Source organism: Medicago sativa, chromosome 6 (genome assembly GCF_051527215.1).
Source record: "Medicago sativa cultivar Bolivia chromosome 6, Bolivia_mono, whole genome shotgun sequence".
Lineage (NCBI taxonomy): Eukaryota > Viridiplantae > Streptophyta > Magnoliopsida > Fabales > Fabaceae > Medicago > Medicago sativa.
The window spans coordinates 2,596,597-2,884,954 of NC_140754.1; the positions used below are offsets into that span (position 1 = coordinate 2,596,597).

General features: G+C 33.5%; 18 protein-coding genes, 9 long non-coding RNA genes and 5 pseudogenes across 45 annotated transcripts; 19 read left to right on the forward strand and 13 right to left on the reverse strand.

Moving 5' to 3' along the window:
* Positions 1-26,014: 26,014 nt before the first annotated feature.
* Positions 26,015-31,500, reverse strand: DEG1 (DegP protease 1). The gene is made up of 8 exons (XM_085718677.1): positions 31,073-31,500; positions 29,690-29,812; positions 28,598-28,769; positions 28,436-28,473; positions 28,140-28,338; positions 27,713-27,865; positions 27,076-27,210; positions 26,015-26,320 (listed from the first exon to the last, which is right to left on the reverse strand). The coding sequence occupies exons 1-8, from the start codon at positions 31,468-31,470 to the stop codon at positions 26,243-26,245; spliced, it is 1,296 nt and encodes a 431-aa protein (XP_085574803.1). The 5' UTR covers positions 31,471-31,500; the 3' UTR covers positions 26,015-26,242.
* Positions 31,501-32,540: 1,040 nt separating this feature from the next.
* Positions 32,541-39,611, reverse strand: LOC146912011 (beta-galactosidase). The gene is made up of 13 exons (XM_085718678.1): positions 39,201-39,611; positions 38,092-38,159; positions 36,846-36,899; positions 36,656-36,739; positions 36,461-36,546; positions 35,705-35,785; positions 34,851-34,972; positions 34,474-34,515; positions 33,955-34,031; positions 33,784-33,874; positions 33,619-33,700; positions 33,090-33,162; positions 32,541-32,901 (listed from the first exon to the last, which is right to left on the reverse strand). Exons 1-13 carry the CDS (start codon positions 39,456-39,458, stop codon positions 32,733-32,735), a joined length of 1,287 nt encoding a protein of 428 aa, XP_085574804.1. The 5' UTR covers positions 39,459-39,611; the 3' UTR covers positions 32,541-32,732.
* A 3,147-nt stretch (positions 39,612-42,758) lies between these two features.
* LOC146912012 (uncharacterized) lies at positions 42,759-43,412 on the forward strand. The gene is made up of 2 exons (XR_015013227.1): positions 42,759-42,867; positions 43,155-43,412. It is a non-coding gene; the product is annotated as an uncharacterized LOC146912012 (long non-coding RNA).
* An 8,720-nt stretch (positions 43,413-52,132) lies between these two features.
* On the forward strand, positions 52,133-52,761 carry LOC146912013 (translationally-controlled tumor protein homolog pseudogene; annotated as a pseudogene). The gene has a single exon (XR_015015232.1). The product of XR_015015232.1 is annotated as a translationally-controlled tumor protein homolog pseudogene (transcript).
* A 3,353-nt stretch (positions 52,762-56,114) lies between these two features.
* Positions 56,115-56,697, forward strand: LOC146912014 (uncharacterized). Its single transcript, XR_015016519.1, has 2 exons — positions 56,115-56,209; positions 56,423-56,697. It is a non-coding gene; the product is annotated as an uncharacterized LOC146912014 (long non-coding RNA).
* Positions 56,698-60,134: 3,437 nt separating this feature from the next.
* LOC146912015 (uncharacterized) lies at positions 60,135-61,194 on the reverse strand. Its single transcript, XR_015015411.1, has 2 exons — positions 60,765-61,194; positions 60,135-60,481 (listed from the first exon to the last, which is right to left on the reverse strand). It is a non-coding gene; the product is annotated as an uncharacterized LOC146912015 (long non-coding RNA).
* A 1,853-nt stretch (positions 61,195-63,047) lies between these two features.
* LOC146912016 (uncharacterized) lies at positions 63,048-67,776 on the forward strand. Of its 6 annotated transcripts, none has more exons than XR_015015238.1 (8): positions 63,614-63,628; positions 64,049-64,073; positions 64,166-64,307; positions 64,780-64,869; positions 65,471-65,607; positions 65,686-65,913; positions 66,587-66,664; positions 67,382-67,776. It is a non-coding gene; the product is annotated as an uncharacterized LOC146912016 (long non-coding RNA). The 6 variants fall into 6 exon arrangements; XR_015015239.1 differs by having other exon boundaries at positions 64,169-64,307; XR_015015234.1 differs by lacking the exon at positions 64,049-64,073 and having other exon boundaries at positions 63,048-63,628; positions 64,169-64,307.
* Positions 67,777-68,582: 806 nt separating this feature from the next.
* Positions 68,583-73,900, reverse strand: LOC146912017 (uncharacterized; annotated as a pseudogene).
* A 972-nt stretch (positions 73,901-74,872) lies between these two features.
* On the forward strand, positions 74,873-80,644 carry AO (L-aspartate oxidase). 2 transcript variants are annotated; one of them, XM_085718686.1, is made up of 8 exons: positions 74,873-74,930; positions 76,052-76,195; positions 76,769-77,114; positions 77,615-77,857; positions 78,013-78,069; positions 78,164-78,244; positions 78,907-78,968; positions 79,313-80,644. In XM_085718686.1, the coding sequence occupies exons 2-8, from the start codon at positions 76,062-76,064 to the stop codon at positions 80,325-80,327; spliced, it is 1,938 nt and encodes a 645-aa protein (XP_085574812.1). In that variant the 5' UTR covers positions 74,873-74,930; positions 76,052-76,061; the 3' UTR covers positions 80,328-80,644. The 2 variants fall into 2 exon arrangements, with proteins under 2 accessions (XP_085574812.1, XP_085574813.1); XM_085718687.1 differs by having other exon boundaries at positions 74,906-75,132.
* Positions 80,645-92,618: 11,974 nt separating this feature from the next.
* LOC146912019 (GDSL esterase/lipase At3g27950-like) lies at positions 92,619-94,880 on the forward strand. Its single transcript, XM_085718696.1, has 5 exons — positions 92,619-93,007; positions 93,128-93,328; positions 93,466-93,638; positions 93,907-94,177; positions 94,424-94,880. The coding sequence occupies exons 1-5, from the start codon at positions 92,749-92,751 to the stop codon at positions 94,654-94,656; spliced, it is 1,137 nt and encodes a 378-aa protein (XP_085574822.1). The 5' UTR covers positions 92,619-92,748; the 3' UTR covers positions 94,657-94,880.
* A 39-nt stretch (positions 94,881-94,919) lies between these two features.
* LOC146912020 (GDSL esterase/lipase At3g27950-like) lies at positions 94,920-98,959 on the forward strand. 6 transcript variants are annotated; one of them, XM_085718694.1, is made up of 6 exons: positions 95,436-95,904; positions 96,073-97,045; positions 97,175-97,375; positions 97,471-97,643; positions 97,976-98,269; positions 98,658-98,959. In XM_085718694.1, the coding sequence occupies exons 2-6, from the start codon at positions 96,778-96,780 to the stop codon at positions 98,664-98,666; spliced, it is 945 nt and encodes a 314-aa protein (XP_085574820.1). In that variant the 5' UTR covers positions 95,436-95,904; positions 96,073-96,777; the 3' UTR covers positions 98,667-98,959. The 6 variants fall into 6 exon arrangements, with proteins under 6 accessions (XP_085574817.1, XP_085574821.1, XP_085574819.1 ...); XM_085718692.1 differs by having other exon boundaries at positions 95,444-95,904; positions 97,477-97,643; positions 97,976-98,246; XM_085718690.1 differs by having other exon boundaries at positions 95,453-95,904; positions 97,976-98,246.
* Positions 98,960-102,884: 3,925 nt separating this feature from the next.
* LOC146912021 (GDSL esterase/lipase At3g27950-like) lies at positions 102,885-106,173 on the forward strand. The gene is made up of 5 exons (XM_085718697.1): positions 102,885-103,158; positions 104,185-104,385; positions 104,583-104,755; positions 105,110-105,380; positions 105,830-106,173. The coding sequence occupies exons 1-5, from the start codon at positions 102,918-102,920 to the stop codon at positions 106,030-106,032; spliced, it is 1,089 nt and encodes a 362-aa protein (XP_085574823.1). The 5' UTR covers positions 102,885-102,917; the 3' UTR covers positions 106,033-106,173.
* A 6,586-nt stretch (positions 106,174-112,759) lies between these two features.
* Positions 112,760-115,498, forward strand: LOC146912022 (GDSL esterase/lipase At5g14450-like). 2 transcript variants are annotated; one of them, XM_085718703.1, is made up of 5 exons: positions 112,760-113,092; positions 113,630-113,821; positions 114,095-114,267; positions 114,455-114,728; positions 115,217-115,498. In XM_085718703.1, the coding sequence occupies exons 1-5, from the start codon at positions 112,855-112,857 to the stop codon at positions 115,429-115,431; spliced, it is 1,092 nt and encodes a 363-aa protein (XP_085574829.1). In that variant the 5' UTR covers positions 112,760-112,854; the 3' UTR covers positions 115,432-115,498. The 2 variants fall into 2 exon arrangements, with proteins under 2 accessions (XP_085574829.1, XP_085574830.1); XM_085718704.1 differs by having other exon boundaries at positions 112,794-113,092; positions 114,209-114,267.
* Positions 115,499-118,937: 3,439 nt separating this feature from the next.
* On the forward strand, positions 118,938-120,334 carry LOC146912023 (F-box/kelch-repeat protein At3g23880-like). The gene has a single exon (XM_085717761.1). The coding sequence runs from the start codon at positions 119,107-119,109 to the stop codon at positions 120,259-120,261; it is 1,155 nt and encodes a 384-aa protein (XP_085573887.1). The 5' UTR covers positions 118,938-119,106; the 3' UTR covers positions 120,262-120,334.
* A 2,460-nt stretch (positions 120,335-122,794) lies between these two features.
* Positions 122,795-124,090, forward strand: LOC146912024 (F-box/kelch-repeat protein At3g23880-like; annotated as a pseudogene).
* Positions 124,091-127,001: 2,911 nt separating this feature from the next.
* On the forward strand, positions 127,002-128,156 carry LOC146912025 (F-box/kelch-repeat protein At3g23880-like). Its single transcript, XM_085717971.1, has one exon. The coding sequence runs from the start codon at positions 127,002-127,004 to the stop codon at positions 128,154-128,156; it is 1,155 nt and encodes a 384-aa protein (XP_085574097.1).
* A 3,200-nt stretch (positions 128,157-131,356) lies between these two features.
* On the forward strand, positions 131,357-132,472 carry LOC146912026 (glucan endo-1,3-beta-glucosidase 8 pseudogene; annotated as a pseudogene).
* Positions 132,473-133,013: 541 nt separating this feature from the next.
* On the reverse strand, positions 133,014-135,977 carry LOC146912027 (uncharacterized). The gene is made up of 9 exons (XM_085717979.1): positions 135,917-135,977; positions 135,489-135,609; positions 135,342-135,396; positions 134,962-135,070; positions 134,810-134,862; positions 134,517-134,597; positions 134,346-134,424; positions 134,113-134,242; positions 133,014-133,955 (listed from the first exon to the last, which is right to left on the reverse strand). Exons 1-9 carry the CDS (start codon positions 135,975-135,977, stop codon positions 133,508-133,510), a joined length of 1,137 nt encoding a protein of 378 aa, XP_085574105.1. The 3' UTR covers positions 133,014-133,507.
* LOC146912028 (glucose-6-phosphate 1-dehydrogenase, chloroplastic-like) lies at positions 135,917-137,472 on the reverse strand (the record flags this gene model as incomplete). The annotated part of the gene is made up of 4 exons (XM_085717982.1): positions 135,917-136,377; positions 136,694-136,814; positions 136,902-137,051; positions 137,405-137,472. Coding segments are annotated over 4 exons (417 nt in total), but the record flags the coding sequence as incomplete, so codon positions are not given.
* A 10,467-nt stretch (positions 137,473-147,939) lies between these two features.
* LOC146912029 (uncharacterized) lies at positions 147,940-150,075 on the forward strand. The gene is made up of 2 exons (XR_015015265.1): positions 147,940-148,124; positions 149,886-150,075. It is a non-coding gene; the product is annotated as an uncharacterized LOC146912029 (long non-coding RNA).
* Positions 150,076-154,159: 4,084 nt separating this feature from the next.
* LOC146912030 (uncharacterized) lies at positions 154,160-156,342 on the forward strand. The gene is made up of 2 exons (XR_015015266.1): positions 154,160-154,344; positions 156,106-156,342. It is a non-coding gene; the product is annotated as an uncharacterized LOC146912030 (long non-coding RNA).
* Positions 156,343-160,429: 4,087 nt separating this feature from the next.
* Positions 160,430-169,933, forward strand: LOC146912031 (F-box/kelch-repeat protein At3g06240-like; annotated as a pseudogene).
* On the forward strand, positions 167,123-169,324 carry LOC146912032 (uncharacterized). 3 transcript variants are annotated; one of them, XM_085718718.1, is made up of 2 exons: positions 167,163-167,307; positions 167,391-169,324. In XM_085718718.1, the coding sequence occupies exon 2, from the start codon at positions 167,394-167,396 to the stop codon at positions 169,110-169,112; it is 1,719 nt and encodes a 572-aa protein (XP_085574844.1). In that variant the 5' UTR covers positions 167,163-167,307; positions 167,391-167,393; the 3' UTR covers positions 169,113-169,324. The 3 variants fall into 3 exon arrangements, with proteins under 3 accessions (XP_085574843.1, XP_085574844.1, XP_085574845.1); XM_085718719.1 differs by lacking the exon at positions 167,163-167,307 and having other exon boundaries at positions 167,478-167,614; positions 167,702-169,324; XM_085718717.1 differs by having other exon boundaries at positions 167,123-169,324.
* An 11,541-nt stretch (positions 169,934-181,474) lies between the features above and the next one.
* Positions 181,475-185,630, reverse strand: LOC146912033 (uncharacterized). Of its 2 annotated transcripts, none has more exons than XR_015015271.1 (9): positions 185,424-185,630; positions 185,103-185,162; positions 184,668-184,789; positions 184,491-184,575; positions 183,861-184,052; positions 183,348-183,452; positions 182,457-182,585; positions 181,884-182,012; positions 181,475-181,783 (listed from the first exon to the last, which is right to left on the reverse strand). It is a non-coding gene; the product is annotated as an uncharacterized LOC146912033 (long non-coding RNA). The 2 variants fall into 2 exon arrangements; XR_015015272.1 differs by having other exon boundaries at positions 181,922-182,012; positions 185,424-185,629.
* Positions 185,631-191,687: 6,057 nt separating this feature from the next.
* On the reverse strand, positions 191,688-192,192 carry LOC146912034 (uncharacterized). The gene is made up of 2 exons (XR_015015428.1): positions 192,078-192,192; positions 191,688-191,938 (listed from the first exon to the last, which is right to left on the reverse strand). It is a non-coding gene; the product is annotated as an uncharacterized LOC146912034 (long non-coding RNA).
* Positions 192,193-226,560: 34,368 nt separating this feature from the next.
* On the reverse strand, positions 226,561-230,517 carry KLCR2 (Tetratricopeptide repeat (TPR)-like superfamily protein). 3 transcript variants are annotated; one of them, XM_085718729.1, is made up of 4 exons: positions 230,382-230,517; positions 229,971-230,015; positions 227,227-229,133; positions 226,561-226,969 (listed from the first exon to the last, which is right to left on the reverse strand). In XM_085718729.1, the coding sequence occupies exons 3-4, from the start codon at positions 229,110-229,112 to the stop codon at positions 226,753-226,755; spliced, it is 2,103 nt and encodes a 700-aa protein (XP_085574855.1). In that variant the 5' UTR covers positions 229,113-229,133; positions 229,971-230,015; positions 230,382-230,517; the 3' UTR covers positions 226,561-226,752. The 3 variants fall into 3 exon arrangements, with proteins under 3 accessions (XP_085574855.1, XP_085574854.1, XP_085574853.1); XM_085718728.1 differs by having other exon boundaries at positions 229,971-230,187; XM_085718727.1 differs by lacking the exon at positions 229,971-230,015.
* Positions 230,518-238,071: 7,554 nt separating this feature from the next.
* LOC146912036 (uncharacterized) lies at positions 238,072-238,470 on the forward strand. Its single transcript, XM_085717989.1, has one exon. The coding sequence runs from the start codon at positions 238,072-238,074 to the stop codon at positions 238,468-238,470; it is 399 nt and encodes a 132-aa protein (XP_085574115.1).
* Positions 238,471-241,412: 2,942 nt separating this feature from the next.
* On the reverse strand, positions 241,413-242,857 carry LOC146912037 (F-box/kelch-repeat protein At3g23880-like). Its single transcript, XM_085718731.1, has one exon. It carries the CDS (start codon positions 242,758-242,760, stop codon positions 241,636-241,638), a length of 1,125 nt encoding a protein of 374 aa, XP_085574857.1. The 5' UTR covers positions 242,761-242,857; the 3' UTR covers positions 241,413-241,635.
* An 8,840-nt stretch (positions 242,858-251,697) lies between these two features.
* On the reverse strand, positions 251,698-252,897 carry LOC146912038 (F-box/kelch-repeat protein At3g23880-like). The gene has a single exon (XM_085717991.1). The coding sequence runs from the start codon at positions 252,895-252,897 to the stop codon at positions 251,698-251,700; it is 1,200 nt and encodes a 399-aa protein (XP_085574117.1).
* A 12,340-nt stretch (positions 252,898-265,237) lies between these two features.
* On the reverse strand, positions 265,238-266,419 carry LOC146912039 (F-box/kelch-repeat protein At3g23880-like). Its single transcript, XM_085717993.1, has one exon. The coding sequence runs from the start codon at positions 266,417-266,419 to the stop codon at positions 265,238-265,240; it is 1,182 nt and encodes a 393-aa protein (XP_085574119.1).
* Positions 266,420-270,186: 3,767 nt separating this feature from the next.
* Positions 270,187-270,973, forward strand: LOC146912040 (uncharacterized). The gene is made up of 2 exons (XR_015014639.1): positions 270,187-270,508; positions 270,636-270,973. It is a non-coding gene; the product is annotated as an uncharacterized LOC146912040 (long non-coding RNA).
* A 12,380-nt stretch (positions 270,974-283,353) lies between these two features.
* Positions 283,354-284,984, reverse strand: LOC146912041 (F-box/kelch-repeat protein At3g23880-like). Its single transcript, XM_085717994.1, has 2 exons — positions 284,526-284,984; positions 283,354-284,091 (listed from the first exon to the last, which is right to left on the reverse strand). The coding sequence occupies exons 1-2, from the start codon at positions 284,982-284,984 to the stop codon at positions 283,354-283,356; spliced, it is 1,197 nt and encodes a 398-aa protein (XP_085574120.1).
* Positions 284,985-288,358: the final 3,374 nt, after the last annotated feature.

Below are 288,358 nucleotides of genomic sequence, written 5' to 3' on the forward strand. Positions count from 1 at the left end.
GCCTCCGGCGGCCACCGCACCGGAAAACTGCTCAGGTCACCTCCTACCTTCGTCCTGGCAAGTTCTGCAGTAAGAGTGAGAGGGAGAGAAACTTAGAGAGAGAAGTTAGGGTTTGGAATAGTTCAAGAAACCGGTTCAAGGCCTTATATAGGCCTGTGAACCGGTGCAACCCGCTTCCAACCCGCTCCAGTGGCCTCTTAAGGCCCAGTCTGCCTTGTTTTTACACGTGTTGCTGCTCACACCCCCCTCTTTGTGTATTCTTGATAAGTTTCTTACTAGATACACCCCTGCCTTGCTTTTAGATTCTTGCAAAAAATCCTATAAAAATTTCTAAGTCTTTTTTGATGCATATGTAATGTTTGTGTAGTGGTTTTGCATGAGAAAATTGATAAAAAAAAATGTGTATTAAAATCTTGCCTATGTGATATATTTGTGTCAAATTTGTGAAGAGCTTTGAACATTTTTGAGCTTAAAAGTCCTTTAAAAATTCCTAAAAATTTCCTATGTGTTCTTAATCATTTTTTTTGATATTTTTGTGATATTGTCATATATTGAATCTTGGTTAAAAAAGTGTGTGATATTTTCTTGTCAATTGTTTTCTATTTTTTTTTGTTAAAAATTGTGAAAGTTTATATGTTTTGTGTCTAAAAATGCTTTAAAGATTCTAAAAAGTTCATACACATTTCTTGATAACTTTGTGGTGTTCTTGTGATAATTTTGCATATTAAAAATTGGTGAACATAATGTGGCTAATTTTCCTACTATTTTGTGGTATTTTGTGCTAAAAATGAATGAAACTTTGCTTGATTTCAATCCTAATTGCTTGATGAGCACTTGTGACCTATACTATTTGATTCCATAGGGTTTAGCTACTGTTTGTGTTTGATATTAGTGCATGAGTAGGAATCTTGGTTAGTTACTTAGCTGACAAGTTAGTTGAATAGTTAAATAATGCAAAAATGCTTAGGGTTTGTTTTAAAATGCCAAGTAAACCATGTTGCCTTAAATCCCATTCCAAGATTTGATTCTAAACCTTTAAAATGTATCGGAATGTGAGAATTATGGGTCACTTGGTTCTTGCATTTTATGAACAAATTTTAGCCATACTTGCACTCATTTTGCCTTTATTTTCTATCCCTTATGTTCTAGTGTTTCTCTTGCTTTATTTCCTTTGATATTGCCTTATACTACTAACCTTTTCATTTCATGTTTCATATTCATCATAAGCATTCCCACTTCATCTCCCTCTTCATCTAATTTCTTGCACTTTAGGTTTCAATTTCATGCCAAGTTTAAAATGTAAATACTTAGGAGTTTTGTAATATTTTACCTTCATGTCATTTTAATTTGCTTGGCAAAGAGGCCATAGAATGTATCTAGGGTATAATGTAAAGGACAATGGACTCTAATGATGTACACCGACACAAGCACCGACACATGCACACACATCACTATATAGCTAGAATATGCATGTTTAGATGTATGCTTAGGATTGTATGTTTAGATGAATGCCTAGGACTTATACTTAGAAAAAACCAATTTTCCAAACAAATGTGAACAACTTCACTCAAATCTTTTCCAAATAAACCTTGGGATCCAATATCCCATTGTATTTTCTTTTCCATTTTCTTAATCAAATTTCAATGAACTCTAATCCTACTTTGACCATATTTTGCAATTCACTAATTCAACCTCACTATTTTCCAATCGCATGCCCTTGAGGCCTCTTTCTATTCTTCAAACTCCATTTTCAAATTTAAAATCAATCAACAAAAACAAAAAACATTTTGAGAGAGAACTACGGTGGATTTGATCCCTTAAACGGGTACGTAGGCAAGGAACAAAATTCCTTCAGTTCAACTAAAATAAAAATCCAAAAACATTCTTCTCCCTCCAATTCTTGACTTAGTAAACTCTTAGGTTTAATAAACATTTTCGAAATAGCATTTAAAAATAAAGCGCGCGCGTAGAAATTAAAGACGGTTCCTATAGGATACTATAGTCGTTATGGGTGCCTAACACCTTCCCGTAGCGAAAACAACTCCCGGACCTCGATTCTCAAGGGTTTTGCTTACTTTTTCCCTTCCCAAGAAAAAATAAGATATCACCGGTTTAAAAGGTTCAAACGTAATCAATGTTTGACACCCGAAAACCAAGATAAAACAGCTGGCGACTCCGCTGGGGGGATTCGAGAGTTACGCCTAGTCTTTATTTCCACGCTTGCGCTTGTATTTTTACTTGCTTCTTTTACTTGCTTTCCTATGTGAATAAATGTTTAATTTCTTGCAAACGTGTGGGGTAAGAATATCAAAAGTCCTGCACCCGGGCTGAGTGAACTTAGGATTTAGGAGGGATATAATCGACAATTCATTCCGGGGGTTGCCTCGTGTTTTGGATTATGCGATCAATCCCACATAGCTGAGGCATTTTGGGGGTGATGTTGTCGGCGCGTGTCGTCGCGTTTAGGCACTTTACTTCTAATTGTTCTATGACGCTATGAACCGTAGATAACCAAACCCATCCATGGCCATTTTCTAGGACGTAGTGCGGAGGCTAAACCGAGTGTTGTCTCGAGTTTTAGTCGTCACGCGATACTACACTCAAGTTAGACCTGCCACGTATAATCATGGAGCGAGTGTTGTCTCGTGACACCGTGAGATACGTCGGAGAGGTTGCAACTTGGGAACCTTTTTAGAACCCGGTTACTATTATCCTAAAGCCCTAGTTTCACCGGACACCGTGTCCTCCCATGACTCCTCGACTGTGAACTTCACCCACCATGTTTTCTCCGAACTTGAACATAATCATGCATTCATGCATACATGCATACATGCATAAACTTTTGTCATGCATTGTTATCGAAGGGCTTAGACAAGTTGAACTTGTAAACATTGTAGGGATGAAGATGACTAAGTCCTACAAGTTCAAGGAAGTGGATTTGGCTAGTTTGAGAGATTTGGCACTCAAGATTGAGGATCCGACTGGTTTCCGACATCGTTACGGGGCTTTACTTCCTATTCTTCATACTAATGTGGATGAGAAGCTTGTGCACACTCTAGTGCAATTCTATGATCCGAAGTATCGGTGCTTTACTTTTCCAGACTTTCAGCTGGTGCCTACTCTAGAGGCTTATTCTTCCTTGATGGGTTTATCTATTGCTAAGGGGGTACCTTTCTCAGGACTTGAGCCTCCTCTTACTCCATTGGTTATTGCTAAGGATCTCTATCTCAAGACCACCGATGTCTCCAAGAATCTCGTCACTAAGGCTCGTATCCGAGGGTTCACGTCAGAGTATCTTCTTGGGAAAGCTCACCTCAATACCACTTGTCAGGACACTCTCGAGGCTATTCTTGCACTTCTCATCTATGGGCTTATTCTCTTTCCGAATCTTGATGGCTTCGTGGACATGAATGCTATTATGATCTTCTGCTCCAAGAATCCGGTTCCTACTTTGCTAGCTGACACATACCATGCTATTCACGACCGTTCTAACAAGGGTCGTGGCTACATTCTTTGTTGTGTGCCTCTCCTCTATAGGTGGTTTATTTCGCACCTTCCGACGCCAATCCGGAGAATTGGTCTATTTCACAGAGGATTATGGCTCTCACTCCTAATGAAGTGGTTTGGCTCACTCCCGCTTCTAGGGTTAAGGAAATCATTTTTGGTGGTGGGAAATTTCTTAATGTACCTTTCTTGGTACCCGGGGTGGAATCAACTACAACCCGGAGCTTGCTTTGCGACAATTTGGTTTTCCGATGAAAGATAAGCCCATCAATCTTGCTACAGCTCCTTATTTCTTTCACTACTCCAATGCTCCCACCGGCATAAGAGAGGACTTCATAGATGCTTGGTCTAAGCTTCGGAAGAAAGAGGTGAAGCATATGGGTGTAAGGTCCGGAATTGCTCATGAGGCCTATACACAGTGGGTGATAAACCAAGCTGAGGAGATTGGTATGCCTTACCCCTCTATGAGATATGTGTCTGCAACTGTCCCTACCATGCCTTTGCCTCTACTCCCACCTACCCAGGAGATGTATCAGGAGCATCTAGCTATGGAGAGTCGGGAGAAACATCAGTGGAGGACTAGATACTATGAGGCTGAGAACTTGATCATGACTTTGGATGGAAAGGATGAGCAGAAGACTCATGAGGTCTTGACACTGAAGAAAGAGTTAGCTAAGGCTAAGAGGGAGATTGAGGAGAAAGATAGGTTGCTTATGAGAGACTCCAAGAGGGATAGGGGGGCCCGTGATTTCTATGCACGATACTGCAGCTATGAGTCTGAGTCTGAGGATGATGCTTCCACTTCCTATGCTTGAGGATCTCCATTTCCTGTTGTTATTTCCATTTTGTGTTGATTTACATTTCCAAGTCTATCAATTGGCTTAGCATTTCAAAGGGAATCGTCTTGTAAAAACTATATGTTGGTTATTTGTTTCCCGTTCATGTTAATCGTTGTTTAGTAATGTTTACAAGTTTCTAGTTTGTCTAAAACCCTTCGATAACACAAAAAGGGTCTTTTTGCATATGCATTTACACATTTCATGCATCATATGCATCCATTGGTCACAAAAAACTTCTCTCGTGCTCATGGCCTCCTGGTTTTGTCCGCCGCAGTCTGAAAGGTGGCTCGTGTGCGCAAAGTCTACCAACCAGATAGAATTCATCAAACAAGATTTCACAAGAGAAGGATGATGGCTAACTTTGAAGAAGAAAATGCTCAGCTCCGTGCCGAATTGGCTGCTATGAAAGAAGACTTGGCTAAGGCTCATGACGCCATGTCCGCTATGATGGCTTCACAAGAACAGCCAGCCACTTCTGTTCCAGTTACTGCTGAGGTGATTCCCTCTATTCCACTGTCTACTGTAACTACTAATGCTCGGTTTGTTATGCCCAACAGCCGTCCTTATGGACTCCCACCTTTCTATTCTCCTAATACTGCTGCTGGTATCTCTGGTTTTGCTGGTCAGGGACAGATTCCTGTGTCTACTACTATGCCTCAGGTGACTACTGTTGTTACCGACCCTATTGTACACACTGTGCAACAGGTGATTGATGTTGATACTCCGCGTGGACAAGATCCCGCAATAGAAGCTATGAAGAGACAGTTAAGGGAGCTGGCTGGAGAACTCCGTGAAGTCAAGGCTAGCCGAGGAAACAATGGTGCTCCTGCTAAAGCTCGTGATCTATGCTTGGTATCCCGATTCGAGGTTCCTAAGAAATTCAAAGAGCCAGAATTCGACAAGTACAATGGGACTTCTTGCCCACATAACCATGTTATCCGGTACGTCCGAAAGATGGCCAATTACGCCGATAATGATGCGCTGATGATCCATTGCTTCCAGAGTAGCTTGACAGATGATGCAGCAGATTGGTACACTAGTCTGAGCAAAGATAACATTCATACCTTTGAGGAACTCGCTGCTGCTTTTGAAGGTCAATATGAGTTCAATACCCGTCTAAGGCCAAATAGGGACTCTCTTAAAGCCCTATCTCAGAAATCAGATGAGACCTTCCGTGAATACGCTCAGAGGTGGAGAGGGGCGGCTGCCCGTGTTTCTCCTCGACTCGATGAGGAGGAGTTAACACAGACATTCCTGAAGACTCTGAAGAAGGAATATAAGGAGAGAATGATAGTCTCTGCTCCGAACAACTTCTCTGATATGGTTACAATGGGAACTCGCCTAGAAGAGGCTGTCCGAGATGGTATTATTGTCCTTGAGAAGGGTCAACCACCAATGTCCGTCAATGCTATTCCTCAGCAAGTGCAACAACAGCCTCCTGCTCAACAGCAACGGCAGCAACAACAGGGTCCCCGACCCAAACCTTCTTTTCCACCAATACCAATGCGGTATGGTGAGCTGCTCCCAACTCTACTGGCTAAGGGACACTGTGTCACTAGACCAGGCAAGCCTCCGCCTAATCCATTGCCTCCCAGGTTCCGACAGGATCTGACATGTGAGTTCCATCAGGGCGCTCAAGGCCACGATGTTGAAGGTTGCTTTGCTCTGAAATATATTGTGAAAGACCTGATAGAAAAGGGACGGTTGACTTTTGAGAATAGTGTTCCTCATGTCCTTGACAATCCGCTTCCAAACCATGCTGCTGTTAACATGATTGAGGCCTTTGAAGGGGTTCCCGTTCCTCAAGAGGATCCCATGTTGGATGTCCGCAATGTCGTTACTCCTTTGGTGCCATTACATGTCAAACTTTGCCAGGCTTCTCTGTTCAAACATGATCATGATTCTTGTTCAGAATGTCTTCGGAATCCTATGGGCTGTTGTGTTGTGCAAAATGATATCCAGAGCCTGATGGATGACAAGTACTTGATTGCCAGTGATGTATGTGTGATTGTGCCAGTGTTCCATGACTCTCCTGTTGAAAGTGTATCTCAGGCAAAGAATGTTGAGCCTTTGGTGATCAGGTTACCTGGTCCGGTATCTTATACCTCTACCAAAGCAGTTCCTTATAAGTACAGTGCAACCATGATCGAGAATGGAGTGGAAGTACCTCTGGTATCCCCAGCTGCAGTTGACAATGTTGCCAGTGAAATTACAACTCTGAGAAGCGGAAAAATCCGTCCACCCTTGTTTCAAAAGAAGGTAGTGACACCCATTGCCACAATAACACCACCAGTTGCTCCTCCTGTTGACAAGAACACCGGCCCAGCAGGCCAATCTATCGAAGAGTCCAATCTGGACGAAATCCTGAGGCTTATCAAGAAAAGTGACTATAAGATTGTTGACCAACTGCTACAAACCCCATCAAAGATATCCATCCTGTCTCTGCTCATGAGCTCAGAGGCTCATAGGAAAGTGTTAATGAAGATACTTGAGCAAGCTTACGTTGATCACGAAGTCTCTGTGGAGCAATTCAATGGAATAGTGGGTAATATCACTGCTTGCAACAGTTTGGGATTCGGTGACGATGAGCTCCCCGAAGCCGGAAAACGCCACAACTTGGCTCTACATATCTCGGTGCACTGTGGGTCTGATATGATATCCAACGTATTGGTGGACACTGGATCGTCTCTGAATGTAATGCCTGAATCCACACTAAGGCAATTGGGCCATCATGGAATCTCCTTGAGGGGTAGCAGCTATCTGGTTAAAGCTTTTGATGGATCCCGCAAGGATGTTCTCGGGGAAGTGGACTTGCCAATTACCATCGGTCCTGAGACGTTTCAGATTACTTTCCAAGTTATGGACATCAATGCTTCCTACAGTTGTCTCCTCGGAAGACCATGGATCCATGACGCTGGAGCGGTAACTTCCACTTTGCATCAGAAGCTCAAGTTCATGAGGAACGGTAAGATTGTCACTGTGCATGGTGAGGAAGCATATCTAGTTAGCCAGGTATCATCGTTCTCTTGTGTTGAAGCAGGGTCCGCTGAAGGGACGTCGTTTCAAGGATTGACTGTTGAGGGTGCAGAGCCCTGGAGGGCTGGTGCTAGCATGGCTTCACTGAAAGACGCCCAGAAGGCTGTTCAAGCAGGGCAAGCTCCTGGCTGGGGCAAAGTGATTCAGATTCTGGAAAACAAGCGTAAAGAGGGCCTTGGATTCTCCCCGACATCTGCTGTTTCAAAGGGAACCTTCTACAGTGCTGGGTTCATCAATGCTATTGCTGAAGATGCTGCTGAAAGAAGCCACGTGCCTGCATTTGTTATACCAGGAGGCACCGTGAGAAATTGGGAAGCCATTGATGTTCCCTTAGTCATGCATGCTTCCATGTAATGTGTTTTGTTGCTCATGTTTTTGTTTTCAAAATAACAATCCTTTCGCTCCGCCCAAGGCGAAAGTGATATCATTGTAAGGGCGTGTTTGTTTCGGCATTGCCGTTATCAATAAAAGTTGTCGTTTTTCTCACGACTCTTTGTTTTTTTTACTTTTTAGTGCCTTTTTCTTGGAAATAATGGTAATGCCAGAAAAAACCAAAACATCTGTATTTTTCTTATTAATTTCAAAAATCTGCATGAAAAACTTTTTCTAAAAATCATCCCAATCATACTATGCAGATTGAACCATAATAAACCCGTTGAACACAGTGACCCTATGGTTCATCCAAATTTTGAATTCCCTGTATATGAAGCTGAAGATGGGGATGATGATGAAGAGATACCGTATGAGATCACTCGACTGCTTGAGCAAGAAAGAAGAGCCATTCAGCCTCACCAGGAAGAGATTGAACTCATCAACCTGGGTACTGAAGAAAACAAGCGAGAGATCAAGATTGGTGCTGCACTTGAGCCAGAAGTGAAAAAGAAGATCATTCAGCTTCTCCATGATTATCCAGATGTCTTTGCATGGTCCTATGAAGATATGCCGGGTCTAGATCCCAAGATTGTGGAACATCGGATACCGACAAGACCTGAATGTCCTCCTGTCAAACAGAAATTGAGAAGGTCTCGTCCAGACATGGCTCTTAAGATCAAGGCTGAAGTACAAAAGCAAATTGATGCGGGTTTCCTCATGACAGCTGAATACCCTGAGTGGATTGCCAACATCGTACCAGTACCAAAGAAAGATGGGAAAGTTCGAATGTGTGTTGATTACAGAGATCTGAACAAAGCCAGTCCAAAAGATAACTTCCCATTGCCTCATATTGATGTGCTTGTTGACAGTACTGCTCAATCCAAAGTGTTCTCCTTCATGGATGGTTTCTCTGGTTATAATCAAATACGAATGTCTCCTGAAGATAGAGAAAAGACGTCCTTCATCACTCCATGGGGAACGTTCTGTTATAAAGTAATGCTGTTTGGCTTGATAAATGCTGGTGCTACCTATCAAAGGGGTATGACCACTCTGTTCCATGATATGATTCACAAAGAGATTGAAGTATATGTTGATGACATGATTGTGAAATCAAGTGATGAAGAGCAGCATGTTGTGTATTTGAAAAAGATGTTTGAAAGACTGAGAAAGTACAAGCTGCGGTTGAATCCTAACAAGTGCACATTTGGTGTAAGATCTGGAAAGTTGCTAGGCTTCATTGTTAGCCAAAGAGGCATTGAAGTTGATCCTGACAAAGTCCGAGCCATCAGAGAGATGCCAGCTCCTCAAACTGAGAAGCAAGTCAGAGGTTTCCTCGGACGTCTGAATTACATTTCAAGATTCATATCTCACATGACTGCTACTTGTGAACCAATCTTCAAATTGCTCAGAAAGAATCAGCCTGTTGTATGGAATGATGAATGTCAGGAAGCTTTTGATAGCATCAAAGAATACCTGTTGGAACCACCTATCCTTGTCCCACCAGTGGAAGGAAGGCCTTTGATTATGTATCTGTCAGTGTTAGATGATTCAGTGGGCTGTGTTCTCGGTCAGCAAGATGAGACTGGTAAGAAAGAGCATGTCATCTACTATCTGAGCAAGAAGTTCACCGACTGTGAGACTCGGTATACAATGCTTGAGAAGACTTGTTGTGTTTTAGCTTGGGCTGCCAAACGCCTGCGTCATTACATGGTGAATCATACGACTTGGCTGATATCCCGAATGGATCCAATCAAGTACATTTTTGAAAAGCCTGCTGTTACTGGAAAGATCGCGCGTTGGCAGATGTTGTTGTCCGAATATGATATTGTGTACAAAGCTCAGAAAGCAATCAAAGGAAGTGTCCTTGCTGAGCACCTTGCTTGTCAACCTCTTGATGATTACCAGCCAATTAAGTTTGATTTCCCTGATGAAGAGATTATGTATCTAAAAGCAAAAGACTGTGAAGAACCCCTGATCAATGAAGGGCCAGATCCCAATAGCAAATGGGGATTGGTGTTTGATGGCGCTGTTAATGCTTATGGTAAAGGAATTGGGGCCATCATTGTAACCCCGCAGGGGCACCACATTCCTTTCACCGCTCGAATAACTTTTGAATGCACAAACAACATAGCTGAATATGAAGCATGCATCTTGGGCATTGAAGAAGCCCTCGATCTGAGAATTAAGCACCTTGACATCTATGGAGATTCTGCATTTGTCATTAATCAGATAAAGGGTGAATGGGAGACTCATCATGAGAAGCTGATCCCTTATCGTGACTATGCAAGACGTCTGTTGACATACTTTACCAAGGTTGAACTGCATCACATCCCTCGGGATGAAAACCAGATGGCTGACGCTCTTGCTACTTTGTCTTCCATGTTTCGTGTCAATCACTGGAATGATGTGCCTGTAATCAAAGTGCAGCGTCTTGATAGACCCGCTCACGTGTTTACTATTGAAAATATGCCAGATCAGGCTGACCAAGATGTGAATGATAAAAAGCCTTGGTATTACAACATCAAGCAATTCTTGCAGAATCGTGAATATCCACCTGGTGCTTCTAACAGAGATAAAAAGACTTTGAGACGATGGGCTAGCAGATTCCTTCTGGACGGAGAAATCCTATACAAGAGGAACTATGACATGGTCTTGTTGAGATGTGTTGATAAACAAGAAGCTGAGAAATTGATGCATGATGTACATGATGGTACCTTTGGGACCCATGCTTCGGGTCACGCTATGTCAAGGAAACTGCTAAGAGCCGGCTATTACTGGATAACTATGGAGCGTGACTGCCACAAACATGCTAAGAGATGCCACAAATGTCAAATTTATGCTGACAAGATTCATGTGCCTCCACATGCTCTCAATGTTATATCTTCCCCATGGCCTTTCTCTATGTGGGGCATTGACATGATCGGAAGAATTGAACCGAAGGCTTCCAATGGACATCGTTTCATTCTAGTGGCAATTGATTATTTCACCAAGTGGGTTGAAGCTGCCTCCTATGCCAATGTGACCAAGCAAGTAGTAGTGAAGTTTATCAAGAATAACATCATATGTCGGTATGGTGTTCCCAACAAGATCATCACTGACAATGGTTCCAATCTGAACAATAGCATGATGCAAGCTTTATGTGAAGAATTCAAAATCGAACATCACAACTCTTCTCCTTATAGACCTCAGATGAATGGTGCAGTTGAGGCCGCTAACAAGAACATCAAGAAGATTGTTCAGAAGATGGTCACTACTTACAAGGACTGGCATGAAATGTTACCTTTCGCCCTGCATGGTTACCGTACTACAGTGCGCAGTTCAACCGGGGCAACTCCTTTCTCTCTTGTGTATGGTATGGAAGCAGTTCTCCCTCTGGAAGTGGAGATTCCATCTCTTCGAGTAATCATGGAAGCAAAGTTAACTGAGGCTGAGTGGTGTCAAAGTCGGTATGATCAACTGAATCTGATTGAAGAGAAACGTATGGATGCTATGACTCATGGACAGTTGTATCAAGTGCGAATGAAGAATGCTTTTGACAAGAAAGTCCGACCTCGAGAATTCAAAGAAGGCGAACTTGTATTGAAAAGAAGGATAAGTCAGCAACCCGACCCAAGGGGCAAGTGGACACCTAACTATGAAGGTCCTTATGTTGTCAAGAAGGCTTTCTCTGGTGGTGCTTTGATTCTTACACACATGGATGGTGTTGAACTCCCAAATCCTGTTAATGCCGATATAGTCAAGAAATACTTTGTCTAGAAAGAAAAGAACAGCGTGGTAGGTCGAAAACCCGAAAGGGCGGCCTAGGCAAAAATGCGCTTCCCGGTGGATCGAAAACCCGAAAGGGCGATCCAGGCAAAAGTTAGGGACAAAAAAATGAATATGAAAGAGCTCGCTGAGATTGTATGCAACTCAGGCAAGAATGAGCACCTCGATGAGCCGAAAACCCGAAAGGGCGGTTCATGCAAAAATGAGGTTGACAATAAAGACAAGTAACTATATCTGGCAAATCACCATCACCCCTTGGGGCATCTGCAACTGTCAATGATCATCTTCATCAGAGGCTTCTGTACTGGTGAATTCAAAATTTCTATGAAATGTAGCGGTCATCGTGTTCAATGTATCACCAACCAATAAAATTACCATTTTCCAAGCTTTGTAAATCCGTGAAGTCACGCCTTTGGCTGACTTTCACTCTTCTACATCAATTTGAGCCTTTCTATTGTTTGAAACTCTATTTTCTTGCTACTTTCAATGCTATGTACAAAACATTTTCTTTCTATTTGATAATGTCGATGTCTGAAACAAACATTTTTTAAAATTGAAAAATATTTTTCTGTCTATTTTGAAAGCAAACCTGAGCAACAGGGTACATTTCAATGAAACATGCATGAATGAATGAATGTCAATGTCTATTTCAATACATGTTACAAGCAGGTTACTCCCCAGGATGATCTGTGGTCAATGGCAAGAATGAAAAAACAGAATGAAAATGAAAAATGGAAAAAATACAAATGAAAAGCTCGCTAAGTCAAAAACCCAAAAGGGCGGCTTAGGCAAAAATGAGCACCCCGCTGATTGACAACCTACGAAGGCAATTCAGGCAAAAATGGGGCAATGAAAAGAATTTATTCCCCGGTGAATCGAAAACCCGAAAGGGCGGTTCAGGCAAAAATGGGGTTTGAAAATGAAAAATGAAAGAATATAAAAGCATTGACCACAGATGCGAACATCCAATGTTTACCCAGCACTGACACGCCTAGCAACGGCGACCTGTATCCAAGGACATTCCAAGGGTCCCTCCTTTACAAGTTTTATTGCCCTCAGCCATGGTTTTGATACGTCTCTCAACGACGGTCTCTCCAAAGAGGTTTTCCCCTGTGAATATGTTGCAGCACGAGCCACTACGTGCCCAATCTTCCAATGTCTTGTCTGCCTTTGTGAAATTTCTCTGCCAAAGTGCAAACCAATCATGCATTTCAAGCATTCATACATGCATAATCATGCATTTTATGTGCTCATACATCCAATAATCTTGCTATACCATACATACATTTTGCATATCCAACTGTCAACTGTCAAATTCAATGTCAATTTCAATTTCAATTCCAAATGTCAAACCCAATTTCAATTTCAATTGCAACTGTCAATCTCAATTTCAACTGTCAAATTCAATTCCAATCCCCAAATTCAAACCAATTTCAATTCTAAATTCCAATGACAAATTCAATTCAATTTCAACTGCCAAATTCGATGCAATCTCAACTTTCCAACTTCAATTCCAATCATGTCAAACTGTCAAATTCGAAGCAATTTCCAATTTCAATGTCAAACTGTTAAATTCGAAGCAATTTCCAATCTCAATTTCAACTTCAACTGTCAAATTCGAAGCAATCTCATTTCCAATTCCAATGTCAATATCCAATGACAATTCCAATGTCAATCTCCAATTTCAATCCAATGTCAATGCCAAATTTCCAATCTCCAATTTCAATTCCAATTTCAATGACAATCTCCAATATCAATGTCAATGTCAAATTCCAATCCAATTCCAATGTCAATTGCAACTCTCCAATCCAATGTCTATGTCTATGTCTATGTCTCTGTTCAATCTCAACTTTCAATCCCTCTTCCAATGTCAATTTTCAACCCAAATCAATGTCAATTTACTCTCAATGTACTCTTGGGCCAACAAGAATGGTCATGTCTATTCTCCAATCGAGTCAATGACAATTTACCCTCAATTGGTATCTTGTTAAACCAGACTCTCAATTTGTATCTTGTTTTTGGTCAAGTGCCAGGTTCGATCCAAAAAAGAACCACTTGTACCTGCTTATATACCTATGCTTCCGGACAAACGGCAAGTTCGATCTGAAGAACAGTTTGTACCCAGCTCATGCCTTGTTATCAGTCAGACGGCAAGTTCAATCTGAAGAACAGTTTGTACCCCAGCTTATGCTTTGTTATCGGTCAAACGACAAGTTCGATCTAAGAGAACAGTCTGTACTCCCCCACATGATGTGGTGATAATCCAGCAAGCAAGTTCGATCCAAAGAAGCAGCTTGTATCAACCCTTTTGTCTATGTCCCCAGCCAAACAGCCAGTTCAACCCAAAAGAACAGTTTGTGTCTGCCTATCTGTTTGTATCTTCAACCAAGTGTCAAGTTCGATCCAAAGAACAACTTGTATCTGCCTATATGTCTATGTTTCCGGTCAAGTGCCAAGTTCAATCCCAAGAACAGCTTGTACCCATCTCTTGTTTTGTATTCCTTGGTCAAGTGGCTAGTTCGACCCAAAGAACAACTTGTACCTATTTTTTTACTCCCTGGTTTGTCTACCCTGTCAATGTTCACCTGAATCCCCAGTGACATGACAGGTTCCATAGACTCCAGTCGTTTGTCTTGCATTCATAATCAAAATGTCGCATGGCATTCATGTTCTTGAAAATCTAAAAACGTATTTTTATGTCCAAAAGCAGTGCAAATGTTAATATTTAAGTATCTTCGTCCCGTCAACCCAAGGACTTCGTCTCTTGACTCTCCGGACAAAGAAACTTAAATAGGGGCAGCTGTTATACCCTAATTTTGGACCTAAAAATACTAATCAATCTTTCCTTTTTTACATTTCAAGCTATTTGAACTGTCTCTGATCAACTACATCTTTCTCTGCATTCTATTTCAATGTTATTTGCAAAATTCACATGTAAGGGTATTTTAGTCGTTTCCTGTGTCAAATTTCTCTCAGTCTTTCAAAATTTTGTTTGAGTCCTTTCAAGTAGTGTGAATATGTTTCTGTTTCATTCTATGTCAAAATCCATTTTAAAAATTGCATTTGAAGTCATTTTTTGAGTCAGTTTTGCCCCTAGGGGCATTTTAGTCTTTTCAAGTGTCAAGGTACTGTTTAAATCCTAAAAAAACTGTCTCTGAGTCTTTTAATTTTGCTTGTATGAGTCTTTGATTCAATCTCTGTCAAAAATCCATTTTTCAACTGCATCTGAGTCATTTTTAGTCGTTTTCAGCCCCAGGGGCATTTTGGTCATTTCACACGAAATTTCGGCAGAGAGGTACTTTAAAGTACCTCATTTAGGCCATTGGTTCGTTTTAGTCCGTTTTGTCAAATTTTAATCGTTTCACTTTACGTTATTTTCCAATTACCAATTTTAATTCATTTTTTATTTTTATTTTTAGTCCTAAAATTCCTAAAAAATTGTATTTTAGTCCTTTTTGTCCAAGTCATCAGGTCTGTACACGTGTCAGTTTCTCATTTGTCCATTTGTCCAAGAGTTTGTTACAAGGTCCAGCGCCACGTGGCAGTGTTCTATTGGTCCAGCAAGCACATGTGTCAGCTATAAAGCAAGCCAACTCACCAAAATTCTGCAGAAGCAATCATTACAATACACATCATCAAAAACACTTCTCATTCTCTCTCTCTCCACTAGAACGAATCAAACGCCAGAAACCAGAAGAACTTGCTTGAAGTTCATCAAGAACTTCAACAAGCTCCACCGTAACTGAACCGGTAACAACTCAAAACCACCGTAACTGAACCTGCAACCACTCAAAACCACCATAACAGAACGATACAACCACCACAGCAGTCATCAATTCATAACAACACTGATCCAAAATCACTGTAACTCGTCACGAATTCCACTTGAACCACAACGATTCAAATCGGAGTCCGTAACAAGAATCCAGTTCCGTTCAAATCACCACCGCACAGTTTATCAAGAGATCCACACAAATCATCAAGGAACAATCACAAGGATAGAGTTCGTGTACGAGATCGCAAAAAGGGTGAAAAGAAGGAAAATCAACGTGAAGCGAAAGAGAAAGAACAGGTTGCGAATCAAGCGAGGATTCCAGTTCGTTCAATTCACAGGTAACAACATTTTCTCTCTATTTCTCTGTGTTGTTGTGATTTTGTATGAAAGTTCTTGCTTAGATCTAGCCAGTTTGCGTACGTATTTCTCAAAGATACCTTCAGATTCGAATGTAGGAGGAGAAGATAATCATTTTCGTACAAAAAAATTGTTGAAATTAACAAGTTTTGTTTTCCGGTGTGGCGGCGCCTCCGGCGGCCACCGCACCGGAAAACTGCTCAGGTCACCTCCTACCTTCGTCCTGGCAAGTTCTGCAGTAAGAGTGAGAGGGAGAGAAACTTAGAGAGAGAAGTTAGGGTTTGGAATGGTTCAAGAAACCGGTTCAAGGCCTTATATAGGCCTGTGAACCGGTGTAACCCGCTTCCAACCCGCTCCAGTGGCCTCTTAAGGCCCAGTCTGCCTTGTTTTTACACGTGTTGCTGCTCACACCCCCCTCTTTGTGTATTCTTGATAAGTTTCTTACTAGATACACCCCTGCCTTGCTTTTAGATTCTTGCAAAAAATCCTATAAAAATTTCTAAGTCTTTTTTGATGCATATGTAATGTTTGTGTAGTGGTTTTGCATGAGAAAATTGATAAAAAAAAAATGTGTATTAAAATCTTGCCTATGTGATATATTTGTGTCAAATTTGTGAAGAGCTTTGAACATTTTTGAGCTTAAAAGTCCTTTAAAAATTCCTAAAAATTTCCTATGTGTTCTTAATCATTTTTTTTGATATTTTTGTGATATTGTCATATATTGAATCTTGGTTAAAAAAGTGTGTGATATTTTCTTGTCAATTGTTTTCTATTTTTTTTTGTTAAAAATTGTGAAAGTTTATATGTTTTGTGTCTAAAAATGCTTTAAAGATTCTAAAAAGTTCATACACATTTCTTGATAACTTTGTGGTGTTCTTGTGATAATTTTGCATATTAAAAATTGGTGAACATAATGTGGCTAATTTTCCTACTATTTTGTGGTATTTTGTGCTAAAAATGAATGAAACTTTGCTTGATTTCAATCCTAATTGCTTGATGAGCACTTGTGACCTATACTATTTGATTCCATAGGGTTTAGCTACTGTTTGTGTTTGATATTAGTGCATGAGTAGGAATCTTGGTTAGTTACTTAGCTGACAAGTTAGTTGAATAGTTAAATAATGCAAAAATGCTTAGGGTTTGTTTTAAAATGCCAAGTAAACCATGTTGCCTTAAATCCCATTCCAAGATTTGATTCTAAACCTTTAAAATGTATCGGAATGTGAGAATTATGGGTCACTTGGTTCTTGCATTTTATGAACAAATTTTAGCCATACTTGCACTCATTTTGCCTTTATTTTCTATCCCTTATGTTCTAGTGTTTCTCTTGCTTTATTTCCTTTGATATTGCCTTATACTACTAACCTTTTCATTTCATGTTTCATATTCATCATAAGCATTCCCACTTCATCTCCCTCTTCATCTAATTTCTTGCACTTTAGGTTTCAATTTCATGCCAAGTTTAAAATGTAAATACTTAGGAGTTTTGTAATATTTTACCTTCATGTCATTTTAATTTGCTTGGCAAAGAGGCCATAGAATGTATCTAGGGTATAATGTAAAGGACAATGGACTCTAATGATGTACACCGACACAAGCACCGACACATGCACACACATCACTATATAGCTAGAATATGCATGTTTAGATGTATGCTTAGGATTGTATGTTTAGATGAATGCCTAGGACTTATACTTAGAAAAAACCAATTTTCCAAACAAATGTGAACAACTTCACTCAAATCTTTTCCAAATAAACCTTGGGATCCAATATCCCATTGTATTTTCTTTTCCATTTTCTTAATCAAATTTCAATGAACTCTAATCCTACTTTGACCATATTTTGCAATTCACTAATTCAACCTCACTATTTTCCAATCTCATGCCCTTGAGGCCTCTTTCTATTCTTCAAACTCCATTTTCAAATTTAAAATCAATCAACAAAAACAAAAAACATTTTGAGAGAGAACTACGGTGGATTTGATCCCTTAAACGGGTATGTAGGCAAGGAACAAAATTCCTTCAATTCAACTAAAATAAAAATCCAAAAACATTCTTCTCCCTCCAATTCTTGACTTAGTAAACTCTTAGGTTTAATAAACATTTTCGAAATAGCATTTAAAAATAAAGCGCGCGCGTAGAAATTAAAGACGGTTCCTATAGGATACTATAGTCGTTATGGGTGCCTAACACCTTCCCGTAGCGAAAACAACTCCCGGACCTCGATTCTCAAGGGTTTTGCTTACTTTTTCCCTTCCCAAGAAAAAATAAGATATCACCGGTTTAAAAGGTTCAAACGTAATCAATGTTTGACACCCGAAAACCAAGATAAAACAATGAGTGGTGTTGGAATCCAAGAGATTGTCTTTTGAGATAATTTTTCTTGTGTTTTCGGAGCTTTTTTGGTTGTTAGTTGGGTTTGGTTAGCCGCGTATTTACTGTGCTCGTTGTTTGTTCCCTTCGTTTGTGCTCCGCCGTCCTTCTTGTGCGGATAGCATTCTAATAATATTATGATGTTTAAAAAAAAATATGAGTTTAGAATTTCTATTCGACCTTTGGTATTTTGTAAGGAAACTGCAAGATAATACTCCCTCCGTCCCTATATGTAAGCACCTTTTTATTAGAGGCAAAGGGTGTTTACCTATAGGGACGGAGGGAGTAATATGTCAAACACATTAATCATAATTATTAGGAGGAAACACGATAAACTCATGAAATAGCTTTACTATTGGTGACAGGGTAAAATCTGATATTTGTATAGAATTTTGGAGATGTGTTTATTTCACATATCAGTAAGTTCGAATTGTCTGATCAAAGATCAAATAACTATGATTTTAAGCTCAAGAATCATGTTAGTATTGACTGTATAGGATGTGATTACACGAAATCTAAATTATGTATATTCATCGCTTCTATTTTGGTGATCCGAATTTAAACTTTGTGCGTGTTATTTATAAGGAGTATTAATCTTTGTTATTCAATTTTTAATGCTTGGGAATAACTAAATTTAATAACAAAATTGTTTGTAGTGGCTAGTACTATGAAATGCACAACATTTATCCTATGTTTGTTTTCACGGTGGATAACCATCAAACACACGTTTTTCCTAACTCTCCAAATTCTTGTGTATTCTCTCGTTGGAACTGCCCTGGGACGCGAAAATAAAGAGCACAACGTGTATTCAAACAGATACTTAGCCAAAATGCAAAGATTGTGGTGAGCACATCTTTCACTCTTTCTCATCATTAGGGTTTCGATAGCAAATGATAAAGAGGAAGTAGATCAAGGGTGAGAGAGACAAGGTCACACAACAGTCAGCTGAAATTGTGTACGGTGTGCAACATGATAGGGGCGTGCAACTTAGACAACGCCATAAAGTCGAATTGTCTGTAATTTCTAAATTAATAATAAAAATTTTGTGTACGAGTACATAAAATTAGAAATGCAAGTGTAATTGTTCATTTATTTTATATACGAAAAATGAAAAGGTATTTTAACTCACCGTAATTAGTGTATTTGACATCAAAAAAAATTTAGAGGATATTTGGCAACTAATAAGCAACTCAAGGTATTTTTCACGTTTTAAACTCTGAGTTGTTGTACTAATGCTCAAATCAACAATAAACTTCTGGTTTATTCGCATGAATTTGGACTGGCTCTCAACTAATTAAGAGATTCAAATAATAAAAAAATATTAGCAAATTACTAATGCTCGTGTGAAATCAGCATGTACTGTTCTTATTCTTCTTTGGTTTTACCATGCATTAGTTTATTCTTTATCTTCATCGTATCAATATATTTCATTACTTATGTACGTGAGACTAAAATATAATTTCTTCATTGGAAGTAAGGCTAGCCGGGGTTATGAACTCTATAATATCAATGTCACAATCGAGTGATCGGCCCTTTTAAAGGGCTGTCACCTTGTAGATAGTGTGTTGGTGGTTAATGAAGTGGTTGACTTGGCTTAAAAGATGGGACGTCAAATATTGTTGAATTTCATTGTATGAGAGATATATATATTAGATATAAGTTAGTACTAGTAAGATAGTAGTATATATAGCTGTAACCATCTCATTAGAAAGACTTTTTATCATTTGTAACATTCTGAACACATGATCAAATAGTAGATGGATATCAAACTTACACCGTGAGAGAATGAGTAAGGGACATATATTAAGGTTTTGGTTTATTAAACATGAAACATAATAAAATAAAAACAGCTAAAAAAATTATTATCTTGCACCACTAAATTAGTCCTTTACAAAGCAATTGGCGATGGTTTGATCTTTGAGGGGATAATTTGGTGACAAGAAGAGGATTGAAGCACTATTGTAGGGTCTTCATGGCTTTCGAAAACATGCAAGAACCGCATAAATATTTCTCTAGAATCTTCAAGACATAATAATACCAAGTAAAAACAAAAGAGCAATGCTATATCTCTAGAAAAATAACATCAAGAATTCTTCAAGAATAAAGAGTAGCCAACCACAATGCACTATTTGCCACAATTCAAGGAGGTGTGGCTGGAAAATAGGAAGTGGACAAATAAATCATCCAATTAAAATTTGCCAACTGTGTCTTGAAAAAATTTTGAAGCTATTTTTCTTGAAAAGTAGCATTTTCCAAAACAAAATACTAAAACTAAGCTTAAATGAAATAAAACAGTTCACAGATTGTCAAACAACCACATATGAATTTCTTTTCCCCATCAAAACTCATTTCACTTTCAAAATCTAAGTAAAAGATAACATTTTTTTGACGGAACGTAAAAGAGAACATTATACACCATTAATAAATTAAATTCTAAACCTGGTTTACAGATGCAAACCATATGCAAATCAATGCGATTCCGCCTAATAGGATAATACCTTGAAATTACAGTTGGTTGAAGAAAAATAACAATAGCACAAGTCAAAGTAAATGTTTTGTTTCACAGATAATTTGTTTGAATCACTATACGACTTACAGTGTGATATCAAACTTACACATAATTGTATAACTTTTTATGTTATTCGACAGCCCTTCTATTTTTCAAGTTGTTGATCTTTTTAACATTATATCAAAGGTCATCATATCATTTACCCATAGTTATAAAATTTTGATCACGTTTACCCGCGTTAAACATCACCTTAATTAGATTTGATATTTTTTGAAAATTTCTTTGACACCAAGCAGCACATGGCCACATGTGAGAGGGGGAAAGATTCCTTTAAAATGTTAACACAACCCATTGTACAATTGAAAGTAAAATTGTACAAAGTCAATAATAACCAATTGTCATTTTCAAATATGAGATAAGGAATTCAAAGTGGAATATAACAAAATTTGGAGTTCATGATCTCATTCACATGGTGAGAAGTTGTGCCTGCTGCTATGTGTGACTTCTTGCAAGGAAAGGGATGAGTGTGTTGCTTTATTGAAAAAGTGTGTTGAAGAATCTGTATTGTTTTAGATTTTTTATTTATTTATTTATTATTTTACTTAGTACTATAGAAATTCTGTAGAATAAGTTTTATTTAATTTTTAATTTAACATTAAGGATTTATCATTTCTGAAAAAATATTTTCTGTTATTTTAGATTTTGTATTAGTTTTTTTTTTTTTGATCAGATTTTGTATTAGTTTTATTTGCTAATAAGGAAATAATATACTATTAAAGTGAATAATTTTGTGTATATTTTGGAAACAACGAGAAAGACCGAAATAATTGTTTTTATTATTTTTAGGAATGCATCATCCGTAGCTAACATTTTATCTTCTTTCCATCATAATAGTTCCCTTGGAGACTCACATATTTGCAAGTTAACCTAAACACAAGTTTTGAAAAATGTTTAATTGCATTCTTGTCTCATATTTTATCACGCTCACAAAAATAGTCCCTCCTTATTTAAATCAATTTTTTTAGGCTTAAATAGGCAAACCGTCCCTGTAATTTGGACGCGTTTTGATTTTCGTCCCTGTAAAAAAAAAAAATTTAATTACATCCCTGTAAAAAAAAAAAATTTGTTTTAAAAAGGTCCCTGGCCCCACTTCTAGTATGTGCTGGCATGGTTTTAGCCACGTGACAGTTGCTGACTGTGCAACTTTTGCCACGTGGCGCTGACGTGGCATGCCACATAATTAAATTTTGTTTATTTTTTTTCAAAATTCTAAAAATTCTTTTTTTAAATTAAAAAATCCGAAAATAGATTTAAAAATCATAAAAAAATTTAAAAATCGGAAAAAAAAAACTGAAAATTAAATTTTCGATTTTCAATTAAATTATTTTTTTCAAAATTCTGAAATTTTTTTTTAAATTAAAAAAATGTGAAAATAATATTAAAAATTAATATATATTCTACTAATTAATTTTCAAATTAAAAAAATTAATTTTTGAAAATTTAATTTTCACTTTTTTTTCAAAATTTTTAATTTTAACACTTTTTTTCCAGATTTTTTTTCGAATTTTTATATGATTTTTAAATTTATTTTCAGATTTTGTTAATTTAAAAAGGAATTTTCGAAATTTTGGAAAAAATAATTTTTTTAATTTATACATTCAGATTTTTTAAACGCATTATGATTTGTTATGAAAATATATAATCAGATTATTTTCACATAATTTTAAAAAATATATAATCAGATTTTTTCGAAATTATATATTCTGATTTTAAAAAATTATATAATTTTCCATTTTTTTCATATTTCAAAAAATTATATTTTTTAAAATTTTATAATCGGAAATTTTTTTAAAATATTTTTAGGATTTTTTTATTTTTTAAAATTATTTTCAGATTTTTTAATTTAAAAAAACAATTTTCAGATTTTTTAAAATTTAATATTATGTGGCAAGCCACGTCAGCGCCACGTGGCAAAAGTTGCACAGTCAGCAACTGCCACGTTGCCAAAACCATGTCACTTCAACGTTTGGGTGGGGACAGGGACCTTTTTAAAACAAATTTTTTTTTACAGGGATGTAATTAAATTTTTTTTTTTTACAGGGACGAAAATCAAAACTCGCCCAAATTACAGGGACGGTTTGCCTATTTAAGTCATTTTTTTATGTATATACCTTACGTACATTTTCATAATTTTTAGACTAAACTATGTAATTTTTTTTTTTGAAAACTCGGTATCCGATCCAAAGACCGACTAATCCAAGGGAACCAATCCCACCAGCCACTTGCGGGGGCCCCGTTCTAAGCCGGAGCAAAGCTCTGCATGGACTTGCCCACCACAAGCTTCCAAAACCAATCCCACAAGCTTCCAAAACCATTTGTTACAGCTCCAAAAAGGAAAAATAGTAATCCGATTTTAGAATCAACAACATTGTGATTAAAAATACAAATGCATTTTTAAAAATACAAATATATTTATACGTATTCTTTAAAAATCTCTGTGTTAAAAATACAAATACATTTCTAAGTATCCCTTTTGTTTGAAATTTTGAAAACTAACTTGACTAGCAAAAAATATATTTGAAAACCAAAATAACACATTTAATTTGAGAACCAAAAAGATCAAAATTAGTTTTTAGCCATCTAATAAATACAAGTCATCACATCACCCATGTGGCCCTCAACAACTCAAAAAAAAAAAAAAAAAACTCTAAATTTAACTTTAATTCACACAAGAGAGGTGAAGTATTTTAAAGTCATATCACACTTCAAAGAGTTAGAGACTCCAGATTGACATTGCAGGAGAGTCATCAATCTCTGTCTCTCGTTTTATTGTCTGCTCCTTATTTGCTCAATGGTGCTAGTGCACATTATATATTTTAATCCATTCTATATATGTACATTCCATTAAGCTTGGCTTACTTTCTTAATGAGAAGAAAATTAATTTGTCCATATTTTCCTTGCTTCTTTGCCTCATATATAACCCTCAAAAGACTTTGGTTTTTTGCGTTTGGTTCAGTTTGATTTTGTAAACATAATGAGTGTAGAAGACATTATTAAATAGAAATGTAAGGATCATATTACCATAAAATTATTAAACATACAAGCTAAGTAGCTGTTTAACTTAGACAAATGTTTAAAGTTTGATCACAGTTGGTTAGTTTTACTATGTAACTGATTTTTTTTTTTGAAAGAATGTAATTGTTTTTTTTTTTTTGTTTTGTTATCAATATAGGCTTGTGTTGAGCTGTTGAGGGCATCTACAAAATATCTTGAAGTTTTTTGTTAAGGTCTTTACCCCATAGAAGTTTATGGATGGTGACAGTTCTGCTTGTGTTAGTGGTTCTTAATTTAATGTTTTTGACAAATATGGTCAAAAGTATTCAATTTAGAATCAACTACACAAACAGAGATTTCAAATTCCCTTTCTCCTCTGGGGTTAACCTCATTCAAGAACATGTTGATATTTTTTAGATGTCCTCGACAACAATGAACCAAGATAAATTCTCTACGTAAGTTCTCTTACCTACACTTTTACTTTAAAGTTTCAACATATCACACTACTCACTTTATTTATTGAGATAATTATTAAAGTTTTTGTCAATGTTAAGAACTTTCTCATCTAAGAGAAAGTTCACTAACATAATTGCTTTTTTCCAAGTTTACACCTAATTTTGTTAAGTGAAGAGTAAATAACAATGATCGAAACTCACCTCAAAACCAGAAGCTTCTTAGACCAAAGAATTTGATAATGTACCTCTTATGAGTGTTTGTCTATTTCGCATAAACTTAACTTGATAGCTAACATTCATTCAATCTAAAATGTCAATGCTACCTAAATTGTGTGAAATTAATACAATTATACTCGAATGACACTTTCTTTCTTTCACTATGCCTTGTAACATGTAAAATATGCTGGAATCGGATCTACTATTAAATATGCAATTCTACAACGTTAAACTCTTACCACTAAGTTAATTTCTCATGGCCATTTTCAATATCAAACCCCAAATTAAAATAATGTCACTTTTGTTGCGTGAATAAATAAACAGTTTAAAAGCAAAGTGTGGTTTATGGTGCTTCACCAGTAAATTTTTGTTGTTTGTTAGGTAAAATATGTGACCATGATTCTGCATTGGAAGCAATGATACTATGCTTAGAGGTTGTGTGTCTGCAATGAAGAGGCCTAGCTACTTTCATCATATGATATTTTATAAGAATCTATGAACTTGGCTATGTAATAATATGATATATCTCATCTTTAATAAGAGTTTGGAATTTCTGAGATTTTTTTGTTTCTTTCAACTATTCGACCATTATTATTATTTTGTACACTAGCAAACTGCAAGATTATATGGCAAGACTATTAATAATAATTTGGCGGAAACACGATAAACGCGTGAAACAACATTATTTTGGTGACGGGTAAAATCTGATATTTGCATAGAAATTTGGAGGTGTATTATATCATAAAATCAGTAAGTTTGGATTATCTGATCAAAGATCAAATGACTCTGATTTCAAGGTCAAGAATCAAATTTAGATGAATTTTTTTTTTAAAAAAAAAAAATGTGAGTAGTCCAATCTAGATTTATTGATTGTATGAAATGTGACTACACAGAATCTAAATTCAAGCATAGGGTGTGTTATTTATAAGAAGTGTCAATCTTTGATATTCAATTTTTAGTGCTTGGGAAATGAAAGAGGGGCAGATCAAGGGTGAGAAACAAAGATAAGGTCCCACAATGGTCAATTGAAATTGTTCGCGGTATGCAACATGATAGGGTCGTGCAACTTAAGCGCGCTATAAAGTATAATTGTTAAAGTAAGGTCTCGCAACAGTCAATTGAAATTGTTCGCGGTATGCAACATGATAGGGTTGCGCAACTTAAACACACCATAAAAGAACTTTGATTTTCCTATGTGCTGAATGATTAACTTCCAGAACTCTCATCATTCTAGCAAATTTTTACCTCAGGATAAAGAGAATCCTTAGCTTCATTATTTGTTGGTTGCACAATTTAAAGTCAAATTATCATATTCCAACTAAACAATTATCAATGTTGGATACCAACACAACACCAACATATATGGTTAGTGTCAATGTCACAAATTATCATTGGTGTTTGTGTCATTGTCATTATCGTGTCTAGTGGTCATGTATATGTTGGTGTTTCATAAAATACACACACACAACCATATAACTAAGAAAAAGTGAAATTGTTGTGCCAAATAAATCTAATTGATACTACTGAACATTCAATCCATTATTGCTGTTTTAGATCTTTATATTTGTTTTTGTTTCAGAGTATTGATGTCATAAAATTAAGAACTACTCCCTCCGGTCACTATTGTAAGCAAAAATCAATTTTTTAGGTTCATTCAATATTATTGACCAAATACATCATTTAATGAATGAATCTAAAAAATTGATTTTTTCCTTACAATAGTGACTAGAGGGAGTATATATTTAAGAAAAATTCCATGTAAGTGAATGAACCTATTCTTCACAGTGATAATAAGCATAGCATGTTTCTTCTTGTGCTTCTCTTTTTCTTTCTTTTTTCAATCTCAACTTGTGTTGGAGCAAATAGTACGGTCCTATAGTATATATCTACACTGTTTGGAAATAACCTTAGAATACACATAAACAGCTTCATTCCCTGCAAAATGAAATGTGTATATATACATGAACAATGCAGAATGAGTTGCACATCATGTTTCGTCGGCCTTCGGCTCGAGAATGACGGGGATCTTTTCTTTGTGGTCGCCTCGCAACACTTCCACAATCACCTGAATATCAACATAACCAATTATGAAACTAGGTTAACAAATGAGCTTGAATTTTAGTTTGAGTTTCTACGGGCTTGTTTTCTATTTTCTTTAACTTTTTGGGCCTGTTTGGATTGACTGAGCTTATCTATTGACAAAGCACATGAGCGAGTTTGAAGAGCTTGTGAAAATAACTTACGACGTCTCCATACATATTTTCATCTTATTTTCATAAGCTCTCCATGATAACTTATGAAAATTGCTTATAGCTTATTTGTAAACCGTTGAACTTTATTTAATGTTTTGAATGTCATGTCCAACACATTGAGGCATTCAATTGAGCATTAGAATCAACTAAATGCAAAAAGAATTCTTGAACAATTTGCATGCAACATGTCAACTTTATGCATAAAACATGCAAATCAACAAAATTTGAACATGTTACTACAACTCTGCTTTCAGGAAGTCCCGAGATATAACAAAAATCATAAAAATGGAAAAGTTGCACATAGTCATTTTTAGATTTTAATTTTGATACATTATAAGTGCAAATAGTTTTACATTGTCAACATTTCACAATCAACAATATGTGAGTTTAGAAGTAGTTGTGATTAAAATCGAACATTTTTTACGATTTGACGATTATGGTTGATTAACAATGTAAAATTATCTTGACACTAACAATGTAATGAATTAAATCCATATTTATATTCAAATTAATAAAAGATATAGTGCAGACATACACAAGCATTAAAGTAAATGAACCAGCACCGTACCTTATCACCAACTTTACATTGGTCAAGAATTCTGTACAAATCACTTCCATTAGAAACCTTATTACCATTCACAGATGTTATGATGTCACCTAAAATGAGTCTACCATAGGAATCACGCTTTGTTGATTGTAAGCCCTACAACATAATAGAAATTTAACCAGCTCCATCAATCAAATTCGTCACCCTTGAAAAATTTGTAATCAAACAAATCAAGCTGAAGTGTTTCAAAACATAAACTCCTTAAAAGAAGACGCGATAAACTTAGCTTATATAAGAATGAGTCAAGTGTTTTTTATCAAAGTAAAGAGACTTTTTGGGCATTGATGTGAAATATATGCAACTATTTGTTGCATTTGAATTAAAGCTTTGTTTGAATTTACTTGTGAGATTGTTTGAGAAAGCATGAATGTCTATAAATTGTTTTAAACTTATTTTCATAAGTTTTCCAAGATAACTTATGAAAACAGCTTATATCAAAATGGTTTGACTTTAATTTATCTTTTGACATAGAAATAGCGTGCACACAAGCACGTATATGAATAGTGCTTGATTAAGTAGTTTATCCAGACGGCGCCTAACTCTATAAGAATAAATTTCTTCATTTTAAAATAAATAAATAGATAAATAACAAACTTACTGCTTTCCCAGCTGGACCAGTGGCAGGAGCATCCAAGACAAGCACTCCACTTACTCCCAATTGCTCCACAGATTGATCTGGAGCAAACTTGATTCCTAATATAGGTCTAGTAACCTTCCCAAACTTCACCAATTGATCAACAATGCCATTGACCTAAATATATAAAATAATAAAATAAACTATTCAAGAGAATAAAGAAAGACGGTATTAATCTACGGAGAGTAAGTTGTCTCCTTAAAAACTGAACCGGACGACGAACCAGCAAGACCACCAGGTCATGGTTCAACTGTTTTAAAGCGCTCAAATTGGGATGAAACTGCTCAAATAACCATACTGTAGACAGTGCTGGTTCGCAGTTCGACTGATTGTACCATCCGGTTCAGTTTTTAAAACATTTGTATAAAGAGAGGAAAGTGTCAGAGCTCACAGTATCGACAGGAATAGAAAATCCAACACCAGAGGATGCACCAGATGGAGAGTATATAGCCGTATTTATCCCAATGAGGTTTCCAGAACTATCTAGGAGTGGCCCTCCGCTGTTACCAGGATTAATTGCTGCATCAGTCTGTATAACATCTTGGATAGGACGACCAGTTGCAGCCGAACTAATTTCTCGCCGAAGTCCACTATTTTGAGAAACATGTATTAGTAAAAAATTTGACTCTTTTCTTAGGAATTGTGGAAAAAATTTGCATTAAAATATTCAGTTTACAGTTTTCATACCTGATAACTCCAGTTGTAAGCGTGTGATCTAGTCCAAACTGCAAAAATCAAATAATAGCTTATGAAAACAGTTTACAGTGTTCAACCGGGATTTCCATGGAAATTTCATAGAGAATACACATTTACAATACAATATCCACCAATATGGTTAGGAAATATTACCGGGTTCCCAATAGCAAACACTTTCTGACCAACAAGCAAGTCAGCAGAGACACCAACAGGTATTGGCCTGAGCTTGTCTTTAGGCGCGTCAACACGCAGCACAGCAACATCCTTGTCTTGGTCAAAACCAACAACTTTTGCATCGTAGGTTGATTGGTCAGCAAGAGTGACCCTGCAAATAACTAGCATCTCTATTAACAGGAGTACTGTTTTTTCTTATCTTATGAGTAGAAATCGAACTCGGTGCCATTGAACAGGAGTAATCAGTTCACACACAAACGCACACAGACACGCACTTTAAGCTAAACCAAGTGCCAACTAAACCAAGTGCCAACAAGTGTATCTATCTACTGTCTTTTTTTGGTGGTGGCCGGGGTTTGAACCCCGGACCTTGCATATATTATGTGTTGTCCATACCAACTGAGCTAAGCTCACGAGGACGTATCTATCTACTGTCTAAAATGATGCTCAGTGAGTTCAATTAAATGAATCCGATATCTAACTTAACACATCGCAAAGTCATACCATACTAAAGAAAGCACAAAGTAACAAACCATTATCATCTTCTTTTTGTTTTAGGCAATATTATAGATTAAGGAATAAAAATAAATGTTTATTTGAAAGTGTCATATTTAATATATCAGTGCATTAAATTAAATGGTGCACTCTCCAATAAAATATCCAATTTCTTGATTTTAAGTTTAACATTTAAGATCAGCCTTTGATTAAGTATACAACAAATTATAACTTACAAGTACTTAGGCTGCATTTGGATTAACTTATGAACGACTTATTTGAACTTAACTATGGACATAAGCATTTGGATGAGCTTATCGAAACAATTAATGACATCTTGCATTGTTTTCAACAAATTATGATAAGCTCCCCATAATAGCTTATAAAAATAGTTTAACCAAACACTTGAATGATAAAAACTTATGCTATAGGTGTTCAATTACGTTGTTTAACCAAACATGCCTTTATTCAATAAGAAGCACCCCTGATAAGTTGTTTGATTAATTAAGTTGTTTACCCAGATACATACAAATTTAAGTTTGAGAAATCAATCAAAAGAAGCAAAAACCTACCAACCTGAGATCCGAAGCACCCCTGATAACATGATAATTGGTGACTATATGACCATCCTTATCCCAAACGAAACCTGACCCAGATCCCTGAGGAACCTCCAACACATCCAAAGTAAACGCATCCTGCCTAAACACATACACACATTAAATATGTGTTCAATTCAGCAGTGGAAATTTTGATTTTGAATAAATTGATTCAGGCTGAAAATTCAACCTTTTTCGATCAAAAGAATCAAACCCTTCCTAAACAGAAATACCCACATTCAAAAACCAAAAGGGTAATCTAAAAATTCGATCTTTATTTCATCGAAAGAAGAAGACGAAAAAAACACTTACTTCACAGCAATGTTGGTTATATAGACAACAGACGGAGAACTTCCAAACATAACAAAATCAATTTTAATTCTCAAGAATCCAAGCATGCAAGTTAGAATCAATTCTACTCGAAAAGATACAAACATGTCAAAAATCAAATTTGGAACTAAACACATTAGAATTGATTATGGAGGTGTAGAATTAATTTTTACATATTTAGTTGTTCCCAAAGTAAATCGTTTATTTTTTAACTCACATTTAGAAGAATCTATCCTAACATAAATCACTTTACCTTCAACTCACTATTTAGCCAGAATAAATGTTACAAAATCAATTCACTAAAAAATCAATTTTTGTCACTGCACAACCAATCACAGACCAAACGTGCAACTATAATCAATTCTAGAGGCAAAATCAATTGTACTAAATCAATTTTGGAACCAACAAGCATTAAGAAAAACAAGAGGGTCATCTAAAAATTCAATCTTTTTTTCATCAAAAGAAGAAAAATCAAGGTCATAACCAAAATTGAATTATTTTTTATTATAAACAAAAATTGATTTTAGTAAAAGTAAGATTAAGGTAAAATGATTTACTTTGGGATACATCTACCTAAAAGGTAGTTGAACAAGTGTAAAAATCAAGTTTTAAAGCGAGAGCTACAAATTCTATCTTCAAGTATTATCAATGACAATTCTCGAGGCAAAACCAATTCTAATCGAGAACCTCCAAACATACCAAAATCAATTTTAAATCTTCATCATCACGATGCAACCTAGAATCAATTTTACTAAATCAATTTTGGAACCAAACATACAACAACAATCAAATTTATCTCACTAAGTAGGGTCGACTACTTGGATCAAATTACGACGTAATGTACTGTCATAAACTATATTTCAGTCCAAATCATTAATCTAAATCTTTCTTAATAGTTACAAAAGGGTCATCACAAAATTCAATATTTTTTTCTAACCCTACCTAAACACAAATACCAACATTCATAAAAACCAAAAGGGTCATTACAAAACTCAATCTTTAATTCATCAAAAGAAACAAAAAAGAAACTTACTTAACAGCAAGGTTAGTTATATAAACAACAGAAGGAGTATTCTCTTGAAACAAACGAACAGTAGCAAGTTCATCAGACTGCAGCTTCCTAGGAGCATTTACAACAAAAGCAGAAGCTGAATCAACATTTGAAATGAAGAGAGTCAAAGATAGTGCAAGTGAAGTACATAGAATGATAACAGAATCAAAGCATGTTTTTGGTATAGTGAGTTTTGGAAGTGAAAGTAGTGGTTTTTTTGAAGGGGGGTGTAAGAGGAAAAGGGTGGGGTGAGAAAGTAAGTGAGTTGGTGTGTGATGAAGATGAAGGGATTTGGGTTTGGTGGTTGAAGAGCGAGGGAATGAGGAAGAGTTGAAGAAGAATGTGGAAATGAGTGAAGAGGAAGAAGAAGCTATGGCCATTGATGTTTTTTGAGTGGACTGAGGATGTTTCTTGTCTATGTTGTTGTAGTTTGTGGTTCTTGTAATGTTGGATTACGTTTTCAATGTGACACGTGTCCTAACTTCAAATAGTACTAATACAGAATAATTTTTAACTTTCATCTATTTCTTATATATCATGTATTTTTTTTAAGGATTATATATCATGTTATCGGTTCAAGGTTTTCACCGCTATTTAATTGTAACTAATCTCTACTAAAAAAAATTTATGAAGTATATAAGGTGGATTCTCTTTTCTCATCTAGACATTTTCCGAGTCATAGACCAAAATCTTAATCATTTGTTTAAGGAGCTTAAATTCATTCATTACATTACATTTTTTAAGGGAAATTCATTTTCATTTTGATGAATCTTTTTTGGTTAAAATATGTACTCTTTATTAAAACATAAATTGTTTTAAGACAATGTTGAATCATTGATTTTTATTGTTAATACTTTCTCTCTCCTTAGATGATGAGAAAAATGCATTAGTTTAGAATTGGAGTAATAGTCATTTTAGTCCTTCAACGTGTAACGAGTAGTTATAATAGTCCATCAATGTATCAAAATTCTGAAATAGTTTCTGATTGTGCATTCCGTTAATCATAATAGTCCCTAACACTAAAATAACCTCTCAATGCTCACAATATCTCTTTTTATATAGGGACTTGTATGACAATAATTAAGTACGTATAAGAACTAATATGACAATAACTAAGTATATTGAAGGACTAATATGATAATATTAACGAAACATTTTAATGTATGAACTAGTTTGACCAACATAATGTACGACCGGAGACTATTTTAAAATTTCAATACATTGAGAAACTAATAGGTTTTTCAGTTGAAAGCCAATGCTATCTTGTTTAAAATAAAAACTATGTTGATTGCGGAGAAATATTTAATGATGCAATGGTAACTAACTTGAACTTATCTACTATTATATATTAGATATAGGTGAATATAAAATTCTTATACAACAAGTTAAATATTCAAGTTATAAAAAACCAAGGTCAATTTAAACGCACAGGATTTTTTTGCATATGATATACCTACAACAGGGAGAATCATTAATAATTTATATATAATAATGTGGTCCAAAATAATAAAAGTTATAACAAAAATACAGACCACCAAATGTAGTGAACTTGAACTACAGTTACTAGACTACATTCTTCTGAAAGCATTTTCATCTATCATATCATAAATACATAAATATATAAATATAAAGCTATAAGAAGTTACAAAATTTTGTCAAGAGGTCTCAATTCTCTGGGTAAGCCATCGAAATGTCCGGCATCTATGTCAGATTGTAGCATAGGTCGTTTTCCTGTTTCCCAAACAATGCCCTCAGCTAGGTGCTCCTTGCTTGGCGTGAGCATTACGAAATTGGGATCAGCTCGTTGATAGCTGCAAACAAGTAATTATACAAACTTGACAAAGATCTTATTCATTAACATCGCAGAGCTTAACAAAAGATAAAAATAGTAGAAATGAAAACAATTCTCATTTTTTAATGCTGCAACTCGGGTATGAGTCGTGCTGTGTTAGTAGAGAATCTACTGAATCGAAATATATGTGTTTCCAAAGAAATGAACCTGGCTTCTCTGAGACTTTCACTTTGGAGGCCAAATCCATATTGCACTTGACCGTCTGCACGATCTCTGGTGGCTGGAGAAAAAAGGACATTCTCAGCACATCAAACATCCGGTAAAAAGATGACTCTTTAGAATTACCGTTTCCATTTAAATTTGCTTAAATCTTGGAAGAAGTATAGCAAATTATCATATTTGACTTATGAAATTTCACAGGATGAGAAGTTGAGAACAATTTAACATCATAGATCTTGGATTGTGTGTATATCTACTGCCTCCACAGAACTTGCTGAATGAGGTAGCAGGAGAACAAATCATACACTAAGAAAGTGGTATTACAGAGGTAATACCCATGAAAAAGAACATTAAACCAAGTTTGATCCTTGATTGGAACAAATCATTAGCCGAACTTTAGCTACAATCCCAGCCGAACTCCGGATTACCATGGCCAGTTTCTACTAGGAACCAGGAAGTAAAGACAAAATAAAAATAACTGAAGCAAGATTGAAAAGAAAATTCCCTCTGGAGGTACCTGAAATGCTGAAAGAGAAAGAAGGTTTCCACCATGACTTGAACGCAAGAGCCATTGTTGAGCTTTTAGGTCCAGCTTTTGCCTGAAAATATGATAAATAATCATCTTGAGTGAATCCTATATAATCTATAACGAAGCCTTCCTAACATTGCATCACTTTTTTACCTTCACCAAGAAGTTTTTATTGGCTTGCCAGGATGCAGCAATTTGAAAAGTGGAGTCTGAGATATTGTTTACTGCTATCGCATCGTCAACACTTTAACACAGAAAATTATATTAAGCACATAAGTACAGTTGCACGGAAGTTTGAATAGGTACAGAGCCTAAAAAGACTACCTTGTTTGTAATTCAAACCCAAAGTCAATGTAGTTTGTAATTCCAACAACAGTATTCTCTTCAAGGGGGTTCTTCACCTGTTCAATTCAAGTGTGTGACTTTTAATTATTATATATTGATGGTATTTTGACTCTACAACAAATCAAATAAATCACTAGAACAGACCAAAAAAGATTGAATGAGGGTAAGCATAAAGTAATCATGAATTGAATTCCATCAAACTGTCAAAAATATCCATTTTAAGAGACACAACTAAAATCAAATAAATTGAAATATGAATGTGTTTGTGAAAAAGATAAAGAGAAAAAGAAAAAAAAGAATGAATGAGGATAAGCATAAAGTAATCCTAGATGGAATTCTATTAAACAGTCAAAAAAAAAAATTAAGAGACAACTAAAATCAAATAAATTTAAAGATCAAAGTGTTCTGAAAAAGACGAACAAAAGACTAGTACAAAGGCCAATGACAACTAAAAAAATTACAACGGGAAGAGAGAGAGCAAGGACCAAAGAAACATACCCGTCTTTGAACAACCATATGCTGATAGAATGAGGCAACAAACTGCAGAATAATTAGACTTCAAAATTTCAGTAAAATCCTTCTTAAAATATTAATCAGAACACCACGTTATACTTATATCAGGGAAGAAAAATGCCCAGGTGCAGTTAATTGGCTTGTAGTTTAAATTGCATTGTCATATCAGACAGAAGGTTCCTACAATACTTAATATTGATTACAATGTGATGGATGGTGAAATGAAATTTTTAAATATAACTTAAGTTTCATAAATTACAATACTTCCTATTTCAAGAGGAAAACATGTCACGATATTACCCACAAACTTTTTTCCAGAGAAGAAATGTAAAATATTCATCAATTTAATAATGAGGATGTACCTGAGAGCTTTTGACAAGCTCGAGACTGAAATTGAAAGACGGGCTCAAAGGGCTTTGAGATCCCACGCCGTAACCCATGGCACAACTCCAGTTCATCAAATTTGAAAGTTTTGCATTTTCATCTAAAAAACAAAACGACGAGGTATTATGTACATAATTGCTTTATAATCAATACAAGTGAAACTTGAGTTAGTAATGTATGCTTTTAGTATTTTGTGACTGTTTTGGTTAATCTATAAAGTCTAAACTACAGAAACTTCTCGAAAATAATGGATTAGTTTAAGTTCTTCAATCCCCTTGCCCTGCTGACTAACTCAGCCTCTGTAGATTGCTTTCTTCAGTTTATTACTCTTTATTTTATGTAATTGGTTTGTGATAGGACCCAAACCGAAGTGGAAAACTATATTGAATTGGAAGATAAAGCTCCTGACAACCAGAGGAGATAACATCTGTTAATGGACTGAACAGTCTAAACTAAACTGATAAAAAGGAAAATGACAATGGAATTTAGCTGTGCTCTTGAAAGATGGCGATTAGTAACAGAACATAAAAATTAAGCCAATTCTGAGAGAGAAACAACTTATCTACTCAGCCTCAAACCACCCAAACCAAGTGACAGTAAAAGAGTGATGCATTAGTGTCCATTATCTGATCAATGGAATATATAACTTTTCCGTCTAGGTCTATCAAACACGAAATATATAACCAGAAAGGATCCAAAAAGTTCAACATATGCACCATACAGAAACCAAGCGAATAACAATTAGTCTTAAAAGCCTGGGCACTGATGTGAAATTTTTTATCATAAAGATGTTGAAATATTTTGAAAGGAATAAAATCTGAATAGTTCTTACGGTGTGGCTCATACTGCACCCCAGCTGTCACCCTTCCTATCTTGCTCACCAACCATACACTTTTTGGTAATTCATCTTTCTCTGCAGAGTATGACAATTACATAAAGTTTATAAGCATTGTTTCTGCAAGTAGATCGTAAATCAATACTTCAAAAGAATCCATCACAACAATGTAAAATTTAGCTTTGTTTCTTCTATTCTTACCGGAAAAATTACTTACAATTTTGATGAAAGATGTTCAATGTAAAGTTCAAGGTAATAACCAAAACTTGTTTTGAGACATATCATCAATATACTAGTAACATACATAAACTGATGTTGCCCATCTTAGACTTCAATGCCTCTTCAGTATTGTTGTAACGCCTACTATCTCCAACAATAAACTAGTAAACACTTATAATTACTAGTGAACCAAATTCAATAAGTCTTTGTCATAAAACTGGTTACATGTGTGTAAATATCACATGTTTGTTTGTGTTTGAAAAAAAAAACCCATTTTTGAAGAAAAAACATGTTTAAAAGTTGTATTAGTATAATAATTAAACAAGTTTTTTGGTAGAGAAAAGGAAAATCTCAAAAATAAAATAAGCAGTTTTAGTGCTTTTTTGGGAGTTTAAAAAGGGTAGTTTTGGGGGGAAACTAAATCTAACCAAAAAAAAAAACTATATCATACTAGCACTTTTCTCGAATCTTATCCAATTTCATCCTTAATCTGTTCAATACAGTCAGTCACTAGCATAAAACTAGGTAACTTACTGGCGAAAGGCATGAGTGTGACTCCACATGATAGATTTCCAGAACCGTATCTCAATCCCATGACGCCAGAATCTTGGGAGGTTTCTCTGTACAATTGGCGAACTTTGTCAGCTGTGAATGTTGCTATCTGTGATGAAGTGGTAAACTACAAGAACCTGACACACGCTTCTTCCACCATCATCAAACAAAACACACCTATTCTTTAACAGCAAAGGGAACACTCCAAAGGCTCCGAATCCATATCTGGGATAGTAAGCGCACGACCTCATCTGCAAAACCCTAAACAAACAAGCCACACAGAACACTCACAGAACTTCAATTCAAAATGATAGGAGCAAACATCAATTGTATATTATCATAATTCATTCAAGTCAGAGCTTCTTACGGATCAGATGTCGATACATAAAGGTCCATGAACGTATGAGGGTCATTTACGTCACTGCACAGTACATAACCACCATAAGAAAAGAAAATAAAAGCTCAACATTCAGCAAAACAAGAAGCATAAATTCCTGTTTTCATCCTCAACTTTGGTATGCATCATTATCATATTAGACCCTACGCTAAATAAACACAACTAAGAAAGCAATTGAAAAGCTAAGTTAGACTTATCTCATGACAAACATTCTTAAAGTATTATTATTTGGACATACTTATAAAGATAATTTATAACATGTTTAAAAGCTGTTTTCAACTTATTTCAAAACAGATGTCAAAATAACTTGTGAATCAGCACTTTATTAAGACAACAATTAGAAGATTTTATTTGAGCTAATCTTGGGACATAAACAGATGTGTAAGTAAAGAGCTTATATAATAGCTTATGATATCATCACAAGCTACTTTCAGCTTATATTCTTATAAAAGTGTTTATCAATCAAGTAAGTGCTTAATTAAATGGTTATCCTAACGAACGACTTCTAAATTTCCTAATACTACTGCCTATAGAATCAACAACGACAACAACAACCAAGCCTTATCCCACTAAGTGGGGAGCTGATGGAATCAACACGTTAAATTTTTTACTTAAACACGCCCTATATCTCATCTACTCATTTTTATAGAAAATGGCACATGCACGATCAGTGTAAACTAGTTTTATTCTGTTGTCTGATGAAAATCTAGTATTTTGCAGTTATTTCAAAACGTGGTCCCTGAGTTGGCTTATGTGCCAATATAACGAGTTCTAATTATATGTCAATGTAAAACTAATTTACAATGCCAGTGCATCCCTATTAAACTCTATTATCTATTGGTAAGTTTAGTCCTCAACCTATACATGGATTCAAATTGTGTTTGTTTCTTTTGTGCAATGACTAATATAATAATCATGGATTCAACATTGAGGATGAAAATGAGATCTTACTCAAACAAAAGAACAAAAAAATTAGTGTTAAAAAGCAGTGTTGTCGACCGCGGATCGCGTAAAATAGAAGTCCATTCAAATTCCACCATGCAATCGTGCTATAGCACCGCTATAGTCACTATTCGAAAACATTTTGCACTAAACAACGTATCGCAGAACAAACAATAACGATCTGTTCAAATTATGCTACACTATAGCACATCTATAGTCGCTATTTAACAAAACCAATAAAAACAATTAAATATACGAAGAATATAGAACACACCTTTGCCAGCGAAACAAAGCATTTCCATTGATGTTTTCGTCAGGCTTCTGATCAAGAGGACCTGAGACCTAAACAAAATTAAGAAAAATTAATTCATCAAAATACACATTATCATCTATTTCTCACTAATCTATAGTTTAAATATAATTTGAATCCCTACAATTATATATAATTTTTCATTTTAGTCCCGATAAGGTTTTTTGTTTAGATTCAATTCTGCAAATTCAAAGCTATTGTTTTTAGTCCCTAACGTATAAGTGGCCCAACAAAATCACATGTGGCTCAATAAGCTGATGTAAGGGACTAAAAATAATGGTTTTTGAACTTGCAGAACTGAGTCTTCACACAAAAATTTGCAGAACTAAAACCAAAAAACACTATAATAGCAGCAACTAAAATCATATTTATGTGATGTTCCGATTTAGTTGTAGAATATGAATGAGCAATGAGGATCCTGTTGCCATCAGATCGCCGTGAGGATCATCGATTGGTTTGAGCATGATTCAAAAAAAAAAAATTGTTTGATTCAAACTCTTGCAAATTTAAGTTCGATTATAGTGCCCCAGGGGCACTGGTTAACATTTCCCTTTTTAAAAATTGTTGTTTTTACTCTCCGATATCAGCCCATTAGACCATGTGGCAAGATTTTATCGGGCCATGTATAACATGAGGACTAAAACCAACAATTTTACTATTTAACTTAAACTCTTTGTAGCGAAGACACTTCTGATCGAAGGCCCTATCCGGTATCCGACACATGTTAGTGTCAGAAATGACACCGGCACATGTGATTACAATCAATTATGTCATTTTCTTATATTATCATGTGTTGGTGTCTCTCTAGCAGGGACACGCGTATCCAATGTGTCAGTGTCAAACACGACACCGATACAAGTACATGTGATTAAGTTCGATTATGTCATTTACTTAGATTGCTAAGTGTCAGTGTCGTGTCCGACTCAATTATGTCATCTACTTAAATTACTACGTGTCAGTGTCATGTCAGGTGTCTACGTGAGATACTAGCCAAGAAATGATATAATTGCAGGGACTAAAATCATAATTATAAATTAATCAATAATAAAATAGGAATGAGGCAATGATAATACTGTTGCAATGAGATCGACGTGAGGATCATCAATCGGCTTAAGCATGATTCTTGTAACGAAATGCTTCGGTTGTTGAAAATAATCACTGAAGAGACACCTCAACGCGAGTTTCCCAAAAACGACATCATATGAAGATTCAAGCATTCTGTTACGCGCCGCAATCGGAGGAAAATCGAACAGCGGCGGAACTAGCACCACCGGCGGTGGTGATTCCACTTCGTTCCGAAACCACGACACTATCCATTTCCAAATCAACATCGGTTTCGAACTTCGAATTTCTGTGAAATGAAATTGAAGAAATTGAAATGAAAATGAAAATGGAGAAAATTGAATTTGAAGTTTTCGATCTGAATCGGTGGTGGTGGCGCCATTTTCGCACGGTTCACGAAGGTTTCAACAGGAATGTGTATTGACGGAAATACCCTTTTTGTTTTTTCTTTAACCGGCTACTTTAGGCCCGAACACATGATATTACAGATATACCCTTGATTTAAACATACTAATAAATATTTGGGTTAAATAAGTTTTTAATCCCTGTAAATATACCAACTTTTCGTTTTAGTTCCTCTAAAATTTTCCTTCAACTTTTAATCCCTATAAAATTTTCAATCACTACTTTTGATCACCAAGACAACCTAAGCAGCAAGAAAAGCAGAAAACTGAAGAAAATACAAAGAGAGAAAATGTGCACGATTTGGTAGAAACGTGACACGATTTCACAAGACCAAAACATGCTCTCAGCATTGAGCAAATCGTGTCACGATGGCAAAAACGTGACACGATTTGAGGAATCCCTTATTCAGTTATTTGTTACACAAGGTAAAAACGTGTCATGGTTTACTTAATATGTGACACGATTTGGGCAAATTTCTGAGCCTATTTAAGTTGAAGACTATTCTGAAAACAAGGGTTACGAATTGAGAAGAGCAAAGTGCGATTTTGAGACTTAAAGATGGCTAGGAGGATGATTTATTCAACCTTATATAAGTTCATGTATGTTTTGATTCCTATATTGATTATGCTATTTGTACACTCGATTATGAGTAGCTAAATCTCTTAGAGATTAGGTCCGAGATGATTCTTTGTAACCCTAATTGATCCATTTTGCTGTGAAACTCTATTTATTGTGAATGACAATCTAGTTTTTATTTAATTCAATTGTTCTTAATGCTTTTTATATCATGATCAAATATAAACATGATTTAGTGAGAATGAATGACTACTGACCATAACTTTCTACTTAAACTTAATTGGATTGTTCAAATAAACATGGTTAGTCTAGGAATGGATAATCGTTTATTTGTGATATTAAGTTAACGTTCGTAAAACCTTCAAAGATTATTAGACCACCTAAGGAATTAGGTGATGTAGTTTGAGAAGAGAGTCCTAACACAAGGGATTGATTAGGACTATTTTGTTAACTATCGTGAAATTAGAAAATCATTCATAAGAATAGGTCCAGTATACCAATTAGGGGAACATAGATGATTCGAAAGACATGATCTCATTTTTCTCTTATTCTTTAAAACCAAACTTTATTTTCTATTAGTTACTTTTATGCAATCAAACTGATCAACTGCCTAGGGCAAACCAAAATACTTTTTATACATCCTAAATAATAACGCTATTAAATTATTGAGATTAACACAGTCCTTGTGGGAATATGCTACGTACAAGATATGTTAAGCCATGATAACTTGTTGCTTCTGCAACAAGTTATGATAACTCACTGTCGACGACATTAGTTTTCCTCGATCTTCCAGTCAGAATATGCTATGTACAAGATATATTAAGCCATGATAGTGATGGTTTCCGTCATAATGGTCGTAGTTCCCTTGACCTCCATGGTATGCAGAGCATTTAGCAAGACTTGTAAAATATGGTATGTAGAACCTGATGACGATCTTAGCTTGCACGATCGTTTAAGTATGCATGATTTACACACGTATAATCAACTGGATGATTGTGTTGTGGACACGTGGTGACCATATGTTTCCCCGAGGTCGCCTATAGCCTAGGATTAGGTAGAACTCACTAAGATATTATGTCTCATCCCAATCCTTATTTGTTTCAGATCAGCAGGTTGATTAGCAGGATGTGGCAGGAACGTGACCGAATGGATAATCTGGAAGTGCTCGTTCGTACCGGATGCAGGATATTTATATGGTTTCAAGAGTTTATGACTATGTATCGGATAGACGATGTTGTATTATTAGATGTACGAACGTGAATTGTTGTATATATATTATTCATTCGGAGTTATTATGTTGTAAATTTTAATGTATTAAGTACTAAGTTAATGCACATGTTAAACTTTCTAGATACATTTAGTGTGGGTGTTACACATTCAGTTCCCGCCATTACAGTCATCCATGTGTCCGTCTCGTGGCGTGATCCACGTATGCCTGTAGGGACCATGGAAGCCTATGATATTACACGTAGGTATGCCCGATGGCATGCTTACGTATGTGCCCGAAGTCTACGCAAGCTCCGACTCGGTCTTCCCACACCTATCCACCACGGGCCTAGAACTAAGGGATTATGGGTGAGAAGGGGGCACAACGGGTAGGAGACGTGGACAAAGGTCGTCCCGCTTTCCACAAGGTTTAACCCGCTGTATATATCATGTCTATGATCCTAGGTAGATATACGACGTATACTCATCACCCACTATTCTGACTCTAGAAAAGCACATCGATGATAGGGTTCGAACTATTGTACTCAATACAGGTACAATATTTAAAATTTTGTAGAAGGTCTTATACTTATAGACAAACACGTTTTTGTGTATAATTAGAGACGAATAGAGTACATACATTGAATTTAAGAATGAAGACTTGTGTGTGCTTCTTCCATTGATGTAAGGTCTTCTATTTTTCTCTTTTATGATTTTTTTTCTTTTAATGTGGTAGGTGAACCCGTTCCTTTATCTCATCTCATATATATGAAATGGATTATTTTTTCCCCAATTTACACGGTTTTTTCTCTTTTGCTTTCTCATTACTTTTCCTATCTTATTTCCATTTTGTTATAGTAATATGGAATAAATTCCAAAAGCAATAATAATAATGCAACAAAGACATAGATCATGGTGACATTATTCAGATTCTCGAGCATTCTCTTTGAGTCAGCATCATAAAGAAAAAGTTTGAATAACATCATAAAGATGTTGAATATCGTTAGAAGAAACATTATCCTTTTGCCAAATCTATATAATATTCAAATATGAACAATTTTATTATCCAAACTTTTCAAACATTTCTTTCCCAAATTAGCTCTTCTATTCCACAGTTCATTTGACCAATACTCCATATGACTAACTAATCTACAATAATATTAAACATTCCCTTATTTATTTATTTTATCTCATATTATCAGATATATGTTAACAAATATGCCAACAACCACTATTACATTTGACCATACAATAAATAATTTTTTTGTATTTGGATCACGTTCAATGTCACAATATTATACAAACTTAAAAATAATAATATAATATAATCAATTATTAATTTATTTTATCAGGGAAGAAACCATAATCATCTTATAAATAGCCTATTTCTATGGTGCTTCTGATAAACCATTTAAAACAGAATGGCAACCTATGTCAATCTCCTCCTTTTTATCTTCACAATTGTGTACATTGCTTCGTATGTGATTCCAGGTAACAAACAAACTAATTTCCTAACTCAACTTTGTTAAATTTTTTATTATTACACTTGTAGAATATGAGAGTGGTGTTTGAAATACAAAATTTTCAATTGATGTTTTAGGAACCACGATGGTAAGTGTATATACATATACAAACACACACACACACACACACACACACACACACACACACACACACACACATATATATATATATTTGTATGTGTAACAAAATGACAAAAATTTCTCCATCATATTAATTAGATAACATTTCTAACGACATTTTATTGACTGTGCCAGGAGTTGCCGAATTTCTACATTGTCATCATATGACAACATGTCCAAGTAGTAATGATTTGTGTGATACATATTGCAAAACAACGGGTCATCACGAAGGGGGTGGATGTTTAAATGTCGGAGAACTGTGTTGTTGCATTGGATGACAATTCAAAATAGTTTTTAAGATTTTCATAAAAAAAATAAGTTGAAAAATAAATGTTGTAATTTTAATTCAAAATAATATTGCTTTGGTTTCCTATCAAAATATTATTAATGAAATGTTATATTTTTATTATATATGGTATATGGATTAAATAACAGCAACCACAAAAATGGTCTATGTTATTGCAATCTAAAATTTTGGTTGTGAGGATATTTTATATGAAATTTAGGTTCGAACCTGTAGTCACCACAATTGCTCCTCTCTATGTGTTTCTATTTTAGAATTTGTTGGTCAACAGAAAAATAACAAAATGACAAAAATGTTATTTGTGGACTAATTTGTTTTGGCCAAATTATATATTTTGTCCACTAACTTAATTTAAGATAACGATTTGGTCATTTACTTATTTTTTTTTTTATTTTTGCCATTTTGGTCCGTTTGCATATGTATTTTCAAGCTTTAAATCTAAGGTTCATATTCAAACATGAATGAAAGAATATAGATTTGAAGATTGAGAGGTCACAGGAACGTAAAACCATAGATTCAAAGTTTGAAATCCATATGCAAATGGACGAAAATGGCAAAAATGAAATTAAAAATAAAATAAAATAAGGGACTAACCCACTTGGGTTGACATGGTAGTGTTAGTTTGAAAACTTAGAGTGTTCTCCTCTCAAGGTCTCACGTTCGATTCTCCCTAGTGTCAATTTCGGTGCGTTAGAATTTGACTTCTTGAAAAAATAATAATAAATGATCAAATCGTTACTTGAAATTAAGCTAAGGGACCAAAAGTGTAATTTTTCAATTTGTTTTTTATATGAACTAACTACAACCAAGTATCAATATACAATAGACAAATGAGAATGATTTTCCTTCAAAAAAAAATTAGAGTGATTTTTCTACCTCCGTCCTAAATCATAAGTCACTTTGCAAGAAAAAAATTGTCCAAACTTATATGTCACTTTACAATATCAGTGAGACATTAATATTTAACTTTCTATCATATTATTAACTATTTAATTTATTATTCTCTTTTTTTTTTAATTTTCCTTTTCCATGTCATTAATAAAGAATAATTTTGCCTTTCAAAAATAAAGGATAATTTTGTAGATTTGCACATAATTTCTTTTTGAGACCATACAAAATTAATTTTTTATTTCTAATTTGTGTAAAATCACCAAAACGACTTATAATTTATGGTTAAATATGATTTTTTTTGTCCGTATAAATATTCAAACTTTTCTTTGAGCCTTCATAAAAAATTTCTTCGACTTTTGGTCTCCCAAAAGTTTTTTATCACCATTTTTGATCTTTACTTTTAAGTCAACTCATGTACATATCTTTACTTTTCTTTTGATCTTTCCTTCAAAAAAAAAAGTCAACTCATGTACATATCGTTTGAAATTTTGAATATTTTCACATTCATGTTTAAAATACTATAAGAATGTCTAACAAAAATATTGAACATTTTAACAAAACATAAATTAAATATGAATTGCTATGTTGCTGGCGTTTAAAAATTCATATTTAATTTATGTTTTGTTAAATATTCTAATTATTTATGGGAGAAGTTCTTATAATATTCTAAATATTCTGGAAAAATTCATTCAAAAATTTGAAGGTTACACATTGACTGATTTAAAAGTTAGGACTAAAAGTGCGAACTAAATTTTTTTTAAAGGACTAAAAGTCTTTCTCACATAAACTTTCTCAATCAAAAACATATTAACTTTCAAAAACATGGCATTTTTTTTATTAACAGAGATCATTCAAAAACATATTTAACCCTATAATTTAAAACAAAGGTATTATCAATCAAATTTTTCAAATGTCTTTCTCACATTAACTTTCTTCTCTTCTACGATGCATTTGGCAAATATGCTCTTAAAAATTTAGATTGCATATAGATCGAAGAAACTCCGCCTTGTATTTCTGCAGTCTTAACATTTAATTTATTGCCAAACTTTCTTTAATAAAATTGTCTTAATGTAAAAAACTACGCATTTAGCAAATAATGTAATTATCAAATATATATGCTATAATATTATATTGCGCCTATAATAAATCTCCAAAATAAATAATGGTCAACCTCTCTTTCGTTGGTTTTTAGGAGATTTATTTGCTTTGTCTCTTCAAATAAATAACCTCATCAGCGTGATGGGTCTTGTTTAGAGTAGGGGTGTTCATGGGTTTGGTCAACCCAGAAAATCCGGTCAATCCCACCCAAAAAATCCAAAAAAATGGGTTGGGTTGGGTAATTGGGTGGGTATGGTTTCTAAAATGGAAAACCCATAAAAATAAATTGGTTTCGAGTAAAACCAGACCCAAACCCAAAAAACCCACTTACCCAATAACGTTAATATTTTTTTATCTTTATTTTCATAGGGTAGAAGAAAGTTATATTTACAAAACATACACATTGTACCCTATATATTGAATATCAAAACATACCAGAGTTACAAATTATTATGTTGCACTTTTTGGTTATTTTGATACTAATGCAATTTTTTGTCATGCAACTTTAGTTTGTTGCAAGTATTTTATGATGGAGTTTATTATTTGATATTCTATGATGCATAAAATTATAGTAAAATAAGTTAAACATTTTTTTTAAGAAAATTAAAAAGTAGAGTACTATTTTAAAACAAAATCATGAAGACTTGTCGTTTAGTCATTTAATATTAAAAAAAATAGAAAAATAAGTTGGGTAACCCATTATCTAATCCAACCCAACCAAAAAATTAGTGGATTTTCCCAAACCCACCTAATAATATAACTGATGGTTATTTTACCTCACCCAAACCGGAGTACCCTATTTGGTTTGGTTTTGGCCAAACCCAACCCAAACCACCCACGAACACTCCTAGTTTAGAGATCTTTGGCGATCACTTGTCAACTACCTTGCTCCATAGTGGAAGGGATAAATGGAGAATTGGGTAACTGGTTCCTCAAATGTTTTTCCAGTCCAATCGTCGCATGTGAGGGTTTTGACTAGCTTTGCACCACAAAAGGTTCAAATCATTTCTTGGTAATTAATCATAAGGAGGCTTCCTACTTAGACCGACATTATATTCCTAAGGGCTTAAACATCCTCAAGAAATACTCTGGAAATCCTGGGTGTGTCTTTCAAAGGCGCCGCCTTAATAGTTATACTTATTCATCATTTCGCCTTGTCCCAATCTTTTCTACAAAATTTTATTCAAAAATAAGAATTCGATATACAAGTTTACTTAAAACAAGAGATCAAAAGTGAAAATAGAAAACTTTTGGGGACTAAAAGTTTACTTAAAACGAGGGATCAAAAGTGAAAATGTAAAACTTTTGGGGACTAAAAGTCAAAAAAAAATGGAGGGACTAAAACAAAAAGTTAGTATATTTATATGGACTAAAAACATATTTAACCCTAGATTTTTTTTAAGCAAAGGATGTCCTGAAAAGGAAGTGTCACGCGGAGGATGAGATCGACATGTGGATCATCAATTGGCTTAAGCTTGATTCTTGTAATGAAATGCTTCCGTTGTTGAAAATAATCATTAAAGAGACACCTCACCGCGAGTTCCCGAAAACGACATCGTATGAAGATTGAAGCATTATGTTACACCCCACGATCGGAGGAAAATCGAACATCGGTCATACCACCAGCGGTGGTGTCTTCGCCTCTTTCCAAAAGCACAATGATATCCATTTCTAAATCGGGTTCAACATCGACTTCGAGTTTTGAATTTTGACAAATGAAAACAAAAATGAGAAAATTGAATTTGAAGTTCTCGATTTAAATTGGTGGTGGTGACGGGACTTCTCTACTCTTTCATATTTTTTTATGTTTAAAAAAATTGTGTTGCCGCATGTCACACTTGAATTGCCTAATGTCATGACATTACGTCACACTAGTGCAATCCGGTGGTGGCACCATTCTAGCACAATTCGTGAAGGTTTCAACATAGATGTGCATTGACGAAAATACCATTTTAGAGGCTTTTGTGAATGGGCTGGGTTTTTTTCTTTAACTAGTTACTTTGGACCCAAACACCTGATATTACAAATATACCCTTAATTTGTACATACTAAGATTATTTTTTCTGTCAAAAATCACATACCCCCCTTAGACTAAGAGATTAAGAATTTTTTTGGCTGTTTTGAAAGCTCTGGTTTTAAATATTAATACCAAAAAAATTTAAATTCAAGATATCTAGTATTAACATTTATGAAAATATTCTAAAATTCAAAACATATGAGAATTTTCACAAACTTACATTATTTTTTAAAATCTTTGGTCATTTGAGGTGCGGGCCGGGGTATGTGATTATTAAAAAGAATTCCTAGTCATGAATTTATTACACAATTCATAATCAATTTGTTTTTTTTTTTGAGAGGTCATAATCAATTTGTTATTCGTTTAAAATCTAGAAAATTTTATCATAAAGATTCTTATATATATGTTTACTCGAAACAAAATTGTAATTATGAACATTTTTGTTTAAAAATCAAGCCGTTTTTTAACTTTCAAGTTTCAACATGACATACAAGTGACTGGGACTTCCTGGAAATTGAGTTTTATATGTTATAGTCAACCACCGTATAATGATCTAAACTGGAAAGGATCATAAATGTTATATCCTCAAATTTATTTGTTTCCAAAGAATTTTTTGTTTTACTAAATCAAATGCGTAACCATATGATGATGCTCATGTTTAAGATTATGTGTTACAGGTTGTTGTTATTGATAATAATAATGAAGGTAGTCAATAATGAAGCTTATGATTTTGTTTTACTTGATGGTTTAGAGCATTGAAGCTTATGATTTCAAGAATTAAAGGATTACCGTTTAAGGAAACTTTTGTCGGTGAAATATTCTCGGTGATACCCTTTAATTTTAAAATGGGTCATAATTGATTTTTTTTGTTGGTCTTCATGTATATTAGTGGAGTAGACTTGTTATAAGAATTTCATATATTTGGACTATTTGACCTGCGTGATACTTATGTTTTTTTTGTGATTGTATTGTTCTAATTATGAAATAGGCTTAATTGCAGTTTTAGCCCCCTAACTTTCCTAAAGCTGCGATTTTGGACCCCTAAAAAAAAACTACAAAACCGTCCCCTAAGTTTTGCAACTGTAGCAGTTTTGGCCCCCAAAGCAAAAAAAAAAAAAAAAATGACACGTGGCACCTTTCTTAGGGTGCCACGTCAGTGTAGACCGAGTTAAAACTGCAATTAAGCCTATGAAATATCATGAGATGTTCATATTCTAATGGAAATTTTGTCATAATATGTTGGTAGATATTTCTTTGAAAATAAGTTTAAAAACTTAGCATTACCTTTGTAAAGGCTTGCCAACCAGTGATTATAGTTTGCGAGTCGGTCACGGTCTAAATCGGATCGTGATAATAAGTTTTTCGAAGGTGAAGTTTTAATTGGGTATGATTTTTTGTGTTTTTTGAAAACAACATCAAAATTGAAAAGGATTCTTTGAGTTTTCGACAAACAAAATAAATACCAAAAAAGAATTGATGATTTTTCTGACAAAGAATACAAAATCAGAAACATAACCGATGAGTTTTTCTGTAGAATATAAAAAACCGAAAAACTGAACAAATGTTTTCCGATGTGTTTATGAAACTTAGTCTTTCGTTCTCTTTGCTAACCAAAATCCTTGAATTTTTTTTGAGACAAAATGAATAAAATGAAGTGTATAAGTGTGTGTCTATATATATATATATATATATATATATATATATATATATATATATATATATATATGAGGGTAAAATAGGTAATATGTGTAAAATATAGTCGTGAGGATGTAAATGTAGAGGTATAAGATAAAATTTCCACTTTTTGGTCCCCCGAGTATGTGAGTTGGGTCAAGTTTTAAAAGACTCTATAAATTCCCTCAAAAAAAACAAAGACTCTATAAATTGACGGCTATAAATATATTGAGAACTGATGCGATGACATTTTTTTTATAAGAAAAACAAACAAAATCTAGATAGTGAATTGATAACAACCATCACCATTCCTTCTAGGCATCAACTAGCGAGTGTATTAACAATTTAACATAAGATCCCTCAAAAAAATTAAAATTAACATAGGACTTGCAACAAAACAATTCAACTAACTTACGTCCATGTTGGGAGGGAATCATGAGTATTGTAAATAATATTAATAATATTGAGAAAATAATATTGTATATGTCATTATTCGGAGAACAAAATTTATAGTTATGAGCATATATTATATTTTCTTATTTCTTGATTAGGATTTATTTGGATTAGTTTATATACTCATGTTAGAGATTATACCCCAACTAAGTCAATAATACTGATATTGTATTATGTTGACACTATGATTATTAATATGTGAAATAATGATGTTCCTTCAAGAGCAAACCTTCATCAAAGAGCAACCATGACTAAACCAAATATTTCCAACGTAATGTAACATAACATCATTCCATATTTTCTTCTATAATCCCCTCCATTCATCCTTCTCGAACTAACATGATCCAAAGAGTATTAATGGTGTACATACTTTTGTAGATAAGAAAAAAGAATCTTGATATACTTCACTAGAAGTAGGAATCATAATCGTATAAGGAACATTGTGTTTGGTTTAGTGCGACCGTGTTATCATTGTTATGAACTTATGGGAAGAAGCTTGAATTTAGTCATGTAATCTCACTAGAATGACAATATATGGAGCCAAAATAAAATAGAGTGAATTAGCATATCACAAATGTTTCAATCTAGAGATACTAGAAACTTGAACAAGCTCACATCAGAAAATGTTTTTAGCGTAAGATTATAAATAACATCGTAAGGACGTTGGACATCATTAGAATAAACATTATCCTTTTGCCAAATTTATGTAAACAAATATGAACAATTTTTTTTAAGTCAAGAAATATGAACAATTTTATCATTTAAACTTTTTAAACATGTCTTTCTCAAATTAGCTTTTCTACCCCACAGTCCATTTGACAAATACTCCATATGATAACTAATATGCAATAATATTAAACATTCCCTTATTGATTTATTTTATCATATAATATCAAATATGCTATGATTAACAAATATGCCAGCAACCACTGTTACATTTTGACCATGCAATAAATAAATTTCTTTGTATTTGAATCACGTTCGATGTCACAATATCATTCAAAAATATAATATATGCAATTATTAATTTATTTTACCAGGGAAGATACGATAGTCGTCTTATAAATACCCTATTTCCAAGGTGTTTCTGACAAATCATTTACAGAATGGCAAGCTATATCAATTTTCTCCTTTTTACCTTCACAATTGTGTGCATTGCTTCGTATGTGGTTCCAGGTAACAAACAAACTAATTCCATAACTCAACTTCATTAAAAAAATTATTATAGCACTTGTAGAGTATGAGAATCGTGTTTGAAATGTAAATTTTTTCAATTAATGTTTTAGGAACCATGGTAATAGTACATATAAGTAACAAAATGAACAAAATTTCTCCATCATATTAATTAGATAACAATATTGCTAAGGACATTTTATTGAACGTGACAGGAGTAGCCGAATATGTACATTGCCTTCCTACGGAAACATGTCCAAGCAGAACAGATTTATGTGCAACATTTTGTAAAGGAAGGGGCTATCGTGAAGGAGGTGGATGTTTAAATGTTTCACACCTGTGTTGTTGCGTTGGAGACAGATCAAAATAATCTTTAAGATTTTAAAAAAAAAAAGTTGAAAAATCAATGTTGTAATTTAGATTCAAAATAATATTGTTTTGGTTTCCCTATCAAAAAATTATTAATGAAATGTTATATTTTATATATATAGTATATGAATTAAATAACAACAATAACAACAAAAAAGAATCTATGTTATTACAATCTAGTAGTTTGGTTGAGAGAATATTTTATATAAAATCTGGGTTCGAACATGGAGTCACCACAATTTCTCCTCTCCACGTGTGTTTATTTTAGAATTTGTTGGCCAATAGAAAAATAACAAAAATGATTTATGTGGACTAATTTGTTTTGATCAAATTTAATCCCCTAACTTAATTTTAGATAATGGTATGATCCTTTATTTTATTTTTCATTTTTGTCATTTTACTCCATTTGCATATATATTTTCAAGCTTTAAATCTAAGATTCATATGAGAACATAGATTTAAAGCTTGAAATCCATATGTAAATGTACGAAAATGAAAAAAATGAAATTATAAAAATAAAATAAAATAAAAAGAAGATAAAAGACTAATCCACGCGGGTTGATCTGATGAACTTGCTTTGGGAACTTAGAGTTTTCTCCTGAAATTAAGTTAAGGGAACAAAAATGCATTTTTTTTCATTTGTTTTTTATATGAAATAATTACAATCAAGTCAATATACAATAGACAAACGAGAACGATTTTGCTACCTCTTTCCAAAATCATATAATTTTGTACCAAAAAATAATTGTCCAAACTTATAAGTCACTTTACAATATCAATGAATCATTAATGTTTAATATCTTAGAATTATAGTCTACTTTTAATCTTGTTTAATTTTCCATTTTTTTATTTTCCTTTTCCCTGTCATAAAGGATAATTTTGTAAATTTACGCATAATTTATTTTTTCAACCATACAAAATTAATTCAATTTCTTAACCGTGTAAAATCACCAAAAGGACTTATAATTTAGGTTTAAATATGATTTTGGTCCATATAAATATTCAAACTATTTGTTTGAGTCTCCTTAAAAAAATTTCTTCACTCTCAGGTCGCTCCGTACCCTTGTTGTTTCACCGCACGAACTCACTTTGCAATCAGGAGCGATCCAAAGACAGTTAACTCTTCAATCAATCATGTTGGTTTACCATGATCTCCTTATCGGTGATAAGTTCTGTCAGACTCTTACCTGTACAAGGAAATTGAGAATGGAATGTTGTGGGAAGTTGAGGGAAAGTGGGTTATTAAGGGACTTGTGAAGTAGACATTGGTGCTAATACTTTTGCTGAAGGTGGAGAAGATGAAGGTGTTGATGCCACAACTGTTAAGGTTGTCGACATCGTTGACGTATTCAGACTTCAGGAACAACCTGCTTTTGATAAGAAGTAGTTTCTTGGCTTTGTTAAGAGGTATATTAAGTTGTTGACACCCAAACTAAATGCAGAGAAACAAGAGCTGTTTAAGAAGCACATTGAAGGAGCAACCACATACCTGCTCGGCCAGCTCAAGGACCTTCAATTCATTGTTAGTGAGAGCATGCATGATGATGGTAGCTTGGTCTTCGCCTACTACAAGGATGGTGCTGCTGATCCAACATTTCTCTACTTTGCATATGCTTTGAAGGAAATCAAGTGTTAAGTGTTGTACTACACTAGTTTTTCTGCCCCTAATTTATCATGTTTTTGTTCTACATTGTGTTCTAAGTTACTCAAGAGTTGAGACTATAATTTGGCATTTTTGATAATGATGTGATGTTTTGCACTTATTTATCATTCCCATTAAATTTAGGGTAAATTACAGTCACCTCCCCTAAGGTCTATTAAAATGACACTGACGCCCCCTCTGTTTTTAAAACTTACACAAACCTCCCTTGAGTTTTCATAAAATATATTAACACCTCCCTTATTCCTTAACGTTGTTAATGCTCTGTTAATTTGCTTCTTCTTTTCATTTACGTCAGTTCCATGGTCACCATGAGACAAAAAACAAAAAGGATCATTGTTACTTTTCATCATAAGTTCCATATGGGCTCAATGTGAAACCACAACCATTAGCTCATGATCAAGTTTTATGTTATGCATCTCCATATAATCATCCAATTATTCCCCAAATTGCAATTTCTTCTTCGTTAATTTCAATTTCATAGTTCACAGGAAAAAAATCAATTCCATCTACAACAAAACCCTTCCCATTTTCTTTTTCTTTTTCTTTATCTCCATATTAATAATTCCCCCAAATTGCAATTTTCTTCAGTAATTTCAATTCAATTCTCATGGCATCATTACAAATACATTAACGATGTATATTGTATTACATCTAGGTAACACTTTTAAAGAACAACAAGAGGTTTGAATTAGAGGAATAATACAATATTGATATTCATGCAAAACCAGAAACTAGTATGCCTCTAAAGGATCAATTCAAGAAAATCATTGAAGAAGTTCCTCTCCAGAACAATGATTATAACAGAAAATGCGCTCTGATCCCAATTTCCACGTGAAATTAAGGATGATCCCTTTTGTTTTATGTTTAATGGTGTGACCATTAAACTGATGTAAAAAATAACACATTAACAGAGTACTAACGGTGTTAAGAGAGGAGGGAAGTGTTAATGTATTTTATGAAAATTTAAGGGAGGTTAGTGTAAGTTTTAAAAATAGAGGGGGTGTTGGTGTCATTTTAATAGACCTTAGGGGAGGTGACTGTAATTTACCCTTAAATTTAATCAGGTTGCATAGAATTCATAAATATATGATTTTTCTCGTGTTTCATAAGGAATATGAGTTGTCTGGTTTGAAAAAAAATAAGTTTTCCATCATCACTTTTTAGTCCGTAATTTTAAGTCAACTTATGTATATTATTCAAAATTTAGAATTTTTTTCTCATTCAAGTTTAAAATATTATAACAATCTCTCAAAAAAATTTTTTTTTTTAACTAAACATAAATTAAGTATGAATTTTTAGGTTTTTGGCGCTTAAAATTTCATGATTAATTCATGTTTTGTTAAAAAAAATCTAATTATTTGTTAGAGACGTTCTTATAATATTCTAAATATTTCTGAAAAATTCATTCAAAAATTTGAATGGTAAATATGGCATGACTTAAAAGCAAGGACTAAAAGCGTGAACAAATATTTTTTAAAGGACTAAGTCTCACATAACACATGAATGATAAAATATTGGATGTATAAGAAAGATGATCCATATACATAATGCCTTAAAGATGTCTACTTAGAAACTATTTTATGATAACTTATTTCAAATTTTAAAATAAGTTTATTTTAAGCAAAGGATGTCTTAGATTTCAATTGTCATGTGTAACAAATACTACTATACTATAGTACTACGTATAGAATTATGCGACTTCATTGCACTTGGAAGGAATGTCACGCAGATTGAAGGATTATCATATAACACAAGCTGCATGTTCTATTATTAGTTGCATGCATAGGCAGCAGAGTCAAATATTTACAATGACAGTTAAAAAAAATAACAAATATTTACAATGACAGTTAAAAAAAAATAACAATGCTAAATGATGAATAACATAGTTTCATAAGGCATAACTTGGTGTGGTGTATCTAGTGTTTAGTACAATTAGGCAAAGAAACATTTTGAAAATCATTAACTAACACTTGAGAAATCTGAGATGGAACAATTCAAAATAGAGAAACTTCAACTCAAGGAAAACAATCCATGTTTACCAACACATTAGAACAACTATTAAACACCACTTCTATAAAATTATAAATAACAACCTAGGTCAATCTCCTTTTTACCTATATAATTGTGTGTATTGCTTCCTATGTGGTTCAAGGTAACAAACAAACATAACTAAACTTCGTCAAAATTCCTAGTCTTCAATATAACCTTCATAGAATTCAGGATCATTTCCATCCAATATAGAGAATCCTCACTTAGCTCTTTAAATATTTCCTTCTTACAAAAATGAAAAGAAGAATCAGTAAAAATGGTTGCCAGACAACGGTACAAGTTATTCTTAAAAGAATTGACTTACCAATATCAAGAAAACATTTTCTATCTCTAAAGTACTTAGGAAAAGGGCAAAGTGAATGAAGCCGAGGAAGGATGCGGGGCCAAAACCACGAGTGATAATACGATTTCTCTAAATCGAGGAGTCTTTCTATGTCCAATGAACTTTTTTCATGTGAGTGACTACCGTTGTTCAAGAATCTTTTTTCATCCATGTATTCTTTTATGTATGCATGCCTTTTAACTACATGTTAGGGTTGGAACTATTGCACTCAATACAAGTATAATATTTAAAAATTTGTACAAGGTCTTATACTAATAGACAAACACATTTTTGTGTATAATTAGAGACGAATAGAGTACATACATTGAACTTAAGAATGAAGACACTTGTGTGTGCTTCTTCCATTGATGTAAGGTCTTCTATTTTTCTCTTTTATGCTCTTTTCTTTTAATGTGGTTGGTGAACCCGTTCCTTTATCTCATCTCATCTCACATATATGAAATGAATTATTATTTTCCCTATATCCACGGCTTTTTCAGTTTTGCTTTCTCATTACTTTTTCTATCTTATTTCCATTTTGTTCTAGTAATATGGAATAAATTCCATAAGCAATAATAATAATGCCCCAAAGACATAGATCATGGTGACATTATTCAGTTTCTCGAACATCTTCTTTGAGTCAGTATCATAAATAAGAAGTTTGAATAACATCATAAAGACGTTGGATATCGTTAGAATAAATATTATCCTTTTGCCAAATCTATATAATATACAAATAGGAACAATTTTATTATTCAAACTTTTCAAACATGTCTTTCTCAAATTAGCTCTTCTATTCCACAGTTCATTTAACCAATATTCCATATGATTAACTAATCTACAATAATATTAAACATTCCCTTATTGATTTATTTTATACCATAATATCAAATATATGTAAACAAATATGTCAGCAACCACTATTACATTTTGACCATACAATAAGTAAATTTTTTGTATTTGGACCACGTTCAATGTCACACATACAAACCTAGAAATCATAATATAATATAATCGATTATCAATTTATTTTATCAGGGAAGATATTGTAATCATCTTATAAATAGCCTATTTCTATGGTGCTTCTGATAAACCATTTAAAACAGAATGGCAACCTATGGCAATCTCCTCCTTTTAACCTTCACAATTGTGTGCATTGCGTCGTATGTGGTTCCAGGTAACAAACAAATTGATTCCCTAACTTAACTTTGTTAAATTTTTTATTATTACACTTGTAGAATATGAGAGTGATGTTTGAAATTCAAAATTTTCAATTGATATTTTAGGAACCACCATGGTAATAGTATATATTTGTGTAACAAAATGACGAAAATTTCTCCATCATATTAATTATATAACATTTCTAACAATACTTTATTGAATGTGACAGGAGTAGCTGAATATATTTTCTGCCTTCCTATGGAAACATGTCCAGACAGTAATGATTTGTGTGCAACATCTTGTAAGGCAAGGGGTCATCCTGAAGGCGGTGGATGTTTAAAAGTCTTAAGAGCGTGTTGTTGCTTTGGATGACATTTCAAAATAGTCTTTAAGATTTTCATAAAAAAATAAGTTGAAAAATCAATGTTGTAATTTTAATTCAAAATAATATTGCTTTGGTTTCCTATCAAAATATTATTAATAAAATGTTATATTTTTATTATATATATATATAGTATATGGATTAAATAACAACAACCACAAAAATGGTCTATGTTATTGCAATTTAGTATTTTGGTTGTGAGAATATTATTTTAGAACTTGTTGGCGAATAGGAAAATAATAAAATGACAAAAATATTATTTGTGGACTAATTTGTTTTGGCCAAATTATTATTTCATCCTCTAAGTTAATTTAAGATAACGATTTGGTCATTTATTTATTTTTATTTTTGCTATTTTGGTCCATATTTGCATATGTATTTTCAAGCTTTAAATCTAAGGTTCATTTGCAAACATGAATGAAAGAACATAGATTTGAAGATTGAGAGGTCACATGAAAGTAAAACCATAGATGTAAAGCTTGAAATCCATATGCAAATGGAGAAAATTGGCAAAAATGAAATTAAAAATAAAATAAAATAAGGGACTATTCCACTTGGATTGACATGGTGGTGTTGGTTTGAAAACTTGGAGTGTTCTCCTCTTAAGGTCTCATGTTTAATTCTCCATACTGTCAATTTTGGTGGGTTAGAATTTGACTTTGTTTCAAAAATAAGAATTTGACTTCTTTAAAAAATAATAATAAACGATCAAATCGTTACCTGAAATTAAGTTAAGGGACTAAAAGTGTAATATTCCATTTGTTTATTATATGAACTAACTACAACCAAGTATCAATATACAATAGAAAAACAAGAATGATTTTTCTACCTATGTCCCAAATCATAAGTCACTTTGCAAGAAAAAATTGTCCAAACTTATAAGTCATTTTACAATATCAGTGAGGCATTAATATTAAACTTTCTATCATATTATTTACTATATATTATTCTCTTTTTTTATTTTCCTTTTCCATGTCATTAATAAAGGATAATTTTGTAGATTTTCTTTTTGCGACCATACAAAATTAATTCTTTATTTTTAATTTGTGCAAAATCACCAAAACGACTTATAATTTATGGTTAAATATAATTTTTGTCCGTATAAACATTCAAACTTTTCTTTGAGCCTCTATAAAAAATTTCTTCGACTTTTGGTCTCCCAAAAGTATTTTATCACCAAATTTGATCTTTACTTTTAAGTCAACACGTTCGAAATTTTGAATTTTTTCTCATTCTTGTTTAAAATATTATGAGAATCTCTCAAAAAAAATATTGAACATTTTAACAAAACATAAATTGAATATGAATTTTTATGTTGTTGACGTTTAATAATTCAGATTTAATTTATGTTTTGTTAAAAAATTATAATTATTTATAGGAGAAATTTTTATAATATTTTAAATATTCCTGAAAAATTCATTCAAAAATTTGAAGGGTACACGTTGACAGATTTAAAAGCAAGGACTAAGAGTGCGAACGAATTTTTTTAAAGGACTAAAAGTCTTTCTCACATTAACTTTCTCAATCAAAAACATATTAACTTTCAAAAACATGACATTTTTTTTATTAATAGAGAACATTCAAAAACATATTTAACCCCCATAATTTAAAACAGAGATAATATCAATCAAATTTTTCAAATGTCTTTCTCACATTAACTTTCTAATCTTCTACGATGCATTTGGCAAATATGCTCTTAAAAATTTAGATTGAATATTTTTATTTTTTGGTAGTGGCCGAGGTTTGAACTCCGGACCTTGCATATGTTATGCATTGTCTCTACTAACTGATCTAAACTCACGAGGGCAGATTGTATGTGGATCGAAGAAACTCCGCCTTGTATTTCTACGGTCTTGACATTTAATTTATTGCCAGACTTTCATCAATGAAATTGTCTTTAATGTAAAAAAACGATGCATTTAGCAAATAATATGATTATCTAATATATGCTATAATATTATATTGCGCCTATAATATGCCAACAACCATCATTACGTTTTGACTCTTAAAATGAAAAACTATTTCTAGATCCCAATTAGTTATAACATGTGAATACCACACCTCCTGTTCATGAGATCCCAATAAAATTAACGTAGGTCTCAAGATCCCATAAGGATAAAGGAACGCTCCTCCATGAGTCGTAAGAATGTCCTATTTTGTTGTTAGTACTCCTCATCATCCAGTTGCTATCTCTACGAAAATAATTTCCCTTAACAATATATTGTTTATGTGTTACATTTGCAACAGTACAGTCATCCAGGTGCTAATCTAATTTATTTATTTAGGGGCGCGCGCACACACGGTCATGGAACATTTGAAACACACACAATCCTGGAACATTTGACTTGTTGTTTCTTCCGTGACCTTTGACAAGTGGTATCAGAGCATCTAGTTTGTATTGGGAGGTGAGAACTCACACTTTAGAAGGAGATTGCAGGGTTTAAGTGTAAGTGGTTAAGTTCGGTGGAGTGGGTCCTGTGTTGGATCATGTGTGAGTAGTTAAGTCTCATTGTCTCACATAACCCATGAATGAGTAAAATGTTGGATGTATAAGAGAGGTGATCCATATACCTAATGCCTTAAAGATTTTAGATAGAGATGTGGAGTCTCCAACTTTTATGACCATGAAGCATTGACCGTTGTATCTCTGTGACCTCAAACTTTCCAAATATGTGTGTCATGTGCACAAAGTATTTAATGTAAAAGGAGAAACTAAGATTTCAAAAATTAATATATGTCTAACCAGGACATCGTCAGAAGGCTGCATTAGTTTATAAAAAATTAAAAAAATTCCTCCATAAAACAAAAAACTAAAAGAATTTATTTAAACACAATACCTCTTTTGATCAAAATAAAAACATCTTTTTATAAAATAAAAAAAAAATCTTTGTTAGTTATAGTCTTTCATTCTTTACTGCGTATAAGATTTACCAGTTCAAAGAGTAGTTAGTGCAATTCATTTGTATTAATACAATAATATAACTTTATGTTCTTAATTTTATAGTCAAGATTTCTAGATATACATTTGAAGTCAATTTATGCTTCATTATTTCATTCTTTATTCATTTTCAAGTTCTTGTACTATTTGTATTTGAAGGTGAAATGAAATTGTTTACAATTCATTATTCATTCTCAAGTCCTTATATTATTTGTAGTTGAAGGTGAAATGAAATTCTCTACTAATTCATTATTCATGTTAGTTTCAGTTTGTACTATTTCAGTTAAACATCCAAGCAAAAATAATTAGTACCTCTATAGAATATTTCACCTCAAAATTGATATCAAATTGAGACAAGTGGCAAATATAGGCGAATGCTATCTTTATGGTTTGTTATAATACTAGTGTGTAACCCGTGCCGATGCACGGGTTGACTGAACCAGTGTGACAGTTACGGACTAATGCACCAAATTCTTCAAGTATAAATTCGGCAGTATGCTCAAGCGACAACGAATGTGCAACAATGGCAAGGTGTCAAATATATTTCGAAGCTACAGTTTGAATCACACAGACGAATAATTTAAATCGAAATAACATGTATTGAACCAAAACAATTAACAGTCAAACTATAATTAGAAACTTGCCATAAATATAACGACAGACGATAGGAAAGTACAATGGGGTTACAGACTACATTCCTTACAATTAATATCAACTAATCACGACACAATCTGTAAAGTTAGACATAACTTTTATTCTACATAACATTGTCACGACCAAATTATCTTTTAACGCAGAACAACACTAAACATTAGAAACTACAACAATGGTTCATCAGTACAATGAAATATCTTCAAAGGACGATCTCCAGTGTAAAGAATTCCCAATCACATTCATCCGGTACAACCCCACACGAACAAAAAGTCAACTGCAACATTCATTATTCTTCGAGGATACTGCATTTTTACCTGAACAATATCGAATAGAGTACAAATTTAGTATATACACTTTTTTTTTTTTGCAAGATCGTAACACATATAAAAACCACTATAAACAAATAATGTAAAAAACCAATGACCAGCACAGATACCATTTACGACATTCATCAAAATTGGAACAAAAGTTCTCCGTTTTTAAATACATAAAATTTGCTTAGATTCTTTGAGATTCTGAGAGAAATGTAAAACAATTAAAGTTTCCAAAATTACAAAAAAAAATTAATAGAAGAAAATTGGTGAATTAGAACAATACCTTAACAAAAGGTAATCATCCAGGCGAAGCCTAACAATGGAAGAACACTACACACCATTAACACTACAAAGACCACTCCCAACTCATCAAAATCGATTATAATAATTAGTAGCAGAATAAACACAAGCAAGGTGATGCAGAGAAGGAAACACTTGCCCATCCTTGAAAACATGAATTTTTTTAATGAGAAGGGTGTGAAAGATAGGAAGGAAGGTGGGATATTAATAGATTTGATTTTGTAAAGTGGTTGCTACTGTTCATAACCGTTGAAACACTGTTCATAGCCGTTTGTTCAGTTAATTAATTTTTTTTAAAATTTGAATTTCGCTCTACCCATTGTTTGTTACCGTTGGCGGTCTAATTACTGCTCGTTACACTAAAATGGTGAAAAAATAGTTTTAAAAAAGTTTACATGTGTTTTTTATATCCATCAACACTAACAGGTAATATTTATTGAAAAAAATATTAAGGTTACATATGTTCTTGGCCCCCATCAACTCTAAGTGGTAATAAATAACGAATACACTCGAGGACTAATTTGATCTTGATAACCAAATTAAATGCAGCAACAAATTCATAAAACAGTACAACGGTAAAATTATGAAAGTACTGCATTAATATATGTGACGATTGGGTGGAAATAACGTCGGCCACAGACTACACGACATCACCGCGACACTTGAACAAATATAATCACAATGCAAGAAATAGAAACAAATCACCTTCACCTCAATTCCAAAAACGAAATCCAAAACATAAAAAAAAAAAAAAAAAACAATGTACAAAACATTTAAAAAAAGTACTACATCAATATATGTGATGCATGGGTGGAATTAACAATGGCTATAGACTACACAACCTCACCACGACACATGAACAAAAACTAAAACTAATAAAGTTGTAAATTTCTTGGACAATTTTTTGTACCAATTCTTTTGGGATAACAATTACATTTTACGACATTCCTCATATTATTCTTGTTCCATTTCGAGTTATTAAAATTAATTTTAAGTTTTCTACTATGATACCACCACTACACAGGATCACAAACTAAAACTAAGAAAAAAAAACTTGTTAGTCCATCTTATTAAGATTATTAATTGTTAATTAGTATAATTAAATTTTGACTGGGCATCGAACCGAATAAAGTAGACATTGAATTTCAAAAATAATAATTAGTATTCAATTATTTTTATTCTTTGAAATTTGAAAAGAAAAATTGAAGGAATATTTGAAAATATTTTATCCAACAAAATAAATATTTCGAATAAGTTTTTCAAGATATATTTGAAGATGAAGATACTTTGAAAATTAAATGATATAGGACCCATTTGTTAAGGATTAAAATAAAAGTGATTTTGACATAAAATAATTTAGAGATTATATTTTAGAGATTATGAAAAATCACAATCTATTTTGCGTTTATTTACTGTAATAAAAATCACTTTTATTTAAACAAATAATTTTGTTTGTTTGGAAACAACTATATAAAAGGTATTTTTTGTTACGAAATTAGTTCAATATTTTAAACCATACTTTCTCTCTTCTCTAAAAAAAATCTATTTTTTGAGAAGCTGCTCTTAGGGCCCGTTTGTTACAGATAAAAATAAAAGTGATTTCACATAAAATAATTTAGAGATTTTATGAGAAATCATAATTTATTTTGCATTTGTTTACCGTAGTAAAAAATCACTTTTTTAAAACAATAATTTAGTTTGTTTGGATACAACTATATAAAAGCAATTTTTTTGTTACAAAATTAGTTCAATTTTTAGATCCATATTTTCTCTTTTCTCTAAAAAAAAATCTATTTTTTGAGAAGCTGCTCTCAACAGCTTCTCATTTGAAGCTATTTTCAGATTTTGATTTTTTTAAAAATCTGTGATAAACGGATGCAATATTTTTAAAAGCGATTATTTTCATAAAAAAGGTGATTTTTTTCCTAAAAAAAAGCTATAACAAACGGGCTCTTAACGACTTTTCATTTAAAGCCGTTTTTATATTCTAATTTTTTTTTAAAAAGCTGTAACAAACAGATACAAAACTCTTAAAAGTGATTATTTTTTAAAAAAAGTGGTTTTTTTATTAAAAAAAACTATAACAAACTCATAAATTCTAGGTTTGAGATTGTTTTAGTAAATAGTAAGTTTAAAATGCAGATTTGAACATATTGCAATTTACACCACCGTTATTGGCATACACCCTCCTATGAAAGTAATCAGAAGTGGGCCAAGCCCAAGTGCCCAACCTTCTTCATCAAACCCGGTCCGACCCTCTTCTCCCACACTCATTTCTGATTCTTCTCATTTCAAACCCTAAAACAAACAAACCACGTTTTCTCCATCTTCCTCATTAAACCCTTACCGCCGTAGCCGCCGCCTTTTCTCCCCTGAACCACCCCGAAATCGGCCTTGTTTTGCCAACCAAACCATGTTTTGCCACCCCGAAATTTGAACATATTGCAATTTACACAACCGTTTTTGGCATACACCCTCCTATGAAAGTAATCAGAAGCGGGCAAAGCCCAACCTTCTTCATCAAACCCGGTCCGACCCTCTTCTCCCACACTCATTTCTGATTCTTCTCACGTTTTCTCCATCTCCCTCATCAAACCCTTACCGCCGTCGCCGCGGCCTTTCCTCCCCTGAACCACCCCGAAAAACAAACCATGTTTTCTTCTTCTCCTCAACCTTCTCTATCATTTTATCGGAATAGAATCACAAAAAGAGAATATCTAAAAAATGGGTATCTCTTTTGAAGGAGTTTTCTGAGCAACCTGATGTCGTTTCATCAATCGAGTTTCATGTCTTTTATTCTCTACTTCTCCTTAACAAAATCTCGATGGAAGAATCTCACTAAAATGGGTATTTTTTTTTTTCATTTTTATTTCAATAGACAGTTCTGCATGTCTTTTATTTTTGCTTTATTTATATTATCCTTTTGCAATATCTTGTGTTTCATATTTTTTCTTCATTTTTCGAAATTAAATACTTTACCTTTCGGCTATGTTAAGTTTCTATTCTTTTTGGTTGTGTTAGATTTGAATACCAACTGATGTTCTTTGATGTGTGTGTTAAATTAATATGGTACCCAGTACCGACTTTAGGTGGTGGAAAAAATTGTTTTGCTCCCCTCACTTGTGGAAACTAATGTATTTATTAATACTTTTCAAATTGATATTGTCATATGATCGATAATGCTGGTGGCATGCCTCCAGAAATATTTGGTGTCTAGAAACATGGTCTTACATGTATATTGATATTTGAAAAAACATAATCTTGCAGAACCTGTAAATTCAGAGAATTGATGGTATGTTGTGTTATTTTCAATTATTTTGAGCTAAAAATATTTACAAATCTTGCCATCCTTGCCATCTTAATTGTCTTTTGTGAAACTTTTAGCAGGTTTTCAAGATACAAATACAAATGGAAAGAAATAGCGAGTTAAGCTTATCAAAGTTCAAGAGGGTGTTTTTTGTGTGGAAGTAGTCCCGGCCAAAAAAGTAGTTATCAAGATGATGCGGTTGAACTTGGAAATGAATTGGTATATACTAATAATAATTACCCTTACTCTATGACATGTTTCCTTTTTCCTTGTCTTTTATGTACTGTTCTTGAAAAATCAAAATTGAATCAATTAGGCCCCTTAGTTCAGTTGGTTATGTCAGGACATTTTTTTTTATTTTGTAAATTTGAATATCTTAAGCCTTCTATTATATGAGATTGCTTCCCATCTGAGTTATAGAATCCAAAAACTGATTTTCCTCAATTCACTTTAATGATCTTAATTCAAATGTTCATTATTCAAATTTAGTTAGTTGTGTTGAAATGTCATAAAATGCATTTGATCAATGCTATTGTTAATGGACGAACTAATCTTTATACTAATGTTTATTGAATTCTAAACAATTACATTCTCTAGTATTTTGTAAATTAAATTATGATTTTGTATGCAGATTTAGTCCTGTTAAGAGTTAATTTGCACACTAAGAAATATGATTATCATGTATTTGCAGGTTAACATTTTAGACTATTTGAATATAATGCATAGAAAGCTTGAAGACTTTTGAAGTCAACCTGCAGTTTGGCCTACTACTTTTGATCATGTATGTTTGTGCTTTTAAGTTGTAACAATATCTAATATGATTAATCAAAGCCTTTTTTCTAAAAATAAGAAAAACAAACCCAAAAAGAAATATACCTTGCATGTAATTTTCTCATAACATAGAAAGTGTAGTTTTTTTCTTTAAAGTTATTCAATTCAAATAATTGATACCATAAAAGCATTTTCATTCATAACTTCATCCAAATGCATCATGAACGATGACACCTTGTAATAACTTTGGTTAAATAGTTTAAAGCTGCTATATCATGTCTTGGGTCGTTCACAATCTCGCTTGATGTGTGCATACTATATGTATAAAAGTACTCTTTGTATGAACCACCAATTTTTCCTGCAAAAATCAGTTGTGATTTGTGATGGAAAAAATATATGTATTATTTGCAATGTGACTACTCTACTCATCATGCTACTCATACTTCTACCTATTTAACATTTGGCTAAGTTTATTATTATATTGAATATATTTAATTGATAGATTAAATGTACTTCAAATCAAATCTATTGTCATGAATTTAGCAACTATTAGCAAATTATTTTGTTGCATTCATTGATATGAATTCAACTTAATTATTTTATTTGTGCAGGTAATTTGGCCTTCAATAAAAATGCATATGGGAGATTAGAATGCTGCATTGAAGGCTGCCAGTGACGCTAGCCAATGAGATAATACACACCCTAGCCAAGAATCTTTGATAGTCTGATATTCAACTGGAGCACACAGGTAGATTTTTGTTTTGAAAGTTTGTCTTGTTTTGTTGGATAACTAAACTTACCAACATTAATGCTAAACTATTTTCAGGTTTACAAAGATAGTTGGGGTCTGAAGGTGATAATAATTTACTGAGACATTTTGTGGTTAAAGTTACTTTTGTAATCTACACAAAGTTGGAAGTAATCCTGTTCTTGTTTACATGCTTGCTGGGCTGCTGGCCAAACACTTTGAGAAACTGTGTGATGAAGGAGTTGCCAAATTTGCTTCCACATAACTGAAAGGAGAAAAAGACATGTCCTAAGACATATATTCACTGTAAGTACAAAAAAATATGAAAACAATTGCATTTAACTTATGTTAATGAATCTCTTTTTTGGACAAACATGCTGGCTTTTGTGTTAGTATATTGATAATATTTAATTTACAATATATTTTTAAAACAAATTTGTCTTGTATTAGCTATTTAATTACTATTTTTAATAAAGAAGATAGTCTCAAAAATTGATGAATAAAGTACTTAGTAGTAATTATTCGTTCCTTGTGGCATTTGAATAGAAAGATTAATATAGACTAATTATGCCAGCCTTGTGAGCTGAACACATGTTGAAAAACCTCATGTGAATCTAGGAATACATCTTATTTTAAGTCATAATATATATGAAGGAAACTCAAAGGGGTGAAATTGGCACATCAAATTTGTACCTCTCAGATTCCAAATACAACCAAAAGATGCAGAAAAAGCAATTGATTTATGTTAAGAGAGATACAAATTAGAACTTGCTTGCAGATGTACATGTTATGACTATTGATTCAAGTCCATTGTTTTAACTTACTTGTACATATATTTGGAATCAATAGTTATAACATGGGCAAGTGTGCATATGTATTATGACTTAAAATTCTGGGTTTGTTTTATTTTTCTTTTAATATTCACTTTATATTAATGAAAGTTTACTTTTTAAAATGGGCTTTTGATTTACTATTTCAGGTGAGAAGAAGAGTTGTCTGCCTTTGAAATTTTTAGATGGTTCTTTCCCAGCCAGTTTTATCACCACCATAATTGATTGTAAGCTCAGAACCATTGATCTTGTTGTTACTATAACATGAGATAATGCAACAAATTGATAATATAACATGATATAATGGAACAAAGTTGTTTTTTTTTTATTCTACATGCTTTTATGTCCCTTTTCTCGACTCTTGATGTGTTATAAATCATCATACATTCTTGTATATAATTGCAAGCATTGCTCAAACAATTATGTTAGTTTTCTCTTTATATATGTTTAGATGGACTGCCATATCCATACCTTGGACAGATTGCATAAAAGATTAAATTTTCCTCAGACTGATGTTTACTTTCAAAATAAAAATTAACTTTTGTGAAATATTCCAATTACTGTGCTCTTTTGGTGTGCCTTCATGCTGCTTGTGTGCTTCATTCAAGAATTTCATGAATTGGCTGTGGAAACTTATGTATTGGAAACTAAGAAAGACAAAAAATTGCATGTTGAATATACAAATGGAGAATGACAATATATCCTTGAATTTGTAGATATCTTGTAGAAAAGAATACATACCAATGAACTTCAGTTAATAGTTACAATAACTTATACATGTGCATATATAAATTCAGATATAACTCATGCCGAGTAATTTTTGTTATCTTTGAAGCAAAAAAGTAGTAAAAGATATCATGATTCATTTTGTGATTGACATTTATGAATTTCGTATGAATGAAGTATTTTCAATAATTGTGTTCTTCTTTTCTTTTTTTTGGCAGATTGCATACAAAAGAAAGCTTTAAAGGGAGAAAAGGATCAAGTAGAGATGAAAGGAAACATACATGTTAATTTTGGAATGGAATGGAGAAACTCATCACAATGCAGAGTGCAGCTGAACACCAATGCCTGGGACAAAGCTTCTCCTAGTATTAGTATTTATAGATTTTTTTTTAGAGGCTATATAAATTTTTGCAGGGCTAAAAGGTTGAAAAAATGGGATAAAATCCCACAAAATCTGGAAAGTGTTTTTACTTTGTGAGACTAAAGTAAGTTTTCCAGCTGTAAAGTGTCCTTAATGTCAGAGTTGTCCTTTTATGTCTGCCAAAATTTCTTCCCCAGCAAGTAATAACAGAAATGTTGATCTACAGGAAAAATTAGGCAAAATTGGCTAGCATCTCTTGTAAGATTTATTGATACTCCGTGTAAAAGAACATGTCTTTCTGAAAATCATGGAAATTTTACAATTTAATGATCTAGCTATGGATTTTTAGCAATGGTGAAGGTGTGCGGCTAAGATAAAAATGGAGGAAGAAAGACAGGAAGAAGATGGAAGAACAAAGGTTTTTCAATTTGAATTTTTTGTCTTCTCGTTTTTTGGTTTTGATCCCTTTACAAATTTTGTTTTTTTTTTAGTTTTGCTCTCTCTCACTGTGTGATTGATCATCCAGTTGTCAAATCAGCAACGTCTACCACTGCCAAATCATCCTCTGTTCTCCACATATGCATTTTTGTAACGGATAATGACGGTAGGGACCAAAAGCAAAACGTTTGTATCTTACATGGTTTGTTTTGCAACAAAAAAAAAATACAAGGACGAAAACAAATAACATGGAACTTACCGGAACAATTTAACTAAGTTTTTTTTTTATTTTTTTTGTTTTTTTTTATCATTTTCTGAAATTGGTTGCCCAATTTTAAATTTAACTGTTTTGGTTCCTCCATAAAATATTTTGTCTAAGAGATTTTTCTTAAAATTTAATCGATGTTGAAAAATAGAGGGGCGCAAAATGATAAAATTAAAGTGATCGAAATTGCAATTAAGCTTTTTTTCAAACTCAAATAAAAATAGTCATATAATTTTCACAAATATTGATGATAACAATATGTTTTCACCCTATTTATCGACTTGTCAAGTGTATATATAAGTATACTCAGCGTCTTTTTCATCACACTTTTCGTAGAAGGAAGTGATACATCAAATCAAGCAACGTATTTACAAAAACCAATGAGAAACGTATATGCACTCACATTAAGCACTCCAACAGAAGTTTCAACCATGTAACTCCAAATCTCAAGTGTTGCATCAGGCGACAACACAATTAGAAGATGTGGGTGGCACTCAATTTTTATCATCTTGGGAAAAACCTCTATATTTCACGAAGATTTTTGTTATTCACCAAGCACTCAAAAATCATGTTATACGTAAAGAGTCAAGAAAAAGCGCCATGTAGAACCATTTAATTGAGCAGGAAAAACGCATGATCAATAATGTCATTGTTGCAAAGCAAACCATTCATGGCATTATAAATGATAAAGTTAGACAATAATCCAATAACAACCATGACACAAAGGGATACCATGTACATCTTCATTTTGCTTAACAACAACATGAAAATCATCGGTAAAGAATTTCAAACTTGTAAACCCGTCATCTTCCTGCATTACTTTTAAAAACCCAACAACATTGTCAAATTGCAAAGCCCATATCATAGTCATCAAAATCTCACCAAAAGTACTTTTAGTTTACCAACATTACTTTCCTTCTCCCACCGCTCAAGCAATATCGTGAAACTATCCCCATCCAAATCAACCTTCCCCTTCCCCAAAACCTTCTCGAGAAACTCCACACTCCCGCAAAGTCTGATTCTCTTCTTTACAAATCACATTAAGCAACCAATTAATCACGACAACATTTATCTCCACATCATACCTATCCATCACATCAAAACTCATAACAGTCTCGTTAATCCTATCAACCATACAATAACTCTGAAAAACTGAAATTAAGGTGGGAAGACAACGGGTAGCACTTTGGTGCCATTAATGGCACCGTGCCATTAAATTTGGGCCATACAAACACATTGCCATTGCATCTGGGCCACATAACACATCTATCTTGGTGCCATTAATGGCCCAGATTTAATGGCACGGTGCCATTAATGACACCAAAGTGCTGCCCGAAGACAACACACCTTCTCAGTTCATAGTCCTAACAACATCCCACATGGGCTCGAAAAGCTGATTCCGGCCCAATAATTCAACCATCAAGTTCCAAACATGACCCAAATGTTCTCTTTTTAAGCATTAGATTTTAAGTAAATAGATGCCAATTTCATGTCATTATATTTTAGAACTCTTAAAGAGTGTCCATGTGACTTTTTCATGTTAGTATTTATAAAAATGTGTGTATTCAATTCATTAAAAATAAAAATATTTGACTTTTTTCAAAAAATAATTGCTTATTTTAGAACTTTAAAAAGTGCTCCAGAAGCACTCGTACATATTAGAATGAATATATTTTAATTATCTTTGTAAATAACTATATAGTATTATAGGAGATTTTATCTTGAATGATTGGTGATCAACTACATAGATGAAGGGTAGTCAACTTATAAGAGCCAAAGGAAAAGACTTAGAAAAACTATAAAAAAAAATTTATCAAGAAAGATATAAAGATTTTAATGAGTTAAATAGAATCTATGAACGTCTAAAATTAGGTGCTCAAATTTATCCTCTTTTACTTATATCTTATAGAGAACACCTATTTTGCGATAAACAATTAGAATTGTAAGGTGTTGTACCCTTAAACAAACTCAAATAACAATTAAATGGCAATAATAGGTTATAAAAATTATTATACGAATAACAATTAACTATTTGAAATAATTTTACGTCAAAAAAACTATTTGAAATAATTTATATGGTTGTTCGATGAAAAGATACGTATGATAAAAACATATAGAGAATGCCCGATTCACCCTAGGATATATATGATAAAGAACACGTATGTTATGTGATAATCATAAGAAATACTTTGTTTTTTTCAGAAGAAGTACATATTCTATTGATGACATAAAAACACACAAATTTTGTCATAGTCATAAAAATATGTATTCTATTGATCCCATAAAAACACACAAGTGTTGCTGCATAACTAAATTTTCATCTTAATGAGCTGGCAACAATTTGGTAATTTGTGTCACTGTATAATTGATAACTTAGTTTTTTTTTTATGCTTTCTGAAAAACAATTGAACATCCAAAACTTATGATGTCAATCTCATAACTAACAAATCGTCTATATATGTCAATTTCTATCTCTGCGTTTCACACAAATTGTTAGGTGTGAATCATACGATATATAACCAATTAACCATTAACCACCCAACATATTTCACATCTCAAGTTTGTTTACTTAACGATGTATTGATACACTTTTGGATCAAATACCTAATACAATCAACACAATAATCAACAAAAACTTCATTCCTATGGAAAAAAAATGTCAATTGAACAATATTCAACTGCAACACTTAGAGTCTTTACGCTTCTAAAATTTAGATTAATTAAGAGTCTGCTTGTTACATCTTATTTTGTTTAAAAAATCACGTTTTTTAAAAGTATACCCTTTATCACTATTATAAACAAAAATTAACGTTTTAGATTCATTCATTAAATAATGTATGTAGTCTATCTAACTCAGTTAGAGTAGGTATCACAGTCTCATTTTTAACACAGTTAAATAGACACTTTTTTTAGCTTATATTTTTATTGATACATGATGTTTATTTGTAAACAGCTTTGGTCTAGTTTTTTTTTTCGATCACAGCTTTGGTCTAGTTTAGTAGGAAAAGAAAATCACAACAAATGTAAATTATTTTCCAAGTTTCTCCTTGTGAGTTGCAGGAAGCACAACCAACTATAAGAAATTGCTGGAATGTATACCATTACTTGAATTTGAACTTTCCAATCTAGAATCTCGCAATTGCATGTGTAAATTTCGGGGACGTTTGCCACTTCGTCTATTAAAAAAAAAGTGTTACAAAGGAATTGGTTAAACAACCAAAATGAGTAAGCTTTTATAAAAAAAAATTGTGTAGTTATTATTTGATCAAAAGTAACAAACTTATAGTTTTAGAATAATGCTGCTTATCCCGAATTTCAATTTCACGAGTATCCCGACCGTGTTATCCATACAGCCGTTTTTGTTGACTTTCATTTTTGTTACCCCACTACCCGTTTTTGGTGGAAATGCATGAATTGTGATTGGTTTAAAATAGCATCGGGACAAATTCTTGATGAATAGCATCGGGACAAATAGCATTACTGATAGTTTTAAGACAATATTTCTATTTGTATTTTTCTATTTATGGATTATTTAACCAATGCACATGGAGCACTTGTCAAACTTTGTAAAAAAAAAAAATAGTAGAATTTGTTACAGATACAGATGAAAACTTCCATAATGATTACACCATCTGGTATAAGCAAAAATTAACATTTTGGATTAATTAATTATTAATTAGAGATTTAATAAAAAAAATGATTTTTTCTATAAACGGAGACTAATAATTTGTCATAATGGAAAAGTACATTTGAAAAAATTGATTATGATATGAGAATATAACTGGAGAAAAAAGGACATTATTTCACATTCGAATCCCACTTTCATTTCCAATTTCTTGGCATTTTTCCATCAAAAGTGATAGTGTGTGGTCCTTCTCACCACCAACATAGTGTCCAAAATATATCAAATAATTGGGTGGCTACCCTACGAGTGGTTGTCACAAATCATGACCAAACAATTAATGAAAAATATATATCATATTATAATATTAGTATTAGTAGAATTAAAAACACAATGTTTCGCTATTTTTTATGGGTCATGTTAATCGGTGTTCCCAGACACTTTTTAAAGATACTAAAAAAGAAAGTTACGACAAAAAAAAAGAATTTGTTTTTGACTATTCATAAATTAATTACACAATTTTCAATGCAATAATATTATATAATTTCTTGTTTTATATCCTTAATCAATGTCGAGAGATACGGTTACGGTTATCATTTCCTTTCTTTTATTATTATTTTTGCAAAAGTGCTTTTTTAATACGAGGAGCATCTTCTTTACCTATGAAATAAAGAGAAACACTTGTGTGGACCAGGACCAAAAATTTTGGTTTGGTCACACACACACAAGTTTTTTCCTTCTCTCTATTCTCTTCTCTCTTCTCCATTTTCTCTCTCTTCTCTCTTCTCTCTTCTCTCTTCTCTCTCCTTTCTTTTTTCTCTTTGTGTGACCAAAGACCACTTGTGTGGACCAGGACCACACAAGATTTTCTCTGAAATAAATACCTAACAAGATAAAAAGATAAAAAAAGAAACTGTCTTTTTATAGATTTAGGAAAGCTCACGGGTATTTGTTTGTGACTTTGTGTAGCCATAAATGGCATGAGGTATCAAACTTTACCTACATCAATCAATAATTGATCGATCACGTACCTTTCAATTTGGTGATCGTTTGCATAAAGTTGACAGAATTCATAAATATCATGCAAATAAAAAATACTTTAAATTTTATTTATAGCATAGTTTGTTTTAGTCTTTGACTTAGTCAGTGGACACTCAGATTTTTTTGGAGAAATCAAAATGCTATATATATAAAATCAACAACGTGGAAGCTCCATGCACAAGGAGTGCACAAAACACCACCGATCAAAGTTTACAGATACAAAGAGCCAACAAAAGTACGAGCAAAACAGACAAGAATTAGTGGACACCCATACAAGGAAGCGGATGTCTCCACCAATCATGATAACAATAACAAAAGCATGTCTGTTTAGCTTTCAACCACAAAAAAGAGAGAAGTTTTACTTTCTCAACAAGGACCAAAGAAGTAACCATCCTATTTTTGAAGATACGATTATTACGTTCCTTCCAAATTACCCAAACAACAGCAAACCATATGACCTTAAAGAATAAGTGCGTACCACGCGGCATCCCTGCCATGAAAGAAACCTGAATGCAATAATCACGCAACTGACAAGGAGCAACCATCGTGATCCCTAACCAATTCCAGACAAGAGACCACAAAGAGGAGGCCAAATCGCAATCTATAAAAACATGTGTAGCTGATTCGACGACTCCACACCCATTAACGCAAGCCATATCAGTTGCTTGAATAATATTCCGCCGCAATAAATTGTCTTTTGTAGGTAGCCGGTTACGCAAGAGACGCCACACGAACACTGACACTTTCACAGGTATATTCCGATGCCAGACATCATCAACAAGACTCCTATCCATCTGTCCACCAGAATTTGTGAGAAAACGGTAGGAATCCCGCACCGAATAACCATGCACTGGATCTAGATACCATCTCCAAGAATCAGTAACATCAACCTGCAAAACAATGTTATGTAACACTTCGGAGCACTCCCTCACACTTTCCTCCTCCCAGGCTAACAAACGTCGTCTCCACGACCACGCCCTACCACCCGCCTCCCAACCTAACCGCTCCATCTCCTCCACCGTACAATCCTTATTAATGGCTAAATCAAAGAGCCTAGGAAATTTAAATCGCAAAGGTGTTTCCCCGACCCAATGATCGAACCAAAACAAGGTTGTCTTACCATCACCCACCACCCGACGGACATTGTTGTCAAACCAACTGCCCACTCCCTCACCTATTCCCCTTCTGACTCGACATAGAGACCTCCACCACATAGAATCATGCCTACCCCCCTCCGTCAGATTTTGATGACTTAACCATTTTAAAATCTGCCACTAATTTTCATGTCGACAACAAAACATCCAATTTTTTTGAACAAGATTGGAATAAATAAGAACTTTGGAACAATTTTAATAAAAAATGTTCATTTTATTTGATCATATTTTTTAACGCACCCTTTTTTATCGGTTAAAATTAACACAAGTTTACAAATAATTTTTTAACGCACCCTTTTTTATCGGTTAAAATTAACACAAGTTTACAAATCATGTGTGTCTCGTATAAATTTGGTATAGTCATCTAGATTTTAACCAATAAAAAAGAAAGAGAATGTGTTTAAATATACGTGTTTAAATATATGTGTTAAAAATGTATTGTTAGCATTATTCTTAGTCATAGATTTTTTTTTTTTTGGGTTACATTCTTAGTCATAGATGAGTGTTAGTTATATATATTTTTGACATAATAAAAGTTATTTAAATCTATTAAATTATTATTGATTACTTGGATGAGATGATACCGAATTTCTTTCAATTTAATAAGTCTTGTGTTTAAAAGCAGTTCTAAAAACTTTATCATTAATTTTTATATTTTTTTATCCAACTTAATTGATCAATCTTTACCTTTGCATGCAAAAATATGTCCCTTTCGCATTAAAAAACATCAATTAGAATTTTCACTTCTTTCATGGTTATGGACGAGCACATATTCTAGTAGGACCCAGGCATACTTTATGTTAAGATTCATGTTCTGTGAAACAACGCAAGTGTAAGTCCTTCTTTTCATGTGTCTTCTTCACTCTTCATAGAACAATCATAACAGGTACGTTACTCTTCTTTTTTCGCCATTTCTACGTTCAATTCCATTTTCTCTATATAAAATATAAATAAATAAATTGAAGCATGTGTTTGTGTTGTTTTCATTTTAGTATTTAACGTTGTTAGTTTCAAAGTTGTTGTCTCTTGCTGTGAAATAAACAATAAAAAATTCTAATGTTGTGTTTTTTTGTGTGTTCTGTTATTTGGTGAGTGGCTATGTTATATTTTGTTTTGTTGGTTGGATCAAAATTTTAAAAACTTGTTTTTTTTTTGTAATGTTTTTGAACTCTGAGTAGTACTTGGTCATCTGGGTTTGTTGAAAAATTTAAATTTTATTGTTTGTTTGATGTTTTATGTCACATTTCATCTTCATTTTCAACGACCACTATCTAAGAATGGAATAATATGGAATTTTAAAATGTTTATGACTTGATTTCCCGATGTTTTATGTTATGAAGTACCAACATAGACACCAGACGGAACACTGATACGTAGACACTCATGATAATATGAGAAAATTGAAGTGACTATATGCATAGGGTGTCGTGTTGGTGTCATACACCTGACACGCCTTCAATTTGAAGTTTCGACAGTACATAACAGGAGTGTTTAGATCCAAATCGATAAAAAAACTATAAACCTATGAAGCACAAACATGGATTGAGTGTGTCCCTGTGGTCGACATGCGTCGGTGTCTGACACCCTTACGACACTCGTACAACAACTCAGACAAGTGTGCCAAATATACATAGCGGTGTGGAAGTATTTGTGTCGTGTCAAGTGTCTCTGTCGGAGTCTATGCTTCATAGCTTAAAACTGCTCAAAACTGATATTCTTTGGATGTGTTGCAATATCAATCATTCATTTTCTCATCAACGACTGAAATTACTTACTTTACTCTATTACGCGAACTGTCCACTTTAGTAGAGTTAAATCCATTTTTAATGCTCATTTGTTGATTGAGAGTTTGTTTATGCTAAGCTTTGAATTTGGTTCTGCATAGTTCATGGTTATTAATATTATTACTATTTTGAGAATGGAACATAAACCTGTTTGTTTGCATTGATTTAGAATGACAAAGATCACTATTTTCCTAAAACTAACCTCTTTCTGCTTTTTGTGCAGAGACATAGCAATGGCAACTTGTATACCTGCTGGAAGGGGCACATTGCATTACAGAGTGACAGACTACAAGGGACAAAGCTGTAGAAAAACTGCACGCGTTTCTGACGTGTCTATCAAAAGTAACTTACAAAAAGATCTTTCATGGTAAACATTTTAAACCAGGAATCATATTAATGGTTATGTTATATATCAATATCTGTTTTGATCTAAAAATTGAATTTTCTTTGCTTCACAAGACTCTTTTCTGAATGGAGTTTTACTTGTTTGTCTAATATCATATTTTTTTTAGTTATTATTGTTATTTTTCTGTTGAATCCTTTACACATAGTATTCTCAGTGTATGTTTACAAGATTATGATCAAGGAATTATGAGTAGTGGTGATCTCATATGTAATTTTACCTTTCTGCACTAGATAGAGTGTATGACATCCATTTTGGTTACATTCGTAAAATATGAAGTACATTCAGCTCTTGCTGGTTGTTTTTTTACGGTCAACTAGCGGAAAATCTGATTTAGATTTCTAGATGAAGTTATCATCATGATTTGTACTTTGTAGCATTGCACAATGATTACTTAAATTGTACAAAGCATAGAGATTGTATTATTATTATTATACATTCATTGCATATTTATAATGAAGATTGTTGAAGCAACTTCAGGAAACTCGATTAGAAAGTATTAATGATTTTCAGACGTTTTGGGGTGTGTATTGTTAGGTCTACAAGGGTATCCAAGGTGCTGCAGATAAACAGATGTGAGTTTTCTAGGCCTCCACTCCGTAAGAATCGGAAACTCTTCATTTCCTCATGCAAAAAAGATGGTCCTACAAAATACTTCGACTTTGCCGTCATTGGGAGTGGAATTGCTGGCCTTCGATATGCGCTCGAAGTTGCAAAATATGGAACCGTTGCAGTGATAACAAAGGCTGAACCTCATGAATGTAATACAAATTATGCTCAAGGTGGTGTAAGTGCTGTGCTTAGCCCTTCAGATTCCGTGGACAGTCACATGAAGGATACCATTGTAGCTGGTGCTTATCTTTGTGATGAAGAGAGTGTCCGGGTATGTTCCTGGCCTATTAGTTTTGTCATATAAGTCATTCCAAGAACTTTGTTCCTATCTGTATAAACAATGTAATTAAGTGCTTATCATATAAGTTTTACATGTATAAGCTATCACTGTGAAAAAAGATAAATAAAATCAAACTGCTTTAGTATAAGCTATAAGCTGTTTTCATAAGCTTTCATGGAGAGCTTATGGAGATAAGCTGAAACACAACTCATATACTTGTCAATGTACCTTTAGGAAATATGTGATGAACTACTAGTTTTCAATGTTGTCAATTAGCGGCTATAGCACCATAATGTAGCGGAATTTAGACAAACTGCGGTTGTTTTGCGACACGCGATTTAATACAAAATGTGGCTATAGTGGCACTACGATGCTGTAGTGTGATAGAATTTGAACGAACCGTTATTTTCTGTGATCCGCAATTGGCAACACGGCTAGTTTCTATTATTACAGCTTTGACCATTGCATTAACTTTTGTACTTTTTTTCCAGGTTGTTTGTACTGAAGGACCTGACCGAGTCAGAGAACTGATTGCTATGGGCGCATCGTTTGATCATGGGGAAGATGGTAACTTGCATCTAGCGAGGGAGGGAGGTCATTCACATAACAGAATCGTTCATGCTGCTGATATGACAGGAAAAGAGATTGAGCGCGCTCTATTGAAGGCAGTTATCAACAATCCTAATATTTTTGTGTTTGAACACCATTTTGCTATAGATCTTCTCACATGTCAGGTTTGTTCTCTTTTTCTTTTCTTTTGGTATTCCTAAGATTTTCTTAACACATAATGTTGATGGCATAAAGTTGTTTTGACATCTCAGAAAAATTTGATGAACATTTTGAATGTTTTGATGGATTTGCTAACTGAAACATGTTGCTGGTGTTGCAGGATGGATCTGATATAACCTGTCTTGGTGTTGACACACTTGATACTGAAACCCTAGAGGTGGGAAAAGCAATTATGTGTGATTGTTTGAGACCTAAATTACTGCCATCATTGAATATATTTTCTAATCTTTAATCTTTTTTAGCTTTTTTAGGTGGTAAGATTTCTTTCAAAGGCGACTTTACTAGCGTCAGGGGGTGCTGGACATATTTATCCTAAAACTACGAATCCGTTGGTAGTTCTCTTTTTCTAGAGTTTGAATGAACCCTTTTTTCCTATTTTTCTGCTTGGTTTATTTTCTATTTTTGGGTATTTGATAACACGAATCATGATGAAAAATAGAATAATCCAGCATGATTTTCCTCTCAAAAATAAAAAATCTAGATGATTTTATAATGCAGTTTGATTGCATTCTGGAATTATTTAGTCATCAAGTGGTCTAGTTTTCCCTTTGTAGTGTCGATACTTGATAGCATGGTTATCTGTATCTTACTATACTTGCTAGTTGTATCTCGATTAGATACAAAACTAAATTCAATCGATATGAATCTCATGTGTGTATCTCCTTTGAACATAAATCTTATCTTGAATTCTGAAACATTATGACGAATCTCAATTCGCTATGATGAATTCTAATGAATCACTACCTGAAACATTGTAATGCTTTTAATTTCTATGTCACTTATTTTTACTTAAAAATGCCATATTTGTATTGGTCATTGTATCTTACGATTCATAGGTCTTTTGATTCGTGATTTAAATCTCGATTTCTTAACCATGCTTGATACAATAGTTCTGGTTGCATGCTTAATATGTTGATCTGTATATGCTGTATCTCTTGTATTGCATGGCTAGTCTTATTTGCATATTAATTTGACATGCTTTTTACTATAACAGGTTGCCACCGGAGATGGGATTGCAATGGCATACCGAGCTCAAGCTGTGATTTCCAACATGGAGTAAGTGGATTGTATTGACTCATTACCAGTCATAGGTGCCCTGTTTGGATAAAAAGCTTACTTAAGCTATTTCTATAACAAAAGATAAAATAAAGTCAAACTATTTTGATATAAGCTATAAATTGTTTTCATAAGTTATCATGGAGATTAGTTGAGAATAGTTTATAGATATGTCATAAGTTGTTTCCGTAAATTCTCCCACACAATCTCACAAGTGCTTATTCCATTAGTGAAGGAATAAGGATACCTGTGTCAAGTCTTGTAGTTTTTTTCATGATAAAGTATATCGTATTTCACGACCGTTGTGATTTTTTTCCTTTTTCTGAAAATCATTGTTGGCGCAGGTTTGTGCAGTTCCATCCGACCGCGTTAGCTGATGAAGGGCTTCCCGTTAAACCAAACGAGCCTAGGGATAATGCATTTCTGATATCTGAAGCTGTTAGGGGTGATGGTGGCATCCTTTATAATTTAGCCATGGAAAGGTTTATGCCTTTGTATGATAAAAGGGGAGAGCTTGCTCCTAGGGATGTAGTCGCAAGAAGTATAGACGACCAACTTAAAAAGCGCAACGAAAAGTACGTGCTCCTTGACATTAGCCACAAGCCGAAGAATGAAATTCTCTCCCACTTTCCAAACATTGCTTCGACATGTCTTCAGTATGGTTTGGACATAACACGTCATCCAATCCCCGTTGTTCCAGCTGCTCATTACATGTGTGGAGGAGTTCATGCCGGGCTCCAAGGAGAGACAAATGTGAAAGGTCTGTATGTAGCAGGTGAGGTAGCATGTACCGGTCTACATGGAGCAAATAGACTAGCTAGCAACTCATTGCTCGAGGCACTCGTTTTTGCGCAAAGAGCTGTTCAGCCGTCAGTTGATCAAATGAAGAGCTCTAGCCTCGACCTTAATGCATCAAATTTATGGTCAAGACCTACGGTGCCGTTTTCACTTGGAAGTAAGGCCAATGACAAAATTTTATCCGCAACCGAAGAATTGAGGAAAGAACTGCAATCTATCATGTTTAACTACGTGGGAATTGTGAGGTCAACAACGTGGTTAGAGACAGCTGAGAGAAAAATCGGCAATCTTGAGGCGAAATGGGAGGAGTATTTGTTTAGGCATGGCTGGAAACCAACAATGGTGGTGCCTGAGATTTGTGAAATGAGAAACCTCTGTTGTTGTGCTAAGTTGGTGGTTAGTAGTGCGCTTTCGAGGCACGAGAGCCGCGGTTTACATTACACCATTGATTTTCCTCACCTTGAAGAAAGTGAGAGACTTCCAACAATTATTTTTCCAAGTTCACCTTTAGTCAGTACATGGAGTTCTAGACAATTACAGAAGCAGCCTATGTATCAATAAGGCATCAATATCTGCAAATAATATATATAAATAGGGAACTTTAATTAAAATTCAGCAAAATAAATACCAAAAGGGAAGGGAATAGTCATTGGCTCGAATTCTGTATTCGGATCGTCTTTCCTCTCCCTTATAGTTAAATGATTATTTTGTCGATGAGGTGTCAACTTGGTGGTAAGAGTTTGACCTTGTAACCTCGAGACATAGTTCTAATATAGCAATATATATAGGTAATTTGGGTTAGTCAATATATAAAGGATTTATGACATTTAAATAAAGTTCCTACTAAAGAAAGTTTGGTGGATCCAAGTTTATTACCATTGTCTAAGTTGAGGCAACTCTAGAATCTTAGTGTTGTTTATTCTTTGAATGCTCTTTCTATGCCAAGATTCGGAGGATATGTCACACGACTCGGAATAAAATAAGTAATATTAACCGCGGATAAGGAAATCAATTATCAATATTATGTCATTATACGCACATGCGTAACAAATCATGAGTAATTACAATATCAACTATTGATTTTCTCATTTTAGAAGAGTCAAATCCATGTCTTAGATGGTTGGTTATTTCTTCAGTTTTGCACAATAACCGCAAAAATCACTTTCTTCAATTTCAGAATTTGTAAATGTGCGGTAAAAGTTACCATGAAACTTGCCAATCTATATCATCTGCGGTTGTTTGGTCCATTTGGTGATCTCTGAATCACACTCCAAATTAACCCGTGTTATTCAATCTCAATTTTGTCCCAAAATTTTCATAACTTATAAAAGTAGCTCAAAATTAATAACAATGAAATTATTTATTAATCTATTAAAAAAATATTCAAAAATAAAGACAATTTAATTGAATCATTTGAATTGCTTAAAATTATAATTTCTCTAAAGTTTTCAATTACCTCATCCAAATCTCTATATAAGATTGTAATATCAGTTAGAAGTAAAAACAAGATCTTAAGCAGCTATGATTATTCTCATTAGTCTCATTTTACTTCTAACCGATAATGAGAATAATCATGATTGCTCTCTAAAATATCTATCTAGTATTAAGTCAAAAACACACGTTCTGATCCGTGTGATTTGAATCTCACTATGTCTACGTGGAATATCTCAAAGCTGTTATTTTGATCTATTGATTTGAATCACATTCAATTATGATTCAAATTACACTATGCAGCTGAACCAATTGTCTGCACCTTCAAAGGTAAAATTAATTCAATAACTGTCACAACCATTTCCACCTGTTCCAGTTTCAATTCTAACTCATTACTATGATCAGTTAGGATAGCAAATAAGAACTTCGATGCCTCAACTACTACTATTAATTACAGGGGGCTTCTACGATGCAGTATGAAACTCATTTGTTTGAAAAAGTTGTTTTATTTAGCCAATGGCCGATGTCATGTCACCTAGTGTGGACCACTCTAAAACTAAACTTTACCTTATTACAAATAAGTTTTCATACAAAATATTAAGGGGAATTCCAATATTAGTGCACAAATGAAAATCTATATTTAATTTTGATTTAATCATGGACACAATTGCAATAAGTAAAGATATAATAATCTGATGTGACATGAATTAAATACACAAATGCTCAATGATTGACCATTTAACTTCATGAGAAAAGTCATTTTTATGACTTCACCATAGAATTTTGTTAAATATGTTTTTAGTCCATATATATATATATATATATATATATATATATATATATATATATATATATATATGGGTTATGATAGAAGACACCTTTTATGAAGGTGTCTTTTATCAAGTTACTCTATGAGCATTTGCGAAAAGACACCAACTTACTTTTAGGAAGGTGTCTTTTATCAAAGTTATAACTAAAAAGTGAAAATCACACCTTAAGGTGTGACTTGATAAAAGACACCACCAAAGAGTGGCTTGTAACATAACCCTATATATATATATATATATATATATATATATATATATATATATATATATATATATATATGGCTGTTAACTTGCACCCACCTAAAAACACTAAGGTGCAAGTTAACAAGTTGCACCTACTTGTACTTTACTAAAACACCATTTTATCTCTATTAAACTTTATTTTAATTAAAAGGACATTTTTGTAAATAGTATAAATAATATTTGTTTATAATAGAAAAACATGGATGTTTTGGTAAATAACTAATAGGTGCAGCTTGTTAACTTGCACCTTAGTGTTTTTAGGTGGGTGCAAGTTAACAATGGGGGCTGTTAACTTGCACCCACCTAAAAACACTAAGGTGCACGTTAACAAGCTGCACCTACTTGTACTTTACTAAAACACCCTTTTGTCTCTATTAAACTTTATTTTAATTAAAATGATATTTTGTAAATAACATAAATAATATTTGCTTATAATAGAAAAACATGGGTGTTTTGGTAAATAACTAGTAGGTGCAGCTTGTTAACTTGCACCTTAGTGTTTTTAGGTGGGTGCAAGTTAACAGCCCCCGTATATATATATATATATATATATATATATATATATATATATATATATGTATATATATGTATGTATATATGGGTTATGTTACAAGTCACCCTTTGGTGGTGTCTTTTATCAAATCACACCTTAAGGTGTGATTTTCACTTTTTAGTTATAACTTTGATAAAAGACACCTTCCTAAAAATAAGTTGGTGTCTTTTCGCAAATGCTCATAGAGTAACTTGATAAAAGACACCTTCATAAAAGGTGTCTTCTATCATAACCATATATATATATATATATATATATATAGGGTTATGTTACAAGCCACCCTTTGATGGTGTCTTTTATCAAGTCACACCTTAAGGTGTGATTTTCACTTTTTAGTTATAACTTTGATAAAAGACACCTTCATAAAAGGTGTCTTCTATCATAACCCATATATATATATATATATATATATATATATATATATATATATATATATATATATCAATTTTTCATTTTAGTCTCTCTAATTTTTTTTTCGACTTATAGTCCACCAAAAAATTTTCATTTTTACTTTTGGTCTCTCCTTTAAAGTAAACTCATATGTAGAATTTCATATTTTTGAATAAAATTTCGCAGAAAAGTTTATAATATTAAAAGAATCTCTCCAAAAATAAATTAGAATTTTTTAACAAAACAAGAATTAAATATGAATTTTTATATTTTTTGAGGTTAAAAATTTATATTTAATTCATGTTTTGTTAAAAAATTCTGTTTTTTTGGGAGAGATTTTATAATATTCTACATATTTATGCAAAATTTCATTAAAAAATACATGAGTTGACTTAAAAATAAGGACCAAAAGTGGTGATTGAAAATTTTACAGGGTCTAAAAGTCGAAGCAAAATTTTAGAGGGACTAAGACAAATAATATATATATATATATATATATATATATATAATTTTATATGCAAATTATCTTTTCACCACATATAGTAATTTTATATGCAAATTTTTCCGTTAAAATATTGTGCGTCATCATTGCAACTTTTATGTGCTTACAAATGATTTTTTTTTGAAGAAATGTGCTTACAAATGATGGTACATATTTTTTGTCACTTTGTATAGTGATTTAAAATGTTGATACATATTTTGTGTTAACTTTTTTTATGTATATGAAAATAAAAATTATTCATTTGGTTGTAATGAATATCAAATGTGAGTTAAACTTGATTTCGTGAGGTTTAAGTTCTTTAATTAAATCATGGCACACACATTATTTATGAAATACTAAATGTATATATGAAAAAACGTGATGTCAGTAAAAAACAAAGAAACCGTAAAGAGTAGTGATCTATCATGTTATTTGTATAAATATATCAAAAAATTAATATTAAAAAATGTTTCATATTATATGTTAAAAGTTAACATACATTATGTTATGAAACTACATAATACAAACATAAATAATTTCTAAATCTAATTTCATTTCACTCTTTTTCACCTATTCAAACAACAACAATTAAACTTTATCAGGAAATTAATATTTAATAATGTATATTACGATATGAAACAACACATTACAAACATACTGAAAATGTTGAAATTTAAGTTCTATAATTAAATTATATTACACACTTCATTTATAAAATAATAAATGTGTATATGAAAAAGACACATTATCTATAAATAAAAATGGAGCACTATAGATTAGTGATCTATCGTGATAATGGGTTAAATTTTTAACAAAATTAGTATTCAACAAAGTTTTAGATATATGCTAAATGTTAACATAGTACTAAGATAGACATCCTCTTGTCAAAAATAAAAACATAATTATATAACAAAAACTCAAATTTCAAGAACATTAAAAACCAAACAATTCCTTTATTATGAATCTCCTTCAATATTATTTGGGCACTCTTATTTTTTTAATTTTAACTTCTTGCACAATCCCTAATTTAAGAATCTCAAGTATTTATTTATTTATTTTCTCCATTTTTTCAGGTAAATCATGTTTTGTAGTGCGTGATGGATTACTTCTGAGCTCAGATTCATCAACCCTTTACCAACATGTTTTTTTATTGTTTTAGATTCGCTGAATCTTCAAAGATGGTGTGTGTGACTATATTGGGTTGTAATGAATATTAAATGTGAGTTAGATTTTCAACCCTTTACCAACATGTTTTTTTATTTTTTTAGATTCGCTGAATCTTCAAAGATGGTGTGTGTGACTATATTGGGTTATAATGAATATTAAATGTGAGTTAGATTTGATTTTGTTTCAATACCGGAATGGACGAGGTTTAAGTTATATGATTAAATCATGTCACACACTTCAATATTTATGAAATACTAAACGTGTATATGAAAGTGACATATTGTCAATAAATAACAAGACAACCTTCGAGAGTAGTGATATATCATGTTATTGGTATAAACTTATTGGAAAATTAATATTTTAAAATGTTATAAAGTTAATATTAAAAGCTAACATGTATTATGATCTTCCTAAAAAAAACATATATATTGATTTTAAACAACATAATACAAACATAGTTTATATATTGAAATTGAAATTAATTTTGAGGCTTTAAGAAGAACGCATTTCGTGTATCTGATCATCACACCATAAAAACAAAACCCTAACCAAAGAAGTGGTAAAAGAAAATCCTAACAAATTTCTCTCACAAAACCCAAAATAGATTGGTGTGACTTTGCCCAAGGGTTGGAGGCCATGCTGTTTGCATTGTGGGGTATATTTTTTACGAAAGAAGTAAATATTGGTTGTTAAAGATCATTCCTACTCTGATAAGTGGGGTGAAGAAGGTTTTATGTACATGACCCAAGATGGCAAAAAACCATGGGGAATTTCTAGGCTCCTTCTTGATGCTTATGACTCAATCTTAGAGGGTGATGATGATGTTTCAGAAGACTTCACGAATTATGGAGGAGTGTTTCATTTGCAAGTATTTTCATAAGGTAAACACATGTATATGTACATCTTTATATTATGGTTGAATGTGTTGTTGGAAGAGCTTGTTTCGGCTTATCTATTGATATAAGCACATGTATATGTTTTTAGTTTATTTTCTCAAGCTTTCTATAATAGGTTATAAAAGTAGTTTATGCTCAGATTATGCATTCTCATCATTAAAACTTTAATTATTCACAGGCTACAAGACTGCAAGGTATTATTGAGCTTGCCAAGAGGCCCGGCACAAGCATGGAACTGTCTTCTCTACCAAAGGTAGATCTTCTCTGAATGCATTGTGTGTCTGTACCTATTGAATGAGAGTTTTAACAATGACTGGAGTTGTTTGTTTTACTTGTTTTCACACTATCGTTTGACTAAGCTTCCCATGTTAGAATTGGACATATACTTGCATATGAGAAACTAGACATTGGATTAAATCATTAAAATACAAGCCTGTATGAATATCATATCAGAATAAAGTGATTTATTGATTGGAAATAGGGTATTTAGATGAGAAAATCTGTCTTTAAATATGTGATTATATCATTACCAATTGTGATACAATCAATGTTAAAGTAATTCTATTTTTGCTGGACAAAATAAAATTGTTGTCTATTTTTAGGTTGCCGCTTTGAAGGAGGAACATTTGAGATATGGTGAACAATCTACAGCAAAGCTGGATGTTGTGAAAGTTGATGATAGCATCCACATGTATTACTCCATGTGCAATCATTTTGGTGGTTACTATTAGGCAAGCTACTTGTGTTGTCAAATGGTACATGTTATTTCTCAACTTTTGGAGAGTTCCTTTTAGGATAATTTTTTTGAAGATCAAAATTATGTTAAAGCCGTTTAACTGTTTCTTGACAAATATTTGGGATCCCTTTCCCTTTATGTTTGTGGCAAAAGTAGAAAACTATGATTGAAGTTGTTGGTTTCAACTCCACTGTTGTCTTTGAATACATATTCGTGTATTTGTTCGTTTAAACCATAGACTCTGTTTCCAGTGTATTTATTCGTGTATTTGTCAACTTCATGCGGTCGTTCTTTGATTCCTAAACAACGAAGGATACATGATATATATTTTAATCTAAGTATTCTTGATTTATTGCAAATAAGTAATGATATGAAACTAAATAATGGTGTGAAATTAGATTTGGGAGGTTTTTCGTACCATTTATTATTTATGGTCGGTTGATGAAATTTTGAGTCACAACATTTGAAATATATGTTAACTTATCTAATTGTTTGCATGGATCCAAGTTTGACCTAACAAAAAAAATGTTTTGTTGTGAATTTCGATTGTAATTAACACATATTTTCCAATTTTAACCAAGAAGTTAGAGCAAATATTAAACATACACTATATGCATGATTTGGATTCAATGCTGTAAAAAAATAACACGGTTGTTATTTCAACCATTGGATTGACTACAAAAATATAATAGTAACATTTATTAAGATCCAATGGCTATTATTGAAAACTGTGTGAAACTGTGTTGTTTCACTACAACAGCAAATCATAAAACGTTAATTATTGAACTTATTTACTTTGATTTTGGAGAATGTATCGGAAAACGCTAATTTTCATAAACTTGGACGAACATTAGAGGGATGAACTTTCTTAACCTTGTAACTTGCAATTTGCTTTATATTTATGATGTTAGTGTAGAATAAGGATGAATTGATGATTGAGTGTCTAATATGTTGAACGTTAAAACTTGGATGATTGTCCGTTTTGATGCAAAATGTGATTTTGAACTTGTTGATTCTTGAGTTGATTGTTGTTAATGTTGATTGTTGTTAATGATAGTTGTCGATGATGATTCTTTGGTGATATAAATAGATAATTTGGTGATGACATTTGTTGAATGTGTTATTTTTTGTGATGACTATTTGATAAAAGTTTGGTGATAAACATGATTATGTTTTGGTGTTGATTATAATGATGATGAATTATGTTGGGGAATTGTTACATGTAAAATGATGATGATAATGATGGTGAATGCATGTATACAAAATGAAGGTGAAAATGATGATGAATTTTTTGTTGAACATGTGCATAGTGAGTCATATGTTCATGAATCATAAATTTAAGATATTTATATCTAATGAAGATGATCGAATACTTTGTATTCAAAATGAAGATGATTAATATACAAATGTATTTAAGGTGACGACCTTGAGGTGTTCAGTACCACATGCTTATAGAGTCATGTCTAGGCGCATTGAATTCATTTGAGTCAATGTGAATATATGCATTGGTGAACTATGTGAATCTTTTGAATATGTGCTTGGTGATTATGTGCATTGGTGAATCGTGTACTTGGTGAAATTTGGTGAATATGTGTACTTGATGATGTTTGTTATTTTTTTTGTGATACTTGTACACTTAGTGATTTTAATCGATGATAATTATTTTGGTGAAAATAATGAAGTGTGAATTATAAGTATATGATTCGATAATTTTTTTAATGATGAATTACTTGCTTATACTTCTGAAATGACGAATTGTAGTTGTTGAGTTGATTAAGTAAGCGTTGATGCAATTTATATGTTTGATGTGAATTACATAATTGTATACATTAGGAAAAGTATGTGCTTTGTAAGTAAAGTTGCATGTATGTTTATACTTCCTAAATTATAAGTTGGTATAGTTTGATGATTAAGTTCAATAGGGAATGAGTTAAGAAACTCTCATATTGATTAGTGTTGTTAAGTGGTAAGCCTTGGATGATAATATTGATTAAGGATGCATATGTTAATATGATATGATAGGGGAAATATAATGTCTATGTGGAATTAGTATTCTAGGAATGTTGAGTATATATATGTGCTATGCATGAATCCTTGAATGCTTATGTTTGATTATACTTTAATTATGAGATGTGAACTAACCCCAGCGGTCGTTCGGTTGACCGTCTGCCTTATTCTTATGAATGAGTAAACGGTGTGCAGAAGTAGTTGTTTTCCTTTGATGAGTTGCTTGAGGATAGCTTGGAGCTACCCCGTCTACTGCTTTTGGTGTCTTACTTTTTAGGGCTATGATTATGGATCGGTCTTTGACGTTCGTCTTTACTTATCTGTTAGTGATTTTGGGACTGTATTGGTGATGACATGAGTTGTATGATGGAATGACTACTCGGTGACTTATTTTATTCTGGATGATTGTTGAGATATTTTATCTAGGTGTTGAGATATTGGTGTTTTATTCCGCTGCAATGTTTCGAGAAAATTATTTATGCATGCTTGGTGATTTATTGAAAAAGTAACATCTAAATTCTTGATATGATCGTATCATTAACGTAATTTACCGCTTTTAGAGTTTAGGGTGTTACACTTTATAGAAAAAGAATAGTTCATTTCATATATCGTTTATGTTTATTATTCAAATGTTAAGGATTGGTTTGATGGTTTATGAAACTTAATCATTAATGTAGCTTTTTTATTCGGTTTAAGGGCGTTGTCTCGTTTTTACTAAAGCTCATATGATGTATGTATGAGGTGGTCGATGTATGTTTGAACCGTGTTGCTTCATATTATAATATGTGTCAACATATAACATATATTATAAGACATTGTTGAATATTAATTTTCAGATAAAGTTTAGTTGTTGTTTGAATTCATGGAAAAGAGTGAAATGAAATTTGGGTTAGAAATAATTTATGTCTGTATCATGTTGTTTCATATCATAATATATGTTAACTTTTATCCAAATAATATGAATAATTTCTTATATTAATTTGATTATAAATTTTTACAAATAACAAGATAGATCTATACTCATTATATGATATGGTTTGAAGTTATTGCAATTATAAGTCTTTCTGAAATAGAACTTTTTCTTTCCATTTTATCTATATATGTCTTCCTATATATAAAATATAATTTTACGTTGTTACATATATTTTCCCATCAATACTTGAGAAAGAAGGAGAATAAAGTCCTTTATATAAAAAAGAGAATAAAGTTTTATATCCCATTAACAAAAAAAAGTTTTATATCCTATATTTCAACATACATATACGTTTTAAACCAGTTAAAGAGAATTAATAATGACTCTAAGTATTTGTCTGCAGAGGATGAGAGGGATTTAGAAAATGGAAGAATCAAATAGAAGAAATAGAGGACATTGATAGAGGAAGTGATGACGGAGCATCATATGATATTCTTGACAATGTTTATAGTTTTTATTTGCATTTGAAGACAAATAAGATGAGAATTAGAGGATTTGTCAATGGTTTGAGGAACATATTATATTGTTTTCACTCGAGTCATTGTAATTCACTTTTATCCTAAATCATGCAACTTCATAGGTGTTTTGAGCGTTTTGTAGTAAGAAATCATGTAAATCGACAAATCAAGACATCATGTGAATGATCACGGATATAAAGATTGAAGACCAATGATTCTTAGAAGGTTTTTGAATACAAAAAGAAGAAAATGCAAGATTTCGCACACAAGGGCTGCCTCATTCGCCACTCGTGCATGGCCAAGCGCCATTAGCGCATGAGACAACAATGCCATTGCCTCGTGCACCTCATGCACCACTAGCGCACAGATGCGGGCAGAAATTGCCCTCAACTTGTTTTTTGAAGCTAAAGCGGTGGAAAAAGCCCAATTTTCTTATCTTAAACCCTAAGTAATCAATTGCTATAAATAGAGACTCTTGCACACATTATTATTCATTCAGAAATATATCGGCTCAAGGCAAAGGTCAAGCATCAGAGTTCCAAGACATGATTCCATCCTCCTATTGTTTTGTCTAAGGTATATTTTTCTATTTTGTTATGTTGTTTGTTGACATAAGCAATTAAACCTCTTTGATTAGGGCTCTAAGATGTACCCCTTCTTATTTGTTGGATTCAATTAATAAAGTTTTCAATCAGTTATGCTTTTTATGTGTCCGATTTAAATAGTTCTTGCCTGTGCTTAACACTTTTTCAATTGAAAATCCGTATCGGTAATATTGAAAATTGATCTGTATAGAATTAGTAGGATTGACAACCCAAAAACATTTCTTTGTTTGCGACAGTTCTAATTACTTATTTCATAATTATGTTAATGAAATTCAAGTTTGAAATCTAAGGTTTTCTACTCTCTTTTTTAGGGAACGCCACAGTGTAACTAGGTTAACACGGAACATACGTAGTCGTAAGAAGTTGTAATGGAGTTTTTATATTTTAGTTTCAATAAATCATCAGTAGACACCACATAACTAATTGTTTTCTAAGTTAATTCCAACAAAGACGGACAGTGATTCAAGGATGTTCTAATCTCCGTTAGTCATTTGAGTTACAAACCTAATCTTGCATTGGGCAAGCAATATTATTAAACCCTGCTACTAACTCTATTTAAATATATTTTAATTTTACTCTTTGAAATAAGTCTTACTTATATCTAAGTTGAACGCCAATCCCTGTGAAAAATGATAAATTTACTACTTTATTACTTGTTACGATTTGGTACACTTGCTAATTTTGTCTATCAGGAGGACTTTGAGGGGTTTATTATTCTTCGCAATATAAAATCATCCTCATTTGGGAAACTCAAAACTATACCGGATGATAGTTTTGGAAGGTTTTGAAAGGTTTATATGAATTCTTCAAATTTAATCTCTGTTGTTATAATATTCTTAATCATAAACATTTATTTATCATTCTTTAAAAAAAATATTCTTTCAAAAAATATGAAAGACTTCTCAATTTTTCCATCCCAAAACCACCCTCCTCTAAACTCCCAAACAAAGTTTAAAATGAAAAAAAAAAAAAAAAATTCTTTCTGAGGAGTATTCTACTTGTGAGTTGAAAACCCCCGTGAGTTCTTACTGTCATTTTACAAGAGAATACAATAATGACAACTTATTTTGTCCTAGTGTACATAGGCATGTGATTCTTTTAACTTCTTATATTAACTAGGCAAATGATTTTGTTAGAACTTTCAAATGTACACGGCTCTATAATTTCATTAGTAGTGCCACATTCATCTGTTGATGTGGTCCCCACAATAACACTTTTGTTTGTCTTTTTCTAATAAAATGGATAGGTTGAAAATGATGAAATGAAAACCTAAAAACTTTGAAGATTAGTTTTGTAATAATGTTTTGAGGCAAATATATGCAAGAAGACTAATATGAAAATAGCTCACATTGAAAATGCATAATATGTTAGATTTTTTTTTTTTTTAATTTTATGGTATCACTGGTTAATTTGTTCCAATATATTATAAAATTACTTTGGATCTCTTATATTTATCATTTCACCTTTAAAATTTATAGGGTTTTACAAGTTAAAATATAATAATTGTTACTTAAGACCACATAAATGAGATGATGAGTGATTTTTTCCGGATTAATTAAAGATCTTGAATTTAAATCCAACCATGAGGACCCAAATCCATAATATAATATTTGTTCCACGTAACATAACCCATGAGAGAATATTATTTGATTTCGATGAATCAAATGGAAGAAAATTAAAGGATGATGCATAGGCCAACATAGTCTCTTAACTTTTACGTCACGTTAAATCTACGTGGCCCATGCCAATTCTAGTGACCCCACCTAAGTTTTTAAACACCTTAACTTAAATAATGGTCCTTTAAGTTAAGTAGCCTAGTTAAATAATGGTCCTTTAACTTAAATAATATAATTTCACGGGTGTATTCGGCAATTTACAAAGTTTAGAGATTATTTGTCAAAAAGAAAAGTTTAGAGATTATTTTGACCAACAATCATAATTTCTACGATTAATTTCTCTATTTACTCAAAAGTAAATTAAGGTAATGAGTAATACTAGAAACATGTATAATTTTAAACAACTATTTGCAACAAAATTGTCGGTGTATAAATTATTTATATTATAAAGTACAAAACTATATCCTCTAAAGATACTGAATTAGTCACTGCCTCACTGCCATGATCCTTACAATATATATAGGACCACTTTTATTAACAGAAAATTTATATTATGCAACACAAACACATAGTGATTGAATTCTACAACCTCCTCAACAATGAATTCTATGAGATTAATTCATATACTTTGGTTTTCCAATCTGTATGTGACATTTACATTCATTCAAGTCTCAAGTGAGAATGTTTATAACTCAAAGAAATGTGAGTACCCTGCAATTTACAATTTTGGTGACTCAAATTCAGATACTGGAGCTGTATATGCAACATACACAACTGTTGGGCCTCCTAATGGTATAAGCTACTTTGGCAGCCTCTCAGGAAGAGCTTCTGATGGCCGTCTCATCATAGATTTTATCAGTAAGTTCATAAGTTGTTTTCAGCTTATTTCCATAAGCTATATATGACAACTTATGTAAGTGAAGCACTGTTATATCTTTGTTTTAACTTTTTTTGTTGCTGTGTGTGTGAATTATGCAGGTGAAGAATTGAAGCTACCATATCTAAGTGCATATTTGAACTCAATTGGATCAAATTATAGTCATGGTGCTAACTTTGCAGTAGGAGGTGCATCGATTCGTCCCGGTGGTTATAGTCCAATCTTTCTTGGTCTTCAAGTATCTCAATTCATTTTGTTCAAATCACACACCAAGATTCTCTTCAATCAACTCTCTGACAATAGTTAGTTTCCCATCATATTTGCATTCCCTTTGTTTATTATTCGCAATCTTTGTGACATGAAAAAGACGTGAATGGCGATTCGTTAATCCTTATAAGTGGTTATAGAGAAAATTGAACCTATGTGATTTTACTTATAGGGACAGAACCACCTTTGATAAGTGGTCTTCCAAGGAATGAGGAATTCTCTAAGGCCCTTTACACCATTGATATTGGACAAAATGATCTTGCCATTGGTTTACAGAACACTTCAGAAGAACAAGTTAAAAGGTCAATTCCTGATATCTTGAGCCAATTCTCCCAAGCAGTGCAGGTAATCCTTGATCTGAGAATCGGTCAGTTCGGCGATTGGTTTGATTCCGATTACATTGCAGTATGATTGAACCAAGTTGAACCGTTATGGTGTAACCAATTTTTAACTTCTTTTTTTCCTTTTGTAATACTTGTCGTTTGGTTCAATTGTGGTTGAACTACTAAAACCATTTGAACCAAGACTCGGAGGTTTAACAGTTCGATCTTCAGTCCGATTATTATATAACAATTTGGTTTTAGAACTAATACTTGTCATTACTATGTTTCAGCAACTCTACAATGAAGGGGCAAGAGTGTTTTGGATTCACAATGTCGGTCCAATTGGATGCTTGCCCTATAATAACATCTATTATCCACACAAGAAGGGTAACTTGGATGCCAATGGTTGTGTTATACCTCACAATGAGCTTGCTCAAGAATATAACATGCAGCTAAAAGACCAAGTGTTTCAATTAAGGAGAAAGTTTCCATTAGCCAAGTTTACATATGTTGATATGTACACAGCCAAATATCAACTTATTAGCAATGCAAAGAGCCAAGGTAATGATTTAAATCTCAAAAAGCACACACCATTTACTAGAATACAATGTTTTGGCCAAGGTTTTAAATTGCGATCCGGTCACGGTGATGTTCGCGTCGTGATATTTGTAACAGCCGAAAATTGCGCTGAACTACACTTGATACGACCTCAATTGCATTCGTGTTGTAGTCACAAAGACATCAAAACCTTTGTTTTCGCAGCTCGTATCAAATTCAGTTTTAACTCTAATGCTTGATTTGTGGCAGGTTTTGTGAATCCTTTGGAATTTTGCTGTGGAAGTTACTATGGTTACCACATAAATTGTGGGTTGAAGGCCATAATAAATGGAACAGTTTATGGCAATCCATGTGAAAATCCTTCTAAACATATTAGTTGGGATGGTATACACTACTCCCAAGCTGCAAATCAATGGGTTGCTAAACAAATTCTCTATGGTTCCTTCTCTGATCCACCAGTTTCAGTTGGGAAGGCATGTTAGTTTCTGATCATGCATGATGCCATGATTCAGTGGATATATATGATGGATTATATAAGCTAGTTACTTGTTTAATTTGAAAGGGATTACCATAAATTATGTAGCTAGGTTTTCAATTTTTTGTTTCAATGAGTAAGAAAGAACATATATATGTTGATGTGCTAAAAACACACTTAGAAAAAGTGTACTCTATTCCAAAATTAATATAGAAGGTTTATTGGCAGGTACTGATTTGTTGTGTAATTTCTTATTTTTTAGCTATGATTTGTCATACAAAGAACATAATTATAAGCAAGCAATAACGATCGAAGGATTAGAGTTATTATATGGTTAGTAAGAATTCTAATTTTTCTATAGGTCTACTAATTCTTGGTCAAACTTTACTTACCTCCCTGCAAAAATCTAGATTACTAAGGGTCCTTTCCTAAAAACCAGAGAGTTAATGAATTTTTTTTATTAACGTGTTGTCGGTGTGCCAATTACTTACTCTATCTCATAATAATTGTCATACTTACAAAAAATAATTTGTCTCAAAACCAAATGGTTCTTTTGGACGTGAATTAGGACAAAACCATGTTTTTTCACGTCTAGAACAGTACTTCTAGACGTGGTCGGTTTTTAAGCAAGTGGGGGGATGACAAAAACTCTCTTACATATTATCAACCAAATGGTTCAAGCCCAAGTCTTTGTAAGATCAACTTAACAGTGGCAAATAAAAAAATTAATTAATAAAAACTAACATTTAATAAAGGGAGATAAAAAGAAGAAAAATAAATAATGATAATGAGAGTGAAGACAAAATCTTATCACATGTAACCATAAATAATTTAACTTGTGACAAAATTGTCAGTGTATACACATTAGTATACAACTTTGATATTTAAAGTTTCTATGAAATTGAAATGGTCACTCTAGTTGGCTGGAGCAGAATTCTGATAATACCATTTCAGATTCGTACATATTGAGAGAAAGTTTCAACCTCAATCATGAATTCTAGGAGACTATTTCATATACTTTGGTGTTTCAATCTGTATGTGGCATGTACATTCATTCAAGTCTCAAGTGAGAAGAATGACTATAGTAACTCTAAGAAATGTGTGTACCCTGCAATTTATAACTTTGGTGACTCAAATTCGGATACCGGAACTGTATATGCAGCATTTACAGGTGTTCAACCTCCTAATGGAATAAGCTTCTTTGGAAACATATCAGGAAGAGCTTCTGATGGCCGCCTCATAATTGATTTTATAAGTAAGTAGAAACAAACATTATCTTATCTCTACTCTCTTTCAATGATTCACATCCACATATAACAATTGTGAAACATTTTTTAATTTGATTTTGCATGCATCAATGAAATATGCAACTTTTTCACTCACCTCTTTGTTCAATTTTGTGTGTTTGTGTGGACATATGCAGCTGAAGAACTGAAGCTACCATATCTCAGTGCATATTTGAACTCAGTTGGATCAAATTACAGGCATGGTGCTAACTTTGCAGTTGGAGGTGCAAAGTAAAATTAAATAAATTAACAAAAGAATTAAAAAATCAAAAAAATAAAATTTTTAAACAACATCATCAAACGCCTACGTGGCAGACCACGTGTGTAATTAATTTATTTTTCTGATTTTTTAATTCTTTTGTTAATTTATTTAATTTAAAAATTGATTTTTTGGTTTTTTTATTTTTTTAATAAATTAATTACCCACGTGGCCTGCCACGTAGGCTTTGAATAAGTCAAAATTGACCAAAAGGACCAAAGATGCAAAGGGGCTAAATATTAGGAGGCCAAAATTGTAGTTTTTGTACTTAGGGGGTCAAAATTGCAAGTTTTTGAAAGTTAGGAGGGAAAAAGTGCACTTCAGCCTAAAAACTAACATTTAAAAAATAGAAATATAAAGAAGAAAAATAAATCATGATAATGAGAGTGAAGACAAAATCTTATCACATGTAACCATAAATAATTTAACTTGTGACAAAATTGTCAGTGTATACACATCAGTATACAACTTTGATGCTTAAAGTTTCTATGAAATTAAAATGGTCACTCTACTTTGCTCTGGCAGAAGTCTGATAATACCATTTCGGATTCATACATATTGAGAGAAACTTTCAACCTCAATCATGAATTCTATGAGGCTAATAATTCATGTATTATGGTGTTTCAACCTGTTTGTGACATGTACTTTCATTCAAGTCTCAAGTGAGAAGAATGACTATAGTAACTCTAGCAAATGTGTGTATCCTGCAATTTACAACTTTGGTGACTCAAATTCGGATACCGGAACAGTATATGCAACATTTACAGGTGTTCAACCTCCTAACGGTATAAGCTTCTTTGGAAACATATCAGGAAGAGCTTCTGATGGCCGTCTAATCATTGATTTTATAAGTAAGTAGAAACAAACATTATCTTATCTCTACTCTCTTTCAATATGCATCAATGAAATAAGCAACTTTTTCACTCATCATTTTGCATATATCTTTGTTCAATTTTGTGTTTTTGTGTGGACATATGCAGGTGAAGAACTGAAGCTACCATATCTAAGTGCATATTTGAACTCAGTTGGATCAAATTACAGGCATGGTGCCAACTTTGCAGTAGGCGGCGCATCTATTCGTCCTGGTGGTTATAGTCCATTCCATCTTGGTCTTCAAGTATCTCAGTTTATACTGTTCAAGTCACACACCAAGATTCTGTTTAATCAACTCTCTAACAATAGTTAGTTTTTCCTCATCTTTGCATTTCATTACTTGTTTCTGTTATGCCTTTCATTGGATGGTGAAATTGGTGATTCCTGATGAATGATAATCCAGGGACAGAACCACCTTTCAGAAGTGGTCTTCCAAGGCCTGAGGACTTCTCTAAGGCACTTTACACGATTGATATTGGACAAAATGATCTTGCCTATGGTTTTCTACACACTTCAGAAGAACAAGTTCAAAGGTCAATTCCTGAAATATTGAGCCAATTCTCCCAAGCAGTGAAGGTAATTGGTAACCACCAAATCCATGTTTACATTATTATATATAAATTTGATTATGAGTAAATCTTAAACTTGGTCCTTGAAGTATTACACTATCTGCTATTTGGTCCATGTACTATAAAAATTTAATGCATAGTCCCTCAATTATTCTTAATCTATCAAGTTAGCCTTTGAACTATCACTCTTGTTTGTCACATTTATCATATTTTGGAGCCTATTTATCATATGTATATAGTTTAGGGACCAAATAGGAGAGCGAGTGATACTTTAGGGACGAAATTGAACGTTTACGCTTTGACTATAGAACTAAAATACTTGTCATGGCTATGTTTTAGCAACTATACAATGAAGGTGCGAGAGTGTTCTGGATACACAACACAGGTCCAATTGGATGCTTACCCTTCAATTACTTCTCTTATGAGAAGAAGAAGGGTAACCTAGATGCCAATGGCTGTGTGAAACCTCAGAACAAAATAGCTCAGGAATTTAACAAGAAGCTAAAGGACCAAGTGTCTCAACTAAGGAGAAAACTCTCATTGGCCAAATTTACATATGTTGATATGTACAAAGCCAAATATGAACTAATCAGAAATGCAAGGAGCCAAGGTGATCTTCAAGTCTTTAGGAATGTGAGTCCTGTGCAGTCACAATTTTGTAACGCATAACTGCATGCAGCCACCACGTTGATGATTGGATCAAAGATTGGACGATTTAAATTTCAATGCAGATTTTGAATTAGAAAAATATAAAATACAAGCTTGAAATTTGAATCGGCTATTCTTGATTGGTCAACCACAAATGTGGCTGACTTCACTTAGTGCAGTCACGAGATTGTGACTACACTGTCAGTCTTAATATATCAAGCAATCACGAAACATCTGATACAGCTTTTGACTTAGTTATGATTAAAGTCAATATTTTTAACGATCGCGGAACAATTTATGATTGGTTGGCGGTATATTTTCTTTTCATACTAACAATGCTATCAATTAAATTCTTAACTTTGATTTGTGACAGGTTTTATGAGTCTATTGGACTTCTGTTGCGGCAGTTACACCGGTTACCGCATAAACTGTGGGTCGAAAGAAATAATAAATGGAACTGTTAACAGAAATCCATGTACAAATCCTTCTCAACATATTATTTGGGATGGCATACACTACTCCCAAAGGGCAAACCAATTGATTGCTGAAAAAATTATCAACGGATCCTTCTCTGATCCAGTAGTTCCAATTGGAAAGGCATGTTTATAAGCTGTATATTCAGTGGACATACATTCTATTAGCTTGTCACTTAATATGAGATGTTATGCTGGTTAATTTTCAAGTTTCTGTTTCAATAAACCAGAAATTTGTTAGAACAACAAACTCTACAACACCATCATTTTTTATTAAATGCATTGATATGACATCGACACATGTGTCACTTCACTTTGAAAATGCAAGGTCACTTTGTACAAGGTCAACTTCCCGACATTATCTTTATCATCATTAAAAATAGCATGATCCTAGTAATATCCCGTTTTTCATTTTGCAAATATTGAAGTTCAGAGACAAACTTTTTTTCATATACTCCTCATTGTTAATTTTGATATTGATATTATAATTATCTAAATCCAAAGACTACTAATAAGTCAACATAGACATTGAATTTCAACAGTCACATACAAAAGTTGTCAGATACAAGTTTGAATTCGCCACCAATTTGTATAAGCCATTTAAGTTCTCACCCAAACCAAACATCTTTCTGGTATTCAAATCCTGAATAGTGCAACTATTCGAAGACAATTGCACAAAACAAGACAGTGACTTGACTTGCATAACTTTGAAACTGAAATAAGATTGAGTTTGAAAGCAGGAGAATATAATACATTGGTGAGCAGCATAGGTTTACTTGCTTCAGAAGCTTCAATGTTAGCAGCATTAACAGATGAACTTGCTTTGCTAAGATTAGGATGACCATGCTTTGCTAAGATTAGGATGACCATGCTTTGCTAAGATTAGGATGACCATGCTTCTGATAGCAAAATTCAATAGTGTGGTTATGACGATCGCAAAAGGTACAATACCTAGAACCATTCTTGTTGTTACCATTACCGGTGGAACCTTTGCCACGAGTCTGATACCTTCTTGAATCATAAGCATTGATTGAGAATTGAGATGCTAGATTCATCAACATTAACAGGAGGGGAAATCACAACACTTTGACTTTCTTCCTAAACAACTAAGGAGTATACCTTGTTAATGGATGGTAATGATCCATAAGGAGGATTTGAGTCTTAACTACAGAGAAAGAATCATTCAAACCAGTTAGAAACTGAATGATTTGATCTTCAGTTCTGTAATTCTTAGCAACATGAACAGAATCACATATACAAAGGTGAATACAAGTGCAATTTGGAATAGGTCTATGGGAATTCAATTCATCCCAAAGAGACCTCATTTCAATGAAGTATTCCAGAACAAATTTAGTACCTTGTATGAGATTGTTGATAGCAGATCTTAAAGTAGAAATACGAATGCGATCAACTTTAGCAAAACGTTCATTCAAATCTTCCCAAGCAGAAATTTCTGTGTCATGAAAAACGATGGTTGGAGCAATGGATTCAGAAATAGAATTGAGAATCCATGAATGAAGAAGATTTTTGCATCGTTCCCAAGCACTGTGGTTGAGATCACCAAGATCAGGAATTGGCATCGAACCATCAATGAAAGCTAGCTTGTTCTTCGCTCCTAAAGCACGTTGCATTGAACGACTCCAAGCAAGATAATTGGAGCCTTTAAGATTTAGAGAAATGGCTAAAGAACTAGGACCTTTGCTAGGATGAACATAGTAGACAGAATCAGTATCAGAATTGGACTGAGAAGTTGAAGCTTGACGAGGAGCCATGGAAGATTTGCAGAAATTGAGAAAATGGAATCAAGAGAAAGAAGAAGAAGAAGTAACAAGAAGTGATTCTTGTGTAACAAGAAACGAGAAAAGAGAAAGATTCTAGAGAAACAGAGGATAGAAACGTGATTAAACACGATAGAAACAAGAAGAAAATGCAAGAAAATGTGAGAAAAAGCTAGAAAATGCAAGAAAGAGATAAGAACGCAACAGAAAAATGTGGATCGTAACAAACTTCTCTCACTAGAGATAGAAATCTGATACCATATTATAAAAGAAGAAATGAATGAACTAAGTTCTCATTAATTGATCAAAAGGAGCATTATAACTTATATAGAGTTCATAGAGGTGTAGGATAGCTATGATACAATGACTTTATGCTATATAAATCTAAAGCTAGTTAGTTATAACTAACTGCCTAGATAACTTGTGGAATAAGTTATCTATGTAACTATCACTTAGTTTCTTCTATTTCTTCATGATGCAATATTTGCCTCTGAATTCCATCAGAGTTTGGACTATATAAGGTATTAAATCAGATACAACCTTTTATTATATATGCCAATCAAAAGTATAAATATTAAAATGATCTACTATCTATGAAACACAAACACTCAGACGGGCACATTACGAACATGATGGCATCGACAATAATGTGAAAAAATGATATAATGTTCCAGATTAATAAATTTTTAGAATTTTTCATTACTAATTTTTAGAATTTTAGAATTTTTTATATTTTTTTCAATTTTTATTAATTTTTCATTAATAAATTTTTAGAATTTTTCAATTTTTAGAATTTTTCATTATTTTTCATTTTATTATATTATTTTGTTTTTTTAATCATTTTTTATTTTTATTAATTTTTCCAGTATTTTTTCAATTTTTTTCATTTTTATTAATTTTTCAATTTTCCAGAATTTTTTATATATTTTTTCAATTTTTTTATTAATTTTTCATTTTTCCAGAATTTTTTTCAATTTTTTATTAATTTTTTAATTTTCCTGATTTTTTAAATGATTTTAATTAGATTTTTCATTTATTTAATTAAAAAATGATTTTTTATTTATTTTTAATTTAATAATTACCCACGTGGCATGCCACATGGGCGTTGACCGGTCAAAATTGGTCAAAAGGACCAAATATGCAAAGGGGCTAAATCTTAGGGGACCAAAATTGTAGTTTTCATACTTAGGGGGCCAAAATCGCAACTTTTTGAAAGATATGGGGTCAAAGTTGCACTTTAGCCTATAATTTATTGTAATTGTATGTGTTAGTTTCATGTGGGTGTTGCACATTTACATGTGTCGAATGCCAAACACACATTTGATCAGAAGTGTCAGTGCTTCAGAGCTGATACTTACTACTTTGGAATCTAGTTCAAAAATCACATTATCAACTCCCAAATCTCTAATCCAAAAGAATAGACTGCAGCAGTCCATAGGCCTCTCTTTCCGCAACTTGAAGCTTGGACAATTTTTTTACTATACAAAAATGGATTTAAATGTTATATATCTACTACTCAGTGAGTAGTCTGATATCTAATTTTACTATATAATAATCCATTCGTTTCTAATTAGAAGATTTTTTACAAAAATTTGTTTGTCTCTTAATTTATGATCCTCTAAAAATTTTAGATGTATTTATCACTCTTTTTTAAAAATATATCTCTTATAATAACTACCAATTTGTCTTAAAATATAAATAGTTAACATTGGATGTATTTATACAAAAGGTAATTTAGTAATATTTTTTTAGTAATATTTATACATGTTCCAGACAAATTTTTTTTTTTAATAAAAACTAATTAATAATCTTTTCATTCTATGTATTTGATCCTTTTATTTGTTGGTTTCATTTTTCTTAATCAATTAAGTAATCATTAACAACTCAATTTATCAAAAAATAATAATATTAATATTAAGAACTCAAAAGTTTATTAAAGTGGTGAATCAACGGTTCAAAGCAATTTTGCACAAATAATCAATAAAAAAACCCAAAATCGCCACATCAGATTAATAAAATAACAATAAAAAACAAATATTTTCATTGGTTGTCCATGCAAAATTGCTTTGAAGCGTCGGTTCACCACCTTTAAACTTTTTGTGTTAACCCTATAACTTTAGAGGAGGAAAGATACCTTTATAAATTAGAGTTGGTTTGGGTAAAGGTTGATAGTTCTTATGCACATTTTGTTCTTTTATTTTTTTAGCTATTGTTAGGCATTTTTATTTCTCACAAGTGTTTGGTCCAAAAGCATGGTGTCTCAAAGTATTCTAGCATGATCCGTAAATACAGCATGAAACACATTTTGTCACATTAACTTGTGAAAAAATTGTTGAATATACATATTAGTGTACAACTTAAAAGTTTCTATGAATTAGCCTCATGAATTCCATGAGGCTAATTCATGCACTTTGGTGTTTCAACCTGTATGTGGCATGTACATTTATTCAAGTTTCAAGTGACAAATGTGTGTACCCTGCAATTTACAACTTTGGTGACTCAAATTCAGATACTGGAGCAGCAAATGCAATATTTACAGGTGTTCAACCTCCAAATGGAATAAGCTTCTTTGGAAACATATCAGGAAGAGCTTCTGATGGCCGTCTCATAATTGATTTTATAAGTAAGTAGAAACAAATATGCAACTTTTTAAATTGTTTTTGCATGCATCAATGAAATAATAAATTTTTTCACTCATCTTTAACTGAGTCATTTGGACCGTATTGGCGTATTTTTATCGTTTTTTATCGGAAAATGTTCGCATAATGGTTCTTTTTCTTCTCCAACTCCGTTAACCCTTAGCTTAAAGGTTGTACCTTATGTTATGCATTACTTAATTCAGTCAAAAAATGTTATGCATTGCTTAATTTCACTAATTATCAATCAAAATATCATTATTGTGTAATTTTGTCTCACTTTTTCCATTCTACTGATAGGGTTCCATGATTTTCCCAGAACTTCCATAATAGTCTCCTAAGACCTAATTATACGATTTTGGTCTTCCGCTCAATTAAGAGCAAATAGTCATTTGGGTCTTTGGATTTAGGAGGTGTTGCCACTGAGACATTTGTGAATGTGTTTGCAGTTTTGGTAGATTCACAAATAATATGATGACGAGTTACGCTTCAAGGGACCGATGTGTTTGCATTGTAATTGTGTAAGAATGAGTGTTGAAGTATGGCTCATATATAGAGTGTTGTAAACTGAATCGTAGTAGTACTATATATAGAGCTTGTAACATTGAAACCCTAATTCTTATCGCAATAAAAGAAACGAAACTATAACTGCTCTATAGTGAGATAGGCACAATTGGCCGAATCGTGCGCTCATTGCCTTTTCTCTTTCGTTCTTTTATTTAATCTTTTGTTACTGGTTGTTGTTCTAACAGAGAGACTAAATTACACAATCATGAGTCTTAAAGTAGGGGAAATGAGGGTGAAAATTGGGAGAGCCTGACACTGCGATATTCAACAATGATGGAAATATTAGGGACTAAAATTGCTCACATGAAAGTGGGGACCAAAATCACACAGTCGTAATACGTATGTATTATAAGTTGAATTAAACCTTCTAGATATATGCAACTGAAGAATTGAAGCTACCTCATATATCTTTGTTGAATTTTGTGTGTTTGTGGGGACATATGCAGCTGAAGAACTGAAACTACCATATCTCAGTGCATATTTGAACTCAGTTGGATCAAATTACAGGCATGGTGCCAACTTTGCAGTAAGTGCTGCATCTATTCGTCCCCGTGGTTATCATCTATTCAATCTTGGACTTCAAGTATCGCAGTTCATATTGTTCAAGTCACACACCAAGCTTCTGTTTAATCAACTCTCTAATGACGGTTAGTTTTTTCCTGGACTTGTTTCTACTATGCCTTTTAGCGAACTGTTAATGAGTTTTGACACATCTTTATATTTATCAACATAATTAACCACATATTTAAACTTGGTTAACCATCTAAATTGTTATCGATTTGTCTATATTATAGTTGAGACATGAAAAAGAGTAAATGGTGATTTCTGGTAAATGATAATTCAGGGAAAGAACCACCTTTCAAAAGTAGTCTTCCAAGGCTCGAGGACTTCTCTAAAGCCCTTTACACAATTGATATTGGACAAAATGATCTTGCTTATGGTTTTCAATACACTTCAGAGGATCAAGTTCAAAGGTCAATTCCTGAAATATTGAGCAATTTCTCCCAAGCAGTGAAGGTAATTAGCCACCACCATTTTCCAATGTACATTATCATATAAAAATTTGATCAAGAGTAAATACTTGGTCCTTGAACTATTAAACTATTTTTTATTTGGTCCCTGAACTATAAAAATGTAACGAGTAGTCCCTAGACTATTCTTAATCTATCAAGTTAGTCCTTGAATTATCTCTCTCGCATACTTTAATGTAATTTAGGGATTCATTTTATGGATTAAGAATAGTTTAGAGACTATTCATCATATTTATATAGTTCACGGACCAAATAGGAGAGCAAGTGATAGTTTCGGGACAAAATTGAACGTTTATTCTTTGACTATAGAACTAAAACACTTGACATGGCTATATTTTAGCTACTATACAATGAAGGTGCAAGGGTGTTCTGGATACACAACACAGGTCCAATTGGATGTTTGCCCTTCAATTACTACACTTATGGGAAAAAGAAGGGTAATCTAGATGCCAATGACTGTGTAAAATCTCAAAACAAAATAGCTAAGGAGTTTAACAAGAAGCTAAAGAACCAAGTGTCTCAACTAAGGAAAGAACTCCTACAGGCCAAATTTACATATGTTGATATGTACAAAGCCAAATATGAACTAATCAGAAATGCAAGGAGCCAAGGTGATCTTTAAGTCTCTAAAAGAACACACCATTGAGTAGAATGCAATGTTTTCATTATCATCAAATTAGGAATGTTAGTCGTGTGCAGTCATAATTTCGTAACGCATAGCTGCATGCTGCCAACCACGTTGATGATTGGATTAAAGATTGGACGGTTCAAATTTTGATGCAGATTTAAAAAAAATATAAAATACGAGCTTGAAATTTGAATCGGCCGTTCTTGATCGGTAAACCACAAATGTGGCTGACTTAGTGCAGTCATGAGATTGTGACTGCACTGTCAGTCTTGATATATCAAGCATTCTCGAAACATCATATACGACATTTGTGTTAGTTATGATTAAAGTCAATATTTTTAACGACGTAACAATTTATGATTGGTTAATGGTATATTTTCTTTTCTTACTAACAATGCTATCGATTAAATACTTAGCTTTGATTTGTGACAGGTTTTGTGAGTCGTTTGGACTTCTGTCACAACCTTTACGGTATAAATGGAACTGTGAATAGATATCCATGTACAAATCCTTCTGAATATATTAGTTGGGATGGCATACACTACTCTCAAAGGGCAAACCAATTGGTTGCTGAAAAAATAATCTATGGATCATTCTCTCATCCACAAGTTCCAATTGGGAAGGCATGTTTCTAAGTTGTATAATTCAGTGAACATACATTTATTAGCTTGTCACTTAATATGAGATTAATATGAGATGTATGTCCATAAGTTATGGTTGTTAATTTTTATTAGGAAACAAGTAAAATGAAGAGAAAATGAATTGTTATTATTGAATGAAGTGTTTACAACTGATATATATACAAGAAGCTAAGGCTATGGTAAGCTATCATGAACATGCAGTAGAGTATAAACCCTAACTACAATAACTTGCGCAACAAGCAATAGAAAAACTAAGTGATATCATCACTGTGTAATATCCCCCCACAAGTTGGAGGTTGATAGATGTTTATCAAGCCCAACTTGGATAACAAAACATGAAAAGTCTTGGGAAGTAAAGCTTTGGTGAAGAAATCAGCTACTTGATCTTGGGAAGAAACTGGAAGTAGCTTGAGGATGCCAGAATTCAACTTCTCTCTGATCAAGTGACAATCAATCTCTAAGTGTTTGGTTCTTTCATGAAACACAGGGTTAGAGGCAATATGAATGGCACTCTGATTGTCACAATAAAGTACAGGAAGCTTGGAACAAGAGATATGCAGATCCCTGAGAAGGTAAAGAAGCCATTGAAGCTCACATGTGGCAGATGCAAGAGCTCTGTATTCAGCCTCAGAAGAGGATCTGGATACTGTGATCTGTTTCTTTGTCCTCCATGATATTAAAGAGCTTCCTAAGAAAAAACATTGACCAGAAATGGATTTTCTAGTGTCAAGGTATCCAGCCCAATCTGCATCTGAGAAGCCTTGCAATGTAAGGGAAGCATTTCTGGGAAAGAACAAGCCATTGCCAGGACACCCCTTAAGATATTTCAAAACTCTTAAAGCTGCATGATAATGAGCTTGAGTAGGTTTAGAGAGGAACTGACTCAATTGCTGTGTAATGAATGTGATGTCAGGTCTTGTAGTATTGAGATAAAGCAATCTACCCACCAATCTTCTATAGACAGGAACATCATCATATAATGGACCATAATCATGATGAAGTTTAATAGATGAATCAGAAGGAGTAGAAACAGGTTTGGAACCTATAGTGCCTGAATCATCCAGTAAATCCAAACAATACTTTCTCTGGCACAAAGAAATTCCTGATTTGGAATGTGCAACCTCAATACCCAAGAAGTATTTCAACTGACCTAAATCCTTGATTTTAAACAATGAATCCAAAACACATTTGATGTGAGTGAATTCCTGAAGATAGTTGCCTGCAAGGAGGATATCATCAACATAAACCAGAAGAATGGTGAAAGAGGATGATGTTTTCTTCACAAACAAGGAATGGTCAGAGGCAGCCTGCAGGTAGTCATGAGACAAGAGAGTGGAAGTTAATCTTTCATACCACTTTCTACTAGCTTGTTTCAAACCATATAAAGACTTTTGAAGTTTGCAGACTTGATTTGGTTTGTCAGTTTTAATGCCAGGAGGAACTATCATGTACACATCTTCTTGTAGTTCTCCATGAAGAAAGGCATTATTAACATCAAGTTGATGAAGATGCCAATTGAGGATTGAAGACAAAGCAATTACAAGCCTGACAGTTGTAAGCTTAGCAACTGGAGAATATGTGTCAAAGTAGTCCAAGCCTTCAATTTGGTTATAACCTTTGGCCACAAGTCTAGCCTTATATCTCTCAATAGAGCCATCAGCATGAAACTTGATTTTATAGACCCATCTGCAACCAATAGGCTTGACATTGGGTGGTAAATCCACAAGCTTCCAGGTGCCAGTTTTCTCAAGAGCATGAAGTTCAACTTGCATAGCATGCTTCCAACAATCATGTTTACTAGCTTCAGCATATGATTTTGGCTCAGGTTGTGAATGAAGGGACAACACAAAAGAAGAATGAGCATTAGATAATGAATGATGAGATACATAATTGGAAATGGGATATGTAGATGCATGAATGTTACTGCAAACATAATCTTGCAGATAAGAAGGAGTAGTAATGTTTCTAGATGAATGTCTGGAAACAAAAGGGGCAACAGGTGAAGTAATAGGAGTAGGAGGGGAGACAATAGGTGAAGACACTATATCATCAATAATAGGAGGCTGGGAAGGAGAAGTGTCAACAATAGGTGAAGGAGACTGATGAGAGAAATACTCCCAGTCAGGTGAGGTTGAAGAAGGTGAATGATGATGAGGAAGATGGTTCTCATGGAAGGTAACATGTCTAGAGACAAATATTTCTCTAGTATGCAGATCATAAAGAGTAAAACCCTTATAACCTCTCTTGTATCCCAAGAAAAGAGACTTTCTAGCTCTAGGTTGTAATTTGGTTATGTGAGAATGAAGAGTGGAAGCATAACATAGGCAACCAAAAACCTTAAACAAAGAAATATCAGGTAGTTTATTATGAAGCATGAAATAGGGAGATTGATTTTGCAATATAGGTGTAGGGACTCTATTGATAAGGAAAACAACATGATGAATAGCATATGACCAAAAGGAAGGAGGTAATTTTGATTGGTACAATAAAGCCCTACCAACATTGAGGATATGTTGATGTTTCCTCTCAACCCTACCATTTTGTTGTGGGGTTTCAACACAAGATTTTTGATGAATAATACCATGAGATGCATAAAAAATAGGTAAATGAAATTCAGGACCATTATCAGATCTTATAAATTTGGGAGTTGTATGAAAATGGTTTTTAATCATAAGAATAAAGTTTTGAACATGATGAGACACTTCAGATTTGGTTTTAAGGAGAATGATCCAAAGAAATCTGCTATGGTCATCCAAAATAGTAAGAAAGTATCTATGACCATGTACAGAAGCAACAAATAAAGGACCCCATATATCTAAATGTATAAGCTCAAAATTGGCAGAAGCATATGAAGAACTTGAAGTAAAAGGTAAATGCTTGTGCCTGGCAAAATGACAGAGATCACAAGTATCTTTATTATTAGAAGTAATATCAGGATACAAAAGAGACGTTTTATGGAGTCTCTGATGAGACAAATGACCAAGTCTAAAGTGCCACAAGGCATCATTAGGAACAAAATGATCATGTTTATTACAATTTGAAAGAGAAACATTATTACAAGAAACACTAGAAACAGAAGGGAACTTCATATGTGAAGGTTGACTTGAAGGATAAAACTTGTATAAGCCATCCTCTTGTTTAGCCAAACCAATCATCCTCAAAGACTGGTGGTCCTGTATGATACATTTATCAAGATAAAATTGAAAGAAACAAGTCATGGATTCACAAACTTTGGCTACAGAAATGAGATTGAGTTTAAAATGGGGTGAATAAAGAACATGAGAAAGAGTAAATTTGGAATTGAATGAAACTGTGCCAGCATGATGAGCTAAAACCAAGTTACCATTAGGTAAAGAAACATGCATAGGCTTAATTCTATAAAATGAACTAAAATATGAAAGATCACAACAAATGTGCTCATTAGCACCTGAATCAATAAGCCAAAAAGAAGGTTTACTTGTGAAAGAAGAAACAGAAGCAGATATACCTGCAGAAGTATCAGGTGTTGCAATGCTGGTGGAAGTGATATGATTTGAAGTAGCTTGTGAAGGAGGGGTTGCTGAAACCACCAAATTTGATTGTTGTAACATGGATACAAGCTGAGCAAGTTGTTCTTGAGAAAAACCAGCAGAAGGAGAACTTGCAGAAGCACCTGAACCAGAAGAAGATGTGGCACCAGTTTCTATATCTTCTTGACAAGCAGCATTAGCACGAGGCATAGATTTCTTAACATTGGGGCATCCATGCTTCATGTAACAAAAATCCACAGTGTGATTTGTACGGTTGCAAAAAGTGCAAAATCTAGTTGGTTTGTTACCTTGCCACGACCTTGGGGTTTCCTTGAATCAGAAGCATTGATCTGAACAGAGGAATCTTCAGTAACACTTAATGAAGTGAGAGAAGCATGATTACTCTCTTCTTGAACAACCAAAGAATAAACTTTGTTCAAAGAAGGAAGAGGATCAAGAAGAGGAACTTGAGTTCTTACAACAGAGAATTGATCATTTAAACCAGTTAGAAACTGCATTATTTGATCTTCATTCCTATGAAATTTAGCAGTTCTTGAAGCAATACAACGGCAAGGATGAACACAAACACAATTAGGGATTGGTCTGTGTGAAGATAGTTCTTCCCAAAGAGATTTCATTTCAGTGAAATACTCTAAAACACTCTTAGATCCTTGCTTCAAGTTGTTAATGGAGGAACGTAAATTTGCAATACGAATACGATCAATTTTGGAAAATCTTTCTTTCAAATCAAGCCAAACCTCAAGAGCAGTATCACAAAACACAATAGTTGGTGCAATAGATTCTGACACTGAATTGATAAGCCAAGATTGAACTAGATGATTGCAACGTTCCTAAGCTGAACGGTTCAAGTCATCTTCATCAGGCATAGGTATTGAACCATTGATGAATCCTAGTTTGTTCTTCGTGCCCAAAGAACGCTCAACAGCGCGACTCCATGCGATGTAATTGGAACCGGTGAGCTTAGGAGTAATAGAAAGAGAATTAGGATTCTCACTAGGATGAACAAAGTAAACTGATTCAGTATCAGGTGATGAATTACGAGGCGCCATAGAAGATTCAGAGAAGAATTCAAGTTGCAGAAAAACAGAGTATGAAAAGCTTCAATGAAGAAGATGAAGCAAAGCAAGAAAAAGGTGAATTTGGGAAAATCAAAGGCGCAACAAGGTTGAAACAACCACAAGCAACGAGAATCACGGTGGATAAACAAGAATCAACACCGGAAAACAAGAAAGAAACGATCAACAATGGTGATCGGAGAAGAGGAAGCAGCGGAGAAAAACGGTTACAAAACTGTTATGGATCGTAACAACCTTTCTCTTGTGAAGAGAAGGCGCGTGATACCATATTAGGAAACAAGTAAAATGAAGAGAAAATGAATTGTTATTATTGAATGAAGTGTTTACAACTGATATATATACAAGAAGCTAAGGCTATGGTAAGCTATCATGAACATGCAGTAGAGTATAAACCCTAACTACAATAACTTGCGCAGCAAGCAATAGAAAAACTAAGTGATATCATCACTGTGTAATAATTTTCAAGTCTTTGAATCAATAAACCAGAAATTTGTGTCAGAATAAACTCTACAACACCAACATTTTTGATTAAATGCATATCACTGGTATGACATCGACACATGTGTTCCTTCACTTTGAAAATAGCAGTTCATAAACAAACTTTTTTCATATACTCCTCATTGTGAATTTTGATATTGATATTATAATTATCTAAATCCAAAGACATAGACATTGATTTTCAACAATCACATACTAAAGTTGTCAAATAAAAGTTTGATTTCATAAATTTAGAGGGTGAAAAATGAAAATATATTAGAAAAATGTATTCAACACCAACTCTTTTAAACTAGCAAGTGTTTCAAGTCAAAGGTGGATAAGTTTAGTAGCATCGATACAACTATTAGCTGTGATTAGTCCATAAGTTTAGTAGAGTTAGTTTTGATTAGTTTTACTTGTGGATAAGTTTGTTAGTTTGGTACATGGTGCCTTACTCTCCAAGTCATGTATATATATAACTTGTAAACTCTTTTCATCTATCAATTAAAATCATAACAAACTTTCCAACACTTTCCTCTCTCTCCATGACAAACTCTCATTCTCTATTCTTCTTCTATTCTCAATATTCTTCCATTTAAGATTACTTGCAAAGCAAGATAGCAATAGCTGCGTTAATAGATACAAAGTGAGGCCAACAAATTGATACAAAGTGGAAGGAAGACGAGAATAAAATTAGTATCACCCATGCTTTTTTATTTTTTATTTTTACAAAAACAAACGATATTCATTCTTTCAATTACATCGATAAAATACAAATTTAAAGTTGCTAAAAACAATGCAGGATAAATCTGTGAACAAACTCACAACATCTATGTTAATAGCATCAAACGGTAGAATATTTATGCCTACAAACATGACTATATTCAAGTATCCGAAATACTCATGTTTGCAACGTTGACGACGCCAAAGTAATTGATCGAATCTGCACTTCCTCAAATCTAATCTTTCAATTTGGATCGAATAAACACCACATTGAGATGGAAAATAAAAAACAAACCGCACAAAGATGGTGAATCACAAAATCGAAAATATCTGAAAATCACTTATTTAACTAAATAAGAAAGAAAAGTGGTGACGGATAGGATTTGAGAAGGAGAAGAGTGAGAACTTTTATGAAATCTAATAATATGCTTTTGTATTTCTATGCATATCTCTTTTTCATGGTATCTTCACTACACCACCTTGTTTATCGGTTGGAACTTGCTAAATAAACAATTGAATATTGCCAACTTATAAATCAATTTAAATTGTGACGGACGGTTCAAAACAATTTTATACAGACAACCAATGAAACCACTTAGAAGTGGGATAAGGTAGTTACATTTGTTTTCTATTAATATTTTATTAATCTGATGTGGCGATTCTGGGTGTTTTCATTGGTTGTCTGTGCAAAATTGCTTTGAGCCATCGGTTCTAACCCTATAACTTTAGAGTTGGTTTGGGTGGTACGTAAAGGTTGATAATTCTTATGCACATTTTGTTGTTTTATTTTTTAGCTATTCTTAGGCATTTTTTTCTCCCAGGTGTTTGGTCCAAAAGCATGGTGTCTTTGGCACCACAAAGCATTAATTCAAGCGTGATCCGTAAATACAGCATGAAACAAATTCCATTTACTCTATTTAGATTAGATTTCCTTTCATGTCTTTCAACTCCATCCCATTTAACTTGTGACAAAATTGTCATTGTAACCTAAAGTTTCATGAATTAGCCTAATGAATTCCATGAGGTTAATTCATGTACTTTGGTGTTTGAACCTGTATGTGACATGTACATTTATTCAAGTTTCAAGTCATGAATGTGTGTACCCTGCAATTTATAACTTTGGTGACTCAAATTCAGATACTGGAACTGCATATGCAATTTTCAAACGTAATCAACCTCCTAATGGCATAAGCTTTGGAAACATATCTGGAAGAGCTTCTGATGGCCGTCTCATAATTGATTATATAAGTAAGTAGAAAGAAACATTATCTTACCTCTTTCAATTGTTTTTGCATGCATCAATGAAATAATCAAAAAATTTCACTCATCTTTAAATGAGTCATATGGACCGTATTGACGTATGTTTATCGGAAAATGTTAGCATATTTTCTTCAATTCTGTTGACCCTTAGCTTAAAGGTTGTATAGCTTATGTTATGCATTACTTAATTCAGTCAAAAAATGTTATACATTGCTTAATTTCACTCATATAATTTTAGTCTCCAGATTAGTCCTAATTGTATAATTTTGGTTTTTTGCTCAATTGGGAGAGAAGATTTTCAATAATGATGGAAATATTAGGGACTAAAATTGCTCTCATGAAAGTGGGGACCAAAATCACACAATCGTAATACTCGTGAATTAAACGTTAAATTAAACCTTCTAGTTATTTATGTAATAATTACTATGTGTGTGTTTGTTTATTTTTTGTGGATATATGCAACTGAAGAGTTGAAGCTACCTCATACCTTTGTTCAATTTTGTGTGTTTGTGTGCACATATGCAGCTGAAGAACTGAAGGCACCGTATCTAAGTGCATATTTGAACTCAGTTGGATCAAATTACAGGTATGGTGCCAACTTTGCAGCAGGCGGTGCATCGATTTGTCCTGGTAGCGGTTGGAGTCCATTCGATCTTGGACATCAAGTATCCCAATTCAGACAGTTCAAGTCACACACAATGATTCTGTTTAATAACGGTTAGTTTTCTGCATCTTTGCATTTTCTTGCTTGTTTCTATTATGCCTTTCAACGAACGATTAATGAGTCTTGACACCATATTTAAATTTTGTTAACTATCCAAACTGTTGTCAATTTTTGTTATGAATTATGTGTCAAAATATCACCTGTTTACAACAAAAACATTCAAAAATTATTCAGTATCCTCCGAATTTAATAATTTTCTACAATTTATATCAGAGTTGAGACATGAAAATGTAATAAATTGTTATTCCTGATGAATGATAATACAGAGACAGAACCATCTCTCAAAAGTGGTCTTCCAAGGCCTGAGGACTTCTCTAAGGCCCTTTACACAATTGATATCGGACTAAATGATCTTGCCTCTGGTTTTCTACGCTTTTCAGAAGAACAAGTTCAAAGGTCATTTCCTGAAATTTTGGGCAATTTCTCCCAAGCAGTGAAGGTAATTGGTAACATTATCATATTTTAGAGTCATTAAGGGATTCATTTGTTGGATTTAGAATAGTTTAGAGACTATTTATCATATTTATATAGTTCCGTAACCAAATTGGAGAGCGTGTGATAGTTTAAGGACAAAATTGTATGTTTAGGACTATAAAACTAAAATACTTGTCATGGCTATGTTTTAGCAACTATACAACGAAGGTGCAAGAGTGTTCTGGATACACAACGTCGGTCCAGTTGGATGTTTGCCCTTGAATTATTACTCTAATCAGAACAAGAAGAAGGGTAACCTAGATGCCAATGGCTGTGTGGAATCTGAGAACAAAATAACTCAGGAATTGAACAACAAGCTAAAGGATCAAGTGTCTCAACTAAGGAAAGAACTCGTACAGGCCAAATTTACATATGTTGATATGTACAAAGCCAAATATGAACTAATCAGCAATGCAAAGAGCCAAGGTGATCTTCATGTCTTTAAAAGAACACATCATTATCATCAAATTATGTGAGTCGTGTGCAGTCACAATTTCGTAACGCATAACTGCATGCAGCCAACCATGTTTACGATTAGATCAAAGATTGGACGGTTTAAATTTCAATGCGGATTTTGTTTTAAAAAAAAATATAAAATACAAGATTGAAATTTGAATTTTCTGTTCTTGATCGAACGACCACAAATGTGACTGACTTAGTGCAGTCACAAGATTATGACTACACACAACCCTAATCCTAAAATAAACCAACATCGTTAACTTACGAGTTCAATTTTGATACACTGTCAGTGTTAATATATCAAGCCATCATGAAACATCTACACAACTTTTGTGTTAGTTCTGATTAAAGTCAATATTTTTAGCGACGTGACAATTTATGATTAGTTGATGGTATATTTTCTTTTCGTACTAACTGTGCATATAAATTAAATACTTAGCCTTGATTTGTGACAGGATTTGTGAGTCTAATAGATTTCTGTTGCGGAAGTTACACCGGTAATTACAGCGTAAACTGTGGGATGAATACAAATTTATGTACAAATCCTTCTCAACATATTAGTTGGGATGGCATACACTACTCCCAAAGGGCAAACCAATTGATTGCTGAAAAAATCATCCATGGATCCTTCTCTGATCCAGTAGTTCCAATTGGGAAGGCATGTTTATAAGTTGTATAATTCAGTGGACATACATTCTATTAGTTTGTCACTTAATATGAGATGTTATACTGGTTAATTTTCTAGTTTCTGGAAATATGCACATTAATTAGTAAGAACAAACTCTAACTCAGCATAGCCACCATCCGACACTGATATGACATCGACACATGTGTTGAAGTGCATAAACGAACATTTTTCATTGTTACTTTTGGTATTATAATCAGTGGCGTATCCAGGACCCTGGATTAGGGGGTGCAAATTTTTTAACTTCATTAATTATTAATATTATGAATTTTAATATATACACACACACACACACACACACACACACACACAAACATACACATTGATCTATTCATTTCTCATTGTATCTAATTAGTATGCATCGACAATCGACATGACGATGTAAACTTATTTCACACATGCGTTTAATAATGTGTTGTTTGATCATTTACCATCGAAAACAATAAGTTGTCATATTCATTAATTGACATAGAAGCAGATCATTGAACGCATAGAAAATAACTTTAGAGTTGGTGCATAGAAATTAAACCCTTTTTCTTATTAATTTAAACTATAAATTTACATTTGTGTTACTTTTACCCACTAAGAATTCAAAAGAGTAATATCATTTACATTATATACAATTAATCATAATCATAGTCTTTATAAGAAAAAGAATTAAAAAAAATAGGAGTCAAAAAAATAGTGAGAGTGAAATAATTCCTCTGAAAAAAAGGAGTCAAAAGATTTTTGTTTTGAATAATATACATCACCTAACCTATATTTGCAAATATATAGAGTAAAAATGTGTTTGATTGGTGTAGTGGATGATTAATTGTAGATGCAGTGCAGATATAACACGAATTCGATACCAATGTTAATTTTGTTTTTGGCTTTTATATAAGTGATAAAAATTTCCAAATACTCATTCCTCATATTTATAATAACACTTGAAAAGTCAAAACATCTGTAGTACTATTAGTGGTACATGTGAGCGTCAGTGTGCACACCAAACAATGCAGAGCCTGCGCGTGTTAGTAATACCCAATCTAGGATGAGGTGGTGCAAAACAGAAACATCAGGGTGTGCAAATAGCAATGAAAGTAGGAAAACTGATGCAAATTTCAGAAATCCAGGGTGTGCAGATGCACACCCTCAATGCTACCTAGCTCTGCCCCTGATTATAATTAAAAAATTAAATAACAAAAAAAAATCCAAAGACTAGTCAAGATGTAGCTAGATTAAAACAAAATTACCAAAAAATAATAAAAAAACTGATTTTTGTGCACTTTAGTTGTTTACTTTTATCACTTTCAACAATCACATACAAAAGCTATTCAAAAATTGGGAAATCCAAATGTATAAGAAAAATGTATTCAACACCCAACTCTATAAAATTAATAATATATAGCTTCACTTCAAAGATGTGAGGCCAACAACTATGGAGGAGCTCAGTGTGTATCATTATTCGTATATACAAGTGGAAGGAAGAGAACAATAAATTATTATCTCCCATGCTTTTATATTTCTATTGACTACTTACTAAGAGTGGGTTAACTAGGTTTAAATGTTAATCCTAGTTAAAATAAGGTTAACACAAACTAATTTTAGGTATGTACGCCTAAACTTAACATAAGTATGTATAAATTGTTAACCTTTTGCTAGCTTAAATTAAGTTTAAGTATATTCACTTAAACTTAGTTTAGGTATGCACAATTTTTTTTTTGTCAAGTAGCCTAGCGGCTAGAGAAATTCACCTTAAAGGTGAATAAGTGGGGTGTCCGGGGTTCGAACCCCGGCCCCTGCATACAAATGCATTATCCCTTACCAAATGAGCTAAGCTCATGGGGACAGGTATGCACAAATGTTAACAGAAGGTTAACGTAGTTTAAATTTAAGAATGACTATGTCACTTAAAATAAAATTTAACATAAATTAAGTTATACATGTAAACTCAGTTTACGCAGGTACAAACTACTACCTTTACCATTTATTTTTATACACTATTGTATTTTTTGCCTTTCTCCAAGCTACTTTATTCAATTGAGGTTTGGAAGATGAAGAAGAGTGAGTTTCAATGAAGAGATGAGAAGGGGAGAGAAGAGAAGTGGTTTCAATGAGAAGAAGAGAAGTGTCTTGGGTTTTGGAAGGAATTCCACACAAATTATATTTTAGAAGATATGAAATGGTTTTTGTACAATTGAAAATTTATTTTGTTTTAAAGGTAGTTTAGTCATTTTAAATCATTTTAGGTGTAACTAGGTTTTATTGGAGTCTAACCAGAAATTTTCCTATTCGTGCCAAAAAAAATATAAACGATTGAAAAAATATTATTTTAAACTCTTTTCAAAAAATTACTGTTTTCCTTAAAAAAAAAATTACTATTTTAAGCTTAATATTATACCTATGTTAACGCTCAGTCAAAACAAAATATAAACGTAAAAAAGTATTTACATATAGAGTCAGGATCCGTTAACACCAGGTGTCAACGAATTCGTTGACACCAAATCTCAACCATCGATTTTATTTAATCTGAAGGCTCTCATTAACTCACTTAAATTGTGAACGTGAACCCCACCCTCTTTATTCTATTCTATCGTTCTATCTGAACTATCAGTATCACACCTCCTTCTACATTGTGTATACCTGCACTATCATCTCTTTCATCAATCAAATGTAATGCTCTCAGAAATTAAAAGCCCACCATTCAATTAGTGATGTAGATGAATTTAACCAAAGATGAAAGTAGAAATATGCTTAACCTAATTTCCTTTTGCAATTACAAATCAATTCCACATGTTATTTTGATCCATATTTTGTCCATGATCTGTTCTGATCGTCACCGGTAAACCTTAAACAAATTAATTCATTGAATCAAAATAGTGGAATCCCATGTCATATAATAATTTTTCATCAACGGATTGTTCAATTGATTTTGTCTACAAAATAATCAATACAAAATAATATGAATTGTTGTTGTTGGTGGATACACTTGATAGGGAAATAACTCATAGATGTTAGTGTGACTCCAAGGAGATGTTCTCGTGGACAATTATTTAATGGAAATTGTGCCCTTGAGTTAGATCAATTTTTCATAGAAGATGAAAGTAAGTTTAGCCGACAATGTTGATGCAAAAGAGAAGACGATGCGAAAAGGAATAAAGGGAATATCGTCACGTGCACCATTTAAGCGATTTAATGAGAACCGTTAGATTAAATAAAATCGATGGTTGAGATTTGGTGTCAACGAATTCGTTGACACCTGGTGTCAACGGATCCTGTCTCTTATATATAATGTAGATTAAACCTATTTTATTTTAAATTATAATTAACTAGAAAGGGTAAAGTTGGATTTTAGACAAAATAACAAGGGTAAAAATGGAAGAAAAAATGATAAGCTATAAGGTTAAACACTATTTAAAATAGAATCTAAAAAATAAACTATAAGCTCGTGAGAAACTTATAGTTTATCAAACTGACATTTTTATCCGACACAAACTTATCCACTATAAGCTAACTTCCTAAGAGGACCCTTAGAAGGATACTTTTATCGTTTTCAAAAACCAATATTACTTTTTGCCAAAAAAAAAAAAAAACCAATATCACTTCTCATTTAAAAAACAAACCAATATACACTTCGGTAGGGTTTCTATCTATTTTTCATCAGCAGCGGCCACAAACATGAGGCAACGATGTGCAACCAGAACAAGAAATCCTCTCAACCTGTTTACTCTATTAACGCTTTATTTGTTGTTAGAAATCCTTTATAGACTACCTGTGAAGTCACTCTTGAAACTCAAGTGTGTCTGTAAGTCCTTGAATGCGATAATTTCTGATCCCAAATTCGCTAAAGATCACCTTCGCTTGTCACAGACACGCCAATACCACCTCCTCATGTGCCCACGGGGTTTCTTAAAGAAAAGGAAGTTCATTCTCTATGATTCCCGACTTCCCTCTATTTTAAGAAGCTCACCTAGCACCATCCCAGAGACATTGCTCAAGTTCCCTTTAAACTCTCGTGACATTCAAGCTTGCGTGGTTGACTCTTGCGATGGCATCATCTGTTTCAAAATGTATGAAAGCAATTACAAACATCCTAATATGGTAGTATGGAACCCTTGTATTGGAAAATTGAAGACATTGCCACGTTTGAATCTACCTGGCCATGCATTGAAAACTGTTTGTAACATCGGGTATGATCGTTTCACTCATAATTACAAAGTAGTTGCTGTTTCTTGCTATCAATTTTATAACTTGAATAATTTTTGCAAAACTGAAGTGAAGGTTCATACTTTAGGTACCAATGTTTGGAGAAGGATTCCAGACTTCCCTTCTGATAAAAAGTATGAACCCGAATGGCTTGTAGGGAAGTTTGTAAGTGGCGCCATTCATTGGGCCATAAAATATCAAGATAATGACTACTCTTCATGGGTCATTCTTTCCCTTGATTTAGGTAACGAGTCTTATCAAGAGATTTCGCAACCTAATTATGGTCTAGATGAATCTCTCGAAAGCCTCAACTTGGGGGTTTCCAAGGATTGCCTATGCATCCTTGCTCACACCGACATTCTTTTGGATATTTGGGTTATGAAGGATTATGGAAACAAGGATTCTTGGACTAAATTGTTCACTGTTCCATACAGAGAATTCATTTATTATAACTATTCCAATCTGCTTTGTATTAATATAGAGGATGACCAAGTGTGGTTATACGATTGCGGTAAAGTATATGTCTACAATTTCAAGAATGGTACATTAAAGATTCCTGAGATTCAAGACTCCTCTATTATTAGGTTCTCCTCTAATATCTACGTTGAGAGTCTTATATCACCTTGACTTTATGTTATGTTGGTTCGAATTTTGGCCTACAATTACGAGTTTTGGTGTTTTCGAATTTAATTTGAGATGTTTCGGATGTTGGATGCTTGCATGTTATAAACTGTAGTTTTTTGCTATTTTTCTATCACTATTATTATTTCATCAAGATTGCTTAGCCTAGCCTTTGGATTTTGTTAACAGAATATGGAATGGAAAACGGTTTCTATGTATTCTTGACGCTTGTGTTTTAAAATCGTGTGGGTGAGATTAATCTTGTTCACAAAGGATTAAGAATTCAACAGATCTAACTGCCAGCAAAAAACCTTAAAGATGATTGAGTAGAGCATCCAAAATGGACTTGTAAATCATATTTCAGATATTTACTCTTCAAGATAATTAAACAGCAACATGCTAATTAGGATAATTTTTTGAATCTATGAATGGATCTGTTAAAATTTTAGGTGTTTGATCTATGAATTGTTGTTAGTGCTCAAATCTGCAAAGAAAATAGGGTCTGTTAATATAATGTTGTGTATGTGAATATATTTTGAACCGTGAGATAGATGGTTATGAATATATTTTGTTCTCTCTATTAACCTTTATCTTGCTAATGAGGTGGTTATACTTCAGCATTTGCTTTTTTTTTTTTTTTCTTACTATGAAGCACGACACAACACGTCCATTCCGGAAATAATTTGGGAAAACAAATTAATTGAATGTAATAACATGTGTCGATAGTGTCGTTTCATTGTTGGACACAGACACATGTTGGCACTAGACACCAATCAGAAGTGTCAGGGCAACCTAATTTTTTCTTCTTTTCTTCTTCAATACTTTTTCTACTGCTTGTATTGTTTTTCTTATGCTTCTACTGCTTTTGTTATGCTTATGTTAATCAAAAGATTTGTCCAAACTATGGTGATCCATACTATTGCCTTTGTTGCACTCTTCATTCTCAAAAACTTTACTCTGACTGACACTCTTAAATGTAAGTTCATATGTTGTACTCAGAAACATGTGTTCATCCCATCGCAAGGTAGTGCAGCCGGTAGTCAATGGTATTTTGGTTAAATCGGTCACTTCCAGCATAACATCATCGAACATAATGTTCCTCTGTAATTGTCCACCCCCCCCCCCCCCCGCCTCTTTGCTTCTCATCTTAACTACACTTTTTCTGGTTTTTCTCATTGTCTTGGAAAATTTAGGTCACGTCGACACAGAACGAGCAATTGAGGTGTAAGTGGTCTTCACTCTTGTTGCACCTTAATTGCTGCTGGCATGCCTTTACAATTCCGGTTACTACGCATCAAGAAGTGTCATAGTTCCCACCCTGCCTGGTATTGTTCCAAGAAGGGCAGTAAGTTTTGTGTTGTGTGTAGAAAAAATGATCTGACCCCCTTCTCTTTCTTCTGAGTCAATATATATGCCTCCTCCCTTCTTAACTACCCTTCCCTTGCAAATAGTTTAGATAATATTTTTATGCAGTTTCCTTTTTTTCTTCCAATTCCTGACTTTGTGCTGTATGTCCTATAGCCTGAAATTCTGTAATGCTCTGTGACTTGACATTGCATATTTTTTATTTATTTATTTTTTGATTTGTTAAAGCTAGGCTCTTCTTCACAGAATCATCATGATAAAATGAGATCACCAATTCATCATGAAGTATGCCATGCACTATTCCTTTGTAACAAGTCCTTTTTAATGCTAGCAATACACATATTAACATACTCGCTTTAATCGGTTAAAATTCACATGGGATCCATCAAATTTATATGGAACCAACATGATTTGGTGGTACTCATGTGAATTTTAACCAATCAAAGAGAGCGTGTTAGAAAGTGTGTGTTAAAGTACGTGTTGTTAGCATTCCTCAGTTAAACTTAAGAAGGGTATTTTCATATAATTGTTAAAATTAAATGTCCCGTCCATGTGAGGTAGAAAAAAGAAAAAAAATTAAAAAGTTAAGGAAAAAATGGTCAATTACCCCTATTACGTGGCATAACGTTCAGTCCACGTGGAGGTGCCATGTGTACCGTTAACTGCTACGTAATAGGGGTTAACGGTCAAAACAAATGAAGGGGATGATAGACTATAGTTTGACAAGTTCAGGTGGGTTTTGAAGTTTCTTAAAAGTCGAAGATTTTTACGAAAGTTACAATTTTGGAGAAATAATAATAATTAACAACAACAACAACAACAACAATAATAAAGAGAAAAACTTCAGTCTCATAAGTCCTAGCTCAACTAGGAAAAATGCCGAAATTGTTACGACGGACGTCATGACCGGGGTTCGAACCCCAATCCCTCTACTTTGTGTGTGTGAGTTTATGATGGTTTTGCCATCTCTTCTATCTACCAAAAAAAAAGAGAAAAAGAGAAAAACTTGATTAATTTCTTGTTAAAAAAAAATCGAATTCAAAGCCCAAAATCTATTAAAAAGCCCTTATACTGTTCATATGTCCAATTCATTCAGCTGATATAATCACGTGAGTAGGGTTTCTTATCATCGTCATCACCATAGAAAATCCTTGACAATCAGCCACAAACAGCCATGTTGACTGCCTTCCTAGCATCATCATCATCGCCACACCCACCTCGTAAAAGAAAACAAAACTTGTCAGACCCCCTCGGCATGTTTGCTATCTTATCGCTTGATTTGTTGTTGGAAATTTTGTACAAACTCCCTGTGAATTCACTCATGAAACTCAAGTGTGTTTGCAAGTCCTTGAATTCCATAACTTCGGATCGTAAATTCGCCAAAGATCACCTTCGCTTGTCACAGAAACGTAATTACCACCTTCTCATTTTCCCGTTGGGTTTCTTTTCAAAATGGAAGTGGGTTTCCTTTTTAGGAAAGGAGTTACTTCTCTTTGACTCGCTACTTTCCTGTGTTTTAAACAACTCCACCACCACCATCTCAGATACTAAGCTCAATTTTCCTCTAAATGCTTCTGGCATTCGTGTCGTCATAAGAAATTCTTGTGATGGCATCGTTTGTGTAGAAACGTACGATTGCAATAACGAGTATGGTAATATAGTAGTGTGGAACCCTTGTACTAGGAAATTCAATATATTGCCACCTTTGGAAAATATTCCTTACGTTTCAATTGAAACTATGTGTATATCCAGCATCGGGTGTGATCGTCTCACCGGTGATTACAAAGTAGTTGTTGTTATTTACTATATGTCTGAATATATTTCTAAAACTCAAGTTTGGGTTCATACTTTAGGCGCCAATTTTTGGAGAAGAGTTTCCAACTTCCCTTTTGAAATCATGGGTGTACCTGAACGGCATCCGGGGAAATTTGTAAGCGGCACCCTTAATTGGGTCATACTAGGTCAAGGGAATGACTCTCCACGGGTCATCCTTCCCTTGATTTAGGTAACGAGTCTTATCAAGAGATTTTACAGCCTGATTATGGTCTAGATGAGCCTCTGGAGCACTTCAACTTGGGGGTTTCCAGGGATTGCTTATGCATCCTTGCTCACACCAAAATATATTTGGATATTTGGCTTATGAAGGATTATGGCGATAAAGAATCTTGGACTAAATTGTTCACTTTTCCGTTCATGAAATTCCTTGGTTTTAGTGCCTGTGCCAAACTGCTTTATATTTCTGAGGCGGATGACCAAGTGGTGGTGGAGTTTTGGGATAAGGTATATGTTTACAATTACAAGAATGGTTCTGTAAAAATTCCTGATATTCAAGGCCACTCTTCTACTTTGTTCAACTCTTATGTCTACGTTGAAAGTCTCATATCACCTTGACCTACATGCTTTGGTATGTTGGCTCTCGAAGATTCTCCTCGTGTTTTTGTCTGTTATATCATTTATTTTATGTTGGTTTTAGTTTTGGTGCTGACTTTATAGTTCCATTTTAATTAATGGTCAATGTAATAATAACTTCAAAAATTGCTCTTAGAGATTGATGTGGTCATTTTTCTGATTCAATTCAATTATTAATATCTTTGTTAGATGCTTCTTTAGGTCTACCTGCAGCTTTTATTGATAAAGTGAAAATAATTGTTAAGTTGCCATTGCTCGATGAATCATTAGTACAATCGGATTTGAGTGCACATAATTGCTTTCGATGCAGACATGTTGATAATACAACATCACTTCAAGTTACTCATAAATATGGTATATTAATAAGTCTTGCACTATTGTTTATATATGTTATGGAAAATATAATAGTTAGAAACAAAGTGAAATTTCTCAATTTGGAGGCTTGCAAAGCTTAGTTTTGCAAAGTGGCTTTATGCTGCTTCTTTAGGAAGCATAGAAAGCATGAGTGCTTCTGCGTTTTTGGTTTGTTCAATCCATTCTTGCTTAATTATGCAATGTTTTTCTACTCTAGTACACTGCATTATTATATATGTATGCATATAGTTCTGTAGATCCACCTATTGCACTTTCTCATTTGCTACATTTGCACATGTGGAAACGGTGGCATATAGCTTTGTCAAATGTTAAATTTGGTACTCGGCACAAAAGAAGGGTAACTTGAGTTCCATGTTGTCAATCGCGCCGTTTTCTTGCTCGATCTTGGAGAAGGATAGCGGTGTCAAGTTCCTACGCCTTCGACCTGTGAGCCGCGCTAAACGTGTGAGATTGTCGCGTTGAAATTCCAGCACAATTGCAGAGTCACATCTGCCTTTAGGTTTATGGGGGAGAAATCTTTCAAATATCTCTTTTTTATTTTATTTTATTTTATATTTTGAGACCCTAATTTTAGACTCATTTTTATGGACCCAGGACAGTTGCCCTCTTCATCCTACCTCAGATAAAACCTTTCACAAGGCTCCATCTGCTGCTTCTACACAAGATAGGTTCCACCTCATACTCGTATATTAATTGATGTAGAGATCTATAAAATATGCCCGAGTCATGAAAGAAAAAAAAAAGGTTAGGATGTTAACGGGGCAAGGTCGGAGCGGGGAGTACATCCCCACTCCCTTCCCTGCCATCTATAATCATCCCAATTTCATCGTCTCATGGAGTATTCTCTCTACATCGACACGATTTCCGCGAGGACCCCATCAATATTATAGAAATTATCAAGTTTCTATTATTATCAATCAATCTGTAGCAAAAAATAAAATAAAGTTTAATCATAAAACAAATAAATATTTAAGATATTATTGTGAGTCTTGTGACAAACAATAAAATTCACATATAAACGAAATTTATATACATATTATGTGAAAATACAAATAATTATAATATATAAATTACTCCTCTAAAAGAAGAAATAAAAGTTCGATCCAGGAGTCCTTTAAGTTTAATGTTTGTACCGGATTAGTCCTTTAAGTCACACAATGTTTGCAACATTACCCTTCTCCATCCAACTGTGTTAAATGAGGCTTGTGTGGCTGTTAAACGATGATGTAGCAAAGTGAAATCATTAAAAGATCGTTTTTCTAGGTTAACTCCTATAAGTGTTGTCTCAATAATGGTTAGACCAGATTTTTACGCACTTTCTCATTCCTTCAATCTTCAAATAATGATACCAACGAATTTGATTACCTAAACTATGAACAATAGTGAGAACAATAATCCTATTTTTAAACTTCTTTTCATGTACTAAACTATTTTCTTCAACTTTCCTTTTTTCCTTCCAATTTCTGACTTAGCACAAAATCATCTTGACAAAATGAGATCATCAATTCATTATGAACAATGCTTCTTTTTCTCCCAAGAGTCCAATTTAAATCATTTCTATCCCAAGTCTTTTCTAGGCTTTGTTTTCTCCTAAAATCCTTTTCTTTTGTGACATGTTTCATTTTTAAAAACTTATTTGATGGTCGCAATAAATACATGTCATTTGTGCCACTTACTAATAACATTTCTCCCTTCACCAATTTTTTTGTTTTCGAAAAAACATGAATATCTTCACAAACAAGAACTGAACTAGATGATCCTTTAAAGTACCCGGAAAGCCAACCTAACACGTTTTGAAAACCACCTAACCCGCCAAACTGAACTAGATGATCCTTTAAAGTACCCGCAGTTACTGTTGAAAAACCAAGACATCTTGTTACCAACAACCAAAGAAATGAATTTAAATTATAAAGAAATGAATTTTTTTTTAAGGGTGGTTCAAAATTAGTATATATATCATAAAAATATTTCTTTATGTTAAAATAGATTAAAGTGTAGTGAATATTTAATTATTAAGGGAGGAGAGGTTGTAGTTCAAGCATCTTATAGGGAAGGGAAGTGTAAATTTCACTTTTCAAAGGAGGAACATAAGAGGAAAGGAAAGTGTAATTCTTGCTTTTGTTAGAGGAGGAAAGTCTAATTTACTCAATTATATATTATATTTGTTATATCGTTGGTATAATTTTAAAAAATAAGCATGTTGTTACAATAAGAAACCACAAACTTCTATACACGTAATTTTAATCAAAATCTAACTAATTTTATGAGAAAAGTATTGCTTATAATTTATACACGCTAAAGCAATAAAAATAGCGGACAAATGAACAAGAAGTGCAAGACCAATATATATAACTTTTTTTTTGGCGAATCCTCCTTTTTTGAGCAGGCAGATGTATATATAACTTTAAAAACCAATATTACTTCTTTCTCATAGAAAAAAAATATATCACTCTTCGGCAATATTTATCTTGGATATATTTATTCAAAAAAGAAAAAAAAACATCTTGGATATATATACACTTTGGTAGGGTTTCAATGTATTTTAACCCGTCACTACATAAGATATCTTGTTGATTAGCAGCGGCCACAAACCAGCCATGAGGCAACCATATGCAACCGGAACAAGAAATCCTCTCAACCTGCTTACTCTATTAACTCTCGATTTGTTGTTAGAAATCTTGTATAGGCTCCCTGTAAAGTCACTCTTGACACTCAAGTGTGTCTGTAAGTCCTTGAACTCAACAATTTCCGATCCCAAATTTGCTAAAGATCATCTTCGCTTGTCACAGACCCGCCAATACCACCTCCTCAGGTGCCCACTGGGTTTTGTAAAGAAAGAGGACTTCATTCTCTATGATTCCCGACTTCCCTCTATTTTAAGCAACTCACCTAGCACCATCCCAGAGACAGTGCTCAAGTTCCCTTTAAACTCCAGTGACAGTCATCATTATGCGATTGATTCTTGCGATGGCATCATCTGTTTCGCAATGCACGAATGCAATTTCAAACATTGTAATATGGTAGTATGGAACCCTTGTACCAGAAAATTTAAGACATTGCCAACTTTGAATCTACCTAGCCATACATTAAACACTTTATACGGCTTCGTGTACGATCGTTTCACTGATAATTACAAAGTAATTGCTGTTGCATGCTATCAATATAGTAACTCTTATAAATTATGCAAAACTCAAGTTAAGGTTCATACTTTAGGTACCAATATTTGGAGAAGGATTCCAGACTTCCCTTCTGAAAACAAGGGTATACCTGAAGGGTGTGTTGGAAAATTTGTAAGTGGTGCCATTCATTGGGCAATAAAAGATCATCAAGATAATGACTCTTCATGGGTCATTCTTTCCCTTGATATAAGTTTCGAGTCTTATCAAGAGATTTTGCAGCCTGATTATGGTATAGATGAACGGTTGTGTTACTTTCGCTTGGGTGTTTCTAGGGATTGCTTATGCGCCCTTGCTCATACTAATACTTTTTTGGATATTTGGATTATGACAGATTATGGAAAGAAAGGTTCTTGGACTAAATTGTTTACTGTTCCATTCACAAAATTCATTGATCATTACTATGCATGTCTGCTTTTTCTCTACGAGGGGAATGGCCAGGCGTTGCTATACTTTTGTGGTAAATTATATGTTTACAATTATAAGAATGGTACTGTTAAGATTCCTGAAATTCAAAGTCTCTCTTCTACTTGGTTCACCTCTAATGTCTATGTTGAGAGTCTCATATCACCTTGACCTACACTCTTTGTTATGTTGGGTCTCACAGATTCTCCACATGTGTTTTCGCCTTATATGTTATTTATTTTACGTTGCTTCGAGTTTTTTGCTTTTTTCTATCATTATTATTACATTAAGATAGCTTAGCCATTGGATTTTGTTGCTCTGTGTTTTAAATTTTTACTATTTTATCAATAAAGATTTTAATAGCTTAAACCATAGATATGATTGAGTAGAGCATCCGAAATGGACTTGGTAAATGATATTCTAATATTCACTCTTCAAATCAATTAAACGGCAACATGCTTAGGATAATTTTCTGAATCTATGAATAAATCTCTTAAAATTTATGTGTTTGAACCATGAGATAAATGGTTATGTACATTTCATAGGGCTAAACTAATGTGTATTACACATGTTGCTATTGTTCTTTGTAATATTTATTTACTCTCTTGAATTGATATTGCTTCATTCTTTTTGAGCATTAGCAATCACCCGATTAAGAGTTTCTGACAATTTCAATAATCCTTTATAGCCAAATATACTCGCAGAGTCGCATGGATTAAATCCCCAAGCTTAATTGTAGTTGTGTCATTATATACAATTGTGTAATTTACCAACGAGCAAATGATTAATACTAATACTATTAACCTTTATCTTTCTAATGAGGTGGTTATGCTTATGCTTCTGCTTTTTCTTGCTATGAAGCACAAACACGACACCGACTTGTCCGTTCGGAGAAATAATTTGAGAAAATAAGTTAACTGAATGTAACCACATCTGTTTGTCCTACCTAATTTCTTCTTCTTTTGCTTCTTCAATGCTTTTTCTACGCCTTGTTTTGTTATCGTCATGCTTCTACTAATTATGTTCAGCTTATCCTTCTTATGTTATGTTTATGCCTTTCTTCTTTGCCTTTTCCTTTGTTATTATTCTTGTTCAAAAAAGACTTGTCCAAACTGTGGCTCTATGCTTCGAGCACAGAACCAACCTGTGCGATCCACACTATTAGCTTTGTTGTGATCCTCATTCCCAAAAGATTTACTTCTACACTCTTGGTGGCAATTCCTTCAGTGGTGCAACCATTACCTTTGTTACCTGGTTAAATCGGTCACTTAACATCTTTTAACACAAAGTTCCTCTTCAACTATTGCCTCGTCACTTGGTTTCTCGTCTTAATTGCACTTCTAGTTTTTGTCATCGAGGGTTGAGTTTTCATTCATAACTAGTTACAAACCCGTGCTTCGCACGGGGTTCAGTAACGTATTTGACAAAATATTATATTGAAAGGATAGATTGCGAAATGACAGATAATTATAAATCATAATACAATATTTAGAGTACTCTTGCATTACGGATTACAAAATTAAATCTTCAAAATGGCTTGATCACGAGTAACAAATGAAAACATATTTAGTTAGCGGTAGAAACACTTTTGTAGTAATAATTGATATCTATCTATAAACCAATGAAAACCATATTACCAAAGCTACCTGATTTATATCATTTTGACTTTCAACTTCAACGTATATAAATCCTTTCACATTATCTACAGCAAAGGCAGATATTAACTGCAATTTAGTATCCAGTTCTTTCAGGTGAACAAATTTCTGCATCAGATAGATAGCTGAAAGCTTCTCTACTTGATTTATATCATTTTGTGTTTTAGCTTCAACGTATATAAATCTTTTCACATGATCTACAGGAAAGGATAGGAATGTCAATGGATAGCCATGGGTACGGATAATATGATACTCGTCCCCCGCCCCGTTGGATAAATTTGATACCCGTGCCAGCCCCGTATCCTCGTGGGTGCCCACTATACGGGTACCCGTGGGTATTGAATTACGTATTTTTTTAAAAAATTTAATCTAAAGGATAGATGTTTTAAACCACATTTAAAACATATTGTCATTGAAATATTATACAAAATATACATGCCAGCATACAACAACTTCCAAAAGATTAGAACTTTTCTTCAAGCAAGATTATTTCTACGAACCACCTCAACAAATAACATTGTAGGAGGAACACCCAAATCGAATAGCAGCTTGTCGCCCTCTTGTAGGTGATTGTCCCTAACAAACTGGAACCAACCTAGGATTTTTCAGCCTTGTTACGCTCAACGGTAATGAGGCGGCAATCATATTCCTGACCGGTAAGCAAATCAATCAACTGCATTGTCTTTCTTGTAGTTTTATTTTTCAAAGAAACAATTGCATTTTTCTCATTCTAGCAAATTAAAGGAAAGAGCAGAATATGAGTGAAAATGCAAACTTCATATTCATATATAAAAAAAAGGTAAAAAAATAAAAAAAAAAATCTAAGTTTGAAAAAAATCTAATCTAATATAACAATAAAAAAAGGGTCCTTAAACGCATGGTTATTTGATTTTTTTTTAAAAAATAATATAAAGGATGGAAAAAATCAAGAATAAAAGAAAATTGTCAAAGAATGGATAATAGTTACTATAGCCATTTTTTAATATCTAAATTTATTTGAATCTTGAAATAAAGGGAAATGGAGAGAAGTTTCTTTGCAACACTCTTTATAGTTCTCACACAAATTTTTTTTTTTTTTATGGTTCAAGTTAACGTTATAGTTCAAGTATCAGCTAACAAATACTGTTACAAAGTAAGTATCTGATATCTCATATAATCCATTAGATATTAAGTTGTTAAATAATGTGTGGCTTAGCAAAAACTTCTTTTACTCTAATTAAGATTAAGATTGTGATGATGATAAATGAATACGCTTAACACTAATGCAAAACATGCTGGCAGTGCCTGGCATTATAACTGAACTAAGGAACGAATCTCTGTGTGTGTGTGTGTGTCTATATATATATATATATATATATATATATATATATATATATATATATAAATATTCCATTCAAGAAATTCTTTTTTTGGTATTATTGTTAAAAGTAAGAAAGAGAGAGAAAAAAGTTGCAATTTTAAGTCCTTGTTTTATTTTATGTACCTTATTTGTGAAGACATGCAATGAAACACAAGCATTGAGAAAAAATAACTAACTCTGAACATCTATAAATTCTCGTTCCTTGAATCACACGTTCCCTTTTCTTTTTTCACTCCCATTTCTTTGGATTCTGTTCTTTCATTATTCTTGAAACTCAAAAAAAAAAATTGGCACAAGAAAATGCAACTCATCATTATCTAATGACATTACTCTTCATCATTATTTTCTTCTTAAGTATGGCTTCATGTGGTTATGGAGTTGGAGTCAAGTGGGGAACCATGGCCACTCACCAACTTCCTCCAAACAACGTCGTTAAAATGCTTCAAGAAAATGGCTTTGATAAACTCAAACTGTTTGATGCTGATGAATGGGTTATGACAGCTTTGTTAGGGACTGATATTGAGGTTATGTTAGCAATTCCTAATAATATGTTGGAAGAAATAAGCAAGGATCCTAAAGTTGCTGATTCTTGGGTTTATGAAAATGTCACCAGCTACTTGTACCCTGGTGGATTAAACATCAAGTTAAGCATTTTTTTTAATCCTATAACCATATTCAACATTCATTCATCACATTACATGCACATTATATCTTGCATTTTCTTTAATTTTTCCTTTACTCACTGTGCTTTTACCATGTCTTTCATTTTTCTTGGTCTAATTCTTGTTCAAAAAAAAAAAAGACATTGTAGATTACCAGTTTGTAGCAATGGTTTTTTGTACCTTTTCTGCTCATATTTCTGAAGGCTGCAGGAGTTGATATTGTACTTTTTCTAATGCCATATTCTGTCTATAATCTTCATCTATTTAGCTTCTTGAACTGACAGTGTTTAGTTGATTATATCTTAACTCTACATTTATGATACAAATATTGCAGATACATTGCACTTGGCAATGAACCTTTCCTCAAGGAATATAATGGAACATATCTAATGTACACTCTACCAGCTCTTAAGAATATACAAACATCTCTCAACAATGCAGGACTTGGTTCAAGCATCAAAGCCACAGTTCCATTCAATGCTGATGTATATTATTCACCAGACTCAAATCTAGAGCATAATCCTAAATCAAATAATAAGTTTAGGTTAATATTAGAAAATGATTTATTGAATAAGATATCTTATTGATCAAAATTTCAAAATGAAACTTCTTAAAATGTAAAGAAACAATCTCATAGAATTAATTATAAAGTAGAGGTCATAAAGAGCAATAAGTAAAATATACAGAACTTGATTCTCAACACCTACAATCATTCTTTCTTCCCATATCTGTCTCGGACTATATGACTAAACTGACTGTGTGAAAATATGAACTTAGGTGGAGGCCCCTCATGGTAAAAGCTTGGCATAGAGCTTGCTTTAAATTTTAAACTTCTCCTCAACTGTTTGATGGCTTCTTATTTCTCATCCTTAATCGTTGAACAAATTAGAGTGAGAAAACTAACATAAATTTATATCTATAAGAAGAAAAGAAGTAACAGAATGACAATGTAATTCATGGTTTTTTGAGATAATAAATAAATCCCTTTTTACCTTGCTTCTTTTTTATTCTTCTCAGCTTCCATTGCTTGATTTTGAATAGAACTATGACACAAATAAAAGGGGATGCTCCGATCAATTTGAGATGAAAACCCTATTGAAACAAAACTAATTAATCAACAAATTTTACCTCCTTTCTTCTTTGTGCACGTTCAGCTGACCAAAAGCTTGGAGCAGAAGCAACAGTCGCCCTGGATTTGAACGACCTCACAGAAATTGCAGTTCTTTACATGGTCACGGAGAAAATTATAAGATAAAGTAAAAAAAATATCATTGCTAGAATAAGGAAAACATGAGATGAGATTTTGACACCCTTTGACTATAAGGTTTATAAGAGCATTACCCAGAAGCAATTGAACATGAATCGTCCTCGTTAAAATGTTTCTTGTTATCAGGTTTCAATGGTTTCCTTGAAACTGAAGGAGACTTCAACTGCAAGGCACAAACAATCAAAACAAAAGTTTCGAAACTAACTCTGAGTACATAATAATAAATTAACCATAAACATTTCACTATCTGAATATCCTATGCCCATTGCACTATATAACAAAGAAGTGTCAGAACAAAAGAAATTGAATGGTTAAGTGAATGTACAATCTTTCACAAATAAGTTATAAAGTTAAATTGTTTCACAAAATCTTTCTATAGAAAACCAAAATCAATTATCTTACATAGGTATAGATTCAAGGCTGAAATAGAAATTAAAGAATGCTTCCAAAGGGTTTTACCCAAGTGATTTTATGAAATGGACTATATAGGTTCTATTGTTGAAATAATCTTTCACTTATATCTTGGAACATTACATATCTATTTTAACATAGATATATAAGAATACATATATTTTCCCCTATGTTCCAGTTAGAAAAATATTAAATTTAGAAATATAACAGAGTTCATTTTCAGTGTTTGTATAACTCATCTGAAGTGGAAAATTTCCCATCAAATCTGAGGGTTGAATGAACCTATCTATGAAAAACTCTTTGTTGCAAGAACCTTCCATTTCCATTGCACATGCTTTTGGTGAAATTGAAGATGTTCTTTGCTCATAGCTAGAAGCTGCATCTGATTTTGAACTCTCTGATTTCAAAAGGTTCAATTCATTGGATAATAATATCTCCGGTGCTTTCTCTTGACTCTTATTAGCATTTTCCTCTCCATTATTCTCAACCTCAGACAATGGTTTATGAGTCACAGGATCTATACCTTTTTGCCTCAGTCTCTTCTTCAAACATGAGTTCCATAGATTCATTTCATTGTCTGTCCTTCCCGGCAATTGCGCCGCAATTTGAGACCATCTGATAAGAAGAAAATGAACATAATTTTTTAAAACGGACAATATTAGTATTGTTAGTATTATACCGAGAGTGAGATCGAGCCCTCGACCTCCTTATCACTCTTGCTTAACCACAGGAGAAGATAAAAATAGGGACTAAGTTAGTAGTTGAAATTTACCTATTTCCTAGTACTGCATGAAGTTCAACAATGTGATTTTCTTCCTCTTGTGAGAATGTTCCTCTTTTTAAATCAGGTCTTAAGTAATTGATCCACCTAAGCCTGCAGCTCTTACCACATCTTTGCAAACCTGATAATATTAAACAAAAATTCAAAACTAAAAGATGATTAATAACAATTTTGACATTATATTATTATATGCTAATGGAGATAAAATTGGATAATTAATTTACCTGCTTGCTTAGGTACTGAACTCCAACATCCATGACCATACGTTGTTCTATCAGCAACAATATTTATTCTGCAGGTGGACTTTCATTTCATATCTAATATTCTATGGTATCTACGAATTTTGCTAACATGTATCTAATATTCTATTGTAACTATGAATTTTGCTAACATACCTTGTCTAGAATTGTTTCTATCACATCATCCGCCAACTTCATTTCAAACTCGAAAAGAAGTGCAATTAACATATGCTTGACCTGTCAGACATCACCAAATAAGGGAAAGAAAAGCAAATTCAAATTAAAATGATATCAATGAGAAGAGGATAAATGTCATAGCAGCAAAGAATAATGTCAAAAACCAAGACCAGAAAAAAAGTTTTCACTTAGGAATAAAATCATAAAATTCAGTGGATTAACAAACGTGTCATTTTCATTGAGGGTATATGAACAAATAATAATCATCTCACCTCTGGACGCTCTATAAAGCCAGTAATGTGCAAATCATAGAGCCTAAATGAGACTGCAGGAAAATCCCAAACATAATATATCAGGACAGACAGATCAAAGTGAGGAATTTAAGGTAAACAACAATAAGTGGAGGATTCAATTTTTAACTCACATTCTATATTGTCTTCTAGCGCTGCGTTCGGGTGGAAGACATTGAGAGATCTAACGAAGTCATCAAAATCAACAACACCCTTTCTCTTGACATCAAATAGATCAAAGATCTGCACGTATAAATTTCTGACATCGTATCAATGGATATCCAGTCAATTGAAAAAGTTATTTCACAAGAATGGCTTAGTTTCATCTTGGTAAATGAAAGAAGAGTCATGAGGGGACATTATTAAAAAGTCATCAAAAACAATATCACTGATATGAATGAAAGGATATCAATGATGCAAGCACAAATTCGCCAGGTAAACAACAATAAGTAGAGGAGATATTAAATTAGTGCAACATGAAAGAGTACCCTTTTAAATTAAATTATCTAAGTGCGAGTATAAGATTTTGACCATTCTTTATAAGACCTTCATTAGGATTGATGTTGACACTGAAAAGGATAAAAAATTTAGGTATCAATAAATACTCAATAGATTGGCATTCCATTTACTCATTGCGTTTAAGAAATTGAAAGATACTTACTCTGTCATGTAACACAAATAATCTGACTTATCCCAAGTCTGACTGAGCTGCTCCAAAAGTCCATTTGTTGTCCAGGAACCACCTTCACCGGAGAAGGCAGGTTGAGATGCAACTATCTTTTCTACAATAACAATACTATCATTCCTTTTTTTTTTTTGAAGAAGCCAATACTATCATTCCTAATTGTATCTCGTCTAGTATTAGCACTCCTCTAGCACAACATTCCGATCTCCGCTACATTGATTTACCTTCGTGTTGATTTTTATGGCTAACACTTCATCTCATACAACATTGCCAATGATATCAAACAATGCGCATGAAGAAATATAAGTTTCAAAGTAAAAAGAGTGTCTCATATTGCAAAGACGGAATTAAACATATTATTGTCATAATATTGTGTTCCAACAAAATGATGGAAATGCTGATACCTTTTTCAGATTCAAAATGCTTCTGAAGTGCAATAGCCCCGTTTGGGTGAAGAACTACCATCCTTGTAATATCAATTACTGCATACAAAAAGCATACATGAAGTAAGAAAACCATTTTCCTTAAGACCAGAGAAGTTTACTGATTAAGAAGCAGGCATACTATAAAACAAATTTGATCCAATGGTTTTACAGAGATAACAGCACAACACAAGAAATAAAATTCAGAAACTTCAACTGATCAGGAAATATAAATTCTCCCAAATAGTCTCGCAAATGTTTATGTTAGTAGATAACCTCAAATAAATCAATCCAAACATGCCTCTAGACAATAAATGCTACAACAATGGACTACCATAACACAACTAAGTTATGACAGAAAGTTATTAACAAATATAATGGACAAACGTTCCATGTTTTTGCAGCAAAGATCGACGAATCGACTGAGTAGGATGAACCTTGACCTGACATCCATTAAGCAATTGAAAGTCATGAAAAATCACAATTATTTAAAACAGATGAATTAAAGGTCCATAACCATGAGTCTCAGAGGCGTAGCTCAAGTGGTTGAACTAAACCACCCAAATGATTTTGAGAAGAAAGTCCAGGTTTTAAACTCTGGCTTCTAGCATATACATCCTCCGACCTTATATTTAACCGAAAAAGGTACATGTATTTGTATCAAATAGATGAACCTTTCTACTTATATTTAAGGTCGGAGGGAGTAATATACTAAAAATTAATATTTGCCTATAAAAAAAGTATATAACCATATGAGACCTTTTCATTTCTAATGTCTTCTACATCCAAACTAACAGGGGTTTCCATTGCAAAGAGGGCTAGTATTTGAAGTAGATGATTCTGCATAATATGTCTAATTATACCATAATTGTCAAAGTACCTACACATGGAACATATATGAAAATATATGAGAATCACCATTTTAAGATCATAAAAAGTGTAAATGCTGCAAAGGAAGAGAAGTTACCTGCCACGTCCTTCAGTACCAAAATCTTCTGAGAATATCAACTGTACATTTTTTATGTATTTCCTCGACCACAAAGGTTCAAAAATTAGATTTGAGAATCGGAGAACAAAAAGATTTTCCACAAGCTCTTTTCCAAGATAGTGATCGATCCTATATAATATTTTCCATTTTAAATAAAGCACTTTACAATCATTAAAATCTACAGATAATTAGACCATGTTTGGATTGGATTGTTTGAGTTTATCCACTGCCATAAACACTTCTAGGATTGTTTGAAGGAGCTCATGGAAACAATTTATGACATGTTTGTAAGTTGTTTTCAGCTTATTTTCATAAGCTCTCCAATATAGCTTATGAAAATAGATTATAGTTTATATGAAAACAATTTGACTTTTTTTTTTATCTTGTTATAGAAATAGCTTATATATAAGCACTTATATGATAAGTGTGAATGGTATAAGCGCTTAATATATCCAAACACAGTCAAAGTGTAGTTAGAAAACCTGAAAATTTGATCCTCAGTCAGATACTGCTTGAATGATCTTGTTAAAGCAGCTGAGGACGCAAATGATTATGTCATCGCTCTCTACACTGCTTGCCAACCCTTCCTTCTAACTTCTCAGCTATTTGAGCCCATTTTCTTTCACCATATTGCTTCACCAACCTTATCAGTTTCCTTTAATCATCATACCAAATAAAACATATTAATAAAATAAAAGTTTAGTACAAATCATATAGTTCTAAATTGCAGCACGCAGTTCGCATAGACATGATCAAAGTGTATCCAAAACCACAATCAAACAACAAAACAAACCAATAACCATCTCATAACCTCAAACCAACATAAACTGCTACCTTAGTAATCAAGAAAATCATTCTTTTGAGGCAGCAAACTCGATATACTTCCTTGACCCCAACCTTTTTCTACACGCTTCAGAATTTTCAATGCGATATTACTGCCAACATCCCTGTCAAGTAACAGAAAACATTTTGTCAAATTAAAAAAAAAAGTAACAGGGATCATATCATTAGGAAATATTTAGATATTACATGCATATAATTATAAAATAACATGATCCATAACATATCAAATCTTAGATAAATATTTTAGAACCTTTTTATTCACTATGTTGGCATGCTTCTTATGCTTCCTTTATCAACTGCTGCAATAAAAGAAACTTGCAGTTCTGGAGGAACCTGAACATATAATTCACTCAATTAGTAGAAGCAATATATGTGAAACATAAAAAAAAAATGAGTTAATCATCTGTCATTCAAAGCCACAAAGACATATAAATTGAAGTTATAAATTTTTGTAAATTTTTCTATACATGACCAATACTCACATGAAGACAATGAATTTGGTCCCATATCCAAATTCAAAGTAATCAATTTCAGAAAAATCTAACACTAAAACTGATCTGTAGAAACCAATTCCAGCACAGCAGTCCATAAAACCTATGATTGAATCATTCATATGAAATCAAACATTTCTGATTATTTTACTGTATGCAACCAGCTTATAACTGCAACTTATGCAACTGGTCCCGTCTAAAAATTCAAAATCAATAAATTATTAAAAATCCTGCACTGAAGCTATTTTCTGCAGTAATTTTAAGAAAAACCTAGCTCATTTTTATAATCTCCTTTTTCATATACAATAAGAATCACTTCACCATAAAACCCATTCAATCAAATTATTCCAGTGGCCAAATCAATAAACCTTTCAATCATGCTATCATTCACACAAAATCAATTTAGTAAAAATACACAAACAAATCAACGCAATAACTTCAATTCTTAAAATCAAACATGCATAATGAACAGTTTACTTTTCATCAATCAATTTCATGTCTCATAACCCCTAAATTAGTTGATTTAGATTATGCATGAGGGATGAGGGAAAGGAAAACCCACCTTTAATTCTTTATGGTGATGGCAGCAAGCTCTGGTGCTCTTGTTTCCTTAAGTTCCTAGCTTCCATCTCCAATTACTCAGTCTTGAAGAACCCCTAATTTTTCTTTAGTTACTTCTTCTTTCTCAGAACCCTAATTCCATTTCTTCTACTCTTCTCCCTCTGCCTCACTCTCGACCTCAGACCCCTCTTACCCAAACTTAACATTCTTCTCACAAATACTTCACAAATTTTCAATCAAACCCACATGCAAGATTAGAATTAGATTCAGCACTCAAACCAGAGAATATTACATTGATGAATTTAAGCATAATCACTTATACAATGAAAAAAGAAGCATAATCATGAATTCATGTTTTGGGACATATATTACTTTACTGTTTATTACTCAATTTCATAAAACCATAAAAATTCCCTTTTCCCCCAAATGAAAATCTAACTCTAAATTCATCAAATTTCTACATGCATGAGGGAAAGGAAACCAAAAACAACAAAAGCAAAAACATAATCACACCAAAAACAGAATCAACAACAAAAAAAACCCAGAATCACCAAAACACAAAAGCTAAAACAAAAATAAAACAGATTACACACAAAATTCATTCTATCTGAGACATGCATGGCATTAGATTGCTGAAAAACTAAATAAATTAATCAACCCCAGAAATTAACTTTGATGAAGAAGAAAATGAAAATGAAAAACAAAAGAAGAAGGGTTGTTACTACCTTTGATGAAGCAGAAATGAAAACGGAAGAAGGAAGAAGAAGGAAGAACATGAGTTTTAGGGAGAGAAATCGTTTCTCTCTTTCTCTCATCCCCTTTCTTTCTCTGCTTCCCGACGGACAGCACTTGTGTGACATTATGTCACGGTGACATTAAATCTGGACCACACAACACACATTGTCACACAACATCTGGACCACACAACACATACAACACATCTGGGCCACACAACCCAACACCTTTGTGTGACCCAGATTTAATGTCACCGTGACATAATGTCACACAAGTCTTGTCCCTTCCCGACCCTCTCTCTCTCTTTTCCCTTTTTTTTTTTTTTTCTCTCTTTACACATATATATAGGGCAAGCAAGGCAAATAATTATTTTACCAAAATACCCCCAATAAGGGCAAAATGGTAATTGGCATGGACATTCATTTTCCTATCTAGTTTAGTAGACACTTATCACCTTTTTATTTTCAAAGGGATGAAAATAGTATTTCACTCCCAAATAGTTTAGATAAGATATTTAAGCACTTTTTTCATTCCTTTGATCTTCAAATAATGATAAAAATAAATTTGATTACCAAAACTAAGAACAATAGTGAGAACAATAATGCTAGTGACTGAACTGTTTGTTGGGTCAGTGAGGGGAGCTTTGGGGGACCGTCCACATCGAGGCTAGAACAACCGCACAAGTGAGAGAGACGCCACACTCTTACCCAAAACCTGAAGGTCATGGGTTTATCTGGGTCCTCTTACTTATAAGGTATTCAACCTTTACTTTTTTATCCGATGTGAGACATATAACTCACACTTACACACAACACTGTTTCCCATTTTTAAACTTCTCTTAAAATTTCCATCTAGTCTACTTTCCTTTTTTTTCTTCAAATTTCTGACTTTGCATATGCATATAGATCCACCTACTGCCTTCATGATTTTCTCATTTGCTGAGTGGCTTTATGCTGCTAAGTTAGGAAGCATTGAAATCATGGGTGCTGCTGCGTCTTTCTACTATGGTACACTGCATTAGTAGATACGTATGAAAGAAGTTATGTAAATCCACCTACTGCCTTGACGATTTTCTCATTTTCCACATTTGCACTTGTGAAAACCGTGGCATGTAGCTTGATCAAATGTTAAATTTGGCACTGTGGTCAAATTTACTTTTTACCATTTGATTTATTCAATTATGTTGGAACACTGGTTAAAGTCTAGTGAGAAAATTGGAAAGAAAGAAAAACACTATGAGAAACTAGTGTGTGGGTATGTGACTTAAAAATGTCCCACATTGAAGAGTCACCCCAACTAGTAAGTGTTTATATAAGGGTGGGGTGACCTCCAAGGGTGTGCCCTTGGGGTACCCATTTTTGTGAACGGGTGAACGCTTACAAAAATGTATATATCACACGCGCGACGCCGCTGACCAGCCGGGCCGGGCTTGGGTCGTGGGTTAGAAAAATTGATATATATTTTTTGTCACTTGAAAATGTTAAATTAATTAATTAATTTTTCATTATACGAAAGCGTTACGCGTAACAAATTGATGTGTTACATTCCGACCCGATCCAAACCCGTATCCAGAAGCTTCCGGATATTTCCAATTAAGGAAACGCGTTTGCTTGAGGATTAAGCAAACTTAATCCCCAAGTCATGCGTAAAACGCGTTTGCTTAAGGATTAAGCAAACTTAATCCCCAAGTAATTCTCACGAACTCTGCCTATAAAAGGAGAGCTCGCCCCACTGATTCTTCACACCAAAATCTCACAGTTGATGCTTCCTGTGCGATTTTCTCTCTTCTCCCTTCGATTTTAAATCGTTCTTCTTCTTCTACTCCTTTCTGTCCCATCGGTTTCGAATAGAGCGGTTACGTACCATATCGAGTGGCTTCGATCAAACGATTGAACCATACTTTGAGGTGTAATTCTCGAGCGACTATATACTGTGCAGTATATACTCGTAACAGTGATCTGGGCTGTTTTATCCTGGAGACGGCGTGGTTGTTAGTCTACCTTGCACAAACTAGGGTAATGCCGCGAAACGTCTTAAAGAAAGCGACTCACCCAGTAATTTCGTTCGGTATAATTTTTTTTTTAAAACGAAAAACAACAATTTTAAGACGTTTCTGAAACCATGAATACCAACAACGAAATTACTGTATCTAGAACAGCTGTCGATTTCAACAAACCGTTTAAGTTTCACGGTAGTAACTTCAAGCGTTGGCAAACAAAGATGATGTTTTTTCTAACTACTAAAAAGGTTGCCCACGTCTTGAAGAACAACGTACCTGTGATACCATTGATGTCGGTTCCTATGGAAACGACTAGTAACGGTAAGACAGCAGTGGCTACAGATGCTTCTGTACCTGCGACAAATGCTGTGTTGGAAAGGCTTACTGCCGAACATGCTGAAAAGGTGAAACAGGCTGAAAAGGATATACTCCTCTGGCAACATGATGATTGCATGTGCAAGAACTATATTTTGAACTGTCTTGCGGATCATCTATATGATCTGCATCTTATTCATAAGACAGCTAAGGATGTTTGGGATTCTCTTCAGAATAAGTATAACACTGAAGAGGCTGGCTCAAAGAAATTTGCTGTGAGCCGGTACCTAAACTATAAGATGAACGACGAGAAATCTGTCGAAAAACAATCTCAGGAGCTTCAGAATATAGCTCATGAGATCTTTGTTGAAGGGATTCAATTACCTGAGCAGTTTCAGATTGCTGTTATAATTGATAAACTGCCCCCTGCTTGGAAGGACTTCAAGAATGCCCTTAGGCATAAGACTAAGGAATTGTCGCTTGAAAGTCTGATTACTCGACTTCGTATTGAAGAAAAGGCAAGAAAACAAAAATTGAATGAAGAGGTGTTGGCTGTCTCGAACAACAACACTAAAAAGAAATTTGTGGGTGCTGTTCTGAAGCCTACTGGCAAACAATTTAAGAATCAGAACCGCCCTGCAAATAAGAATTCCAATCGGAATATGAATGGGAACCCACCAAAGGTCCCAAGAGCTCAACCATCAAAGAATGACCCTGCTCAACCGGTTAATTGCTACAATTGCGGACAATCAGGTCATATGGCACGAAAGTGTAAAAACCCATCCACTAGACCGGCTCAAGCTCAGACTCACTTGACAACAAATGAGGAGCAGCCGTATACTGCAATGACAACTGAAGTCAACATGGTGGATGGATCTGATGATTGGTGGATCAACATGGTGTGTGAATCTGATGGTTGGTTCTTATTTGGCATGCACAACTCTGTCACATTAATAAACGAATCATTTCTAATATGAGCAATATCGGTTTAATTCCTAAGTTATCTTTGAATGAATGTCAGTTTTTTCTTTGAATGAATTTGAAAAATGTCAATGTTGTAGTCAAGCAAAAATAACAAACAGGATCTCATAAATCTGTAATAAGAGAAACCGAACCAATTGAATTAGTACATTCTGATATATGTGAACTTGATGGTAGTCTGACTAAAAACGGGCAAAGATACTTTATCACTTCTATTTATGATTGCTCTGACTACACTTATGTGTATTTAATGGAAAAAAAACAAAAGTGAAGCGCTTGATATGTTTAAAATATTTGTTAAGGAAATTGAAAATCAATTCAATAATAGAATCAAGCGTTATCATAGTGACAGAGGCACCAAATATTTATCACACACATCCAATGAGTATTATAAAGAGCACAGAATCATTCATGAAACAACTGCACCTTACTCTCCTGAGATGAACGGTAAAGCGGAAAGAAAAAATAGAACCTTTACCGAATTAGTAGTTGCTATCATGCTTAATTCTGGTGCAGCGCCTCATTGGTGGGAAGAAATTTTACTGACTGTTAGCTATGTGCTAAACAGAGTACCTAAAACTAAGAACAAAATTTCTCCTTATGAAATTTTGAAGAAAAGACAACCAAATTTGTCTTACATTCGAACATGGGGCTGTCTAGCCTATGAAAGGATTCCCAAAGAGAGTCAAACTAGCAAGTAGAGCCTATGAATGTGTATTCATTGGTTATGCCTTGAACAGTAAAGCATATAGGTTTTATGACCTAAAGGCTAAAGTGAGCATAGAATCAAATGACGCCGATTTCTATGTAACGAAATTTCCCTTTCTACCGAGATATGGTGGGGGTAATAGTGGGGGCGCAAACATGAACACTGCACCTGATCACAATCCACTAATCAGAAATAGTGATGAAAACATCATAACTGATGTTACAGAACTTCGAAGAAGTAAGAGAGCAAGAACTGCTGAAGAGTATGGACCTGAATATGTGGTCAATACATTAGAAGAGGATCCATCAAATCTTAAGGAAGCCATGTCTTCCTTGGATGCTGACCTATGGCAAGAAGCCATAAATGATGAGATGGATTCTCTACAGTCCAACGAAACTTGGCACTTGACTGAACTGCCTCCAGGCTGCAAACCAATAGGTTGTAAATGGATTTTGAAAAAGAAACTGAAACCTGATGGAACTGTTGATAAATACAAGGCACGCCTTGTAGCCAAAGGTTTCAGACAAAGAATAGATTTTTTCGATACCTACTCACCAGTTATTCGAATCACATCCATAAGGGTACTAATTTCCTTGGCTGCTGTTTATAACTTGATAGTACACCAAATGGATGTGAAAACTGCCTTTTTGAATGGTGAGTTGGAAGAAGAAATCTATATGGAACAACCTGAAGGTTTTGTAGTTCATGGACAGGAAAGCAAAGTCTATAAGTTAGACAAATCTCTGTATGGTCTAAAACAAGCCCCTAAGCAATGGCATGAAAAGTTTGACAACTTAATGATTTCGAATGAGTTCAAAGTGAATGAAAGTGACAAATGTATCTACTACAAGTATGATAAAAACATTTGCACTATCATATGTCTATATGTAGACGACCTACTCATATTTGGGTCAAACATTCCTGCCATAAATTCTGTGAAATCACTGTTGAGTAACAACTTTGATATGAAGGACCTAGGAGAAGCTGATGTAATTCTTGGCATCAAGATTACTAGAACAGATAAAGGAATTTCCTTGGATCAGTCTCATTATGTTGAGAAGATATTAAGGAAATACAACTACTTTGATTGTAAACCTGCAAGCACACCCTATGATCCAAGTGTAAAACTTTTTAAGAACACTGGAGATGGTGTTAGACAAACTGAATATGCGAGCATCATTGGCAGTCTCAGATATACCACTGATTGTACTAGACCAGACATTGCCTATGTCGTGGGACTCTTATGCAGATTTACAAGTAGGCCAAGCAAGGAGCATTGGCATGCTATTGAGAGAGTCATGAGATACCTGAAAGGGACTATGACATTAGGACTGCATTATCAAAAATATCCTGCTGTACTTGAAGGGTACAGTGATGCAGATTGGAACACCTTGTCGGATGATTCCAAAGCGACCAGCGGCTATATATTTAGCATAGCTGGAGGAGCTGTTTCTTGGAAGTCTAAGAAGCAGACCATTCTGGCTCAGTCCACAATGGAATCTGAGATGATAGCACTAGCTACTGCTAGTGAAAAAGCAAGTTGGCTAAGATCCTTGCTAGCTGAAATCCCTTTATGGGAGAAACCGTTACCAGCTGTGTTAATTCATTGTGATAGTACCGCGGCTATTGCAAAGATTAAGAATCGTTATTACAATGGTAAGAGACGACAGATAAGACGAAAACACAGCACGATTAGAGAGTGTATCTCTAATGGAGCGGTTAGAGTTGATTTTGTACGTACGAATGAAAACTTAGCTGATCCTTTGACGAAAGGACTTAATAGAGAGAAAGTCCAAGAAACATCCAGTAGGATGGGACTAATGCCTATAGCCCACAAATGATGGTAACCCGACCTATATAACTGGAGATCCCAAGACTTAGGTTCAATGGGTAAAAACAAGTCATGAAGTGGTAGAACATGCTATGAGAGAAAGAATATAGAAAGCATGATCCTGCAGCGAAAGAAGGATGAGGTAATAGTAACTCTTAATGAGATCTATACTCTATGTTGAGTGGGGTACACAGCTACAGGAGTACCCTTGATAGACTCACCTATACGAATGTGGAACTTAGGCCGGTCCTATGGAATTTTGAGGCAGAATTCCTAGAGCATTCGTTAAAACCGGGATACACGTGCAGGGCCTTAAAACGCACGGGCTTTTAGAATACACCTATGAAAAGGTTTGTGTGTGGATTCTATGTCTGAGATAGAGTTCAATGCTGTAAGCAACTCTTGTTAAATCAGAATACCTTCCACTATGCAAAGGTTCAAGTTGTTAACAACACCTTTGTATATTAGCAAATCTTATGGAAACGTTTTACGTTATTTCTCGAAACCATTTTGAAGTCAAGTGGGGGATTGTTGGAACACTAGTTAAAGTCTAGTGAGAAAATTGGAAAGAAAGAAAAACACTATGAGAAACTAGTGTGTGGGTATGTGACTTAAAAATGTCCCACATTGGAGAGTCACCCCAACTAGTAAGTGTTTATATAAGGGTGGGGTGACCTCCAAGGGTGTGCCCTTGGGGTACCCATTTTTGTGAACGGGTGAACGCTTACAAAAATGTATATATCACGCGCGACGACGACGCCGTCGTCCGTCCGACCGGCCGGGCCGGGCTTGGGTCGTGGGTCGTGGGTTAGAAAAATTGATATATATTTTTTGTCACTTGAAAATGTTAAATTAATTAATTAATTTTTCATTATACGAAAGCGTTACGCGTAACAAATTGATGTGTTACATTCCGACCCGATCCAAACCCGTATCCAGAAGCTTCCGGATATTTCCAATTAAGGAAACGCGTTTGCTTGAGGATTAAGCAAACTTAATCCCCAAGTCACGCGTAAAACGCGTTTGCTTAAGGATTAAGCAAACTTAATCCCCAAGTAATTCTCACGAACTCTGCCTATAAAAGGAGAGCTCGCCCCACTCATTCTTCAGACCAAAATCTCACAGTTGATGCTTCCTGTGCGATTTTCTCTCTTCTCCCTTCGATTTTAAATCGTTCTTCTTCTTCTACTCCTTTCTGTCCCATCGGTTTCGAATAGAGCGGTTACGTACCGTATCGAGTGGCTTCGATCAAACGATTGAACCATACTTTGAGGTGTAATTCTCGAGCGACTATATACTGTGCAGTATATACTAGTAACAGTGATCTGGGCTGTTTTATCCTAGAGACGGCGTGGTTGTTAATCTACCTTGCACAAACTAGGGTAGTGCCGCGAAACGTCTTAAAGAAAGCGACCTGGTCGTGACTCACCCAGTAATTTCGTTCGGTATAATTTTTTTTTTAAACGAAAAACAACAAATTAACTATTATGCGGTTGGGATAGAAGAAGGGTGACATGAGTTCCATATTATCAATCGCGCCGCTTTTGAAGAGATCTTGAAGAAGCATAGCGATGTCAAGTTCCACTGTGACGCCTTCCGTCTGTCATCCATGCTTACTGGTTCCAGATGTCGCGTTAAGATTGCATTCCAATTGCATATTCACATCTGCTTTTAAGGTTAAGGGGGAGAAATCTCTCAAATATCCCTTTTTTGTCTTTGCAATAGCAGTTATTCCGCTAGCAGCTATAGCGGTTTTGTGCAATATCCCAGATAAACAACATAACTTGAGTTTTACACATGCTTATATGGAATTCATTTTCGCAAACTAGGCCTTTGTCAAAAAATTAAATACTTTCTCAAACAATAATAACAACTTTCCATTTAAATATACTCAAGTAATTAACCTCAAATAATTTTCCATATGTTTGATTATTACGAATTATTTTTGGGTACATGTAACGTCCCAGACTGCTTACCGGGTTTTCAGCGTGTTTTGTCCTCACTCGCACGCTTACCGGGTTTTCAGCGTGTTTTGTCCTCACTCGCACGCTTACCGGGAAACTTCCCGGTAGGTCACCTGTAACATCCCGCTCGTCTGCTAATGGAAATTTTATCTGACAAACGTATCAGAGGACTAAGAGTCATAGAAAACAAGTTTGGTGAAGAATGTTATGAACGATGGAGGATATTATTAAGCGATATTAGTAAAGTATGGACTTATGTACTAGAGTCAAGCTAAACACGTTTAAAGCAAGGGCAATTGGGTAATTGCACGTGGTAAGGATATTTATTTGGTTTTCTTCCAAAATATCTCATTCCTTTCCATCTTTCCTCTCTCTAGGTTTGGGGAAAAAGGAATTTGCTCTTCCTTCTCTCTACTCTTCTCCATCGCCCTCTTCCCTCACTCACTCCATCAATCCTTTCCAAATCTTTCTCTTTTTATGGCAAGGTTCTAAATTATGTTCTCTCATCATCTCTTGAGTTAAGGAAACTTGGGGTTTTGTTTGATTTCTCTATGTCTCATCTCAAGAATGGATTCAAGATTTAGGGTTTGGTTTTGTGGTAATATGGAAGATGGTTCAAGCTAGGTTTACTTCAAGATTAAGAATCATGGTGTTTGTGTGTCAAGAAAGAGCAATAGGATGGATTGGATTAAGTCAAGGAAACAAGTGTTCAAGAGCTAGGATGGGAGATTGCTTGAGCTAGAGGCTTGGAGCTATCACAAGAACATGTCTAGGTGAGTTCCATAGATAGATTACCCACCTTTGGGATTGATTAATCTTGTAGAAAATCATGATTCTATGTTAGTTTAGATTTTATGGAACTTTAGTACCCCAAGCCAATCCTAGTTGTTTATATGTTAAAATTGCCATGATATATGTTTAAATAAGTCTATACATGTTGTTGGAAGAGTTTGGTGCATTACAGGGTCTAATTGGACGAATTTTGGGTCGAAAATGGCGAAAACCCGTAGCCGAAAACACCGATAACGCAAAATTCGCAGCGCTGCGCCTGTACAAGGGCGCTAGGCGCCCACACACAGGGAGCTAGCGCTAGGCGCCCTACTCCTGGCGCCAGGCGCCCCAGACAGGACAACGTTCGCGTTGTTCTGCGTTCGGGTGCTTGGGGGCAGTCGTGTGGGGGTCCGTAGCGATCGTTTCGACGTGTTCTTTTGCTGTTTTCACTTATTTTTCTACTGGAACAAGTTTGGCTTTATCAAATCATGGAATTTATAAATGGCTTGAAACTTGGGTTTATGGCATTTTCGGTCTTTAGAAATTATTGAAAATTTGCACACATCGTCAATTGATCCTTGCATCATTAATCGTGGCAATCTTAGCATGTAACACAAGGATGGCTCAAGAGAGTTTAAGCATGTTGGGGTAGCAATGAACTATGAAAGGGAATGTATGTAGAGCCTCGGCTTAGCTAGTCGAGAACTAGAAAGATAGCAAGAATCCCTAGAATGATAAGACGCGAAGTGTAATCTCTTCGCACATGAGCTAGAATAACTTAGCTAGTACGTAAGTTGTGGAATGATAAGTTATTTCTCTCCACCATGTTAAGTATGAATAAGTATAAGTTACCATTAATCGGATCGATCAAGGTTCCGAGGTAAACAAGCAAGTATGTATATGTTTAACTTATATGCGCGACAAGACCATGATTAATATGTGTAGGTGGCATGTCTCTTGCTATCCACATCAGGGGGATACAAGGGGTTCTCGTAATGAGAACGATTCAAGCCGTAAGGGACCCGCATGTCACCGAGTAAGCAAGACGTAGGTGTTCGTGTCTCTTGTTATCCACGCCAGGGGGATACGGGAGGTTCTCGACCTAAGGGGAACGGTTTAAGCCGCAAGGGACCCGCACGACACCGAGGGAGTCCGATGTACGTACATCGGTCATGTATGGGATTGATCTCGGGGTTACTCCACCCGGGACTATCCGTAAAATGAATCAAGATAATAACTGTTTGTTCAACGCTAACCTAATGAATGAACTTAGATACGTTTATGCACGATATGTTTATGTTATGTTTATGTAAGAATGAATTCATGCACGTTTATGTTTAAGAACAAGAGCATGAAATGCTATTAGACGAAAGCAAGATATGTATAGGACAAGTAAAGAAAGCTATGCCCGTGACGACCTTAGGTTTCCCTAATCGTCCGGATTAGAATCATGTCATGAATATGCTATGTATTTTATGTTTAGGCCTTGTTACGTATAGCGTACACTTGGCAATGCGGTTTAGGTTCCCTCAACCGCCATGACATGTATAGGTGAGAAGCCTATAACAAGTAAGATATGACTATGACGGCTCTAGTATGCACTACCGTCTAAGTCTGCAAGTCCCCACACACGTATAATCAACCGTCAGGTTGTAATGTAGACACGTGGTGACCGTAGGTTTTCCCTTGAGGTTGCCTATAGCCTAGGATTTAGGGGAACTCACTGAGACATTATGTCTCATCCCAATCCTTATTTGTTTCAGATAAGCAGGATGTTTATGCATGTTCGGAGCCGGATGAATATTACTTCAAGGGTTCGTTCGTAAAGTTGCAGGACGATATGGACATCAAGGATGTATTTTTATGTATGGATGAGTTGTGTTGTATTATTATTTATACGAACGTAACTTGATGTAAATATTATTCATTCGAAGTTTTTAATTGTTGTATATTTTAATGTATCCAGTACTAATATTAACGCACGTGCCAGACTTTCTAGATACGTCTGGTATGGGTGTTACAATTGGTATCAGAGCAGGTCGATTCAGACCGTGCCTTGGGTCATTAAATTACAACTAAGGTAGTGGGACCATTGGGTTCCGGGTAAAAGTTCTAATTATTGTTGTTAGTTGAGCCTGATCAACTCAATTTAGCATTCAACTATTAGAATGGATGCCTGAGAGCTGAATAGGACCCAGGAGGAACGAAGTATATGATGAAGAAGTTTTATCGTGCCAAAAGGTGGCCGGTGAACAAAGCAAGTAAAAGTGTGAATCCTCCGGGAATGTAAGGCATGTTAAGAAGGGACGTTCCGACAATGTCGGGTAAGATGTTAGCAATACTTCGTGTACCCGTAAGTGAAGAAGTATGATATATGTATCTAACTATGACCGAAATGTTCGGTAATAGTGATTGTTGGAACGGGTTTAAGATATTCTGGAATGTCAGTACAAGGTTACAAGATAGTTAGAAGTCGACATATGTTGACGGAGTCAGTAGTCTCTCAGGAATAACATGATATGTGAATGAAGTTAAGGACATGTAAGTTGTCAAGTTGTGTTAGTGGCGACGTAATGAGGAACGCTACTCGTAGTGGAGGAAGTTAAGGATTCAAGAGAAAGTTTTATGTTATCAGGAATAAGACATTGAATTCCGATGTGCCAAGAATTGTATCGAAAAAGGTTGATGTTGCCATGCATATGTTATAAAAATATTTCACGAAGATATGAATGTATGATGTGCATTGTATGCTTGAGAATAAGAATTTCATGTAAAGAATGTTTTCTGAAAAATAGAGTTGGAGAAGCTCACCAATAGCAAGTCTGGGACGAAATTTTCCGTTTTCTACCAATTTGTTCCTAGGGTTTGTAATGACTATTAGTGAGATGTCTTCACAATAAACTTTTATGTAAAGAAAATCTTTAATGACATCAAGTAACAAATGCATATCATACCCTAAGATTTTTTTTTTAAAGGAAAAGGCATGGGCAACCATCAACGAAATCGATACGGTTTAAGGTAACTTTGGAAGTTAATGTGTCAGGAGTCAAGACCAAGAGTATAGAATTCCGGCACTTAGAAGGAAGGTCACAGATGATTATGCATGAGGTATGAAGTAAGAAGTTAAAGCGGTGCAAAGTTATGAGAAATTACAAGGTTCACGGATTATGAGGAATTATGACGTATCGCTCGAACCTATGTTTTGCTTAATGGACTTGCTAAGGCTCATTATGAAGTTGAACTATAAAGTTTAAAGGATTTTAAAAAGATTTACGCGTATGGGTGATTGAAGTTGACTTTTGAAAATTCACGAGATTTTATAGGAACCGGTTTGCTACTACATTCGTAGAGCGGGCTAGACTTATTAGAGTCTAGATTTGGTGACACGTATGTGTTATCAACTCATTCTATGAATTTAGAGCAACGGCCGGAGCCAAAACTCAATATATTTATAAAGTAGGAAATTATCAACGTCAATGACCTGTGCGCTAGTTTACGAAGTTTTCTTTAAAAGAAAAATCAACGAGCAAGCATTGGTATGATTAAGCAAAATGTTGTATGCGAAGATACGAAGGTGCCATGCTAGAGGTTTAAGGAAGATATGTTCAAGTGTTAGAGGAGTTGTTAAAGGAATTCGAGTTTCCTCGGAAACAAGTTCAAGTGTGATATGTATGGTAAATACAACCAGCAAGAACGTAAGGTTTACCCCCAAGTCAAGTATTATGAGCATAAGATAAAATATCATGAGTTTTGAATTTACAAGACAAGAGTAAGGTTGTGATAGTGTTTGCAACATAGAAAATTTTGAGAATAGTTCAAGAGGTAAGTATACAAGTGATAAGCATGAATTGAAGTCTCAATTGCTCTAACGGGTTATATTGTTCGTTTAAACCAACCGGTGGGAATCAGAGTAGCGCCATGGAAGTTAATTGTTAATCACGAAACATGGTAAATTTAGTATGTATGAATCTTCGTGGAGAATGTTCGGTTGGAAAGGCAAGTTTAGCAGAAGCATCATAAGACAAGTGAGGAGTTCTTGGTGTGATAAGTAAGTATGGATGTTTACATAAATAGCATTAGCTAAGGTAAAAGTTTTAGGTATGTGTCATCACCTAAGTAAGATGATAATTGACAGTATATAAGGTTCAGAAGGTTTCCTCTTGTCATTCATATAATGATCACAGCATCAAGAATGAAGACCGGTTTCAGGAAAAGGTATTAATGCTCAAGCAATAACCGAATGAGATGATATGGTGAATCAAGTTATGTGTTCCTGAAGAAGAGGAACAAGTTGCCGTCAAGTGGGCCAAGGATCGTCTATGGTTTATGTTATGCAGTAATATGTGTCTGAACTACGTATAACAGTTAAGAAGGTAAGAATCCATCTTCGGAGTTAAGTATGTTATTATGAAAGGAGATGCAACTCTCGAGTTGTGTAATGGGAATCATACTTTCGTATGCGATACTTGTTGAGTGAAAACGATACTTGTTAAAATATGTTAAGTCATGATTTTAAAGCTTTTAACAGTTAAGACTGGTATGATGGAACTTGGGAACGATATTTTATTTAAACTCATGGAATTATACATTTTCGAAACTGATGAAATACATCGTAAGTGAACTCACTTAAGACATACAAAACTTCGGGACCAACTTGTCGTGGTCAAGTTTTGGGCGAGTGGTAAAATCTTTTCCCAAAAATGTCGAAACCCGTCCGGTGGTTCTGAGGCACCTTTATACAATCAGTTTTGGAAATGATAAAAATCTTTTTAGTCATGTATAAATTCGTTCCAAGAACCCGAATACCAAAGTTTAAGAAAATTTCTTTAAGCAAGATGCTAGAACACGTATCGTTATCATTTAACAAGTAGTGGCAATTCAAAGTATGCACACGTTATGGAAACGACAATGTCCGTATGAAGCCAATATCCTACGGAATACAAGGGAATGTGTTAAGAATGTATGATGTATATGCAAGTAAAATTGCTAGAAAGTTTCAAGAACATGTTAACCACAATGTTGGTTATTAGATTGTCAGACGAAGTAACAATTTGATTTCACATTCTCATGTCAAGTTATGTAAGTACCCATTAATTCAGGTGCAAAGAAATCTCATGAAGTTGGGATATTTCTTAAGACTCGGAAAGATATAAGAGATTCGTGGAATTGTTTATATGAGTAATGTATGTAAGAGGCATAAGTCGCAAAGTGCGGTAAGAAAGATTAGGAATGTATGAAAATATGTTTTAATGTTGCAAGTAAGCACGGCAGGGCAAACCTGGTTTCCGGTAGGATTCCAGTTAAAAGGCAAATCCTGAGTGTTCATGTTTATGATAAGATACCTTTATGAACGATTTATGTTAAGCGGATAAGATACGAGACCGAGACAATAAGTTTATGTGTAGCAAGGTAAGTTCTGAATTATGATATACTAAGAAAACTCTAAGTTTGAGTGATATTGGGACGAAGAAGGCTATGCTCAGTTGCATGTGGGTTAAGAAACAAGATGATTGGCAGTCGATCTCTAAATTTCGAGGACGAAATTTCTTTAAGGGGGGTAGAGTGTAACATCCCGCTCGTCTCCTAATGGAAATTTTATCTGACAAACGTATCAGAGGACTAAGAGTCATAGAAAACAAGTTTGGTGAAGAATGTTATGAACGATGGAGGATATTATTAAGCGATATTAGTAAAGTATGGACTTATGTACTAGAGTCAAGCTAAACACGTTTAAAGCAAGGGCAATTGGGTAATTGCACGTGGTAAGGATATTTATTTGGTTTTCTTCCAAAATATCTCTTTCCTTTCCATCTTTCCTCTCTCTAGGTTTGGGGAAAAAGGAATTTGCTCTTCCTTCTCTCTACTCTTCTCCATCGCCCTCTTCCCTCACTCACTCCATCAATCCTTTCCAAATCTTTCTCTTTTTATGGCAAGGTTCTAAATTATGTTCTCTCATCATCTCTTGAGTTAAGGAAACTTGGGGTTTTGTTTGATTTCTCTATGTCTCATCTCAAGAATGGATTCAAGATTTAGGGTTTGGTTTTGTGGTAATATGGAAGATGGTTCAAGCTAGGTTTACTTCAAGATTAAGAATCATGGTGTTTGTGTGTCAAGAAAGAGCAATAGGATGGATTGGATTAAGTCAAGGAAACAAGTGTTCAAGAGCTAGGATGGGAGATTGCTTGAGCTAGAGGCTTGGAGCTATCACAAGAACATGTCTAGGTGAGTTCCATAGATAGATTACCCACCTTTGGGATTGATTAATCTTGTAGAAAATCTTGATTCTATGTTAGTTTAGATTTTATGGAACTTTAGTACCCCAAGCCAATCCTAGTTGTTTATATGTTAAAATTGCCATGATATATGTTTAAATAAGTCTATACATGTTGTTGGAAGAGTTTGGTGCATTACAGGGTCTAATTGGACGAATTTTGGGTCGAAAATGGCGAAAACCCGTAGCCGAAAACACCGATAACGCAAAATTCGCAGCGCTGCGCCTGTACAAGGGCGCTAGGCGCCCACACACAGGGAGCTAGCGCTAAGCGCCCTACTCCTGGCGCCAGGCGCCCCAGACAGGACAACGTTCGCGTTGTTCTGCGTTCGGGTGCTTGGGGGCAGTCGTGTGGGGGTCCGTAGCGATCATTTCGACGTGTTCTTTTGCTGTTTTCACTTATTTTTCTACTGGAACAAGTTTGGCTTTATCAAATCATGGAATTTATAAATGGCTTGAAACTTGGGTTTATGGCATTTTCGGTCTTTAGAAATTATTGAAAATTTGCACACATCGTCAATTGATCCTTGCATCATTAATCGTGGCAATCTTAGCATGTAACACAAGGATGGCTCAAGAGAGTTTAAGCATGTTGGGGTAGCAATGAACTATGAAAGGGAATGTATGTAGAGCCTCGGCTTAGCTAGTCGAGAACTAGAAAGATAGCAAGAATCCCTAGAATGATAAGACGCGAAGTGTAATCTCTTCGCACATGAGCTAGAATAACTTAGCTAGTACGTAAGTTGTGGAATGATAAGTTATTTCTCTCCACCATGTTAAGTATGAATAAGTATAAGTTACCATTAATCGGATCGATCAAGGTTCCGAGGTAAACAAGCAAGTATGTATATGTTTAACTTATATGCGCGACAAGACCATGATTAATATGTGTAGGTGGCATGTCTCTTGCTATCCACATCAGGGGGATACAAGGGGTTCTCGTAATGAGAACGATTCAAGCCGTAAGGGACCCGCATGTCACCGAGTAAGCAAGACGTAGGTGTTCGTGTCTCTTGTTATCCACGCCAGGGGGATACGGGAGGTTCTCGACCTAAGGGGAACGGTTTAAGCCGCAAGGGACCCGCACGACACCGAGGGAGTCCGATGTACGTACATCGGTCATGTATGGGATTGATCTCGGGGTTACTCCACCCGGGACTATCCGTAAAATGAATCAAGATAATAACTGTTTGTTCAACGCTAACCTAATGAATGAACTTAGATACGTTTATGCACGATATGTTTATGTTATGTTTATGTAAGAATGAATTCATGCACGTTTATGTTTAAGAACAAGAGCATGAAATGCTATTAGACGAAAGCAAGATATGTATAGGACAAGTAAAGAAAGCTATGCCCGTGACGACCTTAGGTTTCCCTAATCGTCCGGATTAGAATCATGTCATGAATATGCTATGTATTTTATGTTTAGGCCTTGTTACGTATAGCGTACACTTGGCAATGCGGTTTAGGTTCCCTCAACCGCCATGACATGTATAGGTGAGAAGCCTATAACAAGTAAGATATGACTATGACGGCTCTAGTATGCACTACCGTCTAAGTCTGCAAGTCCCCACACACGTATAATCAACCGTCAGGTTGTAATGTAGACACGTGGTGACCGTAGGTTTTCCCTTGAGGTTGCCTATAGCCTAGGATTTAGGGGAACTCACTGAGACATTATGTCTCATCCCAATCCTTATTTGTTTCAGATAAGCAGGATGTTTATGCATGTTCGGAGCCGGATGAATATTACTTCAAGGGTTCGTTCGTAAAGTTGCAGGACGATATGGACATCAAGGATGTATTTTTATGTATGGATGAGTTGTGTTGTATTATTATTTATACGAACGTAACTTGATGTAAATATTATTCATTCGAAGTTTTTAATTGTTGTATATTTTAATGTATCCAGTACTAATATTAACGCACGTGCCAGACTTTCTAGATACGTCTGGTATGGGTGTTACATCACCCATCCCAAAATTGCTCCATGTCAAGCACGCTTAACTATGGAGTTCTTATGGAATGAGCTACCAAAAAGAAGATGCATCTTGTTGATATAGGTAGTACCAAACAATTCTTATAAGCCTCCCTTCAACCATGTAGTCCCATACCTACACGGCCTCAGGATCCCTCTCATTCCGATGTGATTCGGTTCCTCTATAGCTGTCGGAAGGCGCTCATTGTCGTGCCTTGTGCACCGGCGATCACTCCCCTGCTCTCGTCAGCTGTGGGTGTTACAGTACAATTATGAAATCTAGTCAATATGATATTAGTTAACTCATTTTTTATAGTAATTTCTTCAACTTCATATGCCTACCAAATCACCATTGTTAATGGCAGAATATATACACAGCTCAATGTTTTTACGTTTTATAAATTTAATATTCCCTTATGCAAAAGGTCTCTGTTACATACTACTTGGTAAAGACTTGTTTAGTTCTTAGAATCATGTCTACAATCTAGCACATGGTGGTGCAACCACTACCTTGGTTACCTGGTTCATGTGTCACACAAGACACGATAACATCATCTAACACATTGTTCCTATTCAATTGTTCCCCTTGCCTCTTAGTTTTTCGTCTTAACTGATCTTCTTCTAGTTTTTGTGATTGTTACTTTGGAAGATTCACGTAATGTCGACACAAAACGAGTTCTTGAGTTGAGTGTGTGAGTCGTCTTCACCCTTGTTGCACCTTTGTTGCTGGTGGCATGCCTTCAGATTACATGATTCGCCTTCACAATTCCGGTTGCAAAGCATCCAGAAGCATTTATCATTTGGACCAAGACAAACCTATATGCAGGACACAGAAGGATTGCTCTTTAGACTCTTAAGTGTTCCCCTTCTTGTAGAAGTGTTCCCCTTTTGCAGAAACGTAAGTTTAAGTGTAAAGTCGACAATATTAATATTGGACGATGAATTCAACTTGAAAGTTTCAGATTTTGGACTCTCCGGATTGGCTAACAGTCACGTGTAAACCTATTTACAGATGTTTTTATAACTCGAACAAGTTCATAAAAGTATTCATTCATAACACTGATCAGCTTTTTAAGCACTTTCTTATTCCTTCAATCTTCAAATTATGATACTAACGAGAATTTGATTACGTTAACTAAGAACAATAGTGAGAACGATAATGCTAGTGCATGAACTGTCTCCCATTTTTAAACTTCTCTTGAAATTTCCATTTTTTTCTTTCAATTTCTGACTTCACAAAATCATCATAAAAAAATGTCTTTAATTGGTTTTATGTACTCATTTCAATGATTAGTGTTTTTTATGTTCTCATTTGATTGATTTGATTATTTATGTATTCACTCTTGTTCCTAGGCCACGTAATTTTTTGTTTAAGGAATTGATTTATTTTATTCATTGCCTCTTTCTTTCATTAGTAAAAATGATGATGGTGGTGGCGAGGTGAGGTCAGGGTTTGAAATAGCGGGTGCGGTAATCATTGCGGTTAAATAGGGTTTTAAGTGATGGGGATCGTGTCGGGATCTCTGACATTGCGGAGAATTGCATTCAAATGTGCCCGATGAAGCCTAGCTAGTCGCAGCCACGTTGTGATTTTGGCAACATCGAAAAAATTTATGCCGCAGTCAACTAGGGTTTTAAGGGATGTCATTGAGCTTGCCATGAACTATTACTGCACTGAGAATGCCATTGAGTCTGCCATATAACATTAAATTGAAAAACAGGATTGAAGCAGAGATAAGAGGTAAAAAAAAGTGGTGATGATCGACATAAATTGGTAGTGATAAGTTGTGAGGACTCGATGCAAAGAATGAAATGTGCGTATGAATAAATCTTAATTATTCTATATGCTACAGATATTATGATACTTATTTATAAGAGTGTCAAAATTGCATATCATCAAAATTGCAATCTGAACATAACTGTGATAATGGTCTCAAAAAAAAAAATAGCTGCCCCCTCTTTACCATAACCCTTTTGCAAACTCTCCTTGGGACGTAAAGGTTTGTCGCACTATATTCAATATCGAAGTAACTAAAGTGAGACTTGATAAGTTGAATTTTCAGGTAAAAACAATCATCAAATCAATAAATTATTTTCTAACTAAAAACATGAAATGTGTCAACAAAGCATATATAGAAGAGAGTTATATCAAAAATATTTAAAATAAGATTAAAAATATATGTGCACAAAAATATTTAAAATATTATTAAAAATAATATTTAAAAATAAGATTAATAATATTTAAAATATTATTAATCTTATTTAAAAATATTTAAAATAAGATTAAAAATATATGTGCACAAAATATTATTAAAAATATTTAAAATATTATTAAAAATATATACTAATTGTAATATTTTTTATATTACAATTAAAAATATTTAAAATAACAAAAAATATCCATATACTAGTCAAGATGTAGCTCGATTAAAACAAAATTACCAAAAAAAAATGATTTTTGTGCACCTTAGTTCTTTACTTTTATCACTTTCAACAATCACATACAAAAGCTGTCAAATACAAGTTTGATTACAAAAATTACGAAATGCAAATGTATAAGAAAAATGTATTCAACACCCAACTCTATAAAATTAATAAGAGCTTCACTTCAAAGATGTGAGGCCAACAACTATGGAGGACCTCAGTGTGCAGCATTATTGGTATATCTACAAGTGGAAGGAAGACAACAAAAATTATTATCTCCCATGCTTTTATATTTCTATTGACTACTTACTAAGAGTGTGTTAACTAGGTTTAAGTGTTAATCCCAGGTTAACGAAATTTAAATTTACGCACACCATCACTTAAAATTTAAAATAAGGTTAACACAAACTAAGTTTAAGTATGTACGCTTAAACTTAACAAAAGTATGTACAAATTGTTAACATTTTGCATACTTAAACTTAGTTTAGGTATGCGCAAATGTTAACTGAAGGTTAACGTAGTTTAAATTTAAGAATGACTATATCACTTAAAATAAAGTTAACATAAATTAAGTTTAAGTGTGTACATATAAATTCAATTTAAGTATATACATGTAAACTCAGTTTACGTATGCACAAACTACTACCTTTACCATTTACTTTTATGGGCTATTTTTTTTTTCTTTCTCCAAACTACTTCATTCAATTGAGTTTTGGAAGATAAAGAAGAGTGAGTTTCCGTGAAGAGAAGAGAAGGGGAGAGAAGAGAACATGAGTGATTGTGTCCTAAGTTTGGGAAGGAGGAACACGCTGATTAGATTTTAGAAGATATGAAATGGTTTTGGTACAATTGAAAATTTATTTTGTTTTAAGGGTAGTTTAGTCATTTTAAATCATTTTATGGTGTAACTAGGTTTTATTGGAGTGTAACTAGAAATTTTCCTATTTGAATTCCTTTAAAAAAAATTAAACCTACTTTAACATAACAAAAAAAAATATTATTTTCAACTTTTAGGCCTATGTTAACGCTCAAGTCAAAAAAATATAAACGTGGAACGTAGAAAAGTATTTATAGTCCCCGTGAGCATAACTCAGTAGACAGGGAAATGCATTGTTATATGCAGGGACCGGAGTTCGAACCACGGACACCCCACTTATTCACCTTGAAAAGTTATTCTAGCCACTGGGCTACTTGACAAAAAAAAAAGTATTTATATATAATGTAAGATTAAACCTATTTTATTTTATATTATTATTAACTAGAAAGAGTAAAGTTGGATTTTAGAAAAAAAATAATAAGGGTAAGAATAGAAGAAAAAATTATAAGCTATAAGGTTAAACACTATTTAAAACAACGTTTAAAAAATAAGCTATAAGCTCGTGAAAAACTTATCGTTTACTCATAATAAAACAAACCAATATTACACTTCGGTAGGGTCAAGTGTATAATTTTATTTTTTTGAGGAAAGGGTTTCAAGTGTATATAAAACAACTTCCCTAAAAAAAATGTATATAAAAAAACTTGGTCCTTAAAAAAAAAAAATTTACTTAATCCATATATATACACTTCGGTAGGGTTTCAATGTATTTTACAGGTATACATAGTTCATCAGCAGCGGCCACAAACCAAACATGAGGCAACGATGTGCAACCAGAACAAGAAATCCTCTCAACCTGCTTACTTTATTAACACTCGATTTGTTGTTAGAAATCTTGTATAGGCTCCCTGTGAAGTCACTCTTGAAACTCAAGTGTGTCTGTAAGTCCTTGAATTCAATAATTTCCGATCCCAAATTCGCTAAAGATCACCTTCGCTTGTCACAGACCAACCATTACCACCTCCTCTTATGCCCATGGAGTTTGTTTTCAAGAAGGGAGTTAATTCTCTCGGATATATAACTTCCCTCTATTTTAAGCAACTCACCTGGCACCATCCCAGAGACAAAGCTCAAGATCCCTTTAAACCTTTGTGACAGTTATGCTCACGTGATTGACTCTTGCAATGGCATCGTCTTGTTAAGAAATTACAACAGCCGTTACAAATATGGTAATATGGTAGTATTGAACCCTTGTACCGGAAAATTGAAGGGATTGCCACCTTTAAACTTCTTTGGCAATATAATAAAAACTTTATACAGCTTCGGGTATGATCGTTTCACTGATAATTACAAAGTAATTTCTGTTGCATGCTATCAATATTACAAAAATTATGCATTTTGGAAAACTCATGTTAAGGTTCATACTTTAGGTAGCAATGTTTGGAGAAGGATTCCAGATTTTCCTTCTGAATACAAGGGAGAACCTGAAGGGCGGGTTGGGAAATTTGTAAGTGGCGCCATTCATTGGGTCATAAAAGATCAAGATAATGGCTCTTCACGGGTCATTCTTTCCCTTGATTTAGGTAGCGAGTCTTATCAAGAGATTTTGCAGCCTGATTATGGTCTAGATCATAGTCACAGAATTCGCTGTCCTTCAAGGGAACCGCGAATTGGTACGCGCGTTCCGGTTCGCGGTACTTTTGCGAACTGGTTCGTCCGAATTCGCATCTGAATTCGCAGAAAGCAACGTACCGGCAAGATGAAGAGAGAACCGTTCAAAATTCTCACAGTTTGTAATGGACACTCACCCTGCAACCCCAATAATTGCAGAAGCAGAACATAAGATTGCAAAGGAAAAGGAAGCGTGAAGCGGGACAATATTCAATTGCTGTAAATTAAGTGTTAAGAAATTGACATATGGAATAATTGGGTGCTGGACTGGAGAAAGAAGAACCGAAGAAGATGAAAAGTTTGTTTTTTTTGGTTCTGTAGATGAGAGAAAACGAAAGGTTAAAGAGAGAGAGAGGGGCCATTGATTTGGTAAAGTGAATTTAGGTTTTTTTTAAAGCTTTTGTTTTTCTTCTTTCTCGGTAACCAGGAATTTTTTTGGTGACTGTTATTATTATTGTATACGATGCATATGGGTATCTAAACTAATTTAATGGTTATTGCTAAACGATGCATAGGTAATTGCTCTTTTTTGTAAACGATGCATAGGTCTAAACTACTTTAATGGTTATTGTTAAAAAAAATAACAATAATTAAATTACTTTGTAAATAGTTGTGAGCTGTCAACAATAATTAAAAAAATAATTCTTGTAAAAAAAAAAATTAAAAAATAACAATAATTGAGTTACTTTGTAAATGGCAGTCAACGATGCTTTTTTTACTCTTTTTTTTTTATTTTGGAAAGACTTAATATTTTTACTCATGTGTTTTAATTTTTAACTAAATAATTTATTTTATTCACAACGTATCAAATAATATGTTAAAAACGTACCGCGAACCCAAATAGCGTACCGACTATGTATACCTCCTTCGAGGAACTTTGTATAGTGTTCTAAATAAGTATGTAAAGGATATGTTAAAAATTTAAAAGTTTAAGCACAATTAAGCAAATTTTAATTTTACAAGGACTAAAAGTATGTATTGGTCCCTGTTAAATTAAAATTTGTTTAATTATACTTAAACATTTATATTTTTAAATGATTTTTAACAGACATGTTAAGAACATTATAATAATCTCTTTTATAAAAAATTATAATTTTATAACATGTAAAAAACTTAATCATCCACAAAATAAAATTAACGAAAATTTGGACCTAAAAATAAAATTTTGAGCTAACTTATTGCGGTGGAACGTTTTATAATGTTTTAAAAAAGTATGTAAAAAATCATTAAAAAATTTAAAAATTTAAGCATAATTAAAACAATTTTAATTTAACAGGGACTAAAAACACTAACGGAAAATTTTGTATGGACTAAAAAGTCTGATTTGTTTTTATAGGGACTAAAAACAAAACTGCAGATATTTATAGAGACCAAAAACTTAATTAACCCTTAAATATTTTAAAAAAATATAACAAACACGGTTGAATAAAATAAATAAGCTAAGGTTGAACAAAATTTATTTTATTTAATGTTACCTCTACCTTTTATAGTGAAAATTAATTGATGGTAAAAACTGTGTATAATTAATCATGTTTGATGTTATAAGCACTTTTAGACATACCATCTTAATGTTAAACGGTATATATGCACTTTTTAATGAAGTTGGCGTTTAGAGTTTTTGTTTTAGGGTTAGGGTTAGGGTTTATTATATGAAGAGTATAGAGTTTAGGTTTATGGAGTATATGTTTAGGGAGTATAAACTAAACGTCGAATGAACCAATGTGATCATCCACAATGAAGAAATAGGATTTGGGATTTAGAGAGTATAAGGTTAGGGTTTATGGAGTATAAGGTTTAGGGAGTACTAACTAAAAGTCGAATGAACCAATATGATCATCCACAATGATTCAGTTGTTTAGGTTGAATTGTGAATCATTCAAATGTCTCTTAGGGTTTTGCATTTAGAGTTTATGTTTTAGGGTTAGGGTTAGGGTCAGGGTTTGGGATTTAGAGAGTATAAGGTTAGGGTTTATGGAGTATATGTTTAGGGAGTATAAACTAAACGTCGAACGAACCAATGTGATCATCCACAATGATTCAGTTGTTTAGGTTGAATTGTGAATCATTCAAATGTCTCTTAGGGTTTTGCATTTAGAGTTTATGTTTTAGGGTTAGGGTTAGGGTTAGGGTTTGGGATTTAGAGAGTATAAGGTTAGGGTTTATGGAGTATAAGGTTTAGGAAGTACTAACTAAAAGTCGAATGAACCAATATGATCATCCACAATGATTCAACTTAGTAGATTGAAATTTGATCAATTCGATCCGTTTTAATCATTTGCAATGATTCGACTTAGTAGATTGAAATGTTTTAAAAAAGTATGTAAAAAATCATTAAAAAATTTAAAAATTTAAGCATAATTAAAACAATTTTAATTTAACAGGGACTAAAAACACTAACGGAAAATTTTGTATGGACTAAAAAGTCTGATTTGTTTTTATAGGGACTAAAAACAAAACTGCAGATATTTATAGAGACCAAAAACTTAATTAACCCTTAAATATTTTAATAAAATATAACAAACACGGTTGAATAAAATAAATAAGCTAAGGTTGAACAAAATTTATTTTATTTAATGTTACCTCTACCTTTTATAGTGAAAATTAATTGATGGTAAAAACTGTGTATAATTAATCATGTTTGATGTTATAAGCACTTTTAGACATACCATCTTAATGTTAAACGGTATATATGCACTTTTTAATGAAGTTGGCGTTTAGAGTTTTTGTTTTAGGGTTAGGGTTAGGGTTTATTATATGAAGAGTATAGAGTTTAGGTTTATGGAGTATATGTTTAGGGAGTATAAACTAAACGTCGAATGAACCAATGTGATCATCCACAATGAAGAAATAGGATTTGGGATTTAGAGAGTATAAGGTTAGGGTTTATGGAGTATAAGGTTTAGGGAGTACTAACTAAAAGTCGAATGAACCAATATGATCATCCACAATGATTCAGTTGTTTAGGTTGAATTGTGAATCATTCAAATGTCTCTTAGGGTTTTGCATTTAGAGTTTATGTTTTAGGGTTAGGGTTAGGGTCAGGGTTTGGGATTTAGAGAGTATAAGGTTAGGGTTTATGGAGTATATGTTTAGGGAGTATAAACTAAACGTCGAACGAACCAATGTGATCATCCACAATGATTCAGTTGTTTAGGTTGAATTGTGAATCATTCAAATGTCTCTTAGGGTTTTGCATTTAGAGTTTATGTTTTAGGGTTAGGGTTAGGGTTAGGGTTTGGGATTTAGAGAGTATAAGGTTAGGGTTTATGGAGTATAAGGTTTAGGAAGTACTAACTAAAAGTCGAATGAACCAATATGATCATCCACAATGATTCAACTTAGTAGATTGAAATTTGATCAATTCGATCCGTTTTAATCATTTGCAATGATTCGACTTAGTAGATTGAAATGTTTTAAAAAAGTATGTAAAAAATCATTAAAAAATTTAAAAATTTAAGCATAATTAAAACAATTTTAATTTAACAGGGACTAAAAACACTAACGGAAAATTTTGTATGGACTAAAAAGTCTGATTTGTTTTTATAGGGACTAAAAACAAAACTGCAGATATTTATAGAGACCAAAAACTTAATTAACCCTTAAATATTTTAATAAAATATAACAAACACGGTTGAATAAAATAAATAAGCTAAGGTTGAACAAAATTTATTTTATTTAATGTTACCTCTACCTTTTATAGTGAAAATTAATTGATGGTAAAAACTGTGTATAATTAATCATGTTTGATGTTATAAGCACTTTTAGACATACCATCTTAATGTTAAACGGTATATATGCACTTTTTAATGAAGTTGGCGTTTAGAGTTTTTGTTTTAGGGTTAGGGTTAGGGTTTATTATATGAAGAGTATAGAGTTTAGGTTTATGGAGTATATGTTTAGGGAGTATAAACTAAACGTCGAATGAACCAATGTGATCATCCACAATGAAGAAATAGGATTTGGGATTTAGAGAGTATAAGGTTAGGGTTTATGGAGTATAAGGTTTAGGGAGTACTAACTAAAAGTCGAATGAACCAATATGATCATCCACAATGATTCAGTTGTTTAGGTTGAATTGTGAATCATTCAAATGTCTCTTAGGGTTTTGCATTTAGAGTTTATGTTTTAGGGTTAGGGTTAGGGTCAGGGTTTGGGATTTAGAGAGTATAAGGTTAGGGTTTATGGAGTATATGTTTAGGGAGTATAAACTAAACGTCGAACGAACCAATGTGATCATCCACAATGATTCAGTTGTTTAGGTTGAATTGTGAATCATTCAAATGTCTCTTAGGGTTTTGCATTTAGAGTTTATGTTTTAGGGTTAGGGTTAGGGTTAGGGTTTGGGATTTAGAGAGTATAAGGTTAGGGTTTATGGAGTATAAGGTTTAGGAAGTACTAACTAAAAGTCGAATGAACCAATATGATCATCCACAATGATTCAACTTAGTAGATTGAAATTTGATCAATTCGATCCGTTTTAATCATTTGCAATGATTCGACTTAGTAGATTGAAATGTTTTAAAAAAGTATGTAAAAAATCATTAAAAAATTTAAAAATTTAAGCATAATTAAAACAATTTTAATTTAACAGGGACTAAAAACACTAACGGAAAATTTTGTATGGACTAAAAAGTCTGATTTGTTTTTATAGGGACTAAAAACAAAACTGCAGATATTTATAGAGACCAAAAACTTAATTAACCCTTAAATATTTTAATAAAATATAACAAACACGGTTGAATAAAATAAATAAGCTAAGGTTGAACAAAATTTATTTTATTTAATGTTACCTCTACCTTTTATAGTGAAAATTAATTGATGGTAAAAACTGTGTATAATTAATCATGTTTGATGTTATAAGCACTTTTAGACATACCATCTTAATGTTAAACGGTATATATGCACTTTTTAATGAAGTTGGCGTTTAGAGTTTTTGTTTTAGGGTTAGGGTTAGGGTTTATTATATGAAGAGTATAGAGTTTAGGTTTATGGAGTATATGTTTAGGGAGTATAAACTAAACGTCGAATGAACCAATGTGATCATCCACAATGAAGAAATAGGATTTGGGATTTAGAGAGTATAAGGTTAGGGTTTATGGAGTATAAGGTTTAGGGAGTACTAACTAAAAGTCGAATGAACCAATATGATCATCCACAATGATTCAGTTGTTTAGGTTGAATTGTGAATCATTCAAATGTCTCTTAGGGTTTTGCATTTAGAGTTTATGTTTTAGGGTTAGGGTTAGGGTCAGGGTTTGGGATTTAGAGAGTATAAGGTTAGGGTTTATGGAGTATATGTTTAGGGAGTATAAACTAAACGTCGAACGAACCAATGTGATCATCCACAATGATTCAGTTGTTTAGGTTGAATTGTGAATCATTCAAATGTCTCTTAGGGTTTTGCATTTAGAGTTTATGTTTTAGGGTTAGGGTTAGGGTTAGGGTTTGGGATTTAGAGAGTATAAGGTTAGGGTTTATGGAGTATAAGGTTTAGGAAGTACTAACTAAAAGTCGAATGAACCAATATGATCATCCACAATGATTCAACTTAGTAGATTGAAATTTGATCAATTCGATCCGTTTTAATCATTTGCAATGATTCGACTTAGTAGATTGAAATGTGATCCATTCGATCCTTATTATAAAAACTTTTTACCAAAAAAAAAAATCATAGTCCTCCAAAATAATCACCGTAAAATATAAATAGGTACTAAAAATGAGTAAAAAAAATTAAAGATTAAACTTGAAACTTAACATTAAAGAATAAAAAAAAAATACATATATTATTCATTCAATTATGTGACCTTTTAGTCACTAACACAACTAATCCAGGAGGGGCAAAAAATTGGACATGTAAGCATTGCAGAAATGGCTACAACAGCTCATATACAAGAATTCATTATCATTTCTTTGGTGCTCCACCAGGAAAAAAAAGCGGCATTCAAAGATGTCCAACAATGATTACTGACAGAGAAGCTTATGCAAAACTTATAAAAAGAGTTCGAGAAGCAGAGAAATCTGGTGTGACTTCATCCTTAAAGTCTTCTACAATCACTAAAAGGGAAAAAGGAAGTTGCTCTAAGCCTCTTGAGGATGTGTTTCAGGTTATGGGAAGGGATGCTGTTGATATGAAGATAATGAGAGCATTGTGTGCAAATGGAATTCCATTTAATGTATTAAGAAATCCTCAATTTGTGGAAATGGTGACAGCCATCAACAGTGGACCTAAAGGCTACAAACCTCCTTCTTCAGAAAAGGCAAGAACAAATCTTTTAGATGAGTGCCAGAGATCTGTTGACAAAGATTTAGCTCCTATCAAAGACACTTGGTATCATCATGGTGTCTCTATTGTATCTGATGGATGGAGTAATGTAAAGCATAAGCCACTCATAAATGTTCTTGCTGTGAATAGCAGAGCTGCTATGTTCATGTATGCAGAAGACTTTTCCAGTATCGAAAAATCAGGGGTTGCTATTGCTGGATTTTTGATCAAAGCTATTGAAGAAATAGGACCATCCAATGTTCTGCAGGTTGTGACAGATAATGCTGCAAACTGTAAAGCTGCAGGGAATGAAGTACAAAAGGTATATAAACATATTTTTTGGTCTCCTTGTGTTGTTCATACGTTGAATTTGATTTTCAAAGACTTTGCTGGAAAATTTGAATGGCTGAGAAACACCTACAAACAAGGAAAGGCTATAGTTAAATACATATTGAATCATAGTCAGGTTTTAGCTATTTTTAGAGCAAACTCAAAATTGGAATTGCTGAAAGTTGCTAAAACTAGATTTGCTTCTCACTATATTCTACTTAGGCGTCTTCTTGAGTGTCGGGAAGCTCTAGCAACCACTGTAGTACTGAATAGTTGGAAAGAATGGGTTAGGAAAGGAGATGAAAACACTAGAAAGATGGGGGCTCTAGTTGCTGAGACAATTGCTAGTGAGAGTTTTTGGGAGGAAGTGAAGAATGTGGTTCGAATAACAAAACCAATTTATCTTTTAATTAAATTTGCTGATGGAGAAGGCCCTAAAATGGGAGAGTTTTATGAAAGAATGGATGTCATGCTTGGAGAAATAAATGAAATTATGAAAAACAACAAGTATGCAAGTTGTTCCTCTGAGATGGAATCGATAATTACTGCCAGATGGACAAAAATGAACTATACTATTCATTGTCTTGGATTTGCTCTAACCCCTAGATTTTACGATACAAATTACCTTGCAACACTTGCTCCAGGAGGTATAGCCAGAAAAGCTCCAAATCAAGATAAAGAAGTGGTCACCGCAGTGATGGAAGCCTTTGAAAAAATATCAGAAAATTCAGAGGAGCAAAAGTTGTTACGTGATCAGTTTGCTAGATTTCACACAAAGAAAGGAATATACGCAATGGCTGCAGCTCAGTTGGATGCGGTTACCATGGATGCTATTGATTGGTGGTCGACGTATGGATCAGAAACTCCCGAGCTAGCTCAGGTTGCAAAGAAGGTGCTCTCTCAGCCGATAAGTAGTTCATCTGCTGAAAGATCTTGGAGTACTTATTCCTACATTCACAGTGTAAAGAGGAATCGACTCAACTGTGAAAGAGCGGACAAGCTGGTGTATATTCATTCAAATATTCGCTTAGAGTCAAGATTTTCTGAGAGCTACAAGAATGGCCAGTTCAAAAATTGGGATATGGATCATGATGACACATACATGGGAGAATCTTCTATGAGGCAGCAAGATACAATCTTGGAATTGGACAATGAAATGAATGGAGGAGTGGATGATAACAGGAATGCAACAAGAAGGGATGCAATCAAGAGAGGAAAAAGAATTAAAAAGTGATAGTTTTAATGGGTGATTTTATCGTATCTTTGTTGAGAGGATTTGGCAGATTTTGGATGCAAATGCAGTTTCTTTGTTGAGAGAATTTAGCAGAATTTTTGGATGGAATAGATCAATGGGTGTGTGTTTCTATTGGTTGTTATATCAATTCTGTTTGCAATTGTGCTGTGATTGAACCACGTTGGGCTTTTAATATAATGAATGAATTTTTATTTGCTCTCTAAAAAAAATAGATTTCATTTTCTATTATATTTTTTGTTAATTAAATATTTTTTTATTAGTAACGTACCGATTATTATATTTGAACGTACCATGAACCAAAATAGCGTACCGACTCTGTATACCCCCCACGTACCTAGTTTTTTGAAAGTCGCGAACCGCGTACCCGAATTCGTACCACGTACCGAAGCGAATGGCGAACCGTGTGACTATGGTCTAGATGAACCTCTAGAGTGCTTCAAACTGGGGGTCTCGAGGGATTGCTTATGTGTCCTTGCTCACACCGACACTCTTTTGGATATTTGGATTATGAATGAATATGGAAATAAGGATTCTTGGACTAAATTGTTCACCGTTCCATACACAGAATTCATTGATTATTACTATGCCGGTCTGCTTTGTATCAATGAAGAGGATGACCAAGTGTTGCTAGACTTTTTCGGTAAATTATATGTTTACAATTACAAGAATGTTACTGTGAAGAAGATTCCGAAGATTCATGGACTCCCTTGTACTAACTTCTCCTCTAATGTATACGTTGAGAGTCTCATATCGCCTTGACCTACACGTTTTGCTATGTTGGGTCTCAGAGATTCTCCTTATGTGTTTTCGCCTTAAATGTTATTTATTTTATGTTGCTTCTAGTTTAGGTTGCGTTGAGTTTTTTGCAATTTTTCTGTCATTATTATTACATCAAGATAGCTTAGCCATTGGATTTTGTTGCTGTGTTTTAAATTTGTGTGGGTGAGATTAATCTTATTCATAAGTTACTATTTTATCAATAAATTTTTTATAGCTTAAACCACAGATATGATTGAGTAGAGCATCTGAAACGGACATAGTAAATGATGTTCTGATATTCACTCTCCAGAATAATAAAACAGCAACATGCTTAGGACAATTTTTTGAATCTATGAATATATCTCTTAATTTATGTGCCTGAATCTATGAATCGTTGTTAGTGCTCAAATCTGTAAAAATAAATAGGATCTATTAAAATGTGTTTGAAATTATTTTGCATTATGAGTTAGATTGTACTAAAATGTGTTTGAAATTATTTTGCATTATGAGTTAGATTGCTATTGTTCTATCCAATATTATGAGCATTAGACATCTGTTTTAGCTAAGAGAAATATATTGACTTGCATAGTCGCATGGATTAATCCCCTAGCTTAGTTGTAGTTGTGTAAATATATACAATCGTGTAATTTACCAAAGAACAATTGATTAACACTATTAACCTTTATCTTGCTAATAAACAGTGGTTATGCTTATGCTTCTGCTTTTTCTTGATATGAAGCACAAACAAGACACCGACTTGTCCTTTCAAGAAATAATTTGAGAAAATAAATTAAATGAATGTAATCACATTTGTTTGTGCTGCCTAATTTCTTCTTCTTCTTTTGCTTCTTCAATGCTTTTTCTACTGTTTGTTTTGTTATCGATGCTTCTACCGACTTTTTTTAGCTTCAGCTTCTTTTGTTATGCTTATGCCTTTCTTCATTGCCTTTTCCTTTCTTATTATTCTTGTTCAAAAACGACTTGTCCAAACTGTGGCTCTATGCTTTGAGCACAGAACCAACCTGTGGCGATCCACTCTATTACCTTTTTTATGATCCTCATTTCCAAAAGATTTACCTTGGTTACCTAGTTCATGTGTTCCTCTTCAATTGTTGCCCCGCCTCCTGTGTTCTCGTCTTAATTGCACTTCTTCTAGTTTTTGTCATTGAGTGTTTGAGTATTCGTTCATAACACTTATCACCTTTTAATTTTCAAAGGATCGAAATAGTATTTCCTTCGCATATAGTTTAGATTTATAAGCACTTTTTCTTCTTCATTCCTTCGTTTAGATTTTCAATTGAAACTATGTATTTATCCAGCAACGGGTGTGATCGTCTCACTGGTGATTACAAAGTAGTTGTTGTTAATTGCCCTCAATTACATATGTCTAAATGTATTTGCAAAACCACAGTTAGGGTTCATACTAGGTACCAATTTTTGGAGAAGAATTTCAGACTTCCTTCTAAAATCATTGGTAAATGGCACCCTTAATTGGGGGACCAAGGGAATCCGAGGAAGTCTGTAAGCATTCTTCATTTGGACCAAGACATCCTAATCGGTGGAGTGGAAGGCCTAGAGATTCATTTAGACACAAAGGGATTGCTCTTTAGACTCTTAACTGTTCCCCTTCTAGTAGAGGATTTCATCAGGACCCTTTTACAGCAATTTGTGTAAAGTCATCAAATTCAGAATGAAGGTTTCGGATTTTTGACTCTGCAGATTGGCTAACACTCATGTGTTTACCTATTTACAGATGTTTTTATAACTCGAACAAGTTCATAAAATAATTCATTCATAACACTTAAAATCTTTTTAAGCACTTTCTTATTCCTTGAATCTTCAAATAATGATACCAACGAATTTGATTACGTTAACCAAGAACAATAGTGAGAACAACAATGGTAGTGCCTGAACTGTCTCCCATTTTTTCTCTTGAAATTTCCGTTTACTATACTATCATCTTCTACTTTCCTTTTTTTCTTCCAATTTTTGACTTCACAAAATCATCATGACAAATGTCTTTTATTGGTTTTATGTAATCATTTCAGTGTTTAGTGTTTGGTGTTTTTGTGTACTCATTTGAATACTTTTTGTGCACTCTTATTGGTAGAGCATGCAATTTTTTGTTTAAGGATTTGATTTATTTTATTCATTGCCTCTTTCTTTCTTTGATTAGTAAAAGTGATGGTGGTGGTGGAAGGGTTTTAAATAGCGGTTGCGATAATGATCGCGGTTAAATATGGTTTTAAGTGAAGGGGTTCTGTCGCAAACTGTGACATTGAGGAGAATTGCGATCGAATGCTGCCGATGGACCCTAATCGCAGCGCGTTGTGGTTTTGGCAACATCATAAAATCTAATGCTGTGGTCAAATAGGGTTTTAAGGGATGCCATTCAGCCTGCCATGAACTATTCCTTCCATGAGAATGCCATTGAATCTGCCATGTTCAACCACTAACACATGTCGGTCACTGCGCATGCCTTCAATTCGAAGACAACAATAACATTGTAAAATTGGGATTTCAATAAGCTTTGTAAGAACCAGAAACAAAAGTTATTTGTGAAAAATATTGCTGCTATCTATGAGATTAATAAGACACTCAAATTAAAAAATGAATGACCATAAATATCTAACTGTGTGATAATGGTCACGAAAATATAGTTGGCAGCAAGTTGGTTTGCAAACTCTCCTTGGAATGTAAAGGTTTGGCAGCAAGTTGGTTTGTGGCACTATATTCAATATCGAAGTCACTGAATTGAGACTCAGTAAGTTCACTTTTCAGGTGCAGATAGCCCTGGATACAAACACATAATTGGATCACATGGTGTGTGTGTGTGTACACGACCAGTGACAGCGGCAACCATGGTGTGCGTAAATTAGGTCGAAGAAGCCACGAAAGATGGGATTATAGCAAGGAAGGAATGCATAGTGATATATAATGCATAATACATATTGCCTGGAAGATGCAATATAGCAACAAATAGATAGTCATAGTATATAATTACTTCTTGAATTTTTTTTCTTTTCACTATGCAAATGATTCCACATGCTTAGAAACTTTATATGAACTTCATGAAACAAACACATACAAAAATGTTTTCATATTTTTGTTTTCGCCAAAATCATCACAAAAATCCCGTAACAAAGGTCGCATCCAAGAATAACCAGCAAGAGAAGTTTAGTTTTTACAAACCTCAACAACTTTACAAGGGAAGAATGAGGATTTGTCTACATGTTTACAGATTGTTGAAAACTTAAAAAAACAAAGATCAATTCTATTCTAGGTTCACAAATTTAGACTTTGATAGTCACACCAAGAATTTCTTACATTAAAAATTCACAGAATTACATATCAAATATACTTGACCACCAAGAACCTTAATTGCTACTATTTCACAAAAATAAATGTTGATAGAATCTGCATAATCCAATACTCTACTGATATAACTTGCATAAATTAAGATGTGGAATTAGCCATTGAAGATAATAGCTTAGTAAAAGGGCCAAATTAAATTGGGATTAAGAGCAAACTGAAAACCAACAGTGACAAAAAAAGCTTATTTGCAACTTATAGTACAAAAGCTTTCTTACTTGGCCCTTTTAGGATAAACAACTTATAGCACAAAAGCTTGTATGTCTAATGGTACATAAGCTATTTCTATATCAAGATTTTAAAATAAACTTGTTTTTGTATATGTTATAAGCTGTTTTATAAGCTTAAATAAGTCAATAGATAAACTTATATAAGTCAATCCAAAATGACCCAAGTTTCTCTTCTTTCATGCCAATTACATATTCCAACATTTCAATCCACGATGCAGATCATTTTACTATTAAACCAGTTTGAGCAACTGGTATAAATATTTATGTTATTTAGCTTTTAAAATGACTTTGGATTAACTCAGCATAGTCTGTTGCAATATACCTACCAATTATTTCATCCATCTAAGAATTTTTTTAGTATCCAAAAACAAGCCCTTCTGGACAAGCGGATGTCTAGAAAGGTTTGGTGATAGAAACTAAAAAATCAAAGATGACTAAACGTGATTACTCCTAAAACAACAGAAAAGTGATATAAGTTCAGTATTTCTTCACCACAATTAGTCCATTTAATCATCTTCATCTATGAGTTTTTATTATCCAGAATTGTCACACCATTGTGAGTTGCTCACTGGTAAAAAAAATACTGGATAATAAGAAACACGCAGATAAAGGTGATGGACTTTCATAAACAAACAGAGAGAAGAAGTGAGTGATGAAAAGCAGGTCAGCGTGAGTATTTATTAGAGGAAGAGGAAGCACCGAGTTTTCTTGTATTTATCTCCATCGTTAGATTTGATGTAATCGACGGCCGAAATTCGTGATCCGTGCGTATTCCGTTACATAATAGTGAACGTTGATAATTATATTTCAACGGTTCGATTTTGTTATACTTCGGTTGTGCGGATCCTCATTTTCATTAGACTAAACCAACCAACTAATGAACTAAGGATATTTCTATGCAATGTGTCGCTTCCTCATTAAATCACAGCTATTTTTATTTTATTTTATTTTATCCAACAAAAAAAATCACAACTACATATATCTATTTTGTTTGTTAACTTTGTGATTTCATGCGAAAATGACCTAGTAAAATTTAGAGTTCGATCTAAAAATAGTAAATACTCAAAATAACAATTTATAAAAAAACACCGATATTGAAATCAGATAAAACAAAGTTATAGCCAAAGGGAATTACTGAATAACTTATTAGAATTGATATCACTTATATGTATGGTCCGATACTGAAGAACCCTATGGTCCGATACTGAAGAACCCTAGTTCGATACTTAATAGTAAGTCTTTTTTTTTTTAGGAAGTTAAAGTAGTCCACCTAAATTGACACTAGAAGGAATCGAACCTGAGACCTCGAGGAGGAGTACATTCCAGATCTCAAGTCAATACCACCGTGCCAACCCAAGTGGGTTTTTAATAGTAAGTTATTATCAAAAGATTTGTCAATGTGAACACATCTATTTGGATATTGAACACCTCAACCTTGCAATCTTTCTCTTAAACACATTTTAACCCTTTGTGGGACTTTCAAACTCCACAATTTTCTCCAATTTCTCTCCACCTTCAAATCACTATTATCAATGATATTCTTCATAATATGGTGATAGGATGACTTTTGACTATAATCACCATTCGAATTAAAGTTCCGCAATAATTGTTCTTGCCTACATCGTTAAAAGACATGTGCAATATGTTATCATCTTCTCTCGGTATAAATTAATACCGATCCAAATCCTCTTTCCAGGTATTATTCACTTGATCATGATCAAGAAATTCTGACACTCTCGCTTCTTCCATACCAATAAATATCGAATTGGTCACATGTCCACCGCCTTGGTCGTGCATTCAAGGATCCTTCTAGACGTAAATACTTGAATCATCACTCATACCCATCAAATTAGGCAATATTTGACCATTACATATGAAGCATGGATACCACTTCAAACAAAACTTCGGTTATGACCCAAAGTCGCATCAACAAAATCTCATCTTGAATAATATGTAGCTTTAAAGACTCTAGCAACTATAGTATATTGATTGGTGGACAATTTCCACCCCTGCTTGTTAAACCAAAAATGGATCGAAGAACAATGACATCTGATTTGAGTTTTATGATAAAAAATTATTTAAGAATAAGAATTATGCTAACAAGTGTCCAAAGGACACTCTTTAGCATTTTTCTAAGAATAATTGATACCTCTAATATTTGCCTCACATTCGGTATGCATATCCCAAGTTGCATCTCTTGCTTTAACAATTATCCGATTTAAAACCTAATTTAATTCCTTTTTAGTAATTAAAGGTGTTTAATTTTCTCATGGAGTAAATTTGTTACAGAGTTTTTCAAATGATTGAAATGGACCTTCATTGATTAAAAATTTGAACCTTATTTTTTGCCATGCTATATAATTTGAGTCAAATTTTAAAATGCATCTGTTATGTGTGTATGTATCTCTCTCCTTCTGTAGTCAAATCACATATTAGTGACATATATGGATATTTGGATATGGATTGAGAAGGGATTAAAGATTCAAAACTGTAGACACCACATTTTCGTGTATATATGCACATGGTGGAAGTGGATCCAAGACCAACAAACAAGAGCTTGTCAACACTGCTACTTTTTTGGTCCGTTGCCTTAGTTAGCAGGGGCATGGTGGAGTTCATGAATAGAAAATAAATTTAGGCATGCTTCATTGCTTAGTGGACCTCATTTAATGATATATATTTTGGTTGTTGTTGTATGCTTCATTGCTTCAAATTAAAGGAATTATTGTTTTATGGGTTATAAATAACTTTTTCCTCAAGTATGTTTGTGTGTCCTCAGCTAGAATTATTTTTTCTTCAATTTAATTCTAATTGGAACTTAGAATTTGGAGTTTGTTTCTGCTAGATTGAATACATTTACAAAATTAATTTATTCACAAATACAATTAATTACATCCACCCTCTCATCCTTGGATTCTTTTTTATTTATTTCTTCTCAATATTCTTGTGTCTCTTTTATCTTTGTTGGAACAGTGTTTGATTTTCACCTTATTTCCTTCTTTTATATAGAAGAATTGCTTTCTCTATTTTACAATCATTAATTGCTTGTCCTTTTTACCACTTGGTAGTGATGGTCCATACTTATGATGTAGGCAGTGTGCACTGTGGAGCATGTGTTGTGAGCCATTGTTTGCATAGAAAAGGAAATATGTACAGAGACATAGAAAAAGAGCCATAGACATGTAAAGAAGTGTTAAATCAATATATTTGAAAAATATTTTGTGATTTTTTCCGACAACAAATGATAATTTCATCCTCTAAAAAAACAAATAAATTTAAATCAATAGATATCTCTTATCCTATTGTTAATAAGTCCATATTGATAAAATCGCTTATATAAGATGTTTGGTAAGACAAGTTACCATAAATGGTTTGTAGAGTTTGAGACTTGGTTGGTTGATACTTGATACTAAACTTGATTGTTATCTAAGTCAAAGTTCACATTGGTTGCTCCATCCTTTCTTTCCAAATTTTCATTTAGCTAAACTTTTTTTTTAATCTTTTTTTGTGAGAAGAGCATTTGAATTCCACCTAACATGAACAAAACTCTTCTACCCTAGATTATCAACTATGACCATCAATATGAATGTTAGTAGTACCTACAATACCAATAATAATTTAATAACGAGTACGAGCTTATTATTAAATAATTAACTTTTTAAATTAAAAATTATATTTTTAAAAAAAAAAATATGAATGTTAGTACGTAGTACCTACAATACCAATAATAATTTAATAACGAGTACGAGCTTATTATTAACTTTTTAAATTAAAAATTATATTTTTTAGGAGTTTAAATCCGTTTCTTATAACTTTTAAAAAAAACAATGAGATTGTGTAAATAGTTTAAAAATTAGAATGGTAAAGACAAGCATTTGACTCACAAGAAAAACAATTAGGTTGTTAAAACTTTGAAGGAGGAACAGAACCCTAAATCATCCTTGTCTCTTGGAACTTCATGAATTTTTTAGTACATCCTAAAACCATGCAACTCTAGGCATATAGTTGTTGTCCAAAGGACACGATTTATGGATACTAAAAAACCAAAGATGACTAAATGTGATTACTCTCAAGAACAAAACCAAAAAAGTGATACGATCTAATTATTTCTTCATCACAAATAGCCCATTTAATTATCTTCGTCTATGAGTTTTTATTATCCAGAATGTCCACACTATTGTGAGTTGCGTGCTCACTAGTAAAAAATACTGGCTAACAAGAAACTCCTAGATGAAGGTGATGGACTTTCATAAACAAACATAGAGAAGAAGTGGGTGAAGAAAAGAAGGTCAGTGAAGGATTTTAGGGTTCAGATGAGTATTTATGAGAGGAAGAGGAAGAAGCACTGTGTTTTCTTGTTTGGATGTCCATCGTCAGATGTAACTTAATCGACGGCCGAAATTCGTGATCCGTGTGACTTTCTGCTAGATAATAATGAACGTTGATAATTATATTTCAACGGTTTGATTTTGTTTTACTTCGGTTGTGCGGATCCTCATTTCCTTTAGACTAAACCAACCAACTAAGGATATTTCTATGCAATGTGTGGCTTCCTCATTGGCTCCCAACTTTCTTTCTTTTTTTTTTTTTCAAAACTAATTTTTTTATCCAACAAAAAAATCTCAAATAAGTATATCTATTTTGTTTGTTAACTATCTGATTTAATGGGGAAATGACCTAGTAATTTGAAGTTTGATCTAGATAAAACATAAATTATTTATTTAAGAATTGAATTAAGTGTAGCTCAGTTGGTAGCTACCAGAGATAATTTGTGCAGGGGTCGGGGTTCGAACCCCGGATTCCCCACTTCTCCACACATAATGTGTGTGAATTTAGCCACTAACTAGGCTACTTGACCAAAAGAATTGAACTAATGTTCTTCCAAATAAATTATCACTAGAACTTTTACCCGTGGTACCGCCCGGGTCATAAAAAATGGAGAAGCTAATATATTGTGATATGATCCATTACATAGATAATAAAAGAATTAAGAACATACAATGGTTGTTCACACATTTTGGAAAATCTCTTTATACACTACATTTGAAGTGGTGTTAATACAGTCCTCATTGTCATCTGTTGATAATATTTTTAGGACATTATAAATGTAGTAGACAAAAGCAAACTTTTATAGTACAATCCCAACTTATAATTTTAATGTCATAATTTTAAATAGAACTATAAAAGCAGATTGTGCAATTGATTCAAAATATTTTTAGCGACATTGAGCAGCAATCCATAATTTTTTAACGAAAGAGATTTTTGCAAAAACACCACACAAATTATAAATTACTGAAACAAAGCAAATGTATTTTGATTCCTATCAGTTCTGTATGTAAGTTTAAAATATCTGTCATGATTCTATATTTATGTTATTTATATTGTGCACTTAGTTTTAATGATAAATTTCCTTGTAAATTATCATACGTCAACTATATCCTATTGTAAATCATCCTACCACTGCTTGTTATAATATTATGTTTAACTCCCAAAACAACTAACATAATTATGGCCGAATAAATTAAATTGATGGTAAGTTGAATAACTTATTATAAACTATATAAGAATAGAAGAACGAAAAAATTCAAAACAATTAGATATGACAGAAACAAATTTGCATAAATTGTAAATCCCTTCCTAGTAGTAAAATTTGTTGCTTGTTAAAATATTTGAGGGATGTAACAAAACGTAAAAATAACAAAACCTAAAAAAATTAGGGTTAGTATTAGGAGGAAAATATTAGGTTTAGTTGTTGCAGACTTAACAAAATTAATAAATAAGGATAAGAATATATTTGAGGGTTGTAACAAAATGTAAAAATAACAAAACCTAAAAAAATTAGGGTTAGTAGTAGGAGGGAAAATATTAGGTTTAGTTGCTGCAGACTTAACAAAACTAGATTGACGACCCGTGCGCCGCACGGGTCCTACCGACTAAAATAGTCACCAATGAATTACACTGTAATAAAAAAAATTGTAGTGAAATTTATCAAATGGTAAAAATTTATTAGACTATTGTTGTACTTTTTACAAAAATAAACTTTTCTAGTACCTTTGGGGATTATAAATGGTATCTGTCACAAACGGTTGATTCAACTTCTATCATTGTTAATGTATCGATTTTGTCTAGACTTTTATTTGTGTCTCACGCAACAATTGATTCATTCATTATGTAATACTAATCATAGGTTAGATTAAGATTAAATTAGAATAAAAATTTGAAGTACTAATAAAAGCAATCAGACTTTTTCACGTGATAATGCAAGGAAAATTACTCTTTTGCAATATATATATATATATATATATATATATATATATATATATATATATAGAACATTTTTTTAAAAGCAAAAAGTATAGAACATATCAATGAAATTTTTTAAAACAACTTTTATGGAAAAATTTCATCTGAAAATTGATTTTTATTTAAATATTATTTCTTCTATAAGCTTTACAAAAAAAAAAAATCAATTGTTATTGTCATGCAATATATTCCTCTATTGTTATTAAATACGAACATAGCGCATAAAAGCTGAAACTCGGACTCTTATATAGTCTCATTACAATCAACAAAATAAAATGACACCATTAAACACCCTATTATACCAATATATGACCCAAGAGCCACTTATATTACACATTAATTTATGAAAAGTGCTTCAAAAGTAACATTATACCAAATTAACATTATGATTATTTTACAATTGGACAATTTATAATAGTAACCAATTCAGATTTCCATTCCAGTACATACATGCTTATATCAATTCTATAAATTATTATACCAATATATGACCCAAGAGCCACTTATATTACACATTAATTTATGAAAAGTGCTTCAAAAGTAACATTATACCAAATTAACATTATGATTATTTTACAATTGGACAATTTATAATAGTAACCAATTCAGATTTCCATTCCAGTACATACATGCTTATATCAATTCTATAAATTAAAACTGATCGGTTACCTTAAGTTTGGATACCTTTGTTAATAGTTTGTTTGAGCAATCAAAACCTATTGCTTGCAAGTAAGTTTGGATAGTTAAATCAAACCTTATTACTTGATATCTTGAAAGCTTATTTAGTTTGGTATAGTGTAACATTTGTTAAATACCTTTAGACATAAATATTCAAATCAAACCAAATGAGATAGTAATAAAAGATATCTTGGAAAATTAAGACAAATGATATAAATTGTTTGGTATTAAAATAGAGTTCTAGCCTGCACCAACCTCCTGTTTTAATGATATATTTTCGCCCTTGAATTTCCCCCCTCCACGATCCATGGATAGAAGAATAGAGGGTTCATTTGTTTTGCAAGAATTTTTTTTTTTTTTGAGGAATTTTTTTGCAAGAATGAAAGCGTTTGGTATAACCATAATGTGTAATCCAGCCACTTGCCATCTGTCAATATAAGTATTTGTCTTTCTTCATGCGTTATTTATTACTATCTTGTCAATATTTTGATTTCGGTCTATATATTAAAAGCCATAGCCAATAAAAGAGCTAGTTTCTTTGTTTTTCTCAATCAGGGTTTGATTAATATTCCTAGCATATTTAGGAAAAGATAGAGAGCTTAGTTACAGTGAAACCTAAGAAGCTTAGTATTGAAAGAGGTGCTAATGAAGATGCATAATTTGCACCTTCACAAATCACAATTGCAATGTAATTATGAGATTGGTCTTATGGAGAATGTGTATTACTATGAACGTCAATTTGAAGGATTTTTTTTACCATGATTGCAAGGACGGCGTAACTTGCCCTTGTCTAAACTCTAAACTTTCTATCGGCTGATTTCCCTTTTGAGGCAGCCTGATTTTCCTTTTACATAGATGAAAATACCAAATACATTCGATCACTGTATTGGTGAAAACTTGATATATCATATGTTCAACGGGCAATATTACATTTAACTTAATCAACATGGCAATTCTTCACAGTTCGCCCAAATAATTATAGTGCCGTACTTTAAGGCCTTTTGTTCAGTCATAGGTGGCAAAAGAAAACTTGAACTACTTTTCTTATATCCATGCTTTATTTTCTGTTTAACTTATATTACAACATACTTGTTCTAAGCTATTGGAAATTGAATAGATGGAACTAAAGGGAATTGTGTAAAGGTGTTGACGAACCAATTAAACAAAAGAAGATGAATACATTAAAGGTCTGATTTTCTGATGTAAAACATAATGAATCAAACATTCAGCTAAAATGTGCTATTGAGATAGAAGTATAATCCTGCAAGAACTACAACTCCCACGGCAACTGCAATAGGAAGTGTTTTCCTGTTGAAATCAGCATAATAAATTATGTCAAAAACAGAAATAATTGGTGAGAGTCGACAAATTAAGCAATGCAAAAAGAAAATGACTATGGCTCACTAACCCAATTGCTTCATCTCTTTGGAGTTCAGCTTTTCTTACCTTTCTAACGCCTTTCTAACATCTGTTTCATTTGCTTTTTTGTTGACATCTGTTGCATAGGGCTCAAACCTTCGTTTAGGAGCACCACAAACTGCAAAACACCATTTTCAGACAATCATAATGCAATCTCAATGACCCCTATTTCTTTTGCTTCTTACAAAACGTCCCATTTTTCCTTTCTTATCAGTATAATATTAGACCTTAATAAACTTGGTAGAGAAAGAAATGAGAATCTTTATGATTGGTAGTGAAGCTCTGCTCTTAAGTTCTGAATTTGGTGGCACCATGATTTTATCGAAACTCTAAAATGTATTGCCTAAATTGTGGTAACAATTGTGATTCTGTCAAACTCACCATCAAATTCACTGAACCTAACATGCACTTAAGAATTTGAAATCACATTTTCAACTATAACCCAAGTAATCCATGACAGTTAATTCTGTTTCGTCAGCAGGCAATGAAGTCTGACAAAAAACCAAACCAAGACAGCTTCTGAAAGACATCTTCCACAAAACCAACTAAATATATATCTTACCAAATTGCCAAAAACCACATCAGAGGTTGTCAACTCCTTAACAATTGTGTGGTGAAACTTTGTGGGAAGAAAGAGAGTAGAAGCACCATTTGGACTGCTGGAGCAGTCGGAAGAACTTGCATACTCTTGCTGCAAAAGCCATAAAACGGAATAGAAACAGATTATAAACTTATAAAATGTCACTTACAATAGTAATGTCAAATTCCACGTGAAATGTTCTCAATTTCATCAAGTCATTAGGAACAACCTTGCTTACAACCCCACCAGCATTATTGTAACACATTAAAGATTAACAGTTCTATATAAATATTATCAATACACGTACAAACAGAAAGAAAGAAAATCAGCATACATTTCAAACTTATCGGTGCATCAATAGTTTCTTGATCCTTGGCAAATATGATAAAGTTATCCAAATCAGACATCTTACGTATTGGAATGGAAAGTAATGCATCATATGAGTTTGTTTAATACTGGCAAATTTGACTAACTCATGCAAATAAGCAAGTTTTAATATGCAGGTTACTTTGGAAACAAACATTGAACAAACAAAGTTGTGTTTAAAGGACCTGCAAACAAAAATCTGACACAAATATGTGGCAGATTAAAAGTGAAGTAGCTTGTTCACCCTCTACTCACACATTACACCAGCACAAAAACATCATCCCTATGGACCTTTTAACATCTTAAGCAAAACATATTAATTAGCTTTGTAACATCAGCAGAGCAGCCATGGCAGCCAATGCAGGGAATATACAACAACACATACAAATGGTAGATTAAAACAAAAAGATATGGCAGCCATGTCCGATATTTGTTTATGCTATTTTTACATACAAAATTAGTTACTAATCAAATTTGTCACAAAAGAGAAAGGAGAATCTGCCTTACGTGTTCAAACTCCGCTCATGAGCTGCATCCAATGTGATAAAAGAATAATCATTTTGCTTTTGATCAACTTAACTTTCTCGGATAAGAATACCATTTGTTAGGTACCTAATGGAAACGAATTGAATCGAATCAATGAACAATGATAACAACACAATTGAGAATTAGAGAATGATAACATGAAGCATGCTTTGACAAACATCCACTATTATTTTAGTCTGGCAATGAATAAAATATATCTTTCAATTAAAACTATAAATACACTACATTTAGACACATATGGATCTGTCAACTATATGCTACACTTTTCCAGTAGAAATAACCTATGCAATTTATCTATATATTTTAAAAACCTCCGTAGGTTGTGTTCATTATCCTTGTAGATGATTTGCCAATTGTTTCAATAACAAATTTGCATAAGATCAAAACAAATCACAGAGACAACAAAGTCGAAGAAGACATAAACCTAAAGGATATTAAATCACAAAGACAACAAAAGCGAAGAAGACATATTACCTTCAAAGTCTGAGAGTCCAGTGACATTTTTTTTTTATGTGAAAACACCTTTATGCCAACAGCCGCAAATCAAAATTTTCAGAAACTATAACTCCATTAGCTTCCATGACTAAGATCCAATCAAGAAGTTCTAGCCGATATTAAATCCCTTAAAAATGCAACCGAAATGCAATTAATTTATGACCAATCTAGCTGCAACATTTATAGAAATTAACAAAGAATTAGTATCCGAGACCAATTCATAAAATAAAATACCAATGACTCTGATCCACACAATATAAGATTCCAATGATAGTTACATCAAATAAACAATTTACGATCATAAAATTGTGGCCTGTCAAAACATTACTAACATTGCCCATAGCAAATTTCTCACAAAATTCGGCAGATACGACGTTCAAAAGAAGTAACAACACATAGATGCTATATAATAAACATTAAATTTTGGTTTATGCTTATGTCTCTATTTCATCATTTACATGATTTATAAGACAAAAACATTAAATCAAAACACAGAGTAACAAACATAAATGCTATATAAGTTGTCATTTAGAGTTTAGACCAAGTTACCTAATATAATAATCAAAAGTCTAACATTGATGATAAGTGGCAGAATATCAAATATATTACCTTTTCAACAACTTTTAAGCTTTTGGGAATCACTCCATGTGTCATATTTGAAGTTTACAAAGAGAGAACCTTAATAAACACCTACCTGTAAAATAAGAAATACGATAAAAATAGATGAGGACAATAAGATACCTTTAGAACTACAAAAAAGTAAGTACGATTTTCACTGGGCCTCACCATGAATGTCAAAATTCTGAAGGACAACTGCTCTTAGTTCATCGGGCTCCATCGGTGATACCATTTTCGGCCGCCAGAGAATTCTTTTTACTACTGTGCTCTTGTTCTTCTTCCATGATGTGCTGAAAAAAATAAAATAAGGTGAGATGGTGGAAAAAAATTGCAATAATTATTTTCAAATTGGCATCTGCGGCTATAAAACTAACTACATATCAACCAAGTGTAAACTAAATACTTGTAAAATGAAAAAACACCATTAAACTCGATATAGAGGGACATATAAAATCATCGATATCAGTGTAGAGTAATATCAACCTAGCATAAAACAATTAGTTGTAAAATGAAAAACACCAAAAAAAAAAAAGATAAAAACCTATGATATGATCATCTAAAAAAAACTGCAAAATAAGAAAACAAATTACAAATGAACCTCACCTGAAAAAGTATAGAAGCTTCAAACTTGACTTCCATATGGATGATTTCACATTTCACAACCTGTAAATAAGAGGAAAAACACAACAAATATTATAGTTCATACACAATCATTCAAACACTTTTACATACACCTTGTGGGTTGAAGAAATCAGCAACAGTGCATTTACAAAATATTGATTCATCGCATAAATACTACTGAAATTCAATAACCAGATAAGATGAAGAATTTTAACTGAAAAAACATTAGGTTAAACCTAAGCAATAATTTGATTGGAAAAACAAACGAAAATGAAGATGAGAGATGGAGAGAGAGGAACAAACTTTGAGTTGGAATATAAATAATTGATTGTCGGTGGCAGTGGATTCACCGGTAGTGAAGGGAGAGGATCGGTTGCATCAACGATGAATATGGTGTCGGAGCAGTCGAGTGAGTGAGAGAGAGATGCCTTCTAAACTGGATCAAAAAAGTGGAGAGGGATGTGAAACTCTGAGAAGAGTGTGAATCGCAGAATGAGAGAGAGGAGGAGGGGAAGGGTTTGAGTTATGATACGTTTGTTAGTATTCTGGCTAAAATTGTGGATCAGGTAGCATCTTTCATTTTTTTATTGGAATTAGTTATGTAAACAATTTTTTTTAAGTAATAAAAAATAGGAATATTAAGCAGAAAAAATAGTGGATAGTGGTTTGTTTTACGTATAGTTGTTAAGGAAAATAGGGCTATAGTTGTTTCGTAATTAAGCTTTAGGTCAGGGTTAAAACAGGAATTTTATTTGCTAGGGTTTAGGTAAAATTAGGGCGAAATTGTTTGCTTGGGACAACTTTTATATATAGAATAGATTAATAAATAAGGATATATTTGAGGGATGTAACAAAACCTAAAAATAACAAAACCTAAAAAAATTAGGGTTAGTATTAGGAGGGAAAATATTAGGTTTAGTTACTGCAGACTTAACAAAATTAATAAATAAGGATAAGGATGTAACAAAACGTAAAAATAACAAAGCCTAAAAAAATTAGGGTTAGTATTAGAAGGAAAATATTAGGTTTAGTTGTTGCAGACTTAACAAAATTAATAAATAAGGATAAGAATATATTTGAGGGATGTAACAAAATGTAAAAATAACAAAACCTAAAAAAATTAGGGTTAGTAGTAGGAGGGAAAATATTAGGTTTAGTTGTTGCAGACTTAACAAAATTAATAAATAAGGATATATTTGAGGGATGTAACAAAACATAAAAATAACAAAACCTAAAAAAATTAGGGTTAGTATTATGAGGGAAAATATCAAGTTTAGTTACTGCAGACTTAACAAAATTAATAAATAAGGATAAGGATGTAACAAAACGTAAAAATAACAAAACCTAAAAAAATTAGGGTTAGTATTAGGAGGGAAAATATTAGGTTTAGTTTCTGCAGACTTAACAAAATTAATAAATAAGGATAATGATATATTTGAAGGATGTAACAAAACGTAAAAATAACACAACCTAAAAAAATTAGGGTTAGTATTAGGAGGGAAAATATTAGGTTTAGTTGTTGCAGACTTAACAAAATTAATAAATAAGGATTTGATGAAATATATTGATCACTTGAGTACAATTAATTGTTTAGTAGATATATCTACTTTGATTTCATCCATCATACATTTTATTTGTCTTTTCCTATTAATTTTCTTATTTTATTTCAAAATGATTTTTCAATTTAATTTAATTATGTTAAATTAAAATTTAAGGTTATTTTGTTTTAATTTAATTTCTCATCAAAGTTCTCTTTATTATAATTTAGCATTGTAAGCACATGATGTATTTCCCTTTTGTAAATCTCGAATCAAAAAGTTTTTTAAAACAAGGGTATGACAATGTGCTTTGACTAGATGCGCAAAATTATTTGTTTGTCTTTGAATAAAACTTATCTTAATGTTTTATGTAGAATAAGCAAAACTTTACAATAATTTAGAATAACACCAAAATAGGAATTGGCACTGAATTTACTCCAGATACCGTTAAGCACTTGCTTACAATCAAGTTTAATAGACACTTGTAATAAACTCATGCTATCATCCAACCGATTGCCACCTTTAAGCTTAATGCATTTGCTTCCCGAGGTTGAGGTAACCTCTATACCAAGAAGTCTTGCTGCTATGAAGTCACCTTTATCGTTCCTCAAACACATCCCTATCCCATACAATCATTTCTCATGAAAAATTGACGCATCGATGTTGCACTTTAGCCACCCACCCACCACCCCCCCCCCCCCCCCCCCCCCCCCGGCCTTTGCCCGTAAATCATATCAACAATAATCCGATCCGAACATGAAGCTAAGACATCTTTCATTGGATCATATTATTCTAATCGACTGCATACATGCTTTAACTTGAACAAACTATCATGTGCTAGCTTTACCACCACACAAGTAGAGATCACAACATCATTTTAGAACCATCTATCCTATCAATTTTGCCATAAATAAAACTTCTTAGTACCACCTCGTTCCATGTTTTTTCAACTCTCGAACACCCAAAGAAAACATGTAATTTATTCTCAAAAGATCTGTCAGCGTAAACACATCTATTTGGACACTGAACACCTTGAGTTTGCAATCTATGTCTGGTCGGTAGACAGTCTATAATCGCCCTCCATAAACACACTTTAACTCTTTGTGGGACTTTTAAACTCCACAATTTTATCCAATTTCTCTGTACCATCATATTATTATTATCAATAATAATCTTCATAATATGGTTATAGGATGACTTAAGACTATAATCACAATTCGAAGTAAAGTTCTGCATCAATTGTTCTTGCCTACATCATCAAAAGACATGTACAATATATTATCAACTTCTCTCGGTATAAATTATACCGAACCAAATCCTCTTTCTAGTTATTATTCACTTTATCAATAAAATTTGATACTCTTACTTCATCCATACCAATAATCATCGGATTGGTCACATGTCCACCGTCTTGGTCATGCATTCAAGGATCCTTCTAGATGCAAATACTTGAATCATCATCTCCTACCCCGTCAAATTAGGCACTATTTGACCACTACTTATGAAACATGAATACTACACCAAACAAAACTTAGACTATGACCCAAAGTCGCATCAACAATCCTGAATGTTGTTGTATGCTTCATTGCTTAGAATAATTGGTCAACAGGACACTTCAAATTAAAGGAGTTATTGTTTTATGGGTTGAATGATTTTTTTCCTCAAGTATGTTTGTGTGTTTTCAAGTAGAAATATTTTTTCTTTAATTTATAAATTCCTCAAATATGGGTCCTAACTTTTGCACTTGCGAAATACGCTATCAGACACAAAGACCACAAAATTGTCTCATAACAATAACTTCAGACACCTTGTCTTATATTTTTTCTTAATGAAACTAAATGCAAAACATTTTCATTGACAATTTGACATGCATCGGTTTTATTTTCTAGGAGAATGCTAACCATTGCCCTTGGGGCATTGGATAAAGGGATAAAAATAGAAATATAACATTGGAAAATGGTGAAAAGTGATAAATTTAACTTTTTAAAAGTCAAAATATTTTGTTGAAACTAATGCAAACACTACTTATGACTTCCTTAACCATTGCCCTCAATGCTTAGCAAGACCCTATTTTCTAGGAGTATTATAAATAAACTAATCTTGAGGATGAATTACAACCCTCCATGTCCTCAACCAAAAAATGTCATTGGATTGAATCCTCATTATGATGAGGCCAGCCTTAACAATGCTTCTCCTCATTATGCCAATGACATTAAAGGTCTCCAAATAAGCAAAGATGGACAATAAATTTCTACCAAACTACTCACCAATACTTTTGTCATAAATGTTGGAGACATTTTTGAGGTATTTGATAGAATGCTATTCATATATCCTCATTATTTTACCCTTTTAATTGTTCATATGAGTTTCTAAGAATCAAAATCAAAATCAAATGATATGCATGAACAAATTTTATATTGAATTAATAAAATTACCGCCACTTGCAGCCAGGGGCGGATCTAAGATTGAATTGTTAGTGGGGCTAATTTTTTTTTGAAGGAAGTAAGACTACATTTTTTGGAGAAATAAATATTAATAGATAATGCACAACGTAAGTTACAAAATCTTATCTTAGAACTCGTGCGCGCGCACGCGCACACATTCACGCACACGCACGCGCGCACCATACATACATACATACATACATACATACATACATACATACATACATACATACATACATACATATACATACATACATACATATATATATATATATATATATATATATATATCAAAGTTGCAAAAAAAAAAACATTGCAAGCATTAAAGCTTATTGGAAGATAATCAAGTCAATTTGTTTGGAGTTCACAAGTTCGACTCTCACTAAGTTTATTTTTACAAGTAAATTTATTTTTTTATGTTGTTTATATTATCATGAAAAAATTATCAAAAAAACGCAAAAGTTAAAAGTTGAACCGACAACAACCAAACACAAACAGAAACACAAATGTCGCGCCACTAGACCAAAGAATAATGTCACATTATGTTTCGAAATAGAACATATATATTATATAATTATACTCTATATATTTAAAAAAAAATTATGCTCTGTATATAAAAAATAAAATAAAAAATAAAAAATGAATGGGCTGGGCTGGTGTGGCAATAGCCACACTCAGCCTCACACAGATCCGCCCTTGCTTGCAGCACCTAGTGGCCAAGGCCACTAGGTTAAAATTTTAAGTTTGTTTGACATCTTGATAGGTGGAAACACTTTTCCTCTTATTCAAACTCGAAATTTACAGTTGTGTTTGTGAGTTTTAAATTGTGCTTGTTTCACAAACTAATTTTTAGCCTCTACTTTTTTTTGTTTGAAGGAAGCCTCTAATTCATTGTTTGATTTATTTTTTGTAATATGTACAGAGAATTTGAGATTGATACCACTAAACTTGATTGTTATCTAAGTCAAAGTTCACATTGGTTGCTCCATCCTATCTTTCCAAATTTTCATTTCTCTAAACTTTTTTTTTTTATATCTTTTTGATCATGGTAAAAAGTTTATTAAAAACAAAGCAAATAGAAATCGAAAATTAGCATGATACTCAAGATGGTATAATATGGCTATGCATAACCTTTCAACGTTGACAATTTGTGAGAAGAGCATTTGAATTCCACCTAACATGAACAAAACTCTTCTACCCTAGATTATCATCTATGACCATCAATGTGAATGTTGTAGTACTGCCCTACAATACCAATAATAATTTAATAACTAGTATGAGCTTATTATTAAATAATTAACTTTTTAAATTAAAATTAATCTTTTGAACAGTAGGGCTAAACTAATGTATATTTATTTACTCTATGAGCATTAGCAATCATCCAATTAAGAGTTTCTGACAATTTCAATAATCCTTATAGCCAAGAGAAATATATATACTCGCATTGTCGCATGGATTAAATCCCTCTAAATCATTTAATCAAATCAGTTTTGGCTATCGGTTTAAATAGTCATGTTATTTGAAAGAAAAAAAAATTGAAACCCTAAAAGATTCAAGACATGGTCAGAGATATCATCCAATTATACAGATAGATAGATAGATAAATCTTAATAATGAACATAAAAAGTCAATTATATATTTATTTTTTTATTTTCAGTTGAACTCAAATACATGCACTACATACCCCCTATTTGTTAAATCTTTATTATAATTAAATTACCGAGTTGAGATTGAAACAATCCTTGTGGATACGAAAGAATCTTGGCAACATGCTTTCAATGTGGAAAATCCGGTCACATGAGAAATGAATGTCCTAAGCTTATGAAGAATAAGGGAGAATCTCAAGTAAAACCCATTTTGAAAGCAAAGAAAGAAGGACATCAATTCATATGAACTACTAGTGTAAATAATTTTACTTAACATTTCCATCAAATGTCACCAGTTAGATATTTTGCGTTAGTATATTTCTTTATTAGAAAATGATATTTGTGTTCTTTTTAACTTGACATTTAAACAAAAACATTTGCAAACAAGTGGATTATATTAGAAATTACACATGAAGAACCAAGTGATTGAACTCAGGTGGTTAATGAGGTGCACCAAACGACGGATCGTTTGGGAGAATCCTAGTTCGATTCTTGGATGAAACAATTCTTTACCAGACATTGCTTACCTTCCGAAATAACTCCGTATTACTATGGTCTCTTTCCCCTAGGAATTGCGAGTTTTTTTTTTAAATAAGGAATCAGTACTCCATCTATAAGTACCTCTTTGATTAATAAAAAAAATTCTCCTTATCCCAAATTAAAAAAATAAAGTGGATTAAGAAACTTGTATACATTTATAATCATGTAATCCATCTATAAGTAGAAGTGCGTGTGCATAATATTTTAGAATTGCTCTATGCTTTTAATTTGGATCTGAACACTCTTTTTTTTTCTTTTTTTCTTTTTACCAAATGGACATGAACACTCCTACGAACTAGAAGAAAATAAGAATGCATGTATCCCCCATGATACACAACTCTTTTTTATCATGTCATCATAACATAAACTATGTTCGAAAAGTAAATAAATTCAAAAAGATAAGAGAAACTGTTAATTAATAACTTATATTTTATTTCACATCATGTATAATATTAGACTATACATTGCCTAAGTACGCAATTCAGGTGCTAATAAATTGTTGGCAATGTTGGTTGATTTTGGGGGATCACAATCACACAGATATTGCTTACAAGTGCAACCATGATAATTTGGAAATTGTTGTTTACAGTCTTCGTCATTTTCACATAAGCGCTTAATGGGTTCGTTTGCCTCCGATTTCTTGCACATATCTACATACACAAATATCACAATATCATAATGATATTTAACGTAAAAATAGTCGATCATAAAATAACATGTTTTGTTAAATAAGATGTATGTATTAAGATAACATTTAGAAGAGATTATTTGTAAAGCATGATATATGACCTGATGCAATGATAACAAAAATCAATAAGATTGCAAATTTGGTAGCAGATGTTTTTCGGGTATCCATTTTCACAATGGGAGAAAACTTTAAGGTTTGACCTTTTGTAAACTAGAGATGGAAACATGCTTTATTTATAATAATTTCTATATAGTGATAATTTAATAATTTAAACATATTTTTATTATAAATCCTTTGACTATAATAAATATATCTTAAATTTATATTTTGACTATAATAAATATAGTCAAAATTTTACAAACATATTTTGACTAGAATAAATATATTTTGACTATATAGTCAATAATTATACTCCCTCCGATTCTATTTACAAGAGAAAGTTGACTTTTTAGATACATTGAATAATGTATGTATCTAGTCAAGAAACTAAATCAAATACATAAATTATTTAATGTATCTAAAAAATAAATTGTCTCTTGTAAATAGGACCGGAGGGAGTATAAATAAAGCATATTGACTATAATAAATATAATTTGTAAATAGGACTGGAGGAAGTATAAATAAAGCATATTGACTATAATAAATATAATAAAAAGTAGTTTGACTATATATTTTGACTATAATAAATATATTTTGACTATAATTGTATCTAAAAACATCAATTGTTTCTTGTAAATAGGACCGGAGGGAGTATATTTTGTCTATAATAAATTCTCCCGATGTTCCTTATTATAAGAAACAATCGACTTTTTAAGTACATTATGTAAATGATGTATCTAGTCTATATTTATAACAAGATACATCAATTACTCAATGAACATAAAAAGTCAATTGTCTCTTAAACCTTAAACAACTCTTTTAAAACATATCTTTTTAGTTGATTTTTTAGATTCATTGAGTAATTAATGTATTTGGTATAGAATATAGACCAAATACATCATTTATGCAATGAATCAAAAAAGTCAAATGTTTCTTATAAATAGGACCGGAGGGAGTATTTTTTTTTATCAAGCAACAAATTCAATAAGCTGACAAAGAGGGCGTGAACCCTTGACAATCAAAAACAATATATCAAGTTCTGTAATTATAAACCACATGAATCTCTAATTAGAGAGAGTGGATGTGAGCTCCACCGATGAGAGGACAAAAAATGACGACAATTTTGAAGGTGCCAAGTGAGGTTGCCACGTACCCCACAAAAAAGGATACTCATTCTTCTATCATTAATGTTCCTAAGTTGACGGTGAGACCTACGTTATCCTCCCTTGGTTAAGCATTAAATGTAATATACATATACAACATTAAATGTCAAATAAAGTCAATTTTTTCTATAAAAAATAAGTCAATTTTAATCCTAAGATAACTTTTAATACTTTAATTTTTATTTAATTATATTTAGGTGTTCAATCTTAACTAATTTACACTATAGGGGTTATAACAATTAAAATTTCAAATCAAATTTTTTTCATCTAGATGTCCTTAAATCCATCGGTTACATTAATAAAATATCTTCCATTCCAGATAACCTAGAACACCCAGAACGTGAGAACGAAAACACCCCCTTCATTCCAATTTCTTTTTCATTATTCTTCCCTATCGATCACTTCAAGTTTCTTCTTCATTGTTCTTCCATGTTGATCACTTCCTGTTTCTTCTTCATTCTTCTTCCCATTTTTAGTCAATTATATTTTTTTTGTTATATTGTTGATGTCATTGAAATAATCATGGTTAGTTTGATTTGTTATAACATGAAAATAACAAACTTTTTTGTTTGTTTAAGTCAAAGTCAAAATTTCATAAAAAACACCGTTCATAATTTTCAAACGTTAGCGCAATAAAAATAGCGGAAAGACGGACACGTGAGTGCCTCTTTTTTGCTAGTTAAAAAAAATATTGAATTTGGGAGTGAAATAAGGGTTAGGGGTTCAAAGGAATTTGGGGATGAAAGGGAGGAGAGGAAGCTCACCAAACCGACAAAAACATTTGATTTTCTTTTTAATAAATTTTCTGGGTTATTTTGCGCTTGATTGAAGTATTTATGAAGAAGATGAAGAGGAAGGAAGAGGATGAATAAAAGTAGAAATAAATTAGGTGTTGGTGGCTCACAGTTCATATAATACACCTATAATCAAATGGCTAAAATTATATCATGAATATTAGACATTAAAAAGATAATACAAAAGACCAATTTGATAAATTAAGATATAATTAAAGGACCAAATCATTTTAGCCAGCCTTAGTTTTCTAGTGATAGAAACTCCTACTTTTCTCTAAACTTTCTTTCTCCTTCATTCATCGAGGAGGGGTGGTTTTAGGTCATTTTTTGACCTACAATCACCCCTCTACATCTTTTTTCCCTTTTCTTTCAATCTAAATAAGTGGTTTTCACACATATCAAGTTTTTTCTTTTGTGTTTTTTTTTGTGTGATTTCACCGTCTAAGTGCGGCGTTGTGTTGTTCGTCGTCTTGTGAGGCGTTTGATTTTGCGTCTTGTCGCGGTGTTCGTTTAGTTCCTATTGAAAGATCAGCATCCGTCAATTACAAATTCAACCAATGATTTGGGCGTCAACGTTGCAGATTTGGAAACATGTGAATTTCGGTGACTTAGGTTTTATCATATTATTTGTAGGCATTTTGCCGTTTTATGCTATTAACTTGGGTTTTGTGAGTTTGTTCGCAGATTCACCCTTTACGTTTTTAGCGATGTTTATATCTGATGTACTCTATCGGTTTGAATGAATGAATATCGTTTTGTTTTTGTAAAAAAAAAAAAATCAAACTAAGGTTCTTCCAAATAAATTATCATTTGAAAAAATATATTAACCACTTGAGTAATATCAATTGTTTACTAGATATATCTACTTTAATTTATCCTTGTGAGTTTAGCTCAATTGATAGAGATAATGCATAATATATGAAAAGTCTGAGAATCAAATCCCGGACACTACCAAAAACAATATCTACTTTAATTTCATCCATCGAACATCTTATTTGTCTTCTTATTTTATTCAACAAGATTTTTCAATACTATTTAATTATTTTAAATTAAGGATATTTATTTTAATTATTTTTCTAATCAAAGGCCTCTTCAACATAATTTAGCATCGCAAGCACATGATGCAGTTACCTTTTGTGAATCCCCAACCAAAATTTTTTTCCAGCATTCCTATAGACAGCGAGAGGTATTATCCCGAATCCGTCAAGAATGAAAACAAGCCAATAAAAAACAGCTGTGAGCGAAAATCTTAGAAGGTGAGGAGAAAAAGATGGAAATCATAAATTAGTGAATGGATGGCATACATGCCACATGTGTCGAGAAATTCTCGAGATAGTGCTATTTCGCTTGAAATAGAATTTTTTATTAAACATGTGGAAAATTTCCGTCCCTTCTTGTTAAACCAAAAATAGGTCGAACAACAATGACCTCTGATTTGAGTTTTGATGATAGTAAGTTATGTAAGAATAGTTGATTTTCTAATATTTGCCTCACATTCATTACGTGAATCCCACGTTGCATCTCTTGCTTCAACCATTATCCGATTTAAAACCTAATTTAAAGGTGTCTAATTTTCTCTTGGAATAAATTGTGTTTAGAGAGTTTTTTCAATGATTAAAATGGAATAAATTACATATTAGTGACATATATGGATATTTGGATATGGATTGAGAAGGGATTAAAGATTCCAAACTGTACACACCACATTTTCGTGTATATATGCACATGGTGGATCAAAAACCAACAAACAATAAGGAGTTAGCTTAGTCTACACATAGTGGAGTTCATGAATAGAAAATAAATTTACACAAGCTTCATTGCTTAGTCTACCCCACTTAATGTATAAATTTTGATTGTTGTTGTATGTTTCCTTGCTTAGAATTTTTTTTCTTCAATTTAATTCTAATTTAAAGTTAATTTTAAGTTAGAGCTTAATTAATTTGTAGCTTCTAGTTTTTTTGTTTGACGGTAACCTCTTAATTAATTAAGCTCTTTAAATTAGAGCTTAATTAAACCCAAAAAGAAAAGAATTTAGAGCTTTTGTCTTTTTTTTTAATAGCAAATTCTAGCAAATTTAGAGCTTTTGTCTTGAAAATTAATTTGTAGCCTCTAGTTTTTTTGTTTGACGGTAACCTCTAATTGGTTGTTTGACTTTTTTTTTTAAAATGTATCCAAACATTAACTTACACTCATCCCATTTTTAATTAAAAACTGTTTTACAAAATTAATTAATTCATAAACACAATTAATTACATCCACCATCTTATTCTTGGATTCTTTTTTATTTATTTCTTTTCAATATTCTTGTGTCCAATTTATCTTTGTTAGTAATTACCAGTCCTTTTTACCATTTGGTAGTGATGGTCCACACTTATGATGCATATGTGCAGTGTGGTGCATGTGTTGTGAGCCATTGCTTGCAAAGAAAAGGAAACATGTACATAGACATAGAAAAAGAGTCATAGCCATATCATGGAAATGTCAACTACATGTATTTTTTTTTTCTTGTTACTATCTTAAAGCCATGCCTGTAAAGTAATTTTGGCTTTTTCATAATTAATGGATATTTTGTACTCTACTGGTAAATATTTTGGTTATTAAGTGTATTATTTGTATATAATTATGGCAAGGAAAATTTGGTTATGCATATTTGTAGATGCAATTTTAGCGTCAATTAGATGCTAGTGTTTAGCATTAAGGATTAGATGCTAGTGTTTATCATTAAGGTTTTTATTGTTGTCACATTTTTTTATAAGTCTAAGTTGCATAGTCTTTAACCAAGCAATTTGACTAATATGGTTTATATTCTTTAGTTAAAGACAAATTGGTCAAGAGAATCTAATTTCAAACTGAAAACAATATTTGGTTAAAATTTACTTATCTTCTGAACATTATTTCTCTTATACTTATGTCTATTGTATATCACTAAATCCTCAACAACATATGTTTCAGTGAAGAGAGGGATTCTTCTTGCTACTCATAACAAGGACTCCATAAATGTATATCACTAAAATATTACATGAACAAAATAGAATGTTTAGAATAATAATCATATCGGATTTATTTTTTGAAAAATGTTCAAAATGTTTTTATCCACCGTCACATTCATATTGTTGAAAAAGATGTCCAATATTGATAATTTAAAATCTAAATATCTTCTTAAAATATAGAGCAGTTTTAGAGATCACCGTAATAACAAGATTTCTAGTACTCCGTAGTGGTATAAACAAGAGATATGAAGATACAAAATAACAAGTGAGTGAGATTATAAAATTAAAAAAAAATTAAGGAGATTTAAGAGTGAAAAAGTTACCTAACAACTTTTAAGTACTTTCCAATTTAAACAAAATAGTATCTTTAAACAAAGACATTTGTTATAAACTATAAAAGCAAGAGTGATAGTAAAAAATAAATAACATTGCTAACATGATAGAATACCATAACTCATAGTGTCTTGGATTAACTACTTAGGATTGGCCGTCATCATACAGTAAACAAAATTACTTCATAGGATCACAATTACACTATTTTCTCTAAATGAATGTACACATTAACTTATATATTGTCGCAAGTACATATACGTGAATTAACGGATACAAGAATCAGAGGAAATAATAGAATTGCATTGTCTTCCGAAAAAAGAGCAAGCCACTGCCCACTAGGCCACTAGTGAGTGGTGAAAAAGAAGCAAAGATGTTATTTAAATACTAATAGGAGATGTCCAAGATCTAGGGATGATGATTGTGGATGCAACTCACTGAGAAAGAGATCCTACGATCCTAATTAATTTTGTTTTCCTTCAATGCAATCTGGGCCATTTAAAGAATCACAATCCTTGTTAAACCAATCCCACTTATAGCAACTCGCCATGTGTCGCAATATCATTCACCTTTTTTTTTATTTTTACCAAGGAGTACAACAAGGATTTCTTAACCAACCCCATGTGACATCTTTTTCTCATAAGATCTAAGGTTGGGAACATTTGTAAATACATCGGGTGAGTGAAAACCCTTGAGTGTCTTGTTCATCGGTGAGATTGGGAAAATGATAGAAATTACGGTTTGTTCATTATGAGCTTGTTGAAGCTAATTTCTTGTAACTTTTTTGTATCTCTTTGTAAGAACTCATTGATAGTGGATTGGAGAGATCAATCTCGCCCCTTTTGTATCCCTTTTGTATTCTCTATGTCAAGTTGGACAGATCTAGATAAACATTTCTTGGTGTGTTTGTTTCTCTTCTCTCTTTATCTTTTGCTTGTGGTTTTGTGCTTTTCACTTGATTCCTTGATTAAATCTAGGTTTGTTTTTGTTGTTGTTACTTGTGGTTACTTTGATAGTGGTTATACTACTTTCATTTACACATCATAGTTTTATTGATGTGATTTTGATTCCAAATTCACAACAAGTGTCACACGAAAGTCATACATTTACGGACTCACTCGTTCAATTTAAAATGTTGATGCTACATAGTTAATTAAGAATCCATTATTGCAGGTTCTCTAAGATTAAAAGTCAAAGGTATATAACCTATAGCATGAAGATTATCATCATAGGGTAGAAAGGAAAAAGTAATATATCAAAACTTAAGGTGCAAGAAAGTAACAGTAGCAAACATATAAACCCCACACTCATCAAACAAAGTTAGGACTATACTGTACATATGTGAATTGAGTTTCAACCATAGCTAGGTGACAAGGAAATGCCATTTGCATTTTTAAAAATTAAGAGCACGTTCTTAAATATTGTCAAATCGACATGAATCTTCAATACCACTTGCAACTCCAGCAGAAACTTATGATTAAATACTTTCCAAGTTGCCGAACTTAGTTCCTGTGCTATTATTCTCATAGCAAAAGTTATATCAAGTAAACGTTAGCCAAAATTATTCCATTTTTGTTGGAAAAAAAAATCAAAATTATTCCATTTTTGTTGGAAAAAAAAATCTTATAAAAGATAATATTTTAAATTACATGATACCTCTTTATTCAAAGTTTTCCCTCATTACAGACAAATACTCATGGTTTATCAATCAATGATTACTTTGTGGACAACCCTATTTTTTTTTTTTTTTTTGACAAAAGCCTATGCTTTGTTATTAATAACTAAATCAACTTCAACGGTTGAAAGTCAACAAAATGAAATGTAATTAGTGAAATATACGTTAACTTCACATTGTGTTTAGTACTCACAGCCAATGATGAATAGAAGATACTCCATAATGACACTTCATTTTTCCATTTCTAGTGTCGTAAATTAAGTTGAGTCTACTTAAGTTGCAATAGCATAGTGTTTAACCAAGTGATTAATAATTTGTATTTAGGGACAAATTGTGTGGCACGAGTTTGAATCCTAGCTAAAACAATCCACAATCTCTCTCATCTAAAATGCACTGATGTCACTAAAAGTAATGTCACCCAAACTTACATCCTAACCAACCTTTAGATTACCAAACGTCTTCTTCTCCTAAAAATCAGAGGGATAAAAGACCCATAAAGAAATTGTACAGCCTTTTGTCCATAATTCCAATTATTTACTCCTCATGGTCAACTTTGATATTATGATGATTGATGATTATCAAAATCCAAAGATTAGTCAAGATGTCGATAAAAAAATTATCGAGATTAATTCCCTAGTCCGTTTGCAGTCGGCATAGATAAAGAAAGATTAATTTCAACATTTCAATGGCATCTTCCAACATGTTTCATATTGCAAAGATAATTTAATTAGAAACCTAAATTTTTTGCATCACAGTCATCAAACATATGGAAAAATCTCCAATGAAGATAACTCTAGAAAATGTCATCAGAGTGAATACCACTACCCTCCATGTCCTCAACCAGAAAATGTCATCGGAGTGAATACTCGTTCTCATGCGGCAACCTTCTTTTCATGGCCTGAATTGTTCAAACTTCAAAACATTTCCCGTAGAAGATTACTACAAAGCATTCTTTTCATGCCAGCTACAAAGAAAAATCATGCCTTGATGTTATGAGAATAGTAAGTGATATAAGTATCGTAGGACTATGTTTTTGGTTAAAATAAACATGTTCTCTAGCTAGAAACAGTTACACCATATACGTAGTAGCTAAGGAACAAATGAACAACAATAATTTAATAATGTGGGTTTGTACTGAAAGGTCAAGATTAGTTGATACTGAAAAACCAATGATAACTAAATGTGATGCACACCCATTATTTCTTCGCAAGCAAATAGCCCATCTAATTATCTTCATCTATGAACTTTTCGTATCCAAAATCCACCATTTTGAACCTATACGGTTGCTCAATGGACAAAATTATGGATGACGATAAACTCATAGATGAAGGTAATGGACTTTCAAAAACATAGAATAAGTTGAGAAAACAAACTCTAATATGGCAGCAATAGGGAACGGTTCTAGGTTCACCTCAGTATTTAAGAGAGAGTCGCAATCCATGTGAAACCAAATCTCACCTATAGCAACTCGCCATGTGTCCCAATATCATTCGCCATTTTGTTTTTACCAAGGACAACAAGGGTTCCTTTAATTGACCCATGTGATATCTTATTCTCATGTTAATCTTAGGATAGAAGTCTCTAATTCATTGTTTGATCTATTTTTACATTAATTTATCTAAACATTCACTTACCCTCACCCCATTTTAGATGAAAATTGTTTCACAAAATTAATTCATTGACAAACACAATTAATTACATTCACCCTCTTATTCTTGGGTTCTTTTTTATTTATTTCTTTTCATTATTCTTGTGTCCCTTTTATCTTTGTTGCAACGGGGGGTTTGATTTTCACCTTATTTCCTTTTTTATACAGAAGAACTGCTTTCCCTTTTTTACTACTCCCTCCGTTTCAAAATGAGTGTCGCTTTAGCCAAAAAAAATTGTTTCAAAATGAGTGTCGCTTTCAGTTTCCAATGCAATAATAACTTTTTCTTTTCAATTGTACCCTCCAATTAATACTCTGCACACTACTTCCAAAATATTACTTTTAAAACTAACCAATAGTTAATAAGGATAATTTGGTAAAATAACCATTCTCTTTCTCTTAATCATTGCATTTCTTAATATGTGTGTAAACACCTAAAACGACACTCATTTTGAAACGGAGGGAGTACTAGACTTTTGACCCGTGCGACGCACGGGTCTAAATATAATATCTAATAAAGATACAATATTATTGAAAAATTCTCTAATATTCACTAAATGCATTTGAGTCTTACCAAAACTTCCCGTCCAATTCTATCGAATTTATAGATATTTCATTCAACTTATTTTTGTCTATCAACAAAGACAACCTTTTGGTAAACAAAAATTTGATGATAGTTCATGTACTATGGACAACAAATTAAACAAAGAATTATGATTTCTAATAAGAAACATAACATATATTAATAGGGTGTTCACATTTTCATATTAAACATTTATAGTAGCAGATCTTGAAACTGCTGAACAATTAAGTATCTTCAATCTTGTTGTGACTTGGGCATTGTTGTTTAATAAGTCTTTTGTGGACAAAGTGGATTATCAAAATATTGAACCAGTCTAGCATGATGAATCATTGTCTTTCTTATCTGTTGCAGTCTTCTTCTTTTATAATAATACAGCAAATAACGAAACACAATTAATAATTTAAATTGGACATGAAGTCCTGCTAGGACAGTTGCGCTACAAAAGGCTTTGAGCCAATTTACTTACAACTCTAACCAATTCATATCATTTCACTATCAACAAATACTTGTAGCTGCCATAGAAAAAAACATACCAATACGGCATATCACCTCCTTGATTCATACAAAGGCTACAATAGTTGATCCGATTGTGATGATCCGATTGAATCAATAGAGAAAAAATTTAAAAACAAAACATTATTAAGTCCTATATCATTTAAAATAATTAGCAGAAGGGGAACATTTATATCAATTAAACATGGATACGCAAATGATATATACTTGCAGTCTTAAATTGATATGAAATGGTCATTTTTTGGTCCAATTGAAGCTGGTTAAAATCCTTAGGATATAATATATATGATAAATGATTAAATTTGGCATCAAGGAATAACCTTTATAACAAAGACAAAAAATTGAACATGAAATAGAACGATTAACCTTAGGAATAGGAAGTATAGCTTCTACAAAAAGGATGATCAAGTAATAGTTAAAAATTCCTTAAAAAAAAAAGTAGTAGGTAAAAATAGAATCTAACAGTGAATTCAAAATAAATCGTACCAAGACATCCCAAACTAATTAACCAACTTCAAAATGCTGATGTGATGTAAATAACATAAAAATGAATGGATACTAAACATGTAAATCATATACCACAAAGAAAAATCATAAAAGGATTGTAAATGAATATAAGTTAGGGCCTTAATAATACCTACCAAACCCATTCTTGGCAAAAAGAGAACCTCATTCGGTCATCCCTTCATGAACAATCCTAACCTGCAACAAAACATCACCAGTTCAAAATCCCTAAATGCTTTTTTTTAAAATTGAATTCTATGTGTAAAAAAAGTAAACCTGCTAGAGTTTAAGCTGATGATGGAAACGTGAAAATTTCTCACTCATACCATATTTTCATACATTTATGTTAGAATAAGTTAGTGGAGGCAGTTATAGTATTAATTAGTGGAGGTAGTGATTAAGGTTTGAGCTGTCACCATGCAGCCTTGGAAAGACATATGCGCCGCCTATTTTTTTGGTACTGGAGTATACATCTGTTTTCTTGTATTTACGATGAGGATTATTAATTATGGTAGTTATTAACACGGTTTTAACAAATTTGAGCGGGATTAGGGTGTCTAAGGGTTGCAGAGTAATTAATGAGATGATTTGGGAGGGAAATTGGAGATTAGGGCTAACAGATTGTGCTTATCAGACTGCACAGGATTTTAATTAAGTAAGATTATTAACTGCCTGTCCTTTTACCACTTGGGAGTGATGTTATGATTCAGCCAGTCTGCATCGTTGTTGCATTTGTTGTGAGCCATTGTTTGCAAAGAAAATGAAAAATGTACAAAGAGATAGAAAAAGAGTCATAGACATATTATGGAAATATTAACTACACTGTATTATTTTGTAGTATTGCTATTGAGGCACAAGTCATCATTTTTTGGTGATACGTTGGATCCTCTTTGTTGTTGGACGAAATGATAGAAGCATGGTGCTTGTGTGACCAAAAAGTTACTCAAAAGAAACAATGGTAAAGTGGAGTGTATAAAATAAACAAGGAACAATGGTTTGGTAAGAAAAAACATTGTTATTTTGTCTTCCTTTAATTTCATTTTAGTCCCTGTAGTTAATTTGAAATAATAGTAGTTATCTAAAGCCAAGGACTAGCCAACAATGTATTCATGCTTGTCTTGTTCATAAGTAATATAACAAATGGTTACATCTCAAATGTGGTTAGAAGGACTAAATTTTCCAAAAGCACCAACGAGAAAGTAAAGTTTCAACATCCATTTGTTTACATAGAAAATTGAATTTCCACAATTTATATATTCAATTATACATAAACCAATACAGGCGTATAGAACTTTTCTGTACACTAAAGAGAAAAATAGACCTACAAAAACCAATGATATTTCAACGTTGAAATGGTATCATAAATAACTCCCTCCACATTGCCCTGTTCCAATTAACATCTTCCATGAACTTTTTATTATCCAAACATTAGTTATCTATTGTTTTTCGTAATCCACACTTTTTGTCTACTGTGCACATATGGATTGCAAAACACAAGATGACTGAATGTGATGCTCCATCAAATCGGTCCATGTTCCATAAAATCTATGATGCACACCAACTATTATAAAGGTTAACTCACGCATGGGTATTTTTGAAATTTCAGTTGGAAATGAGCAAAATATGTTGGGTAAAGAGCAGAATTCCAAATAAGGTTCATTTACTTTTTGAAAGTTGCTCAATATGTACTTCAATTGCACTTTTGATCGAGATGTAATTTCTGATCGGCGGTTTTCGTGTGTAAAGATCGATGGATCCTAACTTTTGATCGTCCTTTTTCATCCATGTGAACAATTTTGAGGTGTCTATTGAGAAACCATCTATTTTTTTCCCAATAAATTTAGCAACGAAAGACATATTAGATGACTAAATTGACTACTTAAAAATGATTTGATGACCAAAATAACTAACAAAAGAGATCTTTGCAGATATGTTTACAATTTCAATACAAGTAGAGATCAATGTGACAATAAGTTGCGCTTCGAGGAAGCAAAATTGTGGTTTGCGAAAAGTAATATGAGACATGATAAGTGGAAATAATTTAAAGTGCTAACCGATGATTTTTGAGGTGTGTTCTTTACCTTGTTTAGTTGTGTATAGTTTATCCTTTTTTTGGGGTGGGGTGGGGCGGTTGTGTTGAAAAAAATAAATAGGAAATTTGTGAATACCATCAATTTTTGTTGTCCTTTTAAACAATCATGTTGGACTAAGTTTATTCTCTAAAGGTCTCAGTTTCGATTATTCTTGGTGTTAATTTTGATGGCCTAAGATCATACATAGCTATGTTTTGACTTAAAGATATGACATGCCGCTATATCAAACAAATATTTGATATTCACATCCAGGGCCGTCTTAACAAATTCATAGGCCCGGTTTTAGTTTTATAAGGGATGCAAAAAAAATTAAATTATGGGCCCAAAAAAATTAAATAAGTCATTTAAAAAAAAAATATTATTAAAAATTACACTTTGGTGGGTGGGTGGATTTGAACCCATTACCTCTCACTCAACAAAAACTATCCTAGCCACTGAAGCACGCTAAACATATTGAAATTATTGGCTTTTAATAGATATATAACCATTATTTAGTGTCTTACATATTTTAAAAAAAAAAATTTGGGCCCAAAAAAATTGGAGGCCCGGTGCCATAGCCCAGCCCCGACGGGCTATGGGCCGGCCCTGTTCACATCGTGTTCATTCGTGCATCATATAGTAGTCATTTAATATGAGATGGGTTGCCATGCATTTTGTTGGTTAATTTTCAAGTTCTTGTTTCAATAAATTAACAAGAAATTTGTGTAACAATTGGTGACCCATGACATGTGCAAATACAAATCATAATATTGTTACTTTACTTTGGAAATGCTAGGTCACATTGTAGATTTAATTTCTTGAGCAAAAGAAAGGTTGCATTGTAGTTTCCAAAATAATGCCATATCTTTTAAACACGAGCCTTTTTCTTGCAGAAATTGAAGTGAAGAAACATAACTAGTTTTATGCAAACCAATTTTTCATTGGTAGTCTTGTGAATAATCAAGATTCAGTTTTCATGTCCAAGTTGATGCAAAAAAAAGTTTATATATGTCCGTGTCTCATGAATGAATTATTATTATATATACCTTGCTAACATAATCATAACACCATTATTGTCAAGGCTTATTTTGTTTATGAATGAGTACTAACTAATTAAATAATTTTGTTTGGGATGATTATAATAAAGGTGAGAAGGTGAATGAGACCATGTACTATACATTTTATTTATATGCCTATGCTTATCATAGTTAACATTGATATTGAGATTATATTGAACAAAATCTAAATACTACTCAAGATGTGGACAAATAAAAAATTTATCAAAATAAATTCCTTGGTCTGTTTGCAACAAAGATATTAATTTTATCTTTCATTACAATGTAGACATAGAAAAAGAGAGAGTAGTGTCATGTTCATAAGATCCTTGTAAAGTGTATGATTTCAAATGCGATTAGAAGCAAATGAATTTTGGTGCACTAGAACCAGCAGAGAAAGTGAAATTTCAATATCAATTTGTTTCTTAGATATTATTAGTTCCTCAGTTTTTATATACTCAATTATACAAGGAAGAAGAATATGAATATATATTGAAATAAACATCCTTCAACAAGGAAAAAAATATTAGAAGTGGAACCTATGTTTCAACTTTATTGCAAATTACTACCCCCCTATTATTTCATCCATCCATGTACTTTTTAGTAACCAGCAACCCTGTTCCGTTAGACATGTGGTTGCCCAACCGAATTGGAATTACTAGATACTAAAAAACCAAAGATGACTAAATCTGATACACAACTATTGATTCTTCACAACAAGTAGCCCTTCTAATTATCTTCATCCATGAACTTTTTAGTATCCAAAGTTCTTCCATGTTGTGAATCTGTGTGGTTGTTCAACATGAAAGATCTTTTGAATACTAAAAAATCAAAGATGACAAAAGGTGATACACCACCAACTTTGGCTATAGAGAGAAGAGAAGAAATGAAAAAAGAGCTCAATAAAAGATGCTAGGGTATTCCAGAACAGTGGCGGAAATGATGAGGGATTATAGGGTTCACTTGAGTATTTATGTATGGCACACTGAGCTTTCTAGTTTTGATCTCCATCGTCAGATTTTAATTAATCGACGGTCAGAATTCATGATCCGTGTGTATTCCACAAAACAATAATGAACGTTGATAAAGTATATTTTAACGGTCTCCAAGCTTTATTTGAGCTATTTCTGTGTGTTTTGGAGGATGTTGTACTTTTTTGTCGTCTTATCTTATAGTATACCTTTATTTTTATATTGTTTGTTATTTTTCTTTTTCTAGTTAGAAAAAATGATAATAGTCTTCGGAAACTCACACACATTTGTGATGGAGTCAATGCTTAAATCTCGATCATGACGTCTAACCTAATAATTTTGATATTTTATCAGTTGACCTAGGATTTGTGGATTTAAGGGTGTTGAGGTTTAGTTCGGTTGGTAAAATAAAAACAGCAAACCTAACTGAGAAATTAAGTCAAAATAATGGCATGAGCATATTTGAACCAAATGCGGTTTTTTTGGTTTCGATTTGGGTTGGTTCGGTTTGCAATTTTTTTTATTGATTTGTTTCAATTTTGAACACCCCTGGTGGACATTGTTTTCTAATTTCTAAATCAACCAAGAAAGAATATCTATGCTTCCATGTTAAATGAATTTTTAAAGCTCATTGGGAGGAGCTAGTCTCCAACGTTAGATAATTTATGTGATCCATAAAAATACTAAAGATTGCAAACCAATCAACACTCTTATTCCCCTCGAGCCATGTATGACCGATCAGCACTTGCCATCTCAAACTAAGTGGCTTTCGAATTTGGCAAACTAAACTCAAAATATGCCCATTGAACCTAAACTTATCATCATCATGTCTATAATAATATTTAAGTTGCTTTTCACAATTATATGAGAAATATTCTCCCGCCAAGCCATGTCTAGACCCAAGTATAAAAGCCCCACATTCTCAAATTAACACACTTAGTTTAAGTCTTTATTTGTTATCCAAAAATAGGACACTAACTTGATTCACAAGTTAGGAATTAAGATCAGCAATACACATAATTGTTTACATGAAAAAAATCAGATATACACATGTTTTTTTGTGAAACCATACGATCGTGCAACAATTTTCTGTAAACCCTTGTTCTAAGTAATCAACATGAGGATTCGGTTCTAAACTTTCTAGTGAGAGAAACTCCAACTTCTCTCTAAACTTTCTTTCCCCTTCGTTCATCGTTGAGGGATGGTTTTAGGTCATTTTTTGACCTAGAATCACCCCCTCTACATCTTTTTTCTCTTTTCTTTCAATCTAAATAAGTGGTTTTCACATAGATCAAGTTTCTTCTTTTGTGTTTTTTTTTGTGATTTCGTCGTCTAAGTGCGGCGTTGTGTTGTTCGTCGTCTTGTGCGGAGTTTGATTTCTAGTCTTGTCGTGGTGTTCGTTTAGTTCCTATTGAAAGATCGGCATCAGTCAATTACAAATTCAACAAATGATTTGGGCGTCAACGTTGCAGATCCGGAAGCATGTGAATTTCGGTGACTTAGGTTTTATCATATTTTTTGTAGGCATTTTGCCGTTTTATGCTATTAACTTGGGTGCTGTGAGTTTGTTCGCAGATTCACCCTTTACATTTTTAGCGATGTTTGTATTTGATGTACTCTATCGATTTGAATGAATGAATATCGTTTTGTTTTTGTAAAAAAAAAAAAAAAGTAATCAACATGAGGGCCTTCGATTTGTCTACACCCTTTGAAACCAATTGCATCAGTTAACTTTGCTTCATGGCAATAAAGATCGAAAGCTAAAATAGAGGGTTTCATAAGATTAAATTCACTCAACTTTGTGCCTTTACATATCGTTGATGGAGATATAGTATATTAAATTGTTGCAGGACTAACAATGAAGTATTGAAAATATTTAATTCGTAAACTTTGAGTAATTTTGGGTAGCCAAAAGGTGAAATGAAAGAAAACAATTTGCGTCAAAAGGCTTTCACGTGTCCACATCAACAAAGGGATAAGCCTAAACTTGGTTTAGTGAAATAATTTACCTTCCCACAGTGATGAATGGAAGATATTCCATAATGATACCCCTTTTGTCTTTTTTAGTGTACTAAATAAGATGAGTCAATTTAAGTTATACGGTGTTTAACCAAATGATTAGACTTGCGTGGTTGATGAGTTTAATTTAACGAAAAATCGTTAAAAAAACTCGAATTTGTGAATCTTAACTACAACCGGACTCTAAGAATACCAAAACCTCTTCCCTTGAGAGAAACCGAAGGGTTTGGCCATAATTTCATTTAAATACTCCTTTTGATTAATTTTGATGTTATAATTAGGGAAATGTTAAATACTCCTTAGGGCACTTGTTAAGGAGATCAAAGTAGAAACTGTCTTGAAAATTGTGTATTCAACCTATTGAAATATTAAAAAACAACTTTGTCAACATAATATTTAACAATTGTTTCCATTTTTAAATTTTTAGTTCAATTGATGGGGATATTGCATATTATATGTTGGGGCTAGGGTTCAAACCCCGGACACCCCACTTCTCCACTTTATAATGTGTGAGAGTTTGTATGAATAAATTTTGTCAAAAAAGCCAAACAAGCTCGCAAAAGTTGACATCAGAGAGAATCGAAACTAAGACACTGAGAGGATAGAAGTGCTATGAACATTATAAATGAATGCATTGGATTATTGGGTCATATTCTTAGACTCGGTAATATCATTGTAGTTCTCTGTCAAAAGAGTTCATCTATAACATAACATAAATATACATTTATGACTTATGTTACAAGTGAGCTCAATTTACAATGAGAAATACAATGATATGATAAGAACCAATAATATGTCCCGATAACCCACGTCCATTTATAATATACATAATATATTGTACTATTTTGAGATTAGAACATTAAAATTTAGGAAATAAAAAAAATCAATGAACATGTTACCTTCCCTTGCATCATATGTGCCTACTAGATTGCTATTGATTCTTAAGTTATCTGAATGCTATGGTCCATAATTTTTTTTCTTCCAATATTGTCATATCTTCTTCAAACAAATCTGCACCCTCATTTATAGCATAACATATTGGACACAAAGACCACAAAATTGTCTCATAACAATAACTTCAGACACCTTGTCTTATATTTTTTCTTAATGAAACTAAATGCAAAACATTTTCATTGACAATTTGACATGCATCGGTTTTATTTTCTAGGAGAATGCTAACCATTGCCCTTGGGGCATTGGATAAAGGGATAAAAATAGAAATATAGCATTGGAAAATGGTGAAAAGTGATAAATTTAACTTTTTAAAAGTCAAAATGTTTTTTTGAAACTAATGCAAACATGCTACTTATGACTTCCTTAACCATTGCCCTCAATGCTTAGCAAGACCCTATTTTCTAGGAGTATTATAAATAAACTAATCTTGAGGATGAATTACAACCCTCCATGTCCTCAACCAAAAAATGTCATTGGATTGAATCCTCATTATGATGAGGCCAGCCTTAACAATGCTTCTCCTCATTATGCCAATGACATTAAAGGTCTCCAAATAAGCAAAGATGGACAATAAATTTCTACCAAACTACTCACCAATACTTTTGTCATAAATGTTGGAGACATTTTTGAGGTATTTGATAGAATGCTATTCATATATCCTCCTTATTTTACCCTTTTAATTGTTCATATGAGTTTCTAAGAATCAAAATCAAATGCTATGCATGAACAAATTTTATATTGAATTAATAAAATTACCGCCACTTGCAACCAGGGGCGGATCTAAGATTGAATTGTTAGTGGGGCTAATTTTTTTTTTTGAAGGAAGTAAGACTACATTTTTTGGAGAAATAAATATTAATAGATAATGCACAACGTAAGTTACAAAATCTTATCTTAGAACTCGTGCGCGCGCACGCGCACACATTCACGCACACGCACGCGCGCGCCACACACACACACACATACATACATACATACATACATACATACATACATACATACATACATACATACATACATACATACATACATACATACATATATATACATATACATATATATACATACATATATATATATATATATATATATATATATATATATATCAAAGTTGAAAAAAAAAACATTGCAAGCATTAAAGCTTATTGGAAGATAATCAAGTCAATTTGTTTGGAGTTCACAAGTTCGACTCTCACTAAGTTTATTTTTACAAGTAAATTTATTTTTTTATGTTGTTTATATTATCATGAAAAAATTATCAAAAAAACGCAAAAGTTAAAAGTTGAACCGACAACAACCAAACACAAACACAAATGTCGCGCCACTAGACCAAAGAATAATGTCACATTATGTTTCGAAATAGAACATATATATTATATAATTATGCTCTATATATTTAAAAAAAAAATTATGCTCTGTATAAAAAAAAAAAAAAAAATGAATGGGCTGGGCTGGTGTGGCAATAGCCACACTCAGCCTCACACAGATCCGCCCTTGCTTGCAGCACCTAGTGGTCAAGGCAAAGTTAACAGCTCAATTTGAGTCAATAACAAGTCAATTACAATGTCGATGAATGAAACGAAATATCTAACGATTTGTACTTGAAATTGTTGAAATTACAAAAGTATTGCTGAAATTGAAAAATAATTCATCACTTTAGTCTCTTTGAAAAATCAATAAAGTTTTGCTTAGTTTCTTCAAAAAAAAAACTTTAGTCTCTTGGAGATGATTAAAAATACTAAATGGACTGACCCAAAAGATCTAATATAATCAATGATGTTCAATTTCAAGAATAATTTGGTTAAGTTATATGACCAACATTTGTGGGAAATCATGCATTAAAAAGTCTGTATTATTGAAGAAGAGCGTTTCATGCCTCTCAAGAAAGAAAAAAAAAGACATACTATGTCATACTTTAAAATGACATAGTATAATCTGAAGGTGAGAAAAACACAAGAAGGGGGGTTGAATTGTGTTTTGAAAAATTCTTCGTTTCTCCTAAAAACTGAACACACTGATCAGAAGCTAGGTGAGACAGCTTCTGAAGTGATAATCAGAATCTAAATGCAGCGGAATAAAACAGAGAGAGAGAAGAAGAACGACACAAAGCAATTATACTGGTTCCTTCCACAATCCGGAAGTAGTCCAGTCCCCCTTGCACTTCCAAGGAGATTTCACTATGAGTAATATCTGATTACAAATGCTCAAGCACACAAGCAAGAGACTTCCTTTGCTCAAGCACACAAGCTAGAGACTTCCTTTGCTCAAGAACACAATCAAGAGACTTCCTGCTCAAGCACAACTGTAAGAGACTTCCTAACTAAACAAAATTACACAGAAAATTGTTTAAGGTTGAACACTTGATATACAATCAGAGGTGCTCACAATACAAATCAAATACAGACTCAATGAACTTAAGAATTTCTAAGATATGACTTTGAGACACAGAAATTCTAAGTGAATGCAGAACAATTTCAGCAGAGGTTTGGTACTTGTGAAAATCTTGTGAGTCTTTCGTTTAGCGTTCTTGCATTACCAATTCTCTAGGTCTTCACTCCTTTATATAGAGGTGTGAAAGAGACGTTATGAAATTGCCAGCACACCAAAGAGTCGTTAGTGAAGCTTGATCTTTCACCAATGATCTTTTGCCTGATTTGGTTGTTGTCCTATGAAGAACCAATTTGAAATCCATTCCTTATCCAAAGGAACATATATGCAGGCGAGACCGTATTCTGGAGCTGTTTTCTTGTCTTGAAGCGTGGACACAAAACAGAGTAGTGGAGAACGTGGTTGTACAATTCGTACAAAGTACAATGTCAACGCTTTCGTCCAAAATGCAAGCACAAGCCTTCAAACACCTTTGAAATGACCGTTGCAAAATTCCACTAATCCTTTGTTTGTGTTTTCGAATCCAATGGACAGCTTTTGCATTGATAATTCTTCAATTCTTGAATCTTTTGCAAATCCAGTTGAGATTCAGCTTCTGGTGAAATAGCTTCTGATGAGGCAGCTTCTGATGATGCAGCTTCTGATGATATGACTTCTGCAGCTTCTGGTGACGCAGCTTCTGATGATGTGGCTTCTGGACCTCTTGTCTTCAGAAGCACTATTCTTCAGGAGCAGCTTACTTCAGGAGCGCTATTTCTTCAGGAGCAGCTTGACTTCAGGAGCGCTTTGCCTTCAGAATCATCTAAGCTTCATTTCCTTTGCTCTTTATTTGCTCATTCAGAACCAATGATGATGTAACTTTATAATTATGGTCCTGTACACTTGAACAAATATTAGCTAGTCCAATTTACAATTTTTAATACCTTGTTATCATCAAAACTCTTTAAGGTTCATTGTTAAACACATTTTGTTCCAACAATCTCCCCCTTTTTGATGATGACAAACAAAAGTATTTAAAATTGATCAATTGTTGTTAATCTAATTAACAAGTTGACTTTGGGGTTCTGAGGTTTGTAAGCTCAGAATCTGAGGTTTGTAAGCTCAAACTCCCCCTGAGTCTGATAGTATTTAAGGTGAGGTTTGTAAGCTCCCCCTAAGTTCTATCCAGGTTAATTAAATTCATTTTTCGCACAATAAAAAATATCAGAGCTTAAAAACAAAATTGAATCATTGAAGGAATTAACTTATAGATAAGAAGAATGGTTCAATTAATTTTACTTGAATTTTGATACTCCTTCGTTCGTTCATAGCTTATACCAATAAGGTAAAAAAAATGATAGAAGTTTTTCAAAAATTTCAAATGCCATTAATGGGGCTCAGAGCCTTTAAATACTTGTCACATATACTCCCCCTTTTGTCATTATCAAAAAAGATAAAAAAAAACATAAAAGACAAAAAGAGAGTATACAAGAAATTAATCAGATCAAAAATATATAAACACGAATATCTAAAATATCAGAAGCAGCTAAATAGTCAGAATCAGTAAGCATTCAGAAGCAAAGAGAATTAAAACAGAATGGTTTCAGAAGCAAGGACTAGGAATTCAAAACAAACAACAAACAAAAAGAAAAACACAAGGGTGTGCAACTAAGTGTTGGTTTGATGTTGTTTCTTCATCTCCTCCATTTCTTCAATCTTCTTCTGCAACAGTTCTTCAAGCTGTTGTTGCCTCTGGAGAAGAGCCTGTTCCCTTTCCTTAGCTTCTTGCTGCTGCTGTGCCATCTGTTTCTTCAGAAGCTTACACAACCTTGCTTCTCTGGTCAAGTAATCCGTTTCTAAGAAGAAAGGCTGGTTTGCCAGGAGCAGTGTAGAACTTCTTACTCTGAGACTCTGATTCAAATGCTCTATTAGTCTTCTGACTGAAGCTTGCTTGACTCTGATGCATTTAGCCTTGATATCTTCAATAAGCTCAGCTGCCCGGTTCTGAAGAGATGTCCAGGAGTCTTCATATGCACTTGTGAGATCAATTGTCCTTCGTTGATCCACAAGATTATGCAATCTACTAAGGATTGTCAGAAGCTCAGAATTAATATATCCAGATTCCAGGATGTTTGTGGGTGGTTGTTCAAGGATTTCAAGATCAGAATCACTGATTTCCAGATCTTGAACAGGGTTAGGAAGTGGAATGGTAAAGTGTGTTTGTGTGTTTGAAGATGAAGGCTGGTCAGAGGCAATGTGAGTGGTAGAGGTTGAGGCTTGAACATTGACTAGAGAGATGTCAACATCCATGGGAGTTGGTTGTGGGGAGTGTTCAATTTCAGTTGGTGGTTGTTGTGGTGAAGTTGATGTTTGAGTGTTGAGTTGGGGGTCAATGGTAGCTGTTGGTGATTGTGGGGGTGTTGTGGGTTTATGTGGTTCAGGTGTTTGTTGATGGGGGTTTTCTGAAACAACGTTTTCAGAAGCAGCTGCTTCTGGAGTTGCTTCAGAGGCCTTTTCTGAAGTAGATTTGTCTATGGGTAACTCACCTGAGTAATGGAGAGCAAGATTGTCTAAGACAGAAGTGTCTTCTATTGGTTCAGGTACAGATGGTGAAGAAGGTGAAATGGGGATAGAGGTGACTGGAATCTGAATTACCTGATCTGCAGGGCCAGCTTCAGAAGTGATCTTCTATGGATCAGCAGCTTGAGGAACTACTTCTGAAGTTCCCTCTTCTGGAGCATTTTCAAAAATGAGCATCATATCGTCTTCCTCATTGTCTTCAGTGGGCTTACCAGCAATGGCTCTTACTTCAGCCAATTTATCTTTGTAGAACCTATCACAGTCTTCCAATCCCAAAGCCTTGAGCTTTTCATCTCTTTGATGAGTGTATTGTGCTTTTAGATCCTTTTTGTCCGCAATAAGTTCAGAAGCACGTTCAACTGCCATCCTTTTCCTTATTGGAGTCATCTCAACCATAGGACTCACAAGTTGAAGGGGAGCCTTCTTCTTCTTCAGCTTGGGATCAGCCTCTTCTTTTTCCATTTCTTCAAGAGCTTCCTCCAGCTGCTCTTGAGTGATTACCAAGTCTGCCTTACCTTTTCTTCTCTTCTGAGGAATAGAAGCAGCACCAATCTTCTGCATCTTTCCTTTATCCTTGATAGAAACAGGTTTAGCTTCAGACTTAGCAACTTTAGCAATAGCAGCTTCTGACTCAGTACTGGTTCTGGCCTTCTTTCCTTTAGTAGGAGCAGCATCAGATTCAGAACTAGTTCTGGCCCTTTTCCCTTTAGGTGCATCAGAAACAGCAGCTTCTGACACAACAACTGCTTTGGCCTTCTTGCCTTTCCCTTTAGCAAGAGCAGCTTCCTCCTGAGACCTCGCATCTTCCTCCAAGACGTACTCAGCTACTAATCTAGCTAAGTGTTCAGGATTACTTTCCTTAACTATGGAAGGAAAGTCTCTGATAATTTCAGATTCTTCTGTGGTCAACTCCAACCATTTCTCATCTTTAGGAGCTGTCTTGAAAAAGTGCATTGAATGCAAAGTCTTGCTACTGATAGTCTTCTCTGCAGTAGAAACTTCGAAGCATTTATCAGAAGCATCCCTTGTTCTTCTCAACAAATCCAGCACTTTCCCTTGATAAAAGATCTCAGAGAGCAATCTTCCATAGGGCACTTGTTTCCTTCCTTTGACTGTGCTTTCATTAATAGCCCAGCAGAGATAATCCAATACATATCTTGGAAAGTTTATCTTTTCCAGATTGGTCATGAAATAGATTGCTAGCTTCTGTTGGTTGTTGGGTTGATCAGACCCACCTGCTCTTTGAAAGAAGCAATCATTGCTGAATTTCACCAACATTCTATTGTGAATCTCCATTTCAGAAGGCTTAGCATCTTTGTTTCCACCCAGAAGAGTGTTGTAGTAGTTTTGCAGAAGGACATCATCCTTCTTAACAATTTCTTGAAACCTTCCTTCTGCATCCATTCTACAAGCTTTAGCAACTATCTCCTCTGTGATGATTACAGGAATACCCATCACTTCAGACCTTATCTCAAGGCTACTGAAGGAAGTGGGATTCAACTCAATCTCCTTCTTTCCTTTCTTCGACCCAGCTGGTTTATCTGCTGCCTTCACAGGCTTTCTATTGACAATTTCAGCCCTTAACCAGAAATCTTTGACCAAGTTCACATATGTTGGCCCATTTAGCATGTTGAAGTAGCCAGACAGTTTCTGAGTTTCTACGTAGCCTTCCATGTCCACTTCGTACTTCTTGAGTGAAGTGAAGTCCACTGGTGATTCTACTTGGACGATTAAGGATTTCCATGGAATATCCATAGTCTTCTCTTTGTAGATGGACCCAGATTCTGATACGCTTTGCTTGTTTGATGTAGATTCTGAAACTTTTGAGCTTGATGATGCCATTTGATGATTGACGAAGATTTGAAGAAGATGAAGATTTTAGGGTTCTAAGGTTGAGAGAATGCGCTTACTTCGCAAGAGGTTTGAGAGCAAATGTGTTTGTTGTGAGTGAGTAGTGTGTGAATTGTCAAAGTGTTAAAAGTAAAACGATTGCAATTCAAAAGAGACAAACAAACATAACATTAATGACAAAATTGGGGGCGCGTGAAAAGTACTTTCAAAGCTATTAAATCATCATTGCCCTTTTAGTTATACACCAACACATACAGGCCACGTAAGAAGTTCACAGAGTGACTACCAAGTTAGTGGGCCAGAAGTTACTTTTTAAAAGGTAACTTCCAACGTTTCCACTAATTCAACTATTCAGAAGCAACAAATCCAGCTTCTGGACTTCAGATGCTGACGTCATCATCAGAAGCGAGTTTTCCTCAGAACCTCAATAAAGAGCTTCTGATGGACTACCGCTTCTGAACTAACTTCAGAACCTAAAATCCTATTCAGGAGCAAGCAAGCATTTAATCAGATACAAAGTGCATGTTCAAATTTTTCTTTATAAAATCAAATCTTTCAACAGTTAAAGGCTTAGTAAATATATCAGCCCATTGATTTTCAGTATCAATGAATTGTATATCTAAAATTCCTTTTTGAACATAATCTCTGTTAAAATGGTGTTTGATTTCAATGTGCTTCGCTCTTGAATGCAAAATTGGATTTTTAGACAAACAAATAGCAGCAGTATTATCACAATAAATGGGAATACTGTTAGCAGTCATCTGATAATCTTCCAACTGATGTTTCATCCAGAGTAGTTGTGTACAACAACTTGCAGCTGAAATGTATTCTGCTTCTGCTGTAGACATAGCAATAGTTGTTTGTCTTTTGCTAGCCCAGGATATAAGATTATCACCCAGAAATTGACAGTTGCCACTGGTTGACTTTCTTTCAATCCTATCACCAGCATAATCAGCATCACAGAATCCAATTAGCTTATAATCTAAGGATTTCCTATAAAGGAGTCCAAGATTAGTTGTTCCTTTCAAATACCTGAAGATTCTCTTGACAGAAGTCATATGAGATTCTCTAGGATCTGATTGGAATCTTGCACACAAGCATACACTGAATAAAATATCTGGCCTAGATGCAGTGAGGTATAATAAAGAACCAATCATACCTCTATACAGCTTCTGATCTACTTTAACTCCTTCATCTTCTTTGCTTAAGTTGCACGTGGGGTGCATTGGAGTGTTCATCACTTTACAATCTTCAAGTTTGAACTTCTTCAGAAGCTCCTTTGTGTACTTTGATTGATGAACATAGACTCCATCTTTGCATTGATTGATTTGAATGCCAAGGAAGAACTTCAGCTCTCCTATCATGCTCATTTCAAATTCATCCTGCATCAACTCAGAAAATTCCTTGCAAAGAGATGCATTAGTAGAACCAAATATTATATCATCAACATATATTTGCACAACAAGAATATCTTTCCCAAGGGTCCTTCTGAAGAGTGTAGTATCAACCTGTCCTCTTTTAAAATCATTTTTGATTAAGAAATTACTTAGTCTATCATACCAAGCTCTGGGAGCTTGTTTCAAGCCATATAGTGATTTCTTCAGTTTAAAAACATGGTCAGGATATTTAATATCCTCAAATCCAGGAGGTTGCTTGACATACACTTCTTCTTCTATGACACCATTTAGAAAAGCACTCTTGACATCCATTTGATATAATATTATGCCATGATTAACTGCATAGGAAAGAAGTAACCTGATTGCTTCCAATCTTGCAACTGGAGCAAACGTTTCAGTGTAATCAATGCCTTCTTGTTGACTATACCCTTGTGCAACAAGCCTGGCTTTGTTTCTTGTTACTTCACCTTGCTCATTCAGCTTGTTTCTGAATACCCATTTTGTTCCAATAATGTTCTTGTGCTGAGGTTTGGGTACCAGATCCCACACATCATTTCTTTGAAATTGATTCAACTCTTCTTGCATAGCTAGGATCCATCCATCATCTGAAAGTGCTTCATCAACTGTTGTAGGTTCAATCATTGAGATTAGTCCAATCATTGACTCCTCTTGTCTGAAATGTGATCTTGTTCTTCTTGGACTATCCTTGTTTCCAATGATTAGCTCCTCAGGATGTGAAGACTTGTGTTTGAATGTGTTTCTGGGAGGATCTGCTTGATGTGAGCCATCTTGTGCTTCATCAGAAGCAGCTTCATCTTGTGCTTCTGATGTGGGTTCAGCTTCTGGACTATCTTCAGACTCAGCTATCTGATCAGGTTCTGGAGTAGCTTCAGGAACCTGTATCTCTGCAGAACTTTCACCTTGCTTTGAAGTTTTATCTTCAAGCTCCTTGTCATCAAATTTAACGTGCATAGATTCTTCAACACAAAGTGTTTCTGAATTATACACTCTGTATGCCTTTGACCTTTCAGAGTAACCTAAAAAGATTCCCCTTTGGGCCTTGGCATCAAATTTCTTTAGGTAGAGCTTGTTGTTCAGAATGTAACATGTACATCCAAATTGATGAAAGTAAGAGATATTGGGTTTTCTTCCTTTAAAGAGTTCATATGCTGTTTTCTCCAAAATAGGTCTAATATAGATCCTGTTCTGAACATAGCATGCTGTATTCACTGCTTCTGCCCAAAAATGTTTTGGTAAATTGTTTTCATGAATCATGGTTCTGGCCATTTCTTGTAAAGTTCTATTCTTTCTCTCTACAACCCCATTTTGTTGTGGTGTTCTAGGAGAAGAGAACTCATGGAAAATTCCATGTTTTTCACAAAAAGATTCAAATGGCTCATTTTCAAATTCTCCACCATGATCACTTCTGACTTTCAAAATTTTTGATTCTTTTTCAGATTGAATTTGAGTGCAGAGGCTACTGAATACATCACACGCAACATCTTTACTCTTTATGAATTTCACCCAAGTCCATCTGCTGTAATCATCAACAATGACTAATCCATATCTACTTCCATATAGGGATGCAGTACTCACTGGTCCAAATAAATCAATATGGAGTAATTCTAAAGGTCTTGAGGTTGAAACAATGTCTTTGGTTTTAAAAGATGATTTCACAATTTTCCCTCTCTGACATGCACCACAGAGTGCATCTGAATGATAGTCAATGTCTGGTAGCCCTTTCACAAGTTGTAACTTACTAAGCTTAGAGATTAACCTCCAGTTAGCATGTCCCAACCTTCTGTGCCACATCCATTTCTTATCATTCACTGATAGTAGGCAAACCACCTTCTGATCAGCCAGTTCAGAAAAATTGATTTTATAGACATTGTCAACTCTCTTTCCCTTGAACACAATGGATTTGTCTTTCTTGTTGATTACTGTACAGTTGGGTTTTTCAAAAAGCACATCATAACCATTATCACAAAATTGACTAATGCTCAAAAGGTTATGTTCAAGACCATCTACCAACCATACATTATTAATTGAGGTAGAGGAATTACCAATAGTTCCTGTACCTATGATCTTGCCTGACTGGTTGCCCCCAAATTTCACACTTCCTCCCTCTTTCATTGTTAGGCTGAGGAACATGGACTTGTCTCCTGTCATGTGTCTTGAGCAACCGCTGTCTAGGTACCATGATCTTTGCTTTGGCACTGCTCTTAGACATACCTGCATCATTGACATTTTTAGATTTAGGTACCCATTGTTCTATGGGTCCTGGAAGGTTAGTACTTAAGGCTTTACTCTTCACTTCTTGTACCTTGTGCTGTGAGTTGGGTTGCTTCTGATTAACCATCACCTTAGGTTTTGGTACTTCAGAAGCAGTAACTATCTTCTTCTGAAACTTAGACTTCAGAACCCCAGATTTTGGTTTCACCAGACTCTGAGGAATAGGTTCTGATCTTTTCAGGATCCTGACCTTTGAAGTCTTGGAATCAGATTTGATCATAGCCTTTGACTTAGAGTTCTTTGGCGTTGAAGTAATCTTAGCCTTAGGACTAGAAGCTTCAGGTTCTGATTGAACAACAGTTTCCAACTCAGCCCCTTCTGGTACAAAGAATGTTTTCAGACCTTCCTTGATGCATTCACAACAAGATTTTAGATTGGTTTTCTCAAGTTTCACTTCTGGAAAACCAATTCCTCTGCCATTGTTCTTGTAAATGCTATAAATCATAGAAGCTACTCTGCTTCTGTCAATGCCAGATATAATAAAATCTTCAAGAGCAATTTCATGGTTACTTAAAGGTTTTTCATTACACTTTTCTTGTAGCTTCTGACATAAGAACCTGAGCTGATCTTCATATGTTTTACACATGAAGTCAAAGTCCCTAAGTCCTTGTTCAGAAGCTTTCAGATCCAATAGAGTTGATTTTTGCTGTTGTACCAAATCAGCATATTTTTCTTTTAAATCCTTCAACTCATTGGTTCTTACTTCAAAATGTGTAAGAAGTTCTTTAAGTGACTCAACAAGTTCATCTCTGGGAATTTTGGAATATACCTCGTTTTCATCTTCTGAGTCTGAATCTGATCCAGCTTCTGAAGTTGCTGTTGCTACCAACCCAACAGCTACCTTTGCATCTTCATCAGCTTCCTCTTTATCAGATCCAGATTCACTACCCAAATCATCCCAGGTTGCCATTAAACTCTGCTTAATCTGCTTCTTGAGTTTGCTTGGTTTAAATGTAGACCTCTTTGACTTGTCCTTTGACTTTTCTCTTTGAAGATCAGGGCATTCAGCAATGAAGTGTCCAGGCTTCTTACAGTTGAAGCATCCCTTCTGATCTTCTTTCTTTGAGCTTCTGGAGTTACCCCTTCTGGAGAGAAACTTTCTGTTCTTCTTGGCCAGATATTGAAGTCTGTTTGAGAGCATGGCCATTTCAGCAGCATCTGGTTCAGAATCTGAACTTGACTGTTCTTCCTCTTCAGATTCAACTACTTTGAGAGCTTTTGATGACTTGCCTTTGGATGGAAGAGCTATTGATTTACTCTTCTTAGTAGACTCATGTTCATTAAGACTTAACTCATGAACTTTGAGAGAACTAACAAGATCTTCGACACTTAAAGTGTTTAAATCTTTAGCTTCCTCAATGGCAGTCACTTTTGGTCTCCATCTGGCAGGTAAGCTTCTGAGTATCTTGCTTACATGATCAGAAGCAACATAGCTCTTCTTTAGAATCTGTAGCCCAGAAACTAAGGTTTGAAACCTTGAGTACATCTCCTCAATAGTTTCATCATCCTTCATCTTGAATAACTCATACTGATGTACAAGCAGGAGAGCCTTTGCTTCTTTGACCTTCTTGCTCCCTTCATAATTTGAACAGAGAGAAGCAAACATAGCTTTAGCAGTGGATTTGTCACTCATCTTCATATACTCTGCTTTGGGTATGGCAGTGACAAGGGCTCCTCTGATAATATGATGCTTCTTGTAAAGTTTCCTCAGTTCTGGAGTATGTTTCTTTCTATCCACAGCAGCTCCTTCTTCATCAAGGACTAAATCACCAACACCATCTTCCAGAATATCCCATAATTCTTCATCCAGGCTCATGATGTAACTGTAAAAGTTGGTCTTCCACCAAGAGAACTCTTCAGCATCTCCATTGAACTTTGGAACTTTTCCAACACTGGTTTTCTTACTATCACTATAATCATGTGAGACATGTTTATAGCTAGTATCACTAGGACCAGTAGGAGGAGGAGTAGACATGTTTTTCTCAGATCTTTGACTGTTGCACGGTTAAGTGATACACAACAAACCAGGCTCTGATACCAATTGAAGGTGAGAAAAACACAAGAAGGGGGGTTGAATTGTGTTTTGAAAAATTCTTCGTTTCTCCTAAAAACTGAACACACTGATCAGAAGCTAGGTGAGACAGCTTCTGAAGTGATAATCAGAATCTAAATGCAGCGGAATAAAACAGAGAGAGAGAAGAAGAACGACACAAAGCAATTATACTGGTTCCTTCCACAATCCGGAAGTAGTCCAGTCCCCCTTGCACTTCCAAGGAGATTTCACTATGAGTAATATCTGATTACAAATGCTCAAGCACACAAGCAAGAGACTTCCTTTGCTCAAGCACACAAGCTAGAGACTTCCTTTGCTCAAGAACACAATCAAGAGACTTCCTGCTCAAGCACAACTGCAAGAGACTTCCTAACTAAACAAAATTACACAGAAAATTGTTTAAGGTTGAACACTTGATATACAATCAGAGGTGCTCACAATACAAATCAGATACAGACTCAATGAACTTAAGAATTTCTAAGATATGACTTTGAGACACAGAAATTCTAAGTGAATGCAGAACAATTTCAGCAGAGGTTTGGTACTTGTGAAAATCTTGTGAGTCTTTCGTTTAGCGTTCTTGCATTACCAATTCTCTAGGTCTTCACTCCTTTATATAGAGGTGTGAAAGAGACGTTATGAAATTGCCAGCACACCAAAGAGTCGTTAGTGAAGCTTGATCTTTCACCAATGATCTTTTGCCTGATTTGGTTGTTGTCCTATGAAGAACCAATTTGAAATCCATTCCTTATCCAAAGGAACATATATGCAGGCGAGACCGTATTCTGGAGCTGTTTTCTTGTCTTGAAGCGTGGACACAAAACAGAGTAGTGGAGAACGTGGTTGTACAATTCGTACAAAGTACAATGTCAACGCTTTCGTCCAAAATGCAAGCACAAGCCTTCAAACACCTTTGAAATGACCGTTGCAAAATTCCACTAATCCTTTGTTTGTGTTTTCGAATCCAATGGACAGCTTTTGCATTGATAATTCTTCAATTCTTGAATCTTTTGCAAATCCAGTTGAGATTCAGCTTCTGGTGAAATAGCTTCTGATGAGGCAGCTTCTGATGATGCAGCTTCTGATGATATGACTTCTGCAGCTTCTGGTGACGCAGCTTCTGATGATGTGGCTTCTGGACCTCTTGTCTTCAGAAGCACTATTCTTCAGGAGCAGCTTACTTCAGGAGCGCTATTTCTTCAGGAGCAGCTTGACTTCAGGAGCGCTTTGCCTTCAGAATCATCTAAGCTTCATTTCCTTTGCTCTTTATTTGCTCATTCAGAACCAATGATGATGTAACTTTATAATTATGGTCCTGTACACTTGAACAAATATTAGCTAGTCCAATTTACAATTTTTAATACCTTGTTATCATCAAAACTCTTTAAGGTTCATTGTTAAACACATTTTGTTCCAACATAATCACTTAGTCCCTGCATCTCGTTTTATCAATTTTGTTTCCAATAATTGTCTCTCTAAAAATAATTATTTAGTGAAAAACACATTATATTCATGAAAATTAGAATAAAAAATAAATAACATAACACCACCCAACCATGGAGTATAGTAATCCAGAACAAAATAACTTAACAATATTGTTCCATTATTTATTTGCAAGCAAATAGTCCTTCTATTTATCTTCATCTGCGAACTCTTAGTATCCAAAATTCACCATTTTAAACCTTTGTGGTTGCTCAATGAAATTTTTGTTGGATACTAAAAAATTGGCAGATGAAGGTGATGGACTTTCAAAATGAGAGAGAATAAGTTGAGAAAACAAACAAGCTCAGTAATAATGGCTTGTTTATAATGCCGAAATTGTTAGGCCGGATGTCATGACCGGGGTTCGAACCCCGGTACCTCCACTTGTGTGTGTGAGTTTATAATGGCTTTGCTATTTCGTCTATCTACCAAAAAAAAAACAATAGATACATACAAGGGTGGTGAAGGGTTTCACCTCACTATTTAAGACAATCACAATACATGTGAAATCAATCCCGCCAATAGCAGCTTACCATGTGTCGCAATATCATTCGCTTTTGTTTTTAGCAAGGATAATGCATGTGATATCTTTTTCTCATCACTCCTCCACCATTTGATTTGCATTAATTTCTTGTTGTTCAATCCTAGTCATTCAATAAAAGCACAATCCTTGACACCCTTTTTGCACCAATCAAAACTTTACTAATTGTCCTTCTACCTCAACTACTCCCTCATTCACCTAATGTATTTTTATTTGGTATTAATCATTTTGATCTTGAATGTTGAATGAGTAGTTACACTAGTTTTTTAATGTATCAAAATTTTAAAATAATATCTGATCATTATGTTAGTCAAAATAGTCATGTACATTAAAATGTCTCGTTAATATTGTTAAATTAATCTCTTAATATGCTTATTATCACACTAGTCTTTACAAGTACTTACTCACTGTCAACATTAAGAGATTATTTTAACTAAAAAAATGCATAATCAAAGACTTTTTTAAAATTTTGATACATGAAATAATTGTGCTTACTCGTCATACATTCAAAGATCAAAACGACTATTACTCCTTTTTTGTTTGCAATCAAAACTCACCTTGAACCAAGTGATACTTTCACAACAAGATACGGGCTTAAGGGAAGTGGGCCAAATTTTTTTGGGTTACAAACAACTTTTTTATGAGAGTTTATTGTTCCACCATACTTGCTTTTTGTGCCCCCTACTATATATTTTGGATTATATATTTCAATATGTGTAGGTACGTTCAAAAAAACTATTTTTTCGAATTTTAGAATATGATATATGGTGTGCGAGAAGCTTAAATGGTGGGAAAAGAAACTCATTTTTCCGCTACGATTCTTAAAAGCCCCACTAAAACTATAAGAAAAGAACCTAACTCATTTTTCGAAAGCTTTTCTCTTCCACCTCTACGGGTCTTAAGAGAAAAAAAAAACTTTCAGATTCACTTTTATTTTATAAACATACGAAATCATACGATTTCACAAACCAAATTTTGCATATTTAGTTTATAAACCAAATTTGCATAAGTCATCAACTTGTTGATCAATTTCACAAACAATGCAATTTAATAAAATAACATTTTTTTTATGTTAACTCTCATATTCTTAGATAAAAGGATCCCTATTAAAATACCTATTTATCACTAAAAGTGAATTTTATCACTAAAATAACACATAAAATAAGACGATTGATCAATATTTTAGTAAATAAAATCCAATAAATATTATTTTTAAAATACCTTAGTTTCTTTTACGTAATAGACTATTTTTCGTGGTGTACACTAAACTTGGACCCTTAACCTGTTTTATAGTATATCAGTCGAGTGTTTAGATCGAAAAATACAATTAGTTCAATAATTACCTCACATACGAGTGTTTCGATCGAAAAATACAATTAGTTCAATAATTACCTCACATACGTTGAGTCGTCCAGTCTAGTGCGGCGTGAATATCAGACGAATGTTGATGGCAATCAATATTCGGATTGCAATCAATATGATTTTTTTTTATTGAAACTTATGCACTCTCAATTTGAACAATTCGTTTGAGATGCGCCTTTAAGCTCACCTATGAATCATGTATGGTACTTTTTTTTTTGAAGGGGTATATGGTACATTTTGATTAAAAAAACAGCTTTTAAAAATATTTTATCAAATGGCCAGTCATTTTTTAAAAAAAGCATGGTTGATTTAAAGAATATGTTTAACGCATCAGAATTTTTTTCAAATGGCCGGTCATTTGGCACATTTAAATAAGATGCATGTTTTTCAAGGGAGGGTAGTGTCTCATGTGACCTATGGTGGACAAATGTTTAAAAATCATTAAAACACTTTGACGAAAGATGTCACCACCTCCGAGTAGAAGTTCAAAGCCCCCCATGCTCTTACGACTAAAACATATACATAGCCTATGTTGCTTCGACGAAAAGAAGAGAAATTAACATAAATTGAGTTTTAAAACACTAATATTTGTTATTTTATATATAGAGAAAACGACATTGATTGGGTCATTGTCTCACTCCCGAGGACAATAATAATTCGAGTGGTTAATGATCAACTCCAGTTAAAGATGAATCGTCCGGGAGAACCCAAATTCGAATTGTGCCTAAAATAATCCTTAGGCAAATTTTACTTATCTATTGGAAGAACTCTGGATTACTAGGATCTCATTCCTCTGGGAACCCAACAGTTAAAAGATCGGAAAAAAAAAATGGAAGTGTCAGTCCATAATTTCTTTTATATACTCCTTATAGTGAATTTCGATATTAATGAATAAAGCTAAGAACACACTCTCTTTTATGGATTAAAATTCATTATGTATGCCCGTATAAATTTGGTGGGACCCATCTAACTTTCAACCATTAGAACAATGTGTTTGAATGTGTACGTTAGAGACTCTGTTTCCAACACTCCTCTATATTATAATTATTTAAAGCCAAAAGATTAGTGAAGATGTTGACATCTAAAAAAAAACCAAAATGAATTTCCTGGTTTGTTTTTAGCTTAGATGTTTACTTTTTATCTTGCATTACAATGTAAGCATAGAAAGAGAAGATAGTTAGTGTCACATTCATGCTTGTAATGTTCATAACATCCTTGACTATAACAAATAAGCAACTGAATTTTCCAATATGTGTTTTGGTGTAGCAGCACCATCAGAGAAAGTGAAGTTTCAACATCCATATACTTAGAAAATTGTATTTCAACCATTTATACATTCAATTATACAAATAAGAATATGAATAATATATAAATTTCCTATAGACATAGTAACTTATGTGAACATCCTTAAACAAGGAAAAATATTGAAAGTGGAAAAAATTCACTCTTTGTTATTGTATTTTATATATACAGCCTCAGATTCATAGAACTTTAATGCCATTGTCTTTCATAATTTGAGAGTTGGAATCAAGAAGATTTTCCAATGATCTTTTTGATTTCCTGTTCCTTGCTCTTCCTGCTTCTTTTAACAACTCGGCCAACCTACGTTTCTCATCATCGACATCAGGGTTCGCTGTTCCTAGCTTCTCTTCTCTCATTCCAACAACATATTCCAACATTTCAATCGCATCATCGACTCTGCAAATCATTATAATTAACATGAAATGTTAGCAATCAAAACCTCAAAAATTCTAGTACTCGACAAAACTATGTTACATATGTCGATGTTATTCTGCTTGTAATATGTTATTTGACATGGTATAAATATAAAACAATGCATTGGTAAAACACCGATGAACCGATATAATCCAAACTGCACATGAGACCGAGATAGTACTATGTCGAGATCAGAACAAAACAATGCAAGGAGATTTAAGGGTCAATGACCATGTTACCTTCCCATTGCATCATAGGTTCCTGCAAGATTGCTATAAACTCCTAAGGTATCTGGATGATAAGGACCATACTCCTTTTCCAAAATAGTCCTAGCCTCTTCGAACAAGTCTGCAGCCTCGTTAATAGCATACCTTTGGACACAAGCAAGTCCCATTTGGTTCAATGCAATTCCAAACAAAGCCGATTTTTTCTCGCCGCTAGCACGAAATTTCGCGACAGAACTTTTAAAGATGTTATAAGAATCAGAATAGTTCCCTAACATATAATACATGACTCCCATTTGTGCTTCAATTCCAGCAATAGTACTGTGTTGACCAGGAACATTGTTGTATATCTTCAATGCTTTTTTGAGTAACTTCAAACCCTTTTCTATATCATTCATGGATTGATAAATTGCAGCAACATCTATCAATCCATTAGCAATCTCTTCTAGAGAGATTCCGGGTTTTTTCTTCCCGAAAATCCGAAGGGCGTTTTCACAGTAAGTTTTTGATTCCTTGAACTTGCCTATTTTGTTGTATAGATCAGCTAATCTTACAAAAACAGAAGCAACTGTTGGGTGATTCTCTCCTTTGGTTGATTTGAAAACTGTTAAAGCTTTCTGATAAGAAAATATCGCTTCATCATAGCGCGCCAACGATAAATAAGCATCGCCTATGCTACAATCAACCGAAGCAACGTCTAGTTCCTGACGGTTTTCCGCCATAACCACGCTTGCCAAAACATAATGCTCTAAAGCACTTTCATAATCACCTTTTGAGTCACAGATGAGTCCCATCAATCTCCGATCAGCCGCTTCTTCAAACGATGCAGGCAAACCGTTTCCCTTGTGAATATCAAGAGCCATTTGACACAGCTTCTTAGCTTCATCAAACTGCAGTGCTTGAACATGTGCCTCGGCTACATACCGACATGTCTCACCGAATCGAGGATCAGTTTCCCCTAAGACCTGCCCTTGAATTTCAAGTCCTGCTGTATAAAACAGTAGAGAATTCTCAATATTTCCCATCATTGCATAAGTATCACCTAATTGCATACACCCTGCAAACTTAGCTAGTGCATGATCTTGACCATGCTCTAACACAGGAACATCAATCGAACGCTCGAGAATTGGTATGGCCTCACTGTACTGTCCTAAATTACAGTAAATTGTGGCCAATACATGAAGACACATCACCAATTCCAAACTTGGTTTACCATCTTCATTACATAATTCAAATGATTTCAAAGCTCTAAGACCAAAATTGAGAGCCTTGTTCGGATTCTCACCCTTAGATATCATATCTCTTGTTATCTTTAACAAGAAAGGTCCGAGATCAGGATTATCTAACTCGTCAACAATACCGTCCTTCAAACCAAGCCTCTTATGCTTCCTCATCATATTGTAAAAACCATTTCCTTTTCTAGTTCCCTTCTCATTCCTCTTATGCAAACTTCTACTTTTTGCAGCCGACTTTGACGATTCTTCACCGATCCTTGTGCTTGAAGAAACAATAACTTTCTCAATAGCATCAACATTCGGATCCTCTTTATTTTCTGTTGTCACAATCTCTTTTCTAATCTCCAAATCACCAATATATCCAACAAGATGACCCAATTCTGAATCAATCCTTGATTCTTCGCCATATGAGTAAAAACTAGCCCTTGAAGGTGATTGATCAGAACTTCTCATTTCATAAACATTGGTATACAATTGTTCAATTGAAGTATCTACAACACCATCAATAGCTAAATCAATTGAATCACTTTGAATACTTCTTGGACTTAGTGTACTCCTTGGTGATGCTTGTTGAGCAGTAAAGTTATCCTTATGAGGTGTATAGTTTTCACTAATTTCTTCTGTTGCATTATTCATGTTGTATTCTTCCATAGTTATTGCAGGCATTGAATTCAATGCTACAGTCACCTAAAATTGATCAAGGAAACAGTAAAAAGAAGGAATAAAAACTTTGAAATTCTTCTAAGGCACTGTCTGGAATTTCTATAATGAATGATAAAAAAAAAGTCAAATTGTTTTTATATATGGCATAAGTTGTTTTCATAAGCTATTCCGGAGAGTTTATAGAAATAAGCCGAAAACAACTTATGGACATGATCATAAGCTATTCCTATAAGCTCTCTCAAACAGTTTAACAATTTGCTTATGTAAGTAAATAAGCTCAAATAAACCAATCCAAACAAGCTCTAAATAGGAAAACATAAGTAAATAAGCTCAAATAAACCAATCCAAACAAGCTCTAAATAGGAAAACAAGAACTAAAAACTTAAGAAAAGAATCAGAATACACCATACATTCAATGTTGGTTTAAGGTCTCAACTTTCAATAACAAAATCAAAAGCCAAATTTGATTTTGAAACTCTCCTAAATTGGAAAAAAAGAACCAGAAAAGATTCATAGTACACTATACATTTAGGCCCTGTTTGGATAAATAGCTTAATTAAGAGCTTATAGCATAAGTGCTTTATAAGTTATCCTAAAGAGCTTATGAACATGTCTATAAGTAATCTCATTAACGGAATCAAGAGCCAAATTTCACTTTACAGAAACAAGCCTCCAACATAAAAGTCAAAACTCAAAACCATTCATAACTTCAGGTTATCCAAATTTCATTTCAATAAAAAAAGCAAAAGATTGAATAAGAAGAAACAGAAAAGAAAACAAAAAGTAAAAGAGAAATGAATCAAACTTTATAACTCATCACAGCAAACAGAAAACAAAAAGATAAAAAGCAAATTATTCCACCTGGTTTGATTGCTTGGCATAGCTTCTTCACAGATTCTCTCTTTCCTATTACACAACACAAAAAAACTTTTCTTCTGAAATTCCATTTTTGTCAGTGATCAAACTCATGGTTTTAAACTTTGGCCGCGATTGCGGTTACACTGCAAACCTTTATATTGCGGCAAAATGCAAAAAATGCGGTTATGATGCTGTTGCGGAGACTTCAAAATCATTCATACTGCAGACCGCAATTTAAAACCATGATCAAACTCAATGAAAACAGAAAAGAAAGAAAAAAAAAAACCAATGTGAACACAAGAAAATCAACGAAGACAGAAACTCATAGAGAACATGAAACTGAACTCAATAAAAACATGAACTGAAACATAATCATAATAACAAAAACAACATAAGAAAGACAATAAATGTTACCTTTTAGTATTCTCCAAAGAATGAAACCCAAAACTTTACAAGGTTGTTTATAATTTGTGTATGTGTTATGTTAAAAATGAATTTAGATGAAGATATATGAGTCAATGCATAATGCATATATGTATAATTTGTATTGGAGGATATTGATATTCATTTATATCTATCTATATATATACACATGCACATGTGAGCTGTGTTACAAGACTTGTTTATGGTAGATAATGAAATTTTGATGAAATGGTGAGGGTATAATGGGAATTTTAATGGATTTATTGAGATTTTCTAGATAAATATGCATGTGTGTGAGTGTCGAAGCATAGAGTTGGAATTTTGAAGCAAAAACTTAGGAAGGTGACGTCTCTCCCACTCCATTCCTATTCTTTCATTGTATTTTTTAAAAATGAAAAATAATAGTGAATTTTCTTAAGTAACAATTTTCGATTGTTTCTCAAAATTTGATCTTATTTAGATAAACTTTTATGGCTAAAAATAAGTAGTTGCATTGGCAGGACCTATAGCCTAGATGGAAAAAAAATATAAACATGTTTCATAAGAAAAAAATATAAACATGTTTCATAAGCTAAAATTGATTATCACAAGAACTCTAAAGTCAACTATATTATCGATAAAGGTTATAAAAAAACTATATTATTGATAAAATTTTAAGAATTCCATTTTTTTTTTATAGAATTCTAAATAGTTAGTGTGATAATAACTAACTATTAAATATTAGAAGACCTTGCCAAAAAAGTATTAGTTGATTTTATCACCAATATAAAAAAAACTAATAGATGATTAACGCTCTTTGATCTTTAAGATTTTTACAGATTCTAGTGAGTTTTGAGATCCAACTTATTTAAAAAAAAAAACCATTTAGAAATTATTCAAACAAATTGATAATTATCCATGAGCACTTGATGAGATGATACAAGTTCTCTTTGGTTTAACCAAAGTTTCTATTTTCGAATTTAACCTTAGAAATGCAACAATGTTAAATATTTTGAGAAAGATTTTTGTCATCTATTGTGATTCTATCCGACTTGAGAATAGGTCTCTCTGCAATTGTGAATACAAGATACCTTAATCACGCTAAAAAATAAACTTCAACACCATTGCTATTGAGTCGTATATTTTTTTTGCCTGAATCAAGTATTCTATGCGTTTAACTGTCGAGACTAATTCTTCTAACGAGACAAAGACTACAATGGGTGGCTTAACTATTGAATATTGTATTAAATATTTTTTTTATCAAGAGTAATGTATTAAAATATACATCGTAGTATAATGAATAATTCAAGAAAATTAAATAAATTGTTTAGAGAAAATTAATTAAATCTGAAACTAGCGGTTGAAACGTAAGAAGCATAAGGTGGCGGGATTAACGGCTTTTAGAAGCAAAAAGACTAGTGACAATTTTAACATAACCGTGTAGTGTCGTTGGTGAAGGTGAAAGTACAAGTAAAAAGTTGCCACGTGGCAGAAAATGATAGCAATGATTGGTTAGAATTTATCCAAGAAGTGGGCCACATCCAGCTGCAATGAAGCTGGTAACTGGTTAGCAGACATGATGGACCCCTCATACCAAGCCATTTATGTGGGCCTGCTAGGGTAGTAGGACCCACTTCCTAAAAGTTACATTACATATTCCTCGGGTGGCACTTTGGTGACATTAATGTCACCGTACCATTGCATCTGGGCCACACATTGTCATTGCCATTGCATCTGGGCCACACAACACATCTAATGTCACCCAATGTGTGACCCAGATTTAATGTCACCGTGACATTAATGTCACACAAGTATTTCCCCATATTCCTCCATAGGTACGAATATGATTCTATTTGCTCCCTCAGTCTCTAAATAATTGTCGTTTAAAGTTTATGCACGACTATTAAGGAAATGATTAATTGTGTTGATTTTGATGGTAAAATTAATATCATTTACTAAAACATCCTTATTAATTGTAGTTAGTGGAGTAGTTAAGTTTGATGAAATTCAATAAATAAGGGTATAATAATGGAAAAAAATAATAAATGTTGCATTGATATTCTAAAGTGACAATTATTTTGATAAAAAGAAAAAATTGTAAAGAGACAATTATTGTGAGACGGAGGGAGTACATGCTTAAGAAGATAAAGAGGAAAAGAATATTAATGGGGAAATTTTGGAAATGATGAAGGTAGTCATGAGATTGGGTTTGATTTAGGTAGATCAATATATTTTGTGTTTTTTTTATTGCATTTTTTTTGTGTAATGTAGGGACCAACTTCTCGAATTAGGGATTAACTTCTTGAATTAAACAAAGTACATTGAACCAAAAACTTTATATCTCTTTCGTTTTTTAACTCAAAAATTTTAATGTTGAATTTTTCGAAGTTGAAGTGGAACTCATATCTAAAGAGATTTGAATCTTCTCTTTCAAACTGCTTTGAAGTATTTGGTTTTATACTTATAAAAAGAGTATATGTGTTTATATAAATTCATCATTTAATTTAGGGTTAATTAAGTTTTTAGTCCCTATAAATATTCACAGTTTTGTTTTTAGTCCCTACAAAATAAAATTGCACTTTTTAGTCCCTATAAAATTTTCCGTCAGCATTTTTAGTCCCTATAAAAAAATTTCATCAGCATTTTAGTCCCTGTCAAAAATTTCCATCAAGATTTTTGGTCCTAAAAATGCTTAAGAAAAATGTCACAAGGACTAAAAAGTGTGATTTTATTTTGTAGGGACTAAAAACAAAACTGTGAATATTTATAGGGACTAAAAACTTAATTAACCCTTTAATTTATTTAATTTAATCTAGGGTTAATTAAGTTTTTAGTCCCTATAAATATTCACATTTTTGTTTTTAGTCCCTACAAAATAAAATCACACTTTTTAGTCCCTGTGACATTTTCCTTAAGCATTTTAGGGACCAAAAATGTTGATGGAATTTTTTTATAGGGACTAAAAATGCTGACGGAAAATTTTATAGGTACTAAAAACACTAACGGAAAATCTTGTAGGGACTAAAAACTGTGATTTATTTTTATAAGGACTAAAAACAAAACTGCAGATATTTATAGGGACCAAAAACTTAATTAACCCTTTAATCTATATAGGGTTAATTAAGTTTTTAGTCCCTATAAATATTTACAGTTTTGTGTTTAGTCCCTACAAAATAAAATCACACTTTTTAGTCCCTGTGACATTTTCCTTAAGCATTTTAGGGACCAAAAATCTTGATGGAAATTTTTGACAGGGACTAAAATGCTGATGGAAAATTTTTATAGGGACTAAAAATGCTAACGGAAAATTTTATAGGGACTAAAAAGTGCGATTTTATTTTGTAGGGACCAAAAACAAAATTCTGAATATTTATAGGGACCATTTACTTAATTAACCCATCTATATTTGTTTAGATCTTAGAACATCGATAATGCGAAAACTTTCTCCATTTATAAATGTTTTATGGAGTTCTAAGTTTTGTACGTGAAATATGATTTTTGACAAACAAAACGATATATCTTTAAAATAATGTATGCATATAAAATTAAAATTAATAATAATTTAAATATTTTTTTAAAAAGCATATAATTAGGACGAATTGAAAAAAAAATGACAAAAGGATGTAGTGAATATTTTAAGAAGACCAATCAAAGAATATTATTAGATACTCAATTCCTTCAAAAAAAAAAAATTATTAGATACTCAACAACGCTTAGATGTGATGACAAATGTCTTTTCTAGTTTAATCAATGTTTGAAGTTCGAACACACAAATTTAGACATACAACAAAGTTAAAACTTTTAAGGAGAATTTACCGTCTATTTAAACCACACAAGACTAAAGAGATTAGTCTATGCAGTTGGATGCGAATCATTCCCACTTGACACGAAAAAGAGTCTGTTATACGATACACAATTTGTAAAAAAAGAAAAAAAGAAAATACAATTGTTCCCTTAAAAAGAAACACAATTGTTTGTTATTGAAGCTAATTAATTACTTATACATCACCCAAATAAAAATGCCCCTCTCCAAAATCTAAGAATGGGTATCCTAATTCACTCTATGTATACCTCTTATCCCTTCTCAAATCAAATATACAAGCCTCTTGTGTCAATTATAGACAGCCAATAACCAATTTATTATTTCAATGAATTAGTTGGTTATAGGCAAAGAAAAATAATTCAATGTAGAGTCTTCTTTCATTCCCAACAAATTCAATGAAATCAGTCAAAGAAACCAAATCAAGACACAAATCAAATCACAACTATTGTTGAGGAAACAATAACAACTTTGTGACCTTCACTAGAATACAAATTAACTTGACATTATTATTTTTCTATATGATATAATCATTGAAATGTGTATTATCTAGCATAAAAAAAATGTGTACATGTGTGACGGTGCAAACCCTCCTCCAGTTGTTAGAACTAAAAGGTAGGTAAGAATCTAATTAATGTATAACTTTAATTAATCAATGATAATGCTATTTGAAGTTTCCTAAAGATAATGAAAACACATATAAACAAGACTTGATAGGAATAAGAAGCTACTTTTTTGTTTAATATTTTCTTTGAATGAGTTGTGTTCTTAAAGAAATAAACAATGTCCTATAAAGAAGCAGACACTATCTTAATCAGGTGATGTATAATTTTTCATATAGGAAGTTGACGATTCACCAATTCCATGATAGGGAATCTCTTAAAAATGATACACCAACGACAATTTCATTTTTTTGTGTATGCTATGTTTACCTAAAAACTTATATTGGATTTAATGGGATGTCTCATCCTAACCACTAGTAAACAACAATGCCCATACCTACTAACTTTGTCTAAAGGAAATAGAAGTTGCATTAATAGAAGGATATTGATATTCTCTATTTACACCTCATGAATTTTTGGTCATACCGCTAACTGATAAATATATTTTAGTCTCTATTAATTTTCAACTATTACTTTTTTAATTTATCTTCATATGTCTATCCTCTCATCTTTTTTCCTCCTTTTCCTGTCTATGTATTTATAGGAAATAATGGATGTCCTTAAAAAAACAAGGAAACAATGGATGTCAAAAAACCAAACTTCAGAAACAACACAGAAATGTGGGCCTTTCCAAGAGGAATCCTGCTCTTTACCCAAACAGTAATGCTCATTCCCAAAGTAAATTACATTAATGCCCTTACGCATGTTAAGTCACGCCACGCAAGTTAACATGCGTTAGTTATAACGGTAACGCAACTTAAGTTGCGCAGCGTAACTTAAGTTGCGCAGCGTTACTTAAGTTGGTTATCAGCAACACAGAACCTCCATTCCTCCATTTCTCAACTTTTGAAAAACGAAATTTTCACCCCCAACTCCAAATTTCACCATTCTTGCGCCATTCAAACCAAATTTCGTCCATATTATCAAGTAAGTGATTATTATACTACTTCTTTGCATTATTTTGGTTGAAATTTTCGAATTTGTGTAGAAAATTAACATTTTTAGGTTTTTAAAAAAAATGTCTTGCATGTTAAAGATTATGGTTGTTAGTGATGATTGAACTTAGGAATTGTTGTTTAGATGTTGTTTAGGGTACAATGTGGTAGTTTAGGGTTTTGAAAATGCTAGATTACATAGTTGTTTGAAAAATGCACACTACGTGTTCGGTGAAATGTCTCAATGATAATTTTTTGGTTTTATTGGATTGTTAATGATGTAATTATTTAGAGTTATGTTTGTTAATGTTGAGTATAGTTAATTTGACTGCAATGTGGTAGTTTATGGATTCAAATGACACCGTCGACATTATAGTGTTGTTGTTGTATTGTTAAAGATTACATGTGAAAATGTGTTAAATTTTATTTGATATTTGTGCAGATATGTCTGAGCAGGAGAGGCCTGATAGGCTTAGATTAGGGAGGATGGCCCCTACTAGTAGTGCACGTAGGGAGAAGCAAGCATTACATCCTCCGGAGGGTCGAGGGAGAGGGAGAGGTCGAGGGAGAGTGGGGGCCACGAGTCTTGCTACTAGTAGTGCTACTGTTGATGCTGCGGGGGGATCGACGTCACAGACGGGTGCATCCCAGATTATGGACCCCCCACAGTATCAGCATCAGTTTGAGGAGCTGGCTTATCAGGATCAGCACTATCAGGAGCAGGCTGGATTTCAGCCGGGTTATCACTATCAGGAGGGGTATCAGCCTGAACATCAGTTTCAGGAGGGGTATCAGCCTGAGCATCAGTTTGTCGACCCTCCTCAGCAGCAGCATCCTGAGCAGCCTCCCCAGCAGCATCATCCTGAGCAGAATATATTCTACGTATAATATTTTACGTATAATATATTCTACGTATAATATTCTACGTATAATATATTCTACGTATAATATTCTACGTATAATATTTTACGTATAATATATATAGTTTATTCTACGTATAATATTCTACGTAGAATATATTCTACGTATAATATTTTACGTATAATATATATAGTTTATTATTTCATGTTTATTTTACGTAGAATATTTATAGTTTATTATTTCATGTTTATTTTACGTAGAATATTTATAGTTTATTATTTCATGTTTATTTTACGTAGAATATTTATAGTTTATTATTTCATGTATATTTAACATATTTAATTATATTTTTGTTGTATTTCAGTTGCAAGCGGATCGTAAGATGAAAGGCATCTCTCACGGGAGGAAACTGAAGCTTTCTTCCCTGTCCCTTCCAATGCCGGCAGATGCTAACCCTTGGTTCTGGAAACCGGTTGATAGATCGGGTCTAAGGCCCCTCCTTCTGACTGGGTACGACAACATCTCCCACGGTTTAGTGTGTGCCATGGCTGAGAGATGACATCAGGAGACCAGCAGCTTCCATCTGCCTGTTGGGGAGATGACCATCACACTGGATGATGTCACTTGTCTCCTAGGCATCCCCGTCGCCGGACGGCTCATTCATGAGGAGGATTTAGATCATAACACATCTATGGATATGCTGGTGACCCACCTGCTGTTTTCGGTGGAGGCTGCGGTTGGGTATGTGACTGATTTTGGTGCATCTGTCTCATACACGGCCCTGAAAGACCAGTATGACTACCTGTTGAATAGGTGCAACCATTTGCTGGGGCAGGATTTATCAGAGGAGGAGGAGCAGGAGCTGAGTCGTATTAGGCCCGCCTGTGTGAAGGCGTTTTTGTTGCTCTTGCTTGGCTACACCCTTTTTGCCGACAAGAACAGCAAAACCATTAGTCTGTTGTGGATGCTTGCCATTCGGGATTTGGCTAACATAAGCACGTGGTCATGAGGCGCGTTGGGACTTGCTTTCTTGTATGAGCAGCTGAATCTTACCTCAGACGCAAATGTTGGCTCAGTTGGTGGTTACATGAGCTTGCTTGTGGTAATATATTTTTTCCTCTTTTTTTAAGTTAAACATAAATGTATACGTGCTTGTTATGACATGTATATATTTTGTCTCTTTGTGTTTGCAGGGATGGGTTATAGCTCACTTCAGACATGTGGTTCCGAGGTCCAAATATTTAGATTACGACCGGGAGGACCCGTATGTGGGTAGATGGAAACCTCAAAGGGAGTTTGCTCATGCTGATGACTTCAGAGGCTTGTTGGACTCGATGGAGCATTGTCATGTCACCTGGAGGCCGTACGAGCACCGACGAGACGTGACGCCTTTTCATGACGTGTGCTGGTACTCCGGATGGATCATGGCATGCAGTCAGAGGATGGTGCGTCACTTGCCGGAGCGGGTGCTGAGGCAGTACGGACATGTTCAGAGGGTTCCCCGACCTCCTACTGATGTTATGCCTTTTGCCGCAGCAGATGTGGCTGCTGCCTTCTTGGAGTTTGCTCTTCATGTCGTTCCCCACCAGCGGAGGGGTCGCCAGATCGCAGACGACGAGCCTTGGAAGCATACAGAGAGGTACGTGAGGTGGTTCTACCGTGTGTCCCATCCTCTCATCGTCAACCCTGCTCCAGAGCCTGATATTGTCATGCTGAGACCTGTCTACCAGGATATTCTTGTTGACCAGGAGTGGGCCAGACATCCTCCCGATCCATTGCAGGTCATCGGCAGCATGAGAGAGAGAGAGTGGAGCATGCGATGAGGATTCCAGAGGTGGTTACTAATCCACTCTTCTTTGGCATTTTGGAGGGCCTCCGTACCGACTATAGTGTGTTTGAGCAGCATCCGGTTCCGAGGAGGAGGTCTAGGAGTCCACAGGAGGACCGGTAGTGTTAGGACTACATTTTAGGACCAGTAGTGTTAGGACTACATTTTATGACTTTTTTTTGGATATATTTGTAGTATTTTCTCGACTTTTTGGTTGTATGATATATACATTTGCGCGGTTGCGCCTCTTTATGACATTTGCATTTTATCGTTAAAATTGCATTTCTAAATTATTGTTGAATGAATGCATGTTCTCTAAATTAAGAGTTTTGGTTGAATCAATGAATACATGTACTGTAAACAGGGAATGAAGGAACAAAACAGTAGCTAGTGCCACTGCCATTGCTGTTTTGGTGCCACTGCCAGTCTGTTCTGTTGCGAGCAGTGCACCAGCAGCAGCGCAAGTTAAGTCACGCTAGTTTTAGTACTAGCGTGAGTTAAGTTGCGTGTGTTGAGTTGCGTGTTTTGAAGTACACAAGCAGCCGCGTGGCTTAAGTCACGTAGCGTAGCTTAACTCACGTGAAACTTTGTACTAGCGTAAGTTAAGTCACGCTACGTGACTTAAGTTACGTTAGGTTTGTACTTGCGCATGTTAACATGCGTAGGGGTAAATAGGTAATTTACTTTGGGAATGAGCATTACTGTTTGGGTAAAGAGCAGGTTTCTTCCAAGAGAGTTGCTGAGAGGCCCAAATGGTGGGAAAATTTTGTGGATCACTAAGATATCATTGAAGAAATTTTTGACTATTACTTTCTCCACCCCATGTATTTCTAGCGCATCTTATTTTTTTTATTTATGAAAATGCCCATGTGTTTTTCGAATTTGATAATCCAAATTGAGTTTTACCTTTGTTTTGGGGTGGAAAAATGAGTTTTTCACCAATTAGGATTATAAAAATCTGAACACCCCAGAAAATAGGGCGTGTTCCTTGGTTTTTTCGGATTATAGAATCCGAACACCCATTAAACACCCTTGATCATATTGCTCCAAAACTTTCCCTGAAAATATGGAAAAAAAAATCAATGATCAAGACTCTCTTATGGACTTCGCCCCTCGAAATCCAAAATTCAATCGTTTAGACTCCTTTTTAATTTTTTTTTCATATTTTTAGAAAAATCCGAAAATTTTTGCATTAGTTCTATTTGATTTTTAAAATTTTTGGTTGTATTTTTATATGTTTTTGATTTGATTTGACATGTTTTATCATTTTTTACTTTAATGAGAGAGATTTTGATTGCTATTTATGTAGAAGCATATTTCGGATTAAATAATCCGAATACATTCAAATTGTGTTCGGATTATATAATTTGAAACCCCATGGACAATTTTGTAAATAAAATAGGGCGTGTGAGAAGGTTAAGATGAGAAAAGTAATAGTTGAATTTTTTTACCAGTTAGACACATAAAGGGACAATAAAATGTAGGGGTGAGCGTCATTCTTTTTATCACGCATCATTTTATTTCAATGTGAGCTTTATCTCAATACTAATAGAGCTATTGGGAAAATAAGAGTCCATTTCCATTTCCTCAGACAGTGGAGGCATTTTCCTATCTCAATACTAACAGAGTGGAAGCATTTTATTGCTGATTAATCAGGTACATCAATTCCCATGGCTTTTGAAAGTTTGTTTGTGTGATTGTGTAGTAATAAATCACTTACGAGACATGTTTGTTGTTTTTTATATTTACCTTTATGGTTTATGTTTCTGTTCTGGCTAAAGTATAGGACATCAGAATTCTATTAGCCAAACAGGAGAGTCCAAAATCCGAAACATGCGCGTTGAATTCTGTCCAATAATATATTTGTTTATTTAACATCTGTAAATAGGTGTGCGCGTGTGCGTGGGCGTGCAAAAGAATGCAAGTAAGCGAGTGCTTGATTTCAGCAGAATTTCTCTTTCTTTGGTCTGCTTCTCCCGGTAGTTAGATTCTATTTGGATTTTCTGTTGTACCTTACACAGGCTGCTCCAAAAGGAACGGTCCTCTATTACAAAGACAGCAAACAAATCATCTATTGAGTAATCCCTTTGTGTCAACACTCAATACGACCAGAATTTCAACAATGACAAATACTAGAAGGAGTGTATTTAAGTGGCGAAACCATGATGCGAGGGGAACAATTGAAGAGCAGCACTTTTTTAGATGATCGTATGTTTAAAGACAGTGATTGGTTTAACCAAATATAATTGACTACCAGCATGTCTTGCGTGACATATGGATTGAGGACTTGATTCTAAGTACAACATAGGAACTACAATTGAGAGCATGGATCGCCACAATTTGGTTCTGTGTTCAAAGGATATGGAACAGTTTGGACAAGTCTTTTGTGAACAAAAATAATGACAAAGGAAAAGACACAGAAGAAAGGCATAGCTAAAATGAAAACTAATTTTTCTTCTTGTGTGTTTTAAACTTGAAAAAAAAAAAAAAAAATCTACGATATAAGGTGTTATTAATATAAAGAGAAGCATATGCAGAATAGAAAATAGAAGCAAAACAGAAGTAGAAGAGGCAGAAGCAGAACAAAAGTAGAGCAGTAGCAGAAAAGAAGCAAGAGAGACAGAAACCAAATATTTCATGTTATTATGCGATGAGTCCTTGCGCTTCATGAGCAAGATAAAAATAAATTAAGAAAACAGTGACCAAGTTACTTCCACGATAATCAGTGGCACATTTAAAACTATCATCAAACCATCACAAAAATAAAACGGACATCATGAAAATTGATCATTAGCAAACTCTGTTGCTATAATAAGAATAATTACCTTTCACATTATTTGACAAGTTCACAACCCCAAAATTTAGAGCAATCGGAAACGTAACATTCAATGCTAAGATTTAACAATAGCTGAAAATATGCAGGCGTGCAACATCTGAAACATCTCAAATTCTCCTCAGTTGTTCATTATTAAACAAAAAATAAAGCATATAACATCATCCTCACATTCAGGTAGTCAAATTAAGGATTAATTCCATAAACTTACAGACCCTGAGTAACGTATCATCGAAATAGTGAAATAAAGAGTTAATATTATATTGATCATGAATTAACATGAATCTATAAATTCAGCACCAAACAATAGAACCAATAAAATGTAAGTCATGGTGATACAAGACTCTCAACGTAGACATTAGAGTTGAGGACATTAAAGGGTAACGGAGAAGAAGGGAGGCCTTGAATATTATGAATCTTTACAGTACCATTCTTGTAATTATAAGCATATACCTTCCTTTGAATCTCTAGAAAAACTTGGTCATTCTCCTCAGAAATATAAAGCATATTGGCCCGGACGTCATTATATCCAAGGATGTTCAGTTTCGCAAATGGAACAGTGAACAATTTAGTCCAAGAATCTTCACTTCCATAATCCGTCATAACCCATGTATCCAAAATAGTTCCGTTTTGAGCAAGGACGCATAAGCAATCATTGGAAACCCCCAAGCTCAAGTTAAACGGAGGAGCATAATCAGGCAGCAAAATCTCTTGGTAAGACTCTTTTTCTAAATCAAGAGAGAGAATAATCCATGAAGAGTGTTTTCTTTGATCTCGCCGTATGGCCCAATTAATGGTGCCACTTAAAAATATCCCATGACACCAATCGGCTACATCCATGATTTCAGAAGGGAAGTCTGGGATCCTTTTCCAAAAATTAGTACCTAAAGTATGAACCCTAACTTCAGTTTTGCTAAAACAGTTGGTTATATCAGATCGATAGCATGTAACAGCAAGTACTTTGTAATTATCAATGGAACTATCATACCCGATGCTGTAACCAGTTTTATATGGTAGTTTCTCCAAAGGTGGCAATATCTTGAATTTCCTAATATAAGGGTTCCATGCTACGAGATTTTGATGTTCCTTGCAGTCAAATGTGTCGAAAAAGATGATGCCATCGCAAGAGTCAATGATGAGAACATGAAGGTTAGAAGAGTTTAGAGGGAATTTGAGTATTGTCTCCGGGATGATGGTGTTGTTAATTCTTAAGTTGTCAAAAACAAATGGAAGTCGGGAATCAAAGAGAAGGTACTCCGTTAAACGGCTTGGGCATAGGACGGCAAGGTGGTAATGGCGGGTCCGTGACAAGCGAAGGTGACCTTTTGTGAAGTTGGGATCAGAAATAATTGAATTCAAGAGCTTGCAGACACACTTGAGTGTCAATAGTGATTTCACAGGGAGCCTGTGAAAGATTTCTAACACCAGATCAAGTGATAACAGAGCAAACATGCCGAGGGTGTCTGACGAGTTTTGATTTCTTTCTGTAGTCAACAGCTGATGAATGAAGTATTCAACATCGTTGTTAAACCTTGTGAGTACCTGTGAAAAAAAAACTAAATAGGGTTAGGGTTAGGGTCAGAAGATTTCACGAGGAGAGTGATTTCAATATGAACGCATTGGGCTTAAGAAACTACCACGTGTAGTGGTTTTATTATATTTTTAAGGAAAATCAAAAGTAAAATATTTGAAGGATATTCAAGATATAGAATGGTAAGATAAAAAAAATACTATCTATACGATCAAGTGTTCATTTTCTAGTAAAGATTACTTTTAAGCATTTTACAAACATTATTTGGGTTGAAGAAACGTCTTCTTCTATTTCAATTGTGGCATTTGACTTACAACTAGGGGGTGGGAATAGGTCAGGCCCCCGTCAGGGGCCTATTGCTCGACCTACTAAAATTTCGGCTCGACCTAGCTCGTTTAATAAATGAGTCAAGCTTGAGCTTTTTAAAAAGCCTATTAATTTAATCAAGCCAGACTTATGCTTATAAAAATGCCTATCAAGCCTATCAGGCCGGTCCGTATATGAGTATATCACATTTTTCCATATTTATTTATATTTATATATATCAAAAAGAATTAATGATCCTTCAAATTCTCAGACTTTATGCATTTTCTTATCAGATTGAAGATTTTTTTGCTTTTTTTTTTGTCGAATTATTGATTTTGTTTTCAGTTTCGTACTGCTTGGAAGCTTGTTAAGTTGTCATTTAAGACTCGTATGGTTATTTTATTTCTATGAACTGTTAAAACTTGCTACTGAAATGCCTAAGGTCAAGTATGGTTATTAGATTAAGTTTGAAATCCTTGCTGTTATCAGACATTATTATTCTTGAGTTTCTTTCCATCTATAAATTTTACAATTGTGTTCTATTAGTTAAATTTGTATCTAATTAATGTTTAACTCTATATTAATTATGTTGCACAAATTGAAAGGAAAAAAATTGATGAACAAACTCTGTTTGAAATTTGTAACATAAACTAGGCTTTTAGACATGCTAATAGGCCAAACCATGCTTTTAAAAAGGCCATGTCAGGCTTAAAATAAAGCCTTTGATAGGTAAAAGGCCAAGACTTAGGCTTTATTTTTTTCAACTAGGCCTGGCCTATTTAACCAAAGCCCGGCTCGGCCCGGCTCATTCCCACCCCTACTTACAACCACCTCATATTTAATAAAATTAGACTATTCAAAACAAAAACAAAAATTGCAACACCTTTTGTCAAAAAAATTAAAATTACAACATCTAATAATTTTTTTGGGTATAGCCTATTTTTAATATACAAAAATAACCCTCAAATAGTTTTCCTCTTAAATCAAATCCATTAGTTATGACTCTAAATATTTTTGTGGGTCACTATAAATATGTCTTTGTTTAATTTTCAAAGTCAAAGGGTCTATTACCATCAAAGTCAAACTAATCTCAAACATCATATCTTCCTATCACAATATTTATTTATTCCTTTTTTTTTTTTTATAAAAAATAAACCGGTCAGATGGGTGCTGGATTATAGGATAATACTTAAGTGTGCGAAAATAATTGTCGCACAATCCACGCGAAGGAGCTGTAGCATTAAGGACAGTCCGATATCTCTCTTTCTCATTCAGCCAAAATGACAACTTATCCTTGAAATAAGTCGTGGGTGCTATATTGTGCTGATGTTACCACCGCTCACTATTCACTATGCAAATTTTGCCTCTCCACTAATTGAAAACAGTGCTGCAGAATCAGACAAAAATAAACATAGCAGAGGTATTTATAGTCTTTACACTGCAGTGGTTGTAGTGGTAGTAAGTAACCACAGTGACTGATAACCGCAACTATTAGGCGGAAAATTATTGCAACAACCAATCCATAAGGCTCTTCTGTGAAAGCAATGACGACTATCAACGGCGGCGACGGTACCGATGGCGGCGACAAAACAAAGAGGTTGCAGAAAGGCTACCGGTGGTGGCAGTCTAGCAGCCACCCAAGCAGGCGGTTCCAATTCCATAATGAAAATATTATATTTTGACCATTTTTTTTAATGAAATTTAGCCTTTAAGTAATGTAGTTAGCACGTTAAGTTACTTATTCGTGCGCTATGTGCGAGAGAAATCTTCGCACTATTTAGCACTACTCTGGATTATATGGTACACTTTAAAATTTATGTGTTCTGATACAACAAACAACCTTCAATCTCATATCTCCTTTCTCTCCCTCTCATCCAAACTTCTCTTACAAGATGTTGCCTTGTTGTTGGTGGTGCGACGCCGTCTTGCTTGTGTACAACAGTGGTTTAGCCTCTCGCCGGCAGACCTTGTTTTATACCTTTTCTCTTCCGGCAGCCAATCTTACATGCACAACCTCAATAGTTTTCTGTCGGCGTTCTTCTCTTCGCCGCCATTCAACTACAAGGCTTATGTTGTGCTTCCGGTCTTCTGGTTCGTTGAAGCTCGACTATAGGGGTCGTGTTTTAAAGGTTCTATTCCAGATTCGTCGTCTCCTCTGCGTCGAAGGGTGGGTTCTATATTTATTTGTATTGTTGTTTGTTTTTGTGGGTTTATGTTGCTCTTTGTTTCCCTTTTTGTGCAGCTGTTCTGTTTCGGGGAAGATGAAGATATGGGTGGTGGTTTACGTGATTCTGTCTCAACTTGCTGTTTGAAAATCTTGAAAATGGATTTTCCTGGAATTGAGATTGGGTTCTTTGGTTCTGGTCATCCTGCGGTGTTTAGTTGTTGTGTCCCGTAATATGGGTTCAACAATAATTATTCGCCTGTGCGTAGATGCTCCGTGTCGATGGTACTAGTCGCTTATCGTACGTTAAAGACTTTATGTGTTGCGGTACTAGGTTCTTATTGTTGGAACTTGGATCGCTTGTGTCGGCAGACGATTCATTCGCCTATTTAGATACTCTAAATGCTCACTCTACATTTTTTTTTGCAATTCAGTTTCACGCCCATACGTGGGTTCGCTAGGTCTCGTTTGTGTCGGCAAACGATTCATTCGCCTATTTAGATGCTCTGAATGCTCACTCTACATTTTTTTTTTGCAATTCGGTTTCATGCCCATACGTGAGTTCACTAGACTGTCCGTGGAAGTGATTATTATTTATAGCTGTTTTCTTTTTATACCATGAATATACTGAATTGTTGTATTACCAGTTACAAGCTGTTTTCGTGGTTTATTGGGTCAGGTACTTCCTAGTCTTTTCAATTTAATTTTTATTTTGGCTTAAAAAAAAGATACACCCGATCTTTAAACTAAAAAGTAAATGTTTATTTTTAAATAAAATAAAATAGTTTCTATCATTTACAAGTAACGGCGAAATAACTAAATTTTATTTATCAAGTAACGGCGAAATAAAATTTAATTTTTAAATTTTTTATTACTCATAATAATGAATATTGATTATTTTTTATGAAAATTAAAAAACAAATTAGTGTGATTCTTAAAAACATTAATGAAACAATGTTTTTTTTTCTTATGAAATGATATTTCGTAAAATATAATAGTCGTCATATAACTGTTTATTTAATAAAAACGATTGTTGTTTGATTGATTTAGGCAATGAGTATATCAATATACTTTGATAGACTTTTAGCAAGTGTACTAAACTATCGAAGTAATAATTAAATTCGTATCCATGAGGACTGTTGTTAACTTCTACTCAACAACTTCATTATCATAAAGGTTGTATGAAATTAAGGGTTTCCCAAGACAGTTCGTTTAGTTTCATAAGCTTATAACAATGTAAATAAAAGTGTTTGATAATTAGCTATGTTGGGTAAGCAAGGCTGGAAGTTTCAGACAGAACCAGATTCCCTTGTGTCTCGCATTTTTAAGGCATGTTATTTCCCCAACACTTCCTACCTCACGGCTATTATTGGTCATAATCCGAGCTACGTGTGGCGTAGTATCCTCCGGGCACGTTTCATCGTTCGAGGAGGAGCGCGTTGGAGTATTGGCAACGGAGACCATATTCCTATTTTAAATGAGCCGTGGCTGCTCAATGGCGAATCTATCCCAAGTAACATACCTGGAGCTACTTTTGTGAGTCACGCCTCGATAAATAATCTCATAGATCCATACTTTAAACGGTGGAATGTTCCTGTTGTCCGACAAGTTTTTAGCGAGGATTTAGCTTCTAAAATCCTTAACACTCCTCTTTTTGAGCAGGTTCAACATGATACTCTTATCTGGAAGGCCGAGAAGAACGGGCGTTATTCTGTGCGTAGTGCGTACTGCTTATGTGTCAGTGAGTTAGTAGATTTGTCCCACCTTCATAAACCGGGATATTGGAATGGAATTTGGAGACTTAAAACCCCCCCGAAAGTTAAAAATTTGATTTGGCGCATGTGTCGGGGCTGTTTACCAACTCGTGTTCGGTTGTTGGATAAAGGTGTTCAGTGTACCACTCAGTGTGTAAGTTGTGATTCTAATCATGAGGATCTAGTTCATGTATTTTTTGAGTGCTCTTTTGCTGTTCAGGTCTGGTCTATGGCAGGTTTATGGCGAGAGGTTCAAGGTGCGGTGACATCGTTGCCTTCGGCCATTGAGGCTATTTTTGCTTTGTTACAATCTTTATCCGTTTCGCTTTCTCAACGGATGGCTGCAATTTTTTGGAGCCTTTGGAAGCATAGAAACATAAAGGTGTGGGAAGACATTACGGAGACTTGTGTAACAGTTGTGGAAAGAGCGCGGTCCCTGACTGACGAGTGGACGCTTGCGAATGGCCTTGCTGCTGTAAACTTGACTGCAGCCTCTGCTGGTACGCATATAGCAGCTGTTAACACTGCTCCTTCTGCTGTAACAGCTGCTGCTCCTTCTGTAACAGCTGCTGCCCCTGCTGTACCAGTTGTTGCTCATGCTGGTTTTCAACTAGCAGCTGCTAGTACTGCTGCAAACGATGTGCCAGCTGCTGCCCAGCTGCGATGGCAGCCTCCTGAGCATGGACGTATGAAATGTAATGTTGACGCGGAGTTCTCTAGTCACCGGAACAAAACAGGAATTGGTATTTGCATACGTGATGAAGGGGGAGTTTTTGTGTTGGCTAGAACAATTAACTTTATCGGTGTTTATCCGGTGGACGTTGGGGAAGCTTTGGGCCTTTACCATGCGCTTCAATGGGCTAGCGATATGCACCTTGATAACATTGATTTTGAAGTCGACTCTAAAACCACAAAAGACGCTCTTTATTCGGGTCGGGAAGATATAACTGAAGTTGGAAATATCATCACAGCCTCCCGGTCTTTGCTTTTGTCCAAGTTTACCAACTCTAGGGTGGAGTTTGTTAGGCGACAAGCTAATGTGGTGGCTCATACTCTTGCAAGAGAAGCCACATTTCTCGCTAGTCCCGCTATTTATTTTCATATACCCAATTGTATTGAAACTTTGATTATTAATGAAATGCTATAAGCACCTTTCCCTCAAAAAAAAAAAAAAGTGTTTGATAATTAGATTAAACGGATAATCAAGCCTTTGAATCCTCTGTTGTGCAATGTGAATGGTTTACCTTCTCTTTTCTCTCGATGTTAACCTAGCTTTACGATAGATTAACTTAATAGTTTTGATCAATCTCTTGACTCAAAACCCTTTCCTAAACTATCACCTCTTAATCTCTTTAAGTCGATTGAATAATTTCGGAAGCAAAGTTCTAGTTCGTTAATCCTATTGTCATAACTGCCAACTTCCTATCTCTAGTTTCATATGTAAAGTTAATCAGCATTATTAGTTCAGGTTTAAAAGCTAGGGTTAGTAGTCAATTAATATCCAAGATCAATTCATATAACTACGACGCTAAGGTTAATAGTCATGCACAATTATATGAAAATCATTAAACTCAAACAATTCTGAATAAAGACTAGGTTCCATTGATATAAAAGAGAGTTTTAGGCAAATAACATGATCACAAATTACAACAGATTCATCTTTGGCTTAATCAATCTATAGTTTACCTACTCATAATAACTAATTAGCAAATTACAACATAGAAAATGATTGAACATACGTTGGTTTGAGATCCAGTACCGTTCTTCAGCTCCTTGGCGCTTTCTATGCTCAATAATACTCCAAAAATCCGAACCCTTCCTTTGGAAACAAATCTAGCTTTTATAGAAAAAAAATTATGCCAGGCAAAAATCGTGCTCCGATCGTAATAGATTGTGGCATGATTTGATCATTAAAACAGATCCAAACCATACACTCCCAAAACTGTAGCATGATTTCATACGATTGGGCTACAATTTTTTACTAATGAAAAACTCTCAAAACTTGTCCAAAATCGTGCTCCAAAGCTCATAAATCGTGGCACAATTTCTCCTATCTTTGGACACTTGAAATCTGTTCTTTGCAGCCTCAAATACTTGCAAAATCACGTGAACTCAGCTCAAAATGTACAAAAAGAGTACAATAAAACAATGTGTGACCTAGCGTCATCATACTTCAATTTGTGGGGATGTACTATATAAGTTCATAAACTTGTTTCAAACGTTGTAACCAAAAATAAACTTGTTTCAAACGACATAAATTATCCAATCAAATCATAAAAACTTCAACAAAAGAATTATCATAAAACAAAAGTTTAAAGTGTCTAAAGTTATTAAAATTACAAAACCCAAAAAGAAAATTAATATTATGAAAATTGGATAAGATCGGAGTATGATCGAAATTAATTAACTTGAATTTACCTCTACTTGGAGGTCCTAGGGGAATTTGATCCCTTTTTATTCACCTTTGAATTCTTCGATTAGAGATACTTTATATATTGGTACTAAAATATGAACTTCTTTAGTCTTAATCTTCCGGTTTCTAAAGAAAGGGAGTTCCAATGATCCAAAGTTCAACTAGAAGATAAGACATAAGTAAAATCTAACTAAAAATTGTTGTAATTTTAAAAAATAATTGGATAACTCCTCCATTAATCCATTATTCAATATATAAGTTTGTTTATGTAATACATTTTTTTTGTGCGGCTTTATATAATCTATTATTTCTTATCTCTTATCTCTTATATACATATATCTCATAATCAATAAAATGAGCAGTACATGTGATACTTATTTAATTTTTTATTCCAAAAACAGGTGATAGTGAGAAGGCAATGAAGGCTGTTAAAGAAGGATGAAAAGTTGCAACAATATTGCAACCGGGAACACCGCCAGCTATCCCTTTCTTACTCACTTCAGATGGAGCACTGTTACATAAATTGCAACCTTACTTGGAGAATGGCAAAGTGAAGCCAATACTGGACCCTAACAGTCCTTTTCCATTTTCTTAGACAGTGGAAGCATTTTCCTATCTCAATACTAATAGAGCTATTGGGAAAATATATGTACATCCCATTCCACGAGCTTGATTAATCAGGCATAGTGTGTATGTGTGATTATGTAGTAATAAATCACTTAAGAGATATGTTTGTTATTTTTTATATTTACCTTTATGGTTTATGTTCTGTTTTGGCTAAAGTATAGGACATGTGACAGTACTTTGCTTTTTGTAATAAATCACATAAACAGTCTTGATATAAACTCTATTGCTTTTTGTGACATATGACTGAGTCCTGTGTTAGCCAATCAAGAGATCCAAAATCCGTAACTTTCGTGTTGAATTCTTTGTCTACTAATATATTTGTTGACTTAACATTTGTAAATAGGTGTGTGCACGTATGCGCGCGCACAGAAGAATGCAAGTAAGCAAGTGCTTGATTTCAGTAAAATTTCTCTTTCTTTGGCATGGACTTTGTGATGGTTTTCTATTTCGATTTTCTTTTGTACCTTACATAGGTTGCTGCAAAAGGATTCCAGGAAAGGAATCCTCTACAGAACAATCCGATTGTGTCAACATAACTTGAATTTTAACAATGACAAACACTAGAAGTGCAGGTAAGAGGAGAAACCAAGATGCGAGGGGAACAATTGAAGAAGAGTAGCATTTTTTCAGATAATTGTATGTTTAAAGGCAGGGATCGGTTTAACCAAATATCATCGATTACCAGCATGTCTTGTTTGACACATTGATTGAGGACTTGATTCTAAGTACATCATAGGAACTACCATTGAGAGTGTGGATCGCCACAATTTTGTGAACACAAATAATGACGAAGGGATAGGACATAGAAGAAAGGTATAGCTAAAATGGAAAGTAATTTTTCTACTTGTGTGTTTAAAACATAAATAAAGAAACAAATCTATGATACAAGGTGTCAATATAAGGAGAAGCATAAGCAGACTAGAAAGTAGAAGCAAAGCAGAAGTACAAGAACCAGAAGCAGAACATATAGAAGCAAAGGTATCAGTATCAGTATCAGAAGTAGAGCACAAGCAGAAAAGAAGCAAAAGAAACGGAAACCAAATACCGAATATTTCATGTTATTACGCGATGAGTCCTTGTGCGTCATAAGCAAGATAAAAATAAATTAAGAAAATAGTGACCGAGTTACTTCCACAATAATCAGTGGCACATTTAAAACTATCATCAAACCATCACAAAAATAAAACCCACATCATGAAGATTTATCATTAGCAAACTCTGTTGCTAAAATAAATAATTACCTTTCACATTCTTTGACAAGTTCACAAGCCCAAAACTTAGAGCAACCGGAAACGTAACATTCAATGCTAAGATTTAACAATAGCTTAAAACATGCAGGAGTGCAACATCTGAAACATCTCAAATTCTCTTCAGTTGTTCAATATTAAAGCATATAACATCATCCTCACATTCAGGTAGGCAAATTAAGGATTAATTGCATAATTTAACAGAAACTGAGTAACGTATCATCCAAATAGCAAAATAAAGAGTTAATATCATATTGATCATGAATTAACAAAGAATCTATAAATGACATAACAAACGAAAACACATGAGTAAAATATTCGAGAGCCAACATAGCAAAGCATGTAAGTCATGGTGATACAAGGCTCTCAACGTAGACAGTAGAGGTGAACTTATTAAAGAGTAACGGAGTAGAAGGGAGGCCTTGAATATTAGGAGTCTCTACAATACCATTCTTGTAATTATAAGCATATACCTTCTGTTTAATATCTATCAAAACTTGGTCATTCTCCTCAGAAATGCAAAGCATATCGCCCTGGACGCCATTATATCGAAGAAATTTCATGAATGGAACGGTGAATAATTTAGTCCATGATTCTTTATTTCCATATTCATTCATAACCCAACCATCCAAAATAGTTTCGTTTTGAGCAAGGATGCATAAGCAATCATTGGAAACCCCCAAGCTCAAGTTAAACATAGGAGCATTATCAGGCAGCGAAATCTCTTGATAAAAATCTTTTCTTAAATCAAGAGAGAGAATAACCCATGAAGAGTGTTTTGTTTTATCTCTTCGTACTCGTATGGCCCAATTAATGGTGCCACTTACAAATATCCCACGACACCAATATGCTCCATACATGATTTCATAAGGGAAGTCTGGGATCCTTTTCCAGAAATTAGTACCTAAAGTATGAACCCTAACTTGAGTTTTGACAAAACCGTTAGTTATATCAAATCGATGGCATGTAGCAGCAACTACTTTGTAATTATCAATAGAACTATCATACCCGATGCTGTAACCAGTTTGTAATGTATCCTTTGGTAGATTTTCCAAAGGTGGCAATATCTTGAATTTCCTAGTACAAGGGTTCCATACTACCAGATCAACATGGTTATGATTGTGGTCGACAGTTTTGAAACAAATGATGCCATTGCAAGAGTCGCTTATTATGACAGTACGAATTTTAGAATTAGAACGGTTTAGAGGGAATTTGAGCATTGTCTCCGGGCTGATGGTGTTGCTAATTCTTGAGTTGTCAAAAACAGATGGAAGTCGGTAATTAAAGAGAAGGAACTCCTTTTCTGAAAAGAAACCCCTTCCGCATAGGACGGCAAGGTGGTAATGGCGGGTCCGTGACAAGCGAAGGTGATCTTTGGCGAAGTTGGGATCAGAAATAATTGAATTCAAGAGCTTGCAGACACATTTGAGTGTCAATAGTGACTTCACAGAGAGCCTGTACAGGATTTCTAACACCAGATCAAGCGATAACAGAGCAAACATGCCGAGGGTGTCTGACGAGTTTTGATTTCTTTTGGTATTCAACATGGTTGTTAAACCTAGCGAGTATCCGTAAAAAACAACTAAATAGGGTTAGGGTTAGGGTAAGATGACTTCACGAGGAGAGTGATTTCAATACTAGACTTCCGGAGCTGATTATTTTTTTGAAAGATTGGGGAGCTGAATATGTTTTTGGAGTATGAATCCTCCAAAATATCTAATGATATCCAAAAATATTAGAAACGATTCCCTAAAAATATTAGTATGTTTTCCTATAATCTATGCTAAATATAAAAAAATTGGGGATTTTGGGCTAACTTTTTTGTTATTCCAATTATACTCTTAAACAAATTTTCATATAATAATGTTATATTGTTAGTGTAATTAAAAAAGATAAAAACTTTTGTTATATTTGTTTTATTATTGTTGTCATTGAAAAAGATAAATATGGTTTGTTGAGTTTGTTACATTTGAAAGTTACAAATATTTATACTTATATTACTATAAAAAAAGTCTATACTTATAATTTTAATCTATATATATCAAAACATTTATATAAAACGTCGTTTGTAATTTACACCCCAAATTTCTATAAAGTATTGTTGATAATTTACACGCCAGTACTATAAAGAAAATATCGTTGACCATAACGTGAAAGCCCATTTTTCTGCTAGTACTATGTATAAAGAAAATAGGCTTAAAATTAAAGCTGTCAAAATGGGCTACCCGGCCCGCGTCGGGCCGGCCCATGACGGGCTTGGGCTTTGGCGGGTCGGGCCAAAAAGGCCCAGAAGATAAACGGGCTCAAAAATATTTGCCCAAGCCCGGCCCTTTGCGGGCTTCGGGCTTTCCGGCCAGCCCGGTTATAACTTTAAGTTTTTAATAAAAAAATTACACTAAAAAATACCAATCAATGCTAAACTTTCCAAATTACCAATGTTAATTTGTCATGTGCCAAATATTACATATTAAAATAGACAAATAAAAATGCAAATTAAATAAATTTATCAAAAAAATCAAGAAAAATATCAAATTTATCAATGTCCAGCAAATTCATGAACCTAATTGGTCATATCTCATGAGTTTAGAAACCATTGAAAGTGCTTCAATGACTACTTATAAATTTGAAATAGTAACAATAAGAAATAGTAACAATAAGGAACTTATTTGCTGAGATTTCACTCTGCTAACATACCATCATTAGTTTTCGGCAACCATATTTTAACTTTCAATATCAATTTTATTCGTAGTCTAAAGACGAAATATTTATTTATAAAAGCCATTATTTTTTCCATTAATAAAAATTAGGGGAAATTGCACTAACCTCCCTTAAGGTTTCATTGAATATCACAAACACCCCCTCTAGTTTTAAACTCAACATTCACCTCCCTCAAAGGGTTAACACAGTTAGTAATGTTAAATATTTCTCAGTTATGTGATTTTCCCGCTAGGATTAATGATGAAAATTAGGGATTGAAAAATCAAGAAACTCCCAAATTAATTTGCAAAGAGCAAGAAACCACTAGGTGCCGATTCACAACCTTATTCCCTCAACTTACATTTTTAACGAATTCATTATATTTTAACACATCGACATGGCAAGTTTCCAATGTTAAACTCTAATATGGATACAAATTTGATTTGAGGCTTTTTCTCACATCAACCTTTATTTTATCACTCTCACCTGCATGCTTCTTTCCAAAATCCCAATTACTTCGGTGATATATGTTAAGCTTTTGATAACCATCAAATCAAATAAGTAATGAAATGATGAGAAGCACTGTTAGATTAATCACATCGTGCTTATGAAATGGTAGAAAATATTTGATTTGCCATGCGAAATGAAGAAATTGCAGGAAAAGAGTAACATGCCTTCAATGTAGAGTGCCCCAGGTGAGTAGCATGTTCTATTTAACAGAGTCAAACGGCGTTAACAAAAGAGGGTGGTCTATGTCAATTGGAAAGTTAATTAAGGGAGGTGAGTGCCGAGTTTAAAACTAGAGGGGGTGTTTGTGATATTCAATGAAACCTCGAGGGAGGTGAGTGCAATTTTCCCTAAAAATTAAAGCCAATAAAATTGGTTTTGAGATGATTGATCTTTAGCTTTTCCATCATCATATACACCAATCTACTAATTAAGGACTGATAAAATAAAGTATGCTTTTCACCTCAGTGTACAAAGCCTACATCAAGTTAATCTCAACAGTGACTTTTTTTCCTTTCTTTTTTTCTGAACCTGATGGTGGACTGGGCCGTAGGAAATTATAAATTATAATAATAAAAAATAATTATAAAATAAACGGGCTACCCGCGGCCTGGTCGGGCTAGTCCGCGACGGGCTCGGGCTAAAAAGGCTCGGTTTTAAACGGGCCTAATTTTTTATGTTCAAGCCCGGCTTTTTTCGTGCTTTTACGCCCCGGCCTGGCAGGCCCGACCCGTTTTGACAGCTCTACTTAAAATACATGAGTTTGAGCTGCCTTTTTCATTACCTATTTTTTTCCGTTGATTTAAATTATTTTATTTACTATTTTATTCTTTAATAATATTATTTTCCATTCTAATTAAAAAAATTAACTCCCACTAATATAAGAAATATTCCACTACAATGGAAATATTGTTATTAATATTATAAATACATGGACATAGATTTTGGGTTGAATTTTTTATAACACACATCACCCAGAGAATCAGCCAAAGAATTTTTTAAAAATTGCTCTGTACACACCTAGGATTAGGGATGGCAAAGCGGGCCGGCCCGCCCCATTTAGGTCCGCCCCGTCTAAGCCCGCTAAAAACGAGACGAGACGAGTCGAATCAAATTTTGTGACCGAGTCCAAAATCTCACCCCGTCCCGTTTAGTGGCGGGCTTGCGAGTTGGCGGACCGGCCCGCCAAACAAAAACTTTTTTATAATTTTTTTTTTACAATTAATTGTTACAAAAAAACTATGTTGCTTTTATCGTAAAAAAATATAAAAGAATATGTAGCGAGTAAATTTGTGAAAAACAAGATAATTATCGAATTCAACATCATAACTAACAGCAAAATAAGGTAAATGCGCAACATAAAACAAATCATAAAATAAATCTAACAACCAAATTATAAAATAAGTCTCAAAATAAATAAACTCAACAACCAAGATAAATCTAAAAGCATAAAATAAGTCTTAAAATATATCTAACAACCAAAATAAATCCAGAAACATAAAATAAGACTCAAAATAACAAATTGAAACACGAGTTAAGCATGCCTCCCCGCCACGCCCCATGCCAGTCCCGTTTCCAAAGAGTTAAGCGGGTTGGCCCGCCCCGCCCCGTGCCCACCCCGTATTTTAACGAGACGAGACGAGTCGAGCCAACCATAGAAAGCGAATTCAAAACTTCAACTCAGCCCGCCAAAAATAGCGGGCCAAACGGGCCGACCCGGCGGGTCAGACCCGTTTTGCCACCCCTACCTAGGATGGCTCACAAACACATCAAGTTTTTGAAAATATCTTCAACGTTAGTTAACTTTCATTCGTTGCATAACGGGACTTAGAAGTCGTTCCCTCATGAACAGGAGTTACGATGAGTTGTTGCAGAGTTATGATATATCTGACAAAGTTCACTTGTATTAGTACTACATTTCTCTATCACACCTGTAATACCCGTTCCATCCTTTCCAAAAGTTAATTTTTTTGTTGTTGCAAAAAGTGTGTCAAAGAAAGATTGCTAAAGTGTTTATACACTCATTTGACATCAAGAAACATGTATTGCATTTTTTAACCCATTTACATTTATGTTTTTTTTCAAGAAGCTAAATTAGTCCAACCTAAATTGGTATGAGAGAGTTTCAATAAGTTAATTAGTCCAACCTAAATTGGTATCAGAGATAATCGAACCTGAGACCTTGAGGAGGAGCACACTCCAAAGTCCAAGCCAACCCAACTGGGTTGATTTTTTTATTTTATAATTTAGTTTTTTTGTCTATGTTTTGTTATTTATTTATTTATATTTATGGTGGCTGAACATGCGGTTTAGAATTCTATTGAGTCAAAACCAAAAATTCTTGATACTTTCAGTGAGTTTAAACCTTTTATTGTTGAAGCTTCAGTCAAATTGAAATCAAACATTGTTGAAGCTTCCATCAAATTGAAATCAAACATTGTTGAAGTTTTGGTTGATTTGAAACCAAATGTTAATTCTAAAGATAACATTGTTGCTCCAAAGGTTTCAAAACTTCTTGATAATGAAGTTTATACTAGTGATTAATTCGGAGTTCAAAGTTTAAAGCAAATACCAAATTCAAGTTTTATAGATATAACATTCATACATGTGGAAGTAAACTATGTGAGCTGTGCATTGAGTGGCATGAAATTGCAATCTATGTTTCTTTACCAGTGTTAAGGTAGAAGAGAAATAAAGAAAATTAAGCAATTCATCTGCATCTCAAGAGGACTCTTTCAAACAAGATCTCATAATCTTTTTCCACAAAAAGGGAATAATGAAGTCTTATTATTGTGAAATGAACATAGATTATAATGATTCGTGCATTGTAATATACTACTCATCCCATCCCCCTTTAAGCATGTGGTTAGGGGCTTGATTCCTTACTATTGCATATGGGAAAAATCCGATTGGAAAGGAAGAACTCATCTTGTGTGTCCCACAAGTTTTCCGATGAAGATTAGTCATTACTAAACGACAGAGGAAACTTCGTGCAACATCATAATAACCCAAAAAGTATATACTACTCATCCTATCTATAAATAATAGCTAAAATTGATTGGCATCATTACACAACAGTCAACAAGACAAAGTTCAACTTACAAAGTCTCATCCAATCTATATTACCTCTAATTAATCTTTTATCTCTTTTTCTTTTAAAACCCTAAATAGGAAAGTGATCATGGCAACCACACCTAGTATTCCATCACATACTAAAGCTTGGGTTTATTCTCAATATGGTAACATAGAAGATGTTTTAAAGTTTAATCCAAATGTACCTACACCTCACACCAAGGAAGATAAAGTGCTCATCAAGATTGTGGATGCAGCCCTTATTCCTGTTGATATTAAGAGGGCTCTTGGTCATTTCAAGGATTGACTCTCCTTTACCAGTAAGATTTCAATTACCTATTATGATCTAAAAATGAAATTTGGTCCCAATAAATATATAATTTTTTTAGTCCTATAAAATATGTTCTTAGTTTTTAGTCATTTAAAAAAAAAATTACACTGTCAATCAATTTTAATCGGTAGATCATGAAAAATGTCTACTTAAATGATAATTACTTCTAAACACATACATATGATTGATTGTAATTTTTGACACTATAAAACACCAACAAAGTATCAAAATTAAAGTTACAAATATAATGATAGAATGACATGTTGGTTCTTTGTCAGAGGAAGAAAAATTCTCACAAACTATCAAATTTGAGTTTTGTTGAAGCTGCTAGCATCCCTTTAGCAATAATAACTGCTTATCAATGACTTGAAAGAGTTGAGTTTTCTTCCGGTAAATCTCTACTTGTTCTTGGACGTGCTGGAGGAGTTGGATCTCATATTATTCAAGTATGAAGTCTATACTAGGTTATAAGATGAGTTTTTTTTGTCTTAATCCTTTGGTTCCCACGAAAAGGTGATAATAAATTAGCAAGTGTACTAATAAATATCGAAGTAATAAATAATTCGTATCCACAGGGACTGTTCTAATCTTTACTTGGCAATTTCATTAATATTCAAGATGTATGTAAATAAGGTGGTTGCATTAGGCAAATTGATTTTGGTTGCAATGATAAATAAATAACTGAAAAATAAAATTGGTTTTGAAATAATTTTAGAGAAATGACTAGGTCATTCGATTCATCTATACATCACTCATTAGTAACCTGTTTCTTAAGCATACGAATGTCACAAAGTCAACGACGAATTAACAAATTAACTTAGGTCAATCCCTTGATCCTAAGTCCTCTCATCTAATCACAATTCCCAAATTCCTTAGGTGAACCTATAATCATAAAAGGCTATTGAGTCCGTTAATTCAATTATCACTATCTAAAAACGCTCCATCCCTAGATTGTCCGTTAGATAGAACAGCATAAATATTAATTTCCGAGATACACGCTAGTGTCAGTAGTCATATATTCTCTTAGAACAATTATATTGGGTCAGAATCATAAGAGCATTAAGAACAAAATATACTGAATAAACTAGATTGACATTCATAAACGTAAGAGTTTCAGGTTACATTACATGAGCTAGTACAGAATCATCTCTTGACCTAATCAATAGAAATTAGCTAGACATGATCAAATATATAAACAACATAGTAAAGAAAATAAACCGATAGAGTTATGTCGTTGTCGACGTTGCTCCTCAATTTTCTTTCAATCGGTGTTGTTCTTCGTTTTCATCTCCATGTGCAAGCCTTTTTTCTTCTTCTCGTGTTGCGTGAATGAGTCACCAAAAGCGTTTCTTTCCAAAACCTGAATACCCAAAACGTGAAGGCTGCTCCCCTCCTTATATACATAGTTTGCCGAACCGTGATGCTCATATCCCATGACCTGATTCACTTCTTTTTTGGTATAAACCCACGTTTGCTTTTATCTTTGGCCCACTGGCTTTTGTATTCACACCTCCATCTAATTAATAGATCAACCTAGTGTACACCAATTTCTTTCAATTTATCCAATGATCCATCCCTCCTCATGTTTCTTTTGACTCTCGTTAGCCTCTAAGGTATGTGACACCTTCCTTATTTCATTTGGTCATTGACCATAATAATAATAATAATAGACACTAATACACTGCTTGACTCAATAAATTAGAAAATGACAATTTATTTAAATTGACTCCAAATTAAATACTAAACTAATAAAATAGACTAAAAACTTCACTAAAAAGACTCTGAAAATATGGAATGACGGATTGTCATCACAACCCCAAACTTGAACCGTTACTTGCCCTCAAGGAACAAACTTGTTAAATGAAAAATGACAGTAAAATAACAATTACCTAATCAAGCGATAGTACCCAAAAGTTCAACACCTTACTAGCTAAAGATGAGCTAGTTTGACTTGTACGCATCCACCAATTCACAACTCCACGCAAAAATATGAAAGGGGTTCACACACAGTCGACATGCAATCTACATATTACCATACGCTTGAAAAGTTTCTAAACGTCAATCAAAATCAATGTCAATGCACACTTTGAGGTCTTAAAGGGTTATAACGGGGCTTAGGTGAAGGTGGGATAATATTTGGATAAGTAGGCTACACAACATTTGAGTTAGGCACTCCTACGGAAATTAAAGCACAAATTCAATCCATCATTCACCTTTGGAACAACAATTCTTGTAAAGGTAGTAGAGAACACTTGTAACTATTGGGACAATCGAGTTTAAAGTTACTCGGATTTTCAGTGTTTTGTCCCTTTTTCATTTTTTTTTTTTGATACACCATTTTTGTGTGTATTTTTCATGATAATGTTCTTTCTTTGTTCTCTAGTACCCCCACCCCAAACTTAGTTAGTTGCAAATTCCAATAGCAACCCCAAACTTATTATTTAGCAACATTCTACAATGCCTAACTCAGAAAAAACAATATGGGACAAGTCCTAAAAATATCTAAGCTTGTAATGCAGTTTGTCACCGAACAAAAAGTTCTAAACCTACCGGCTCAATTTGGCTAAGAAAAGGATAAAATATAACAATTAAAATCAGAGTAGGCTTCAAAAAGGCTCACAGGACCAAGCACTTTTGCCTCAGTGTGCTAATGACAAAAATCAATCGACAGTAAAGAAACAATGCAAGTTCTAGAAATGTAAAAGCATGGAACACTCTATATTAGTAAATTGAAAAAAAAAATAAAATTTGGCCATGAACCTTACAGTTTAGATTTCTGGGAGTTGTGACTACCTATCTTTAACTGTCGTCCACTTCTCCTTTGAATTTCAAGTCACTACCTCCTTATGAACTTTTTGAAATACCACTTGAATAAGCAATTGTTACTAAACTGGAAAAAGTCAAGAAACAAGAAAATTCATTAATAATAAACAAGCAAACAATTAAAGTTACTGAAAAAGGGAATTAAACTGACACGACTGACATCTGACAAGTTATTGAAAAAAAAAAAATAAGAACTGATGTGGACTTTGATTTTTTTTTTGTCCATCTTTTCACTTTTTTTTTCTTCATTTTTTTTACTGAATAAAAATACCTACAAAATAAAAAACATTAAAAAAATAAAGGATGGGTTGCCTCCCACCAAGCGCTTTCTTTTACGTCATTAAGCTTGACGCCTCAGCCACTGTTAGGGTGGCAAATATGAAAGAAAGAATATATCATCTTTTTTCTTCCTTTTTCTTGGTAGGAATTCCATGAACTTCATACAAAGAAGCAAATGCTCCCATGATCCAACTGCTAGACTTTCAGCATTTGAGCTCTCCCACCATAAAGAAGAATAGATATACCTTTGCAAAGAAATGATTTCTTTCAACCCCATTGGTTGAGACTTCAGGTAGAGACCAACACTCCTCATTTGTGGATTTTCTTCCACCACAACATGACACTCAGTCTCCATCTCAACCAGCTGCTTCTCACATTCATTCGCTTTCCCAACAAGATCACCACACTGAACTTCAAATTTCTCAAATGAAACTTGATTTAATATCAAGAAATCATCTAAAATATTTTGAAGCTGAGTATTGTAATCGATGTTGATAAGCTCTTTCAGCCCTTCGCAATCTGTACCCTGATGATTCGCCTCATGATCACATCTCGCATTTAATCTTGAGATTTGATTCTCCCGTTGTTCTATCTTCCAAGAAAGCAAATGTTTTTCATACTCCAACGTAACAATCTCCTCTGTGTCATAAAGGTGTAACCTGTCTACTAACCTGTCTATCATAGCTGCAAAACTTAGATAAACTTTTTAGCAGCAAAGTACAATGAGATATGAAGAGCATAAATCATAATATATATTTTTTCAATTTTTTAATATATAGACAAAAAATGTAAATGACAGAAATCCTAAACAGTAACGAAATTTCCAAGCTGAAATAATTCAACAGTCCCCGGCAACGGCGCCAAAAACTTGATAATAAATTAGCAAGTGTACTAATAAATATCGAAGTAATAAATAATTCGTATCCACAGGGACTGTTCTAATCTTTACTTGGCAATTTCATTAATATTCAAGATGTATGTAAATAAGGTGGTTGCATTAGGCAAATTGATTTTGGTTGCAATGATAAATAAATAACTGAAAAATAAAATTGGTTTTGAAATAATTTTAGAGAAATGACTAGGTCATTCGATTCATCTATACATCACTCATTAGTAACCTGTTTCTTAAGCATACGAATGTCACAAAGTCAACGACGAATTAACAAATTAACTTAGGTCAATCCCTTGATCCTAAGTCCTCTCATCTAATCACAATTCCCTAATTCCTTAGGTGAACCTATAATCATAAAAGGCTATTGAGTCCGTTAATTCAATTATCACTATCTAACAACGCTCCATCCCTAGATTGTCCGTTAGATAGAACAGCATAAATATTTCCGAGATACACGCTAGTGTCAGTAGTCATATATTCTCTTAGAACAATTATATTGGGTCAGAATCATAAGAGCATTAAGAACAAAATATACTGAATAAACTAGATTGACATTCATAAACGTAAGAGTTTCAGGTTACATTACATGAGCTAGTACAGAATCATCTCTTGACCTAATCAATAGAAATTAGCTAGACATGATCAAATATATAAACAACATAGTAAAGAAAATAAACCGATAGAGTTATGTCGTTGTCGACGTTGCTCCTCAATTTTCTTTCAATCGGTGTTGTTCTTCGTTTTCATCTCCATGTGCAAGCCTTTTTTCTTCTTCTCGTGTTGCGTGAATGAGTCACCAAAAGCGTTTCTTTCCAAAACCTGAATACCCAAAACGTGAAGGCTGCTCCCCTCCTTATATACATAGTTTGCCGAACCGTGATGCTCATATCCCATGACCTGATTCACTTCTTTTTTGGTATAAACCCACGTTTGCTTTTATCTTTGGCCCACTGGCTTTTGTATTCACACCTCCATCTAATTAATAGATCAACCTAGTGTACACCAATTTCTTTCAATTTATCCAATGATCCATCCCTCCTCATGTTTCTTTTGACTCTCGTTAGCCTCTAAGGTATGTGACACCTTCCTTATTTCATTTGGTCATTGACCATAATAATAATAATAGACACTAATACACTGCTTGACTCAATAAATTAGAAAATGACAATTTATTTAAATTGACTCCAAATTAAATACTAAACTAATAAAATAGACTAAAAACTTCACTAAAAAGACTCTGAAAATATGGAATGACGGATTGTCATCAAAAGGGACCCTGGTAATTCATAGGTTTAACCAATAGATAAGTAGAGTCCGACTAAAGACTGTTCCAACCAGAAATTGAACGGGTTCTTCCAAACAATTTTTCTTTAACTCCTCCATTGTTCAATATAAGTTTGTTTTTGTAATACAATTAATATACAATGAAGTATTTTAATTTTCTTCCAAACAATTTGTCTTTAACTCCTCCATTAATCCATTGTCTTTATCCTCTAATGGCATGCAGTAATTTTTTGTGTGACTATAGCACAACAAAACTTGGATTTTTGAGGAAGTAGAAGCCCAATATTGGACCCTAAGAGTCCATTTCCATTTCCTCAGACGGTGGAAGCATTTTCCTATCTCAATACTAATAGAGCTATTGGGAAAATAGTTGTACATCCCATTTCATGAGCTTGATTAATAAGGTACATCAATTCCCATGGCTTTTGAAAGTTTGTTTGTGTAGTAATAAATCACTTAAGAGATATGTTTGTTGTTTTTTATATTTACCCTTATGCCTAAAGTATAGGACATCAGAATTCTATTGCTTTTTGGGACACTGACACATGACTAAGTCCTGTGTAATCAGGAGAGTCCAAAATCCAAAAATTTCGTGTTGAATTCTGTCCAATAATCTATTTGTTTATTTAACATCTGTAAATAGGTGTGCGGGCGCGCGAAAGAATTCAAGTAAGCGAGTGCTTGTTTTCAGCAAAATTTCTCTTTCTCCCGGTACTTAGATTCTATGAAGGGCTTTGTGATGGTTTTCCATTTGGATTTTCTGTCGCACCTTACACAGGCTTCTCCAAAAGGAATGGTTCTCTCTATTATAAAGGCAGCAAAAGAATCCTCTATTGAGCAATCCCTTTGTGTCAACATGACTTGAATATTAACAATGACAAACACTAGAAGGAGTGCATTTAAGAGGACAACGCAAGAGGCCAGCGGAACGATTGAGGGACTATTTTGGATGATTGTATGTTGAAAGGCAGTGATCGATTTAACCAAATATCATTGCTTACCGGCATGTTTTGGGGACGCATGAACCAGGTAACCAAGGTAATGGCTGCGCAACCGTGTGTTTGACTGAGGGCATGATTCTAAGTACAACATAGGAACTACCATTGAGAGTGTGAATCGCCACAATTTGGTTCTGAGCTGAAAGGATATGGAACCTTGTAGAGGCACAGTTAGACAGCTCTTTTGTGAAAAAGAATAATGACAACGGAAAAGACACAGAAGAAAGGAATAGCTAAAATGAAAACTAATTTTTCTTATTGTGTGTTTTAAACTTAAAAAAAAAAAAATAGAAAATCTATGATACAAGGTGTTATTAATATAAAGAGAAGCATATGCAGAATAGAAAATAGAAGCAAAACAGAACTAGAAGAGGCAAAAGCCGAACAGATAGAAGCAAAAGTATCAGTATCAGAAATGTAAGAAGAATCAGAAATAGAACAGAAGTAAAAGTATTTCATGTTTTTATGCCATGAGTCCTTGCGCTTCCACAATAATCAGTGGAACATTTAAAACTATCATCAAACCATCACAAAAATAAAACCCACATCATGAATATTTATCATTAGCAAACTCTGTTGCTATAATAAGAATAATTACTTTTCACATTCGTTGGCAAGTTCACATCACAAGCCCAAAACTTAGAGCAACTGGCAACGTAACATTCAATGCTAAGATTTAACAATAGCTGAAAATATGCAGGCGTGCAACATCTGAAACATCTCAAATTCTCCTCAGTTGTTCATTATTAAACAAAAAATAAAGTATATAACATCATCCTCACATTCAAGTAGGCAAATTAAGGAATAATTCCATTAATTAACTAACAAAAACTGAGTAATGTATAATCCAAATAGAAAAATAAAGAGTTAATCTTATAATGACCGTGATTTAACATGAGTCTATAAAGTCAACAACAAAAAGTAGAACCAATATAAATAAACGACATAACAGACGAATAAACTTGCGGAAAATCTTCAAGAGCCAACATAGCAAAGCATGTAGGTCATAGTGATACAAGACTCTCAACGTAGACATTAGAGGTGAACTTCTTAAAGGGTAATGAGGTAGAAGGGAGGCCTTGAATATTAGGAATCTTTACAGTACCATTCTTGTAATTGTAAGCATATACCTTCAGTTGAATATCTATCAAAACTAGGTTATCCTCCTCAGAAATGCAAAGCATAGAGGCCCGGGAGCCATTATATCCAAGAAATTTCATGGATGGAACAGCGAACAATTTAGTCCAAGATTCTTTATTTCCATATTCATTCATAACCCAACCATCCAAAATAGTTTTGTTTTGAGCAAGGATGCATAGGCAATCATTGGAAACCCCCAAGCTCAAGTTAAACAAAGGACCATACTCAGGCTGCGAAATCTCTTGATAAGACTCTTTTCTTAAATCAAGAGAGAGAATAACCCATGAAGAGTGTTTTCCTCGTATGGCCCAATTAATGGCGCCACTTACAAATATCCCACGATAACAACAGGCTACATACATGATTTCAATGGGAAAGTCTGGGATCCTTTTCCAAAAATTAGTACCTAAAGTATGAACACTAACTTGAGTTTTGACAAAACCCTTAGTATCTAATTGATGGCATGTAACAGCAACTACTTTGTAATTATCAATGGAACTATCATACCCAATGCTGTACCTAGTTTGAAATGTCTCCTTAGGTAGATTTTCCAAAGGTGGCAATATCTTGAATTTGCTTGTACAAGGGTTCCATACTACCAGATCAACATGGTTATTATTGATGTCGGTCGTTTTGAAACAAATGATGCCGTTGCAAGAGCCAAATATGAAAGCACGATTGTTAGAAGGGTTTAGAGGGAATTTGAGCATTGTCTCCGGGATGATGGCGGTGCTAGCTGTTGAGTTGTCAAAAACAGATGGAAGTCGGAAATCAAAGAGAAGGTAATACCTTTTTGAAAAGGAACGCGAACACATCTGGCATAGGATGAGGTGGTAATGGCGGGTCTGTGACAAGTGGAGGTGATCTTTCGTGAAGTTGGGATCGGAAATAATGGAATTCAAGGGCTTGCAGACAGACTTGAGTATCAAGAGTGACTTCACAGGGAGCCTATACAAGATTTCTAACACCAGATCGAGCGATAACAAAGTAAACATGCCGAGGTGGTTTGACATGGTTGTTAACATGGTTGGTGATGATGCTGCCATGGAGGTAGTCAACCGGTTGGTGTTAAACAACAACTAAATAAGGTTAGGGTTAGGGTTTTTAAAAGAGAAATGATATTTTGACAACCACTTTTTGACAACTTTTGGACAACTTTCTCTCTCATACTCACATGATGTTGTTATCCTCTCTTTTCCTTTTTCTCTCTCCATTGTTTTTGACCAATAAGAAATGAGAAAAACAAGGTTGTCATCAAATGGATGTCAAAATATCATTACTCTTTTTAAAATAAGAAGACTCGCAAAGGGAAAGAAGACTTCACGAGGAGAGTGATCTCAATATGAACGAATTGGGCTTAGGAAACATATGACACGCACAGAATAAACACTACTACGTGTAGTGGTTTTATTATATATATATATATATATATATATATATATATATATATATATATATATATATATATATATTGACTTTTTTCTAGTTACACCTCTAAAACCTGGTAGTAAGGCAAGTAAGAAAAGAGCTAAGTCTCACAATGGCAAAAGCACTGATGGCATCACAAGTAGTGACCACATCCAAACTCGTTCCAAAAAGGGTGTAATCAAAAGCAACCCCAAATATGTTTGACTGTCATGAGATATGTTGCCTGGCAGATTAGTTTCTTGGCAGCTTATGGTTTAAGAGCATAGATTTAGCTAGCAGTTTTCTTTGCTTCTTAGCATATATGTTGTTTTAGTTGAGATGGTCATAGTTGACCTGCTTTTATGTTGTAATAAGGTTCAGGCCTACTCCTGCTTTGCATTTTAATTTTTCTAGCTTTGATAAAAAAAAAAAGTTACACTTCTAAAACATTCGGTTTCACCCAAATTTCTTTTATAATCTTTATCTTTATCTTTATATATATAAATGTTAGAAAGTTAGCCCTAATGCTAATCTCGTTTTTTTTTGGTGGGTCTATGTAATTTTTATGAAAAAAAAATGAATTTCCGAGGAATCAAACCAGGTAACATATGCTTACACTTCACAACTTTAACCACTATGCCACTTCCATTTTTGTTGAAACATTGTTGCTTCCCAAAGTGATATACATGACTAAAACATTTTTTTTAAAAGCCACAACCTCCCTAGCGGTTCCTTTTCTCATAACAGTTATTTTTTTATTATTAGCGGTTCCTTTATTGATAGCAATTCTTTTTCATTATTATTTAATATTATTATTATCATCATCATCATCATCATCATTATCATAATTCATTTTTCTTCTTCTTTCGATTATGATCAATTTTTTGGTGTACACTTACAACGTGTTACGATATTAAAGCTGCATCTTCAAAATTGTTGATAATTTGATTGATCCAGATGATAATTTTATCATTAGAAACTTTAATTTTTACTATAAATTTGCCAGCCTCTTTGTTTTTCCTATATTATATTATTACTTGAAATTATTTATTCTGACTTTTTATTTGCGAAAATCACTACAGTAGATTATAACATTACTTTGTTTTGGCAAAATAATGACTTTAATTCCATGTTCATTTTTATTGATTTCCATATTCATTTTTGTTGATGCATTTAATTTGCTTCTTTGAGATTGTGTATTTTGATCACTCTCAATGATCACTTAATTTGATTGTTTCTGAGTTCAAATGTAACTCTACAAGTAATAAGCCAATTTGATATTTTATATATGAAACTCTACAAAAACCGTGCATCGCACGGGTTAGAGTCTAGTTTAATATAATTCCAAAATAGCCCTTAGTCTCATATTAGTTTTACAAACCTTATATGTTCATATTTCAATCTTACCATTCATCTCTCTCATGAACATCCATGAAGATGACTAAACTTGAGAAGAGATTATAAATTGAAATACAAAACCTTCCATTAAAATTCATCGCAAAACTACGTTAATTTTTAGCAGATTTTATGTTGTTTTTGTACGGCTGCAAATTATACCTGTTCACGTATGTCGTCTTTCATAAACATATTAACACCTAACTGAACTCAATTCACGTGGAATTGAGATTCTCATTATACATGAATTAAACTTCAATTTAATTCACCTATGGAATTCAATTTCAATTATATTGTATTTGCCACGGCTCTTCTTTCATGAATTTGTTTTGCCTTTTTAATTTTTCATTTGATGTGTATTGTTTGTATTTGATTTGGGGGAATTAGTCACTTTAGTCCCTGAATGGGGAACGATTCGTCAATTTAGTCCCTGAATGCAGATAATATGCAAAACAGTCCCTGGTCAATTTCAGGGACTAAAGTGACTAACGAAGTCTACATTCAGGGACTAAATTGACTAACGGTGTCTGCATTCAGGGACTAAATTGACTAACAAAGTCTACATTCAGGGACTATTTTGCAATTTATCTTCATTCAGGGACTAAATTGACGAATCGTTCCCCATTCAGGGACTAAAGTGACTAATTCCCCATTTGATTTGCCTGCATCAATTGATTTGGTGATATTGAACTTACATATCACTTATGTTTTGTTTTATTTATACTTGAATTGAGTTCACCTTAATCTCTTTTGTTTTGTTTTAATTGTACATGGATTTAATTTAGTACCCCGAGACTTAAGTCACATAGAGGTATTTTTGGAAGTTTGATTGGGAGCGAGCAATTTTTGATGGAAGAAGAGCAGAATTCTTAGAAATTTCGTCTACCTTAATCAATTAAAATGATAATGAGTGAAATTTTGAAAAGAAAGTAGAGGTATTTTTATTAAATTAGGGTGTAACCTGAAATTAATGTGGTGTAATTAGAAATAATCATTTTTTTTTTGTCAAGCGTGTAGTGGTTTGATTGTATTTTTAAGAAAAATCAAAAACAAAATAAATTTAGGATATTCAAGATATAATATGTTAATATATTGCGTTTTCAAAAAGATAAATTAAAGTATCCAAAAAAAAAAGTCACCTAAAAAAAAGATAAAAAAAGTATCCAATTGTACAAAAAAAGAAAGTGCGTTTAGCAGACACGGACATCAGGTTAACGATATATGTTTTAACATAGTCATTAATTTTAGAGAAATGATATTTGAACATCTATTTGGTGACAACTTTTGTGACATCTTTCTCTCTCAAACTCACGTTAATTTTTACTTTATCTCTCTATTTCTATGGTTACCGTGCCAATACTACTTTTTCTTTGTAAATTATAGTTGTCTAATAACTTGTCACTAAATTGGTAGTTCAAATAACATTTCTCTTAATTTTAATAGCAAGTACAACACAGCTGAAGGGAGACACAACAGTTCCTGATTTAGTTTTCATGATTTCCTCCCGAATCATTCTCATCAAATCTCATAGCTGGGATTAATGGTCACGACAACTCCCAATACTTTTTTTTTTTGAAGAAACTCTCAACACTCTTATGTAGGTGCAGTAACCGAGGATTGCATCACATTCGTCGTGTAGCTAATCAAGCTGTTCATTTTTTAGTGAAGTTTTATTTTAAGCATTGTATAGATCTTATTTGGTCGAAGAAACATCTTCTTGTATTTATGTAGTTGTAGCATTTGACTTACAACCACCTCATCATTTTTTGGTGCAGCCTATTTTCAATACACCTAAATTACCCTCACATAGTTTTTCTCTTAAATCAAATCCATTAATGAGGACTCAATTGCTATAAATATATATGTCTTTCAAGTTTAAATAGTAGCGATTATGGAATGAATCCTATAGCAAAGGGTCTATCTTTATCTTTATATAATACAAAAGGATACTTCTATGAGCATAAGTACACGTGGCGCCTCATTTTGCTTCTACCATTTAATGCTCCTCCAACAAATTTTTTGCAATGCATTAGACCTTTGATCAAGAAAGTTGACTTAATTGTGTATTATGTATCCATTGCATTTAATATTTTTATCAACCAATTAGAATGGATCATGACTCATAATTTTTTTTCTTAACCAATCAAAATAGATCATGACTCATTTATATTTTATGAGCCAATCAAAATTGATCTTGACATGATTTTTTTCCTATATATAGACAATTTGTTTTTCATTATCTTCATCTACCATCTTCCTCTCATAAAATAAAAGACATTTTGTGTCCATAATTTAGGTTTCGAGTATACTTTTTATGATTGTTTTTCATTCTGGTTGTATTTATGTGCTTTTTGTTATAACATGTTGGTGTGAAAATTCTGTATTTAGTTTTCCTTCATTTTTTTTATCCAGTTCCTTTTTTTTTTTTCTCTTCTTCTAATTAACTATTTGCATTTTCAGGGTAACAAAATTCATGCTATTGTATGAAGAAATATGATCTATAAATTTGAGAAGGATTTGAAGGAAGGAAAGGTCTACTTTGATATTGCGCTACAAATCTTGGATCTTATCAAACAACGAAACATGACTACAAACAAAATTTTTAGTTTAACACAAAAATGAAATTATGCGGAGTGAATAGTGTACCTTCAGATATTTCAGTTCAGATATTGATTTGGTGTTTCTTATTATGTCATTTATATGTATAATACTTTTATTTTGTTCGGATTAGTTTTTTCATCACAACATTATTTTCGATCTTAAAGAGGTAGTACAATCTATTTGGAGGCTTTGATAAACTTTTTTTTTTTTTTTAAAGAATGAGGCTTTGATAAACTTGATCATTTGTTATTTACACAAGTACAAAAAAGCAACCATTTTTAGAAAACTCCAATATTGTTTTAAACAATTATAAATTTGAAACAATTAATTGGACTCAAAGTGGTTAATGAGTTCTACTAAAGGATGAATTATTTAAGAAAAATAATTTTTGTTAAGACTTTAATTTTCTTTTTGCTCGAATTACCCGGGTCCTTTTCCTCTGGGACCGGAGGGTTAACCCCAACAACAAAAAAACATATTAGATTTTTTCCACTATATTTTTAAACAAGTCTATGAATAACAAGATAAATGATACACATAAAAGTATCAATCATGCAAGATAAATGTCTTTTGTTACTAAATGATTAATGATACACATAAATGCATCAATCATGCAAGATAAATATGGAAGCTATTTGTTTGACCAAATAAATGAAGGATATTATTATGAATGTGTTATGAATAATTGAAAAAGACATTTGTACACCCTCCGGTCACTAATATAAGCAAAAGTTTGATTTTTAGATTCATTCATTAAATGACGTATGTAGTCTTTATTATAGACTACATACGTCATTTAATGAATTAATCTAAAAATTAAACCTTTGCTTATATTAGTGACCGGAGGGTGTACTTTATATGTGTCATCACTTATATTATATGTCATTCAAATGTTAACATATGTCAATGATAATTTCCAAGCCAAACAGATTCAAACACTTTAAAAATGAACAAGATGTAAAAAAAAATTAGCATTTATCTACAATATTCTTTTCTTTTTTTTCCGAATATTACAAGTTTTTTTTATGGTATATCAATGTGAAAAATGCTTGTTTTCCCGAATTGGAACCTCGGGACAATTTCCCGAGCGCTTATTTCAGCAAAATCAGTCAATTTCTGCCTTAAATTACACCCATGCCCCCCCTTGTTTTGTGGCCATGAAGCAATTATATTGGTTAATTCATCTATCGGGATGTGCTCGGGATAAAACCCCTCGGGAAAAATAGCATGGCTGTATCAATGTATGCAACAAAATAATAGTAAATGCAAAAAAAAAAAAATATATATATAATCAAAACCGTGTATATTAATGTATATGCTCTTTGCTAAAACCATTTATTATTATTGAATGAATATGCATGTTTTTTTTTTTTTTTGCTAATGAAATTTTTATTTTGTTTTTTGTTACTGCTAACGAATGAATATGCATGTTTGAACCCAAAAAAGTAGTATAGAATATGAATGGCCTAGACATTTAAGAAAAAAATCGTATACTATCTATAAAAATGAATGAAACGAGCTTTCAAAACCTCTATAAAGGTAGTATTATAAAAATAGAAATGATAGCAACACACACTTTTCAACATACCTTTTTTATTGTTTGCAATTCGCACATGTTCCACCAAATCATGTGAGACCCATATAAATTTGGTGGAACTCAAGTGAGTTTTAACCAATCAAAAGAGTGTGTTAAAAAAATGTATATTAAAATGTGTGTTACTAGCATTCCTCATTATGCAAAAGAAATGAAATTATTTTCCATGAAAACCGGTAAAGGTTATTGTCCCCTTTTTCTTATTTGATTTCTTCAATTTAATTGCAATCAACATTTGGTCTTCACGGTTTTTTTGTCAATCATAGACATTGATAAAATCAAATGTACGTATTTTCCAAATGGAAAGGAATTATTTAGGAAAAACCTTGCATTGAATTATATCATCAGAATAAAAGTTGAAAATTAATATATTTTAATGTATATGTTAATTGTGGGTGTTTACTAATTTGTTAAATAAATGTCTTTCTTTGTGAGAAAAACATCCGCAATGCAAAATATATTCTTTTATTTTTTTTTCAAATGTATTTGGTAGTTTTGAATATGTCCACCAACAAGCATATTTTTCTTTTGGTGAATTTTAATGGAATGCTTACTAACAAGTATATATACATCATCGTTCATAAAAAAATAAATAATACACATCATCGTAAATATAGATATTTTCTTCAGTTTGATGTAAATATGATTTATTTTCAATTTAAATGACTGAATAAGTATACCACTTCTTTTTACGATCACACCTCTTAATTAAGGGAATGTTTAATATGACGTTTCTTTTTACCATTTCTTTTTTACTTAATTAAAAAAATATCACATCATTTAAAATGTTAAATAAATATGTAATTTATCAGCTCAAGTAACACATCAATATTTTTCCATGGTTACTTTCCAGCAAATAGCCAAATACCAAAAGTCTTCTCATGGATAATCACATTAGGCTAAGAGTAACCACAAAGATGAAATTGGCACCACATCTCCGTCCTAATCTTTAACGCACTAGGTATATAAGTCATCTCTGTTTTATCTTGGTTTTCGGGTGTCAAACATTGATTACGTTTGAACCTTTTTAACCGGTGATATCTTATTTTTTCTTGGGAAGGGAAAAAGTAAGCAAAACCCTTGAGAATCGAGGTCCGGGAGTTGTTTTCGCTACGGGAAGGTGTTAGGCACCCATAACGACTATAGTACCCTATAGGAACCGTCTCCATTTTCTACGCGCGCGCTTTATTTTTAAATGCTATTTGAAAGTGTTTATTTAGACCTAAGAGTTTCTAAGTGAAGAATTAGAGGGAGGAGAATGTGTTTGAATTTTTGTTTTATTTGAATTGAAGGAATTTTGTCCTTGCCTACGTACCCGTTTAAGGGATCAAATCCACCGTAGTTCTCTTCCAAAAAATGTTTTTGTTTTTGTTGGTTGATTTTAAGTTTGAAAATTGGAGTTTGAAGAATGGAGATTGAGAGGCCTTAAAGGCATGGGGTTTAAGAAAAAAAGTGGGGTTTGATTAGTTATTTTGCAAAAGAAAGGTCAAGTATGATTAAGATTCATTGAAATTTTGATTAAGAAAATAAAGGGGAAAATCAATGGGGTTTGGACCCCAAGGTTTATTAAGAAAAATATTTGAGTGATGTTGTTCAAGTTTTTTGGAAAATTGATTTTTCTAAGCGTAAATCCTAAGCATTCATCTAAACATACAATCCTAAACATACGTCTAAACATGCATATCCTAGCCATATACCTAAAGTGATGTGTGTGCATGTGTCGGTGCTTGTGTCGGTGTACATCATTAGAGTCCATAGTCCTTATTACATCATTGGCCTAGATACATTCTATGGTCTTGCAAGAAATTTAAAGGCATAAAGTAAAATATTACAAAATTCCTAAGTCTTTACATTCTAAGCCTTGGTACAAATTAAATTGCAAGAAAAATAGAGATGAACATGGGATGAGATGGGAATGCTTATGAAATGATGAACAAAATTGTTAGTAATATAAGACACAAAATGATAGAAGAAATAGGCAAGAAAATATTAAGCGAACCAATGAGAATTAGCACTAAAAAGTGGCAAAGACATGCCTAAAATTTACCATGATATGAAAGCAAGATCATGACCTACAATTTTCATATCCTTTGCAAATTTCCAAAGAGTTTTTATTTCAGCACATGACATGAAAATTGTAAGGCCACATCAAGCTTCCAAAGTTTTGGCATACTTTAGACCTATTTTGCACTAATTTTGCACATAGTAATATTCAAACAATTCACAACACAAGATAGTAATATCACACATCACAAACAGCACCAAATATTCCAGATCAACAACAAACAATGCCTCAAAATTACTCTTTAAGCACCAATTATCATGGGCCAAAATCTTGGAATTAAAATGTGCAAAAAAGTTTAACAAAATATGATAAAAAAACAACACAAACACACAATTTCCCATGTATTTTCCCATCAATTTTCAGCATGCAAAATTTAGCAAGAAACAATCCTAAATCATTTAACAAAAATACTATGAGGACTCACCAAATTTTGCAAGTTTTTTAACAAGATTTTTCCAACAAAAATTAGAAGAAAACAAGTGAGCAATGCAAAATAATTTTCTAAAATTTCTCTGATCAAAATTTACATGCAATATGCCAAGATTGATCAAAAAAATACAAGAAAATTAATAGCAATTTTTTTAGAATTTTTTGACAAAGTTTTGAAGCATGCAAAGGTGTAAAAAGTGAAAGCAGTGTGTAAAATAGCAATAAATTAGCAAGAAAACGAAATTCAGCAAACACAGACCCAAGCCCAAAGGTTTGAGTTGAATCTGGGTGATCCAATTGCCTTACAGCCATCAGATCAACCCAACTCCACCTCAAACCCTAGATCCAAGGGTTGAGGGCGCGTGGCACACCATAATGGGACTAGAGCGCACAGAAACAGATGATCCTATGCATACACGTCATGCAGGATCAGATCCAACGATCTAGAACACCAGGAACACCATAAGCTCACAGTACGCGCGCACGTGGGGGAACAGAGGGTATAAAAGCATGGCAACTACACACAGCCTCACAATTCACACTTCTTTCTCTCTCTAAGTCGTTTCTAGAGAGAGAGGCTCTGAGAATAGGTGATCGGAGAAGACGAACAGAATTTGCTCCGGTGCGGTGGTTCGCCGGCGGCGCCACCGTGCCGGAGCATTTTTTTTGTGTTTCAAAAATCTTTTTACATCAAAATGTTCGTCTCATCCTCCTCATTCTACTTCTGGCCTTGATTTTTGCATATTAAGGCTTAATAACCCTAGATCTACGAGGACATAATCGGACCAAAATTTGTATTTGAACAAAGAACAAGGGGAACGAGCTTACCCGTGAGTTCGATTTGGAGATTTGGGATGAATTACAAAGAAGCTTCAGAGATTCTTCGAATCTTTGTGAAGCATGAATCAAAATTTCCCTTCGTTCGTACTTTCTGACCTTCGTGTTCTTTCTTTTTATGCTACTGGCTTCTTTGTGTTCTTCAATCCATTTTCAGTTTGATGTTTGTGTTGTTGTGTGAATCTGCGCTCGTACTCATGCTGTGATGTTGTTACGAGCCTGGATCTTGAATGTTAGGGTTTGAGGAATTCGCTTCTTGGTGAATTTTGATTTTGAAGGAAACAATTTGTGATGATTTGAGGTGGAATTTTGTTGATCTGGAGCGAATTAGCCTCTGGAACTTGAAGAATTCGTATGAATGTTCATGGAGATTCATGCAACATTCATATTGTTCTTGAGTTTTTGGCTTCTTTGATCCGTTTTTTGGTGGAGAGAGAAGGAAAATTCTGTTTTGATGATGTGTACTGTAATGATTACTGAATGTGACTTTGACTGATGAGTTGGCTTATTTATAGCTGACACATGTGCAACCTGGACCAGTAAGATAATGACACGTGTGCTGGACTCATAACAAACTTTTGGACCTATTTATAATTATTAAAAATTGGGGACTAAAATGCAAAATGACACAAAGGACTAAAAAGTAATTAATAATAAAATTGGTAAAAAACGTAATTTGGAAATAACGTAAAGTGAAACGATTAAAAAATGACAAAACGGACTAAAACGAACCAATTACTTAAATGAGGTACTTTAAAGTAACCTCTCTCTGCCGAAATTTCGTGTGAAATGACCAAAATGCCCCTGGGGCTAAAACGACTAAAAATGACTCAGATGCAAATTTTAAAATGGATTTTCAACAGGAAATTAAGCAAGAACTTATACAAGCAAAATTTAAAAGACTCAGAGACAATTTTAAGAGATTAGACAGAGCTTTAACACTTGAAAAGACTAAAATGCCCCTAGGGGCTAAACTGACTCAAAATGACTTCAAGTGCAATTTTTGAAATGGATTTTGACATAGAATTGAAATGAGGACTTATTCAAACTATTTGAAAGGACTCAAACAAATTTTTAAAAGACTGAAAGAAATTTTAACATAGGAAATGACTAAAATACCCTTCTATGTGAATTTTGCAAATAATATTGAAATAAAATGCAAAGAAAGATGTAATTGATCAGAGACATATCAAATGACTTGAAATACAAGAAAAGAAGAATTGAGTTAGTATTTTTAGGTCCAAAATTAGGGTATAACAATCTCATTTACATGTTTCTCACCACATACTCTTGCATCCAATATGAAGTTTTAACTCATATATCACATATTAAGTTATTAACATATCTCCTTTACGTGTGAGACTTTGTACATTTGTAATCTGGTAACATAACCAAATAAGATTAGAGAAAACATAACATGCTATAAAAGTGGGTTGGTGGTGATTTAATGGATGAATGTTTTTATTCTTTTCATTCATGAGAAGAGAGAAAGTAAATTAGAAAAAGATAGAAGACAAAAAAGCAATTCAAACATGAGAGAGATGATAAGAAAAAAAGAAATGATTGTGCTTTGTCTATGAGAGTATATAGAATAGAGTGAATTCCTGGTGATTTACGAGTTTGTTGAAGGAGTTCGAAATTTTTTAGTATATGTTTTACCAAAAAATTAAACTAAATAAAAAAAGTCACATTGTTTTAATAATAAATACAACAACCCTTTATTTTGTCAAATTAGCAGAACACATGCAATTTTTCATTGTCAAATCCAACCAAAGATCAAAAGTGAATGAATTTGAAATAATAGACGTTAAATAAAAGATATAGCATGAAAGTGAATAACAGCCAATAGCTAAAATTTAAGATAAAAAATTAACAAATGTCATCCAATACCTAACAAAGTAGTTTATCATAATTTTGGGATAATGTTCAGAATTTCAGATGAGCCTACATTAAGTTAGATCACCATATTAGGTCAAAAGCAACCATATAAGTGAGATTGCCACACCACATCTTCACAAAAAATCTTAAGTCATTAAGTATATGTGTCATCTCACTTATATGTTGTTCAAAATCTACTATTTTATCCAATGTAGAACATCAACTCACACTTGATACATTAACATATGTTAATCAAGTGTATGACTATCCACATCTGTAAATATGTGACATAATCAAATAAGGTCAATCGTAGGCACATCATGTTCAAAAAGGTAGTTTGATAGTGATTTCATGGAGGCAAATTTATGTTTATTTATTTCATGATAATAGAGAAAGGAAATTAAAAAGAAAAAATAGAATACGAAAAAAGAATTTGAACATGATAAAAATGATTAGGGTAAAAATATATGTAGCATGCTTTATCCGAAAAATTATTGGGAATAAACTGAGTTGCCGGTAATTATATGGGTTTGTTGAAGGGGTTGAAGATTTTTGGGTAATTATTTTACCAAAAAATTAGACTTAATTAACAAAGCGTCACGTCATTTTCAAATGTCTAATAAGCATGTGCTTTGTCAACTAACATAACACATCTGCATTTTTCCATTGTAACATCCCACTAAAGACCAAATGTAAAGTAATTTTAAATGATAAAGGTTGAATATAAAATGGCATGAGAGCGAATGACATCCAAAAACTATATTTAAGTTAAAAAATAAATAAAAAATGACATCTAAACACCAACAAAATAGTTCATCTTAATGTTGGGACAATCACACAATGGAGATTGACACCACATATCGACTTAAAATATCTAATGAGCTTATGAGTATGTATTTTTTTTTTCAACTCAGCATAACACTTCTACATTTTTCAATTCTTAGATCCCACCAAAAACTAAAAGTAAAATGGTTTGAAATAATAGATATTGATTAAAAAAAACATCATCAAAGCAAATGACATCCCTAAACTACAAATTTTAAGATGAAAAAATTTAATAAATGATATCCAAAACTAACTAAATAGTTCATCATAATATGTGTCTTCTGAGGGAGCTTATTTTTCTTTTTTATTTTATATATAATCAATTTAGGCTAAGATCAACCACAAAAGTAAGATTCACACCACATCTTCATCTAAAATCTTAAGACATTATGTACATAAGTTATCTCACTTATATTTTCCTCACCATCTACCATTGAATTCAATGTGAAACTTTAACTCACATATGACACATTAACATCTCTCTTAAATGTGAGACTTTTTGCATGTGTAATATGGTGACATATCCAAATTATAAGGACAAACTGAGACCTAACATGAAAAAGGAATTTTTTACATGAGATATGTAAAAAAAATGAGTTGCTTGCAATTTTGTAGGTATGTTGAAGGATTAGGAGATTTTGGGGTAATTACTTTACGAAAAAAATAGACTCAATTAAAAAACGTCACATCATTTTAAAATTTCTAATAGGTATATATTTTCGTAAACTCAAAATAATACATTTATCTTTTTTCATTATCAGAATTCACAAAAGACCAAAGTCAAAGAGTTTGAAATAAGGAATGCTGAATAAAAAAACAATGAGCGTGAATGAAATTCAATAACTAAAATTTAAGATAAAAAAGTTAAACAAATGACATATAAAAACTAACAAAACAGTTCATCATGATTTTGGGACTTCTAGGGGATTATGCATAGAGTTTGATCACCGTCTTAGATTAAGAGAAACCTCACAAGTGAGATTGATATCATATCTTCGTCCAAAACCTTTAGGCATCAGGAGTCATCTCACTTATATGATGTTCAAAATCTATTATTCCATCCAATACAGAACTTTAATACACATTTGATAAATTATCATTCAACTATCCACCTCCGTAATTACATGACGTATTTAAATATGGTCAATTGAAATCACAAAATGTTCAAAAAAATTAGTTGGCAGTGGTTTCATGGGGAGGGGTTTATGTTTCTTTCTTCCATGAGAAGAAATAAAGAAAATTAAAAGCAAAAAAAAAAAAAATCAAAAAAGGAATTAAAACACAAGGGAAGATAGGCGAAAGAAAATAAGTATTGTGCATTTTTTTTGTGAGAGTATAGAGAATATTGTGAGTTGCTGGTTATTTTATGGGTTGGTTGAAGGAGTCCGAGATTTTTGGGTAATTATTTTACCAAAAAATTAGATTCAATTAAACAAACGTCACATGATTTTTTTTTATTAAGAAAAACGTTACATGATTTTAAATTGTCTAATAAATATATATTTTTGTCAACTCAGCATAACACAACGACAATTTACCATTTTCACCTGCTACAAAAGTGAATAAATTAAAATAATAGACGTTGAATGAAAAAAAAAACATATTGAAGAGAATGCCACATAAAAACTAAACTTTAAGATGAAAATAAACAAATGACATCTAAAAACTAAAAAAACCGGTTAATAACAATATTGTGATTTTCGCATAATCCTACATTGAGTTTGATCATCTCAACATACAAAGATAATCCAAACACGTGAGTTTGACACCACATCTTAACCTAAACCTTAAGAAATTATGTATATGGATCATATCACTTATATGTTGCTCAACATCTACTCTCACATCCAATGTGAAACTTTAGCTCACAGTCAGCACATTAACATATCTCACTTAAGTATAAGACTCTCCGCAGCCGACATTTGTCACTGGGATTCACCCATGCTTCATTCGCAAAGTCGAACCGAGTTATAATATCATCATTGAACCTTATGGAAAGAGTCAGCACTGGTGTTAATCTACTCATTAGACATAGAGCAACCACATAAATGAGAATAATACATCTTCATTCAATGTTTTAATTACGACGAAATTCTAGCCCGTGCTTGGCACACGGGTGTCCATACTAGTTATCATCAAACTAATATCAGACACGATATTTCCCTGTCACAATATTTAATTATTCCTCTTTTTTTTTTAACGAAAAATAAATCGTATAGATGGTTATTGGATTATATGGTACACTCTTGTATGTTCCGGTACACCCAATATTTAAATACGATATTTCCCTGTCACAATATTTAATTATTCCTATTTTTTTTTTTAACGAAAAATAAATCGTATAGATGGTTATTGGATTATATGGTACACTCTTGTATGTTCCGGTACACCCAATATTTAAATAAAAAGCTAAATGTTTTTCTTAAAAAATATTTATTCTTTCATTTTTAATTATAATAACTAAATCTTATTCCCTTTAAAAAAACTAAACCTTATTCACCATAAGTGTCGCCAATTTTTTTTTAAATTTTTATAAAAAATGAAACAATATGATATTCCATAAATATAAAAGTCGTCAAATACTTGTATATTTTCTAAAAAGGAGCGCTATTTTATTGATTTATGAAATGAGCATACCAATACACTTCAATTATGGGTGTACCGTAGAAGCTCTCAAAAGAAAAGTTTTAAAAGTACATTTCACCAAAAGTGTCGCCAAATTTTTTTTTTTTTAATTTTTATAAAAAATGAAACAATATGATATTCCATAAATATAAAAGTCGTCAAATACTTGTATATTTTCTAAAAAGGAGCGCTATTTTATTGATTTATGAAATGAGTATACCAATACACTTCAATTTATGGGTGTACCGTAGAAGCTCTCAAAAGAAGAGTTTTAAAAGTACATACAAAAAAAAAAGATAATTTATTCAAAATTGGATAAGATCAGGTAAGATCGAAATAAATTAAAATCGGGTAAGATTGAAATAAATTAACTTGAATTTACCTCGAATTGGAGGTCCTAGAGGAGTACAATCCCATTTTATTCACCTTTGAATACATCGATCTAAAGATACTTTATACTATCAATAAAAGAAGAACTTCTTTCATCTTAATCCTCCATTTTCTAAAGGAATGGAGTTCTAGTAATCTGAAGTTCAACTAGAGGATAACTAAAATCTAAGCAATTTTTTTTTCTTCAATTTTTGAAAATAATTAGTCCATAATTTCGTCATTGATCCATATTATTCAAAATATAAGTTGGTATACAGTTTTTCTTTGGAACGGATTTATATAATTAGTATATATAATATAGTACTTAATTTGGCAAATAGATGAAATGACAAATAAACATTGAAATATACAGAGACAAGTGGAGGGGCCAGAGTTCGAGCCCAGGTCATGGCGTCCGGCCTAACTATTTAAACTTTTTTATTAGTTGAGTTAGGACTTGTGGACTATAATGTAGTATTTTATCCTCCAATAAAATGCAGTTATTCTTTGTGTTTCTATAGCTAGGCAGGTATGTTTTTGAGGCATGTAGAAACTTGAATTTTTGAATAAGTTGGAAGCAGACTCTCTCGGTATGGAATTTCGAAGAATTTATAGAAAAATATGATGTGTCTATGATGCGGTAGGTAATACATTTAATTGAATTTGGATCTATATTAATATGTTTTATTATTATGTCTAAGTTCATTTTTTTAAGGACGTGTATGTTTTTCATGTATACAATAATTAAATATGTTTATAGTGTATGTAAAAATCTATTTCTTGATTGACCAAAAAAGAATACAATTTCTCCAGACAAACAGAGCGAAAAAGACAGTAGCAGCACAAGAAAACCTGCAGAAACCATCTCTCCGGACCAGAATTTTTCTTCTGGTATAGCTATAAAACCATCGGAATCTGATGCTGAAAAAACAGAATCGGGTACGCACAACAAAAAGAGCTGCAATAGCACATAGAGCGAAAAACATAGCATACAAGGGTTCCCTAAATTCTTCATTTTAAATTTACTCAAGCCCCATCACCACGATAAATCTTTAATCTAGTCCGCCACTATATATCACCACCGAATCCTTAACTCCATCTGAAATTTATAGTAGCTGTGCACCAAATGGTCTATCTGAATCGAAACTAGCGATTAATTCATAGAATTCAAAGTTTTGTTTACAAAATCCAGATGCTAATCAAGGATTGAAGCATTTTACTTACCTAAGCAAATGCCATTCAAGTTTTATAATCAAATGCCATACAAGGAGTAGCAAACTACGCGAGGTTTGCATTAAGTGTCTTGCGCAATTGCAATCTTTGTTGCTATATAAAATAAATATTTCTTTACCAATGTTCAGTAAAAGATAAAAATTAGAAAAAGAAGCAATCCCTGTGCACCAGACCTATGGTTTATATGCTTCCTAATAAGGAAAATACGTTCTCTAACCTTCCTATCTAAGCAGCATAAAGCCGCTCTGCAAAACTAAGCTCCGGAAGCCTCCAAATCGAGAAATTTCACTTTGTTTCTAACTATTATATTTTCCATAAACATATATAAATAATAGTGCACAACTTATTTATAAAACATATCTAAGACTAACTTGCAGTTCAGCATATCAGCATGCCTGAAAGCAATTATGTGCACACAAAATTACCAATGCTACTAACGATTCATCAAACAATGGCAACTTCACCATTAAGTTCACTTCATCAATATAAATATCGGTCACTAGATTTCAAACGAAGAGATTGAATCAGAAAAATGAGCACATGAAACTCTAGGAGCAATTTTTGAAGTTATTATTACATTTACCATTAATTAACACCGAACTATAAAGTCGTGACCAAAAACTAGAAGCAACATAAAATAAATATATAATAGACAAAAACACACGAAGGGAGTCTTCAATAGCCAACATAGCAAGGTATGTAGGTTTGTAATAATATTAAGCTCAAGGTGATATGAGACTCTCAACGTAGACATGAGAGTCGAACAAAGTAGAAGGGAGCCCTTGAATCTCAAGACTCTTTACGGTACCATTCTTGTAATCATAAACATACAACTTATAACTAATCTCCAACAACACTTGGTCATCTTCCTCGTAAATATAAACGAGATTGGCATAGACATCCTCAAAGGGAACAGTGAACAAATCCTCAAAGGGAACAGTGAACAATTTAGTCCAAGAATCTTTATTTCCATAATCCTTCATAGCCCAAATATCCAAAAAAGATATGGTGTGAGCTAGGATGCATAAGCAATCCCTGGAAACCCCCACGCCGAGGTAACACAAAGGTTTATCTAATTCATAATCAGGCTGTGAAATTTCTTGATACGACTCGTTACCTAAATCAAGAGAAAGAATGACAAATGAAAAGCCATTCTCATGATATCGTTGTATGACCCAGTTAATGCTGCCACTTAACTTCCCAGCACGCCCTTCGAGTATACCCATGATTTCGGAAGGAAAGTCTGGAATCCTTCTCCAAAAATTTGTCCCTAAAGTATGAACCCTTACTTGAGTTTTGCAAAAAGTACTAAACATATGATATTCATAGGAAATAACAACAACTACTTTGTAATTACCAGTAAAATGATCATACACGATATTATATTTAAATGTGGTGCTCATTGAAGAGTAAGGTAGATTTTCCAAAGGTGGCAATATCTTGAATTTCCTGGTACAAGGGTTCCATACCATAGTCACATAATTCGCGGTTCGTTCCGGTACGCGGTACGGGTACGGGTTCGCGGTACGCGACAGGAGAAGAATTCGGTACGTATAGGGGTATACAGCTTCGGTACGCTCCGGTTCGTAGTAGTAATAATACCTAAATAAATATAGTGAGCTATAAAAAAAAAGTATTTTTTTACCTAATTTCTTCTACCAAGTTTCTCACTCTCCACTCTTTGTTCATGTTCTTCTCACTCAGTCCTCAACTCATGGTGATTCATTTTATATTTACTTTGTAGTCTAAACCTTTTTTTCAACCAATCAGCGGTAACCATGCTTTGGTACGCTTGGTTCGCTGGTTTGTACGTACCAATACGCCGAAGTACCCGAATTCGGTACTCACGTACCAATTCGCAATTCTTCCTTGATTACAAGAATTATGTGACTATGTTCCATACTACCAGATTGTGATTCTCATAATTGGAGTCTTGTGTGCTGAAACAGATGATGCCATCACAAGAATCCTCTATGATAGCAATAATGCTATAGGCGCTTAGAGGAAAGTTAAGCTTAGTATCCGGGATGGCCGTAGTGTTGTTGTTTAAAACATAGGGAAGTGAGGAATCAAAGAAATTGAACTCCTTTCTTAAAAACAAACCCCACTTCCGTTTTGAAATGAAATCCGTCGGACAAATGACGAGGTGGTAATCGCGGGTATGCGACAAGCGAAGGTGGTCTTTAGCAAATTTGGGATCGGAAATTATGGAATTCAAGTACTTGGAGACACACTTGAGTTTCATAAGTGACTTAACAGAGAGTTTATACAAGATTTCCAACAACAAATCAAGTGATAATAGAGTAAGGAGGCAGATATGATTTCTTCTCTCGGTCGTCAATAGTTTCCTCATGGTTGTTGTGGCCGCATGCATTCTTAGTAATTGTCAAGTGTTTATTTAAAAATTAAAATAGATTGAAACCCTAGTGAGATGACTGAAACCCTACTGCATGGTTGCTTGAAAAGTAGCCCAATACATTTTCTTTTCTTGAAGAAGTAGCCCAATACTATTAATTTCGGAAAAGCATTAGGATTTGCAAAATATTATAATTTTTATTTTTTTTTGTCAAGTACGCGTGGCTTGAAATTCAGTTATGATCGCAGGGACGGATCTAGAAATTTGTGTAAGTGGGGTCAATATCATATCAATAAAATTTATATAAAAACTAGCGAAATGACGGGCACTCACGTGCCCATCTTTCCGCTCTTTTGATTGCACTAACGTTTGAAAATTATGGACGATGTTTTTGTTTTTATTATGAAATTTTTATTTTGATTAAAACTATATAAATGTTTGTTGCTATTTTTGAATGACACAAACAACAATCTTTATTATAGAAAAAGTTGTTTAAGGGTATAATTTGGATAATGAAAAAGTAAGTATAAATATACCCACCTAGTTTGTTATACTTTTTAAATGATAGAGGAAAAACAATCAGACATATATATTTATATCGTGTTTGTTACATTTTTTAATATTTAAATTTATTCTTATCTGTTTGTTACATTGTTATTTGAATTGAATATTAAGGGCATTTTTGAAAAGAAAAATCCAACCCAAAAAAACTGAAAGAGGTTGTTTTCTGTATATATAGTATAGAATAGATATATAAATATGTGATCGTTAAATATTTATATAAGTTCTGTTTATAATTGCTTTTAAATGTTGTTTAAAGAAATTGCTTTTAAATGTTGATATTTTTTCATTTCTAACGTATTAAAAAAATATAACATTGATTAATTATTTTTCCAACGAATGAACGTCAATCATACTCATAAGTCATTTTTCAACAAATATAGATAGTACTTTATAGTATAATAATAGTTTTAGGGTCTTGTTAACAAATGTCATACGAACATTGAATAGGGATTCCATAAAAGAAATTTTTATCTAAGAAATAGTAATTACTTTTATCAGTTTAATAATTACAACACTATTTTTATGTGAAATAACTTTTTATTTTCTAAATTAACACTCTTAGGACACTCATTAGCATCTTTGTAATTTGTTATAATGTTTTTTTTTGTCTTAGATGAAGTGGTAAACCAGTGAAATTAAACTCATACGCAACTGTGAGGTCTCGGGTTCGAACCCGAATCATGAAGTCCGACCTTGCAATTTCGGCATTTGCCGGTTGAGTTAGGACTTCTAGACTAATTTGTTATAATGTTATAAATGAGTTACATGAAGAAAATAATAATATATAAGTGGAGTCAAATTATATAAATATCAAAATGCTGGTTAAAAAATATGATAGGCAATTGGGGTCAGATGACCCCCCCCCCCCCCCTCCCCTTACCCTCAATTCGTTGTTGTATGATCGTGAATAAATGTGGTATCCAATGTTTGAACCATGACCCTGCAAATTTAATTCAGCGTCCATATAAACCGAGGCTTATGGACCTATATTTGTCAAATATTATTAATATTTTTTTAGTAATTAAGATATTTGCTTAAATGTGCAAGATCCAATGGCTCAGAAAAGTGGAGGGAAAAATAGGGGGAAAATATTAGGGCAACAATAGCTTGAGGGGTTAAGCTTTAGTAATTAAGATATTTGCTTCATAAAAAAAAAGGCAAGAGGATAGGAATAAAATGTTGGAACAAAATGTGTTTAACAATGAACCTTAAAGAGTTTTGATGATAACAAGGTATTAAAAATTGTAAATTGGACTAGCTAATATTTGTTCAAGTGTACAGGATCATAGTTAAAAAGTTACATCATTTATTGGTTCTGAATGAGAAAATAAAGAGCAAAAGGAATCAACAATTTGAAGCTTAGACGCTCCTGAAGGCAACGTGCTACTGAAGAGAAAAAACGCTCCTGAAGTAAAGCCGCTTCTGAAGTAAGAATAGTGCTCCTGAAGAATAGTGCTCCTGAAGACAAGAGGTCCAGAAGCCACATCATCAGAAGCTGCATCATCAGAAGCTGCATTATCAGAAGCTGCCTTATCAGAAGTCATTTCACCAGAAGCTGAAGATCAACTGGATTTGAAAAGATTCAAGGATTGAAGAATCATCACTGCAAAAGCTGTCTATTGGATTCGAAAACACAACAAAAGATTAGTGGAATTTTGCAACGGTCATTTCAAAGGTGTTTGAAGGGATGTGCTTGCAATTTGGATGAAAGCGTTGACATTGTACTATTGTACGAACTGTACAACCACCTTCTCTACTACTCTGTTTTGTGTCCACGCTACAAGACAAGAAAACAGCTCCAGAATACGGTTTCGCCTGCATAGATGTTCCTTTGGATAAGGAATGGATTTCAAATTGGTTCTTCATAGGACAACAACCAAATCAGGCAAAAGATCATTGGTGAAAGATCAAGCTTCAACAACGACTCTTTGATGTGCTGGCAATTTCACAACGTCTCTTTCACACCTCTATATAAAGGAGTGAAGACTTAGAGAATTGGTAATGCTGAACTAAAGACTCACAACATTTTTACAAGTGCCAAACCTCTGCTAAAATTGTTCTGCATTCACTTAGAATTTCTGTGTCTCAAAGTCATATCTTAGAAATTCTTAAGTCATTGAGTCTGTATCTGATTTGTATTGTGAGCACCTCTGATTGTATATCAAGTGTTCAACCTTAAACAATTTTCTGTGTAATTTTGTTTAGTTAGAAGTCTCTTGCAGTTGTGCTTGAGCAGGAAGTCTCTTGATTGTGTTCTTGAGCAAAGGAAGTCTTTTGCTTGTGTGCTTGAGCAAAGGAAGTCTCTTGCTTGTGTGCTTGAGCAATTGTAATCAGATATTACTCTTAGTGAAATCTCCTTGGAAGTGCAAGGGGGACTGGACTACTTCCGGATTGTGGAAGGAACCAGTATAATTGCTTTGTGTCTTTCTTCTTTTCTCTCTCTGTTTTATTCCGCTGCATTTAGATTCTGATTACCACTTCAGAAGCTGTCTCACTTAGCTTCTGACCAGTGTGTTCAGTTTGTAGGAGAAATGAAGAATTTTCCAAAACACAATTCAACCCCCCTTCTTGTGTTTTTCTCACCTTCATAAAATTGGTGCGATGCAATTTTTTAGATGGAATTTGTTATGTTATATAATTACAAACCTAAAAGTGTAGAAAATATTTGATTAAAAAAAAAAGGAGGATATGAATGAAATTTGTTAGGTTAAAAAATAAGGATTCGGCTGACCAAAATTATAGCAAACTTGATTACAAAATTCGGCTGGCATTAAGTAAGATGATCAATGGCTAAAATTGAATGGCGC

Bases quoted from the DNA above. Each gene is read 5' to 3' on its own strand.
- DEG1 (XM_085718677.1), bottom strand. From the start codon at position 31,470: ATGGCCATAGCTTCTTCTTCCTCTTCACTCATTTCCACATTCTTCTTC. The intron at 28,474-28,597 runs GTAATATTTCCT...TGATTTTTGCAG, and splicing joins TGTTTGCTATTGGGAACCCG to TTTGGACTAGATCACACGCT. The intron at 27,866-28,139 runs GTGAGCTCTGAC...TTATATATTTAG, and splicing joins TTTCTATTCCTGTCGATACT to GTCAATGGCATTGTTGATCA.
- LOC146912011 (XM_085718678.1), bottom strand. From the start codon at position 39,458: ATGTTGATTTGGAAATGGATAGTGTCGTGGTTTCGGAACGAAGTGGAA. The intron at 36,740-36,845 runs GTAAGAAGCTCT...TTGTTTGTTTAG, and splicing joins TATGTATCGACATCTGATCC to GGTTTTGCAGATGAGGTCGT. The intron at 34,516-34,850 runs GTACATCCTCAT...ATTATTCTGCAG, and splicing joins AGCTTGTCAAAAGCTCTCAG to TTTGTTGCCTCATTCTATCA.
- AO (XM_085718686.1), top strand. From the start codon at position 76,062: ATGGCAACTTGTATACCTGCTGGAAGGGGCACATTGCATTACAGAGTG. The intron at 78,070-78,163 runs GTGGGAAAAGCA...TAGCTTTTTTAG, and splicing joins TTGATACTGAAACCCTAGAG to GTGGTAAGATTTCTTTCAAA. The intron at 78,245-78,906 runs GTAGTTCTCTTT...TTACTATAACAG, and splicing joins CTAAAACTACGAATCCGTTG to GTTGCCACCGGAGATGGGAT.
- LOC146912019 (XM_085718696.1), top strand. From the start codon at position 92,749: ATGAATTCTATGAGATTAATTCATATACTTTGGTTTTCCAATCTGTAT. The intron at 93,008-93,127 runs GTAAGTTCATAA...TGAATTATGCAG, and splicing joins TCTCATCATAGATTTTATCA to GTGAAGAATTGAAGCTACCA. The intron at 94,178-94,423 runs GTAATGATTTAA...GATTTGTGGCAG, and splicing joins TAGCAATGCAAAGAGCCAAG to GTTTTGTGAATCCTTTGGAA.
- LOC146912020 (XM_085718690.1), top strand. From the start codon at position 96,778: ATGAATTCTATGAGGCTAATAATTCATGTATTATGGTGTTTCAACCTG. The intron at 97,376-97,470 runs GTTAGTTTTTCC...ATGATAATCCAG, and splicing joins TAATCAACTCTCTAACAATA to GGACAGAACCACCTTTCAGA. The intron at 98,247-98,657 runs GTGATCTTCAAG...GATTTGTGACAG, and splicing joins CAGAAATGCAAGGAGCCAAG to GTTTTATGAGTCTATTGGAC.
- LOC146912021 (XM_085718697.1), top strand. From the start codon at position 102,918: ATGAATTCCATGAGGCTAATTCATGCACTTTGGTGTTTCAACCTGTAT. The intron at 104,386-104,582 runs GTTAGTTTTTTC...ATGATAATTCAG, and splicing joins TAATCAACTCTCTAATGACG to GGAAAGAACCACCTTTCAAA. The intron at 105,381-105,829 runs GTGATCTTTAAG...GATTTGTGACAG, and splicing joins CAGAAATGCAAGGAGCCAAG to GTTTTGTGAGTCGTTTGGAC.
- LOC146912022 (XM_085718703.1), top strand. From the start codon at position 112,855: ATGAATTCCATGAGGTTAATTCATGTACTTTGGTGTTTGAACCTGTAT. The intron at 114,268-114,454 runs GTAATTGGTAAC...GCTATGTTTTAG, and splicing joins ATTTCTCCCAAGCAGTGAAG to CAACTATACAACGAAGGTGC. The intron at 114,729-115,216 runs GTGATCTTCATG...GATTTGTGACAG, and splicing joins CAGCAATGCAAAGAGCCAAG to GATTTGTGAGTCTAATAGAT.
- LOC146912023 (XM_085717761.1), top strand. From the start codon at position 119,107: ATGAGGCAACGATGTGCAACCAGAACAAGAAATCCTCTCAACCTGTTT.
- LOC146912025 (XM_085717971.1), top strand. From the start codon at position 127,002: ATGAGGCAACCATATGCAACCGGAACAAGAAATCCTCTCAACCTGCTT.
- LOC146912027 (XM_085717979.1), bottom strand. From the start codon at position 135,977: ATGGTAGTTCTTCACCCAAACGGGGCTATTGCACTTCAGAAGCATTTT. The intron at 135,071-135,341 runs GCACTTAGATAA...TTATACGTGCAG, and splicing joins ATGGTCAAAATCTTATACTC to ATCTTTGATCTATTTGATGT. The intron at 134,598-134,809 runs GTGAGATGATTA...GATGTCTGACAG, and splicing joins GCTTTATAGAGCGTCCAGAG to GTCAAGCATATGTTAATTGC.
- LOC146912032 (XM_085718717.1), top strand. From the start codon at position 167,244: ATGATTACTGACAGAGAAGCTTATGCAAAACTTATAAAAAGAGTTCGA.
- KLCR2 (XM_085718727.1), bottom strand. From the start codon at position 229,112: ATGCCTGCAATAACTATGGAAGAATACAACATGAATAATGCAACAGAA. The intron at 226,970-227,226 runs GTAACATGGTCA...AATGATTTGCAG, and splicing joins ACCTATGATGCAATGGGAAG to AGTCGATGATGCGATTGAAA.
- LOC146912036 (XM_085717989.1), top strand. From the start codon at position 238,072: ATGGCATGCAGTCAGAGGATGGTGCGTCACTTGCCGGAGCGGGTGCTG.
- LOC146912037 (XM_085718731.1), bottom strand. From the start codon at position 242,760: ATGTTTGCTCTGTTATCACTTGATCTGGTGTTAGAAATCTTTCACAGG.
- LOC146912038 (XM_085717991.1), bottom strand. From the start codon at position 252,897: ATGTTGAATACCAAAAGAAATCAAAACTCGTCAGACACCCTCGGCATG.
- LOC146912039 (XM_085717993.1), bottom strand. From the start codon at position 266,419: ATGGCAGCATCATCACCAACCATGTTAACAACCATGTCAAACCACCTC.
- LOC146912041 (XM_085717994.1), bottom strand. From the start codon at position 284,984: ATGAGGAAACTATTGACGACCGAGAGAAGAAATCATATCTGCCTCCTT. The intron at 284,092-284,525 runs ATAGTCACATAA...ATGGTATGGAAC, and splicing joins ACAATCTGGTAGTATGGAAC to CCTTGTACCAGGAAATTCAA.